The sequence below is a fragment of the Nycticebus coucang genome, chromosome 15 (assembly GCF_027406575.1).
Source record: "Nycticebus coucang isolate mNycCou1 chromosome 15, mNycCou1.pri, whole genome shotgun sequence".
Classification (NCBI taxonomy): domain Eukaryota; kingdom Metazoa; phylum Chordata; class Mammalia; order Primates; family Lorisidae; genus Nycticebus; species Nycticebus coucang.
Window position 1 is genome coordinate 77,554,724 of NC_069794.1, and position 288,358 is coordinate 77,843,081.

At 41.1% G+C, this 288,358-nt stretch overlaps 6 protein-coding genes, 2 non-coding genes and 2 pseudogenes across 12 annotated transcripts; 7 read left to right on the forward strand and 3 right to left on the reverse strand.

Moving 5' to 3' along the window:
• Positions 1–41,073: 41,073 nt before the first annotated feature.
• LOC128566497 (HIG1 domain family member 1A, mitochondrial-like) lies at positions 41,074–43,616 on the reverse strand (annotated as a pseudogene).
• Positions 43,617–46,371: 2,755 nt separating this feature from the next.
• On the forward strand, positions 46,372–47,239 carry LOC128566606 (PRELI domain containing protein 3A-like). The gene has a single exon (XM_053563506.1). The coding sequence runs from the start codon at positions 46,372–46,374 to the stop codon at positions 46,885–46,887; it is 516 nt and encodes a 171-aa protein (XP_053419481.1). The 3' UTR covers positions 46,888–47,239.
• Positions 47,240–53,171: 5,932 nt separating this feature from the next.
• On the forward strand, positions 53,172–53,399 carry LOC128566607 (cytochrome c oxidase subunit 6C-like). Its single transcript, XM_053563508.1, has one exon. It carries the CDS (start codon positions 53,172–53,174, stop codon positions 53,397–53,399), a length of 228 nt encoding a protein of 75 aa, XP_053419483.1.
• Positions 53,400–69,007: 15,608 nt separating this feature from the next.
• On the reverse strand, positions 69,008–182,753 carry USP12 (ubiquitin specific peptidase 12). 2 transcript variants are annotated; one of them, XM_053563504.1, is made up of 9 exons: positions 182,407–182,753; positions 131,445–131,525; positions 125,357–125,570; positions 114,934–115,163; positions 89,419–89,495; positions 89,240–89,323; positions 78,254–78,451; positions 73,731–73,809; positions 69,008–72,211 (listed from the first exon to the last, which is right to left on the reverse strand). In XM_053563504.1, exons 1-9 carry the CDS (start codon positions 182,452–182,454, stop codon positions 72,110–72,112), a joined length of 1,113 nt encoding a protein of 370 aa, XP_053419479.1. In that variant the 5' UTR covers positions 182,455–182,753; the 3' UTR covers positions 69,008–72,109. The 2 variants fall into 2 exon arrangements, with proteins under 2 accessions (XP_053419479.1, XP_053419480.1); XM_053563505.1 differs by lacking the exons at positions 131,445–131,525; positions 182,407–182,753 and adding an exon at positions 121,476–121,558 and having other exon boundaries at positions 125,357–125,436.
• On the reverse strand, positions 124,742–125,345 carry LOC128566608 (putative uncharacterized protein C5orf58; annotated as a pseudogene).
• LOC128566603 (alcohol dehydrogenase class-3) lies at positions 146,133–147,566 on the forward strand. Its single transcript, XM_053563503.1, has one exon. The coding sequence runs from the start codon at positions 146,165–146,167 to the stop codon at positions 147,287–147,289; it is 1,125 nt and encodes a 374-aa protein (XP_053419478.1). The 5' UTR covers positions 146,133–146,164; the 3' UTR covers positions 147,290–147,566.
• A 60,696-nt stretch (positions 182,754–243,449) lies between the features above and the next one.
• RPL21 (ribosomal protein L21) lies at positions 243,450–248,122 on the forward strand. Of its 4 annotated transcripts, none has more exons than XM_053563991.1 (6): positions 243,450–243,597; positions 245,913–245,991; positions 246,532–246,593; positions 246,854–246,966; positions 247,430–247,580; positions 247,759–248,122. In XM_053563991.1, exons 2-6 carry the CDS (start codon positions 245,925–245,927, stop codon positions 247,846–247,848), a joined length of 483 nt encoding a protein of 160 aa, XP_053419966.1. In that variant the 5' UTR covers positions 243,450–243,597; positions 245,913–245,924; the 3' UTR covers positions 247,849–248,122. The 4 variants fall into 4 exon arrangements, with proteins under 4 accessions (XP_053419966.1, XP_053419964.1, XP_053419963.1 ...); XM_053563989.1 differs by lacking the exon at positions 243,450–243,597 and adding an exon at positions 243,613–244,047; XM_053563988.1 differs by lacking the exon at positions 243,450–243,597 and adding an exon at positions 243,613–244,029.
• On the forward strand, positions 246,685–246,754 carry LOC128567097 (small nucleolar RNA SNORD102). The gene has a single exon (XR_008374763.1). It is a non-coding gene; the product is annotated as a small nucleolar RNA SNORD102 (small nucleolar RNA).
• LOC128567114 (small nucleolar RNA SNORA27) lies at positions 247,011–247,136 on the forward strand. Its single transcript, XR_008374777.1, has one exon. It is a non-coding gene; the product is annotated as a small nucleolar RNA SNORA27 (small nucleolar RNA).
• Positions 248,123–270,599: 22,477 nt separating the features above from the next.
• On the forward strand, positions 270,600–273,657 carry RASL11A (RAS like family 11 member A). Its single transcript, XM_053563474.1, has 4 exons — positions 270,600–270,863; positions 271,795–271,851; positions 271,957–272,036; positions 272,938–273,657. Exons 1-4 carry the CDS (start codon positions 270,740–270,742, stop codon positions 273,403–273,405), a joined length of 729 nt encoding a protein of 242 aa, XP_053419449.1. The 5' UTR covers positions 270,600–270,739; the 3' UTR covers positions 273,406–273,657.
• Positions 273,658–288,358: the final 14,701 nt, after the last annotated feature.

A 288,358-nucleotide genomic window follows, 5' to 3' on the forward strand; every position in this document is an offset into this window, starting at 1 on the left:
TAGCTTCTATCCTTTCTTGGTGAGAAATCAGAAAGGGAGCAGTTGGTGAACTGGGAAGAGGTAACCCATTAGGCCATGACAAAGGACAGATGAGAACTCAGGTGGCTCAAATCCTGGGTCCTGGACCAGGCCAGCCACCTGCCACGTGGTCAGCGCTGCCTCTCTGGTCAGCTGCATGCAGCAGGCCATGTCACTAGCTGTTCCCGTTGTCTGGGAAGCCACATGCCAAGCAAACCACATGGCAGAGTCCTTTCCAGGAGGGAGTCCATACAGGCTACCTCTGGTCAACACACAATTTATGAGGATAATCGTTTTCTCTAAGGCTCCCTCCCTATCCAGTTGACAATTTAAATTGTGTTCGAGGAAAACAAGTTGAATGTTCTAAATCCCAAAGATAGTCATAAAATTGAGCAAGATAAAAGTCTGGAGAAAAAGTGGTTTACTCTGATGTGTTTTTCACCTCACAAACTGCTAAATAAACAGAACACACATAGCCCCAGAAGTGTTTTATTGTACCTCCTGTGTGTATTTCCTGAAGATGTTTCTCTGCATATCTCAGCCTCCATAATTTAGCTAGAGCCGCAGGGGTAGGAAGCAGCTTGGCCATCTGTCCCCACATCAACCTGAGAATAGCGTTGCTGTGTTACTGTGCTTCTGGGAGCCATAACCTTTTGGGGACACAAGAGGGCACATCACACAGCTCTTGTCCCTGGATAGCAGAATGCTGTTTGGCCTTGTTCCAGCAAATTAGAGTATATCATTTCTATTTCATATCAGTTGGTTCTCACCAAACATATTTCAATCAGTCTTCCAACATAACGATGAAAACGTCATGCTAGTCTGTTTGTTCCCCGGCCACTTTTTAAGGAGTTAAATGATTCTAATAAAATCTGGAGCCCCAATAGGCAATGTTAGCCATACCTTGGACTCAAGGTTAACTTCTTCTGACATCTTGAATAAAATGGAGGAATCTAAAAATGTCCAACAACCCAGGCCTTCTATGAGGCTTGAAAGACTGCTGTGGAATCTCATTTTCAAGGAGGTCCCCAAAGCCCCAGAAATGCCATCAGGAAATGGTCTAGTGCTGGTGGCATAGAGGATGTGTGAGCAGGTTTATCTGTCCCTTTTCAACACATGCTTAGCCAGATTAGGTGTCTGTAACTGGGGCTTGGTATTTGGTGGGTTTTCAGATGAGAAAAGGATGGTGATTATCTGCAGAGTTCTAATCGGTCCTGCTAATGGCATCAAAAACTAAAGTTTCCAAAGTTCTAATCAGTCCTGCTAATGGCATCAAAAACTAAAGTTTCCAAAGATCTTGTCAGTAGCCTGCATTCAAAGTCTTCCCTTCTGTGGTCACCCCATATTACAGTCAACCTAAGGAAGACCGAAGTTCAACAACATACATACTACCAGGTGTTAAAGTTACAGAAGTTGACTATTCTAAAAGGGGGTATGTCTATAGGCCGAGAGGGATTCTTTAGAATTCCTCACCTTCATTCTGTATACAACTGGGGATGTGCAGCATTTCTGTACAAAATGTCCTTTCAGTAGAAGTCAATGGTTCCCAAACTTACACATATCCAAGAATTATAACTGCAAAACTGTTTACCCAGAACCATTTGACGGTGCTTTACAGGGGATTTAAAGGAATTTATTTGGATGTGATTTTTGCTTTCAGACTGATGCCAGCCTGATCAGCGTGTCCACACACACAGACTGATGCCAGCCTGATCAGCGTGTCCACACACACACACTGATGTCAGCCTGATCAGCGTGTCCACACACACGGACTGATGTCAGCCTGATCAGCGTGTCCACACACACGGACTGATGTCAGCCTGATCAGCGTGTCCACACACACGGACTGATGTCAGCCTGATCAGCGTGTCCACACACACACACTGATGTCAGCCTGATCAGCGTGTCCACACACACGGACTGATGTCAGCCTGATCAGCGTGTCCACACACACGGACTGATGTCAGCCTGATCAGCGTGTCCACACACACGGACTGATGTCAGCCTGATCAGCGTGTCCTCACACACGGACTGATGTCAGCCTGATCAGCGTTTCCACACACACGGACTGATGTCAGCCTGATCAGCGTGTCCTCACACACACACTGATGTCAGCCTGATCAGCGTGTCCTCACACACAGACTGATGTCAGCCTGATCAGCGTGTCCACACACACACACTGATGTCAGCCTGATAAGCGTGTCCTCACACACAGACTGATGTCAGCCTGATCAGCGTGTCCTCACACACAGACTGATGTCAGCCTGATCAGCGTGTCTCCCACAGCTGGGAAACTGATGTGTCTGTGTGGGCCTCCTTGCTCTTTTCTCCCAGGACACATGCCCCCCCAAAACTGGACGGGCCATCTTTGTTCTCTGCCACTTCTGAAATACAAAGAAGAAAAAAGCAAAAAAGGAAATCAGCATGTCAGTTGATTTCTCATGCCTCTACATTTAGGGTTTTTTTTTTTTTTTCCTTTCTGTACCTTGCATAACTGTATCCACATCAAAAAATAATATATCATTCTATAATTTAAAAAAGAAAAAAATCCACAGCATGTGCAGTATGTCCCAGGCGCCACTCAGTCTGAAACCACCAGAGTTTATCTCTGACCACCCACTGGCAGTTTGAAACATTACAGCTCGCTGATAACCAGAAATGAGTAAGCACTACGGCCGTTCAGGATGTCAGGCCCAGGTACCAATAAAAAGCTCATAACTCCTGTGCCTGCAGAGTTAGTTATGTGGCCAGCATGCTGGTGAGGGGACGTTTACACCACCTGTCTGCAGGTTACAAATGACAATTTAATCAGCGTCCTCCTTACCTAACTTGGCCTGTCTGCCTCAGGGCCAATGGAGATGATTCCACAGCCGCTGCAAGGCCTCTGGTTCTAGAAAGCAGACTGGGCCAACCAAACATTCCCAGAACCGATTTCCTCAAAACTGAGAGAGAGGGAACTCACTCCACATAAGTCAGAGGCTAAGTTGCTGGTGCCTGGGGAGAATCTCAGGTTCTGACTGGCACTTTGGTAAAGAAGGTCATAGCTATTCCTGGAAGCAAGGGCCCTCCAGAGAGAATCTGCCATCAAGGCAGAGAACAACAGAAACAGAGGGCAGCCACATGCAGGCTGATGTTAAGGTTGTTGCCATTTTAAAAAATGGTGACTGTGGGCAGTGCCTGTAGCTCAGTGGGTAGGGTGCCAGCCACATAAACCCAGGCTGAAGGGTTCAAACCCAGGCCAGGCCAGCTAAACAACAATGACGACTGCAACAACAACAAAAATAACTGGGCAGGTGCCTGTAGTCCCAGCTACTTGGGAGGCTGAGGCAAGAGAATCACTTAAGCCCAAGAATTTGAGGTTGCTGTGAGCTGTGACGCCACAGCACTCTACCAAGGGCAACATAATGAAACTTTGTCTCAAAATAAAAAACAATGGCGACTGTGGGATAAAATGTATTTAATTTGAAAAATAGAGTACTAGAATGAGATATCTTGATAACTCCCTGCTCCTCCTCTGCTCCCACTCCCCCAAACCCAAGCCCCAGCCCTATGTACAGGGGCCCACCCAACTGGCCTTCCCAAGAGTGTAAACTGACCCTGCTGGTCACTGTGTCCCACACTCACAGCAGATGGTCAGTCAGTGATGTTTGGGGTAAGAATGATGACTGTTGGTTTGGGTGTTTTTCTTTTTAGAATTTTTGGTATTACTTACAGAGAGTAAAGTACATAAATCTTAAGAAAACTCTAATATCAAACCACATCTGTGTAACCAGAAACCAGATAATGATCTTGCTACCTCCAGCATATGGGCCGGCACCCTACTCCTTTGAGCCACAGGCACTGCCTCCAGAAGCCAGACAAGAATACAGGAATATCCAGTCCTCTAGGGCCCTCACACCTCCATGGGCCCTGTCCCCGTGTCCAGTCAACCCACCTCACCATCCGCCCAGAAGACAGAGCCCATTCTGACTTCCAGCACTGTGGATTTGTGTTGTCTGATTTTTAACTCCACACAAATGAAATAACACACCAGGTACTCTCATATGTCTGGCTTTTCCCTCGCCTCCTTCTGTGATGTTCCTTCATATCTGTTGGTGTGGCTGAGACTTACTCTTTTCATAGATGACTGATTTTTTTGTTTTTTTTTTGAGACAGAGTCTCACTCTATTGCCCAGGCTAGAATGCTGTGGCATCAGCCTAGCTCACAACAACCTCAGATTCCTGGGTTTAAGCAATCCTCCTACCTTGGCCTCCCAACTAGCTGGGACTATAGGTGCCAGCCACAACACCCAGCTAATTTTTTTTATTTTTAGTAAAGACAGGGTCTTGCTCTTGCTCAGGCTGGTCTCGAACTCTTGAACTCAAGCAATCCACCTGCCTCGGTCTCCCAGAGTGCTAGGATTACAGACACAAGCCACTGTGCCCGGCCAATGACTGATTTTTTTATAGATGCAGTTGGTCCTTGTTTGGCTTTGACTCTTCTTGTCAGTCCTTCTTCTTCCCTATTCAGATCCATGTGTGAATTTTCCCTCACTGATTTGGTGATTTAGTTGCTAAAGAGAAAATAAATGAACCCACCCTCCCTTCACCCACTGCACACTGATGGGCACCTTCCACCATCCCCAAAGGCTTTGGTGAAGACCCTTGTTAAAGGAAGCCTCGCTCACCACTATAGGAATGTGAGACACCGTAGTAGTTCCTGGAACCCTTTTGGAAATGCCTTCTCTGAAAGAGCTCTATCGTTAAAGAGAAGTCGAGCTGGCTGTGGGATCTGAAGGATACATTGCATTCAGGTCTCAGATTGTTGTAAGGCTTTCTCCCTTCCTTTGTAGGTCTACTGATGACTGGGTTCTTCTGCTCCAGCCCTGAATATTCACCCCCTGATCTGCCCTAGGGTTGGGGAGCATCAGAGAGAAGTGTTGTAGTTGGATGTTACCTATAAAACCAGTTCAAAAGGTAATAATGTGAAGAAAGAAAGATAGGAGGGAGCGAGGAGGAAAAGTGCAAAGATGTTTCACAGGCTGCAAAGAAAGGATCGTGACAAGTAAGAAGAAAAGATAAAGAGAGTCTTCCTAGTCTTCAGTATCTAGGGAAGGTGATGACCAGACATGAGAGTGGCATGGTACGGAAGAAACACAATTTTGTACATTAAAAACAATCAAGGGCACTGAGTTGCAAATTAGGATACCACCAGGCAACAAACATGTATCTGCCAGTGTGGCCAGCAGATGTCAGCCTAGGACAATCTATTGTCTGTGCGGCACCGCCCTCCCCTCCCCCTCTTAAACAGCTGATAATAGCGTCTCTGAACCAAAATTCAGAAAGAAACATGGGACACAGGCAAATAAGGCAAATCTCTATTGTTACCCCCAACAATATAGTGAGCAAAACCTCATCCTGTAGGAATTATAGCTCCTTTCCCCACCTTTTTATCTTTTATTTTTTTCTTAAGAGACAATAATTTCTCTGTTGCCCAGGCTGGAGTGCAGCAATGAACTGGATGCTTCGTGAAGGGAAGGAGGATCCTATGAAATAAGTAACCCACCTGGGAAACAGAGAGCCTGCATGGAGGAGCCTCCAATGCCAGTGACCCCGGCACCTGCAGGAGAGTGCAGGGTCCCGCCTCCCTGAGCAGGACTGCTGGCATCCTTTGTCCTCCAGGGCTCAGGACCCCAGTCATCCCCACACACTCTTTTACCAACATCCCCACCTCTCTGGCCTGCTGTCCCCCCACTCTCCCCCGAACTTAGTCCAGATGCTTCCTCTGCCCCCTCCACAGCCTACCGTGCCCTGCTGGGAAGTCACAGACTGCAGGTTGTCCCAAGAATTCGAGGCCTTGCACCTTCCCTTGGCTCAGCCCTGCCTTGTAGGCCTGAGAACTCCATAGAACTCTCACCCACCCTCTCTAATGGCTGTTCCAAATCTTGCCCAAAATAGTTTGGATTTCAGGCTATCTCACCTCACTCTTGCCTCTGGCCCTGGACAACCTCTCCTGCCCCAGAAGCTCCCTGCCCCTCCTCCCTCTTCATTCTTGGTATGGGGCACCCTCCACCCATAGGGACACTTAAGTCACTCCTATCTTAACCAGGAGCTGCCTGACTCCTCCTCCCTTCCAGCTATCACTTCACCCCTGTGTCCTTAGCCAAACCCCCTGCAGGTCCACAGCCACCTCCATCCACCCCCTCCCATGCTCACCAGCCCCCTTGGCAGGACCCCTGTCCCCATATCCCCCTAGGGCCACACAAGTTGTGACTTCCTGTAGCACCAGGCAGGTTCCCCGTCCCTGGCTGCCTAACATCCCTGTGTGTTTGGCAGTGTTGACACACATCTCCTTCTTGAAAGGCTTCCTGCTCCAGGTCCCTGCCACCCCACACGCTTCTGGTTTCCTCCATCCCAGTCATCTCTCTACAGTCTCTCTTCCCACTCTTCAAAAATTGGCATTTCTCATTATTTTGTCCTAGGCCAGTGATTCTCAGCAAGGGACAATTTTCCCCCCCTGGAGGCCTCTAGCAATATCTGGAGAAATTATGGTTGTCACCACTGGGGGGTGCTCCTGGTGTCTAGTGGGCAGGGAGTGGGCGGATGCTGGTGGGCATCATGATGTGCACAGACGGCCCCATGGCAGAGCGTGATCCAGCCCAAGATGCCAAGAGAGCTGATGTCCAGACACCCTGTGCCAGGCCCTCCCTTCCTCTCTTCTCTGTCAACACTCTCCATGGCCAGTGCCTTTCTGCCTGTCTCTTTGGGGATCACATTTGTGAAAATGGCTCCAATTCACACCTCCCTGAGGCTGCAGCCTGGGTGCCTCTAGAACAGCTCCACATGGCACTCATTCTGTCCAAAGCCACATCACTCCTTCCATTGACAACACCCACTCCCATCTAAGTGTCTTTCTATCCCACATCTTGGAGAATCACACACATCCATTCAAAGTCTTGGCTCTCCCTTGACGGCTCTTTCTTCCTTCTTTTGTAGGTCTACTGATGACTGGGTTCATCTGCGCCAGCCCTGAATATTCACCCCCTGTCTGCCCACTGCCTTCCATCCCCATGCAGCGTGCTGGTCCGGGCTGCTGTACCTCTCACCTTTACCCCTCTAGCAGCTTTCTAATAGGTTTACCCCGACACACTTCCCCTCTGCAACCCACAGCCCATCCTGAGGCCAAAGCATCCATTCTGAGATGCCCATTTGATCTCAACCTTCCCTATGCAGAGCTCTCCAATGGTGCACCACTGCCCCTCAGGATTCAAGTCCAAATCCCTTAACTTTTTTTTTTTTTTTTTGCAGTTTTTGGCTTGGGCCGGGTTTGAACCCGCCACCTCCGGTGGGGTTGGCACCCTACTCCTTTGAGCCACAGGCACTGCCCTAAATCCCTGAACTTTTTTTCTTTGCTTTTCATAATCTAGCCCATGCTTGTCTCTCCAGGAAGAGAATCTCTCACCATTTTCTCCCTCTCCCCACCCTCCATACCACCCTCTGCCCCAACCTGGTGAAGTTCAGCCACATGGGAGCTGTCTTGGTCCTCAAGTGAGACAGAGCCATGTTGTCCCCGACAGCCAGGCATCTGCACATGACCCTGCTTGACCTACAACACCTTCCTCCCTGCTGCTCATTCCTAGCCCCTTGTTGGGTGTGACCGTAGACAGCTCTGCCTTGCCAGCCCCTCCTGCGGGTCCTGAGTTCTCCTCTGCTCAGTGCCTGCTCTTACACAGACTCCTGTGCTTCCCGGCATAGCGTCCAGCCCACGGAGATGCCCATAGACTTGTCTTTCCTCAGTATTGATGCCCTTTCTGACGGCAGGAGCTGCCCCTGCCTGCTCCACAGTGACATCCACAGGACTGGGCACAGAGCCTGACACATTGGTGCCCATAAATATCTGTTAAATGAGTGAAAAAATAAACACCTTCTTAAAAAACCACCCAAAGGTAGATCACTTTACACTATAACAAGAATTGTGGCTCAGTGGGTACGGCGCCAGCCCCATATACCAGGAGTGGCAGGTTCAAACCCCGCCCCAGCCAAACTGCAACAAAAAAATAGCCGGCCGTTGTGGCGGGCGCCTGTAGTCCCAGCTACTCAGGAGGCTGAGGCAAGAGAATCACCTAAACCCAGGAGTTGGAGGTTGCTGTGAGCTGGGTGACTCCAGGCACTCTACCGAGGGCGATAGAGTGAAACTCTGTCTCTACAAAAAAAAAAGAAGAAGAAGAATTACAATTCAAAAACACTGAAATCTCTGTTTAAGCAACAAACTTGTGAGGTTTCTCTGCTAAGACTGCCTAATACCCACACTCAATTCAAACTAAGGAATTTCTGATTCTTAAAATTAAAGGGACTTCTCCTGAGCAGTGAGGAGCAGGCAATCAACAGCTGACTTCACCTCCCAACTATTTCAGATGTTTACCCCAAGCACTAAGCCTGTGTGTGTGAACCCTCAGTGGCAGGGTCAAGGATGAGTGAATGAGGTAGGCATGTAGCCTACCTCACAGAACTGGGCTGTTAAATTAAACGGTCACCGCTTTTGTTGTTTATGTTTGTGTGGACACATCTAAATACAGAGCCTTGGCGCTGCTTTCTCTCTGCAATATTATAATCATTCAACAGTATCTTTAAGTACTCGTGTTTTAAGAACAGCCTAAGATGGCTCAGCATGGCAAATGGAATACGGGTGGCAATCCGCACCTGCCCAGGAGAGGATGAGCCACTGCGGGTGGGGGGGACGCTAGCTCACCCACTGAGGCAGGAGAGACAGCAAGGGGTGAGGCTCAGCCACCCTGCTTCACCTCAGCATGGAGATTTCCTTTTTTTTTTGGCCGGGGCTGGGTTTGAACCCACCACCTCTGGCATATGGTGCTGGCGCCCTACTCCTTTGAGCCACAGGCGCCTCCCAACACGGAGATTTCTATCTTCTGACCTTCTTTCAGGTCAGTGCCCAAGTAAAAAGGCAGGCAAAGGTACTAACTTTGCTCTGCTCCAGCCAACCTTAACAAACTCTTTGAAAGCAATAACCAGCCAGAAAAGCTTTCTGTCTCTACCTAGACACCTGGCTGGCTGTCCTTTAAAGAAAAAAAAATAGGGCCAGGAGTGGTGGCTCAGGATAATAATCCTAGCACTCTGGGAGGCTGAGGCAGGTGGTGCTTGAGCTCAGGAGTTCCAGACCAGCCTGAGCAAAAGCAAGACCCCGTCTCTAAAAATAGCCGGCCACTGTGGCAGGTGCCTGTAGTGCCAGCTGCTTGGAAGGCTGAGGCAAGAAGATTACTTGAGCCCAAGAGTTTGAGGTTGCTGTGAGCTATGACTTCACAGCACTCTACCCAGGGCCACAAAGTGAAACTCTGTCTCAAAAAAATTATAATTAAAAAGAAATAAGCAAGGCAAGCTTCCTTTCACGGAGCACATGTGTCCACCTTCACACAGATGTCCCTGGTGTGGAACAGCCCCTCTGGGGTGAGAGCTACCCAACTCAGCCATCAGGAGGAGCCTCCTCAGCCACAAGGCCCACTGGTGGGTGATTCTCAACATGCAAGGAGTGGTTGAGGGTGCAAACAACTCCAATCAAGACTTCTCTGTTCAAAGTAGCAGCTGCATGGTTGGGCAAGCACCTTGAGGAAGTGGCTGGTCCCTCAGCAGGGATATTCTTTCCTGAGCTCACAGGGCCTCTGCCAGCCAGCTGTGCCTAAGCAGATGAGGGTGTGTGATTAGGCAGGGAGGGGAATATGGAGGGGAGAGACCAAACTCCACCCAGGGCTTTCCAGCCAAAATTGCTTTAGGCTAATGGTTTTCAAAATGAAATATTGATTGGTAATACCACTTCTCTCAAAAATCTATGTCACCAAGATCTGTGCCAGTACTTGTGATGGTAATACACTAGAATGGGAGCCTGCTCTATGGGGCTGAAGGGGCAGGGCTGATTGTGAATATTCTGAGCATGCCAGGGCTGGAAGCCTCTATCCAAGAAGCTCACTCAGTGAGTGTCCCCTGGGTGGCCCCTGTGCTCCTGAGCTCCCTGGCTAACACTCTTCCTGCGGGCCTGTCTAGCTGCCAGCCTCAGGTCCCTGCATCGTCCCATTCTCTTTCTTCCACTTAGACCAGTGGCAATACTTGTCCACTTGACCACACACAACTCGTTCCTTCACCTACCTGGGACAACACCTCGGGAGACAGCACGGTGGAGCAGAGTGGTTTTTATGCCAAACAGACCTGAGGTCAATCCTGATGCCATCATTTGATAGCTTGGGACATACCATTGAACGTCTCTGAGCCTCTGCTTCATCAACTTTAAAATGGGTAGAACCACTTCAGTCATAGACTCTCGGTTGAAATTAACAGAACCCATTTGAACTGGCTTTGGCTTAAGCCAAGAAAGAGAGGTAATTTATTGAGGAGTTTCTGTGGTACGTCTTGGAATCTGAGGAAGGCTCAGTAGCCTACAACACTACCTCAGGAGGATGAGGGAGGCTAGGGACAGGGCAAACAGCAAGTATATCACGTGGCCAGGCACACAGTAAGTGGTCCTTAAAGATTAGCTGCTATTACTTATAAATTGCTTGCATCTGGTCTACCTCAGTGTGCCATCTGCACAACAAAAAAGAGGTTTTGCATATTGATAGAGGCCAGGTGTGTGGCTCTCATCGGTAAACCCAGCACTCTGGGAGGCCGAGAAAGGTGGATCACCTGAGCTCAGGAATTCAGACCAGCCTGAGCAAAGTGAGACCCCATCTCTACTAAAAATAGAAAAATCATCCAGGCTTTGTGGCTGGCACCTGTAAGCCCAGCTACTGGGGAGGCTGACAAAGGAGAATCACTTGATCCCAAGAGTTTGAAGTTGCCATTAGCTAGGCTGACACTGTGGCATGCTAGCCTAGGCAACAGAGTAAGACTTGATCTCAAAGTCTTAAAAAAAAATATATATATATATACACATATATATATAGAGAGAGATTTATACATAATAAAAATATATTTTTAATAATTTAGTATATAAATATACATATATATTACATTATATATAAAGAGAAAGAGAGAATTTCATCACATTTGTGAACTTTGCATCTGCCCTCTTAGCATCCTTAGTATTCCTTCTTAGTCAGTGGAATTTTCCAGGCATTCTGAGGGATTTATTCTATCTCATTTGTTTAAGTTGTCCAACCAGAGCCTCTGACTTCCTCCAGCAGCAGAGGAGGCCCTGAGGCTGGGCTGCAGACAGGAGCCTGGGGTCAGGAGCATCCCCTCCCCCACCACCATTGCCTTTCCCCTCCCCCACCACTCTCACCTCACCATTGTGCTTCCCCTCCCCCACCATGACCATGAAGCCCATGATGTGACGTGAGCATGGAGATAATGACAAGCCCATGTCATTATCACATTTGTCAGCACATTTGTCTGTCACATTTGTCAGCCCTGTGGCTTCCTGTCTGAGGCTCCCCCAGGCTCTCCCTTTGCACAGAATTGCCTGCAGCTGTGGGTGCTTGTTTTCTAGGGACCTCCCTAGAAACAATAACTCCCCATTCCCTCTTCCCTCCAGCCCCTAGCAACCACCAATCTGCTTTCTGCCTCTATGAATTTGATTATGTTAAGTGCCTCATATAACCATACATTTGTCATTTTGTAACTGGCTGATTTCACTTAGCATAATGTCCTGAATGTTCATCTATGTTGTAACCTGAGTCAGGATTTCCTTCCTTTTCAAAGCTGAATAATATTCTGTGTGTGTGTATACCACATTTTGCTTTTCCACTCATCTGTTCATGAACACTTGAATTGCTTCCCCTTTAATTGTTTCTAGGATATACCCAAAGGGGGATTGCTGAATAATATGGTAATTGTATGTTTAATTTTTTGAGAAACCATGACACTGTTTTCTATAGCAGCTGTATCATTTTATAATCCCACCAAGAGTTCTGATTTCTCCACATCTTTGCTAACATTTGCTATTTTCTGTCGTTGTTGTTGTTGTTGTTTTTGTTTTGATAGTAGCCATCCCAATGGTTGTGCGGTTTTGATCTCATTGAAGTTTTGCATTTTCCTAATGATTAGTGATGTTGATTATCTTTTCATGTGCTTGTTGACCAAGTGTACAGCTTCTTTGGAGAAATGTTTATTCAAGTCCCTTGCCCTTATTTGAACTAGGTCTTTGGTTTTGTTGCTGTGGTTTTGCTGAGTTTTAGAAGTTCTCTATATATTCTGGATATTAATCCCTTATCAGGTATAAAATTTGCAAATGTCTCCTCCCATTCTGTCAGTTGTCTTTTTACACTCCTGGTAGCATCTTTTGATGCACAGATGTTCTTAATTTTCATAAAGTCCAATTTTTTTTTCTTTTGTTGCCTGTGCCTTCTGTGTCATATTTGGGAAATAATTGCCAAATCCAATAGTGTGAAGTTTTTACCCTGTGTTTTCTTCTAAGAGTTTTATAGTATTAGGTCACATTTAAGTCTTCAATTCATTTTGAGTTAATTTTTGCTTATGGTGTACGATAAAGGTCGAATTTCGTTCTTTTGCATGTTGATATGCAGTTACCCCAGCACCATTGAAAAACCCCTTTTAATGGTCTTGGTACTCTTGTTTAATGTTTTGGCCATATATGCCAAATAGCCACGTGTGGTTTACCTCTGGACTCTCCATTGTATTCTACTGGTCCACATGTCCATCTTTATGCCAATACTACACTGTTTTGATTACTATAGTTTTGTAGTCAGTTTTGAAATCCAGAGGTGTGACTCCTCCAACTTTGTTGTTTTTAGATTTTCTTGGCTATATACTTAGTTAAGCCTAAAAAGTTTTACCCCATGCAAAATGAGGATGATACTCAACTGCTCCATTGGATCATCTGCGCGCGCGCGCACGCGCGCGCGTGTGTGTGTGTGTGTGCATGTGCGTGTGTGTGTGTGCATTAGATGAAGTAACATGTATACAGCACTCAGCACTTTGCTGGAATAAGGTATAATTAAAATATTTAAAACTGCCATTAATGTAAAATGATATAAATATCCTTTAATGAATTATTGCCTCTTCCAAATTAGCAACTGTGACATCTCTTTCATGACATGCATGTCATCAGGAAGACTCATGTAGTAGTTAGCTGTCCCCCAGTATTCACTGATCCTGCCTCAGAACAAACAACTCTAGAGGGGGGTAGTCGCACCAGTGTTCAAACCACAGTTCTGCCATATGATAACTGTGCCCTAGGGTGAGACACTCTTATATTTGAAATGGACATAATAATACTCTTCTCAGAGTATTTCCCACCCACCCAGAGTATTTCCCTCCCACCCTTCTTTGAGGGTGGGAATATGTAGAGATAAAACTATTTAAATGTATACAGAAAGCCCTAGCTCTACGCATTGCACATAGGAAACACAAAATGAATACTTCCTTCTCACCCATTTCTCCTTGTTGCCTTTCATTTCTGCTTTAGACAGCTCATTTCATGGCTTCTCTGCTTCTCCCATAAAAACAGTACATGCCATGGCCTCTGACACAGAGAATGCACTATCTTTTTTAAGAAACTAGAAAAATCTTCCAAAAACAGGGGCAAAACAATGCCACATCTCACCCTGGAGGAAGCGCTGAGTCGGTAAGGGCTTGAAGGGTTGGCCACCTCACCCAGTGGTCACCACCCTGGGGCTCAGCCAGGCATTTGCAGACCTGGTGCTCGGCAGGCAGGCACGGATTCAGCCCTGGGATTCACTTATGGACTTCTTCATTTATGAATTCATCAGGAAGTAGTTACAGAGGGTCTGCCACTCAGTTTTATGGCAGACCAGAACTCCCAGTCATGTGGGAAGACAGATAAGTACAAAAATACAATACGGATGAAGGCAGTGAAGATGAAACCGGGTCTACTACCAGCCCTGATCTGCTTCTGTTTCCTGGGTGTCTTTCAGAAATAACATTAGAAACAAACAAAAGTTTCCGAGTGAAACAGGTCCCAATGATAGAGCAGCCCACCAGTTTGCCGGGAACACTCCTACTGTGCGGAGGACCCCAGCTTGATCGCAGATTGTTCAGGAAAGGCCTGAGCATTTATTTTCTCCCCATGGGAAGGGGCATAAGGCTAACTGCAGAGTGACCCCAAGAGTGAGGCCAATGGTTGCTTCCTCTCTGCTGTCCAGAACTTTCACAGGAAGAGTAACATCCGAAAGCACCAGTGATAGTTCAAGATCGAAGCTTCAAGTTCAAGGTTCTTCACATTTCCTCTTCACTTGCTCAAAGTCTTCTTCTCTGTGAAATAATGTGTGATCTCTGTTCCTGGAAGCAAATCTCCTGATTCTAACATAAAAGGACGTGTTTTATGCCTTGCTCAGTTTCCAAGGTGACGTCAATAAACACAGCTGATACATGCACCATGGACGGGAATAATGCTCCCCTGAGCCCCTTCTAATTACTGCCTGTTAAATTTTGTACCCTGCCTCCAAAGGATGTGAACTGAGTTGCCCTGTTAAATTAATGAAAAAGTTATCCTAAGTATAACATAATTAATAATTTATCTTCTATAGCATTCTATAAAATGGGACACTGAAACCATTTTTTTTAAATTAACTTCAAAATTTCAAAAATAACTTCAAATTTCCTTGCCACAGGTATTTATTTTCCTGCTGCTGCTGCCCTTGCTCACCTTCAGTGTGGTTAGGATTCATTATTTCCCAGGGCTGTGACATTAGGTCCCTCCAGAACAAGCTGTTACCCGGAGAGGAGGCTAAGAAACAGAAGGAGTACGGAAGAGAACATTTAGAAAAAAATAGTCTTGAAACATCAATTAAAACCCAGGCTTTGTGTTATTTCAAATTTGAGGTGGGCGGTGGGGAAGACATTTACAAACTTACAGTAATCTCTACTTTTTCATCAAATAACTCAAAATATAATCCCGATATTTCAGATATATTGATATATCAAAATTCTCAAAGATGTGATTTTTTTTTACTCACCAAACAGAAAAAAATGTTTATAAATTACTCAGAAATTTTGAGGACACATGAAGACTATAGGTTTGAACAAAATGTAGAAACCCAAATTTGCTGTATTGCCAGGAAAGCTCGTTCTCTCTCTCACACACACACACACACACACAAACAGCCTACCATCTCCACTACCCCTTAAAAGATATTTAATCTGTATTCTTAGCCACACTCCACAGTTTCATATACTTGGTCACAGCTCTGAATGATGGTGAAATAACTCCACTAACCTTTGAAAGCTTTAGAGAATTCTGCAAAAGTGATGGGATTTTAACTGGCTCTGTTCTGTTGCTATTTGTGTGGCAGCTTCCACACAAAGAGGATGATGATACATATGGTTCATTCAGCCACACCAGCACTTGTGGTTGGTGAATTTAGTCTCCAGGGCAAAGAAAAGCCATATAGCAACAACAAGGGTATGACCCAAGTGGGGGTCTAGACCCAGCTCACTCTGCCCCCAGGAAGACGGCCAGGCCCCGTCCTGTGTCTCAAACCTTAAGCAGCTGATTCTGAGTCCCTGCTGGGGTAAAAAGAATGGGGGAGGCGCGTAGGGACTGCAGGCAAGGCATTCTTAGAGTGAAAAAGTAATGTGAACCTGTCACATAACACAGCTTCATTTCTGCCCAATACTCCCATGTGTGAATGTATATGTATCTGTATGTTGAGAGTAAATTCTAGGGGAATATTACCCAACTATATTTGATGGTTATTTCTTTAAGGCACAATTTTTGGATACTTTAAGTTTTTGTTTTACTTTGATATTTAATGTTTTGATAATGAGCATGTAGTAGTTTTGAAATCAGAAAAAAGGTTTTTTTTTTAATTTTAAAGAACAAATATGCAAAATAAGTTCAAGCACTTCATTTTTACATATGATCAGACATGGTTTTATTAACAGCAGAGTTGATAAAAACAAGGTTATCTTAGCCCAAAGAAATAACAAATGAGGACTATGTATGTCCTCACATTCCCTTTTTTTTTTTTTTTTTTTTGAGACAGAGTCCCACTCTGTCACCCTGGGTAGAGTGCCATGCATTATCAAAGCTCACTGAAACCTCAACCCCCTGGCTCAAGCTACCCTCTTGCCTCAGCCTCCTGAGTAGTTGGGACTACAGGCGCCCACCACAATAACTGGCTAATTTTTCTTTTTTTAGTAGAGACAGAATCTTACTCTTGCTCAAGCTGGTCTCAAACTTCTGAACTCAAGGGACCCTCTTGCCTCAGCCTCCCAGAGTGCTAGGATTACAGGTGTGAGCCACTGTGCCCAACCCACATTCTCATCTTTAATTACAAAAAAGAATATAGGATAGGTTATAGGATCCTGATTTTTAAAGGTGCTAGTTCTTCAGTTTGACATGAATTTGAAGGTCCTGAGCTAATGAGGCAGAAGAGTTAAATAAATTCAATGTGGAAAATTCCAAACTTGGTCCTAGTTTATATCAGGATTTTTAGTTTTTGTGAGCTGAATGCTACACTCATCTCATTTTTCTGCTCTTTTTCCAGACAAAATATCAACAGGTATATTCTACCATGTCATTTAATGCCAAATCATAAACATTTCCCCACATTTAAAATTTTTTCTCAGAAGCAGATTTAACACCTCCATAGAAAAAACTGTGTCTTAGTTGATTTGGCCACTCGCCTATCATTGGCCCTTTAGGTCTTTCATTAGCTGTTATAAATAATCATTATTTATTCTTCAACCCATTCTTCCACAAATTCAATGGATACTTTTTTCTTTTTTTTTTTTTTTAGATTAATGGTATTTTACTAGAGAATATGAATAACCAATAAATTTGATCGATATATCTTTGGAAAGATAAGGAAATGAAATTATAAAATAGTAACAATCACTGGTGACCTTTCCTTCACATTTAAAATTTTCTTTTTAATTTCAAATTAATATGAAGGTACAAGTTTTTAAGTTACATTGTTTTCACTTCCAAGGTAAAGTTCAAGTGGTACCAGAGCCCTCCGCGTGCTGAACACTCTCACATTGTACACGTTACCGCGTGCTGAACACTCTCACATTGTACACGTTACCGCGTGCTGAACACTCTCACATTGTACACGTTAGCTGAGATCCCGCCAATCGGGATCTCCCTCCTTCTTTCTCTTCTCCCCTCCCACATGCGAGACTATATTCGTGTTTTATCGTTCATGTGGGCATGTAATTGTTTATGTATTGTTTTCATATTAGTATTGAGTACATTGGATTTTTTTTTTTCCATTCTTGAGATACTTCACAAGAAGAATGTGTTTCAACTCCATGCAGGTAAACATAAAAGATGTAAAGTCTCCCTCTTTTCTTATGGCTGAATAGTACTGCATGGTCTACATATGTCACTATTTGTTCATACATTTATGGGTTGATGGGCATTTGGGTTGCTTCCATGACTTGGCAATTGTGAACTGAGCTGCAATAAACATCAACGAATACTTTTAAAGCACTTGCCCTTCCCCAGGCAGGAGCTAAGCTATGAGCAATCAATCAACAAAGGAGGCACAGACTTCCCAATGGCGCTCATGGTCTCATTGGCAGAGACAAACGTCAAGCAACTAATGCCTGTACCATCACACACCGAACTGATTGCTTTGATAAGAAAGTGGAGTTTGATGAAAGGTCATACAATAGGAACCCAACTGTTATGGGTTGAATTGTGTCCCCCTGCAAAATTTGTACGCTAAAGTCTTAACCCCCAGTACTTCAAGGTAGAATTAGATTTTGTAAATAGGGTCATTGTAGATAGGATTAGTCAAGATGAGGTCATCAGGTGGGCCCTAATCCAAAATGTTTGGTGCCCTTATAAGAAAAGGGGACACAAAGATGCAGGGACCAGGAGACCACCATGTGGACAGGAAAATGGCCATGTCCAACCCAAAGAAAGAGATCTGGAGCAGACCCCTCCCTGAAAGCCCTCAGAAGGAACCAACCCTGCTAACCCCTTCATCTTTGACCTCTAGCCCCCAGATGGTGAGACAATAAATTGCTGTTGTTTGTGTCACCCAGGCTCTACCTGGTTTCAGCACTAGAGAGAGGCTTTTGGGGAAGTGACATTATTAGACTATAACCTGGATGATGGGGGGAGTCACCAGGAGAAGAGGAAAGGAGAGTGATGTGTAGAAAAAGACAAGGGGGATAAGTTATCCAGGCATGTTTAGGATGTGGGGTTTTAATATGGTCAGTGAGCTAGGAAGTGACATGATCGGGGTGGCCTTTTGCACTTAGAGCCCAACCAAAGATACTTTTTAAAGCAGAGCAGCATGTAACACAAGAAATTACCTGTATAAATTGTTGGACAGGCCAGAGAAGTAGGCCAAGGTCTGGGCCTGAAAAGAGGATTCCCAGAACACTCCCACTTGCCAGGGGAGCCATTACCTCTATTTCAGTCAGGAATCTGAGGAAGGAGGAAGACGGACCTCTCTGCTGGCCTCTGAGCACACCACAGAGGCAGCCATTCAGTGCTTGCAGGCTGCGCTACACCTGCTAAACACACTCATGCTGGACCACACTTGCTGGACCACACCTGCTACACCCATACCTGCTAGACCACACCTGCTGAATCCATACCTGCTAGAGCCATACCTGCTGGAGGACATCTGCTAAAGCCACACCTGCTAGACTCATGTCTGCTGGAACACACCTGCTAGACTCACACCTACTAGACCCACACCTCCTAAGACCATACCTGCTGGACCCACACTTGCTGAACCACACCTGCTAGACCCACACCTGCTAAAGCCATACCTGCTGGACCCACACCTGCTAGACCCACACCTGCTAGAGCCACATCTGCTGGACCCATACCTGTTAGAGCCACACTTGCTGAACCACACCTGCTAAAGCCACATCTGATGGACTCACACCTGCTGGCCCCACACCTGCTAGACCCACACCTGCTAGAGCCACATCTGCTAGAGCCATATCTGCTGGACCCATACCTGTTAGAGCCACACCTGCTAGACCCACAGCTATTAGACCCACACCAGCTAGAGCCACGTTTACTGGGCCCACACTTGCTAGACCCACATCTACTGGACCCACATCTGCTGGGCCCACACCTGTTAAACCCACACCCGCCAACACATACACTTGCTGGCTTTACACCTGCTGAAAGCACACCTGCCAGAGCCACACCCAGTAAAGCTACTCCTGCCTGACCCATATACCTGGTAGACCCCGCATCTGCATACCACCACTTTCCCTGCCTCACTCTGCGCTAACTCACATTGTCTGCAGTTTAAGCAGAGCCCAAGTTGGAATCTGAGTTGCATGGATGCTGGGAAATATGGTCCTCATCTTTCCAGCCTTTCTGCAAGACAGAAAGTTTCCCTGGGAGGAAGCTGGATCAGATGCAGAGTACACCAAGTACTGCGTGCTCTTCAAAGGATCACTTTGGTTGTTATATGGAAAGTGGACCAGGGGAGGCAGAGGTGGAGAAGGAGCCAGGAGAAGCCAGCTAGCTGTATAGTCCAGATGAGAGATGGTAGTGGGCAAAGCCAAAGGGCAGAAGGCTGGTGGAGGCAAGAGACTGAGGTACACATTTTAAAAATAAAACCACCCCAAGTCCTTGCTCTGATCTGCGTGGCCAGAGGAGCCCCAGCTCCTGCCTTCTCTCTGTCCTTCTCTCAGTCTTCCCCTGAACTGTCTGCTCCAGCCACTGTTACTTGACAGTAACTACTCTCCAGGGTCTCAAATGACCCGAACCCATCAGAGGTAGGAGATCCATCCTCAGTTCTCGAGACCCTACTCAGGGGAGAAAGGATTACCAAGAATGGTTGTTTCCTGCCAAGAAGGACCAGAGCTTAGCAGACAATGGCACGCTCTGCCCCAAGCTCTAATGCTAGACCCTTTTTCGTGCCTTCTAGGCACACTCCTTGGGAATCTGCCCTCACCAAATGGTTTTGGCCTCTACAGCTATGGCGTGAATCTGTGATGCAGTGTTTATTCTGCCTCAGAGCAGGGAACGTCCCTCACAAACATCTGGGCACCTCCACAGCCTGGCAGCCCCTTAGGCATGAGGATCACACTCTCTTCTACAGGATCTCTCGCTCACTTGTCACGAAGCATTTCTACTGCAGCAACTTTTGCTACTGCAATAAAATCTCATCGCCACTGCCCCCAACACGCACACACACACACACACACATGCACACCGGCGTGCACTTTTTGGATAATCTTTCAGTCTATTGCAGAGCTGCCCTCAAGCTGTCAGGACCTAGAGGTGGGCTCTCAGGGCTCCTACCACACTGATCCTCCACCTGCAGCCCTTTCAGAACTGGCCCAGAGCACAGCAGCCTTCAGTGTCGCTACTGCCACCTGACGTTTTTGTCTGCCTTTTTGTCCCGTTCAGACTTTGAATGTCTGTGATTCCAGATGCCTGCCCAATCCATCCCAGATATCTAATCAAAACTCACTTTGAACTCCTCTTTCCAGATGGTCCACCTCTAGTCCTGAGCTTTCCCCGGGGCTTTAACATGGGCAGTGATGGTTTTACAAGGGACACAAACAAAGAGCATCTTCATGTTCCCTGCGTAGAAGCCTTTCCTTATAAAACGTGCTGGTTCTTTAGTGCATGTCGGTTTGCAGTTAAGTCTTTCATTCAACTTTGGTATTTACTGATAATCATTTACAAAAGGTAAATGAGTATAACACTGTTACTTAAAAGGGCAAGCCTCAGATATAACTCCCACTCCTAGCCTAATCCTATCCTGAGCCCTGAACCGCAAACCCCAACAGTCTAATGACTCATCCCCCTCCAGCTGACGCTCTGAGGTGGTGGACTGGGAAGGTAGGTCACTCCTCTGTGAGTGGCCACCTCCACCAGCACATTTACCTCCCAAAGCTGGCTTCTTGCCTTTCACTCCACCTCCTCATTAGACCCGTTGCCAAACTTTGCGGTCTCAATGCCCTCAGATCCACCCCCTTCACTCCACTCCCACAGACACTGGCTCAGTTTGGTCCCCTCTTGTCGCACTGGGATCACTACAGGAGGCCTGTGTCTCTCTCTCATCTATCTGTTCTCCTGGCTGTGGTGAGGACTGTGCTGTAACACAGACCCACTTCCCAGCCTTGCACCTCCAGGATACAGCTGCCCTCTCCGTGTGCCCTGCCTGCCTCTGCCCGCCCCCCGGACTCCACAGACAGCTCCCACGATGTGCATGACTTGCTCCAGTTGGTTACACCAGCTACCCCATCTATGTGTGTTGGGAAATATAGGTCTTATACCATTCAGGGACCGCGAGGCTGACAGGTGAGGAGATGACTCCTATTGAGGCGATAGCTGTGACTCTCAGATCCCGGGAGGGGCAGGGTGGGGGACGGGCAGCCCAGGAAGGGGCTGTTACAGCGGTTTCTAAGGGGAGTGAACAGGCTCAGGATTGGCTAGTTTGAATGAATGCAGTGAGCTAGGTCCCTAGTTGCTCGTCCCTGACTCTGGGGAGATGGGGCAGGGGAAGAGGCAACTATTCCCAGCTCCAGCATGCTCCTGGCCACATGATTTTGAGTCAGCTAACCCTGGCAGTGGCAGTCCCTCTACAGTTGGCAAAACCCCAGATGTCAAAGCATCTAATACAGAGACTAGAAAACATAGCTCACACAGCCAGGGGCACATCCTTCATCCCTGGTGTGAGGGGCCGGTGGCACAGCATGGCACGTGGTAGCCAGTAACCCTCTCTGAGCCTCGTTTCCCCATCTACAGAGCAGATCATGGACAAGATGTGGGGGATGTGCCCAGCACAGTGCTTGGCACATACTTAGCATGGAGTGAAAGTGCCCTCCCTCCCCCCGGGTCTTTCAGGAAACATTCAGCGCTCCTTCATGGGACACCTATCTGCCTTTGGGCTGAGTCCTTTGCTTCCATCAGGCCTGTGCTTGCCCCTCTTGTAGCACTGACCACATCTGACTTGATGTGTCTGTCTGCCCATCTCTCTCTTGAGAGCAGGAGCAGGTCCTCCAGACCTTAGTCCTGAGGGCCCACTGCAGGCCCTGGTGAAAACGGTTTGCTCAGCAGACATTTGCAAGGTAAATGGTAAATGAACAGGTCAAGGCTTTGTGATCTCCACTGCCTCCAAGGAAATGTCCCATGTGGACCCCATTAGAGACAGACCTCTTGCTGCCACATCCAGAGTCTTCTTTCCTTTCCTTTGTGTGAAGTCAGACCAGCCATTAGCACATCTGCACCTCTGGCTGGGCACCAGCTGGAGTGGCACTCCCAGCTAGCACGTGTGACTGGAGTGGCGCTCTCAGCTAGCAGCAGTGAGTATTAGGTAGGGGTGGGGTCCTGCTAATGAGGGAAGCAGCTAGGCACACTGGCAAGTGAGGGACACTCTCTCCTCACCTCTGCCTTCCCAGCCCAGTTCCGTGAGGGGGCCTGGACAGCTGACCCACACATCTATTCCAACACTGCTGACCCCAGTGACAGCCCATGCTGATCCCAGACTAAAGCTGGCCCTGTTTCATTGAAAATCTCAGCGTAGAAATGGACGGTGCAGCATCTACTAAGGGAGGCATCTACTAAGAAGCATCTGTAATAGGTTCTTAATAAGAAGATGCTCTGGTGGTGTTAACAGTCAAAGTCTAGTCAAGTGCTTCATGGCCCAGTCCTCAGTGAGGGCTGTTGCCACCCACCCCTTCTAGAAGGACACTGACACTTGAGCTGTCTGGGTGGGTTTGCAGATGGGCTGCAGCTTGGGGAGAGGATTGGGGAAGGGCTTGTATTTGTGGGGTCTTCTCTATGCCATACATCTCGTCATCAGCTGTTGGGGGCTGACATTTGTTCCTGGGAAAGAGACAGAGGAGAAGGGAGGAAAGGAGGGAGGGCACCCTGCAGCTGGTTGGGAAATGTGTGCTCTCTGGGGGGCGAGGAGGCGGGATGGGAGGGATGACAGCTGCACAGCCAGCAGGCATCCTAATCCCCTGATCCCACACCTGGCTTCCTGCCACCTCAGCGCCTCAGATGTTTTGAGCCCTATGATGGAAGCCACAGCAGCAAGGAGCAGGGCAGCAAAGTGATATTCATGCCATCTTCCAAAAACATTCGTTCAGCCGTTAGCACGTGCCAGACAGTGGATAGGCATGCAGGATACAAAGAGTAAAAATAAATTTTCCTTAGGCACTTGGGTTCTAGCTAAAGAGTCAACTAAATAATGAGGCAAATAAAATGCGACACACTGCACCTGATTCTGTCTGGAGGGAGTCAGGAGGGCTTCCCGGCGGAGGTGGTGCCTTAGCTGAGTCTTGAAGGAGAAACATGTCAGCCACATGAAAAAGTGGGAGCAGAGAATGGACCAGAGGGGTATTGTGTGGCTAAGAAATTACACAAGCCAAATATTCACAAACCTTAGTCTAAGGATCCTAATGAAGTCACATCAAGTACATTAGGATGTTCTCTGATGCCAAGACAGAACACCCAACTACAAGTCCTCAGGACAGTACTAACTTTAGTGTGCACATCAATCACCCATCTATCTTGTTAAAATGAAGACTCTGAGTGGGAATACAAGGATGGGACCTGAGATTTGGTATAAGCTAATTCAGAACCTACTTGATGACATAATTGGTCGATATAAGTGAAAATATAATTGATTGGGTCACACTTGGAGCTCGAAAGATTAACTGTGGAGGAGAAGTCTCCGCTCACACAGCAGGGTGCCCAGAGTAAGCGCTCTGCGGGAGACCCTACAGCTGAGCAGGGTCACCGAGGGCTCAGGCTCTCTCATCTTTCTATTCTGCCATCCTCATCTTATGTTCTTGCCATCAACACACAGATGCTATCTCTCTAGACAGCCCATCCTCCCACAACACAATCAAAGGACGCTTCTCTTCACAGGCTCTTTTTCTTCATCAGGAAGCAAAGTCTTTCTCAGAAGTGCTCTGTATTAGCCAGGGTTCTCCAGAGAAACAGAACTAATACATATAAAGAGATTTATTATAAGCAATTGGCTCATATGATTAGGGAGGCTGACAAGTCCCAAGATCTGTAGGGTGAGCTGGCAAGTTGCAGACCAGCAGGCTTGAGACCCAGGAAGAGCTAGTGTCTCAGTTCAAAAGCCATTAGGCAGGAGGAATCCTCTCCTCCTCTGGGGAGGGTTTTATTCAGGCCCCCAACTGATTGCACGAGGCCTCTCACATTAGGGAAGATGATCTGCTTTACTCAGTCTACTGATTTAAATGTTAATCTCTTCTAAAAATACCCTCGCAGAAACACCCAGAATAATACTTGACCAAATACCTGGGCACCCTTTGGCCCAGACAAGTTGACATATAAAATTTACCATCACACCTGCCATGGTCATTGGCCAGACTGAGTCATATGCCTGCTCCCAAGCCAATTGCTGATCAGGAAAAGTGGGGTTGGACTCCTCAAAGGGTCCTGACCAATCCCCTGGAGTTGGACCTAACTTCTGTGTGCATACTGCCACCAGCATCAGGTTAAATACAACAGGCTTCTTCAGCAAAGAAGACTTGGAGTGGCTATTAGGTGGGCAGCCAACAGTGCCACAGACTTAAAACCCAAACAACTATGGTTCTTAGCTCCCACCTCTACCATGAGCCCACTTCTTCATCCTCATTTATTTCTGGCAGTCGCAAAGTCGTGTCTTTTGTTTCATTATATGCAGTGCAGTGTGCCACCCCCCTCTATGGCTCCCAATTCTGCTGTACAGCTTCCTCTGCTCAAGCTGCAGACCTCTGTTGATGGACCTTAGATGCCATGGTGGACCCTGAGAAGTGAGAATGAGAACAGCCCCCATGTCACCTTTGCTTGGCTGGGAAGTGCCAGGCTTAGGGATTTGTCCTATGGGTTAGCATTCAGGGTCTTTTTCTCTTCTGGGCAAACACATCAGCCTGAGGGCTGGGTTGCAGCAGGCTTACCTGGCAGCCTCCAGGCTGCTCCTAAAGACACTACTCCCTCTTGGACTCCGTTCCCCACTCTTCTACAGCACCCTTGGGGAATCTTCTTGAACACCCTGAAGCCCTTCACATGCAGCTCCCATGGTTGCAGTCTCATAACAGAATACTCCTGAATGTGTGCAGAGCCCAATTTTGGATATAATTTGAATGTTTTCTTCAGGGAGCTTCTCAGCCCTCATTTAAATCAATACCCATAAATAGACTCTTGTGGGGGAGGAGGAGAAGAGATGTCATGTACTCTATGGGCCGGACATGCCTCATCTTGGCCGTCTCAAGATAATATGTTCAGTTACATGTGAGTACATAGAATTTTTTTAGTATCAGTAAGGGTAAGGGCTATATTGAGAAATAAAGTTGGAAGGCCAGGCACAGTGGGTCATGCCTGTAATCCTAGCACTCTGGAGGCTGTGGTGGGTGGATTGCCTCGTTGCAGGAAGACTAGGCCCAACAAAGAGAAAGAGCACCCAAACACCACCAGCCGGGAGCTTACGGCATAGAAGAATTCCAATGGCCATGCTCCCTGACTGCTTTGGTCTTTCCCTTTTTATTGACAGTCAAAAAGTTCCACCCCACAGGTACCCTTCTCATTGGCCAGTTTGAATCAAGCAGGAGATGCTATTCCCTCCCCTACAGAACTACAGGATTTCACAGAACTTGGAAATTTCCAAGTTTCAGGAAGTTAAGTTTACAAATTCCCAAGAGCTGAGTCCCCGTGGAGAGGACCCTGCAGGTGTAGCCTTGTGGTCTCCTTGAGAAGACCTAGTCTCCTGGACCTCACCCTTCTCAGGTATCCTTTCTCAGCCTGAGTCCAGAAGTTCAAGAGCAGCCTGAGCAAGACTGATACCCCTGTCTCCAAACAAAAAATCTCTGGGCATTGTGGTGGGTGCCTGTAGTCCCTGCTACTTGGGAGTCTGAGGCAAGAGGATCACTTGAGCCCAAGAGTTTGAGGTTGCTGTGAGCTATGATGCTACTGCACTCTACCCAGGGCAACAAAGTGAGACTCTGACTCAAAACAAGAAATAAAGTTGGAGTGGTTATTGAGCACCGATTATATACAAGGCACTTTGTTGGTCTATGAGACATCCATATTCTCTACCCTATGTGCCGCAGAGTGGCCCTGGATGTGTGCTAAGGCATTTGGAGTTATCCCAAAGGTCACAGGATAACTGTAGGCTTAGTCTGGGGAATGACGGGGTGTGACTTATATTTTGCAACACTCCCTCAAGGAGCCATGTGGAGCATGAAGTAGAGGGAATCAACAGAAGACACACAAAGGAGGAGTCCATGGGATGTCACAATGTCATGAGTGACTGGCTGTGGGAATGGTGAAGGTGAGGAAGGATTCAACAACAACCCTGCAGACAGGAATGGACCGGACTCAGAGAAGTGTCTGCCACGTTTGGTTATGACAGTAATAGCAAAACCGGAAGGAAGGAAATAGCATTATATTGGAACAAAGTTGCTATACTTTACCAGAATTAAGTTGGTGTTAGACTAAAGTAGTCTGTGATAGGTTTAAATATGCATATGAATCCCTAGGGCACTAATAAAGTTCTTCAAAAATAAAATACCCCACCAGCAGGGTAAAAGTGTTCCCTTCTCTCCACATCCATGCCAGCATCTGCAGCTTTGAGATTTTGTGATGTGGGCCATTCTCACTAAGGTTGTTTGATACCTCAGGGTGGTTTTGATTTGCATTTCTCTGATGATTAGGAATGATGAGCATTTTTTCATACAACCTTTTTGGAAGGAAGTATGGAGAATCCTCAAAGAACTCAAACTAGACCTCTCTTTTGATCCTGCAATCTCATTACTGGGCATCTACCCAGAAGACAGAAAATCATTTTATCCTAAGAACATTTGCACTAGACTGTTTATTGCTGCTCAATTTACAATTGCCAAATTGTGGAAACAACCTAAATGGTCACCAATCCAGGAATGGCTTAACAAGCTGCGGTATATATATACCATGGAATATATTCAGCCACAAAAAAAGACGGGGACTTTACATCTTTTGTATTAACTTGGATGGAGTCGAAGCACATTCTTCTTAGAAAAGCATCATAAGAACAGAGAAGCAAGAATTCAATGTGCTCAATTCTGATATGAGAACCATTGATGCTAGTACATGGCAGGGGTTGGGGGAATGGGGAAGTGGAGAGAGCGAAAGAGGGTTGGGCGGGGGTCACAGTGTGTGACACAGCTCTTGGCGACAGGACACAATTATAAAAAGGACTTTACCTAACAAATGCGAGCAGTATAACCTGGTTATTTGTACCCTCCATGAATCCCCCATGACAAGTAAATAAATAGATAAATAAAATACCAATAGGAATTAAAATAATACATTAAAAAGCACTTAATATATACTTTTATAAAAGAAATACAAAGAAGGTACAAGAAAATGACAAACCAGTATGCAACATTTTAAACAAAATATTAGCAAATAGTTTCTAACAATATATCAAATGGAGAAAACATCATGGCCTAATGAGATTTATCCTGGGAATGTAAAGTTAGTTTAACGTGAGGAACAATCAGAGCAATTCACACAATCAGTAGAAAAAGGACAAAAATTACATGATCATCTCAATAGATATAATTTTTTTTTTACAAAATTCAACATCAATTTCCCACAAAACTTCAGCAAACTAAAAATAGAAGAGAACTTCCTAAACCTGATAAGTGGCATTTATCAAAAACTCTAAGCTAATTTGAGTTTGAAAGGGTGAATTATTTTTTCCCTAAAGCAGGAACAAAGGTGTCCCCTCTTACCACTTCCATTCAACACTGAGCTGAAGGTTCCAGTCACAGCAATAGGCAGGAGAACAGATGTAAGGCACAGTGATTGCATAGGAAGAAATAACACTTTGATGTTTACAGACAACATTCTCCTGTGTGTAGAAAATCCTAAGAAACCTGTTTTTTAAAAAACTATTAGAAATAATAAATAAGTTTATCAGGGCAGCAGTTATAAGACCAACGTACAAAAATTGATATTTCTATATTTTAGCAGTGAACAATCTGAAAATGAAATTAAGAAACAATCCATTTACAATAAATAAAAATATAAAATAGGGATAAGTCTGAAAAAAGATGTGTTTTGGAGAAACAACCCCAGGTTTTATGGATCAGGAGTTAATCAGAGCTCAGATGAATCCTCCGCTTAGGTCTCAGAGGCTGCAACAGAGGTGTCAGTGGGAGCTGAAGTCTCTGATCTGGTGCGTGGTGACCTCTCACAACCTCACTCGGCTTCAGTTCCTTGCAGCTGTAGAACACATAGGTGTGTTCGTTGTCTTCTTCGGGGCCACTTTCCAGAACTTCCCTAATTAAGTCAGGTCCACTTAAGATAATACCTGTTTTTATTAACTGAAAATTGGCTTATTAGTAAGCTAATTATAAGAGTAAAACCTCACTATAGTCACAAGTCCTTCCTGTGCAAAACTAACCTATAGCAGAAGAAAGCAGATCAGTTAAATGGGGAGGGGCGAGAAAGAGAGGGAGGGAAGAACCAAAAAAGGGCACAACAAAATTTGAGGGACGATAAATAAGTACACATCCATCACATTGATTGTGGTGATGATTTCACAGCTGTCTACATAGGTCCAAATGTATCAAATTGGGCACATTAAAAACCTGCAGCTTATTGTATATCAACTATGCCTCAATAAAACTATTTAAGATTTCAGGTTAAACATGTTTGGCAAGAATACTTCAGAGGTGAAGCATTGCCTCACATCAGCAGGTGCACAGTATCAGCTTGTCCCTGCTTTAGTGATGCTACATTTTGATAACTTGGTAAAGTGGTGACTGCCAGGTCTTTCCATTATAAAAATACATTCTTTTTTTTACAATAAATGAGTAATTTACAGGGTGATACATTGGCATAACAGAAATATCCTCTTCTTTTCACCAAATGGCTCATAGTGGGGGTCAGCAAAATATTTTTGTAAAGTTCCAAATACTAAGTTAGGCTTTGTGGGCCATCACTGTCTCCAGCAGAATCACTCAAAGCTGCCATTGTAGCACAAAGGCAGTCACAGACAATAGGTTACTGAATGATGATGGCTGTCTTCCAATAAAACCTTATTTATGACACTGAAATCTGAATTTCATAGAAATATCATACCATGAAATGTTGTGTTCCTTTTGATTTTTTGAACTATTTAAAAACATAAAAAACATCTTTAGCCCATGGGATTTACAAAACCACATAGTGGGTTAGATTTGGCTAGTGGGCTGTAGCCTGGTTTATAGAATCCATTTGATACTTGCCTGAATTAATTTTTTTTTTTTTTTTGAGACAGAGTCTTACTCTGTCACCCTGGCTAGAGTGCTGTGGTGTCATAGCTCACAGCAACTGCAAACTCTTGGACTCAAGTGATCCTCTCACCTCAGCCTTCTGAGTAGCTGGAACCACAGCTGCCTGCCACAACACTCAGCTAATTGTTCTATTTTTTGTAGAGACAGGAGTCTCACTCTTGCTCAGGCTGGTCTCGAATTCCTGAGCTCAAGCAATTCACCTGCCTTGGCCTTCCAGAGTGCTAGGGTTACAGACATGGGCCACACACCTGGCCTGAATTAATTATTTTATTGAGGCTTGCAAAATGGTAATTTTCTAATTCTATCATTCCTTCCACCTATATTAGCTGATATTCTTCAGTAAAGAACTGCTTCTCATCAATTAAGACAAAACTGCACTTTCTCTTTAAAAGACAGGGTAAATGGGCGGCACCTGTGGCTCAGTGAGCAGGGTGCCGGCCCCATATACCGAGGGTGGCGGTTTCAAACCCAGCCCCGGCCAAACTGCAACCAAAAAATAGCCGGGCGTTGTGGTGGGCGCCTGTAGTCCCAGCTACTCGGGAGGCTGAGGCAGGAGAATCACCTAAGCCCAGAAGTTGGAGGTTGCTGTGAGCTGTGTGACGCCACGGCACTCTACCGAGGGCAATAAAGTGAAACTCTTGTCTCTACAAAAAAAAAAAAAAAAAAAGACAGGGTAAATGCTTAATTCTTTTTCTTTAATGACAAATTTTCAGAGAGCGAGATTAGCATAATACTCATTTCTCATGATGGTAAATAATCCCCCCCCAGTAAAACTATGGACCCACAGAACTTTATCTAATTTTTAATTATTTACTTTTTTTTTTTTTACTTAATTGTAATCAGTCAGTCATTTTTTTAAATGTTCAAATTATCCCAAATATGGCCAGTAGGAGACCCTTCACGTTGGTGCTATGTCTTTTTGATACAGTCCATTGATCTTTGACAGCTTCCTTCTTTGGGGCATATAAGTTCTGACAATTAAGTACAGGAACTCATTCTAGAAAAAAGTGCTACATACCTCACTGCTGAATATGACTACAGTGACCTTCGAATTACACCCCTTGGGAATGTGTACTGATGCCAGTGCCTAGTCTACCCTTCACAGCAATTTTGAAACTCTTTTTTCTGGAATGGCCATCAGAGGTATTGTCATATTACATAACAGCTGAACATCCTGAATGTCATCAAAAGTATTCCTTTCAATATCCTTATCTTCTGGTAAAGAAAAAAGTCATTGGCAGCCAGATCAAGTGAGTAGGGAGGGTGTTCCAACACACCCTCATAGACTAAAACTCCCTCATAGATAGTGCTGTGTTAGCTGGTGCATTGTCATGATGCAAGAGACACACCTTTCTCATGCCAAGATTTTCAGTTAAGTTTTCCTAGCTGTTTCTTTATTGATGTTTACTTGGTCTTCTATGCTTCTCATGAGCAGCCAACAATTTTGATGCAAATTTTGATGAATTTTTGCAATGTTTGCATTAGTTCTACTCATTACTGTTTGCCCTGAACTCTCTTGATCAGTGATACTTTCTCATCCCCCAGAAAAACGTTTAAACTATTTGTACACTGCCATTTCTTAATGACATTAACCCCAAAACTTGGACTAACACATCCCTGATTTCACTTACACTCTTGCAAAGTTTAACAAGAAATTTAATGTTTGTCTGTTGCTCTAATTCAAGCTCCAACATTCGCTCAATGACACACAAAAACACACAACAATAATAATGAATGTCACTCAGCAAGACACCCCCACACATTGACATAAGCACAGCTGTGAAACTGATACACCAAGGTTATGAATCCTTGCCAAGCTGTTTGTACGGTGCTGCCAATGTAAGTGCAACAGAAGCAAGTTCACAAACTTAATTGTCAGACCTCATATGATGCACCAGACTCTGTTTGTACTTTGTCCAGATCTGGAACCAGTCCAATAGGCCTAGTTCCTTATGCTGACCACCTCTGTATGTTTACCAGCTTGTTATAGTCCCCTGGGTGGTCAACTTACAGAAGTTCTACTGCACTGTATTGTATTCTGGAAATTTGTAAAGAGTAGATTTTAGGTACACTTACTACCAATTAAAAAAGAAAGAAAGAAAGAAAAAGGAAAAGAAATTATGTGGTGGATATGTTAATTTGCTTGATTATAGCAATTACTTCATTATGTGTATGTATTAAAACATCACGTTGTATAGCTTAAATTTATAGAATAAAAAGACAAATGGCAAAAAGGTAAATAAGTTCAACCCTCCTCAAAATCTTGGAACTACCTCAAAATCCCCTATCCCCACCCCTTCCTGAGTGACTTCATGAGTCACTGAGGGCCATGTGGCAAGATTACTAAACTTGTCATGTGGCTGGCAAATCATTTCCAAATACAAATGTGATGTATATGTTTCCCAAAATTACCCCGCACCACAAAATCACTCAGCAAATAGCCCAGGACTTCTGGCAGTAAACAGGATTGGGGAAAACCTCTCAACATGGTAAGCAACATATTAATAATAAAGATAGGACCCTAATAAAACCAGCATAGCACATTTTTACACATTACAGAATTAAGAAATAAAAAAAGTCTACAATGAATATGGCACTTTACAGTGAAAAAGACTGAGGTTCGCTTGCAAAGGTGGGCTGGAGAGGGTGGCCTCTCCCGTGTTGTTATGAACAGTGGGAGAGCAGCATCTGAAATTGCACAGAAAGTCATAACAGCCCTGCGGATGGATAGGAGTGGTGGTTGTTGGTTTGCGTTGGCACCAAACATCAAAGGTAGGCAATCTGTTATACCTTTCATTCCTAGGGTGTGTTTTTCTGACTTTGAGACGTAGGTCCTTTGATGCATGTGTTTACAAAAATGTTGAAAATCTGATCCAAAATACAGACTTCTTCAATGAACTTCTGTTGGAAATTCATTTGCAGCTTTCTCGTCTACCCCAAAGGCTCTGGAATTTTTAGAAATGCTCGAAACCACTAACCCGTCATTCCTGGTGCTGAGAGGAGTCAGTTCTGCAGGGTCTGGCAACTTCCATTCAAGGGCTTCACGTGGAGATGATGCTTTCCTTGTGGCACACACTCTTCAGTATTTTGAACCAGGAGATTATTCATGTGTGAGATGTTGAATAAGTGGGGTTTTGATGTACAAAAATGCTATTGTGTATAAAAGTATAGCAGTATATACCCAGCTGATCAAAAATCATTTTACAACAAAGACATTTGCGCCAGAATGTTTATTGCAGCCCAATTCATAATAGCCAAGACATGGAAACAGCCCAAGTGCCCATCGACCCATGAATGGATTAACAAATTGTGGTGTATGGAATACTATGCAGCCATAAAAAGGATGGAGACTTCACATCTTTTATGTTTACCTGGGTGGAGCTGGAACATATTCTTCTTAGTAAACTATCTCAAGAATGGAAAAAAAAGTATGCAATATACTCAATAGTTATGAAATCAATATATAACCATTTACATACTCATATGAATGGCAAAACATAACTATAGTTCAGAAAGTAGAAAGGAAGAGGAGAGAGAGAGGAGGGGAGGGGGAATATGGGAGGAGGGAGGACATTCGGGGGGACCTCACCTAATGGGCATGATGCAATGGTACATTTCAAAACTATTAAAAAATGAGTATAATTGTGATGGATGTGTTACTTAGTTCGATGTAAGCATTTCACATTGTATATCGAAGCAGTAAATGCATAAATGCACCAATGTACAAAGTTATGATTTAATAAAAAAATAATTTAAAAAAGTATAGCAAAACACAACTTTCCCAGATAAATGCGGTGCACTGAGGTAAATGGTAGATGTTTGACCAGTGTGTTTTGTATATTCCTACTCAGCTCAGCTCAGAAGCAAATGCAAAATTTATGTTATGTTCACGTTGTTCCCTCATACATCGATCAATTTAAAACAAATTCACATTTTAAAAAAAGTATTGCAGCAGAACTGGCCATAAGCAAAACCTGCTGTTTTCTCAGAGAAGTCCTCTCAACTGAATGTTCATTTTATGTGCAATGTATTATGTATTTATCTTGGTACACTTTATTTCATAAACATTTATAACATTTCCGAATAGGTTTTATCAATTAGAAAAAAACACACATTGAAAAACTTCAGAACTGGCTCGGCACCTGTGGCTCAAGCAGCTAAGGCGCCAGCCACCTGCACCTGAGCTGGCGGGTTCACATCCAGCCCGGGCCCGCCAAACAACAATGATGGCTGCAACCAAAAAATGGCCGGGTGTTGTGGTGGGTGCCTGTAGTCACAGCTACTTGGGAGGTGGAGACAGGAGACTCACTTGAGCCCAGGAGTTGGAGGTTGCTGTGAGCTGTGATGCCATGCCACTCTATCCAGGGCAACAGCTTGAGGCTCTGTCTCAAAAAAAAAACAAAAACTTCAAAACTAGAAAAGAAATAGCACGATGAGGACAAGGTGCTGCATTTTTCCTGGTAGATGGTAAATGTTTGAGGTGTGTGCATGTGTGCACATCTTAACATATCTGAGCCTAATAGCAGGGGGTTTATAAGACCTTGAAAAATGTTCCTTAATGTTAATAAAACACATAAAAATATTAAAGACTGCATTAGTGGTGTCTGGATTACATTCTTTTATATAAGGTTAAGAATTCTTCTGAAACCATATTCAAGTTCAGCCCTAAAGTTACCATCTCAATGATGCTAAGGAGTCTAGACAAAATTGCGGTGGCCCCAGATAAAAGCCATCCACCCTGGACAGAATACAGCATTTGGGAAATGCGGGCTGGTTTGTGCAGAGACTGAGAGCTCTTGCTGGAGGGAGGCCAGCTGTGCCCAGATGTGGGCTTCTTTCTAGCTCCAAGCATAGCACCTGCTGCCGTCAGAGTGCACCGCGCCAGGGCTTGGCTGCAGATCTCATCTTCCATGACGAGCTTCCCCTGCTGACTCACTTTCCATAACCAGCCTCTCTTGTAAGGAAGCTGCTACTGAGTGGTCATTCAAATCAGGCCAGCTCTACACTCTGGTCATTTGAGGGTGGAGAAAATAGTCAGTGTGGATGAATCCCATAATAGTCATGGAGGCACGGAAGGTGACAGAGAGAGGGACAGTGCAAGAGGGAGAAAGAGTAGCACTGACTGATGTAGGGAGAGGCCCAGAGAGGAGGGCAGACTTCCCTGAGTGTCCACCGCCTGCCAGGCACATGCCGAGTGCCGGCAGGCCACTGCTGAGCTGGCTGGACCCCTCCTCGCAGGGCCATGCACTCTGGCCTGGCAGGGTGGGAAACAGGTGAGGGGACAGGAAGATGAAGGAAGGATTCCCGAATGGCAGGCAAAGTCGGCTGAGCCAACAATGTGTGTAAGAGGCCCCTTCCCACCTGGGGCCTCTCAAAGAGGATGTGAGGAGGTAGACCCGGAGGGAGGGTCTTTCTTCACCTGCTTTGCCATCCTTCCTCTCAATCCCCAAACCTCACAGATCTGCCCACTTCAGGCAGTCCTTGGAACCATTTCAGGAGTCACACAAGACCCCATCTCTATCCAAAATAGAAAAATTAGCGGCGTGTTGTGGTGGGCACCTATAGTCCCAGCTACTTGGGAGGTTGAGGCAGGAGATCACTTGAGCCCAGTATTTTGAGGCTGCTGTGAGCAAGGCTGAGGCCATGGCACTCTACCCAGGGACGACAGAGTAAGATTCTGTCTCAAAACAAATTTCTAAGGTGTGAGGGGTTGGTTATGGCGATTAGCTGTGAAGGTCGAGTCTGTCCCCACCAGGCTGCCTCATCCACTAGGCCTAGGTGAGGGGCTTGGCCTGTCACCTAACCTCTCTAAAACCTGCTTCAAACTTGCTTCATCACAACAATACCTACATCCAGTTATTGAAAAGAAGCAATGAGATAAAAAGCTCTTTTCCCGGTGCCTGCTTCAAAGTGAACATCCAGGCAATGGCAGCTCCCAGGTGCTATTATTGCCATCATTATGGCTGTGACATCCACTGCAGGGTAGGGTCCGGGAACATACAGCATTTACCGGGAGACTGAGGCCCCCACCGCTCAGAGCAGCAGTTGGCAAACTACCCAGGCAACCCCGCCTGCAGCTTGTCTGTAAATGATGTTTTCCAGAACACAGCCTGGCCCATGGATGTACTGTCTGTGGCTGCTTTGACACCAAACAGCAGTTGAAGTGGTTGTGACAGAGACCATGGAGTCCACAAAACCCAACATACTCGCCACCTGGCCCACTACTGACAACATATGCAGATAGAGTGGGCTGAGCAGGGTTCGCCTGAGATAGCAGGGGGACCAGGGAGGGGAGCACTCGGGGACCCTTCCAGGGACGGAGGACCGTTTCCTCCTTCCGGAACAACCCCTCGCCCACTGGACCTTCGCTTCTCTGTGGCTCTTTTGGCTTCATGCGATGCAGCAGGGCCCTCCTCTCTAACACTCCTTAAGATCCTCTTTCTTGCTGAAGTTTTCCAAGCACCCCTCGAATCACACCCCCTTCCATCTGTCTCACTCCCCAAATTCTCTAGGTATAACTGTCACTCACAGGCACTCATAAACCTGACTGCACAGAACAAAACCTTACCCGGTGAACAGCCATGACACAGCGCGCACACCTGAAGGGTGAGAGAGGAGCGAGGACACGAGGCAATCCGCCAGACAGCGAAACGAGGAGGCTGCTGCTTACTGAGTGCGGCTGTCTCGCTGTGTTTTGTCGAGCATGGAACTCAGGAAGCATAGCAGCAGTGCGGGGGAAAGGTGGAGAGGAAAAAAGAGAGCAATAATCCGACTGTGTCAGAGACGGGTGGCTGGCAGAGGCGGCCAGAGTGATCAGAGGGGGCGGAAAGCAGAGTCGGACAGTGCCCCGAGGGGCTGGCGTGGGGAGAAACTGGGCCGAGGGACAGTGATGACGTACCAGAAAGGAAGGAGGGTAGCCGGGCGCTCAGCACAGGGCAAGCAGCTACCAGAGGCCCGGAGGGACTTGCGGACGAAAGTGACAGCATAAGGGAAGGCTGCTATTTATGCTGTCGGGAATAAGTCAAGGAAGTCTGAAATTGATTTTTAGAAAGGCATTAATAAAAAATGTTGAACATCATTTAAAGTGAAGCCAGAACATGCATTTCCTCTCTTGAGAATGATCTTTTCCTTTCCTAAGTCTGCCTGATGTTGCTGGGCTTAAGACTCCTCTGGAAACTTCTCTGACCCTCCTTCCCAGAGGAGTCTGACTCCACCCACCACACTTCCCAGGACAATTTACTTTGGGGTTTTTCTCCTTAGACAGGTGGGCGAGCCTGTGTGAGCTGCTCCTGCTGAGAGGAAGCTGAGGCCCAGAGGGTCTTCACAACACACCCCAGAGCATCCAGCCAGTAGCAAAAGGAGTCTGGATTCAGACCCAGATCTGTCATGACCCCAGAACTTGAATTCATTCTTTTCCTTTGTGCTGCTACCAAAATAAGTTTAAAGAAAATTCTTAGTAAATTCTCACGAAGAAATAAATGTAGGGAAAGGTAGGTGGGTAGATGAAGCATGTATCTTTGAAAAGTCGTTCTTGGCTCATTATCTGGAGGCTGTGTGGTCTCTTGGAAGCCACCCCAGCCATTCCATCTCCCACCAATAATCTAACTAAACTGGTGAATATGGTCTCTGAGCCTCTATTCCCTCATCTGCAATAAGACCAATAACATCTGCCTTGCAGATCAGGAATGAAAGTCAGGTGCCATAGTTTAATTTCAAAAGAAATCCAAGGCCAATTATTGTACTGAATCCTTTCATGACCTCTGAGTCAGTCAGTCATTTCTTTTTAAGTATCTATTAGGTTTATGGCATTAGGGACACACGAACACAGTTTCTGCCCTCAAGGAACTGACATTTTGATGGGAGAGACAGGCAAGCTCCCAGGCGATTGTCACGCTGCTGGGACACACCAACAGAAGTAAGGTACAATGAGTCCTTAAATTTCAGATCTATAGAAACTGAAGTGCTCCTTTTTGCCAAACTCAGTTCTCTGCTTTGCACTCAGCAGGTACTGCTGAGCACCCACCCAGTACTGACATCTGACTCCTGCCACCTCATGGGCCAGGGGTCTTGGGGCATTCAGACACCTAGGAGCTATGAGAGAAGACCCCCGGCCCGCTCTACACACAGCAGCCTCAGCCATGAGTCATGAGCCCCTGAGCAGGACAGGGCTGGCTACACACACAGCAGCAGAGCTTGGACAGGACCCTTCTGCCGGCTAGAGAGGCCCAGCTGGGAGCGGCCCCCCAGGGCATAGCGCAGAGCACACCTGCTACCCCAGCCCGGTCCACACTCTCATCTCCCCACTCTTGGTGTCCTTCTGACCTGAGTTCTCTTGCCCTCAGTTCTCAGCAGCACTTGTCAGGAGGGGAGTTCCCGTGTTGGAATGTCTACAGACGTGTGTACATTTCAAAGACATTTATCGGCAGAGGCCTGCCTCTGTACTCTGCCCAAGTTCAGGAAGTCAGCAGTAGCAACCACACAAATGTTGCTTTCAAAGCTATTCCTGGTGGTTATAATGATAGTGATAGTGACAGCTGCCTTGTTTTGAGTCTTCTCTGTTAGGGTCAGAGATAAGGGTTTCTTGGATAAGCATTTTATACTTATCGCAACCCTATGAGCCAAGTTTTCTATTGTCCTAAAGGCTTTCCAATCCTAAACAAACATGGGCTTGGAAAGAGTCATCAAACCACTCGCTTCAAGACACACAGTGACTAGGTGGTGGGGGGTAGGGTTGTGATTCCATAACCAGTGGGTTTAACCCCACTTTCTATGTCAATGCCAGACCCAATTCTGTATGAGCTAAGTGGTCCCAACGATGCATCTGCTGTTTGCTGCTCCCTCTGCCTGGAATGCTCTCCCTCTGATATCTGCGTGGCTCCCTCTGGTGCCCTACATGAAACCGCACCTCTTCCTCCGTCTTCCCTCATCCCTTTGATCATACCTGACATCATATCATGTACCTATTATTTGTTTATTGTCAGTCTCCCTATGAGACCATAAAGTCCTAAATGGATATATTGCATGCTAATGTGAATTATGTGAAGTTGAAAAGCCACATAAAATGTGAATAAAGCCTCACTTGGTTTGCAAAATTTGAAGTGGGTCAAATGTTTCCAAATTACGAGAAATCATCAAGAATCACACCATTTCAAATCTGGTGGGACAGGGTGATTATAAGTTCTACTTATGCTGTTATCCAGGGTGGCCTCATTCTACCTGAAAACCCTGGGTTCAGGACACCCTGAGCTAGGCTGTTGTTAAACTTCAGAAACCCTTGAATGATTCAGAGGACTAGTATGCTATTATTTTATTATTCACTCACATTGTAATTTAGAGTATTTTTTGGTGCCTATAAAAATGTCACCCAGTGCTCACTGTGTGCTAGAGGTACATAGTATAAACTTCACCTGGGAATCATTAACTTTGGAGCAAAAATTAGATGTGACCAAGAAGAACACCCTGAGACCGTTCCCTGTTAATTTGGGGGAAAAGGCTCCATAAAAATTAGAGCCATAGCCAAGAAATATAAAGCAACATATGTACTTAATAATGGTTAAAGACTTAGATGCTTTAAGAAGTCATTGCCTTGCTACTTTGTATTTCTTTCTGGCGGGAAATCGGTCTTGAACTGTGAGACTCAAACACCACTTCTAGAATGTGATCACCACGTCCTACAGGTTTTGAAGTTGGCCCTTGTTTGCAGCTCCCAGAAATTCCTGAAGCCTCACTCCTCCCTGGCAGGTTTGCTGCAGGAGAGGTGACCCAGCATGTGAAGTCCTGAGTGTGGTTCTCTGGCCTGTCAGCCCCCAGTGGACAGTTCCCCAGACACCCACAGCCAGCCCTTTTGTTTCTTCTCACCTTGAATGCAGGGGTTTCCGTCAGCTACCCAGACTGAGCTTATACAAGGAAACATCTAGCCTATGCAACAAAACCACAGATCACCCTGAATTGATGATAGGCCATTTCGTCCTCCTTTATTCCTAAACTGCTTGTCATTGGCCTGTGCTAACTTTGAGTCACCTCTTTCAAACACAGAACAAAATGCCAGGCAATATGGAACTGAACCTGAGATAAATGCCAACAACTCTGTTAATGCAGTCACAGGAGGCCACGGAGGCCAGCACCCATTCTCCCTCCTCGCATGAGTCCTGCCGTGGTCCTGGCAGATTTCCTCCTCCACTTGGGTGGTACACTCAGCAGGCAGGCGTCAGGGCTCCTCAGCCCTCTCCTCACAGCCACAGACACCTAGAAACAGACCCAGGCCACTGCTCTTCCTCCTAAGCTCTGGTAATTCAGAGATTTTAAACTCTTATCATTCCAGCAATAGCCACAATCCTTGCTCCTTGACAACACAAAGACAGCCAGTCCCTTAATCAGTCCAGGCTCCTCCCGGTATTGCTTCCTTTCCCTACAGTCTAAACCCTTGCTGAGCTGTCATTCAAACCGCGCTCATCCTGGGACTCTCCATCCCTCCGTGTTCTCTTTGCAAACCCATCCTGCTTGCACTCTGACTCGACATAGTCAACTCTCTGCCTTATGTTCTCTATCACACACATGCACGCACGCACACTCACACACACACACACACCCCTAGGTTTCTTTCTTTTTTTTTTTGACATGTTCACTTACCTTAATAATAATACACATACCATGTTATCACCATGGAATGTAAGTTTAGATAAGACGAGAGAATTTCACAAGGGTAATAAAGCATTCTGTAGTATATCAGGGTTTGTGTATAATGTCCAGCCAAACCAGCTTGCTCATGAATCACTAATCACCCCCATTATGGGCAATCTGTTTAGTTTAATATTTCTAATTCTTACAGAGAAAATAAATACACACACTTTAAAAAATTCTTCATTTACCTTTACATTACTGCATAAAATACATAATCTCTAGGTTACATTTAAAAATTATAACAGCAGCAAAAATATAATTTTGCAATTACAAAAGAGCTAAACTAGAATCCATAATTAAGTTATTTTCGTGTTTATAATTGGGATTCTGAAATAAATACTACCACTATGCAGCTCTGTTGTAGGCTTTCTAGGTTTGGTTTAAACGCATACACTTTCAGTTGTGAGAGGCTTTGCAAATCATATTCCATGCACTATTTTTTGAGACAGAGTCTTACTTTGTTGCCCTAGGTACCGTGCCATGTCATCACAGCTCATAGCAACCCCAAACTCTTGGGCTCAAAGCGATTCTCTCGCCTCAGCCTCCTCGGAGGTGGGGCTATAGGCGCCCACCACAACATCTGGCTTTTTTTTTTTTTTAAGAGACGGGGCCTCGATCTTATTTGGGCTGGCCTCGAACTCCTGAGCTTAGACAATCCATCCACCTTGGCCTCCCACAATGCTAGGATTACAGCGGTGAACCACTGTGCTCAGCCTATTCCATGCACTTTTAAAAAAGAGTTCTATAAAGAGGCAATCAGTCCCCAAAACTGAAGTACTCAAGGAGTTCACAAGGCAGGCAGAAAAATGTTAAATTAACAGGGGTAAACAGGACCCTCCACATTTTGCAATAAACTGTGAGTACTTCCATGTTGGTGGGCTGTCTTTTTTAGAACTAATTTCATTTAATGGTTTAAGATGGTGGACATTGTAACATCATCAGGTGCATTTAGATGACAAGTTTCTTTTTGTGTTAACTTGATTCCCCCTGCCCCCATGACCTAATTAGTGAACTAGTCACTAGCAATTTGGTCACTAGCCAAATCAAGCACACAATATGCAGGAAGCCAATATGCAAAATGTCGTATTATTGTCTGAATCCATTCAAATAACTGATTTTTGACACAGATAAGTAACATCAATAACTAAAGCAAACTCCTCCAAGCAGACCAAGACAGCAGCTCTTCTTCTAAGGTTTAGGTTTTGCTCAAAGTTCCCAAAATAGTCCGTACCAATACCAAGAGTCATTGCTCCCACAACAAAGCCTTGGGCTGCCACACGCATGTGGATCAGATAAAGGGATTGGTATTTCCCCTGCTCTTCAATTTGTATAATATATATGCAACAATTGCTGCAAAACCATCCATTCCAATGGGGACAAATGGTGCCTCTTTGCTTTTCAGATAAGTTTGGATCCTTGATCTTCATCTTATGAAAAAAGAGAAACATCAGTGTCGATTGATATAATGATTGAAGAATCTTCAAAGAGTGAGAGAACTCTAGTTTTCTTAAACTACAAGGGAAGCTTCTTGCTAGCTTGGGTTTGCTGCCACCAACAATCTATGGCCTCCCTCCCTCAACCCCGCACTGCCCGCAGCTCTTACCACTTGTCTCTGGTCACCTCTCTCAGAAGTTAACTCACAGGCTCTCCCATCTTTTCAGGAGCCCTTTCCATCAATGCCCCCGGCCTTCCCACTCCACACCACAACTCCCTTTTTGCACTTGTTTGACCCCCCAGCTAGCCTGGCCTCTTCCTTCTCCTATAGCACTCAGCCCCACAAGTCTCCTGTGCTGAGGAGCTCATCCCCTACCCTCACTTTTCAAGTGTAGGAGACTGAACAGCCCCCAGGGATATCAAGTCCCGACCATTGCTGGAAACTGAAAATGTTAAAAGAAAAGCCCTTTGTAAGTGTTATTACAGATCTTAAGATGAGGGCATTATCTGGGTTATGTGGGTAGAGCCCAAATGTCATGACAAGGGCCCTTATAAAAGGGCAGAGGAGAAGGCCATGTGACCACAGAAGAGATGGGAGCAATGTGGCCACAGCCCAGGAACACCTGGAGTCACGAAACAGTGAAAGAGGCAGGGCTGGACACACCTCTAGAGCCCTCAGAGGGAGCGTAGCCCCACCAACACCTTGACTTTAGACTTCTGACCTCCAGAGATGTGAGAGAATACATTTTGGTTATTTTACTATGGTAGCCACAGGAAACTCCTATGGCAACTTCATTTCGTCAGCCAGCCCTCTCCTCTACTCTCAGTCTCTCCCGTGACATTTTTTTCCCTGCCACCTTTTAAACGTGGCCAAATTTCCTACTGTTAACAACAAACAACAAAAGCAGTAACAGTTTTTAATAGACAGCTGCCACCATGCCAAAACTGGCAGAAGTGTTGTCCATCCTCACTGCCTACACACTTCACCTGCCACTCACTCTGAGTCCCCTGCAGCCAGTGCTCCACTCACTGCACTGTCCTCATCTGGGTACCAGAGACAGTGGAAGCCAAGGGACACTTTCCATCTTTATTGTACTGTCTGTCTTAGCAATCAAAGACCAAAGTTTTAACCAACTCTGGTCCAACAGCCTGGGAACGCCCAAGGACAAGAACAGTTTCTCATTCACTTTTGCATTCCTAGGGCTTTTCCTAGTGCTGGGCACATGGTACTCTTCAAATGTTCCATGTCCCCAGGGTTGTGATCCAGCAGTGGTAAATGCAGAGATGAAATATGGTGTTGTCTGAGCACAGTCTGCTCAGGGAACCAGAGCACAGAGGGCTCACAACCCAGATGGGCAGGAGGGTGGGCAGGGGAGCTTCCCTCACTGGGGGGACAGTGCCACAAGAGACCTGGCAGTGGGAGAGAGTGTGTGGTATTGGAGAAGGCCAAGGAGGTGGCTACAGGGAACAGTCAAGAGCTGGGAGGTGGCTGGGGGGAATAATGGGAGCTGAGGAAGGAGGGAGACTCTGTCCATCCTGCACTTACAGTATTGCAGTTGGCGCTCAGCTCCAGAAAGCAAAGACAAATGACATGCAGACTCTGCCAACCAGCCACGCACAGTCCAGGCCGTGACGCTGGTGCACAGACAGGAAACGGGAGAGGGGTCAAAGGCACCTAAAGTACAAGGGCATTTGATAGGTATTCCAGAACTTTAAAGAAGATAGCCTTCTAGGCAAACAACAGTCTTTTCTTGATAGTTTCTCTGAGCACAACAGAATTAAGAAGACAAAAGGAGTCATGGAAAAGAGGTCTGATTGAGATGAAGCTATCACCTGCCTTGGGGGTCAGAAAAACACCAAGGTTTAACTCTCTAGCTAGGGGGCTCTGGCAGGATTCTTTAGGCTCAGCTTTCCTTAGCCATCAAAAGGACCTGCTTTCTTAGGAGTAAAGGGCCTGACGCCAGAAAGACACAAGTTGAGGAGAGCTGTTACAAGGGTCTCACAGATCCTCAGGTTCTGCTTCTGCCTAGACCAAGAAGGGTGATGAATACTCCAAGAACTCATTGACTTCAGACTTAAAAGTAACTGATTTTAACATCGCCTTGGAGTTGCCTCCAACAAAGATGTGCTGAACATGCAAACCACATAGATAAGAAGTCCCGGAAGAGAGTGGAGGTTTGAACTGTGGGCATTTTCACTTCTTATCCCTAGAGCTTCTCTCAAAATTGAAGAATTTCAGCCTTATATAGTCTCCGGGAGTTATGTCACTTTGGTTAGTACCCGTATTTACCAGCCATTTTTGATATGAAAATTTAGCTGTGGGCAGTGTCTTGCACTTAATGATGCTTAGTAAATATTTGGGCGGAAGGCATGTATTCTCCACACATTGTACTTTGGAAACAGATGACTGCTGGGGCTGGTGCTCTCACATTTCTTCAAAAGCAGGAGCTGCTGCTGCCCAATCCAGGGTTATGCCAGGGTGTGACCATTCCCAGAGCAAAGACTGCCACCTCCTCTAGGTCCCTTCTCACCCCACCTTGTGTCCCAGGAGAAGCATATACTCTATGGAGGAAAAACAAGTTCTACATCCTTGGGAAAACCACACAAGGAATGAGATAAAATGTCGTACTTAATTGGCCTATGAACTCTCACAACCTGTTTTTCTACTCTTTTCTGTTTTATAAGCATCTGTCAAAATTGTGTCCTGCTGTGATCACCAGCAGCTCTCAGGCCTGGACATGCCTTCCAACATTTGCACTGTCCTGTTTGTAAAGCCTCCTCCCCCACCACCCCACTTCTCTCTGTTCACTCAAAAAGCTAATACAGCCTAAGGGCGTTTAGGTACTTTATTTTACAAATTCAAGACAGGGAAAAAGGCCTAGTGCTGTTAACTTGCCAAATAATTTCTAAGTATAGAAAAGAGGCATGCAGGCATATTCTCTTCTCCAATACCTCCAACCTTCAAATACCATTCAGCGATAGGAAAGGGAAGGATGAAGAGAGAGAAATAATAAGACAGTGAATGCAATGAAAGGGAATTTAGGTCCTAGGGTGGAAATGTGGTTTTGAAGTCATGTCTGCAGGCTAAAGAGGAAAATCTCTGTTACTCTTTTTTACCCCAAAGATAATTTACTGAACATACAGGAATTGGGACCAAAGCCCAGAAAACCTTAATGAACTGGGGGTGGGGGGTGGGGTGTTAGATGCCATATTAGGCTTAAGATATGTGATGATTAAAAGCAGCCAATAACGGCAAGACTATAGTGGCTGATTCCATACCATTACCTAAAGGAGAGCAATGATTCAAATGACTTTGGATTTCCCATAAAAAGCTATAGGAGCAAAATGGGATGGGTATGTCTTCAAAGTGCTGAAAGAAAAGGAACTGTCAACCTAGAATTCTATATTCAGTAAGAAGGTAAGATAAAGATGCTCTCAGGTAAAGAAAAAGAGAATTCATTGCCAGAAGACATGTTTTGGAATAATTACTAATAGGAGTTGATCAGAAAAAAAGAGAAATAATATCAGAAGGAAATTAAAAACCTCAGGAATAAAGAAAACAATAAAAATGGTAAATAGCTGGGTAAATACATGTATAATAGACTATTCTTTTCCTACTGAGTTATTTAAACCATGTTTGACAGTTGAAAGCTACAATTATTGTTGCAGGAAGATGAGGCCCAATGGAGAGAAAGAGCACCCAAACACCATGTTCATAAGAGGAAGGGCTTTAGTCATGGGCCGGGAGCTTACGGCACAGAAGAATTCCAAATGGCCACGCTCCCCAACTGGCTTGGTCTTTCCCTTTTGATCTACAGACAAAAAGTTCCAACCCATAGGCACCTTTTTTATTGGCCAATTTGAATTAAGCAGGAGATGCTATTCCAGCCCCCACAGAACTACAGGATTTCACAGAAGTGTAAATTTCCAAGTTCCAGGAAGTTCAGTATATAAATTCCCAAGAGCTGAGTCACCATGGAGAGGACCCTGCAGGTGTATCCTTGTGGTCTCCTTGAGAAGACCTATTCTCCTAGACTCTTCTTGGGTATCCTCTCTCATTATAACATTGTCTGATGAGTTTTTTAATGTATATACATATAATACTTAAGATATAAAACAAGCATAATAAGAGAAGTGGGGTAGGTAAAGATATCAAAATGGTGGTAAGATTTTTACATTCCAATTAAGCTGTAAAATACTGACTGATGTTAAGTAGATGGTGAAAAGTTAGATATTTACACTGTAATCCCTAGAGCAATAGGTAAAAAATATACAAAGAACTATGCCAAAATAATAAATAAATAAAGTCACTAAAAAAAGGAAATAAGCTAAAATGAGGAAGAAAAGGAGAAAAAGAAGAAAGAAAAACAGAAAAAAGAATCAAAGAACAAATAATAAAATGATAGGCCTAAATGCAAGAATATTACCAATTAGATTAAATACAGATGGTCTAAACACACCAAGTAAAGACATAGCAGGGCGGCGCCTGTGACTCAAAGGAGTAGGACACCGGCCCCATATTCCGGAGGTGGCGGGTTCAAGCCCAGCCCCGGCCAAAAACTGCAAAAATAAATAAATAAATAAAATAAAAATAAAATAAAAAAACCATTAAAAACAAAAAGACATAGCAGAATAAATTTTCAAAATTTGGACCCAACTATATGTTATCCTTAAAAATAGAATGATATAAGTAAAAATAAAAAGATAAAAACTGAAATACCAAATCAAAGAAAGCTAAGCATGTATATTAAAATCAGACAAAGTAGACTTCAGAGCAAAGAAAATTATCAGAGGTAAAAATAATTACATAATGATAAAAAGGTCAACTAATCAAGAAGACATAATGATCTTAAATGTGTCTACATTTAACAACGAAGCTTCATAATACAATAAACTGGTGAAATTAAATGGAAAAATAAACAAATCCACAAATATAGAGTGTTTAATACACCTTGATTAATAAACAGAACTAGTGGAAATTCAGCAATGATATACCTGACCAATACCGCCAACTATGTCCAGTTGACATTTATACAAGAGTACACAAAGCAGATGAGGATCTGGAGCTCCGAGCACGTGTTCGGCCACCCGTGGGACACGGTGGCGCAGGCGGCCACACGGAAGTACCCGAACCTGATGAACCCGAGCATGGTGGGCGTGGACGTGCTGGACCGCCGCGTGGACAGCCGCGGGCGGCTGCACAGCCTGCACCTGCTCAGCACCGAGTGGGGGCTGCCCGGCCTGGTGGGAGTGATTTTGGGGACCAGTAAGACTTTAACGTACATCCAAGAACATTCTGTGGACCCAGCAGAAAAGAAAATGGAACTCTGTTCCACCAATATCACGCTCACAAATTTGGTGTCGGTTAATGAGAGGCTGGTGTATACACCTCATCCGGGGAACCCAGAACTGACGGTGCTCACCCAGGAAGCCATCATCACCGTGAAGGGCATCAGCCTCGGCAACTGCTTGGAAAGTCTGACGGGCAACACAACCTCGTCCAATGCGAAGAAGGGATGGGCTGCCATCGAGTGGATAATCGAGAATTCTGAAAGTGCTGTCAGCTAAGGAGGCCGCACCAGCACCTCTGATAAGCAGCAGTACCTGTGGCCTTCATTATCCTGATAACTCACCAAAAAAAAAAAAAGGAAGAAAGAAGAGAAAAGAAAAAGGAGAAACAGAGAAAGAAAAAGAAAAGGAACCAGAAGGTTTAAAGAAAAAGAGAGAAAACCAAGTCTGGTTGTGGTTGGCTGGCCCAGTCTGGGAGAGGTGGAATCTGCTGGAACCAGCCATGATGTGATCAGAGCCTCCCCATGGTGACCTCCCAGGACACAGTGGCCAGGGCGCAGCTGGAAGCTCTAGTGTGTCCCAGAGCCAGACAGTGGAAGGAGCTGGGCCGGCAAGGGAAGGGCCAGGCAGGAAAGCCGGCTGGAAAGCCAGCTCAAAGCCAGCGCCTGGGACATCCTTGCCCCTGTCCAGCCCCTCCGGCTATTTCTGGGTGGATTTTTCCTGTGCACTCACCTGGCCCCCCTTGGCAGGGGCTCTGGCTCTTTTTTTTTTTTTTTTTTTTTTGCCAGTTCTCGGGTTTGCTAAGTTCCGTCTTTCTTTTCAGATGAGCCCCCAGCACCTCCCTCCGCTCAGCCCCTCGCTCAGCAGGTGTGTCTGCCTTGCCACCCCTTAGCAGCCTGCCCTCTCTCTGCCCCTAGGGGCCTCTGTGTCCTCATGTGTTATTCACACTTATCTGCAACCTTGGGGACCGGGGGTTGGGGGTTGGGGGGCGCTTTGCCGGCTGGGCTCACTGTGCAGGGCCTCCAAATATCTTTTCTTGAGAGCAGGTCAGCTTCTCCTGACAAGACTCCTCAGTGTTTTGGGGGAGGGACGGGGACCTGGGGGTCTAAGTGCCCTTTCTATAGGCTGTGAAGCAGCCCCCTCCAGCCTGCCTTGCCTTGCCCTGCCCCAGGGACCCCCACCCCCACCCCCGGTGTCATGCGCAGTCCCTGCTGTCCAGCCCTGTGTGGTTGCTGATGCCTCGGCGTTTCTGGTTTGTGTTCCTGTTTTCTCTTTTTGATTTTGTGGGCATTTCAGGATAAGGGCAAAAGGTCTTTTGTCCACCATCTGTAAATCAAAGTTGTTTAAAACAACATTAATTTTTTGGCTCCGCGCTCGTAGCTCGGTGAGTAGGGCACCAGCTACATACACCAAGGCGGGTGGGTCAAGCCTGGCCCGGGTCTGGCTAAACAACAATGACAACTGCAACCAAAGTCCCAGCCACTTGGGAGGCTGAGGCAAGATAATCACTTAAGCCCAAGAGTTTGAAGTTGCTGTGAGCTGTGACGTCACAGCACTCTACTGAGGGTGACAGAGTGAGACTCTGTCTCAAAACAACAACAACAAAAACATTATTTTGTTTTAAATATAAAGGCAGCCGATGTTTATGGTTAAAGGAACAGGAGTCTGCTGAGGGTAAAGGCCTCCCCTCCCTCTGCCGGCCCCCTTTTTTACAAAGCCTTTCAGAACTTCTCTTTGTATCTGAAAGTATGTGTCTGGTGTTTTCTTTTCTTTTACTGAACACAGAGAGGATCTGTTTTGTGTCTTTTTTTTTACTTTTAAGCAGAAAAGTCCCTCTTGAGGATTATCCGTTTGGCACCTAATTCTTGATTTTGGAAGGCAGTGAGGGCTCCTGCTGCTGACCCTGGACGTGCTCACTGCTGCCCCTGTGGGGCGATGGTCCGGGTGGGACCCCATGGGTGAGCCTCTCAGGCATGCATCTCCCTGTCCGCCGCCTGCAGCATGTTCTCTAGCAGCAGCTCCCTGACGTGGGAGGTGCTGGTCTGACACCCAGGCAGCCTCCTGTGACCCTCTGCAGTGGCTATGTTAAAATGTGTTTTTGGAAGACATCTATCTACATTTGTTAGGGCAAGGACAGTTGTTGGTGTCAGTGACCAGCCACTTCACTGGTGAGCAGTCGGTGTTTTATTCTTTTTCCTTTCCATTACAAATAAATTAAAAAAAATTTTTTTCTTGAGGTAGTCAATAAACTAAGGAAGCAGTAGTAATTATTTTCAGCATTTGTTTAGTGTAAAGTTGTTTGGCTTTGTAACTTCTGGTTTGGTTGCAAATTGATTCAGTATTCATACAGCTCTTTCTATTGCTAATTCACAAAAGGAGATGTTGTATGATAAAGTGTCATGGAAGCAGTTTAACGTTGATTTCTAATTTGAGAAAAGTCTACCGTTCAACTTTAACAACAGAGAATTGTTTCATCATCTTTGAACACTACTGTCACGTCCATGTTCGGGGCATCCCTGCACTTGGAAGAGAAATCTGCCAGGGCAGTCTCCTGTCCTGGGAGGCGCGGGGGCAGAGGTTCTAGGACTGAAGGCCACGTCAGGATGAGAAGGGCCTGCTTTCTGCAGTCACTCCCTTCTCTTTACATCCTAGCAGGAAATATGAATACACTGTGGGAGCAAAGAAATGCTAGGGCACTGCCTGCTGCCCCTTGGGACGGGGGCCCTGTCCCTACAGTGGGATCTGCAGATATGCTACAAGCAACTGGTGTTGCGAGACAGCAGGTACAAGGGCTGTGACCTGTGTGTTCGTCTTTCCAGTGCTGTTGATGTTTGTTGACGTCAACACAAACATGTGGAGACTAAATGTTGCTATTTGAGATAAACAGGTTGTGGTGTGGTTTCCTTTCTGGAGAGGATGTGCGCTCAGATCATGAGACCTAAGATAAAACAAAGTATTTTTAATATAGTCAACTCATCTGAAGTTTTCTTTTTGAGAGGTAGACTTAAGTTCATTTGTTATTCTTTCTTAAAAGATGACGTCTTGCTCTGTTGCCAGCGATCAGTAAAACTCAGTTCGCCTTTGCCTTGAGTTTCAAATAAATGCAACCCATTTTTCACTTAAAAAAAAAAAAGAAGAGTACATAAAGCAACAGCAAATTTTACATACTTTTTAAATGTATATAAAATATTCACCAAGATAGATTACATCTCAGGTCATGAAACAAAACTAAAACAATTAAAATCCTACATACTATGGATTATAATGGAATTAAATTATAAATAAATAACAGAAGAATAGGATAGGCTTGGTGCTCATAGCTCAGTGAGTAGGGCACCAGCTACATACACCAAAGCTGGTAGGTTCAAGCTAGGCCCAGGCCTGCTAAACAATGACAACCGCAACCAAAAAAAAAAAAAACTAGGATAATGTCAAACACATGGAAATTAAGTAACACATTTCTAAATAATGGGTCAAAAATGAGTCTCAAGAAACATTAGAAAATATTTTGAATTGAACAAACATGAAAATACAGCATATCAAAACTTGTGAGATGCAGCTAAACCAGTTCTAAGAGGAAAATTTATAGCATTAAAATGCTTATATTGGGAAAGAAGAAAATTCTCAACTAAATAATCTAAGCTTAACCCTTGAGAAACTAAAGGCTAGGTGCAGCGGCTCATTTCTATAATCCCAGCACTTTGGTAGGCTAAAGTAGGAGCATTGCTTGAGGCTAAGAGTTTGAGATCAGCTTGGGAAGCCTAGTAAGATCCATTTCTACAAAGAAAATATTACAAAAATTTAGCTGGGCATAGGTGGGCACACCTTTGTAAAAAGTCAACCGATCATTTTGTGTGGGTCTATTTCTGAATTCTCTACTCTGTTCCATTGATTTGTGTCTATCACTTCACCAATACCAGCTTGTTGTATTTACTGCAGCTTTACAGTAAGCCTTTAAATTAGGCAGTGTGATTCCTCAAATTTCATTCTTTTGTTTCAAACTTGTTTTAGCTATTTTAGTTTCTTTGCCTTTTCATATAAGTTTTAAAATCAGCTTGTCTATATATAAAAAAAATCCTACTGGAATATATACTGGAATTGTATAAAATCTATAAATCAGTGTTGGAAGAATAGACAACTCTACTACATTCTGTCTTGGAATTTATAAGCTTGTCATGCCTTTTATATCTTTAGGTCTTCTTTGATTTCTTTCATTTGTATTATATAGTTTTCAGTATACAAGTCCTACACATGTTTTGTTAGATTTATCCTAAATTATGGATGACAGATAAAGTATAGCTTGTCTAATTACATTTGAATTTTATATAAATAAGAGAGAAATGTTAGTACATAAATTAATAAAGAAACAATTACGATGAGATAGGGAGGGACTGAGCTAGAAGATGGAAAAGAAGCTACTTTAAGCAGCTTGTTCAGGTAAGGTTGCTCTCAGAAAGTAGCAGGAAACTCACATCCTATAGTTGTGATGGTGAAGTCCTGACCCTATGGCTTGAAGCCTGAGGATTATCTTTGGAAAGCTGAGAGATGTAGGATCAGTTGGCCAAAAGGAGAAACAAGTGCAAAAAAAAAAAAGGCATAAATAAAAGAAATGCCAATTCATGCAACTGCAATCAGTCTAGCATGGGGGACTGGCCCCAGCACAGGCCCTATTCCTATGGAGTATATTAGGTAAGAAAACTTGAATACTTGCCTTTCTGGACAGGAAAAAAGATTCCATTTTAGCAGTGAAATGTGATGTGGAGACAAAAATAGATGAAAGATTTTATACCCTGAGACATTACTATATTTCTCGATAGCTTCCAGGGGTCTTATGGTTGAGTCTCTGAGGTTTTCTAAGTATAATATCATATCATTGGTAAAGAGTGGAAGTTTGACCTCCTCTGTCCTATTTGGATATGCTTGATATCCTTGTCTTGACTGACTGCATTGACTAGGACTTCCACCACTGTGATGAATAGCAGTAGTGATAATGGACAGCCTTGTCTGATTCCAGTTCTAAGTGGAAATGCTTTCAATTTTACTCCATTCAGTATGATATTGGCTGTGGGTTTGTTGTAGAGGGCTTCTATCAGTTTAAGAAATATCCCATCATTGCTTATTTTCTTAAGTGTTCTTATCAGAAAAGGATGCTGAATTTTGTCGAATGCTTTTTCTATATCTATTGAGAGGGTAATACGGTCTTTGTATTTGCTTCTATTTATGTGCTGAATCATATTTATAGAAACTTCTTCCAAGAAGACAGATGAATGGCCAACAAATACATGAAAAAAATGCTCATCATTCCTAGTCATCAGAGAAACGCAAATCAAAACCACCCTGAGATGTCACCTACCCCCAGTGGGAACAGCCCACATCACAAAGTCCCAAGGCTGCAGATGCTGGTGTGGATGTGGAGCTAAAAGTAAACCTTCCATTTGATTCCATAATCCCATTGCTAGGGGACACACACACAAACACACACCATGGAATACTATTCAGTCATAACAAAGTTGGAGACTTTACATCTTTTGTATTTGCCTGAACCATCTCCTTAGTCAAGTATCTCAAGAATGGAAAAGCAAGCACCCTATCTACTCAACACTAATTTGAAACCAGCAGGTGAACAACTAGAGGCCCACAGTAGAGAAAAATACAATTAAATTCAAGTGAGGGTGGGGGAAGAGAGGAGGGGACTCAATGAGCTCCCATCTAATGGCTACAATGTAGGAGTATATGGTTCACCTTCTGGTGAAGGACTCAACTACAATGATGCTACCTAACAAATGCAAAGAATGTAACCCAATCATATGCACCCTTATTTTAATCTGAAAAAAAAAAAAGAATTATATAACAGAAAAAAGCCACTTCCCCCCCCAAAAAAAGTATGAAAGATTTTTTAAAAACTATAACCATAGCAATGAAGGTAAAAAAAAAAAAAAGCCTTAGCCTTAGGGTGAGCGGGAGTGTGAGGTGCCCTTGGCACATCCCTGCTGTGATAGCCAGCTAGAGGATGTGGGCAAGATTCACCTGCTGCATTGGACTGGGAGTGGGAGGTGGGGGGGAGGGGAATCCGTAGCCTGAACAGCAGTCCTGCCCATTGCTAAAGGGAGGAGCACATGAGCAGTGGATGAGAATCACTCCTGGTTCTACACAGTGTGCTTGGTTCTTTGTGTATCCACATTTGTAGTTAGTCTGTTCATATTTTATGAGCACTTGTAATGGGTTAGGTAGATGAATAAGACACAATCTGTGCCTTCAAGGAACTTATTAGGCTTATGACAATGTGACACAATTCTCTTACTACAGACATGATGTTCTGGGAGCAAGGAGGAGTGAAGACCACCAGGGACACAGCCCTTTGCGGTGGTCCTTTACTCAGGGTTATCCAGAGAGAGAACCAGTAGGATATATATACATATATACACATACACACATACACATATACATATTTATTTGTTTCATATATAAGGAGATTCATTACAAGGAATTGCCAGCTGGTCCTGTGTCCCTCAGCCGGGAAGGACGCGTTGAGGTTGGCATACCCATCAAGGACAGTGACTACCATGGCTTCCAGAGCTTTGGCCAAACCTCAGATGCATGGCCTCTTGGCCAGGCGCCTGTGGATTCATATTGTTGGAGCATTTGTTGTATCCCTGGGGGTTGCAGCTTTCTATAAGTATGCTGTGGCTGAACCAAGAAAGAAGACATATGCAGATTTCTACAGAAATTATGATTCTATGAAGGATTTTGAGGAGATGAGGAAGGCTGGTGTCTTTCAGAGCATAAAGTGATTTTGGAATATAAAGAATTTCTTTGGGCTGATTTACGTAGACGTTTGTCACTGACCCGTGTTCCTGAGCTATGAATATGAGTGATAAACTATTAATAAATAAAAAAAATAAAAAAAAAAAAAAGGAATTGCCTCGTGTGATTGTGAAGACTGTGAAGTCCCAAGGTCTATCATCAGTCTGTAAGGAAAACCGACACAGACAGAAGACTCCGGGCACCAGTTGATAGAGGAAGCGGCAAGTTTATTCCAGCCGGGAGACTCTGTGGACTAGTGTCCCAAAAACCAAGCCCACCGACTTAATCTCTTGCCTCTCTTTTATACATTTTTTAGGGGTAGGGTGCACGTGAGAGTCATAAAGGATGTGAGGGACGTGACAAACATGAAGGTCTTGGGACTCAAGGGAAGGTCAGATTGGCCCACGCCCTTGACACCGGGCTACCTGTCTTCAGAGGCGAGGGAAGGTTAAGGAAGTTACAAGGTTACTGTCTAGGCCAGAGCATACCAAGGGAAGAATATACAGATAACAGAGACATCTGCTACAGTAGAGGTGGGAGCGTTACAGACTGTTTGGCTAATGCCTGTACAGAGTGGCCAGGACAGATCTTTAGCTCCGCTTTTACTCTCTTGCCTCAAGTCAACTGGAGACCCAGGGAACTCCACAGTATAGTTCCACCCTGAGTCCAAAGGCCAGAGAAGCAGGAGAGCTGATGGTGTAAGTTCTAGTCAAGCCTGAGTCTGAAGGCAGAAGATGACTGATGTCCCAGTGCAAAGTCAGGCAGGGAGAGCAAACTCCCCTGTGGTCTGCCTTTGTGCCCTACTCAGGCCGTCCAGGGACTGGATGAGGGAGGGCCATCTGCTTTACTCGGTGCACCGCATCAGACGCTAATCGTCCCAAAACACCCTCACAGACTCATCCAGACTAGCTGGGCACTCTGCCAGTGGACAGAAAGAGGAGCAAAGCCATCAAGAAGGAGCAATTAGAGGAAGAGAAAGAAAATCAAGAGAAGGGGCCCGAGGGAAACCAGAGATAGGACATTCCGACCTGGAAGGAGTGGCCAAGGGTGCTGGAATCTGCTGAGAAGACAGCATGATGAGGACAGAGGTGGGTGCCCCCTTTGGTTATGAGACCATCAATGAGCTTGCAGGACTGATGGGGCAGAATGCAGATGGCCCCAGGCCATGAGTTGGGCGCAGAGAGCTCAGGCAAATTCTTGCTAGAAGTTTAGCGGTGGTGGTGGGGTTGAGATAAAGAGAAAGAGGAGGTAAGTGGACTCAAGAAGAAGGATTTTGTCTGTATTTTTATTTTATTTTATTTTTTTTCCCCATGGGGGAGATGTGAGTGCACCAAGTTCTGATGGGGCAGCCCCACTAGAGAAAGATGAAGGGTCCCTCAAGATGGCCTAGCCTGGGGCAGGTGAAGTTTTGTTCCTACTGAAAAAGGGGAAAGGATGGGGAGCAACTTGGCAAAGTTGTGGGGCTTGGGGGTGGCAGCCCACAGACATTTCTATCTGAGCAACTCTCATTGTCTCTGTTTCCTGCAGAATCCATGGAGATCTCCTCAGCTAGTGTCATGGTCCAGTGTTAGGCAAGTGACTTTAGCCTCTTTATGCCTGTTTCCCTGTCTGAAATATGGGGATAAAGACACCGGTCTCAGAGGGTTGATTGTGAGGATGAGTTGAAATCCTGCTTTTGAGAATGCACAGTTTGCTACTGTGTCTTGTGATGATTATGGTTAGTGCTGTACCCTTCCTTTTAGTCTTTCTGGCTTTTTTCCTTTCATTTTTGGGAACATACTGCAGAGCTTCCCCTGTTGCCATTGCATCAGCCTGGCAGATCCTCCAGTGACCAGTTTTCTCTGCACTCCAAGGAGAATGCTGGATTTCACCACTTGAGAAGATGGGACACTCTGCTGAGTGGCTGACCACATGCGGTGGCTCCACCAGTGGGTCGGGTGGGCAGCCAGGTCCTCCATGTGACCCACCTGCGCATACACAGTGGTGGTGCCAGCCTGCAATTCAATCCAAATCCAGCTTCCTTCCTCTCCTCTGTGGTCTAAGCACCTGCGGCTCAGTTGCAGGGCTCTGGGTCCTACCTGCCCCCTTCCCGATGCTCCTCCACAGGTCCACAAACTTTCTAGAATGTGTCCCTCCCCATGCCAAGCCCAGGCCGGGATGCTCGGCACGAAAGCCCAGTCAACCAATCCCTCTGCTGTCACGAATGCCTTCCCCTTTTCAAAGATCCTCCTCTACAGAGACTGCCAATAACCTCCCTGTGGCATGGAAACAGGAAACGGCATACTTAGAAACTGAATGCCTGAGCTTGGAACATCCCCCAAATTACGTTTCAGCAAAAACATTTGCAAAGCCCAAACACACTCTTGACCTTGGAAGAAAATGTCAGTGTGGGGAACAGGCCTGTGTTCTGACCCCACCAAACTGCAAGAACGGCCTCCCTCCTGCCCTCCTGTCTGCAGAGGGTCCCCAAGAGTCCAGCCTGGCTACCGTTTCTCCGGGGGGACACTGCATGCCTCTTCTCTTTTTCCTCCCGTGACCCAGAAGTCAAAGGAGCTTTACAAAGTTGTCTCAAGCCAGCATGTAGGGATGTTCTCCTGCAGAATGCTCTTGAGGGAATGGAAAGAGAGGGCAGGCTTGTCTTGGAAAGATTCCTATTGGTCAGCAGGACTTCTGGGTTATGTTCCCAGAACAGGGGGAATTTTTTGGTTGCAATGTGTTTAGGAATATCTCCATTCCAGAAAGGGTGACCATACATCCCAGTTCGCCCAAGGCAGTCGTGGTTCACGGCAGGTACTCCAGTAGACATATAGCACCACTTTGACACTCAAAAGGGCCCTACTTTGGCAGCAGAGTTATAATGTCCTAGTTATTCCCACAGTTACATGGTGGCTGCTAAACCTCCAGCCTTCTAGAGGCCCCCTGGCCATTGGCAGTTGGTTTAACCTTAAATTGACTGCAGTTGGGAAGACTGATTAACATTGTGTTAGGCTGGGGGTAAAGAATCAGAGACATGTGGCAGCAGGCTTCTCATTATGCGTTCCCCTTAAACTGGGGTCCCCAGGTGGCTTCAGGACAGCATTTCCCTGTCACTAGCCTTCTTGATTCTCAGAAGAAGAGAGTTATCCTGTAGCAAGAAATGTCCAGAGGTTTTCAATTTGTAAAGAGAAAAGTTTGAGGAAATGAGGAGCCCTACGTCCTACCCTGTCCTGCTACCTGGCCAAGGCTTTCCTGGCCACTGCAAGACACCAGAGACCATCTTTGACCTTTCAAGGACAGATTTTATCTAGTACCTATGAACAGTAACTAGGAAATGCAAGATGGCCCAATGCCTGTGCATAACAGTGCTCAATAAATATTTATTGACTGGTTAACATGTATGTTAATAAAAGAATGATAAAATTAACAAATATCTGGCCCTCTCTCCTAAGCTGGATGTTCTAACACCCTCATCTGGCACCTGAGAGCATTCTCCCTACCCTGTCCCACCCAGATTTTGAGGAAAATCAACATGAAAGGCATAAGTGCAGGGGAGGAAGGCACTGGCCACCAACTCCTCTGGATGGTGAGTGAGCACGTGGTGGGGTTATGGGTGCACACAGTGGGTCTGTCGCTGAGTTCCTGAAATCCAGCAGGTATGAGTGGCTGTCCTCAAGGTTCTGCTTCACTTCCCTGCCTCATTCCCCAAGAGGGAGAGAACTGAGGATATTCTCAGCTTCCCCAAGCCCAGAGGATGAAAGATGCCATCCCAAAAAGAAGAGGGAGGGGCTGGGACTCTTACTGGGGAGCAGCCTTGCTCCCCTCTCTCCTGCTTTCCATGGCTCACTCTAACGAGCTTCACTCTCTCCGTCTCTTTTCCCCAAAATCCTGGAGGCAACAAGTTTAGAAAGACAACACAGGCTTAAAGGCAAAATGCATTAGCAGAGATAATTAGGGTCACTGCATAATGATAACATGTGGACAGCTTCCCACTTGGGGCTGTTGCTTGGCGTTGTTGGCTTTGTGCACTGACTGCTCTTAGGGACATTTTTGACTGTAAGTCAAAATTATTTCTTGAATACGATCAATTCACCAAAAAGATATAGCAATTTTATTCATCTAATAGTGTAGCTTCAAAATATATAAAGCAAAAAAAAAATAACTAAAATGATAAATATATACATCCATGAGTGCAGTAGGAAATTTTGATACTGATTTCTCAACAATTAACATACAAGGGGCAGCACCTGTGGCTCAGTGAACAGGGCACCAGCCCCGTATACCGAGGGTGGCGGATTCGAACCTGTCCTCAGCCAAACTGCAACAAAAAATTAGCTGGGCATTATGGCAGGCACCTGCAGTCCCAGCTAGTTGGGAGGCTGAGGCAAGAGAATCGCCTAAGCCCAGGAGCTAGAGGTTGCTGTGAGCTGTGACGCTACCAAATAATAATATAATAATAATAATTAACAAAGAAAAAATTAGCAAGGATAGAAGAGATTTAGACAACTCAACTCATCTTTTTGGAAAACAGTCTGGCATTATCTTTAACATTATAGATATGAAAACTCAGAACTTCCGACTCTAGGCAGAGACAGTAGAGAAACAAGAAAAAAAAAATAAAACAATTAACAAAAAGTTAGCAAGGATAAAAGAGATTTGGACAACTCAACTCATCTTTTTAGAAAACAGTCTGGCATTATCTTTAACATTATAGATATGAAAACTCAGAACTTCCAACTCAGGGCACAGACAGCAGAGAAACTTGAGCATGAGTACACGGTAACTCACACTCAAAAATATTCATCACAGCATAGTTCAATGCCAACAACCTGTACAACATCCAACTTCCCATGTACAGTGAAACTTGAATAAGCAATGGTAGCATATTCATACAAGAATCCTATATTGAGGCAAAAATATCAGCGAACTCAAGTCACACATAATGCTGTGGATGAATCTCAAAAAGCACTGCTGAGGGAAAGAAGATAAAAGAATATATTCAGTATGGCTCCGTTCCTATCAAGTTAAAATGAGCAAAGCTAAAGTACATTGTTTAAGTATATATACCTAAGTGATCATACTACAAAGGAAGGAAAAGAGATGGTTGTTCCAAAGTCAGGGGGACAGTTACTCTGGGCATAGGGAGAGTTTGGCCAGGGAGACACACCTAGGGGCTTCCAGGGCACCAGTTCTAGTCTGGATCTTGACCTAAGCAGTGTTATCCAGGTGTTCACTTTATAATTATTCATCAAACTGTACCTACACTTCAATGCAAGTTTATGTGTAGTAGTTGTACTATCAATAAAAACAATGTTTTTTAAAAATGTGAGAAAGAGGCCCAGGCATGGTGGCTCACACCTATAATCCTAGCACTCTGGGAGGCCAAGGCAGGTGGATTGCTTGAGCTCAGGAGTTCAAGACCAGCCTGAGCAAGATCGAGAACCTGTCTCTACTAAAAATAGAAAAGCTAGCTGGTCATGGTGGCACAGGCCTGTAGTCCCAGCTACTTGGGAGGCTAAGACAGAGGATTGCTCCAGCCCAGGAGTTTGAGGTTGCTAATGAGCTATGGTGCCCACCACTCTACCCAGAGTGACCGAGTGAGACTGTCTCAAAAAAATAAAAAATGTGAGAAACCAGAGGCAGTGAGTTTGAACATCACCTGGGCCTGATTAACACCACCACCACCACCACCACCAAAATGTGAGAAATGTTGGAGCCCAGTGCCCCTAGATGGGACTGCCCTTCCCGAGACGTTCTGCTTCATCTTTTCCTCCACCTGCCGAGGGGAGCTTCAGTCTATCCCTACATAGGAGTCTCCCCCACCCCAGGTGACCTGGAGTGGCAGATGGCCCAACCCACTGTGTCTCAGGTTCCCAGCTCTCCCCAGCAGGCAGGCCCTTCCCAGATAGGTCCTGCCTCCCATATAAAGACAGACGTGTGGGCTTGGAGGACTGGCCAAAGAGGCTGTTTGACCCCTGGATCCTCTGTGAAGAGACTCACTCCACCTGGTTTGCATGAGCTGGTAGGGCTTTATTGGACCTTATTGGTATAAAAAAGCATATTTGCCTTGACCTCCCTGTCTTGAGGAGGTAAAGGGGAGGAAGGGCTATATTGGGGCAGAATTTAGAGACTCGGTCTCTTCAACCTTTTCAGCACTATCTATTCCCAAAGCCCAGTATCAAAGGGTGGAGGCAACACGCTGTCCACACAACCACTGCCCCTGCTCTGAGTCATTCTGCTGATCCAGCATGGCGTTCACTCAATGAGAGAGTATGCCGTCCTGCCCAGCACCAATACGTGGACCGTTTGACAGCTTTGTTTTCCATTATAAATTAACAAGATGAAAATCACTTCCAGCACATGTCAGTGTCTCAGAAAACAATTACCTTGAGGGCTGTCACAAGAAGGTTTCTGGATTAATAAGTCTGAAGGGCATGTTACTTCCCCTGCAAGCAGGGTTAACACCTCTTTGAGACTCCACGCAGCTTCCTAGGAGATTCTAATGAACAGTGGAATTTGAGAACCACTGGGTTAGCGTATCTCTTTCTAACATGCAAACAGAGCCTTCAGATTTGGGGGCCAATCTGAACAGTCTTCTGTAGTGTACGAAGAACTTGTAATATTATTAGTTACCACACACTTGGGGGCCTAATATGTGCTCAGTATTGTTATGTACATCCACATGACCTGAAAACCTAAAAACAACCCTATGAGGTTGCCACTGTTATCCTCATTTTTCTTAATGTTTTATTTTATATATTTTTTAGTAAGAAAACAGACTCAGAGACATTAAGTAACTTAAACAAAATTATTTGCTGGTTAAATACAGAAGCCTGTATCTAAATCCAGTATCTAATTCCAAAAGTCCAAGCTTTTTCCATGATGCCACATTATCTCTTAGCCTTTCATGACTATAGGATCTGTGATTCAAGTACTGGGATTAGTAACACATTTTCCTAAGATTTCATTCCTAAGAAATCTGGTGGAATCAGTCAATTCTCCAGAGCCCATGGATGCCAGCATTATCTGCTTCATCCAAGAGGTCCATTCATTTATTATTGTAATCTCATTTTATAGAACAGCAAACTAGAGGATAATTTTGAGTTAAATTGAATTTGTATTTTAATCAAGGGGCCAGTATTATTGATTATGTAATAGTCCATTCTGCATCCTTAAGGAAATGATAACTTTCCCACTCTGCCGCTGATTTTGGAGCCATTGCAGTGTCTGAATCCAACAAGACCCACCTGTAGTAATAGTGGAATTAGATGCGTAAAACATCAAATTGGAGAAAGTCTCCTAACAGCAGAAACAAGTTCAGAGGCATGTAGAGCCCATGTCATCACCCTAAAAGGGCTTGTAGAGAGAAGCCCACACCCCAAGGATGAGTGTGGGCTTCTCACCCCACTTCTCACACCCACACCCCCTTCTCTCACCCCAAGGCTGAGTCATCTGAGGAATGGCCAAGAGCTCCTGACTCCACAGTGACTGCTGGAGACCAAAGACGCTGGCTGAGTTATCCAAACACCCTGAAACCCCGATAAAGTCCCACATTGCTTATAAAGTTAATATCCTATTATAAACAGAAGAATCAGCCCTCAGCAGTCAATGTCAATAATGAACAGTGTTGGGGGATGATGTCGGTCCATACTGTAAGTGCAGTATGAGTCCTCATAAAAACACAGATGGGCATTGACTCAGCTTCACAAGTTTGTGAAGATTTCTCCATTTTGGTGCTCTTGGGGTGCTCCCAGCCTAGACCCAGAAATACCAAATTCCATAGAAACTAATAAACACAATATTTAGCACTGAGCCTCAAGCTTCATAAGAAAGTATATAAATATTTGTTGAGTAAATGAGGGAGATGAGGGAAGAGGGTGGTATTAGCCCCAGCATTTTAGTCGCCACTTTTTATACATTTATTGCATTCATCTTACACTATGTATAAATCTCACAATTCCCAAATGAGGAAACTAAGCTCCTGAGCACCCACAGCTGGTGACAGGGCCAGTTTTCACGTCAGTTCTTTCTAATCTGAAGCTTCATACATTCTCATTGTACTATTAAGAGGATCTCTCGTCTGTGCAGGATGGTGGGTTCCAACCTTTGCTCAACTCTTCTAAGGTATTGATTTGGCCCCTCTGAGTTAATTCAACACATTCGATAAATATTTGTTCCGTCTGCAGAGCACTGTGTTATGTGCTTCCAGAGCTACAACCCAGCGGTGGCCCCCACCCCCATGAAGGTTGAGCCAGGCCATCATCCAGGTGAGGAACCAGGAAGGGCTTAGTGACACGCTGGCATATCAGAGAGGTTTGCAGGATGCATGGAACATTCATAAATGGAAATGAGGTTGGGGAAATGGCCAGCTCTAGGCCCAGCAAGCAGAAAAGCTTAGGTGTCTGCTATACAGACTCTGCACTCCAATCCTGGGTTCTCGCGAGTCCGAGTCCCGAGTGCACCACTTGCATGCCTGCAAGAGAAAGCCATCCAGTGGTGCTCTGGAGAGATGAGTTCATGTTCAGTGCCAAACATGACTCCTGGCAGCTAGAAAGTACTCCGTAAATACTATTATTTTTACTTTTGGGGTCCATTGAGCAGTCCAATTCAACAGGAAGATAGGATATGGGTAGAAGTAACTTCCTGTCCCTAGCAATTGGCACATCTTTTGGTACGTGTTAGATACTCATTATAACCCAGTCTCTTAACCTCTCTGATCCTCTCCAGGAAACAGATCATAACCCCTACTTCAAAGGTTGAAGAGAAGATTAAATGAGATGATGCATGTGAAAGCATGTGGCCCAATGCTAGCCAGCATGTGTTGAGCACTCAGGAAATGCTATGGGCATCTGACTTCCTCCCTGGTTAATCCAAGCCTACCTTTCAAAGCAATATGATTAGCATTCCCCAAACTGGAATCTAAAAAGCATGCATGTTCCACAGAATGCTAATAGTCCTAAGGAAAAAAAAAAAATCAATGTCTCTATTTACTCCCTTCTGAAATGTAACACGACAGTCACACAAGAAAACACGAAGCACTCCAACATAGTTGTCATTATTTTTAGTAAGATGCAGTTAGGCCATGGAGGACCACAGTGATTAAAACAGTATGGTCTGAAGAACAGGGTTAGACAGATCAATAAAACTGAAGAGAGAGCTCTGTAGTGACAAGTGACACCAAAAGGTGAGAGATAACTACTTTCAAACCACACTCTTTCTTGCCTCTCTGAAGCACCCCTAACTTGTGGCCCCACATTCAGGAGTTCATGGTGGGCTGCCACCAGGCAAAGGTGCCCTTTTGGGAGTTCTATCTAAAAGGTTAAAGGTGTGTGCGATGCCATGTGCAGGGTCACACGCCCTCTCCCTGCTTCTACTTTCTGTGCCCATAGCAGCACTACTCCAGACTCATCCACAGAATAAAGACCTGTGACTATGAACTTCCTTACACACCTAAGCCTGCTCCCAACACCTGTGGTGGCATTACCAGGGCCTAGAACCTCTTCCCTTTCTTTCCTCTGGGCCACCCACCCCAGCCCTGAATTTTCTTATGTGGGGCATGACCAAAAAGCTTTTACTAAATAAATATCCCCGTATTTCCTCTAGATGACAAGTTTCCTCTACCAGATCAAGAAGATAAGAAATGTGATACTGATTATGGCCAATTATTTTCCAAAGATGGTCCTCACAGCCCTTCCACTACGTGATGAGATATAGGTCCACTCCCCCTGAGTTAGAGCAGATTTTTGTGGCTACCTTGACTGACTGCTACCACAGACGTGATACTATGACTTCGGAGGGGCCATCATAACACTGCCCTGGGCTTCCATCTTTTCTCTTGGGATTCTTCCTCTAGGACCCCAGCTGTCATTTGGTGAGGAAGCTCAAGTCAGCCCACATGGAGACTACGTGGGGAGGTCTGTGAGGCCACAGTGGAGCTGTTCTAGCCAACAGCCCAGCTGACAGCCCACATCAACCTCCTGATGACCTGGATGCCAGGTGCCAGGCTCTCCCAGCTTTCCATTCTTCTTACTGGGGCTCCCTATTTGGGGGAGCAGAGACAAGCATTTCTGCTGTGTCCTCACCTAGAACATTTAGGTGCAGAATAAAATGGTTATCATAGAACATCAAATTTTAGCGAGGCAGCAATATTCTATGGAATACTAATTAAGTTCATAATCATTAAGTCCTAATTTCAAGATTGGGTCTAGATGTCCTATGAAACACAGTACTTAGAGTCTGAAACATTTAGAACCAAGCCCACTATAGAAAACATCCCGTGTATGTTAAAGTACGTGTTATGTGTCCTGTATGAATACTAATAATGTGGGATGTTAATGTATTTATTTAACACATTTCCTTGGGCAAGCTGCCACTGTGTCACCGTGGGGAATGGACTTGTGCAGGCAGAAAGGCTTGTGAGAAGACCCAGGGGACAGCAGCTTCACCAGGGCAACGGACTGAAGAAATCAGAAGCAGACAGGTCCAGGAGGCCTTGACAGGACTTGGACATCTGAATGTAGGTGCAGGTGGTGTCAAGCAGGCCAGGGACATTGTAGGGAAGTCAATCACTCAAGGCAGGGGGGCATGCAAGGTGAGTGTGGGGTGTCTCTAAATCTAGGGTAAAGCTGTCCAGGAGGCACACAGACAGGGCCTGAAGCCGGGGACCTAGGTAGAGATAAAGGCTGGGTGAGCACTGTCATCAGATGGCAAATGAAGCCAGGGGAACCGGTAAGGGCACAACTTAGGCCAGAATGTACCATTCAGTATAGGCATCCCCTTGCTTAGCTATACCAACCCCTGAACTGAATTGCACATTATGTAATTGCAGTAACTCACCGAGAAGCAGCTCACTTTATCTCACTGAGACCAAATGGCCAGAACAGAACCCTGAACACCACCAACATGCGAGGGAAGAGCAGAGTCCCTCTGGAGCACGCCCTCCTGCTTCTGCCTCAGGGTTTTGTGCCCCACCCCACTTCCCAAAGCCTGGTGCAGGCTCTAGTCCCTTCTCAGTGGCCTCGGTCTTCTAGTTTGGCTCTTATCACCATTCTGCCTTCTATGCTGCTGCTAGGATGATCTTCCTCAAAAGTCATTCTGAGAAATCATTTTAAATGCTTCAAAAGTTTACTTTTAGGAAAATCCAAACTCCTTGGCTCAGCGGTTCTCAACCTATGTGTCGCAACCCCCTTTTAACAATGAAAATACATCCTGCATAGCAGATACTTCTATTATGATTCATATCAGTAGCAAAATTACAGTTATGAAGTAGCAACAAAAATAATTTTATGGTTGGGGGTCACCACAACATGAGGAACTGTATTAAAGGGTCGCAGCCTTAGGAAGGTTCAGAACCACTGCCTTAGCTGCATAAACAAGGCCCTTTGGAATGTGAATCCTACTTTCCCTGCCTCAAATGGACTAGTGTACTGTGACCACACTTCCCAGACACATGGTGCCTCTGGTCCCACTGTGCCTCCTCCCATACAGATTTCTTTAAATCTAGAAAACCATTGTCTCTACTGGCTCCTTGATCTAAATCACCCTCAATTCTACTTTAAAGCTCAGCTTAAGTGTTACTTCCTCTCAAGACCTTCTCTGCCCAGCAATGTGACTTAGGCACCCTTTCTGTGTTCCACATCACCTTGTTTATGTTCACATTATGGCTCTCAATTCTCTGTGTCACTGGCAGTGAACTACGGATGTGCCTGTTTCCCTCACCGAACTGCACAAAATCTCATTCAACTTGGTGCTCTGGGTAACTGGAGTAGGGACTCAATAAATGTGCTGAATACATATGTGATTGCTAACGTTTATGGACTGCTTTCGCCCTAATCCTTGTAACAGCGTGAGACACCTCCAAGCTGATCCCTACTTTACAGATGAGGACACTGAAGCACAGGTGACACCTGGGTGGGGCTGGGTGTGATGGTGTTCTGCCTCAAGAGCCTGAGCTCTCAACCACAATAGGATTCCTCTAATAACTCCTTTCTCCAAACCCAAAGAACATTTTATATATATTTTGTTTTTATAAAAAAAAAAAAAAAACCTTTCTAATCCTTGCAAACAAGTGACATGATATTCTTTGCGTGATGCACATTCAATAACTAGTTGAGAAATTACAGTTGGGTTTTAGCCCATGTTTCTAGACAAGACTATTTGAGAATTGTTGTCATAAACTGTGTAAGGTATATATTACATGTGCCCCAGTTAAGTTTCACAACATTCTTACAAGATGGTATTACTTGTGCCATTTTATTATAGAGGAAAGCGTGCTTGTTCAAGATCTTAAGGCTGTGAAGTTCTGGCTTACTGCCTAGCTCAACATACAATGGAGGCAGCCATACATTTTAAGGTCAACAAGTGATCACCAGCCCAGATCAAGACTGGTGCCAGCACAGATGCCAAGATATCTGTGTCACAGAAACTTGACACACTGCTGTAAATAACTCTGAGAATGGAACTCCCTTAGAGAGGCTGGTAGCCAATTTAATACCAATGAACCATCATGTACTGGATGGGACTGGAAGGCTGCACTGGAGCCACGTTCCCTCCTAGTAGCCCAAAACACTTGCGGCAGCATCCAGGTTCTGGGCCAGTTCCATTTGATACTAGGCAGAACTTTACCTAGTGTTAATTTACTTCACAAAACTTCTCTCCAAACGTGCAATCTGCCGTTTTTCTTGTCCTAAAGCCTCTCAAATTTATCATCTTTTCATAGGTGAAAGGAAGTATTTTCTTATGCCAAAGCAAATGAAATAGATGCAGTTAGTTTCTAGCAGAAACTTCCCAAAGCCACTCAACTCTCAAACATGAGGCTCTCAATTTGGTTTTGTCAATCCACCTTCAATTATTAAGTCCTTTAAAATCACTAGACCCCAAAATACTTAGTCTATGAGTATACCAAAAACAAAGTCTAATTAAGAACCATTAACAGCCATTTTAACTCTACCTAATCTCAGGTTCTAGTAACAAAGTCTTGCACTGTGGTCTGTGGGACAGAGGATGTCCCAGGCCCATGAATTCTAATTAATCACATCCCATCATCACGGCTGATGTCCCAAAACTGCTAGGCAAGGTCAGTTTATCAAAAACAAAAGCTTGTAAACTGTGGTACATCCACACTCATGGCCTAACCCCCGAACGTGGTCTTCTTAAGTTCTCAGCAAAAGCCACCTACCTTGGCTGTGTGAGCTGGAGAAGCCTAGAATCCTCTGCCAGGCCTCTTCGTCCTCATCCCCCCTCACCATGCTAGACAGCCCATTGCCAAGGCTGGTCCCCCTCCTGCCCCTGCTCCATACCACAGCCCAAAAGTACCTTATAGAGGTTGTAATCTTCCCATCCCTGCACACTTTGGCACAGATCATAAACCTTATTTCATGCAGTAACTTGACAATCAGTAAGGTAAATTAATCTAGTTTAACAGGAAGTAAAATATAGGAAATATGTAATGTGTACAAATCCAGACAATGCCCTTACTTTGTGTTCACAATAGGAAAATTTTGGTAGAAATTTTTAAAATATACTTGTTCAACAAATTTAATCAAAGTGCAATAACTGATGATTTAGGAAATGATAAATATGTGTAATACTGGGAAAACAGGCATTGGATTTAGCAATTGTTAGCAAAAGCACAAACAACAAAAAAATTAAACCAGACTGCATTAGAATCAAAAACGTTTGTGTACTAAGAGATACTATCGGTCAGAGTGAAAAGACAACCTGCAGAATGAGAGCAGTATGTCCGAGTCATTGACATAAGAGACTGATATCCAGAATTTATAAAGAACTTCTACAGCTCAACAACAACAACAACAAATCCAAACAATTACAACTTGGACTAAGAACTTGAACAGCAATTTCTTTGAAGATATACAATGGCCAATAAGCACATGAAAAGATGCTTAACCACCAGTCATTAGGGAAATGAAATCAAATCAAAATGAGATACCAGTTCACATCTATGAGGATGGTTACTCTAAAAAATTGAAAACAAGCATTGGCAAGAATGCAGAGAAACTGGAACACTAGTGCATTGCTGATTAGAATGCAAAATGATGGAAAACCATATGGCTGGTTCTCAAAATGTGCCACATAGAATTCCATATTATCCAGCAACTCCCAGGTCAGTACTCAGAAGACCTGATCAGATACTTCACACCAACGTTCATAGTGGTATCAGTTACAAGTGCCAAAACGTGGAAATATCCCAAATGTTCATTAATGAGTGAATGGCTGAACAAAATGTGGTTATCTACAAAAATATTATTCAGAATAAACAGAAATTCAGGCACATGCTACAACATGGATGAATCTTGAAAATTAATAAACCAGACATAAAAGGGAAAATATTACATAATTCCCACCTATATGAGGCAGTTAGAGCCGTCAAGTTCATAGAGATAAAAACATTGTGAATGTACTCACTGTCACTTAACTGGACACTTAAAATGGCTAAAGTGGTAATTTTTAAAGTTATTTTACAATTAAAAAAAAAAAAAAAAAAAAAAACCTTTCTGATAAGGAAAGCTATGTTAAGAACTTAGGCACCAAAGCTGTATCTATTTAAAATCTGGACTTGGTACTAGAAAGCTGAGCAGCTCTGAGAAAATTACTTAACCTCTAAAGAACCTTACATTCTTCTTTTATAAAATGAGACTATCATGACCTCATAGATGTTAAGACTAATATTAAAAGAAGCAAAATGCCAAGTACAGGGCCCATCACATAGCAGGCTAACACTGAAAAATGATGGGTTATTTCTGCAGCTCTGGAGACAAAACAGAAAGGTAATAGGTAATAACAGAAAGCATGGATGAAGAGAGCAGAGAAAGCTTTAAAATGTTAATATGCAGCACCAGATGACAAGGGAACTTCAAAAAAAGGGGGAGGGAGGAGTCTTGGCTCTTCAATGGTTCATGAAAAATTCTTAGATATAAAGAATTTCATTTACTAAAAGCTCAATATGAAGTGCATGATAGAAATGCTTAGAACAGAGACTGTAATCTTAGCTCCCATTGACAGGTTTGTTTACCTGTCTGTATGTTTATCCTAAGAACACTCTTTCAGGGAATGAATAAACAAGAGTGCTTCTAGAATAGGGCTCCCAAGGAGAAAGGATTCAAAAGCAATAAAATATAAAGATCAGTCTCAGAACAGAAGTCGCACTGGGAGAATGATGGATGGACTAAAAATAATGGCAACATAAATAATTCAAATTACTCAACAATGGAAGAGGCTTCAAGTACTCAAGTGCAGGTTGGCTAACCACTTGTGAAACCGAGTTGATAGGAGCGATTACTACTCTGGAAGGAAAAGGAACAGTAGGAATAGTGACCTTTAAGGTATTTGTCTTCTAAGATTCTACAATTCTAAATCTAAAAATTTCAACTTTGAATTTTTCAAAAGACATGATACCATATCAAGATAAATGCAAAGCTCTGAGCTAAATAAATGCAGGCACATGCAAAACGCTCTCCTACATCCACGCAAGGCTGTTGTAGGGAAAATATCTTTGGATGACAAAAATAATAACTTGAGCTTTAAAAGTATTAACACAATTTCCAAAGTGCCTACTTCTAATGTGCAAATATGAAAAGAAACACACTTAAAAACCCACAAGCACAAATAAACCAACTTTAATAGATATTATTTTGTATTTATATAGCGCCTTCTTCAAGAACCTTAAATGCTTTACAGACATTATCTCTAATTAATCCCCACAACAACCCTGTGAGGTAGGTATTACTCCCATTTTACAAGACAGGGAGACTGAAGCACAGAGAGGTTAAGTGACTTGCCCAAGGTCACACAGTTAAAATTCACTGAAGAGCCAGGACCTGAGCGCTTTAGCCTCCCAGCTCTCAAATACCTCATGAGAGAATCTTTAATAAAAAGTATCTTTAAAGAAAGTATCAAGAGTAGTATGTTATGAAGATGAGGTCTTTCTACAGCCATCAAGGAAAGAAATAACCCCACACTGACGGGTGGAGGCCATAAGACCCATATAGAATACATTTCCTTCTTTCCCTTTTCCCAAAGCCTCCTGGTTCCTGTCTTAAATAATCTTCTAAAGGTAAAGTTTCCAAGACAGAAGCCATGTGACTTAGAAGCGGGACTTAATTTAGAATATTTACTTTTAGTTACGATAATTTATAGAAATTTTTACTCCAATATACAAAATATGGGACAGTTATCCCAACAAGCATATACATAGTTACATAGCAATCAGCCACCATTTACAACTTCCACCTGCCCTCTTTTTAATCACAGTCAACCAGCACTCAACCTCATAATGCTTTCTTTATGGATAACTTTTCTTACTTACTATACCTGTATTTTTTTCCCCAGCCCTGATCCTGTATGTTTTAAAAGTATATTGAGTTTCTGATAAGCTTCAAAACATTTTACTTAGATCCAGCTGCACTAACAGTAAAAAGTAAATTTAAAACCATCACCCCCAATCCCTCCCTGACAAATCATACTATGAAACTCGGTGTCGATGTGAACAAAGTGTGCACCTACCATGGAACTCAATATAAATGCTAAAATTTGTTTTAATGTGAAACTTAACTTGGCTTTTACTGCATGGTTTTTTAAATGCAAAAATATAAAAAACACAACATAGTATTTCAATGCTGTACCTTTGTGCAAATGACTTCATCTATCTTTCTTAAACATGCTGTGTGATCTAGTTGATGTTAAAACTGACTCAGCTTCACTTTACTTTTTCTCTGTACTGAAAGCTGAAAAAAATACAGCTCTAAATTCCAAGATAATTTGGTTTAAGCCTTCAAAATAAAAAAGTGTCCATCCACTTCTGCTCTGACTTTGCCCACATTCTTCCTTTGGGATTCTCTGTACAGTGTTGGCAGATCAGGCAGGCTATGTATAATTTGTAGAAAACAACTCCAGCCAGGATAAGGCTTCGGAAACTGAATCTGAAAAAGCAATTTGTCAAAATAATTTTGATATTTAGTACGAAGACTAAATATCATAGTTTTCTCCAGCACATCTGTTTAAGCAGCCGAATTAGCCAAATGACTCTGTTAAAATCTGTTTATGAAATGAATAGGTGAAGTCATTTCCTGAGCTAAAAGATACAGATAAAATTGTTAATAATAGCAGCAGACAAAAAAACATTCTTTTTTTGTTTGTTTTCTATAGTCAACAGTTTTAGCAAAATAACACAATATTTTTAAAAATTACTGCCTAAAAAAGAGCTTGATAGAGAACATCAAAGGCCTGATTACTATTATTTTGAATATAATTTCAATTATCTTCTGCGAGTTACATTCGGTCACTGTCAGACAACTTATTGGTACATGGAAAAATGTCAATTGCAGTGGTTTACACACATTTTACATTACATATATTACTTCTTAAGACCCCCCAAAGAATGAAGTCTTAAACACAAATTTTAATTTCTAAACACTCTTCCAGTAAGATTTGTAAAGGTAGAGGGAAAAGACGTCTTTTTTGTATTACTGGTTTACACCATTAAAATTTAATCTTCAAAGGGGTGTTTAGCTTGCTATCAAGGTTGCTAGGATTATAATGAACATATTATTTCTTTTCAGGGTAAAAAAATGACATTTGAAAATAACATAACTGCTATGACATGTATTTTCCAAGTACGGCCTCAGCTTAAAAATTTGAATACTTAAAAGTTCTAAAGATTGGTATATCACCACTGCACCAGAATTTCTTTATTATTCCAACTACTACAGGGAATTTTTGATAGTTTTTTTATTTTACTGAAATTAAAGCTGAATACAATAACTAACTTATAAACTATAGTAAAAGGACAAGTATTTAGCCAGAGATAACAGTTCCTCCTGAAAAAGAATATTCACCTCCACTCATTGCATTTTTTTTCAAGGTATCTTACTGATTTTAGATAGAATTTAAAATTCACCTTAAAGATAGAAACAAACAAAAGGACTAATCAAACTGACAAAAACTAATAAAAATATGCTCCAATTTACTGACAGAATCATGGGCACTTCATACAATACTTAGACTCTACCAGTTTTAAGTAAAATAAATAAGGAAAAAGTTATAATTACAAAGCCAGTCTTTCCCCTTGGGGAAACAAAAAGCCACTTTTGACCAATTGTTCCCGACATATACATATACTGTATATTATTATAAGCTTCTTCAGAGAAGCAAAACATATTTGTCTTCCTGACACTGGATTATCTAGCATCTGTTAGTTTTTTACATCAGGAAGGCAACTGCAAGTGTTGGGCCCAAAAGTATTTCTGGTTTACTCTTGAAAAGACCACTCAATATGCTTTTCTACGTACTGAACACAAATTTATGCAGTTTGTTCAACATCGTCTCCTTAAATGATCAATACAAGCTAGCACAGATTCCGATTCCTTCTACTGCACCCCCAAGGAATTCAAATCATTATTGGTGCATTTAAAAAAGAGAAAATGCATGTCAGTAATTGGAAGGCTGTTTCATAAGAGGAGCTGGTATCTCTGATTTCACTTCCTTGTATGGAACTGCACAGACAGCATGATACCTGAGGAATAAATCAACTATCATGATCAGAAGGGCTGGTCAATCCATCGTCTTTGCTTTATCATGTGCAAAGTGTGCTACTGCCCCCTGAGCTTCTTGCATTTCTCTTTTCTTGCAAAAACAGTGCTTGATCCTTTCCAAAATAACCAGAGAAGAAATGAGGCAGAAATTATTTCTTCACCATGATTCCCCCTCAATCCCGAGACTGATAGAAAAGGATGTAACCAGACTCAGAGTTCTTTGAGATATCTGATGTCAACCCGTAGAATTCTTCAATAGCTTGTGCATCTATTTTCTGTGGGGCAAAAATGTCAACATTAGTACATAAATGACCTCTGCACAACCAGAATGGATTAAACCAAAACAACTGACAATGCTGAGCACTGGTGAGAATGTGGGGCAAATGGAACTCTCATGAATAGCTGGTGGGAATGTAAAATGATACAGACACTTTGGAAATATTTAGTGGTAAATAGAGCTGAACATAAAATTACACTTTGATCCAGCAATTCTACTTTTATGTATAGGCTGAACTATATAAAACCACTAATTGACAGGCATTTTGTACCTGAAAAATGCAATATCCAAAGGTTTTACTTGATGTACACCAAAGAAAAGTGAGAATACATACGTGTCCAGCAAAAGAAATACAGGATAATTTCGGCATTTTTTTTTTTTTTTTTTGTAGAGACAGAGTCTCACTGTACCGCCCTCGGGTAGAGTGCCGTGGCGTCACACGGCTCACAGCAACCTCTAACTCTTGGGCTTACGCGATTCTCTTGCCTCAGCCTCCCGAGCAGCTGGGACTACAGGCGCCCGCCACAATGCCCGGCTATTTTTCTGTTGCAGTTTGGCCGGGGCTGGGTTTGAACCCGCCACCCTCGGCATATGGGGCCGGCGCCTTACTCACTGAGCCACAGGCACCGCCCTAATTTCGGCATTTTTTTAAACAATAGTCAATAATTGACAAAAACTCAAATCCTTAACTTGGTATATTCCTATAACAGAAAACTGCAAAACAATAAAAAAGAACTACTCCTCTTCCTCCTCCAGGTAATGAGAATGAATCTCATTAATATACTAGTGAGTGGAAGAAGCCAAAAACAAAAGAAATTATACAGTATGAGTCCATTTAACATTCAAGCATAGGCAAAATTAATCATAACAATAAGAGTCCAAATGCGGATGGAGGGTAGAGGTGAGAAGAGCTGTGGGTATCAGAAGAGGGATCAGGGCAGCCCTGGGGTGGTGGAAATGCATTACATGTGGATCTGGCGGTACTTACAAGGGTGTGTGCATGCACAGGGGTGGGGAGATGTATACTCGTTTAAAACTTAAAGCTGTTTAAGACTTTTACTTTACTATATGTATGTTATATAGCTGATAATTATTTTTCTAAATAATAAGCCCTGTTGAAAGTTTTCCTTTGCTGTGTTCTAGATGTGTAAAAGTTAGTTGGCCATACAGGTACAGGTGCTGGACTTGGATGTTCATAAGAAGTATAAATTAGGCTACTATCTGGTTTTTGTTTTTTTTGTAGAGACAGACTGCCCTCGGTAGAGTGCCGTGGCGTCACACGGCTCACAGCAACCTCTAACTCTTAGGCTTACGCGATTCTCTTGCCTCAGCCTCCTGAGCAGCTGGGACTACAGGCACCCGCCACAACGCCCGGCTATAGGCTACTATCTGTTAAAGACCCAGACTTTTGTTTAATATTCATCACCAGACATATAAGAGCGATAAACCATGAGAAAAAAATGAAGAACAACAAACATTCACAATTTCAAAGAAAAATAAATTAAGGAATTACTTACTTCTACAATGTCGTCATCAAACAACAACCAAAAATCATGACTCTTAACTATTGCAATATAATGGCCTCGGTTGGGACCACTAAAATGAACAAACAAAAAAGTTAATTTTATACAATGTGTTTTAATATTAGTCCTTCATGTCCTAAATTTCATGTTTTATAGAGTCAAGAAACTGAAACAGATAAAAATACCCCTTGCTAATTCTTTCCACACAAAAGATAAAGGTACACTAATTTGAACAGGCATTCAATTTTAAAGTCAAATAATTTGTACTCTAACTTGAGATATAACCAGTATTCTATTTATATAAAGCTATGCTACTGAAACTTTTTATTATTTTTGTAATAATTTTCAAACTTGTTTCTACAAAAGAAACATCTATTTTCTAGCATTTGGGGTGGAGACGAGTTAAACTACAAAATTATGCATACAGAATGATTTATTTTGGGTGTACAGGGTCTTGCTCTGGCAGCCAGGCTAGAGTGCCATGGTGTCATAATAGCTCACAGCAACCACCAATTCCTAAGCAGGCCTAGAGCAATGGCCTGCCTCTACCACCTGAGTAGCTGGGACTACAGGTGAACACCATCACACCCTGCCAACTTTCCTATTTTTTTGTAGAGACAGGGTCTCGCTTTTGCTCAGGCTGATCTCAAACTCCTGGCCTCAAGCAATCCTCCTGCCTCAGCCTCCCAAAGTGCTAGGATTACAGGTATGGACCACCCCACGCGGCCCCACACAAATTATTCCTAAGTCTCCTTCCCTTGACAATAGTTTTTTTCCTTGAAGAAAGAGCCAACATCATGCTTGAAATATTCAAAGATACCAAATCCATGCTTCTGAAATCAATCCTGAACTTCATAACCATCTTTAAATGTAAATGACCTTTGCCCAACTGTAAGTTACTGTTAGTGCTACCTTCAAGTACCTCATTCTTAACACCATTTGACTATTATCATGATTGCCTCTGCATCTCATTTTAAGCAAATATGGAAAACAAAAATCTAGATATGCATAAAGATAAAGGTACCATTCTTTTTTTTTTTTTTTTGGAGACAGAGTCTCACTATGTTGCCCACAGTAGAGTGCTATGATGTCACAGCTCACAGCAACCTCAAACTCTTAGGCTCAAGCGGTTCTCCTGCCTCAGCCTCCCAAGTAGCTGGGACTATAGATGCCTGCCACAATGCCTAGCTATTTTTTGGTTGCAACTGTCATTGTTGTTTAGTAGACCTGGGCCAGGCTTGAACCCACCAGGTTCGGTGTATGTGGCCGGCACCCTATGCACTGAGCTATGGGCGCCGAGCCAAGGCAGCATTCTTTTAAAAGAAATTCTTTGCCTTGGCTCGGCGCCTGTGGCTCAAGCGGCTAAGGCACCAGCCACATACACCTGAGCTAGTGGGTTCAAATCCAGCCTGGGCCCGCCAAACAACGTCAGCTACAACCAAAAAATAGCTGGGCATTGTGGCAGGTGCCTGTAGTCCCAGCTACTTGGAAGGCAGAGGCAGGAGAATCATTTGAGCCCAGGAGTTGGAGGTTGCTGTGAGCTATGATGCCATAGCACTCTACCCAGGGCGACAGATTGAGGCTCTGTCTCAAAAAAAAAAAAAAAAAAAAGAAATTCTTTGTCTTATAAAAGGACATGGGAAAGAGTTTAAACTCTCAGAGTTATCTCAGCCAAACTATAACTATAAATGATACAGAATCTGAAATTTTTTTCAACACAAATTATTCTTTATGATGAACTTTTTTTTTTTTGCAGATTTTGGCTGGGGTCAGGTTTGAACCCACCATCTCTGGTATATGGGGCCAGTGCCCTACTCCTTTGAGCCACAGGCGCACCTATGGTGAACTATTTTAAAAGTAGCAACCAAGGGTTAGAATAAGCTACTTTCTACCCAGTAGGCTGGATCAAAGGCTATGAGAAACATGAGACAGGGTAGAACGTAGCTTATATCCTTTCTTACTACAAAGGATGACATTTAAAACTTTTTTTTTTTTTTGAGACAGAGTCTGGCAACCTCAAACTCCTGGGTTCAAGAGATCTTCCTGATTAGCCCCCCGAGTAGCTAGGACTACAGGTGTTACCACAATGCCTGGCTAGTTTTTCTATTTTTGATAGAGAAGGGGTCTTACTCTTGCTCAGACTGGTCTTGAACTCCTGAGCTCAAGTGATCCTCCTGCCTTGGCCTCCCAAAGTGCTAGGATTATAGGCATGAGCCATTGCTTTGTCCTCAAAGCTTTTTTTAAATAAAATAATTGAATGCTTTATAAATAAAGTCTATTTTCTACATATCTTTAGGATTCGTCTAAAGGGTGTTATGTTTTATGGAAAGAGGTTAGGAAATAAGAAAAATGTTTTAAGAGGTGAAATAAAAATCACAAAAAGGTTGGAAGGAAATAGATGGGCTGAAGACTGGAAAAAAACAGCTTTTTCCTTTAGTTCAGAGCTAATTTGAAGAATAGTAGACAAAAGTTAATTTCATAAACTAATGATATGAAAGATGAAAGGCCAGGGCTAATAAGCACACACCCAAGGGAGCTGGTCATTAGGGATTTGCATTCTGAACATCAAACACTTGGTTGAGTGTACACGGATGCCTAATGTGAGCAAAATATTAGGCTGGTTGCGGTGGAAATCAGAAAGACACTTAACAACTTCTTGCCCTGAAGACATTTCAATACAGTAGGTAACTACTCCAAAAGCACGATACAAGGTGGTAAATCAGGACTAGCAAGGTGCGTCTAGATTTATGTGAATACAGAGGAAAAGCACTGCGTGGAGACTGCGGATGGACAAAAGAGCATCGGGAAGACTTCCAGACAGAAGGGGACAGGAAGGCATGAGACAGTGAGTGCCACAGTAAGAGGAGTAGAAACTGGGGTGGGGGTAGTATCCCAAAGAACTCTTGTGATGAACTCAATCGAGAACAAATTCCCACTGAAAGCCAAAGTTGTAAGGAAAAGTCAATAAGCATCTGTATGTGACTGTCTGCAGCAATTCAGACAGATGGGACCCAGACAGCTGGCAAGAGAACTGAGAACATGCTTTAAATAACCACGGTCTTTAAGTTGGGAGAAGAAAGCGAATCCAAGGAAAGGGTTAAAAAGGTCAAGGGTAGGGGTAAGGTTAATTTAAAAAGAGACAGGGGCGGGAGGGGCCCTGATTCTGATCTGAGTCAGAAATCTCAGAGATCTTTGAGTAGAATTTCACAAGATCTAGCATAATTTTAGTAATATAAGACTGTCACTAAATCCAAAAAGTTAAAGAATAGTATAATTGAGGTGTTAGAAGGTAATGCTATTATTATATTTTTGTTATTAAACAGTAGCAGTAGCTAAATGATTTATAGTTCCCTTTGAATACTAATAATGTATGTAATGAGGTAGTTAATATTATTCACATTTTCTAGAAAAGAAAACAAGCTTTTTCAGGAAGCCATGTACTAAGTTCTACTGCCCACTAATGGCAGAAATGTTTCTGAGACCCAGGTTTCTCTAACTCTTAAAACATGTGGTCTAAATCACCACATCAAGGTTTGTTAAGTGACTTGATATTGTTTTACTCCTTTCAGATGTCATCATCTTTCCTTTAGAAGTGCAGTGCTCCAAAAGTAGAAAAGAAAGATTCCTGGTCAGGATAAAAGATGAGGGGTGCAGGCTGGTCCAGGCAGTGGAGCTGGAGGATAATACAGAGAGTTGACTCCCTCCCAGTTGCCCCTGCATATTCTGAGCAGAGCTGGGAGGAGAGCTGAAAATAAGAAAGGGGGACTTTTTAAATTGGATATAACATGCTGTCAGTACAAGTTGCCCAAAACCAAGGAAAAAGGGATGAGTACCTTATTTTAAAACCATTAAGGGAAATTCTAGGCAGTCAATGAAGACTGAGTGTCTGTTCCAAATATTAAATTTTGATTACAACTTTCCTTTAGTTTGAGAATTTTTTGTCAATAAGTTAAGTCATACATACAGAGAAGACATGTATGCCATGAAAGAAAACAGGAAGAGAAGGAGATGGTACAATGATTTGGCTAATTAATTAGGAAATGATAAATACACATACTAGTAAAACCAGAAAATTGATCTTTGAAGAGTTCCAAAGCCATTTTAAAAACATTTCACAACCATTAATATAATGAACATATCCAATTATACTAAGAAATTATTTATTTTGCAAAATCTATTTAGGCAGCATTTTAACCAACAATCTTGCTACCCTGAAACACATACATAAGAAAAGAAAAACTAATAGACTTAAAAGTTTTAAGGATATCAGATACAGTACTCTTAGAGTTAATATTTAAGTGATAAAAATAAAAATCTTGACAAAAACATAATATTTTAATATGTAAAATTTTCAAGAAAAAATTATATAAATGATATAAAACCTATACCTTAAAAATCAATTTTGAAATAAACTTGAGGATAAAAAATTTCTAAAAGGTCTACATTCGAATCACTCAGTAACATTCTGAAAGTACACAAACCTAGAAATTTTACTATGTCCCTAGCCTTGCAATTACCTTCCACAATGAACCACAACAGCAACAAGGTCGTACATTCTGTCTGGATTGGTTGCGTCGCCTGAAGTGTTAAATAGACGAAGTTCTAAAGGAAAAACTACCCGGTAAGAAAGTTTTGTATATCGATGAAGCTGATCCATATATTTAAATCTCTTCAGGTGTAGAGCTAGAATCATGGGCAGCTTTTTAACTTTCATCCTATCAGAAAAATAAAGATGAAAACAAAATTTCACAAAAGGTATCTTCCACGTTCTTGAATTATTAAATGTTATGATATCCAATTAACAGTTAACGGTCAGCTTTAATAGCACTGACCAGTTATTTTTGTATTGGCAAATTTCCATTATGAACATCTTCCCACCCACCATGTCCACACCACATAACTTCATGCAGCATTCAGTATGGCTCTGAAATGTTAAGTACCAGAATCGATCCTTGGTTAAGAAATTACGATAAGGCTAAATGCATTTGATGCCCAACAGTGGTGGAGGAGAAATAGGTTTCTTAAAGTTGCCTATTCCTTTGGACTTGAGTGAAGACTGAAAGCTATTTGTTCTATCAATTTATATAATGCAAGAACAGACTGATAATAGGAGACCAATATGAGAAAAGCACTAAACACCATTCAACTAAGGGTGTTTGCCAGCCATAAAGAACTCTATATTAATAATATATCCTGGGAAAGGAATAAAATAACCTAGAAACTCAGGAGTTAAGTTCTTAGTTTTGAAATACAGTTATGCCCTTAAATACTATTTCTGCCTGAGCTTGCCTTTGTACTCCTACTCATATTCTTCATGTGTTATCTGATCAAACATTTTATCATCTGTTATACAATTTTTTTCTCTTTTTCTCCATTTGGACTTACTCCCACCCTTTGTTTTATTTTTACAAGCATATTTTTGCCACAATGTCCATTCTCTTTCCTCTTGTTAATCTTGACTGATTGCCACCTAGTACACTGATACTTGTTTTATACTAAGAAAATTCTTCTTTTACTTCTACACTCCATTGGAGATTTTCCAAGGCTACTTTATTGTTTTATAAGGATTTTGTTTTCCATGGATTTAATAAAAGACCTGATGCTTAATAGTTGAATTATTGTATGTATAATTTTATACCTTGCCCTTTTCACTTATAAGTGGTTTCTCATGCCAGTTAGAAGCTTTCATCAGCATCATTTTAAGTTGTATTGTACTTTGTTATGCTTGCCTTATGTTATGTTTATTATTTCAACATTTCCTGTTGTTGAATAGTTAAGATTTTTCAAACTATAGAAATGATCCTGAAAGACTAGTCCATGTAAAATAACTCATCAGTAGATTTTTCTCATAAGTGATGTATTTGAGATGAAATATTTAATTTATATTTCTAGCAAAAGGTTTACCGAAACAAAGAATTTCCATCACTAAATCTAGGTCGGATCCTCCAGGATGGACTGTGGTCACGACAGTGTGATACTGATTCACCTGGGCACTGCAAGGTATTCTTCAACACCTAATAAGGACAAAAGTGGTCCCAGAAGCAGGCTCAGATACATAAGGAAAGTAAAGGGAATTAAGAAAGCGAGAGAGTGAGAGAGGAGAGAAAGAGATAAGAAGGATGCGAAAGCAAGGAGCTCAACTTCCAGTCCACTGTCACTAATCACTGGATCCCACAGACAAAGCAGTGACAGAAATAGAGGCATACCTTAGAGATAACTGCAGGGCTGGTTCCAGACCATAGCAAATAAAATGAAAATCACAATAAAGGAAATATTGCAGCAATAAAGCCAGGCACACAAATGTTTTGGTTCCCCAGTGCATATTAAAGTTATGTTTACACTGTACCATAGGCTATTGTGTAATGGAACTATGTCTAAAAAATATGTATATGCCTTAATTTAAAAATACTTTATGGCTAAAAAATTCTTATAATCATCTAAACCTTCAGTGAGTCATAATCTTTTAGCTGGTGGAAGGTCTTGCCTCAATGCTAATGGCTGCTGACAGATCAGGGTGGTGGTTGCTGAAGGTTGGAGTAGCTGCGGCAATTTCTTAAAAGAGACGACAGTGAAGCTTGCCACATCCACCGGCTCTTCCTTTCATCAAAGATTTCTCTGTAGCACACAATGCTGTTTGATGGCACTTTACCCACAGAAGATCTTTTAAAACTGGAGGTAACAGTCTCGAATCCTATCTGTTGCTTAGTACAGCCACCTTCCTCAATGATTTTAGTTAGAACTTCTGGATAACTTGCTGCAGCTTCTCCATCAGCACGTGCTGCTTCTCCGTGGACTTGTATGTTACGGAGGCAGCTTCTTTAAGCCTTGCGAACCTGCCTCTACTAGCTTTGAACTTCTGCAGTTTTCTCATCTCCCTCCATCTTCACAGAACTGAAGTGGGTTGGGGCCTCACTCTGGATTAGGCTTTGGCTTAAGGAAATGCTACGGCTGGTTTGACCTACCATCCACACACTAATATTTTCTCCCTTTTGGCAATAGGGCTATTTCACTTTCTTATCATTTGTGTATTCACTGGAGTTGCATTTTTAGTTTATTTCAAGAACTTTTCCTGGGCGGCGCCTGTGGCTCAGTCGGTAAGGCGCCGGCCCCATATACCGAGGGTGGCGGGTTCAAACCCGGCCCCGGCCAAACTGCAACCAAAAAGAAAAATAAATAGCCGGGCGTTGTGGCGGGTGCCTGTAGTCCCAGCTACTCCGGAGGCTGAGGTAGGAGAATCGCCTAAGCCCAGGAGTTGGAGGTTGCTGTGAGCTGTGTGATGCCACGGCACTCTACCGAGGGCCATAGAGTGAGACTCTGTCTCTACAAAAAAAAAAAAAGAAAAGAACTTTTCCTTTGCATTCACAACTTGGCTAACTAGTACAAGAGGCCTAGCTTATGGCCTCTCTTGGCTTTCAACATGCCTCCCTCATTAAGTTAACCACTTGTAGCTTTAAATTTAAAGTGAGAGGTGTGTGATTCTTCTGGTCATTTGAACACTTAGAGGGCTCTGCAGGGTGATTATTTGGCCCAATTTCAATACTGTTGTGTTTAAGGAATAGGAAGGCCTGGGGAGAGGGAGAGGGAGAGGGACACAGACAGAGATGGGAATGGCAGGTTGGTGGAACAGTAGGAACACACAAATTTATCAACTAAATTTGCCACCTTATATGGGTACAGTGTGTGGTACCTCAAAACAATTACAATAGTAACATCAAAAATTACTGGTCACTATAGCACATATAATAATGAGTAAGTCTGAGACATTACAAGAATCACCAAAATGTGACAGAGACATGAAGTAAGCACAGGCTGTTGGGAAACAGCACTGACAGACTTGCTCGACGTAGGACTGCCACAAACCTTCAATTTAAAAAAATGCAACATCTGCGAGCCCCAGTAAAGCGAAGTGAGATAAAACAACGTATGACTGAACCACTCTGCAAAACCTCAGCTCCTCCCTGACACCCAGAGAACAGAAAAATAAGGCCAAAAACAAAGACGTCAACCTTGCCTTGTGACAATTCCCCAGGGCTATCATTCTACTCTTATCCACACACTATTATCCTCTGACACGATAAACATATATAATTGTTACAGTCACATTTCCCAAACTGGCATCTTTTCTGAACCGTGCCTTCTATAGTTCACAGGCATGTGACATAAAAGGTGTCTATGTGCAAACAAATTCTGGAAAAAATCAGATTTTTAAGGAGTTAATTCCTTCCATTCTCAGTCTTCTTAGAGTGTACGATATAAAGCATGAATATCTAAGAGAAAATACTATTCCACAGCAAATTTATTTGCCCATGGAATACTTATTTTATGGCACAATATTAACATTTCCAGAAATCATTCTTTAGTTTCCTGGATTGAATTTTTTATGAAGAAGTTTTTTTTATATTAATGCAAACATGGACATAAAAGTCATAGTCAAACTTCAACTGCATATTTTTACTATGGTTAAAAAATTTTTTATAATAACCATGTAAGTGTACAATATGGTGGTAGTATTAACTATATGAACACTGTTGTACAACAGATCTCTACAATTTTTTCCTCTTCCCAAACTGAAACTCTGTACTCGTTGAACAACTATCCACCTTAACCTAACCCTCCCTTTAGCCCCTGCAACCATCTTTCTACTTTCTGTTCCTAAGTGTGACTATTTTAGATAGAACCTACATACAAGCGGAATCATGCAGTTGTCTTTTCTTGACTAGCTTATTTCACTTCACACAATTTCCTCAAGAGTTCATACATACTGTGCACATGATAGGATTTACTTTTTTAAAGCTGAATAACAGTCCACAGAATGTACATACTACATTTTCTTTATCCATTCATCTATCAACAGACATTTAGGTTGCTTCCACCTTTTGGCTATTGTGAATAACGCTGCAATGAATGTAACTGTACAAATATCTCTTTAAGATCCTGTTTTCAATTCTTTTGGCTACATACCCCAAAGTAAGAATACTGGATCTTATATTAAAAAAAAGAAAAAAACAGAATACTGGATCATATGATAATTCAATTTTAATTTTCTGAGGAACCTTAATGCGTTTTCCACAGCAGCTGCACCATTTTACATTCCTGCCAGTGGTGCACAAGGGTTCAAATTTTTCCATGCCCTTGCCAACACTTGTTATTTTGCTTTTCTGATGGTGGCTGTCCTAACAGATGCAAAATGATACCTCCTATGGTTTTGATTTGCATTTTTCTAATGATTAGTGCTGCTAAGCATTTCTTCATAAGCATATTGGCCATGTGTCTATCTTCTATGGAGAATGTCTATTCAAGTCTTCTGCCTATTTTTAAATTGGATTATCATTTTGTTTTTATTGAGGTGTAACAGTTCTTTATATTTCTGGTTAATAACCCCTTATCAGATAATAGTTTCCCAATATTTTCTGCTGCTCCACAGGTTGCCTTTCACTATTGTTCCTTTTGCTTTGCAGAAGTTATGTCTGATATAGTCCCATCTATTTTTGTTACCTATGGTTTTGTATTTATATCAAAGAAATCACTGCCTAATCCTCTATGTTTTCTTATAAGAGTTTTATAGTTTCAGGTGTTACTTTAGGTCTTCAGTTGTTTTCAGTTAGTTTTTGTAGGTGATGTTAGGTAAGGATCAAACTTCTATTCTTTGCACGTGAATATTCAGTTTGTTGCAGAGATTATACTTTCCCCATTGTGTATCCTTGGCACCACTGAAGACCCACTGACTATACATGCGTGGGTTTACTTCTGGGCTCTATTTTCTTCCTCTGGCCTATACATCTTTAGGCTGGTACTACACTGTTTTAACAACTCTAGCTTTGTAATATATTTTGAAATCAAGAAGTGTGATGCCTCTAGCTTTATTGTTCTCTCTGGAGATTGCCTTGTCCATTTGCAGTCTTTTGTGGTTCCATATGAATTTTATAATTTTTCTTTTATTTCTGCAAAAAATGACATTGAAATTTTGATAGGGATTACATGGAATTTGTAGACTGCTTTAGGAAGTACAGACATTTTAACAACCTTAAAAAGTGTCTTGTAATAAATGAACACAGGATGTCTTTCCATTTACTGGTATCTTCTTTAATTTCTGCCAGCAGTGTTCATTAATTTTCAGTGTATAAGTCTTTCACCTTATTGGTTAAATTTATTTTTAAATATTTTATCATTTTTGATATTATAAACAGGATGTTTTCTTAATTTTCTTTTAGGATGAGTTCACTCTTAGTGTATAGAAATGCAACTGGGTTTCGTATGATTTTATATCCTGCAACTTTGCTGAATGTGTTTATTAGTTCTAACAGTTTTTATGCAGAATCTATAGAGTTTTCTAAATATAAGATGATGCCAGGAGATAATTTTACTTGTTTCTTTTCAATTTGGATAAATGCCTTTTATTCCATTTTCTTGCCTAATTACTCTAAGACTTTCAGTATTATGTTGAATAGAAGTGGCAGGAGTGAGCATCCTTAATTTGTTCCTTGTTTTAGAGGAAAAGCTTTCAGTTTTTCACCATTGAGTATAACATTTGCTGTGAGCTTTTCACAAATTGCCTTTATTACGTTGAGGCAATTTCATTCTCTTCCTATTTTGCTGAGTGTTTCCACCATAAAAGGGTGTTGGATTCTGTCAAATGTTTTTATTTTTATTTTTTGCAGTTTTTGACCAGGGCCGGGTTTGAACCCACCACCTCCAGTATATGGGTCCTGCGCTCTACTCCTTTGAGCCACAGGCACCATCCCTGTCAAATGTTGTTTATTTTTTTCATCCACTGAGACAATCATTTGGGTTTTGTGCTTCATCCAGATTGAAACTTTTTTAAGTCAAGTTGATTTTTTTTTTTTTTTTTTTGAGACAGAGTCTCACTATGTCGAGTGCCATGGCTTCGCAGCTCACAGCAACCTTAATCTCTTGGGCTTAAGTGATTCTCTTGCCTCAGACTCCCAGGTAGCTGGGACTACAGGAGCCCGCCACAACACTCGGGGTTTTCATTGTAGTTGTCATTGTTGTTTGTCAGGCCCAGGCTGGGTTTGAACCCACCAGTTCTGGTGTATGTGACTGGCACCCTAGCAGCTGAGCTACAGGTGTCAAGCCTCAAATTGACATTTGTCTTCTCAGGAAGTAGTATAGTCTATATATTCAATATAAGATTTATTCTGTTATTCTGAGATGAGAAACAAAAGACTTTAAAGCTGGTAGGAACCTTAGAAGTGAACTAATCTAATTGAGAGCCAAAGAGAGTAAACGAGTTACTGTGAGTTACACAGTAAGTTATCAAAAGGGGTGACATTACCTCCTAAGGAGAAATAATTTCTGCATAACTGTGTTTTCAAGAACTCATGCATAATTTACCCTACAAAATACTCTAAAAGATGTCCAAAAATATGTAGATATGGGGTGTGTGCATATATATACAAAAGTATTCTTCAAAGCACTGTTTACAACAATGAAAGAAAAAAGCTGAATCAGTTCAGAGAAATGGTAGATACTATATATATGGTATGTCCATATATATAGATTACTATGCAGCACACCTCCTAAGAATGATGTAAAAGTATAATTTCCCTGACACAGCTATGATTCATTAAGTGAAAAAATTACAAAACTATATATAAAGTTGGATACCATTTTAGGGATTAAATGTATACATATACACACATTTTAAAAAATCTAAGAGATATATATAAATGTTAGCAATGATGTGATTTTTGATTTATAGTCATCTATATTTTATAATTTCTTTATTAAACATATTTTTTGTGCAATTGTCTAATATGTTAAAGTCTTGTGGATGTCTTCAAAATAAACAAAATGACTTTCAGACAATTCTCAATTTCTCAGGTATGATGCTTATATAACCATCATTCTATGTGAAGGGCAGCTTATGCTCACAGATGGGCCTTATTCCATGTAGTCAGTAAAGCTTGCAAGTTGTGGGGCGGTACCTGTGGCTCAGTGAGTAGGGTGCTGGCCTCATATACCGAAGGTGGTGGGTTCAAACCCAGCCCCAGCCAAACTGCAATAAAAAAATAGCCAGGTGTTGTGGCGGGCACCTGTAGTCCCAGCTACTAGGGAGGCTGAGGCAAGAGAATCACCTAAATCCAAGAGCTGGAGGTTGCTGTGAGCTGTGACACCACAGCACTTTACCAAGGGCGACAAAGTGAGACTCTGTCTCTAAAAAAATAAATAAACAAAATTAAAAAGAAAAAAAAAAAGCTTTCCAGTTGTACTCCTCTTAGCTACATTTGGTCCTTGACTCTATCTTCCTTAATCAAGTTTTAGGCAGCCCCCATGCCTCTGATCAAAGTTATCTAAGTTGCTCCTCATCATCTTCCCTAACAGATGGGAAAAGTTATCTGCTTTGATTACCTGGTCCATTATCAAAATCACATCCCTTTCTAGTACCTATGTCTGTGTCCAAACCAAAAACAAAAATATAATCATTTAAAAATCTAAGCTCTCCCTCGTCCCTAATGAACAATTCAGCTTAACCAATAGAAGTGGGCCCCTGCAGGCAGGGGATGGGGACGGGGACAGGGACAGGGACGGGGAGCTTGAGTAGAATGAAGTGCCTACATGAGACAACATATGTGTGGTGTGCGCACAAGCATTGGATGGGCAGGCAGGGAGCATGACATGGGTTTTCTACAGGTGCACTGACCAAGCAAGTAGATGTGGTAAGGGTAATCAGAGCCAATTTTACTGAGAAATTAATTACAAACATTATGGTAGTGGCTGTAATTGGAGATATCAGTGTGAATTCATGGTTTTCAATATAGATAGATCAACAGGTAGACAGGAAAATAAATACAGATGTAAATGTCTGTTTATATACAGAGGGTGACAAAAAAGGGTATACATATTTTAAGAAAAGATATTTAATTTGTAATATTAAAGTCACATTTGACTTCTGCAATAAGAGGTGCTCAACATTACTTGTATTCATCTTCCATTAATGGAATATACTCAGTATTACAATTTTTTTTTTTTTTTTTTTGTAGAGACAGAGTCTCACTTTATCACCCTTGGTAGAGTGCCGTGGCGTCACACAGCTCACAGCAACCTCCAACTCCTAGGCTTAGGCGATTCTCTTGCCTCAGCCTCCCAAGTAGCTGGGATTACAGGCGCCCGCCACAACGCCCGGCTATTTTTTTGTTGCAGTTTGGCCGGGGCCGGGTTTGAACCCACCACCCTCGGCATGTGGGGCCGGCGCCCTACCCGCTGAGCCACAGGCGCCGCCCCTCAGTATTACAATTTTAACACAGTTTTATTCTTTCTTAAAATCTGCATACATTTTTGCGGTACCACCTGTATATTCATATAACCTCTAGTTCTTCTCATTAAGGGGACTCAGGAATAATAACACCCTAATAGCAATGAGCACTATACAAGGTCCTGCTTTTTAAACATCATTCTCCCCTAGGGGAACCAGGGCTACTTGGAGGAATGGCTGGTTCCAGGGAAGGGAGAAGGAGTGTACAAAATGCATCTGGAACATTTTGTACCAGTGGTAAAGGAGTACTCAACAACGATAAGGCATATCAAAAAACACAGAAGTCAGCCCAAAGCGGCTCCCACTGGCCAAACTGGGAATAATTTGAGCATGAAAATAAATTATAATAGTCTTGCATTTTAACTCACTGAATAAAACTGAAATCCTTGAGTCTACTCTAAGATTTAAAACAATGAATAAATTCAAAAGTTTATTAAGAATGGTATATTTACAATTTCAAAATACCTCCATACAAAATACTTACAAATGACAATGGGAAAAAGTGTAGCTAAAGAGGGAAGACCTCTGGGAAACATCTGGGGAACACTCCATCAAGTGTTCAACAATAACATCACGAGTAATGGGATATCCAGAGAAGTGTTCATATGGCCTCAGACTATTCCTCAGAAAGGCCTGCTTGCAAGGAAGGTCCTAAGTTAGCAACAGGAAACTTGGAGTTAGGAAGTGTTCCCAGTATTCCCTAACTGATAGGGTGTCTCACTGTACCTAAATTATTTCAACAAAACGGATTATGCTGAACACCTGCTTTTCTTCTGAGTCTGGAATTTTTGGTGCATGCTAGACAGAGGGTACCTACATGACCATCCCCCTGTAAAAATCCAGGACACTGAGGCTGTGTTGTGAGCTTCTTGTGTTATCACAATTTGATGCTACAAGATTTAAGTCTTGTATGAGTTCACTGGGATAGTGACTCTTGGAAGCTTGCTTTGCTTTCCCCTTTGCTGTGTTTTGCATCCTTCCCCTATAATAAATCTCAGCTATAAGCACAACTATATGCTAAGAATTGTGACCCGTTTTAGGAAATCATCGACCACGTGGATGGTTTTGGCAATGCTCCAACATACATGAGACAAAGCAAATCACATGCTATATAATAGGATACAATGAGAAAAATGTAGCATCACTTCTGTAAGATCCCTGTCCAAGTATAACCTGAATCTAGACATGAGAAAACATGAAACAAAGCCAACTGAGGGACAGTCTACCAAACAACTAACTTGAGATTTTCAAAATACTTAAGATCATTAAAATCAAGAAAAGAAAAACTATTTCAAATTGAAGAAGACTACAGAAACTGAACACTAAATGCAATGTCTGATTCTGGACTGGATTCTTCTATAAAGGACATTATTGACTCAACTGGTGATATCACAGTAACAGTGGGAGATAACAGTAGGATGTCAATGTTACCTTCCTAATTTGGATGGATATGGGTATACAGGAAAACTTCCCTGATGACAGGAAATACCAAAGTACCAGGGGCCATTGGCATGTTAGTAACTGATTTTCACATGGTTTAAGGCTGAAAAGCATTTGTGCTATTCATGTAACTTTTCTCCACGTTTGAGATTGTTTCAAAATAAAAAGTAATGACAACCATGACGATTCCATTCCTTGATACCAAACCAATCTTATGTAACACACTGAGAGAGTGTACAACACCCTATATAGGAAGAACAGAAATTGGGAGGGGTGAGGGAGGCACTTTCCTCCACATCTCTCTTCACCAAGAAAAGATACATAATCAGGAAAGCTTCAAAGCCCAATATTTTAACTGTAATGGTTAATAATTATTAAAGAATCACTAAACATAGAAAATCACTTGATTTACAAAGCTTTTGTAATAAAAGTATGAAGTAGAGTATCATTTACAGTAATGAGTCTCAAATGATGGTGATAAAATCAAAAATGTTCACTCAATGTAAATTTTTTTTTTTTTTTTTTTTTTTTTGTAGAGACAGAGTCTCACTGTACCGCCCTTGGGTAGAGTGCCGTGGCGTCACATGGCTCACAGCAACCTCCAACTCCTGGGCTTAAGGCGATTCTCTTGCCTCAGCCTCCCAAGTAGCTGGGACTACAGGCACCCGCCACAACGCCCGGCTATTTTTTGGTTGCAGCTTTAATTTTCATAGATGACTTCTCTAAGCCCACCTACAACAGCCACTGCCCCCCCCAAAATCATTTAAAAATTCACAAAGCACTAAATTACCGTTTGTGTGCTTCCTGTTTGCTGCGACACTCTTCACAGTAATATTTGTATTCACTGCATAGAGTTTCTGTGTTGCTAAAACCCCTGTGTAAAGTTCAAAATAAAATTATGTATCCATTCGAAAATATTCTAAACTGAAGATAATTATTAAATTCTAAAATAAATAATTCTACATATACCTTAAACAGTGAGTAATTGATGTGTTTTGTTCCACGTCAACAGAAAGGTCTAAAAAATCTTCATCTTTGCTGCTTATCTGTAAAAATAATTAATTTTCTTTGATTTTTATTCCAAATATTAGTAAACCATGGTTCCCAATTAACAGAATTAAATGCATTCTATTATTAGAAGTAGGTGAACAATTCTTCTCCCTCAAGTTCAAAAGACAACTCAACTTGGATTATCCAAAAGGACACTGAATAACCCCTATCATATGGAGAAGTAAAATAATGAAGTACACATTGGACTGATTTACTAGCAAAGGCTAGTATAATGTGAAATTTCATTACTTTTCAAACTTCTATTATTTTAAAAGATGAAACAAACTATACTATACACATTGACATATACTGATTCTTGAAAAACACAGGCCAAGACTGAGTAAGAATGCTTGACAAAGGACATAATACCTGCATTATTTTACCATTTAAAAAATAATTTAGCCCAAGATGCCAAATTATATAATCTTCATTTATGACATAATTTTATTGCTCACAAAAATCTAGCATAAAGTTATATTTGATTTACAGGTAAGTCATCTTATAAAAAATAAAGTTACTACTTGTTCATTTGAACTGGAATAGGACAGAACTTTAGACATATATTTTCCTAGCTATTTCTGTCGGTAAGTGTCTTCCTGGGCTGTGTGTGCAACATCTGACTCAGTTCTCCAGGCTGTAATCCACACTGACTATACACTCAGTGGAGCAAATGCTTTTTTGTTTCAATATCATATCAATGTCATAAGATCAGTACCACTAAATTGTGACAGATGATGTGGTTATATTTAACATATATTTATGCAAATACAGTAAACCAGGGTACTACATATAACATATTTTATAGATACTCTATGAGAGTTTCAGGGTGATTTTGACTCTTTCATATCAACATTAAGCTAAATCCCTACATAACATGCCATTGTACTATACAATATAATAATATTACTATAAAATAACTAACCCGAGCCTCAAAGAAGTCTAGTGAAAAAGAAGGGGGAAGAAAGACAACTAACTGTGAGAGAAAAAAGTGACCATGAAGTATTTAAGGCAAAATAATTCTCCCACTTTTGTAGGAAAGTGGTTAGGGTGACAAGATGATAGAGGTGAGCTAACACCAGATCAGACAAAGTTTATGTGTAAACTGAAGAGAAGCAAAAATTAATCAGTCTGATATTTCTCAAAATGACGTCTGTATTTCTCAAAATGAAGTTCTTAGACATTGCCTCAGGGATCTTCCTTTCAATTTTCACTTTTATGATAATATAAAAACCGGCAAATAAATATGCTCTGGATCATCTGGGTGTGTTTGAGTTAACTATGTTTGCAATTGGGTTGGTGCCAAGTGGTCACCAAGAAGACAGTATTTCACTTTCAAAGTGGTTGTGAACACATCTGGCTGCTGTTAGACTGATACGTTCTACACGCCCAGTATGAGGAATACCAGGCAAAAACTTAGGCAAGAAGTCCAGGCTGGAGATCTGGACTCGGGACACATCAGTACATGTGAAAATAAGACAAGCTTTTCCCACAACAACACTCTAATGATCACTCACATTTAAAGAATAAATGGAAAAAGAAAACCCAAACAATGAGACTAAAAAGGAACACTCACAGAACAGAGAACACCAGAAGAGGGTGCTGAAGAAACCAGCTGAGACATTACCAAATACAATCATGGTCTCCTCTAGGAAGCCCATCCCTAACCTTCCCGAACCCTTTCCACTCCCACCTGGATTAGGTCTCCCATTCTCTGGCTCACACGGCATTCTGTGCTTATCTATACCATAATACACTGTGATGAAATTGCCCACTACCACAGAGCATCTTCAGATCAGAGACTTACATCTTTCTTATTCATTTTCTACCACCTTCCATTTTCTACTTGGGATAGTCAGTACTTAAATATTTGTGCAATACTGAACAAAGAAGTGTTATATATTCCTCTTGAGGATTTCATCACTCTAGTTTGATGAAGATGTGAAACTATAGTCATTTACTGAATCCACATTATGATGACTTAGAATCTGATGAAATATTCTCAATTTATACTCTTAATTCTTGGGAAACTATCTGCAAAAAATATTGCAGGCAATGGGAGAACCTAGTTAAGAACAGGTAGAAGGATCAGTATCCATCCCTTACAAATTACATTAATACATATTTAAGCACTATGAACAAGGATAATAGGCATCACTTTCTCCTTCAAACATGTTCAATCTCTACTTCAAGACAGCATCAGACAAAAAAAAAATGGTTTTTTTTTCTAGCAGATAAAAGAAAAAATGTTGAATCTCCAATCCCTACTATCCCTATGCTACAAAATAATCTTCAAAGGTTCTAGCAGAGCATCCCAAAAGCCTCCACATAGGGTGTCAAATCTAATACCTTGCCAGCCTCACCAGCTACTGCATTTTTCAACATGCTAAAGAAAATTCAACTATTTTCTATTTCCTTGAAGGTCTAATTCTATATATTCTGACATCTTCAAACTCCTATCGAATTCCATTATAGTCAACATTAAGCAACTACCAAATCCTCTGATTACATCTACTATTCCAACTGAAATACTGCTCTAATAAGCACAATGTGTTTCTTAAAATTTGGAATTTAGGGCTCGGTGCCCATAGCACAGTGGTTACGGCACCAGCCACAGACACCAAGGCTAGCAGGTTCGAAACCAGCTCAGGCCTGCCAAACAACAATGACAACAACAACAACAAAAATAGCTGGGCATTGTGGCAGGCGCCTCTAGTCCCAGCTACTTGGGAGGCTAAGGCAAGAGAATTGCTTAAGCCCAAGAGTTTGAGGTTGCTATGAGCTGTGACACCAAGGCCTTGAACCAAGGCACTCTACTGAGGGTGACATAGTGAGACTCTGTCTCAAAAAACAAAAATTTTGAAATTTAGTTCTGATTAACTTATTTATAAGAAACATCTAAAATATGCCTATTAAGATAATAATTGAAGTTGATTCAATTGAATGAGTATTTAGTCCAATTTCCAACATAAAACATTGTCCAGTTAAGCCATCACTGCAGTTAATTGGTTGGGGCAATGTGAAAGAGCACACACCAAAGCTATCCTTTTTTTTTTTTTTTTTTTTTGTAGAGACAGAGTTTCACTTTATGGGCCTTGGTAGAGTGCCGTGGCCTCACACAGCTCACAGCAACCTCCAGCTCCTGGGCTTAAGCGATTCTCTTGCCTCAGCCTCCCAAGTAGCTGGGACTACAGACACCCACCACAACGCCCGGCTATTTTTTGGTTGCAGTTTGGCCGGGGCCGGGTTTGAACCCGCCACCGTCAGCATATGGGGCCGGCGCCCTACTCACTGAGCCACAGGCGCCGCCCATCCAAAGCTATCCTTAATCTAATCCCCCAAACAACTTCATAATGCTGTTCATATGGTCAAGCTCACATATCTTTCATTTGATTTAAAAGAGGCTCGCCACTAATTTTATTTATTTACTAGCATTGTGCTCTTCACTAATTAAGATTACTCTACTGATAGTGATCTTGCAAATGCCTGGTCAGAGATCTATACATAATCAACAGTTAACAGGTCACTCATCTCTGCGGGTTAAGGCCTTTATTTAAAAATTCTATCTTGTCATTCATGGGTGAACCAAAAAGATTTGCTGAATGAACAAATGAGTATCATTTACATTAGCACCCCCAAAATAAAATACTTAGGTACAAATCTAACAAAGTAGGTTAAAAATCGATGAGGAAATACTACCAAATTCTAATGAAAGAAATCAAAAAGGAAGAGGTAAATAAATGGAGAGTTTGCATACTTGAATAGGAAAACTTGATACTGTTGTGCCCAAGTCGCGGGATCCCCCACATAAATCACCCGGAGACCAAGTCTGATGCAAAAGCAAGAGTTTGATTATTTACAAGCTCGAGCTCGGGTCCCCTGGTCCTGGTGCAGCAGGAGAGCAGAGAAGCCCTGATCTAGAAAAGGAGGGAGGATTTAAGGGTACAGAAAGGAAAAAAAAAAAGGGAGGGGGTGTGAGGTGAGCCACTGAGGCAAGCTGATAGGGGGTTTGGGGGACTGAGCAGTATTTGTCTTTGGCTGTCTGGAGAGTGCTGTTATCGCTCAGAGCAGACATTGTGTAAGAGCGCAGATCATGGGGCAAGGATGGGGGTCGGGGGAGGGAGCAGGTTGCCTAACGCCTTTGGTATGCAGCTACAAAATGAAGGCTGAGGGACAAGATGAAGTTAGTTTTAACAAAATGGAGTTAACAAAGGAAAAAAAATGGAGTTAACTTGGTTCTTACAATACCATCGAGATGTTATTTTTTACATAGATTCAGCAAAATCCTAATCAAAATCCCAGCAACGTATTTTGTATATACAGACAAACTGATGCTAAAGTTCATATGAAAAGGCAAAAGACCCAGAATAACCAATACAATGTTAAAGGAGTAAAACAAAGGAGGACTACCAGACATTAAGACTTATTTTAAAGCTAGTATTCAAGACAGTGTGTTACTGGAAAAAGAAGAGACATCTTGATGAATGGGACAGAACCGAGAGCCCAGAAATACATCCACACAAATGCAGACAACTCATCTTTGACAAAGGAGAAAAGATAATTCAATGAAGAAAGGATAGTCTTTTCAACAAATAGTGCTGAAATGACTGGACAGGACATGTAAAAAATTAATTATGATGCACACCTTATGACACCTTATATAAAAATCAACTCTGAAAGGATGATAGATCTAAAGATAAAATATAAAACTTTTAGAAGATAACATAGAAGGTTCTAAGTGATCTTGAGTTTCTTGATGACATTTTAGCTATAACACCAAAAGATATAATAATCCATGAAAGAAAAGGCTGGACTTCATTAAAATTAAAAAAGCAAAAATAAAATAAAATAAATGAATAAAATTAAAAACTAAAAAATAAGAACATTAAAAACTTTTGCCAAAAACATGGTTAAGAGAATGAGAGGATAAGCCAGGGAAGAAGAGAAAATATGTGCAAAAAACACATATGATAAAGAACTCGTATCCAAAATTATTAAAAAAAAACAAAAAACAACACTTAAAACTCAAACAATAGGGCTAGATATGGTAGCTCACTCACACTTATATTCCTAGGATTTTGGGAAGCCAAGGCAGGAGGATCACTTGAGGTCAATCTAGCCAACATAGCCAGACCCTGTCTCTACAAAAAACTTTACAGATCAGCCACATAGAACCTGTAGTTCCAGCTGCTTAGCAGGCTGAGGATTCCTCATGCCCAGGAATTCAAGCTTACAGTTGGCTAGGATTGGGCTTCTGCACTCCAGCCTGGATGACAGAACTAGACACTTGTCTCCAAAAACAAAAGCAAACATACAAAAACCTCGATAAGAAAACCCAATTAAAAAGCAGACAAAAGAAAAAAAGCAACAATAAGTAAACAGCCTAATTAAATGGGCAAAAGATCTACACACACTCACCAAAGAGATACTGAAGGCAAATAAATACACAAAAAGATGATTAAAATGATAATTCATTAGGGACAGGCAAATGAAAATAAGATACCACTGTACGTATATTAGAATGGCCAACATCAAAACAATGAGAAAACCAAATGCTGGCAAGGATGTAAAGAAACAAGAACCCTCATTCACTGCTGGTAAGAAGGCAAAATAGTACAGTCACTCTGAAGATAGATTGGCAGCTTCTTACAAAAGTAAACATATTCTAGCTATGATTTAATAATAATAATTTTTTAAAAAGTAAACATATTCTTAGCATATGACCCAGCAATCAAGCAATCAGCATGCTCCTTGATACTTAACTTAAAGGAGTTAAAAACTTTGATTCACACAAAAACTCAACAAAGAGCACTTATAGCAGCTTTATTCATAATTGCCAGAGAGTGACTGGATAAGAAAAAATGCAGTATATCCATATGGCGAAATGTTACTCAGCAATTAAAAAAAGTTACCAAACCATTAGAAGACAAATCTTAAATGAATGTTGCCAAGTGAGAGAAGCCAATATGAAAACGCTGCATACTGCATGATTTCAACCATATGACATTCTGGTAAAGGTATAACTATAGAGACAGTAAAATGATCAGTGGTTGTCAAGGTTTAGGGAGAGGGAGGAATGAATAGACAAAGTAAAGAGAATTTTTAGGGCAGGGAAACTATTCTGTATGACACTCTAATGGTAGATACATGTTATTATACTTGCTTTTTGTCAAAACCCACAGAACATACAACACAAATAGTGAATCCTACTGTAAACTATGGATTTTACTTAATAACAATTATCAATATTAGCTAATCTATTGAAACAAATGTAGCACACTAATACAAGATATTAATAATAGGGGGAAATGGGTTGGGGAGGATATCAGAATATTCTGTACTTTCTATTTAAGGCAGTGGTTCTCAAACTTCCTAATGCCACAACCCTTTAATACAGTTTCTCATGTTGTGGTGACCCCCAACCATAAAATTATTCATGAAGTAGCAACGAAAATAATTTTATGGCTGGGGATCACCACAACATGAGGAACTGTATTAAAGGGTCATGACATTAGGAAGATTGAGAACCACTGATTTAAGGGAAAGAAATTGTTTCTTATTAGTCTCTGCTGGTGTAAGTTTGATTTAGTACATTAAGCAGATGTTATTCTTCCAAATATCCATAAAATATTGCTCTTCCCTTTCTTGCTTTGGACCTTCTTTTCCAACAGACACCTTTCTGTGCTATTAAAGACTAGTAGCGCAACCATCATAGTAAAGACAAGATCAAGTAAAAATCATCAGTGGATGCTAAACCTTAAAGGAAATTTTAATGAGGAGCAATATACAGTAGGACCTCTGTAAGGTGACCACCTAAGGGACTGTATGGAACTGGTCAACATATGGAGACAGGCAACATAAGGAACTAGGCCTGCTGTACTGATACATACATGTGCTGCATGTCCGGTCTATGAAAATTAGGTCAACTTAAGGAGGTGGTCAACTATGGTTCTACTGTATCTCTACCTTCCCATGACTGCCTACTAGTTGCAAGGGGATAAAAACCAGTCATCATAAATTAGAGAAACCATGTAATACTTGAGGTGATCGAAAATTCAATGATAGGCAGGTGTCTACGAATGTGATGTACTCAGAAGTATGCTACATTAACTATATTATTCTAGGCAAGAATGCATAAACATCAGATAAACATTAATAAATATGACAATATTCTGGGTTATTTTTAAAGGAGACAGTCTTGAAAAAATGGCATAACAGACAAAAAAAAAAAAAAAGACCATGGAAATGTTTCAGATTAAAAGACTAAAGAGGTGGGAATTCTGAGAAGGTGGCCGACTGGTAACAACCCTCGGCAGAGGCTCCTGACCAGAGGAAGAAAAACTGGACAGAATCGGACTCTACGAAGCCAAAGATAGGGAGGTGAGCCAAGAAAGAAGTTCAGCAAGCTGTAACTACAAGGAAAAGCATTCAAGAAAACAAATTACAGGTACAAAGCCTATCAACTGGAGGACAGGAGACCAATCCCCCAAGCAGAAAGCCTGCCACAAGTTATTTGCAAGCAAGCAGGAAATGAAAGACCTCTCATTTTACCTTGCTGGAGAGAGCCGCCAAACCCCAGGGCTGTTTCTCCAGGGAGGTCCCTCTTAGGAACCTAGACACCACCTCACCAGGCAGAAAACTGAACAAGTCCAAACTTCCAGTCTACCCTCCCCCTCACATGCCGGTCTGAAGTTCTGCCCCCTGCAGGGCACAGAGTGTTTGGTCTTGTCCTAAGAGATCTGGGCATAGTGTGGACCGCCAACCATCAGGAAACAATCTGTGACTAATGGGGAAGAAAGAGGGTGTGGGGAAAAAAGGACACTCAGCGGGAGGAGGAGCAGTCACCTGGTTATGACTATCCCGGCCAGTGGTGGTGTTGACCCATGGTTCAGGCTGTGTCTGGAGGGATAGGGTGCAAACCCCCTGGCTCTGATGGCAGCCACAGCAGGAGAGTGGTTGCCCCGTATGGACTGAGTTCGGCAGACAGGGCTTATCCCTAGACACTGCTGGTCCTGCAAGCAGAGGTGTGCTAGGCATGGACTGAGACCTGTGACCAAGAGCTTGGTCCCCTGATTCCAACAGAACTCTCGAACAGTGGCTTGCTGGGTGTGAACCAAGATCTGAGGGTTAGGGCTTGGTCCCCTGTCTCCAGCAGGGCCGGTGAGCAGAGGCTTACTGGGTGAGGACTGAGACCTGCGGGTGGGGTGCAGTGCCCTGACTCTAACAGAGCCTATGAACAAGGCTTGCCAGGCAGTGGACTGAGACTGACAGGTGGGGGCGTGATCTCCTGACTCCAACTGGTCTGGCAAGCATAGGCTAGCTGGGTGTGGACTGAGACCAGGGGGCAGGGGTGTGGCCCATGGCTCCAACTAGGCCTCAAAGAAGAAGACAACACTGTAGACTGAGTCTGGTGGGCAGGAGTGTGGATCTCTGGCTCCAATTGCGCTGTTGGAGACCTTTGAACCCCTCTCTGTTGAGCAGAGTTTGCACTGCCTGAGACAATTTAATTGGAACCTGTTTCTAGGGCTGTCCACTAAGGGACATTCTGAGGTTGACCTTCAAGTTCTATAGTGGAAAAGAATTGAAGGGTGGGGGCTGGGTGCCACAGCTGTTTGTAGCTCTTCACAGTCAGGATTTAAACCTAATACTATGGCTTCTTAGGATAGGGTGGAGGTTGGCTGATACCAAAACAGAGCTAGCTTGCACTATCTCACCAAGTAGGTCCTCAGAGTCTCCAGCAAAAACTCTGAAAGGGGCCTTTGTAAGGTTGTAGGAGATAAGCCACAATTATAAAGCCTAGTGCTTTGGTAAGGGACTATCTCTACTACCTGGAAACCTCAGTTCAATCTCACAGTACCAGTTCTGCTAACCAAACAGTGGAAAATAAACATGGTGCAGATACAAAAGAACTCTGGCAAAATGAATAACCAGAGTAGATCAACACCCCCACCCAAGAAATGACAAAGGAGATACAACTGAAGATGCCATGCATAGACAAATGGCAGCAATGTCAGAAATCGAATTTAGAATATGGATTGCAAATAAGATAAAAATAATGGAAGAAAAGATAGAAATTTAATTCCAAAGAGTAGTTCTAAAGTCTCAAGAAATTAATGAATTCTGGGCGGCGCCTGTGGCTCAGTGAGCAGGGCGTCGGCCCCATATACCGAGGGTGGCGGGTTCAAACCCAGCCCCGGCCAAACTGCAACAAAAAAAATAGCCGGGCGTTATGGCGGGCGCCTGTAGTCCCAGCTACTCGGGAGGCTGAGGCAGGAGAATCGCCTAAGCCCAGGAGTTGGAGGTTGCTGTGAGCTGTGTGACGCCACGGCACTCTACCGAGGGCAATAAAGTGAAACTCTGTCTCTACAAAAAAAAAAGAAAGAAAGAAAGAAATTAATGAATTCAAAGCTCAAGTCAACAAAGATATGGACATAATGAGAAAAGAGATAGCAGAGCTCAAGGAAACAAAAAGATTAGTTGAGGAGCTCCAAACTACAGTAGAATCCCTCAGTAATAGAGTTGACCAGGCAGAAGAAAGGATCTCTGAAACTGAAGACAAAGCTTTTGAACGTTCCCAAATACTCAAAGAGGCAGACAAATAAATGGAGAGCAAAAAACTGATCATTCCCTGAGAGAGTTGTGGGATCACGTCAAAAGATCAAACATTTGTCTTAAGGAATTCCCGAAGGAGAAGAGAATGGTCCTAAAAATACAGATGCTCTACTCCAAGAGATTTTGGAGACTTTCCCAACCATTGCGAAAGATACAGAACTTCGGATAGCAGATAGTTTCAGAACCCCAGCAAGACTCAATTCAAATAAACCATCTCCTAGACACATTGTGATTAACTTTGCCAAAGTTAAGACAAAAGAGAAAATTCTGAGAGGGGAGACAAGATGGCGGACTGAAGCCAGCTTTCAACAGAGGCTCCCATCCAGAAGGAGAGTTAAGGGACAGGAATTTAATAAGTATCCTGGTGGACTTGAGCTTCACCAAGAGAGAAGGTTGAAGAACGCACATCAACACCGCTGAGGCAAGCTGTGATCACAAGGACGCAAACAAAAGGTACAAAATCCACCACCAAGCAGACGGGAGTCCCCCTCCCCCATGAGACCGGCTCAAGAGCCCCACAATTGAACAAGCAGGCAGAAATTAAAGGCCCTCCCACAACACTCCAGGGAGAGACCTTCTAAAAACTGGACCTACCTCCCCTACTGGGGTGCCGTGGCGTTCTCCTGCCGGGCATAAAACTGAATAAAACTTTAAAAATCCTTTGCCAGCAACCCTGAATCCCCGGCGCTCCCCTCCCGCCCACTGAGGTCTGGAGGCCTGTCCCCCAGGAGTTTGGATCCTTGGGTGATTTCTCAAGGGGAGTGGACAGTCCCCAAGTTGCGACTGGTCAGCATTGACTCTGAGGTGCTCGAGTGAGGAGAGGGCACCGGGCTGAGGGGGAGTCACGCCTAGCAGCACTTCCCTGTGGTGCAGTCAGCAACTCTCCCCGGGCAACATTACGGGGCACAAGACTGAATAAGACTCTAGTTTCCCCGCTGAGAGCTGAGAGCCCCTACTCTCACTCGGGGTCTGAGGGCCTGTCCCACAGGAGTTCGGATCCTTGGGTGATTTCTCGAGGGGAGTGCACAGTGCCTGAGCTGCGTCAGGTCAGCGCTGACTCTGGGACACGTGAGCGAGGAGAGGGCACTCTGCTGAGGGGAAATCAAGCCTTGGCGGCACTTCCCTGCGGTGCAGTGCAGGAGCCCTCCCCGGGCCGTAGTGTTGCGTAAAACTGAATGAAACTCTAGCTTCCCCCCCAACTCCCAATCGGGGACTGGGGGCCCATCCCCCAAGAGTTCTGATTCTTGGGGGATCTCTTGAGGGGTGTGGACCCAGCACAAACTGCGGCCGCTCAGTGCTGACTCTGGGGCGTGGGACAGAGGAGAAAAGGGTCACCTGAGTACCCACACCAGAGCAGCAGTTCCCTGGAGGTAGATCAACAGCCGTTTTTTCTTTAACGGCAGAACGCTCGCTTCTGGATATTCTGAGGCCACACCCCCTGTCTCCCTGGGCAACCAGCGGAGGCCACCGGTGAGCGGGGGATTTCCTGACACGGCTCACAAACCCGGGAAGCTTCCAGGGCGGGGCGACCCAGAGAGGTGTTCGGACGCAAATCTCCAGCAGCAAAGACGTTTGAACTCAAAACAGCCCGACTTCTGTAGGCGATTTCGACAGGAACAGAGAAACAACCCCGCAAAGTTGTCTGTTCTGTTCTGTTCTGTTAGCAGCATCCATCAGGGACGGGGCTAAGCCTGAGTGAACACCTCCTTCCCATCACCTGCATCAAACACTCAAAGATGTCAGGCCCCATCTCCTCCTGCTAGATAGCGGCAGTCTGCGGGGGCCTGGCAGACTACCTTGCGATTCAGGCAGGTGCAAACCCCTGGAGTGTCTGTTCACTGCAGGCAACTGGGTTAGCCATCTGCAGAGATACCAGTGACTGGGTCCGACGGAGGGGCAAAGTGGGGAAGGAGACGTCAACCTTCCTAGACTGCTCTGTTTGCTGGGTGGCTCCTCCTGACTCCATGCTGCACTGGGGTGAGCCGTGTCAGAGGAGTCACCAGGCCCCTGTGATCCAGTTCCCAGAGACCTCTTGAACTCTCCCACCCGAGACAAGTGCTGATTGAGACAGCGGATTTGGACCTTTTGAACTGGGCTAATAGACTGAGGACTTTTCAGGCGGTGCCCTGGGTGTGCGATTGTAGGAAGGTTTGATTCTCCTTTTCCAACTGGGGCCAGAGGTGGGCAGGCGGGGTGACTTAATTGCTGGTTTTTCCACACAGCTGAGACTTCAAGCCAGAGTAGAAGTTGCAATAGGATCGAACAGAAACCAGCTGAAAGCAAGACAGAACCACTTTGCTCCACCACACCAGACAGGGCCTCAGTTTCTCAGGCCACAACACTGTACAGGCCCCCAGGGGAAAAACCAAAGGGAGTAAAATAACCATGGGGCGGAATCAGCGGAAAAACTCTGGTAACATGAATAACCAGAATAGATCAACACCACCAAGAAAAGATACGGCAGATGTGATTGAAGATCCCATTCATAAACAACTGGCTGAGATGTCAGAAATCGAATTCAGAATTTGGATTGCAGACAAGATTAATAAAATGGAATTAGGAATTCGAGGAGAAATTCAAAAATTGTCTCAAGAATTTAACGAATTTAAAGACAAAACCACCAAAGACTTAGACACACTGAAGCAAGAACTTACAGCCCTCAAAGATATGAAAAATACAATAGAATCCCTCAGTAACAGAATGGAGCAAGCAGAAGAAAGGATTTCTGACATTGAAGATAAAGTCTTCGAACGCTCCCAATCTCTCAAAGAGGAAGAGAAATGGAGAGCAAAAACGGAACACTCACTCAGAGAACTCTCAGATAATTTGAAGAAAAGCAACATAAGGATTATAAGAATTTCTGAGAACGATGAAGTCGCCTCCGAGGGCACAGAGGCCCTTCTGCATGAAATTATGAAAGAAAATTTTCCAGACATGCATAGAGAATCTGAAATTCAGATAGCAGACAGCTTCAGAACCCCAGCACGATTCAACCCCAATAAGTCATTCCCCAGACATATCATAATTAGCTTCACTAAAGTTAACATGAAAGAGACGATTCTCAAAGCAGCCCGGCGAAAGAAAACTATAACGTACAAAGGTAAGAATATTAGAATAACTGCAGATCTCTCTGCTGAAACTTTTCAAGCCAGAAGAGGCTGGTCATCAACTTTTAATCTCCTAAAGCAAAAAAACTTTCAACCCAGGATCTTGTATCCAGCTAAACTGAGTTTCATCTATGATGGAGAAATTAAATACTTCAATGACATTCATATGTTGAAAAACTTTGCCATAAGTAAACCAGCTCTTCAGGATGTTCTCAGACCTATCCTCCACAATGACGAACCCAATCCTATACCACAAAAGTAAACTCACTCAGAAACTTCGGATCAAACTCCAACTTCCACACTGGCGAAAGGATTAAAAATGTCCACTGGACCTTTGAAAAACTCAATACCCAAAATTCCACCAGACTTATCAATACTCTCCATCAATGTGAATGGCATAAACTGTCCTCTAAAGAGACATAGGTTAGCTGACTGGATACAAAAATTCAAGCCAGATATTTGTTGCATACAAGAGTCACATCTCAAAAGACAAATACAGACTCAGAGTGAAAGGATGGTCATCCATATTTCAGGTAAATGGCAATCAGAAAAAAGCAGGTGTTGCAGATACAGTAGGCTTTAAACCATCAAAAGTAAGGAAGGACAAGAATGGTCACTTCATATTTGTTAAGGGTAATACTCAATATGATGAGATCTCAATTATTAATATCTATGCACCCAACCAGAATGCACCTCAATTTATAAGAGAAACTCTAACAGACATGAGTAACTTGATTTCCTCCAGCTCCATAATCGTCGGAGATTTCAACACTCCCTTGGCAGTATTGGATCGATCCTCCAGAAAGAAGCTGAGCAAAGAAATCTTAGATTTAAACCTAACCATCCAATATTTAGATTTAGCAGACATCTACAGAACATTTCATCCCAACAAAACTGAATACACATACTTCTCATCAGCCCACGGAACTTACTCCAAAATTGACCACATTTTAGGTCACAAGTCTAACCTCAGTAAATTTAAAGGAATAGAAATTATTCCATGCATCTTCTCGGACCATCATGGAATAAAACTTGAATTGAGTAACAACAGGAATCTGCATACCCATACAAAAACATGGAAGTTAAATAACCTTATGCTGAATGATAGCTGGGTCAGAGATGAGATTAAGAAAGAAATTGCCAATTTTTTGGAACACAACGACAATGAAGACACAAACTATCAGAACCTCTGGGACACCGCAAAGGCAGTTCTAAGAAGGAAATTTATAGCACTGCAAGCCTTCCTCAAGAGAACGGAAAGAGAGGAAGTTAACAACTTAATGGGACATCTCACGCAACTGGAAAAGGAAGAACATTCCAACCCCAAACCCAGTAGAAGAAAAGAAATAACCAAAATTAGAGCAGAATTAAATGAAATTGAAAACAAAAGAATAATACAACAGATCAATAAATCAAAAAGCTGTTTTTTTGAAAAGGTCAATAAAATAGATAAACCTCTGGCCAATCTAATCAGGAAAAAAAGAGTAAAATCTCTAATATCATCAATCAGAAACAACAAAGACCAAATAACCACAGACTCATCAGAAATCCAAAAAATCCTTAATGAATATTACAAGAAACTTTATTCTCAGAAATATGAAAATCTGAAGGAAATACACCGATACTTGGAAGCACGCCATCTTCCAAGACTTAACCAGAAAAGAGAAAATTCTGCAAGCAGCCAGACATAAGAAAAGCATCACCTACAAAGGGAGAAATATCAGAATGACTGCAGATCTCTCAGCCGAAACATTTCAAGCCAGAAGGTGATCATCGATCTTCAATCTCCTAAAACAAAACAACTTCCAGCCCAGGATCCTCTATCCAGCTAAACTGAGTTTCATTTGTGATGGAGATATCAAATACTTTAATGAAAGTAGACATGTTGAAGAAATTTGCTATAACTAAACCAGTTCCCCAGGATATTCTCAGACCCACCCTTCACAACAACCAGCTCAATGCTCCCCCTCCAAAGTAAACTCACCCAGAAATTTTTGAACAAAATCCGACTCCCACAGTGTTGAAAGGACTAAAAATGTCCCTGGACATCCGAAAATCATGACACCCAAAACACAAAAAGGCTTATCAATTCTTTCAATTAATGTGAATGGTTTAAATTGTCCTCTAAAGAGGCACAGGCTGGCTGGATACATAAACTCAGACAGGATATCTGCTGTATACAAGATTGTCACCATATGTTAAAGGATAAAAATAGACTCAGGGGAAGGGATAGACTGGTATAATACACGCAAATGGAAACCAGAAAAATGCAGGGGTTGCAATTTTAGTAGCAGATACAAATGCTTTAAACCAACAACGATAAAGAAGGTTACTACAAATTCGTCAAGGGAAACACCCAACATGAAGAGATTTCGATAATTAACATTTACGCACCCTATGAGAATGCTCCTCAATTCATAAAACAGATGGCTAAAGGATATGAAGAACTTGATATCTTCCTGCACTATAATAGTTGGAGATTTTAACACCCCTTTGACAGTTTTGGACAGATTATCCAAGTAGAAACTAAACAAATAAATATTAGACTTAAACGTGACCCTAGAACAAATGGGCTTTACAGACCTATACAGAACATTTCACCCTAATAGAACTGAATATACATTCTTCTCATCAGCCCATAAGTCATCCTCCAAAACAGATCATACCCTAGGACACGAGTCTAACCTCAGCAAATTTAAAAGTGTAGAAATTATTCCTTGTATCTTCTTGGATCACCATGGAATAAAAGTTAAACTCAACAGCAATGGAAATCTTCACAATCAAAGTCATGGATGCTAAATAATCTTAAGCTGAATGATAGCTGGGTCAAAGAAAAGATTAAGAAGGAAATCACGAAATTTTTGAAACAAAATGATAACGAAGACACAAATTATCAAAAGCTGTGGAATACTGCAAAGGCAGTCCTAAGAGCGAAATTAATAGCATTGGAAACCTTCATCAAGAAAACAGAAAGAGAGGAAGCCAACAACTTAATGGATCATCTCAAGGAACTGGGAAAGGAAGAACATTCCAATCCCAAAGCCAGCAGAAGAAAAGAAATAACAAAACTAGGGCAGAATTAAATGAAATTGAAAACAAAAGAATCATTGAGAAGATCAACGAACAAAAAGTTGGGCTTTTGAAAAGATTAACATAATTGATAAATCTTTGGCCAACCTAACCAGAAACAGAAAGTAAAATCTCTAATATCGTCTATCAGAAACAAGAAAGGAGAAATAACAACAGACACATCAGAAATGCAAAAAAATCCTCAATGATTACTACAAAAATCTCTATTCCCAGAAACAGGAAAATCTGAAGGAAATGGACCAGTACCAGGAAGAATACCACCTTCATAAACTCAACCAGAAAGAATTAGAAATCTTAAATAGACCTATATCAACCACTGAAATAGCATCAACAATATGCAATCTCCCTAAAAAGAAAACTCCAGGATGATATGGCTTCACATCGAATTCTATCAAAACTTACAAGAGGAACTAGTACCTATTATACAATGTTTTCCAAAGCATAGAAAAAGAAGGAATGCTTTCCAACACACTGTATGAAGCAAATATTACCCTAATACCCAAACCAGGAAAGGATCCAACAAAGAAATAAAATTATAGATCAGTATGATTAATGAATATGGATACAAAATATTCAATAAGATCTTAGCAAACAGAAACTAGGTTTTGGCACACAGGAGACTCGGGCTGTTACCCTGGGTAGAGTGCCGTCGTGTCACAGTTCATAGCAACCTCAAACTCCTGGGCTTGGCTCCGCCTGGACCTCCACAAGAGCTATGCCGTGACCCCCGACCTGCAACCCTCACCCACCAGGCCTCCACATGCCCTAACCAGGAACTGCGGGAGCCGCGCAAACCTGCAACCTCTGTCCTGTGTCCTCCAGGCCTCCACACTGGCCCGTTCATCTGGCCAGGGATACTGATAGCTGCGTGTCCGGTGGAGCTCTCGCTGCCTCTGCACAGAGCCCTTCCCCTAGCCAGAGACTGCTAGAGCCTTGGGGTCTCTGTGCCAAACTCGCCAGGCATCAGGAACTCCCAGAACCATGCACACCACCTCCCGCCCTGTTGCTGGATCCAGGTGTGTCACACACTGGAGCTGCTTCCACAACCAGAACTCCCTAGCTGGGACAGCCCCAGAGGAACTACACAGGGTCACTCCCTACAAAGATCCAGCAACAATAGAGTGATCCCACTAGGGTCTAATCTTGGAGTGAAACTCCCCAACTCTGAGAACGGCCAGAGGCAACGGTGAAAAACAATCATGAGGCGGAATCAACAGAAAACCTCTGGCAATATGAACAATCAGACTAGATCAACTCCCCCAAGGATCAATGGGGCAGACACAGAACAAGATCCCACACACAAACAAATAGCTGAGATGTCAGAAATAGAATTCAGAATCTGGACACCAAATAACATCGAATTAGAACTCCAAGCAGTACACCAAAAGATATCTCTAGAACTCAACAAATTCAAAGACCAAATGACCAAACATTTTGACACATTGAGAAAAGAAGTTGCAACCCTCAAAGATCTGAAAAAAACAGTAGAATCCCTCAGTAACAGAATGGAGCAAACAGAAAAAAAGGATTTCTGACATTGAAGACAAAGCTTTCAAATGCTCCCAAACTCTCAAACAGGAAGAGAAATGGAGGGCAAAAGCAGATCACTCTCTCAGAGACCTCTGGGATAATACGAAGAAAACCAATATTCGTCTTATAGGGATCCCCGAAAGCGATGAAGTGGCTTCACAAGGCACAGAGTCTCTTCTCCATGAGATTATGAAGGAGAACTTTCCAGACATGCCAAGAGATTCTGAAATTCAGATAGCTGACAGTTTCACAACTCCAGCACGACTCAACCCAAATAAGACATCCCCCAGACACATCATAATCAATTTCACTAAAGTTAATATGAAGGAGAAAATTCTGAAAGCTGCCAGACAAAAGAAAACCATTACCTACAAGGGGAAGAATATTAGAATATAACTGCAGATCTCTCTGCTGAAACCTTTCAAGCTAGAAGAGGATGGTCATCGACTTTTAATCTCCTAAAACAAAATAACTTTCAACCCAGGATTCTATACCCAACTAAACTGAGTTTCATTTATTACGGAGAAATTAAATACTCCAATGACGTTCACATGTTGAAGAAATTTGCCATAACTGAACCACCTCTCCAGGATATTCTCAGACCTATTCTCCATAAAGAGCAGCATAATCTTCCACCACAAAAGTAAACCTACCCAGAAAATTTTGATCAAATTCCAACTTCCACAGTCGCAAAAGCATTAAAAATGTCCACCAGACTCTCGAAAGGCTTATCAATATTCTCAATTAATGTGAATAGTTTAAACTGTCCTCTAAAGAGGCACAGGTTGGCTGACTGGATACAAAACCTCAAGGCAGATATCTGCTGCATACAAGAATCGCACCTTACATTAAAAGACAATTATATACTCAAGGTGAAGGGATGGTCATCTATATGACAGGCAAATGGAGAGCAGAAAAAAGCAGGCACTGCAATCCTGTTCGCAGACGCAATAGGCTTCAAACCAACCAAAATAATTAAGGATAAGGATGGACACTTCATATTTGTTGAAGGTAATAATATGACGAGATCTCAATTATTAATATTTATGCACCCAACCACAACACACCTCAATTTATAAGAGAAACTCTAACAGACATGAGAAACTCGATTTCCTCCACTTCCATAGTAGTTGGAGATTTTAACACCCCTTTGGCAGTCTGGATAGATCCTCCAAAAGGAAGCTAAGCAAAGAAATTTTAGATTTAAACTTAACCATTCAACATCTGGACGTAACAGACATCTACAGAGCATTTCATCCGAACAAAACTGAATACACATTCTTCTCCTCAGCCCACGGAACATAATCCAAAATTGACCACATCCTAGCCACAAATCTAACCTCAGCAAATTTTAAAAAATTGAAATTATTCCTTGCATCTTTTCAGACCATCATGGAATAAAAGTTGAACTCAATAACAACAGAAACCTGCATACCCATACAAAAACATGGAAGTTAAACAACCTTATGCTGAAGGATAGATGGGTTATAGAGGAGATTAAGAAGGAAATCACCACATTTTTGGAACAAAACAACAATCAGGACACGAATTACCAGAACCTCTGGGATACTGCAAAAGCAGTCCTAAGCGGGAAATTTATAGCACTGCAAGCCTTCCTCAAGAAAACAGAAAGAGAGGAAGTTAATAACTTAATAATGGGACATCTCAAGCAACTGGAGAAGGAGGAACACTCCAACCCCAAAACCAGCAGAAGAAAAGAAATAACCAAAATCAGACCAGAACTAAATGAAATTGAAAACAAAATAACTATACAACAGATTAATAAATCCAAAAGTTGGTTTTTTGAAAAGATCAATAAAATAGATAAACCTTTGGCCAACCTAACCAGGTAAAAAAAGAGTAAAATCTCTAATTTCATCAATCGGAAACGGTAACAATGAAATAACAACAGACCCATTAGAAATTCAAAAAATCCTTAATGAATACTACAAGAAACTCTACTCTCAGAAATATGAAAATCTGAAAGAAATCGAAGAGTACCTGGAAGTATGCCTCCTACCAAGACTTAGCCAGAAGGAAGTGGAAATGTTGAACAGACCTATATCAAGCTCTGAAATAGCATCAAGTATACAAAATCTCCCTAAAAAGAAAAGCCCAGGACCAGATGCCTTTACGTCAGAATTCTACCAAACCTTTAAAGAAGAACTAGTACCTATACTACTAAACCTCTTCCAAAATATAGAAAAAGAAGAAATATTACCCAACACATTCTAAGAAGCAAACATGACCTTGATCCCCAAACCAGGGAAAGACCCAACAAGAAAAGAAAATTATAGACCAATATCACTAATGAATATTGATGCTAAAATAGTCAATAAGATCCTAACAAACAGAATCCAACAACACATCAAAAAATTATACACCATGACCAAGTGGGATTTATCCCAGGCTCTCAAGGCTGTTTCAATATACGTAAAATCTATAAATGTAATTCAGCACATAAACAAACTAAAAAATAAGGACCATATGACTCTTTCCATTGATGCAGAAAAAGCTTTTGATAATATCCAGCATCCCTTCATGATCAGAACACTTAAGAAAATTGGAATAGAAGGGACATTTCTTAAACTAATAGAGGCCATCTACAGCAAACCCACAGCCAATATCGTATTGAATGGAGTTAAATTGAAATCATTTCCACTTCGATCAGGAACCAGGCAAGATTGCCCATTGTCTCCACTGCTCTTTAACACTGTAATGGAAGTTTTAGCCATTGCAATTAGGGAAGAAAAGGCAATCAAGGGTATCCACATAGGGTCAGAAGAGATCAAACTTTCACTCTTCATAGATGATATGATCGTATATCTGGAAAGCACTAGGGATTCTAATACAAAACTTTTAGAAGTGATCAAGGAATACAGCAATGTCTCAGGCTACAAAATCAACACCCATAAATCTGTAGCCTTTATATATACTAACAATAACCAAGCTGAAAAGACAGTCAAGGACTCTATTCTTTTCACAGTAGTGCCAAAGAAGATGAAATATTTGGGAGTATACCTAACAAAGGATGTGAAAGATCTCTACAAAGAGAACTATGAAACTTTAAGAAAAGAAATAACTGAAGATGTTAACAGATGGAAAAACATACCATGCTCATGGCTGGGAAGAATCAACATGGTTAAAATGTCCATACTACCCAAAGCAATATATAATTTTAATGCAATTCCTATTAAAGCTCCATTGTCATATTTTAAAAATCTTGAAAAAATAATACTTCGTTTTATATGGAATCAGCAAAAAACCTCGAATAGCCAAAACATTACTCAGCAATAAAAACAGAGCAGGAGCAATCATGCTACCAGACCTGAGACTGTACTATAAATTGATAGTGATCAAAACAGCATGGTACTGGCACAAAAACAGAGAAGTAGATGTCTGGAACAGAATAGAGAACCAAGAGATGGATCCAGCTACTTACCATTATTTGATCTTTGACAAGCCAATTAAAAATATTCAGTGGGGAGAAGATTCCCTATTTAACAAATGGTGCTGGCTGGCAACCTGTAGAAGATTGAAAGTGGACCCACACCTTTCACCATTAACTAAGATAGACTCTCGTTGGATAAAAGATTTAAACTTATGACATGAACCTATAAAAATACTTGAAGAAAGTGCAGGGAAAACTCTTGAAGGAATCAGCCTGGGTGAATATTTTATGAGGAGGACTCCCCAGGCAATTGAAGCAATATCAAAAATACACTACTGGGACCTGATTAAACTAAAAAGCTTCTGCACACCCAAGAACATAGTAAGTAAAGCAAGCAGACAGCCCTCAGAATGGGAGAAAATATTTACAGGTTATACCTCTGATAAAGGTCTAATAACCCGAATCCACAGAGAACTCAAACATTATTAGCAAGAAAAGAACACATGACCCCATCTCAGGGTTGGCAAGGGACTTAAGAGAAACTTCTCCAAAAAGACAGATGCACAATCTACAAACACATGAAAAAAATCTCATCATCCTTAATCATCAGAGAAATGCAAATCAAAACTACTTTGAGATATCATCTAACCCCAATAAGAGTAGCCCACATAACAAAATCCCAAAACCAGAGATGTTGGCGTGGATGTGGAGAAAAGGGCATACTTCTACACTGCTGATGGGAATGCCCACTAATACGTCCCTTCTGGAAGGATGTTTGGAGAATACTTAGAGACCTAAAAATAGACCTGCCATTCGATCCTATAATTCCTTTACTAGGTTTATACCCAGAAGACCAAAAGTCACAATATAACAAAGACATCTGTACCAGAATGTTTATTGCAGCCCTATTCATAATTGCTAAGTCATGGAAGAAGCCCAAGTGCCCATCGACCCACGAATGGACTAGCAAATTGTGGTACATGTATACTATGGAATATTATGCAGCCTTAAAGAAAGATGGAGACTTTACCTCTTTCATGTTTACTTGGATGTACCTGAAACTTATTCTTCTTAGCAAAGTATCTCAGGAATGGAAGAAAACGTATCTAATGTACTCAGCTCTACTATGAAGCTAAATTATAGCTTTCACATGAAGGCTATAACCCAACTATAGCCCAAGACTATGAGGAAAGGGCCAAGGAAGGAGAAGGGAGGGGGGAGGTTAAGGTGGAGGGAGGGTAATTGGTGGGGCCACACCTATGGTGCATCTTAGAATGGGTACAGGTGAAACCTACTAAATGCAGAATACAAATGTCTACATACAATAACTAAGAAAATGCCATGAAGGCTACGTTGAACAGTTTGATGAGAATATTTCAGATTGTATATGAAACCAGCACATTGTACTCCTTGATTGCACTAATGTATACAGCTATGATTTAACAATAAAAATTAAAAAATAATAAAAAAAAAGATCTTAGCAAACAAAATTCAACAATATATCAAAAAATTATACACCATGATCAAGTTGGCTTTATTCCAGGGTTACAGGGTTGGTTCGACATATGCAAATCTATAAATATAGTACATCACATCAATAAAATAAAAAACAAAGACCATATGATGCTTTCAATTGGCACACAAAAAGCCTTTGATAATATCCAGCATCCTTTCATGATTAGAACACTTAAGAAAACAGGCATAGAAGGGACATTTCTTAAACTGATAGAAGTCATCTACAGCAAATCCACAGCCAGTATCATATTGAGTGGTGTAAAATTGAAAACATTTCCACTAAGATCAGGAATGAGGCAAGGATTGCCACTGTCTCCACTGCTATTCGACATAGTAATGGAAGTCTTAGCCATCGCAATCAGGCAAGAGAAGATGATCAAGGGTATCCAAATAGTGTTAGAGAAGATCAAACGCTCACTCTTCACTGATGATATGATCCTATACCTGGAAAGTCCCAAGGACTCAACTTCAAAACTCTTAGAAGTGATGAAGGAACACAGCAGCGTCTCAGGATACAAAATCAATACTTACAAGTTAGTAGCTTTTATATATGCCAGCAATAGTCAAGCTGAAAAACAATCAAGGACTCTATTCCTTTTACAATAGCGCCAAAGATGATGAAATACTTGGGAATTTACCTAACAAAGGTCATGAAAGATCTCTATAAAGAGAACTATGAAAATCTGAGAAAAGAAATAGCTGAAGATGTTAACAAATGGAAAACATACCATACTTGTGGCTGGGAAGAATCAACATTGTCAAAATGTCCATACTACCCAAAGCAATCTACAGATTTAATGCAATCCCTATTAAAGTACCATTGTCATACATTAAAGAACTTGAAAAAAAAATAGTACTTCTTTTTATATGGAATCAGAAAAAACCTTGAATAGCAAATACATTACTCAGAAATAAGAACAAATCGGGAGGTATCACATTACCAGACTTTAGGCTATGCTATAAATCTATAGTGATCAAAATAGTGTGGTACTAGAACAAAAACAGAGCAGTATATATGGAACAGAATACAGAACCAAGAGATGAACCCAGCTACTTATCATCATTTGATCTTTGACAAGCCTATCAAAAATATTCAGTGGGGGAAAGACTCCCTATTTAACAAGTGGTGCTGGGTGAACTGGCTGGTGACCTGTAAAAGACTGAAACTGGACGCCCACCTTTTACCATTAACAAAAATTGACTCTCACTGGATATAAGATTTAAACTTAAGACATGAAACTATAAAAATACTAGTAGAGAGTGTGGGAAAAACACTTGAAGAAATTGGCCTGAGAGAATACTTTAGGAGGAGGACTCCCTCCCAACCCCGCCGGACAATTGAAGCAATACCAAAAATATATTACTGGGATCTGATCAAACTAAAATGCTTTTGCACAGCCAAGAGCACAGTAAGTAAAGCAAACAGACAACCTTCAGAATGGGAGAAGATTTTTGTAGGTTATGCTTCCAACAAAAGCCTGATAACCAGAATCTACAGAGAACTCAAACTAATCAATAAGAAAAGAACAAATAACCCCATTTCTATGTGGGCAAGAAACTTGAACAAAAACGTCTCTGATGAAGAAAGGCGCATGAACTACAACACATGAAAAAGTGCTCATCATCCTTAATCATCGGAGAAATGCAAATCAAAACCACTTTGACATATCATCTAACTCCAATAAGATTAGCCCACATCACAAAATCCCAAAACTACAGATGTCGGTGTGGATGCGGAGAGAAGGGAACACTTCTACCCTGCTGGTGGGAAAGCAAGCTAATACGACCTTTTTGGAAAGAAGTTTGGAGAACACTCAAGGAACTAAAAGTAGACCTACTGTTTGATCCTGTAATTCCTCTACTAGGTATATACACAGATGATCAAAAATCATTTTATAACAAAGTCATCTGCACCAGAATGTTTACTGCAGCCCAATTCATAATAGCCAAGACATTGAAGAAGCCCAAGTGCCCATTGACCAATGGATGGATTAATAAATTGTGGTATATGTACACCATGGAATACTCTGCAGCCATAAAAAAGGATGGAGACTTCAAATCTTTTATGTTTACCTGGATGGAGCTGGAACATATTCTTCTTAGTGAAGTATCTCAAAAATGGAAAAGAAAAGTATCCAATGCTACTATGAAATCAATACATAATCACCTACACACTCATATGAATGGCAAAACATAACTATAGTCCAGAAAGTAGAAGGGAAGAGGAGAGAGAGGGGAAAGGAGGGGGGATATGGGAGAAGGAAGGGATTTGGGGGGACCTCACCTCATGTGATGCAATGGTACATTTCAAAACTATTAAGAAATGAGTATAATTGTGATGGATGTGTTACTTAGTTCAATATAAGCATTTCACATTGTATATCATAGCAGTACCCTGAACCCCATAAATGCATCAATGTACGAAGTTATGATTTAATAACAAATAATTTAAAAAATAAAAATAAGTTAGTTGGAAAATAAAAACATAAATAAATAAATAAATAAAAGACTAAAGAAAGATAAACAAATGTAATGTACAACTAAGTGCAATATCTAATCCTAAACTAGATTCTGTACTGACCTGGAGGGAGAGGGCAGAAAATACTAAAAATAATATTATTGGTTCAACTGACTGAATTGGATAATGGACACTTGATTAAAGAAGGGTCTGATCTTTCAGTTCACATGTGAGAAATCAGACAAGGTAAGAACATAACAGGAATGCTGAGTTATCCAATCTTAGTCACAACGATTTCTAAGCTTCATCATTACTAAGTGTCTAGCAATAGGTGTTTCCTCCTCCTTGAGTATACAAATCATGTTTTAGTTTTTATTCCAACAACAGACACTAAACATAATTGTAGAAAAAGGAAAAACAAAGAAATATACCTTCCCGACCTGTAAATTTCCTATAAACTTAACTAGGACATAATTCCTGTAAAGGTCTGTGGCCTCCAAAATTGAAACAGTCAAACAGTTCAAACTCCAGTTCTACCACCTCAAGTACCACTGTCAATAAGTAGCATAACATCAAAGTACAGATAAATTCCTTTCAACTGAAAAATTTATCTTTAACTTTTACAGAGTAAGAATTACAACTTTCCAGTTCACCTCCCATCTTCTCATCCTCAAAGAACAACTTTTAACATAAAGAATTAGATTTTTCTATATAAAATTTTATGATATACTTACAGTTTCACAAGTAAGACATCTGGTTTCATTAGTTAATGTTCCCTGAAAAATCTCATGAACCCACGTTGGGTCTGGTGTGCTGTTGTTATTTTCACTATCAATATTGCCATTAGGTAAGCGACCATTTTGTTTTTCTTGCTTTCTCTCTTCTTGTAAAATATCAGCAATTGTATTTAGTAGGTAATTTAAGAATTCATGAGCATCTTGTTGCATGTAGTTGTCAAAAAGTTCTAAAAACAAAAACATAACATTAGAGAATTATTATAGAATTAATAACTTCATAAAAACAAATTTTAAAAAGAATAGTGTTCTATCAAAACTAAAACTATAAATTCTTAGCATTATTGGCGAGGTATAAGAAATAGACAATATTCACATCTAAAAATTTTATCTGAATTTGGGGAAAATAAAAGTTATGATGAATAAAAATCTTTAAAAAAAAACAAAACTAAGTGATCTATGAGAAAAGGGCAAAACCTACCTATCCTCACACCTTCACATATTAGATACTGGGAAGGTAAGAAGCAGTAACACTTTCTATTAACTCATCTAATTTATTATTCCACAAATACTACAACATGGCAAGCTTTAAAGCAGAAGCTATGCACAACCACTTGCCAATGCCAAGCCAACTGCTTAAGAATCCCAAAGTTTATTAAAAATAAATTACTAGGCCATACATCTTAGAGATTCTGACTTAAGTTAAGCCCTGGAACCTGGGGCTTTTCAAAACTTATCTAGGTGACTCTGATGTGTAATCAGATTTAGGAATAATGTTATCAATAATGAGCTATATAATCCAGGTATCTCTAAAGTCCCCTCCAAGGTGAGATTTTGTAATTGCACAAACTGCTCCTTATACTTATACAAATGAGTTACTATAATGAAAATACTGGCAGTGCAGGTATTAAGCACTTTGTCCTGTGCTTGGCATTGCCCATCTCTACCACAGGGCAGTAAGGACTTCAGAAGCAGCATCTGATTTGATCCTCTTAACAATTGCATGATAACTGTTTTAACTTTATTTTTAAATGAGAAAATAGGATCAGAGAGGGTCACACTGCCAGGAAAGGGCAGAGTCAGGATTCAAACCAGGCAGCCAGACTCCCCAGGCTACATACAAAGTAACGCCCAGTGCGAGCCTACACCCAAGAACACACAGGAGTTAATCAACAAAATGCACTGAGAATTACCTATTTAGGATATTATACTTTTAGGTCTTCAATACAAATTTAATACATTTGAGAAAGATTTTACATTTTAAAAACAAATGCATACAAATTAGAGGAAAATTTAGGGAAAGTCTTTCTAAGACAAATGGAATTAAAAATCACATTTTAGAAGAGATATAGGGATGACTACATAAAATTTCTATGTATTAGAAATCTTTTCAAAAGTTAAAAAACAGCAAAACCTAAAAATGTACATTCTCAACATACAAAGACCTCATACAAAAGAAAATGAAAATGGGCAAAGGATTTACAATTATCAATTTATAGGAAAAAAAATTCAAAAGGCTAAGAAACACAAAAAAAATGTTCAACCCTATGGTAATAAAAAAAAAAAAGTCTTGATTGTCCAGTATATAAAATGGGATGTAGCTCAGAAGGTAGGGCACCAGTCACATACACTGAGGCTGGCTGGTTCAAACCCGGCCTGGGCAGCTAAAACAACAATGAAAACTGTAACAAAAGAATAGCCCTTGCATTGTGGCAGGCGCCTATAATCCCAGCTATTTGGGAGGCTGAGGCAAGAGCATTGCTTGAGGCTAAGAGTTTGAGGTTGCTGTGAGCTATGACACCACAGCACTCTACCCAGGGCAACAGCTGGAGACTCTGTCTCAAAAATAATAATAATAATAATAAAATGAGAACAAGTGAAGATATTTATTGTGGAGTTATATTCAAATAAATACATTAGAACGTCTGTAAGTTGACGACCTAAGGGACTGTACCGAACTGGTCGACATATGGAGATGGTTAACAGAAAGAACTAGGCCTTATAACATGTGGTGCATGTCCAGTCTGTGAAAATTAGGTCATCTTAAGGAGGTAATCAATGCAGGGAGGTGGCTAACTATGGAGGTTCTACTGTAATGATTTTAATCTTGGTGTCAAAAGGACCCTTTAAAGTCTCAATTTAAGATGCAGCTGCTAGGATGAGACTGAGTTGGATTATGGTTCTACCTCTAACAGTATGTGTGTCATAGGCCAATTTACCTAACCTCCCTGCCGTACAGTTCATCCAAAAAACAGAGATAATAATAATACCTGTACTTACAAGGTTGCTATAAAATTAAAACTACTTCGAACACAACAATGGATTTTATTGGTTTTGTATTCTGTTCTATAGAAATAACAACAATAATAATTACAGCAATATTATTATAGATTGAATATCACCTTTATCCAAAACGCCTGAGACCAGAAGTGTTTTGGATTGTGGACTGTTTCACATTTTAGAATAGCTGTATAAACACAGTAAGGTGTCTTGAGGATGGGACCCAAATCTAAATATGAAATCGACTTATTTCATATACACCGTATACATACCCTAAAGGCAGTTTTTATACAATATTTTAAATAATTTTTTGCAGGAAATAAAGCTTGTGTACATTGTACCACTGGAAACCAAAGGTATCACATCTCAGCCATCCATGTGGCATTGCAGTACTCAAAAAGTTTCAGATTCCTAATTTTCAGATTAGGGATTCTCAACCTGTCTTCTTGTTGCTACTGAACAGAACACAAAACTCATTCAAGAATGAGTGCATAAAAAGAACTGTTACATGGCAAAGTCAACAAAAGTGAAGACAACTGACAAATAGGAGAACGTATTTGCATCTTAATGCCCAGAATATTCAAAAAACTCCTTTATAAAACAAGAAAGGAAAAATCAACTCAAAAAAATGGCAAAGAGAAATAACAGGCAATTCACAATGGAAATACAAATGCTCAAGAATACATGACAAGTGGTTGAGGAATAAAAATTAAAATAATGACAAAAATTCGTTTTGGCCCATCACTTTGGCAAAATAGAAAATGACTTAGTGTCAAGAGTTGGCTTGAGTATGGAAAACTGGGCATTCTCAACCACTGCTGTGGAGGATAGAAACTGACATGGCAAGTTGTAACGCACACTTTACACTTTACTGTAACCCAGTTCTACTAGGTATCAGTACCAGGTACATTATCAGCACATGTACTGAAACAAGCATAAATGTGGCTGCTTATTTAGAATAGCAACGTCTGAAAATATCCTAAACGTTTATCAGCAGAATGGTTTATTTTAATTATTGTATGATTATGGAGCACCAAGTAAAAGTTAAAATGGAAGTTATTCCATATGAACATACATGGTAAAACCTCCAAGATACTAAGTGAAACAAGGATGCTGAATATATATGGTGGATCCCACTTACGAAAAACAAACCAATACCAGAAGAACCACAAATGTGATTATAGCTTTCTATTTGGACGTATCTATTTAAGTGCATAGAAAAGGGTTTGAAAAACCAAGTAATTTTTAAGGAAGATGAAAGAGCTAGGGAAGGGGCAAAGTATCCATAGAAACCGTACCTTTTAATAGCTAAAACTTTACTGTGAGATTGTATTATTTGTGTATTTAAAAATAACAGAGCTTTCCATACAAAAAGCCCACTTCCTACTCTCCATCACTGCCTGTAGCACATCCTTCATATCTACTTTCTTCCTACGCTAATTTTTTTTTTTTTTTTTTTTCCAGAAAAGAGTCTCACTCTGTCCTCAGGCTACAGTGCCAGGGCATCAGCCTTCCTCACAGCAACCTCCAACTTCTGAGCTCAAGCAATTCTCTTGCCTCAGCCTCCAGAGAAGCTGGGACTACAGGCAGCACCATGATATCCAGCTAATTTTTCTACTTTTAGTAGAGATGGGGTCTCACTGTTGCTCAGGCTGGTCTCGAACTCCTGAGCTCAAGCAATCCTCTCACCTCAGCCTCTCAAAAGTGCTAGGATTACTGGCATGAGCCACCACACCCAACCAGCCCTTTTAATTTTTAAAAACAATTTCCTGCATGTCTCTAGGCTGTTCCATTTCTATTACGATTACCCCAGTACTCATTGGCTACCTTCACTTAGCCCACTAACAGTCTCCTTTCCTTCAGTTTCATACTGTAGACACACAAGTTTTTTGTTTATTTGTTAGTTTTGCAAGAGTCTCACTCTGTCGCCTAGGCTAGAGTTCTGTGGCGTCAGTCTAGCTCACAGCAAACTCAAATTCCTGGGTTGAAGTGATCCTCCTGCCTTAGCCTCTGGAGTAGCTGGGACTATAAGCACTGGCCGCAACGCCCAGCTAATTCCTCTGTTCTTAGTAGATACAGGGTCTCACTCTTGCTCAGGCTGATCCTGAACACCTGACCTCAAGTGATCCTCCCACCTCAGCCTAAAAGAGAGATAGGATGACAGGCATGAGCCACCGCACCTCGCTGCAAACACACAAGTTTGATTCAGACACTGAATCTTTCAACTAAGAATTTTACCTCACATCTCTTGAGTTACATTTAAAATTCACTTTAAATCTTTCATATTCATTATTTAGTTGTTTTCACAAACCCAAATTCACCGCACAAATTTGAATCTCAAATTAAATACAGTCATATTAAGAATGTGGAGCTGAGCACAGTAGCCTGCACCTGAAGGCTGAGGAGAGAAGATCACTTGAGCCCAGAATGGGCAATACAGTGAGACTCCCCAGTCTCAAAAAAAAAAGAAAGGCAACTGGAGCCATATTTCATTCTTTGGCTACAAGTTCAGGCTGAGGGATTCCATTAACCTTTAACAATCTCCCTGTGTTATGTTTAAAAACAATGAAAACCATGAGTTGTAAAAGTTACTGTATTTCTATTACATGAGTTGTAAAAGTTGCTGTATTGCTACAGTATGTTAAGTGGACTTAACATCTAATTAACTTTAATGGTATTTTGTGTGGGATTTTGCCCACAAGGGACAGTAGATCTAAAGTACTGTAACACCATTCCCTATTCCCTGCTCATAGCAGAAATCTCTGCAGCTTCTCCCAACACGATCAGACAGCCTGCTGCTCTCAAACCCTCTCCTCCAAGGCCAAGCCAAGTCAGGTTTAGAACCTCAGATCGTCTTGCCACTGGAAAGGTCTAGAGACCAAAGCTGAGCTATCCAATGTCAATTTAACTTTGCCTCTCAATCCAACAATCCTCCATCTCTGAAAATAAGAAATATTTCACCCCTCAATGGCTATCCTCCATTACTCTCATTTGACTGTTGTGTCGTACTGTCCTCCTTGTCCTTGGGATTCTCTTCACTTTCTTCTGCTCATTCTAGGAACCACATTCTGTTTTAAACAAATTTCCCATCTCCTCAATCTTTGGCATTTTCTAGCTCCTTGCTGCCACATCTACTAACTAAACTATTACACTTTCACTTATATATCAAAACTTGCCCTCCATCAAAAAACTGCACAAAATCAAGCCATACCATGACCCCTGAACCTCTTCTGAGACCATCTGCCAACCTCCCACACCCACTGATGGCCTAGTTCATGGCTTCTTTCTCCACCTGCCTCTTACACTAACCTCCACATTTCAGTGTAGTGTCTAGCAGCTTCCTTAAGTGCACTTGAATGTTTTCAGCATCAAGAACATTCATCTCTCACTCACTCACCTATGCCTAGTCACAACCACCCACCTCAATATGATCCAACAAAGACAAGGACTGGAAGATAATTATGCTACAGTTGGTTGGGGATGGGGGACTAAGAAAAGTAAAAGCAAATTGGGAAAGCCATGGAGGAATCCTAAAAGAAAAATAATGGGGAAAGACTAATCAAATAACCTTATAAGTACCACTTATAAGAAGGCTTATAAGAAGGAGATGATTAATTCACTACAGTGGATAACTACATGCTGGCTCAATGCCACAATCTAAAGTAGTCTAATTTTTCCGTTAAAAAATTTATTTTAGCATGTATACATGTTTTTCAAAATAGTGACTTTATTTTAGCAAAACTGTGCAAATGTTTTTCTTTTTAAAAATTTACAACATCCTTTTTTTTTTTGGATGCTGTTTTAATACAAAACGATAACTTCGTATTCACAAAAATACCTCAACTTACTTGAATGTTCTGGAAATGAGATGCAAAGTGAACCAAAAAATACTCTTTAAACTTTTGTTGAGATATTTCTGAAATAATTTATATACATACACATATATATTTTATATTTATATATATATAAACACACATGCAATATTCTGAATATGCCAGAATCTTGCAGTGCCAGAAAGCAGTCATGACAGTTTTTAAAACATCAATCAGGACTGCATAATATAAAAAAAAAAAAATCACTAAAATAACCTCAGAACAATCTCTGTGAATCATAGTAGATTTAATTCTTAAAACCCAGGTTTATGGTTTACTTTCTTCATTGCTAAGTAGCATAGTAGAAAGGTAAACTTCAAACTTGCTTTGGTAAATTTGGTAAACCATTCATTCATTCACTCATTCAACAAATATTTAGTAAGCACCTACTATGTGCCAGGAACTGGATTATGTGCTGGGAATACAATGGTGATCAAAAACAAATGGTTTCCCTCCATCATGGAAATGACAGTCTAGTGGGGGAGAGACAGACAATTTCATTATTAAATAAATGTATGATTATAAATTATTATAGTCCTTGATATAGCTGCAGTACTAATGAAAAAAAAAGAAAAACCAAATCACCACTTAAAAATAGGTTATATTCTCTTCATAACTCAAAAACTGCTACAACTTTCATTACAGTTTTTATGATGTCTTGGAGAAAAAGAAGCATTTGAAATAAATATAAGAAGTTATTCAAATCTATGTAATAGGTTTTACTTTTGAACTAACATTTCCTCACTTGAGGAAGACCAAGACATATATATATACACACATACACATCTGTATCTCTCTATAGCACCTGAGCTATTGCTATTTCCATGCAGGTTCCTTTCGAACAAGGACCCTTTTTATCTCATTCCCTGCTATGTCCCTAGCACTTATAACAGTACCTGCCACACATTAGATATGCTTCTCATTTTTTGAATGAATGAATGGAAAGGACAAACAGGGGTAAAAACAGCTAAGATGACTCATATAAGGGCAGAAACAGCTAAGATGATTAATATATTAAATCCCCCATGAGAAACATAGATTTGTCCACAAACAGCAATTTACTAAGATTCTGTAAGCGGGAGCACATACCTACTACAGATACCAACTGATGGGCCCCTCAAGCCCACCTTAAATGATCCCAAACAGTCCACTTGAGAGTCAGCTCTAGCTAACACAATTAGATCACCAACCAGTGTTTTATTTCTTCCAAAATGATAGCATCAAGCCTATACATAATGAGTACTGTAAAGAAATTACTTCATTTCTTAACCAAGGTACTGCAATAGCCTCCAGGCTGGTCTCTTGCCTCTACTCTCATGCTGCCAGCACCTACCCATTCCCACCCAGTAGCCAGAGAGATCCTCTCGTAATGCAAACCAGAGAATACCGTCTGCCTCCATGCCTTCCAAATAAAACCCACGTTCTAGGACCTTGCCTTTTTCTCTACTTTTACTGCACTACACTAGTTTTCTTGCCATCCTTCAAATGCCTTATTTCTTACTTCTAATTTCTGATCTAACATCACCTTACGAAACACCTTCTCCAACCACTGACATCTAAACTAGCAACTCCCTCATTCTCTGCCTTTCCCTGCCTTCTTTCTCTTCATGGCAGTGACATACTATTTTACACAACTATTGATGATCTGTCTTTCTCACTAAACTGTCAGATCTCTGAAGGCTTATTTCTGTATCTCCTGTGCCTTGCACACAGCAGGAAATACATGTATCATAGTAAGTCAATTCAGATATTCAGCTAGCATCCATCCCACCATCTGAGATAACACAAGTTAGTGTGGTTGCACTGTACGTGGAAGCACTGTACAACAGTCCTCTTATGCTATGATTTGGTAATATGATTTAAACAAAAACTCATGAATGAATAGAAATCAAAATCAGTTCTTAACAAGGAATATCAAAAACATTAGTAACATAAAGCAACGCTGTTTAAAACAGTATGAAGCATCTATCCTATTCAGAATAAGACATGAAGTTTCTAATACAGTGTGTAAAGAAACTGATTTAGTACGAACTGCCCAACAGTGACAGTTAGTAGCAATACTAATATGCTACTAAGATTTAAAACAACATTTAAGAAGGACAGATATACGGATGATATATTAATATATTAAATCCCTTCTGAAATGTATATTCTTTTCTCCATTATCAGGGAAAAATTCAAAAGCCAAAAATATATTTCAAAACATATTTACAAATGCCAGCAACATCAAATAATAAAAATACTTTTCTGTTTAAAAAAATGCTTTTCTATTCAATATTATTTCTGAAGTTTAGGAAAATGAAACAAAACTTATGAAAAGATGGACTTTAGAATAAATATACTGAAATCACTTTCCTTCAATTAAGTATTTAAGAAGTCTACTGTGTTATCAATATGCTGGGTCTAAATTAAAACTTCAGAAAATATTTAACTACAAAAAATTATTGAACGCTGTAAAAATATCCCAGACTTAACAAGCAAACACATGAAGCCACAGGTGCATAACCACGCTGAACTCACAGAGCACAAGAACTGGAGCCCTGCTCAGCGTGACAGGCAGCCGCACACCTGCAGAAGGCATGCACTAGATTCATAGGCCGAGAAAAGCGTACTGTTAAATGAGGAGAATAACATGTGCTCTGCGTGTGCTGCACACTTCTGACTTTGAACATTTCTAACACTAACACAGTCACTGGGAAAGCATGACATGTTCAAACACCACGCATGCCAGTTTTCCAGTAAGACAAACCTGTTAAGTTTCACACTGATACAGACAAGTAAGAGTGGGAAGACTTGAATGTTCAATCCACATTGTAATAAGTTATATTTGGTTTTCTAAAAAATAGAAGATATTAAACAGATCTGTAATCTCAGAAATAAACACATTCCGTTTTCATTAGGAAAATAAAAAAAAGATACATTTTTGTGGGTAATCAACTATTCCACATGCATATAAGAGGAAAATGAACTAATCTTTAATCCGTGTAGCTGACTCAAGACAAATAGCCTATAGCTGTGCCCTGCTATTTCAGGGTCTTCTGATGTTTCAGGGCAATAGACAAGATCCAGGCCTGTCCCAATCAACATGATAATGAAAAGTGTCACTGATTCATGGGCAGGATTACACATTTGTGTACATGTACTTAATAACAACCTTAAAGACTTCTCACATCACATTTGTGGGCATCTCTCTATTGAATAAGTAACAAATAAAACAAAAATGCTATTCAATTTTATTTCTACAATGACCGAAATGCCTACATCAAACAAAACCCAGAATCCCACATGTTTAATTTTCATTTGAATTTTGAGGCAGTATACCACATTAGACAGAACCATGGGCTTAGGGATCGGGAGAAGTGAGTCTGTATACCATGTTCTGCCATAATTCTGTGTGACCTTAGACAAATTAACTTCTCTGAGCCTCAGTTATCTGTGTAAACTGAGGTGGTAAAATCTAACTTAATAGCTTGTTGTGAAAATTAAATGAAAAATAGTTCAAAAGAGAAAACAGAGGTAGGGTTTACTCAGGAGCTATTTTTAAAGGGAGTGGGGGATTAGTGGTTTATCTATCCTAAACCAGAAGGACTAAGTTCTTATGCTGGCTCTTTCTTTTTCTGGGGGTGTGACTCCTCCTGACAAGTTTTCAGCTTCTGGTTTTTTCATGGCTAAAAGGCAGGACATAACCTGCTCTCTAGCTAAAGATACTGCAAGGATCAAGTGAGTTAAGACCCATGAAATCATTATAAAAAACAACAAATGCATGATCATGTGAAAAGCCAAGCAAGCAAAAAAAGAAATTGTGAGCTTCCCTCTTCTGGAACATACAATTTTATCTCTGTATAACACACTTTAAGCATTAATCATATGAGATTAAGTACCTCCATGAAGACATCCTTCAGTTATCTTTTTTTTTAATTATATTAAACACATTAGTAAATTCAATTCTCCCATATATTTGTTAATACAACAATACAAACAAATTCACAACAAACAAAAAAGAAATCAGATAAAAAAACTGTTAGAAGCAAGGGATACATCTGAGATTTTAGACTCTTCCTTAGAGGGGCCTGTTTCCTTCTGTTTCTGTTAAGTCCTCTGTCTTTGGAGGATGACTGAACAGTAGAGTAAGATCACAAAGAAGTAACTGGGCGTGCTTATTTGGTTCTTCAAGTATCTTTTTGTTTTTTCCAACACCTAACATGTTATCAGGCTTAAAGATGACGCTCAACAAATGCTTATGTAATCAATACGCTGGAAAGCAGAATTACCATTTTCTTTCCGTAACCTTGTTATGAACTTCTTAGGAGGTATTACTCCAACCTTTTTCTTCTGAGTGGCTATGCTATGGAAGAGATCTGCTAAGCATGTAAGAAGGTTCTCCTTCTTCCTAGGTTGACTCTTGTAGGCTAGAACTTTTTCCCGAAATGGACGACAAAAATAAAGTGCTTGAAGAACTGAATTGCAGTAGCAGGTATTCCCAAACTACAAGAGAAAAAAAAAGTTGTTAAATTTAGGGCAATATATTTCCTATTTTCTTTCTTTCTTTTTTTCTTTTAGAGACAGAGTCTCACCTTATTGCCCTCGGTAGTGTGCCATGGCATCATAGCTCACAACAACCTCCAACTCCTGGGCTTAGGCGATTCTCTTGCCTCAGCCTCCCAAGTAGTTGGGACTACAGGCGCCCACCACACACCCAGCTATTTTTCTGTTGCAATTTGGCCGGGGCTGGGTTTGAACCTGCCACCCTTGGTATAAGGGGCCAGTGCCCTACCCACTGAGGCACAGGCGCCACCCCAGGGCAATATATTTTCAAGAGAAAGAATTTACCATTATAGAGTTTACTGAAGAGACAACATCCATTCCCATTGTTATTATAACACTAACTGCATTTTATATACTTTTTTTATAGAATGCAACTTTCAAAAATTCTTTAAAAACCACAAAAGTGAGGTTTTCTATCAAGTTCTTATGTACGTCAATCAAAAAACAAAATTAAAAAACAAGATGCCCTAAAATGTTAGATTAAAAAGTCATTGTCTGACAGTCTAACAATCACTGAAATGCTGGAAAGCCAGGTCACATTATTCATGATATACTATAAAGACGGGGCCCTTCAGAGTCAAAGTCAAATCCTAATCTAGGGATCTCTCTTCCTGGCCATGTGATTGGAAGTATGTTACTACATCTTACTAAACTTCAATATCTTCCTCTCTAATAGAATAATCCTACCTTACAGAGTAAATAACACATAGTTTAATAATTACTGCCTATTTCTTCTCTTCCCATTAATAAACACTGGCTTTAAAAGCTGGCTAATGAAATATACACAAGTCAATCACTTTCTGGGAACACTAAAAAGTGGTTTAAAAAAAAGGAATGAGGACAATTCTCATTTTACTACTGTGGGGTGAGATAACATATGTACGGTATTAGTTAAAAGGGTGAGGTATGCCTGTAGACCATTTGCTTATATTTTTTTTAAAAAAGAAAAAGAATAACTTCAAAGCTAATACAGCTTTTATAAAAGAAGATTAGAAGAGTGAAGAAAAGGATAAAAGTGAGATTCCTATGAATGTACAATTACAAAAGTTTACTTTATAGTCCTATTTTAAAAAATAAAATAAAATAGAAAAGCAAAGAAGAAAATTCCTAAAACTGAAAACAAATAGAAATAAATGAAACCTAAATATATTTCGCGTTGGTGTCAGAACCACAATGAAAAAAGAATCAATTCCAGTGATTTTTAAAACACAGAATTCTTACTATATACATGCCTATTGAGATAATAATATACAGGCATATTGAGTCTAAGCATAAGAGAAAACAATCTATTTTATTGCTATTTTGAAATGGCAGGGTATCCCAAAAGTCAACATGCATAGTAAAAATGGGAAATTATAGCAAATGTACTTTTATTTACAGAATACTCATTACGAAATTTTATGAAGAGGCAGCCAACACAGGACTATTTTGTAAATAAAGGTACATTTAGCTACCATTTCCCATCTTCTCTACAAGTGCCGATTTTGGGGATGCGCTGTACTGTAAATCTAAGATAAAGCAAGCAAAGAATTACGTTTATACCCTTCCAACCAAAATTGTTTAAATTTCTTTCTTCTTTCTTCTGAGATGAACCAAAATTTTTAATGTAAAGGAGAAAAAAAGGTAAGTAATAAAAATAAGAAAAGTAAAAATTGTAAGTATCAATGTAAGCTCATGCTTTTTCATAACTCATAAAGTGTATGTGTAGGTGTGCATGGAAGTATGTTTGCTGTGTCCACCAGTATGTGCGTTTATCCAAATTCTGTACTCTAAAAAGGTGTGGCAGCAGTAAGCTTTCCCCGTACCCAGACTGCAGTCTCTAAATGCCTTTTTTCCACAACTCTGGAGATATGGCCACCTTATATAAAGTCTGGGATAAGAAATGTACAATATACAAGATTAGCCTGGGATATCTTTGTGTAGATACAGTGTCAATTTTCATACAAAAGAATTATGGTAGTGTATTAAAATATATTAACTATACAAAAATCTATGAATTAAATATGGCATTTTTTAAAAAAGAAACCCTTGCTAGACTCCACTGGTGGTTACAAATTAACATATAAAAGAAAAATATCAAGTACCATATTTTTCTTACAAGTACATTTCAAGGGCACTAAACAGTTGATAAAGAAAGTTCTTGTTTATAGAATAATTCCAGTGAAAAAAATCAAAAGAAATGGCTATAGACTCGGCACCTATAGCTCAAGCGACTACGGCGCCAGCCACATACACCGGAGTTGTTGGGTTCGAATCCAGCCTGGGCCTGCCAAACAATAATGACAATGACAACGACAACCAAAAACTAGCCGGGCATTGTGGTGGGTGCCTGCAATGCCAGCTACTTGGAAGGCTGAGGCAAAAGAATCGTTCAAGCCCAAGAGTTTGAGTTTGCTGTGAGCTTTGACGCCACAGCACTCTACCCAGGGCAACAGCTTGAGGCTCTGTCTCAAAAAAAAAAAAAAGAAAAGAAAAGAAAGAAAGAAAAGAAATGGTTGTAAATAATGGATTAAGCAATAATTATCAATGGATGCTAAAAGCATTAGGAACTTTAAAACAGAGGGATTATACCTAAACCCCCAATGCATTTCAGCATTGCTGAAAGCAAACAACTGAATATTTCCTATCTGGTGATATACTTCACCTCCTTCCTATGAAGTCTTCTTTCCTTAAGAAAACAAAACCACTGAACTTTACTCCAGTCTCTAAACTTAACTACTAATCTACAAGATATTCAGGCAATGGAAGAACAAGTTAAACAATACCATAAAGAAGAAATAGGCCACATTTGGAATGTGGATTAGTTTCTAGGACAAATGACCTGCTTTCTCCATAAATCAATGATTTGAAAAAGAAAATGGCTTGGGAAGCACTTGTGAGACACAACAAGCAAACTGCAAATGGAACCATGAAGCTTACCGGGATCTTAATTTGAACAAACCAACTCTAAAAAGTCACCTCCGAAACAAGTTTGAACAAGGATGATATGAAATTATTGATTTTGTTAGGTGTGACAATAATAAGGTCATATTTTTTAAAATATCCCTGTCAGTTTGAGATGCACAATTAAACATTTATGGCTGAATGACATGACGACTACTACAATTTCCTTTTCCAGAAAATAATTAAGTGGAAGAGAATGTAAATATTGGTAACTATTTAAGCTAGGCAAGTTAATTGAGGATTCATTTTACTTATCTTAGTCTAGCTTCTAAAGGTGAGGAGCAGGTGTTTAGTCTCTGAGGTAAACTGTATCTGCATGTTTCAAAATTATAGCAAATATAGGATCTAATCAGTATAAATTCGTAGGGAAGACAGAGACAAGGCACAGACAATAATTCCGGGGGTGGGGGGCTTCAAAGATCTGCTACAATCTTGTTTCTTTTTTCCACAGATTAAACAAATAAGACCTCTCTGCCCCACTGAGATTTTGTTAGAAGAAGGGTGGGGAGGCTGGGGTGGGAGACTGGGCAGGGAGGATCACTTGAGCCCAGGAGTTCAAGGTTATATACAGTGTGCTATAATCAAGCCACTGCATACTAGGCTAGGTAACAGAGCAAGAGCCTATCTTTAAAAAAAAAAAAAAAAGAAGGAAGAGAGGGAGGGAAACTAAATGAAACTAGAAACTAAAGGGAGTCTATTTGCAAGACTAATGGAAGTCAAACACACATTTCTGTCCAACACAACTTGCTCATCTTGACTATAAAGTAACAGGTGACATTATAATCAATTCTTTGAGGTCTGCTGTTAGTCCTCTTTCACTTACTTTCATCAATCCCCCTAAAGTAAAATTAAAAGTTGTGAAACTACAACTCCAGAATAAGCTAACTATCAGTTTGGCACCTCAGTGGCTGGGGCCCTGGCCACATGCACTGGGGTTGGTGGGTTCGAACCTGGCCCAGGCCTGCTAAAACAAAAAATAGCTGAGTGTTCCCTTGATTGCACTAATGTACACAGCTATGATTTAACAATAAAAAAAAAAATGGGCACTTGTAGTGCCAGCTACTCGGGAGGCTGAGGCAAAAGAATCACTTGAGCCCAAGAGCTTGAGGTTGCTGTGAGCTATGACACCATGATTCTCTATCGAGGGTGACATAGTGACTCTATCTCAAAAAAAAAAAAAAAAGCTAACTATCTTATTAATAATTTTCCAAGTTTTCTTTCAATTCCTTGCTTTTTATATTAACTGTTATACTAGTTCCTAAAACCTAAAACTCATCTTTCAAGTGTACAGCTCTCATGATAAAGGTTATCTAGTGTGACTTCCTATATACACTTGTTTCTGAATGGTTTCTTAAAGAAAATCAAACAAACAAAAAAAAAGACCACTATAGGGTTGAAACCTACCCTGTATTGACCTCATCTGATTCTGCAGATCAAAGTTCTCACCAGGTTTAAAATTAGAGGAAACAAGTTTTACAAGTTGCCACCTTCTCAAGGTCTGATCATTCAACTTTTCAATTAGGAAACACAATGACACATTCCTGTTTTTAAGCTGCTTTCTCTAATACCTTTTTCTCCAAGCCTTAAAAAATCCATCACAAGTATGTTTTATATCCCACCAACAAGATCATTTTGAACTCACACATATTTATAAACTATATATATGCTGCTGTATTACATAGGAAATAGTATTATATATTATAGTATATTATTACATAGTATATAATTAAGAAAATGTACATTGTAAATTTTTTTAATACAACTAACACTAGTCTTTACTGTGTGGCAGTGATACGTAACAAAAGAACAATGTAACAACAGTAGACAGTATTATGGAGCTTTATAACTCATTTCATATCATTTTTATATTTTATATTATTCTTATAGTATCTGCAAAAAAACAGATACAAAACAAAGAAACTGAAATATTTATATGAGAGAAGGTTAAAGGTAAACAGCCTTCTATATATAAAATATACTATTGTTCTGAAGAAAATGGGCTCTTTTGAGACACTATCAATGGGAACAACTGCACTGTAATTCGAGACTCGTTACCTCTGGAATCTGAACCTAATAAGGGTGACAGTGACAGGGAAATAGTAACAAGATTGGAGAAACTGATTTTGCGATCCCCAGAATTTAAATGAGGTTTTTAAAAAATGCTACGACTTTTTAGATATTAGAAAGAGAAGTCAGACTTCTTGTTAAACAAGGGCTACTAAATATCTTAATCTTTAACTATACTGCTTGTGAAACCCCAATAAATGATGGTAAAGGAACACATTAGGTAAAAACTCCAAAGGCCAAAGAGTATGATAAAGTATACACCAGCAATGTCAGCAAACTTCACCTATGAATCAGAATAGTTAACACTCAGTTAAAACTTTTAAAGTTTTTCCAGATTTAAAAATGTATAATTACTAGATCTACCTCCACAAGGCCTGGTATTTAGTTCTTCCTATATTTTCGACTTTTGTATCTATAATACAAGTACAATGCCAGAAGTAAATTGACAAATACTGCATAGACACATTGGGGGCATTTACATAGCTACATTCATCCCTGTAGATTTCTCAAAGAATCAAGAAATCATCACCTGGGCTAGGCTATATCAGAAATTTTGGCTATGAGAAATTTTCGACACATAATGGGAAAAATCTGGCTGGCAAATCTGAAAAGGTTCTATTTCTAAGACTTAAGACTTCAAACAACTATCTCTCTTCCATTTTAAAATTCCCAATCAAGCCCCTTGGCTTTTAATTCTATGGACACAAATGAACATATTTCTTTAATAAATTATGAAATGCATTCATCATTTCTCAAACTGCTTCCAAACATCCTTCTGAAAGTTAAGCATCCAAAGATACTCACATTGACTAATCCAAAATAGTGCTCATTGACTGGAAACTGTTCTGGACCAATCTCTTTCTCTAATGCCGAAGCATTGGCGCCCTATAAAATGAAAAACAAAAATCTTAGTATTTATAATACAGTCAAGCAACACATAACGATGTTTGCTTAACAATGGACCTCATAAACAATGGTGGTCCCGTAATAAACAGTTAATATGTTGTACAACTCTTACCCCACAAAAACAGGCGAAAACGTACTATCATTCAAAATACAACTTCAAACATTTAAATTATCTAGAGTAATAAAATACCAGCACATACACCTTAGAAAGCATTTCTAGCCCTTGAGATGACCTAAGAAAAGGGTAACATGTAAACATCCTCTCTCTGGTGTTAGAGTAATCACACGACTCATCCTGCATGCCCAACCTGGACCCACACAGACCATGTATTTTCATGCATTCTTATAATAGAAAGCCCTTCCCCAAACACCTTCTCCTCACAGTAGTTCCAACTATGGATCAAAAATTAATTGGCCCCTCTGTGCCTCAGTTTCCTAACTACAAAAGGAAAATATCACACAAACATAAACACAATTAAATGGACTCTAAAATGCAATTTCAAAGGGAAATAAAATCAATTCTGATGACATGATAACTCTGGATGTTTAGCTTAAAAATTTCTTAGAAGTCTGGAAGAGCTGCGCCAGGACCCGCGATGGGCACCCGCCTGGAACTCGGGAAGAGCTGTGCCGGGACTGCAATAGGCGCCCGCCTTGACCACAAGAAGAGGTACCCCGCGACCCACAATCGGCACCTGCCCGGACCTCCGGAAGAGCTACGCCCTGACCAGGAACTGCAGGAGCTGCGCAACCCAGCATCCTCCTTCCTGTACCCTCCCTGCCTCCACACCGGCCCACTCCTCTTGCCAGGGACTCTGATAATCGCATGCCCTCTGGAGCCCTCCCTACTACTCCGTGGAGCACTTCTCCCGGCCAGAGACTGCTGGAGCCTAGGGCCCTCTGTGCCAAAGTCACTGGGTGCCAGGGACTCCCAGAACCGTGTGCACCAACCCTGCCCTATTGCTGGATTCAGAGGTGTCACACTCCAGAGCTGCTCCCACAAACAGAACTCCCTGGCTGAGGCAGCCCTAGAAAAGCTACACAGGGTCAATCCCTTCAAAGATCCAGCCACAATAGAGGGATCCCCCTGGGGTCTAATCTCGGGGGGGACACCACCCCAACTATGAGGAGGAGACAGAGGCAAGGGTGAAAAACAACCATGAGAGGAAATCAAAGGAAATACTCTGGCAATATGAATAATGAGACTAGATCAACTCCTCCAAGGAACAATGGGACAGACACAGCACAAGATCCCATGCACAAACAAATAGCTGAGATGTCAGAAATCGAATTCAGAATTTAGATAGCAAATAAGATGGAATTACAATTCCAAGCAGTAACCCAAAAGATATCTCAAGAATTCAATGAATTCAAAGACCAAATGACCAAAGATTTTGACACATTGAGACAAAAAGTTGCAGCACTCAAAGATCTGAGAAACACAGTAGACTCCCTCAGTAACAGAATGGAGCAAGCAGAACAAAGGATTTCTGACATCAAAGACAAAGCTTTCGAATGCTCCCAAACTCTAAAAGAGGAAGAGAAATGAAGGGCAAAAACACAGCACTCTCTCAGAGAGCTGTAAGATAATTTGAAGAAAACCAATATTTGTCTTATATGGATCCCCGAGAGCGACGAAGTGGCTTCACAAGGCACAGAGTCTCTTCTTCATGAGATTATGAAAGAGAACTTTCCAGACATGCCAAGAGATTCTGAAATTCAGATAGCAGACAGTTTCAGAACTGTAGCACAACTCAACCCAAATATGACATCCCCCAGATACATCATAATCAACTTTATTAAAGTTAATATGAAGGAGAAAATTCTGAAAGCAGCAATACGAAAGAAAACCGACAAGGGGAAGCATATTGGAATAACTGCATATCTCTCTGCTGAAACCTTTCAAGCTATGAGAAGATGGTCATCAACTTTTAATCTCCTAAAACAAAATGACTTTCAACCCAGGATCCTGTACCCAGCTAAACTGAGTTTCATTTATGATGGAGAAATTAAATACTTTAATGAAATTCACATGTTGAAGAAATTTGCCACGACTAAACCAGCTCTCCAGGATATTATCAGACCTATCCTCCACAAAGACCAGCATAATTCTCAACCACAAAAGTAAACCCACCCAGAAAATTTTGACCAAATTCCAACTGCCACAGTCGAAAAAGAATTAAAAATGTCCACTGGACTCTCGAAAGGCTTATCAATATTCTCAATTAATGTGAATGGTTTAAATTGTCCTCTAAAGAGGCACAGGTTGGCTGACTAGAGACAAAAACTCAAGCCAGATATCTGCTATGTACAAGAATCTCATCTTACATTAAAAGACAAATAATCACTCAAGGTTAAGGGATGGCCCTCCTATACTCCAGGCAAATGGAAAGCAGAAAAAGCAGGCATAGCAATCTTAGTCGCAAATGCAATAGGCTTTAAACCAACCAAAATAAGGAAGAATAAGGATGGACACTTCACATTTGTTAAAGGCAATACTCAATATGATGAGATCTCAATTATTAATATTTATGCACCCAACCAGAGTGGACCTCAATTTATAAGAGAAACTCTAACAGACATAAGAAACTCAATTTCCTCCACTTCCATAGTAGTTGGAGATTTTAACACCCCTTTAGCAGTGCTGGATAGATCCTCCAAAAAGAACCGAAACAAAGAAATCTTAGACTTAAACTTAACCATTCAACATCTGGACTTAACAGATATCTACAGAACATTTCATCCCAACAAAACTAAATACACATTCTTCTCATCAGCCCACAGAACATAATCCAAAATTGACCACGTCCTAGGTCACAAACCTAACCTCAACAAATTTAAAAAAATAGAAATTATTCCTTGCATCTTCTCAGAACATCATGGAATAAAAGTTGAACTCAATAACAACAGGAATCTGCATACCCATACAAAAACATGGAAGCTAAATAACCTTATGCTGACGGATAGATGGGTTATAGACGAGATTAAGAAGCAAATCACCAAATTTTTATAACAAAACAACAATCAAGACACAAAATATCACAATCTCTGGGATGCTACAAAGGTAGTCCTAAAAGGGAAATTAACAGCACTGCAAGCCTCCCTCAAGAAAACAGAAAGAGAGTAAGTTATTAACTTAATGGCACATTTCAAGCAATTAGAGAAGGAAGAACATTCCAACCCCAAACTGAGCAGAAGAAAAGAAATAAACAAAATCAGAGCAGAATTAAATGAAATTGAAAACAAAAGAATTATACAACAGAAAAATAAATCCAAAAGTAGGTTTTATGAAAAGGTCAATAAAATAGATAAACTTTTGGCCAACCTAACCAGGAAAAAAAAAGAGTAAAATCTCTAATTTCATCAATCAGAAATAGTAAAGATGAAATAACAACAGACCCCTGAGAAATTCAAAAAGTCCTTAATGAATATTACAAGAAACTTTACACTCAGAAATATGAAAATCTGAAAGAAATCGACCAATGCCTGGAAGTACGCCACCTACCAAGACTTAGCCAGAACGAACTGGAAATGTTCAACAGGACCATATCAAGTTTTGAAATAGCATCAACTATACAAAATCTCCCTAAAAAGAAAAGCCCAGGAACAGATGGCTTTACGTCAGAATTCTACCAAACCTTTAAAGAAGAACTAGTACCTATATTCCTAAACCTCTTCCAAAATATAGAAAAACAAGGACTACTACCCAACACATTCTACGAACCAAAACTCACCTTGATCCCTAAACAAGGGAAAGACTCGACAAGAAAACTATAGACCAATATCACTAATGAATATTGATGCATAAATAGACAATAACATCCTAACAAACAGAATCCGACAACACATCAAAAAAAGTATACACCATGACCAAGTAGGATATATCACAGGGTCTCAAGGCTGGTTCAATGTACATAAATCTATAAATGTAATTCAGCACATAAACAAACTAAAAAATAAAGACCGTATGATTCTCTCAATTGATGCAGAAAAAGCTTTTGATAACATCCAGCATCCCTTCATGATCAGAGAACACTTACAAAAATTGGTATAGAAGGGACATTTCTTAAACTAATAGAGGCCATCTACAGCAAACCCACAGCCAATATCGTATTGAATGGAGTTAAATTGAAATCATTTCCACTCAGATCAGGAACCAGGCAAGGTTGCCCATTGTCTCCATTGCTCTTTAAAATTGTAATGGACGATTTAGCCATGACAATTAGGAAAGAAAAGGCGATCAAGGCTATCCACATAGGGTCAGAGAGATACAACTTTCACTCTTCAAAGGTGACATGATCGTATATCTGGAAAAAACTAGGGATTCTACTACAAAACTTTTAGAAGTGATCAAGGAATACAGCAATGTCTCAGGCTACAAAATCAACACATATAAATCTGTAGCCTTTATATACACCAACAATAGCCAAGCCAAGAAAACAGTCAAGGACTCTATTCCTTTCACAGTAGTGCCAAAGTAGATGAAATATTTGGGAGTTTATCTACCAAAGCATGTGAAAGATCTCTATAAAGAGAACAATGAAACTTTAAGAAAAAAAATAGCTGAAGATGTTAACAAATGGAAAAACATACTATGCTCATGGCTGGAAGAATCAACATCGTTAAAATGTCTATACTACCAAAGACAATATATAATTTTAATGCAATTCCCATCAAAGCTCCAATGTCATATTTTAAAGATCTTGAAAAAATACTTCGTTTTATAAGGAACCAGAAAAAACCTCGACTAGCAAAAACATTACTCAGAAATAAAAACAAAGCAGGAGGAATCACGTTACCAGACCTCAGACTATACTATAAATCAATAGTAATCAAAACAGCATGGTACTGGCACAAAAACAGAGAAGTAGATGTCTGGAACAGAATAAAGAACCAAGAGATGAACCCAGCTACTTACCATTATTTGATCTTTGACAAGCCAATTAAAAACATTCAGTGGGGAAAAGATTCCCTATTTAACAAATGGTGCTGGGTGAACTGGCTGGCAACCTATAGAAGACTGCTACTGGACCCACACCTTTCATTATTAACTAAGACAGACTCTCACTGGATTAAAGATTTAAACTTAAAACATGAAACTATAAAAATACTAGAAGAGAGTGCAGGGAAACACCTTGAAGAAATCGGTCTGGGCAAGTATTTTATGAAAAGCCCCCCCCCGCCCCCCGGCAATTGAAGCAACTTCAAAAGTACACTACTGGGACCTGATCAAACTAAAAACCTTCCGCACAGCCAAGAATACAGTAAGTAAAGCAAGTAAACAGCCCTCAGAATGGGAGAAGATATTTGAAGGTTATGTCTCCGACACAGGTTTAATAACCAGAATCCACAGGGAACTCAAACATACAAGCAAGAAAAGAACAAGTGATCCCATCTTAGGCTAGTCAAGGGACTTGAAGAAAAACTTATCTGAAGACGACAGGTGCACGGCCTACAGACATATGAAAAACTGCTCATCATCTTTAATCAGCAGAGAAATGCAAATCAAAACTACTTTGAGATATCATCTAACTCCAGTAAGATTAGCCCATATCACAAAAGTCCAATACCAGAGATGTTGGCGTAGATGTGGAGAAAAGGGAACACTTCTACACTGCTGGTGGGAATGCAAATTAATACATTCCTTTTGGAAAGATGTTTGGAGAACACTTAGAAATATAAAAATAGATCTGCCGGGCAGCGCCTGTGGCTCAGTCGGTAAGGCGCCGGCCCCATACAACCGAGGGTGGCGGGTTCAAACCCGGCCCCGGCCGAACTGCAACCAAAAAATAGCCGGGCGTTGTGGCGGGCGCCTGTAGTCCCAGCTACTCGGGAGGCTGAGGCAAGAGAATCGCTTAAGCCCAGGAGTTGGAGGTTGCTGTGAGCCATGTGAGGCCACGGCACTCTACCGAGGGCCATAAAGTGAGACTCTGTCTCTACCAAAAAAAAAAAAAAAAAATAGATCTGCCATTCAATCCTATAATTCCTCTACTAGGTATATACCAAGACCAAAAATCACATTATAACAAAGATATTTGTACCAGAATGTTTATTGCAGCCCAATTCATAATTGCTAAGTCATGGAAAAAGCACAAGTGCCCATTGATCCATGAATGGATTAATATATTGTAGTATATGTACACCATGGAATGTTATGCAGCCTTAAGGAAAGATGGACACTTTACCAGTTTCATGTTTACATGGATGGAGCTGGAACATATTCTACTTAGCAAAGTATCTCAAGAATGGAAGAAAAAGTATCCAATGTACTGAGCCCTACTATGAAACAAATTTATGGCTTTCACATGAAAGCTATAACCCAGTTATAACCTAAGAATAGGGGGAAGGAGGAAAGGGAGGAGAGAGAGGGTGGAGGATGTGCGGAGGGAGGGTGATTGATGGGATTACACCTGTGGTGCACCTTACAAGGGTATATGTGAAACTTAGTAAATGTTGAATATAAATGTCTTAACACAATAACTAAGAAAATGCCAGGAAGGCTATGTTAACCAGTGTGATGAAAATGTGTCAAACGGTCTATAAAACGAGTGTATGGTGCCCCATGATCGCATTAATGTACACAGCTATGATTGAATAATAAATAAATAAACAAAACAAATAGCATGGTACTGGCACAAAAACAGAGAAGCAGATTATCTGGAACAGAACAGACACCTAAGAGATGAACCAACCACTTACCATTATTTGATCTTTGGGAAGCCAATTAAAAACATTCAGTGGGGAAAAGATTCTCTATTTAACAAATGGTGCTGGGTGAACTGGGTGGCAATCTGTAAAAGACTGAAACTGGACCAACACCTTTCACCATTAACTAAGATAGACTCTCACTAGATAAAAGATTTAAACTTAAGACATAAAACTATAAAAATACTTGAAGAAAGTGTAGGGAAAACTCTTGAATGAATCAGCCTGGGTGAATATTTTATGAGGAGGACTCCCCAGGCAATTGAAACCGTATCAAAAATACACTACTGGGACCTGATTAAACTAAAAAGCTTTTGCACACCCAAGAACATAGTAAGTAAAGCTAGCAGACAGCCTTCAGAATGGGAGAAAATGTTTGCAGGTTATACCTCCGATAAAGGTTTAATAACCAGAAACCACAGAGAACTCAAACGTATAAGCAAGAAAAGAACAAGTGATCCCTACTCAGGGTGGGCAAAGGACTTGAAGAGAAACTTCTCTAAAGAAGACATACGCACAATCTACAAACACATGAAAAAAAGCTCATCCTTAATCATCACAGAAATGGAAATCAAAACTACTTTGAGATATCACCTAACCCCAGAAAGAGTAGGGTTAGGTTATGTCATCCACATAACATAATCCCAAAACCAGAGATATTGGCATGGATGTGGACAAAAGGGCACATTTCTACACTGCTGCTGGGAATGCACACTAATACATTCCTTCTGGAAGGATGTTTGGAGAATACTTACAGACCTAAAAATAGACCTGCCATTCGATCCTAGAATTCCTTTACTAGGCATATACCCAGAAACCAAAAATCACAGTATAACAAAGACATCTATACCAGAATGTTTATTGCAGCCCACTTCATAATTGCTAAGTCATGGAAGAAGCCCAAGTGCCCATCGACCCACAAATGGACTAGCAAATTGTGGTACATGTATACCATGGAATATTATGTAGCCTTAAAGAAAGATAGAGACTTTCCCTCTTTCATGTTTACATGGATGGACCTGGAACATATTCTTCTTAGCAAAGTATCTCAAGAATGGAAGAAAAAGTATCCAACGCACTTAGCCCTACTATGAAGCTAATTTATAGCTTTCATATGAAGGCTTTAACCCAACTATAGCACGAGAAGATGGGGAAGGAGCTAAGGCAGGGGAAGGGAGTGGGGAGGTTAGGGTGGACAGAGGGTAATGGGTGGGGAGACACCTACGGTGCATCTTAGAATGTGTACAGGCGAAACCTACTAAATTCAGAATACAAATGTCCACATACATTAACTAAGAAAATGCCATGAAGGCTACATTGAACAGTTTGATGAGAATATTTCAGATTGTACATGAAACCAGCACGTTGTACCCCTTGATTGTACAAATGTACACAGCTATGATTTAAAAATAAAAAAAAAAAATTTTTCTTGGGCGGCACCTGTGGCTCAAGGAGTAGGGCGCCGGTCCCAAATGCCGGAGGTGGCAGGTTCAAACCCAGCCCCGGCCAAAAACCACAAAAAAAAAATTTTTCTTAAAAAACAAACTACCAGGTAAATATAACAAACAGGATATCACTTACAAGAAATACCCAACTGTTACTTTACACTTTATAGTGTTAGTGTAAATTAACAGAGTTTTGACTTTTTAAGGAAGACAGTGATTCCTGGCACGTAAGCAGGTGTCCCAAACCAGGGAAAGATCCAACAAGAAAAGAAAATTATAGACCAATATCACTAATGAATATTGATGCTAAAATACTCAGTAAGATCCTAACAAACAGAATGCAACAACACATCAAAAAAAGTATATACACCATGACCAAGTGGGATTTATCCCAGGTCGCAAGGCTGGTTCAATGTACATAAATCTATAAATGTAATTCAGCACATAAACAAACTAAAAAATAAAGACCATATGATTCACTCAATTGATGCAGAAAAAGCTTTTGATAATATCCAGCATCCCTTCATGATCAGAACACTTAAGAAAATTGGTATAGAAGGGACATTTCTTAAACTAATATAGGTCATCTACAGCAAACCCACAGCCAATATCGTACTGAATGGAGTTAAATTGAAATCATTTCCACTTAGATCAGGACCCAGGCAAGGTTGCCCATTGTCTCCATTGCTCTTTAACATTGTAATGGATGTTTTAGCCATTGCAATTAGGGAATAAAAGGCAATCAAGGGTATCTACATAGAGTCAGAAGAGATCAAACTTTAACTCTTCACAGATGATATGATCGTATATCTGGAAAACACTAGGGATTCTACTACAAAACTTTTAGAAGTGATCAAGGAATACAGCAATGTCTCAGGCTACAAAATCAACACACATAAGTCTGTAGCCTTTATATATACGAACAATAACCAAGCTGAAAAAACAGTCAAGGACTCTATTCCTTTCACAGTAGTGCCAAAGAAGATGAAATATTTGGGAGTTTATCTAGCAAAGGACGTGAAAGATCTCTACAAAGAGAACTATGAAACTCTAAGAAAAGAAACAGCTGAAGATGTTAACAAATGGAAAAACATACCATGCTCATGGCTGGGAAGAATCAACATTGTTAAAATGTCTATACTACCCAAAGCAATATATAATTTTAATGCAATTCCTATCAAAGCTCCATTGTCATATTTTAAAGATCTTGAAAAAATAATACTTCGTTTTATATGGAATCAGAAATAACCTCGAATAGCCAGAACATTAATCAGCAATAAAAACAAAGCAGGAGGAATCATGCTACCAGACCTGAGACTGTACTATAAATCGATAGTGATCAAAACAGCATGGTACTGGCACAAAAACAGAGAAGTAGATGTCTGGAACAGAATAGAGAACCAAGAGATGAACCCAACTACTTACCGTTATTTGATCTTTGACAAGCCAATTAAAAACATTCAGTGGGGAAAAGATTCCCTATTTAACAAATGGTGCTTGGTGAACTGGCTGGCAACCTGTAGAAGATTGAAACTGGACCCACACCTTTCACCATTAACTAAGATAGACTCTCACTGGATAAAAGATTTAAACTTAAGACATAAAACTATAAAAATACTTGAAGAAAGTTCAGGGAAAACTCTTGAAGGAATCAGCCTGGGTGAATATTTTATGAGGAGGACTCCCCAGGCAATTGAAGCAGTATCAAAAATACACTACTGGGACCTGATCAAACTAAAAAGCTTCTGCACAGCCAAGAACATAGTAAGTAAAGCAAGCAGACATCCCTCAGAATGGGAGAAAATATTTGCAGGTTATACCTCTGATAAAGGTCTAATAACCAGAATCCACAGAGAACTCAACCATATTAGCAAGAAAAGAACACGTGACCCCATCTGCACAGCCATGAACACAGTAAGTGAAGCAAGCAAATAGCCCTCAGAATGGGAGAAGATATTTGAAGGTTATGTCTCCGACAAAGGTTTAATAACCAGAATCCACGGAGAACTCAAACATACAAGCAAGAAAGAACAAGTGATTCCATCGCAGGCTGGCAAGGGACTTGAAGAGAAACTTCTCTGAAGGAGAGAGGTGCACGGCCTACAGACATATGAAAAAATGCTCAGCATCCTTAATCATCAGAGAAATGCAAATCAAAACTACTTTGAGATATCATCTAACTCCAGTAAGATTAGCCCATATCACAAAATCCCAAGACCAGAGATGTTGGTGTGGATGTGGAGAAAAGGGAACACTTCTACACTGCTGGTAGGAATGCAAATTAACACATCCCTTTTAGAAAGATATTTGGAGAACACTTAGAGATCTAAAAATAGATCTGCCATTCAATCCTATAATTCCTCTACTAGGTATATACCCAGAAGACCAAAAATCACATTATAACAAAGATATTTGTACCAGAATGTTTATTGCAGCCCAATTCATAATTGCTAAATCATGGAAAAAGCACAAGTGCCCATCGATCCACGAATGGATTAGTATATTGTGGTATATGTACACCATGGAACATTATGCAGCCTTAAAGAAAGACTTTACCAGTTTCATGTTTACATGGATGGAGCTGGAACATATTCTTCTTAGTAATGTATCTCAAGAATGGAAGAAAAAGTATCCAATGTACTCAGCCCTACTATGGCTTTTATATGAAAGCTGTAACCCAGTTATAAGCTAAGAATATGGGGAAGGGGGAGAGGGAGGGAAGGGGAGGGAGGGTGAAAGGTGGGATTACACCCACGGTGCGTCTTACAAAGATACACGTGAAACTTAGTAAATATAGAATATAAATGTCTTAATACAATAATTAAGAAAATGCCAGGAAGGCTATGTTAACCAGTGTGATGAAAATATGTCAAATGGTCTATAAAACCAGTGTGTGTTGCCCCAGGATTGCATTAATGTACACAGCTATGATTTAATAAAATAAATAAATAAATAAATAAAAAGATAGCAAAACCATACTCATTAAGATATTAATGCTTAATACATAAAACAAATGCTTAATATGTGCCAAGAAATGACAATGGCTTGATTCTAAGAAAAATGAAACTCTAAGCAGATTTTTAAAAATCAAATAAATTTCTAAATATAAAAGTTACATTGTAACAGTTCAAGTAAAAACTCAATGATGAGCTTAAGAATTAAGGTTAATATTGGGTAGTATTTTAGATCAGTTTCCCTGTCAATATAATGCTACTAATTAAAACTAACGTTCCATTAAAAATGAGAAATTTTTAATGAAAAGTTTTACTTTTATGTAGACGATTTCATGGGAGAATGGATCCACTATGGAACTGCTTAGAGAGACTATGCTACTTAAAGGAGCGCAGAAGTAGCAAAGCTGCAGGCTGGGGCCATGACTCAATACAAAATGGTTCTCCCTGAACCTTGCTTTCTTCCTGTGTAAAACCTCTATGTCAGTGGTTCTCAACCTTCCTAATGCCGCAATGTATTTTCATTGTTAAAAAGGGGTCAACCCACAGGTTGAGAACCGCTGCTCTATGTCTATAGTACCTTCCATCCCTACATTTCTGACAACATGTGCATATCAGCTCTTCTAATCTCATTAAAACATTAAAATAAAATGTTGTTGGGTAGTCTATTAAACGTCAAACAAAGAAGTAAATGTGAGCAGTAAAAAAATGTATCCAAAGTATAAAAGATGATGTGAGAAATAACTTAATTTCTTATTTCTTAATAAGAAAAAGGTGAAGAGTCAAAGAGAAGGCTTAACCCTCATACCTGTTCTAGAAAATACTGTGTGCCCTGAAACTGCAACAAAGGCAATGAAAATGTTTATGACAAAACAAATCATATCCATACCATGAGTTCTGAGTAATCGCAAAATAGCATCAAAGCAGCAGGCTTCAGAAAAAATTCAGTAAGTATCTGCATATCTACTTTCTCCCCAGCTCAGGGCCAGTAGCTATAGAAGATGATCACCATGTCTGTTTAGTGAACCACAACTACCATTTTCTTTTCCAGTAAAACAAAATAGATCAGCGTATACATTTCTCTATTAGGAGTAAACATGGCTTAAGAAACTTTTGTCTCAATATGTAAGTATGTATATATTGAGTCTCATGCTATTTCTCACTATAGGTTGAAATAAAAAAAAGTTTTGATATATTATACAAGTGTAAGACAAAAATTTCAAAATCATAACACAACTGGAAAGTACATAGTGAATAAAAATTAGCTTTTCATGATTGCATGTAGGTAGAAAATCATTAAAAAATAAATTTAAAACAGCCTGAGCAAGAACGAGACACCATCTCTACCAAAAATAAAGAAACTAGCCAGGCATCATGATGGGCATCTGTAGTGGGAGGCTGAGGCAAGAGGACCACTTGAGCCTAGGAGTCTGAGGTGGCTACGAGCTATGATGACATCAAAGCACTCTACCCAGGGTGACAGTGAGACTCTTGTCTCAACAATAAAGAAATAAATAAAATTTAAAGATCTAGCATTAAGAGAAAAAGTATCAAAACTATATCACAACACAGTATGTACTATATCATGTCAGAAGAGGAGTAACATAATGTGCTGGAGAATTGGGGAAAAGCTTCACAAACAGATGGGCCTAAACAAGCCAGGCCTTGACTTTTTCTTCAGGAGTGTTTTCATGATAGTTTTTCATGTTGGTAAAATGAAAACCCTGAGCTTCAAAGAGCAGGCACTTAAACATTCCAGTTGCAAGCTGGGCAGGAGACCGACTTCTAATATGAACTACCTAACAAAAGAATCGTCTGCAATAAAACATTCTGCCACAGTTTTCCTCTCATCAGCATGATGAGAGAGACCACATTTATGGAATTACAGCCTCTACTGCAAATCCAAAATGCTAAAATACTGAAACAGTTAGCAGCAATGCAGAATCACAAAGTTTAAATATAGGATGAGTATTTCACCCCTTGGGCTCCAAATTACTAATCTGGCAAACAAAGCAAACAGGATTCTCATTACGGCTTGTTTCTATGAAAACGTACAGAAAATGTTTCGAACAATCACTGCCTGACACAGGAGGCACAAACACTTCCTTTTCCCCTTCTTCCTCCAGCCTGGTTGCAAAGCCTTCTACTACCCTCCCCCTTCTTCAGATGAACCTCTCAAAAACTTGAAAATCCAATGCAATTTCAGTGACTGCGAAAGTAAGTGGGAAGGTCCATGTTGACCTGCAATCATCCTAATAATCTTGGTCTAGGCCTTATCCAGTGGTCTCCTCTGGTTTTAACTACTGCCTCAAAGTTAAAATGTACTCCATAAAAAGTACAAAGGACTCTCCAATAGGTCCAAACCTAAAACAGGCATTGCATCATTGCAGCTTATCAGAAATCAACACAAAGCAAAGCTACCTTTGGTTAAGATATAACATGGTACCAATGACATATAGGGAAGTACAGTTACTTATCTAATGGAGAAGTCAAAACATCTTGTTCTGAAATAAATGAAATATTATATAATCAATAATCAACCTCTAATGTCACATTATGGAAGGGCCTGTGCCTCTATTATTCCTCTGAATACTAAGTGGCAAGAAGAAAGGAAAGCCATATATTATAATAAATCTGTTTCTCAGGGGTGTGTGTGCATGTGTCTGTATGCACATCTTGCCTCCTGCCTGCCCTCCATGTGACCCCAGCAAAGCTTCAACAAAATAGGGAAGACTAATTCATCCCAGAAAATTTGTTTTTCATTTATTTATTTATTTATTTATTTGTGTGTGTGTGTGTGTGTTTTGGCCGGGGCTGGGTTTGAACCTGCCACCTCCAGCATATGGGGCACCCTACTCCTTTGAGCCACAGGCGCCACCCCATTTATTTATTTATTTATTTATTTATTTTTGGTAGAGACAGAGTCTCACTGTACTGCCCTCAGGTAGAGTGCCCTGGCCTCACACAGCTCACAGCAACCTCTAACTCTTGGGCTTCCGCGATTCTCCTGCCTCAGCCTCCCAAGCAGCTGGGACTACAGGTGCCTGCCACAACGCCCGGCTATTTTTTTGTTGCAGTTTGGCCGGGGCTGGGTTTGAACCCGCCACCCTCAGGATATGGGGCCGGCGCCCTACTCACTGAGCCACAGGCGCTGCCCCACCCCATTTATTTTTTATTTGTATAAATTCATGGGGTACACATGCAGTTTTGCTACACTGATATATGACACTGTGGTAAAATGAAGGCTTTCAGGGCATCCATCACTGCAGCAATGCACTCTGCACCCACCAAGCACCTCTCACCCAGAAGAAATGAAGGTAGCTTACTTTCTCTTTCAACTGGCACCACAGGAGCATGTATGTAACATATTAAACATGTAAATTTTTCACCTGATCAATTCAGAAAGAATGTAATTCTATGACTAATGACTGGCCAAATAACTGCAAATTTAAATTTACTCAGAAGATTCGATTATGTAGCCCAGGTGTCCGGCTCGTACAGACCTGAACCCAAGGACATGGCTCACCAGGTTATAAAGTGCAAGGCTGCAGTTGCCTGGGAGGCTGGGAAGCCTCTCTCCATAGAGGAGATAGAGGTGGCACCCCCAAAGGCTCATGAAGTTCGAATTAAGATCATTGCCACTGCAGTTTGTCACACTGATGCCTATACACTGAGTGGAGCTGATCCTGAGGGATGTTTCCCAGTGATTTTGGGACATGAAGGTGCTGGAATCGTAGAAAGTGTTGGCGAAGGAGTTACTAAGCTGAAGGCAGGTGATACAGTCATCCCACTTTATGTCCCACAGTGTGGAGAGTGCAAATTTTGTCTAAATCCTAAAACAAATCTTTGCCAGAAGATAAGAGTCACTCAAGGGAAAGGATTAATGCCAGATGGTACTAGCAGATTTACTTGCAAAGGAAAGACACTTTTACATTACATGGGAACCAGCACATTTTCTGAATACACAGTTGTGGCTGATATCTCTGTTGCTAAAATAGATTCTTTAGCACCTTTGGATAAAGTCTGCCTTCTGGGTTGTGGCATTTCAACTGGTTATGGCGCTGCTGTGAACACTGCTAAGGTGGAGCCTGGCTCTACTTGTGCTGTCTTTGGCCTGGGAGGAGTTGGATTGGCAGTGATCATGGGCTGTAAAGTAGCTGGTGCATCTCGGATCATTGGCGTGGACATCAATAAAAATAAATTTGCAAGGGCCAAAGAGTTTGGAGCCTCTGAATGTGTTAACCCCCAGGATTTCAGTAAACCCATCCAGGAGGTGCTTGTTGAGATGACTGATGGAGGAGTGGACTATTCCTTTGAGTGTATTGGTAACGTGAAGGTCATGAGAGCAGCACTTGAGGCCTGCCACAAAGGCTGGGGTGTCAGTGTGGTGGTTGGAGTAGCTGGTTCAGGTGAAGAGATATCCACCCGTCCATTCCAGCTGGTTACAGGTCGTACATGGAAAGGCACTGCCTTTGGAGGATGGAAGAGTGTAGAAAGTGTTCCAAAGTTGGTGTCTGAATACATGTCCAAAAAGATAAAAGTTGATGAATTTGTGACTCACAATCTGTCTTTTGACAAAATTAACAAAGCCTTTGAACTGATGCATTCAGGGGAAAGCATTCGAACTGTTGTAAAGGTTTAAATTTACAAAAGAAAAATGTGTCCATCCTGTCGTGGGGTCTCAAGGGAAGCAGCCTGATGGGAAGAAGCTCTTCCAAGTTCACAGCCTCTTAGACCTTCAGTAACTACTGTAGACAATAATGTTATATGTGTAATTCGTAAATCTCTGTAATCAAGGACAAGACTAATTCAGTCATGAATCTATTTTCTGTACTCTCCTTCACATAAATAATTGCTCTCTCATTAAAGAATATTTTAACATAATAAAAGTTCTACAATTCTGAAAAAAAAAAAAAAAAAGATTCGATTATGTAATCCTTTTCATCTAACTATACGTGTATATATACTTATATGTACACACACAACCATGTCATGTTAAGAAACAGAAGCTAAGAAAAAAGTTACATATCTGAATCATTATAATTCACTGATAAAATGACCAAACCAAACACAATAGTCAGATAATATTAACCTCTAAAATTCAAATAGCCAATAGAAACTCCATGTTCCTATCAGACATGTTAGGTACAATCTTCTAATTACTTGATTCAGTATCTCCAATGAAAAGCTTTCATCAGAAAAATTCATGGTTAAATGTGTTACTTAGAGAGAATAAAAGAAGATTTAGATTCACCTTGAACTTTGTAACTCAGTCAAAGAATGGAAATGTAAGAACACTGGTTGGGCTCCCCCCACCCCCCCCAAAAAACAGTGCTTTTGATCTATAAATGTCCACAGTGGGAAAATGAGCTACTCAAAGAAATCTCATTATTTCTCTGTCTGAAAGTAACAGTAGTGACACCAGACTTACCAAGAATTATTCTGCCAACCCTTCGAATTTAGTTTAACAATAACATCAAAAAGAAAATTCTCAAAGATGACTAAGCTTAGCATAATGACATACTTAACAATGAGTGTGCATGATGAAACTTTACAAACCCAACTCTTCCATCAATACAAAAATTTTTCATAAAATACTCTCATAGATAGCTAAACATTTAAAATATAATTATATCTGAACTCAAAAAAAAATTTTAAAGGAGGTAACCTTTGTTTTCTATAGCATCTCTACAATGCCTTCCACGCAAGATTCCACCTGCTTTGATGAACAAATTGCAAGAAATGTTTCATCATTTTAAGTTCTTTCTAGCATATTCTGAACAGTTTCTATACCTATTGCATAAAATAATGTTTTAACTCTACAAAAAACAAATATCCCTGGATTGCTACTCTACTTTTTGTAAAGGTGAAATCCAGGGATCAACTCTACAAAAAACAAGGATCCCTGGATCCCTGTATTGCTACTGCTGTACCCTTCAGACACCTGACTTGGGTAACTGATTTGTGTGTGCTCACTCGGAAAATCTATGTACATTTCCAAACGCAGGAACATGTCTATTTTTCCCCAACTCCTATGTTTTATTGCAATGAAGTATTTAAAAAATATCTCACACTACTGAGAAGATCACTATATCAACACAAAGTATATTATGTTGAAGTGAAGCCCAAACTAACAATGTAAATTTTTGATTGACTTAGGTTACAGTAACAGAGTTCATACTTCAAATTCCAGAGGCTAACTCCAGGTCCCTCTAATAAAAAGTAAAATTACAAAATTTAAATACTGAAAAAAAAAAAAAATTTAAATACTGTTTTATTTTTTTTTTTTAAGTTCATGTTTTTTTTTTGTTTGTTTGTTTTTTTATATATTTTTTTGTAGAGACAGAGTTTCACTTTATGGCCCTCGGTAGAGTGCTGTGGCGTCACACAGCTCACAGCAACCTCCAACTCCTGGGCTTAGGCGATTCTCCTGCCTCAGCCTCCCGAGTAGCTGGGACTACAGGCGCCCGCCACAACGCCCGGCTATTTTTTTGTTGCAGTTTGGCCGGGGCCGGGTTTGACCCCGTCACCCTTGGTATATGGGGCCGGCGCCCTGCTCACTGAGCAACAGGCGCCGCCCTTAAATACTGTTTTAAACTTAAATACCAAACCTCAGAATATTTCATGAGCTTCAAGTTAAAAAATATATATATAGCGGGCGGCACCTGTAGCTCAAAGGAGTAGGGCCCCATATGACGGAGGTGGCGGATTCAAACCCAGCACCGGCCAAAAACTGAAAAAAACACACACACAGTGTAAAGAACTGTCTCTTTAGAGTCCTTAATTTTTACCACAAAACAGTTAACTTGTAACTCTGTCGTTCTCTTTCCCATTGAGACACCCTTGGATTTTACATTCCAGAATAATACAGAAAGAACAAAGAATCATCACTTAAATTCGCTTTTCTAGATCTCAATTCCCTTGACCTATAAAAAAGTTATCTCTTACCACTTCTCTAATTATAAAACTTTGAAAAAACAGAAACTAGCATTTAAGTCCTGTAGAAATAAAGACCATTCTTAGCAAGCATCCCAGAATACCACAGTGTTACTCTAAAGCAGTGGTTCTCAACCTTCCTAATGCCACGACTCTTTAATAGAGTTCCTGTGGGTCACAACCCCCAGGTTGAGAACGGCTGCTCTAAAGGTATCCGTATGTATCCTCTAAAGGTATCCACAGCCGGGCACTGTGGCTCATGCCCCAAACTCCAGAACTTTGGGAGGGAAAGGTGAGAGGACTGCTTGAGGCCAGGAATTTAAGACCAGCCTGGACAAGATTGCAAGACCCCCTCTATACATCAAATTAAAAAAAAATTAACCAGGTGTGCTAGCATGCACCTATAGGCCCAGCTACTTGGGAGGCAGAGGCAGGAGGAGCTTGAACTCCCGCCTCCCAGGCTATAGTGAGCTATCATCACTCCCGCACGGGTGACAGAAAGAGACCCTGCTTAAAAAAAATAATAACAGTTAACAATAAAGAAAGGTATGCATTGTTTTTGTAAAGAATGCTAGGGAAATCCCACAAAGGACTTAGTAACTTTAGTGTAGTTTCAGTCTCCTCAAAAAAAAAAAAAAAAAAGAGCACTAATGTTTTGCAAATGGTGGGGAAATAGAACGGAACTGCCCATAGTTGGCACCACGTGTAGTCACATCCAAAACGTACCCTTGAACTGACATCACAGAAAACGGCGAGGGGGAGGCTCCAGGACACAGTCCCTCCACCCAAAAAAAAAAAAAAAAAAAAAAAAACTATTGAGCTGAAAAATCCATCAGAATCAGCTATTCTGAACTCTGGTACCTAATGAGACATTAAACATCCAGGGGAGTGGCTGACGAAGGGAGAGGTAAGAGCAGCATACAAAGCAGCTAGCAGCCCCCAGCAAAGGCGGGTGTCAGGACTGCCTCCTAGGGCAGCTGCCTGCTGCCAGGGCAGGGTGAGCCGGGCACTACCCTCCAAAATTTGGGATTCCACATTTTTAGTGGTTTGGCTGTAGCCTGGTAGAACAGCACAGATGCTCACCTTTGTTTCCATCCCCTTGAGCTACAGCAGTAACTTCCCTTTGGGGGGTGTGTGTGTGTGTGTGTGTGTACACACACTTTGATCCAAACATTTAAGTAAATCTCTGTCAGGTCACAAGCTGACCAGACGTAATGAAACAGAAACTTCAGTGACCTCACACAACAAGGAATACAGACTTCACAAAATCAGTTGCTATATAAATAAATGACTGCAGCTCTCTAGAGCAATCACTCGAGGGGGAGAATCTGATTTCCAGAGTTACCACATAATATTCAAACTGTCTAGTTCTAAGGAAAAAAAATCACAAAACATACCAAGAAAAAGGAAATATGCATTTGCAGAGAAAAAGAATTTGACAGAAACTGTCCTTGAGCAATCCCAGATGTTAAAACTACTAAAGTATAAAATCAACTGTCTTTAATATGCTCAAAGAACCAAAGAAAATCATGAACAGTAACTACAGGAAACCTGGAGGAAGTACAGGAAATCTGAAGGACATAGAGAGGCAACAGCTTAGTTTTGAAGCAGGAGGAAGAAGAGTTATTACTGAATGGCTACAGAATTTTTGTTTAGGGTAATAAAAATGTTTTGGAAATGGGAGGCGCCTGTGGCTCAGTGAGTAGGGCGCCAGCCCCATATGCCAAGGGTGGCGGGTTCAAACCCAGCCCCGGCCAAACTGCAACAAAAAAATAGCCGGGCGTTGTGGCGGGCGCCTGTAGTCCCAGCTGCTCGGGAGGCTGAGGCAAGAGAATCGCGTAAGCCCAAGAGTTAGAGGTTGCTGTGAGCCGTGTGACGCCATGGCACTCTACCCGAGGGCGGTACAGTGAGACTCTGTCTCTACAAAAAAAAAAATGTTTTGGAAATATTGTAGATGGTTGCACAATATGGGGAATGTAATTAATGCCACTAAATTGTACGCTCAATGTGGGTTAAATGGCAAATTTTATGGGATATATGATTTATCACAATTTTTTAAAATCCACAATCAGTCCAAATATGCTTACTTCACCAGTAATGCTGTGTTTCTGGAGAGTGAGTCACTTGTTCAAATTCAAAAATTCCTGGATGGGAACCCTATCTGCAGGGTTCAAATAAGGTCAGCTGTTGCTACAGCACCACAAGTCCAAAAAGATACGTTAATTCTTGAAAGCAACAACATTTACATTCCACTGCTTTGCTTGGACAGTTCAAAACAAGGGTATCAGAAAAATTCTGGAAGGCATCTGTGTCTCAGAGAAATGTAGAGTTCATCAGGAGAAGGAATGAGCATTGCCTAGTTGCAGAAACAAGAGGCTGAATGATACCCAATGTTTATATGTGGCATTTTCAAACTGCAGTAAAATTCATTTTTTTAATAGATACAGATTTATATATTTTAAACAGTTTGAATAAAAATTTCAGAATGTACAATGCAATCAACGTCACAACCTGAGTTAGGGTTGCATCATAACCCAAGAAAGGTTAAGAACTGGTAAAAGAGACTCTTCAGCTATTGCAGGGCAACAGAAGGCTGTGCACAACTCAGTGAGTCTGTGTCCAAACTCTGGCCCCACTTCTCAAGCCATGTGACTTTGGGTGACTCATTTCATTAGTCTTAGTTTCCTCACCATATAAAACAGAAAGATACATACTCTGCCTACCTCAGAGAGTTGTCACGGAAATCAAATAGTGAATGTGGAAGTTCTCTAAAATTTAAAGCACTATGTAAAGATATTACTGGAAACATTAGTCATATAAATTTTACTAAACTGGGCAACACAATGGAAAATCGCAGTCAAGAGTACCTTGTTTTAAAAGCTACTAGGTAGACTGAAGAAAAAGATACTGATCTTTAACCTATGTTAAAGTTTGAAGTTAGCATCCTACAGACCGTTGTTTGGTGCTAAAATAAGCACCAAACCCCTTTTGTATAAAGCTTCATTTTATAAACATTATAAGCTCATGATCTAAAAATAATTCAAGATTGACTCCTTTATACGAGGTTATAAAAAATGTTAAGTATTAAAATACTCTCACCCTTAAAGTTCATCTCTCTCGTGACAACCTCAATTAACAGTTGTAGTCTTTAGGGTGATCACTGTCATAACTTTAAATAACTCATTACATGCCTTAGTCAACAGCTCTTAATTTGATGCTTTGCAATAGGAGAAACTGGCACACACACACTACCCTCCCATTCTCTTTCCCCAGGCCACCTTCTAATTGGGAGGTGGGAGGGGCATCACTGGATATAGTAGTATTTTAGGGCTTCTGCTGGTGCTATACTCAAATCTTTAGCTGGATTTACAAATTTCATAAGCACTTAGGAAATCCCTGCTATGAAACAAACAGACACGAGCACATCATCTTTCTCCTTCTATACCTCTTGTTTCCTCCATCTCCCAATTACTTCCTTATATACTCAGGGATGACACTGACATTTGCTTCTATAATTACAATGACATCTTCCACACTTTATCCTTGATTTATTCAAAAGGCAATAAACTAAAAAGGGAAACTACTTGAAGGATAGCTAATCCTTGCTAAGGAAGTTGATTAATAACTTCAGATTTAAGAAGATTTTGGTTACACATGTTAAAATTTGTATAAGCAACGGGAAAAAAATAAAATAATATTCCAACAAAAAGCAGTAGAGAAAGCCGCCCCCCCCCCAAAAAAAAAGAACAGAACTACAGCCCTTACTCATTAAACTACTATCACCCAAAGGAGAATCTTCCATGTTTCAAGCTCTTGGTTTTCCTCAAGTGTCTGGAAATTCTTGGTCAGCAATTCAGATTTGGGAATGAAAGAAGGAATAATTCATACGGGTTTCCTCTGCATTTGTATAGGTCTATATGCCACGGGGTAAGTGAGGTGGGTAACCAGCAAGCCCTCCTGTAGGGTGTGTACAAAGAGCAGGTGGGCAGGTTAAAAAGGAGAGCACAGTGTTCTGCGGTTAGGAATGCCCCCATCCCCTATGTCTGCTATTAAAAAACCAAAGTACCATATGCCCTTGTCTGCTCTCTCCACTTTCATGCCCTCCTCAAATAAAAAAAGGTCACCTGTTTTCAGCAAAGACCATGTCTCTGGCTTTATCTTAAAGATAAAAGCCCAGCATACCAGCTACTTTAAACAAGAGAGAAGGCTCTACTGAAGCAACTACTCTAAATGAACTTCTTTAATTAATTACCATGGTGATGGCATCACAGCCATGCTCCAGTATAAACTACTGATTCTATGTTTGAACTTCCTTAACTAGGGCTCTCTTGAGAAGACTGGGGTCAGCTGTTAAACTCTTTAATCTCTTTCCTACAGTAATGTTTTCTACTCACTGCTGTCTCTCCAACCCTGTCTATTACTTTGCAAGCCTCTAGGAATCCTCAAAAGTATCTGATCCACTGATAGCACCACTTATACTCTATTACAGTTTAATAAGCTTAACAAACACCACACTCATATGACACAACTTTCAGTTGTTTTCACAGAAATGAGACTGCCTCAAGACCCTTACAATGTATTTACTGTAAAGTAGGGGCTTATATTTTAGCAAGTATAATATTACTTAAAGTAGTCCACTTTTCCCAGAATATAAATATTACAAAAATCATATAAATATTATAAATAATGTAAATATTATAAAAATCATATAAAAAACCTTGCTACTAATCATCTACAATAATGGAAGGAATATCTGCTGCTGAATCAGTCTCATCGGAAACTCTCAGCTCATACCAAAAATAGTTTCATTCAGACCACTGTTCTAAGCAATAATCACCAACGATGTTTGCCTAAATAGAAGCAGAAATGTAAAAAAAAAAAAAAAATTACAGACCAATTATCTATTTCAGAAAAATTTTCAAATTTTTATTCTAATTTATAAAAGGAAATTTTATTAGTCACAGATTATGGCTGAAATGTGTCACTGCCCTATAAATGAAGAAGCTCTCTTTATAGGGTTACTAACAAACAACCCATGGGGTAGACAGAACCTGCAGAGAGGCAACAGATAGGAGAGTTAGCAAAAGCAGTTTGAATTCTAAAATTTCGCTACCACATTTGGCTTGCCACATAAACTCATTCTACTGTATGCTATATTCTTAAAAGAAAAAAAGAAAGGTCAGCTATTAGAGAAGGAGAAAAAAAGAAGAGTTCATTGAGTTTCAAGGTAAGAATACATATTCAATAAGTCCACATATAAGGTAAACTTTCTTCCAGGTCTCTCAGTTGCTTTCTTCTATTCAGGTCTCCTAAAGTGTTTCATATTACAAAACTTGTTTGCTAAATAATTTCACTGTCAACAAAGGGTTGTCTGTGAGCCTAAAACAATCTAAAATGAATGACAGTTTTAGCTTCCTCTTAAAAGTACAGAACTTGAACTTTATTAATTATGCCTAGAGATATGACCTCATTACTGTATATGACAGATGTTAAAATAAACAAGCCTTCTTAAATTCCTTTTACAAAAAAACTAGGTCAATGATATTTAAAGTGGAGATACTAGCAAACAAAAAAAATTATCAATATTATTTAAATTGAAATGTTATCCCAAGCTTCAATACCCACTGATACCACTAAAAATTAATTCTAAAGTATTTACATAGGTATACCCATAACTGAAAGTAAACATGATATGTGTGAGCCAGGCTCAGTAGCACACACATTTGGTCCCAGCTACTCAGGAGGCTAAGACAGGAGGATCACTTGAGCCCAGGAGTTCAAGGCTAACCTAGGTGACACAAAAAGACCCACTCACTAAAAAAAGAAAGAGGGAAGAAAAGGATATGTTCTAACGAACTATCAAATCATGCTAGATTTTACAAAATATAACCAGAGATGTTTCTCAATGATGGTGAAGATTCCTATGAAGAATTTGGATAAGATTATATCGTAAAATAAATGAAAACATTCAGAATCTGACTTCAAATCTCTGTAACATATAAATTAAATATAAATAACCCCCTAATTATATCATCTAAACCTCTAAACATCTATATACTCAAACATTTAAAAAGCGAAGGTCTATGGAATGTACAAATCATTCAACCACACGTAAACACAGCCAGAAGCAAGCTGGGAATGTGAGAAGGAAAGCATGTTTTCTTTACTGCCCAAGCTTAATTAAAAAAAGAAAAAAAAAAAATCCCATCCCGTAACATATGCACTTTGTTTTAATGGGGCTTCTCTGTCCAGAATTCAGACACCATCACCAGCACGCACTCCTCCCACTGGAAGCCTGAGTTCTGCTGCAGCATTCTGGAATGATTCCTGCCCTGAGATCAAACAGATGTTTTAAGCAGACCCTAATCTGCTGTCACTATGGAAAGTGGGAGAGTTAGGATGCCTATAATAAACTGGTTATCCATGCTCTGTTTCATCTTCTGCCTCCATTTTAAAAAACCATGGCTGCTAGAGAAGTACCCAAAATGTCCAGGTTTCTAAGTTCCAGTCTTATGAATAACCAAAATAAAACAGAAAGGAAAAGGAAACAAACCTTTTTTGTACAAAGTGAGTGCACATTCAGAGTTTTGATCAAATTAACATTAGAATTTTTCTTATTCAAAACTTTTTTTTTCAACTGAAATAGCTACAACAAGCTTTAGAGAAATTCTTGTGTGTTGTTTCTGAAGTTCTGTCTAGGTAGAGTGCTTTGGCTAGATAGTCACTGCCAGCCAACCTGGAAATAACTGTGAACTCTGATCTCGTTAGAGCAAATGAATATTTTACAGTTTGAAAAATCTGAATTTCAAATTAAAATTTTTGACTTTATTATATCTGAAAATTGTTTTACTTACATATTGAAAACAAATAGCATTAATAAAGTCTCTAGTCTTGTTTAGGATTCAAAGTGCTGACTGAGAGATGACTTCAGTTTTGGTATCTAGTATATTAGGATAACATCCAAAAAGGTTTATTTTGAGGATAAAATGAGAATATGCAAAATTCCCAGTGTAGTCCTTACCTGTCGTATGCACTTAATGAAGTGTAGCTTGACTACTATACTATTATTACTGTGCCCAATGGTGCCTATAGGCATAATAAGCATAAAAAGTATTTGTTTGATATTCCTTATTGATGTAGGTTTAAGATTTCATATTCTAAAACTTTTGGCTTTTTAAGTGTTTTCATAATTATACTGATTTGAAACTGTAGATTTCATGTAAGTATAAACCTGTGAATTTTCAGACTACACACCCCTGCGAGGCCCAGCTCCACTGCTGAGGAACAGAACACTGCCAGCACTCCCGCAGCCCTGTCCTGCTCTCTGTCCCTGCCACTGCACACCATCTTTGTTCTTGAGGGATAGTACATGAATTTTCCTACTTTTGGTCTATTGTGCCCTACCCAAAAGGTAAAATACACTAGGTAAAAAAAAGTGTTTTTGAGATTAGAATAGCATTAGCTGATAAACTTGAAATGCGCTTCATAAATAGCTTTTTACATTGCATAGTGGGGTTTTTCATGTAAGTATGCTAATAATGTGTTTTGCAGGTAGGGCGTATACTTTAAATTTGTTATTCTTTACTCTGTTATAGAGGAATCAATAGAACCTTGAGAGACATATTTGTTGGAACATCTTTTTCACTATCACTCATTTTATTAATCTGTGAACAGCAAAGGAAGAGCATCAGTTTCCTTTTCTGCATGGATTAAGTCATAACTTTGTATCACCTATCCATACCATGGTACCTAGCTAAACACACGTATAAGCCGTACAAGAAATAAAATACATGTCAATTAGTCTAGGCAAGTTAACACTTGTATACATCAATGACTTTTATCTGCATTTATTTATATCCCACTTACACGAAAAAATTTAGGGTGGGACTTGCATGTATGAAATTGCTATAGAGCAGCTCTGTTTTTCTGAAGAAATTTCAAGTAATATCAATTTATACAGGAGCGACTGTTTTACAAACAATACATCATATTAGCAATATAGAAACTAATCACTCCTTTCAGATACAAGGTATGAATTTATATATAGAAAACTATTATGTGTGTTTGCATCTAAATTATTGTATCTTGATCTGTATATGTTGAATCTCTTTCCCAAATAAAAATCCATGCTCTATAAACAACTACACAAATAAATAAATGGAAGGGAAACCTCTTTCCTGAAGGTTTCACACACACACAAAGTGGTTCAGATAAAATTGTGTATGTTGTCATTTGCCAAGCAAATTTAGCAAAAAGAAATCAGTAAATCTGGGTAAAGGACATTTGGGAATTTCTTGTACTGGAACTTTTTTACAGATTCAAAATTTATCCAGAAAGTGTGATAGCCATTAAATGATGCCATTAAAGCTTGGAGGGACTTCCACTCCTTAAATTTGGAATAATCCAGACATTGTAAAGAATAATTATAACTGACAATAAAGTCAATTGTAACACAGAATAAATAAAAATCAGTCATGACACAAAAAACAAAAGGGGAGGGAACTCATTCACACCATTAGTGGAAAGTATCACACCAAATCCTTATTCTAAAAACTGACACCTCAAGACTAAGTATCTACTCAGCTTTTTTTTTTTTTTTTGGGGGGGGGGAGACAGTCTCTCTAGCTGTCACCCTGGTTAGAGTACCGTGGTGTTACAGCTCACAGCAATCTCAAAATCTTGGGCTTAAGCAATTCTCTTGACTCAGCCTCCCAAGGAGCTGGGACTACAGGCATCTACCACAACACCCGGCTATTTTTTTTGATGCAGTTGTCGTCGTTGTTTTAGCAGGCCTGGGCCAGGCTCGAACCCGCCAAGCCTTGGTGTATGTAGCTGGCGCCCTACTCACTGAGCTATGGGCGCCACCTACTCTGCCTCTTTTGAAGGAACTATAGTTCAACACCAGTTAACAAGAAAGTTCTTTTCAGAGGAATGCCTCCTAACAAACATAGAAGAAATAGCAGAATTAGAAAAACACCAGTTTGGGCGGCACCTGTGGCTTAAAAGAGTAGGGGGCCGGCCCCATATGCCAGAGGTGGCAGGTTCAAGCCCAGCCCCAGCCAAAAACTGCAACAAAAAAAAAAAAAGAAAGAAAGAAAGAAAAAAGGAAAAGAAAGAAAAAAGAAAAATGCCATTTTGCAAGATCTACTGAAATAACTCAAATTGCCTTATACACTGGGGAACAAGATATTCACAAGTAATCTGAGCCAAACCCCTTAGATTACTTGGTAATTGCAAAGTGAAAAAGTGTCCTAATAATAAAAATTCCTGATGTTCTCCACTTTAATCAAGTTATCAAATTCAGTGTCACATAGTGATACTGCTGCCATCATGTTCCACATGATAATCTACAATATGAAGTACACAAAATCACTTAAGGACCATTCTTCCCCCCCCCGCCCAAAAAAACCCTCAGTTTAATCAAGCCTTTAGACCTAATTACTACTTTATACAAAATTCAAAGGATAGAGAAGCAAATTAAGGAACCATTCAGACAAATTCAGATAGGGTCAATCCCTGAGACAACCAGTCTTGTCTGTTCAAAAAATTAAGGGTCACAGAACAAGAAAAATACTTAACAGATCGCTTTAGATTAAAAGAGACTAAAGAGACACACCTAGCTACCAAATGAAAAGTATGAACCTTGACTGAACGACTACATTCTTTAAACAACTGAGGCGAATGTACCATAGTATCAATATTAGACATTACCTTACTTATCCTGGGTAAGAAAATGGAGTTGTTATGTAGAAGTATACCTTTATTTTTAGATGATGCTTCTAGGGATTGCTTATTCATTCTTTAGTCTTCAATTCCCTCATCAAATGTATCTTTTAATCTAAAGGTTAAAATGTTTCATCAGAACCTAAATAAAGGAAGAGATGAGGTAAGCATAAATCAAGAATAAAAAAAGGCCCTCAAATGCCAGATGGGAAAGGTCTCTGACATCAACAGATACTGCCACTTTGCTGCGCAGAGCTCTCCCCACATCTCTCCCTCCCCCTTTTCGTTCACCCCAAAACTGCCCTAAACTGTAACTAGGGATTTGAACCTTCAGTAAGAAGGCAATTGCGTAGAAAAGAGGTAAGATATCATTAAAGCTTACTTTGCTGATATAGGGAATTCATAATCTGTGGTTCTGAGTACGTGGTCAGCCAGGAAAATACAGGGTTCCTAGCCTAAAGAGCTGGAAAAGGGAACTAACATGTACTGAACTGGGCATTGAACGTATTTTATTTATTCCTTCCAATAACCCTTAAAGCAGTATTTCTGAGCAAGCTGTTGGTTGAGTACAATAGTTATAAATAAATAAAGACTGGATTCCTAGGAATTCATTTGACCTGAGAAAGCTATCTGTCAAAAAAAGAAAAAAAAATTTAAAAAACACAACAGACCTTAAGGATTGAAATCCTAGCTTTATCAGTTTAATTACTGCATGACCTTGGGAAAACTCCCAGTATTATTTTTATCCATAAAAGATAATAACTGTTCCAATTTTTATAGGAATAAAATGAGTTAATATGTGTAAAGGGCTTCAGGCAATGTCAAGCACACAGTAAGTACTGCTCCATGGTTGACAGGTATTAATTTCAGCCCATTTTATAGATGAACTCAAAGAGATGAAGTTATTTCCCTGTAGCCATAACAAACAACAGAGAGGATTTGAACACAAGCCTTGTTTGTGCTCTTTGTCAAATGGAGCCCTCCCACTCTTCACCTCCTTCTTTCTTCCCAAATGGCAAGGTCTCAAAATAACTATAAAAGTATAAGGCATTTTCCAGTGAGTTTTCTTTCTCGAGAACAGATAGCAAAAGACAGTGAAATTCTGAGCCACATTTTTCTCAATATGGCAATAGTAGCCCCTAAGAATCAACTTTTCTCCACAATGTTAAACTATAATAACAAAAATGCTAAAACACACCTTGCTCATTTGGCTAACAAAATGAATTTAAAACATTATTTCTATGAAAAATCACTAAGAGCCAAACAACTGACTTAAAAAAAAGAATCTTGGCCAGCACCATGTTTGCTGAGAAATTTGAGACCAGCTTGAACAAGAACAGCAAGACTCCACTTCTCTATAAAAACAGAAAAATGAGCATGCAGTTGTGGCAGGAGCCTGTAGTCCCAGCTCCTGGGGAGGGTAGGCTCACTTGAGCCCAGGAGTTTGAGGTTGCAGTGAGCTAGTCTGACACCATGGCAATCTACCCTGGACAACAGAGTGATACTGTCTCAAAAAAAAAAACAAACAAAAAAACACACATTTCGCTAAGTGAAAGCAGCCAATACATAAAGACATGAAGTAGAGGTACAGTCTGTTTGAAGTCTTCTCTCTAAAGTTTCAAAATTACCTTTTAATGAAACCCAACCATCATATAAATTATTATACCATAAATATAAAAGGTTTTGACCTGATCTTAAAATCCTAAAATATGTAATACACACATTCTCTGGTGAACAAGCCCATGTAGGATAGGTTTTACCCATCTTATCATATTCATGCTACAAAGCCTATATTTACTTATCAAAAGTTATAAAAGTATTGATAGCTAATTTTCCTAAATGTTTCATAGCATCTTTATGTTTCCCCTCCTCAGACTGGTGATCCACTAACAGTACTGAAGGAAAAATTCCCATTTTGCTACACCTATACCTAGAACAGAAATAATCACCTCTTAACATTCACTTAGTACAAAAGGTATAAGTTTACGAATCCACTCAACTTCCTCTAAAATGTCACCACAGTCCAAAATTCATTACAGGCATATCAGAATCAATTCTCCAAATCTAATATAATTCTGGTTTATTTATTTTTTTTTTATTTTTTATTTTTTTTGTAGAGACAGGGTCTCACTTTTATGGCCCTCGGTAGAGTGCCGTGGCCTCACACAGCTCACAGCAACCTCCAACTCCTGGGCTTAAGCGATTCTCTTGCCTCAGCCTCCCGAGTAGCTGGGACTACAGGCGCCCGCCACAACGTCTGGCTATTTTTTGGTTGCAGTTTGGCCGGGGCCGGGTTTGAACCCGTCACCCTCGGTATATGGGGCTGGCGCCTTACCGACTGAGCCACAGGCGCCGCCCATAATTCTGGTTTATTTTTTAAAGTTAAAAAAATGTATATTGTGGTAAAAAATAGTAGCTCGGTTGTGTTTAAGTAATGCTGCTCAGAGAAGTGCTGTGTTGCTCTGAAAGGCTGAAGTAGAGATTAGACGTGCCTTCCAGTGATTTTCAAATCCAAGGAGATTGAAAAAGAATCTCTAACAGTTTTTAAAATCTCATCCATCAGAGCTCTTGAGGCTGGAGGTTGTGGGGTCTGCAGATTAGAAGTTTGAGTCTGGAGCTCCAGCCTGGATGATTGAGGTTGTTTGCAACAACCCTCTGGGGAAGAAGTTTTTGGCAAGGGCCGGGTTTGAACCCGCAACTTCCAGTCTATGGGGCCAACTTCCAGTCTATGGGGCCAGCTCCCTACTTCTTTGAGCCACAGGTGCCGCCCATGGCTGATTTCTTTTAATATTCTTTTCTTCCCATACTAAGAATGATTTTATTTTCTTGAAGAAACAAAGTTTCATGTGAATCTTCCACGTTGGAAAGCTTTTTTGATTTAAACTTTTTGGGGATTATAATATACTATTTGTTAAGTTTTGGGAGAAGCTTCTAAAAAAAATGTTTTCAGTAGCAAGAATGGCATTGCCTAAAAATTGGATGGCAAGATAAGCATTTAAGGTAATATTTTATTTCCATATTTGTACGTACTAATTCATTGTGGAAACATACTTGATGAAAACTCTGTATGTCTGTGGAAGCTGCTTTTTGTTTTTTAATTTTCTTATACAATGTTTATTTTAACCTTGTTATATTTTTATGTTGCATTCAGCGTAAATCAAAATGAAATAAAGATCTGTTTAATGGCTCAAAGAAGTAGGGTGCCGGCCCCATATGCCAGAGGTGGCAGGTTCAAACCCAGCCCTGGCCAAAAACTGCAAAAAAAAAAAAAAAAATCTGTTTAATTGGCTCAGAAAAGAGCCATGTGAAAAGAGAAAATGTTGGGTAAAATTTTACCAATAGAGAATTAGGATTTAAAGGGATGGATTTGAGTTAAAGTCCTATGGAAACTCTTTGGTGATTCAGGACATACGGTTTTGTATGTATGTATTTTATCAAATTATTATTGCATTTAAGTTGAAATAAGGATTAAAATTGCATTAAAATCAAAAAACATAGTAGCTCCCCATTTTGGTTCCAATCCCAAAACCTGTGGATATGTTACATTACATGGCAAGGCAGCATTCAGGTTGCAGAAAGAATTAAGTTTGCTAAAATCAAACGACCTTGATTTGGAAATAATCACAAGGGCAGGCGACATGGAATACCTCTAGAACAGTGGTTCTCAACCTTCCTAATGCCACGACCCTTTAATACAGTTCCTCATAAAATTATTTTCCTTGCTATGCAGCACATTAAAGGGTCACAGCTTTAGGAAAGTTAAGAATCACTGCTCTAGAAGGTAGTAGCGAAGGCAAAGAAATAGTGTCTCCCTTACAGCCACCAGACAATAAAGAACACAGGCTTGCCAGCACCTTGGTCTTAGCCCATTTCAAACTCCTGACTTCCAAGATGATAGAATAATAAATCTGTGGTAGTTTGTTACAGCTGCTTTTAGAAACTAATACAGACAAAATTTGGGGGAACATTTTAAACATTACAAACATAACTCAATGCACTCTTGTATCTCTGAAATCTGAAAATTAAAATAACTAATCTGGTTAGTTCATCTTATTTTCTCAATCACATGCTTAATTTAAAGTAGCTTTTTGTAAAGCACAGGAGCAATAAATATGTGACCTCACAATGGAACATACCAAAAAATGGAAAAGTTACTCTGTCAAATACTAGTATCAGTGTAAAAATCAGTCAATTCTTATTAGAGGCCCATGTTCTCATTCACTTATAGTATCATGAAATTATGACGAGATATGGGAAAAGGTTCAAGTTTATTTTTAAGCTTCACCCTCTCTAAATTTATTATTTCAACATATAACTATAAAAATATTCTACAAATACAAGAAAGTTTATCTCTATATAGCTCCTATGTACTATAAAACATCTACATTATCTTTGTTTTTTATAATATTGTTTTTAAAAATAACTTATAAAAGCAATTAAAACTCTATCCTGGGCTCAGAGCCAGCAGCACAGTGGTTATGGCGCTGGCCACATGCACCCAGGGTGGCGGGTTCGAACTCAACCCAGGCCAGCTAAACAACAGTGACAACTGCCAACAAAAAAATAGTCAGGCATTGTGGTGGGCACCTGTAGTCCCAAATACTTGGGAGGCTGAGGCAAGAGAATCGCTTAAGCCCAAGAGTTTGAGGTTGCTGTGAGCTGTGACACCAAGATACTCTACTGGGGACGACATAAAAAAACTCTATTCTGAATCCCTTATGAAATACTGGATCTAGCAAGGGTTGTCAACAATTGCTAAAAACCATTAGATGAAATGCTGCCAGGGAGCTGCAATGGGAGGACCTCGTGGTCAGCCTTCCCGTTACAAAAAAGGGAATGAGCCATTCCATGCCCAGAATGTGAGGTAACAGTAAGTACACATCATCAATGTTTTTTCACCACCACCTGTCTCAACCCTATCCCCACCTCCAAAAAAAAAATATCAAGGAATCTGGGTCAAGCCTCTAGAAGTTTATAAAAAATATACAGGATAGAAGAGTGTGTTACACATCACAAAGGGGATCTAATCAGCAACATGCAGAAAACAGGGAAAGCTATGAGACAATTTGATTTCTTCAAGAGAAAAACTGTAATAAAAAAATGAGGAGGAAATCTATATTTAAGAGCTATAACAACCAAATGCAATGAATGTATGATCCCAACTATATCAAACTATTTGAGACAACCAGGTAATTTCAACCATGATTGGATATTTGAGTATTCAGTCGGTAAGGCGCCGGCCCCATATACCGAGGGTGGCGGGTTCAAACCCGGCCCCGGCCAAACTGCAACCAAAAAATAGCCGGGCGTTGTGGCGGGCGCCTGTAGTCCCAGCTACTCGGGAGGCTGAGGCAAGAGAATCACTTAAGCCCAGGAGTTGGAGGTTGCTGTGAGCTGTGTGAGGCCACAGCACTCTACAGAGGGCCATAAAGTGAGACTCTTTCTCTACAAAAAAAAAAAAAAAAGAAATTATGAATGAAAGTGGGGCAAGGAGTAAATGGTATTCTAGGTATACACAGTAATCAGGTGTCTACACTTACATGATCAGCAGTATGACCCATTAGCAAAAGTTCAGGCTGAATATAAGCAAGATCTCAAGCAGAATTCAAGACACTGTAATCTGAAATAGTCTGTGTCCATCTGTCCATTTCCTCATCGTAAAACTCACAATACTCCCTATGAACCCATTTCATAGATTTAACAATTGTAGTTTAGAAAAAATGAACTAATAACATGATCTGAAATGTAAATACTGAAGTCAGTGAGGTTTCTTCACAATAGGTATACTTCAAAAATACATTCCATATAGCAATTATTTTCATTAATGACTGACCTGCGGTAACCATGTTTCTTTTTTTTTTTTTTTTCAAAAAAAGTTCTAGTAACCCACTTCCTCTGATCCTTTTCACTTGACAGGTTTTATATATATTAAGCTAAAAAAACGAAAAGTGCCATGGTTGAAATGGACCTAAGATTATATAATTCCCCCCTCCCACCCACTCCCATCATTACTTTGGGAGAAAAACAAGTGAGTGCTCTATGCATGTTATGATCTCTCCTACTCTCCCTTTATCTACTGTATCAAAAGTATTTTTCATTAACTCATTTTAGCAAAAATGAGTTCTACAGCCACAAATGTGATTTTAACAACATACACATGACTTTAACTACCAAATCCTTATAAACTCCTGCCTAAACCAGTACAAACCCAATCAATTTAACAAATTTGAATTACTAAAGTAATTGTAATTACTGAACTCTTATTTCTTGTTAGCTGTTTTAATTCTTACCTCCTCTCCAACCCCTCTTTCCCTTCTCCATGTTCCTTCAAATTACTTTTTAAATCCCATCAAGTTTTCCTCCCCTCACTCTTAAAAGCCTTCTCTGGTTGATCCAGGCTTCACTCCAAATGCCAGCCTATCTTCCTCCAAATCTCAGAACCCTCAGGATAGCCAGTCTGTATCCCTGCTACTTGACTGTGGATGAGGCTGATCTCCCCAACTAGTCTGCAAGCCCTCTGAGAACAAAGAATGAAACCTGAACAGCTCTGCATCCTTAACTTCCTGGAAAACCTGCAGCTTTCTGATTTCAACATCATTCTTGTTTAAAGCACCAAAGGAGGTAAGAAAAGCTTTATCTTTCTCTGTGGCACCCCTTTTAATAAAAGGATTTGTTACGTGAAATTTGGATTCAGTCAAAAGGCCATGTTTGAGGACCGGAAAGGCCACAAGTTTCCTTAAGGCCCCAGGTTTCCCATCCCTGTCTGACTGTGTGCCACTGGCATTATGAGATGAAAGGCGTCCCCCTAATGAAAAGATGTTGAAGCCCCAAACCCAGTACCTCAGAATTTGACTTTATATGGAAACAGGATATTTACAGAGGTGATTTAAAGAGTCACAATGAGGTCATTAGGATGAGCCCCAATCCCACTGGTGTCCTTGTAAAAAGGGGAAATGTGAGCAGAGATAGGCAAAGAGGAAGGATGAGGTAGAGACAGAGGGAGAGCCCCAGGAAATGAGGCAGACTGACCACCAGCAGACCACCAGCAGCTAAGAGAACGCATCTTGCAGAAGCAATCTACCCTACTGACAACTTGATTTTGGACTTCTAGCCTCCAGAACTATGAGATGATAAATTTCTGTCAGAGGCATGCATCACTTAACGAGTGGAGTATGTTCCCAGAAATATGACATCAGGCAATTTTTTTTTTTTGAGACAGAGTCTCACTATGCTGCCCTGGGTAGAGTGCTGTGCTGTCACAGCTCACAGCAACCCCAAACTCTTGGGCTTTAAGTGATTCTCTTGCCTCAGCCTCCCAAGTAGCTGGGACTACAGGCGCCCACCACAACACCCAGCTATTTTTTGTTGCAGTTGTCATTGTTGCTTAGCTGGCCTGGACCGGGACTGAACCCACCACCCTCAGTATATGTGGCTGGCACCGTAACCACTGTGCTACGGGCGCCAAGCCCAGGCAATTTTCTTGTTGCAGGAACATAAGTGCGTACTTACACAAACCTAAATGGGACAGCCTACTACTAACCCAGACACAGGGTATAGCCTCCTGCTCCTAGATTACAGACCTGTAGAGCATATTACTGTACTGAGTACTGTAGGCAACTGAAACATAATGATGCATCTAAACACAGAAAAGATAAAGTAAAAATACAGACACTCCACAGTTATGGGACAACTGTGGTCCACTATAGACCAAAGCATCATTATGTAACACATGACTACACTTTAAACCACAGTTTTTGGTACTTTGTTAGGGTAGCCCTAGGAAACTAATACAAGCAGTGTTCAGTAAAATGAAACTTACAAATAGTATTTTATAAACAAACTTTTCTAATATGATAGACATTGAAGATAATGAAGAAATAAAATGCACACATTAGTTTTCACCTAGAATGAAACAAAATGACAACAAAAAATGTCCATTATAAGGGCAGTGAGGTACAAGCTGCAAATAAACCTGCACAGCTGATTTTACATGGGAGGAAATGACCCAAATACACACAATACCATATGATTGTAATAAGCACAGGTAATGTACAGCAACTACCCCCCCCACACACACACAATTCTTACTAGCAATTACCTCTTAAGAAAGAGGCTGCCCTTCGTCCTCCTTGTAGTAGGATTTTTTTTTTTTGAGACAGAGTCTCAACTTTGATGCCCTCAGTAGAGTGTCATGGCACCATAGCTCACAGGAACCTCAAACTCCTGGGCTCAAAAGATCCTCTTGCCTCAGTCCCCCAAGTGGCTGGGACTATAGGAGCCTGCCACAATGTCTGGCTAGTTTTAGAGATGGGGTCTTGCTCCTGCTCAGGCTGGTCTCCAACTCGTGAACTCCAGCAATCCACCTGCCTTGGCCTCCCAGAGTGCTAAGATCACAGGTGTGACCATGTCTCACCATGTTGCCCTTGGTAGAGTGCCATGGTGTCACAGCTCACAGTAACCTCAAAACATGGGCTTAAGCGATTCTCTTGCCTTAGCCTCCCAAGTAGCTGGGACTACAGGCACCCACCACAATGCCCAGCTACTTTTTGGGTGCAGTATTCATTGCTGTTTAGCAGGCTCAGCCTGGGCTCAAACCTCCAGCTTCAGTGTATGTGGCTGGCGCCCTACTCACTGAGCTACGGGTGCCAAGCCAGATTTTTTTAATACCAAATGATCTTGTACTTTTTTTAAAAAGTAGTTTATTTTTTAAAAGCTTTTATAAGTACAAAATTAAAAGAAACTATCATTTCCAAGGTAATCAGATGTTATATTATTCTTTAACAATACATGGGGTTAAGCCAAAGTAATTTAATTCACTTTTAAATTCCTCATCTTGGTACTTTAAAAACAACTTGTAATTGCAAAATGACAAGGGCATATCTACCACTTCATTTCTAAAAGTGACTATATGTCATTACATTTCAGAGTCAACATAGATTGTTGACTAAACATAGATTGTTCCCCAAAATGGCAGTTAGAAAACAGGGTAACATTTACCAAGCACCATTCCATGTATACTGGGCCGGTTTACAAGTGTTTTATCATTAAATGTCATTTCTCAACTAGGCCACAGCTATGCAGTCCAGCTTTCTCTATCAATTGTCCAATAACATTTGTAGAGAGCCTTGTTAACTCTGATGTCAACCAAGAATGAACCCAAATTCACTAACTCTGTAGAATAATTCATTCTGGACTTACATATACATTTACCTAAATCCAAACCCTTCCACACCTGTATTTTTTGATCATCATGCAATTTCAATCGTGAAGTACCTAGCAACAGCACCCCCAAGCAGTCACTCAAGAAATGACCTCTAGACCCCTAGATAAGTAAACTTGGAAAAACTAAACATTACAGAAGTCAGGACCAATTTTCTAAAATCTGCTAAGATAACCTAAGTCATCATTAACATAAAATGGCAGAAAAATCAAAATAGAGCCAGCCAGCGGTTATCTTTGAAATGTTATGATAATTACAACCCAGTTCCAGAAGTGAAAAGGAAAGACAGTCAGCTACTAAAGCAACTAACATCTGGGGTGAAAACAGAAAAAAGGCTTTAAGGACACAAGGAGAAACAGCAGACCACAGAATGGTTGGAAGGAGCAATAACCCAAGCAAAGGCAACTATAAATAATTAAAGAACAAAAAAAATCTTAAATATATATAATTGTATCTGTCAATTATACCTCAATAAAGCTGGGGGGGAGCTCAATAAAAAATAATAAACTAAATAGAGAACCAAAAAGAGGTGCCAGATTTTATTTCTATCTTTTTAGTTAAAAGGGACAATCTAAAACATCTTTAACTAAGACAATGATGCCAATATCCAAATATGGCTAGGACTTCATTTTTCTTTTTTTTTTATTGTTTAGGACTCATCGAGGGTACAAAGAACTAGGTTACACTGATTGCATTTGTTACATAAAGTCCCTCTTGTAATTGTGTCCTGCCCCCAAGAGGACTAGGACCCCCCAATCCTCCTCCATTCTCCCCTGTCCCCACTTGCTCATTCCCCTACCCCCCTCCCCATATTAGATCATCTACTGCCTTCATATTACAATTGAGTACACTGGATTCTTGCTTCTCCATTCTTGTGATGCTTTACTAAGAAGACCGTGTTCCACCTCCAGCCATGTCCACCCAAAAGATTTAAAGTCTCCATCTTTTTGAATGGCTGAGTAGTATTCCATGGTATATATACACCACAGTTTGTTAATCCATTTCTGGGTTGGTAAACATTTAGCATTTCCACACTTTGGTGATTGTAAATTGAGCTGCGATCAACAGTAGGACTTGATTTTTAACAGTGAAAAAACAACCAGAAGCTAAACTTGTTTCCTGTCAGCTTTCCATCTGCAAAGCTGAGTAAGTCAAGGTGTCCACTTTCATCAGTCAGGTGAACACTGCTGGTCCTTGTCCAACTGGGCGTCCTGCTGGAGACCTGCAAGCCTCCTCAAATTTTAAAAATGCAATAAAAGCAAAGAAAACTAACCAGTAAATCAATAAGAAAAAAGAAGAGAACTGTCTTTTTAAAGAAATAGATAAAATTTAAGGATAACAAAAATAACCAAGTTAAGTTTGCCTAACAAGATCAAAGCACAGTATTTTCAGTTTTGTTTTTGGTTTGAGATTCTGACGTTTCACAGTTGTTCCAAATTTTGTTCACCTTTACATAAATAGCCCTGATTACATCGGTCTGAAGTAATTATCAGTGTTATACCCTCACATCCATCAAGCAATGAATGGTGAAACCACTGGATTCCTATTCTTCACCTGCTCTTAGAAGAACCAAAGCTTCGTTATTCAAGGCTATTAAGTCTGACACCTTTTAAACATTACATCCTGATTCATAGAAAAAAGAATGCCCTTCCTCTCCTATTTCAAGACACCCACCTGATGCAAAGTTGCTACCCCAAGGAAGCACCTTTATCACCTGGCATATGAGCACCTTCATACCGCAAATTAAACAACCAGGGAGTCCTTGCAAACGTCAGCAAAGAAAAACTGTAAAACAATATTCTAGAAAAAAAGTGTAGATATAAATTCATACAAGTTACACTGGCAAGATTTTTATGCTAAGATAATGACACAAAGCAGAATAAATGTTCGTCTACATAATCTCAAAATATAAGCATATTTTCCATTTCAAAGAACAAAAAGGCTTTTATTTTATTCTCCCCTTGCCCTATGATTTACATATTTTACTGCTTATTTTACAAACTGTGCCCAAATGGGCTCTAATTTGAAAGAATTACCAAAAGTTCTCTTTTCAGGGATCCCTGAAAAACCAGGCAGACCAATACTATAGACATCAAGACAACTTCCTCACTTTAATTTTAGAGCTTTTTAAAAAATGTTACTAGAAAGGTGAGAGTCAGCTGACATTAGAAGTTTACTCCCTCACAGCACAAATAATCTGGCAAAGAACTGTAAGTCAACAAAAAAACTAAGCCCATAGATACCTTACTTCCCGCCCCTCCTTTTTTAAAATTTAATAGACTTAGCACACGTTGAATTGTTCCATGTACAGTATATTATAGAGTGGCAAAATCTTTTGGTGTACTCACCACCCAAATAGTGTACAATGCACCCCACAGGTAATTTTCATCCCTCACTCCCTCCCCGCTTGTGAGTCTCCAGTGCCCATTATACCATTCTCACTAGCCATAGTGTATTTCCCACTTATCAGTGAGAACATGTGGCATTTTTTCTGTTCTAAGTTACTTCACTTAGGATAAGGACCTCCAGTTCCACCCAACTTGCTGCAAAAGACATTACTTCATTCTTTATTATCATATCTTTATTATCTTTATCATTCTTTATTATCTCTGAGTAATACTCCATGGTACATGCCAGTGTTTTTCAATCCCTTTTTAATCACATGGCCCATTTAAATTGTTTATGAAAAAAGAAAAAGAGTAAGAAAAAGAACATACTTACTGCACTTTAAAATTCTTTTGAAAATAATTTAATTAATGATCTTTAAAATTTTCACGGCACACTGATTGAAAGTCATTAGTATGTACACTCATTTCAGTACAAAGAAAATATATTTTCTTTTTTTACCCACTTACCAGTTGATGGGCCCTTAGGTAGATTCCATTATCTTTGTGAATGTAAACTGTGTTCCACATTTTTGTGATTGCAAACTGTGCTACAATAAACATACAAAGTACAAGTATCTTTTTGACACAATGATTTCTTTTCCTTTGGGTAGATACCCCGTAGTAATACCTTACTTAAAAAAAAAAAGCAGACACTCTATGAACCATAAATTTTAACAGTAAAAAGATTTTTTTTAAAGTAATCTGAAACTCTACTTCATTGATTACTGGAACATCTGAAGACCAGGATCAATACTCATTTTCAAACTCTGAAATGACTGACTATACTTTGTCAAAGGTAACTTGTGAGTGTGAGCACTGTCATAACTCCTACAGTCCAAGGTATCTTAAAATACCTTCTATCTTTTTCTTAAGAGGGCAAAGGATCCTACCAACGATTACATAAGAGTTTTAATATATACTTCTATTTTTAGTAGTTTTAATATATACTATTATTTTAGTAGTTTTAATATATACTTATAGTACAAAGAATTTTCAGATGTGTCCTCTTATCTAATAGGAGTATCATTACTCAATATCATAGTTTAAACCACTCACGTTGCCTACCAAAGTACAAATAATTAGTTAGAGACGTGGGACTCAAAGCCACACATGCACAGACACACATTGCTAATAAGTTAGGAATAAAAATTCCCAAAGTTTTGTTTTAAAAAGAAAAAAGCTACAACATATTGGCCTACAGATATCATAATGGATTTAGGAATCAAGAAATCTGGACCTTGTCCCTAATCATCATGGAAACAACTTTAAACTTATTTTTCCATTTTGTGAAAATAGGGATAATAAGCGTACTGCCTAACTTTTCCTAAATCTGAATGGATCTTCAAGATGACAGCCACTAATACAGGTTGTATTAACCTGGATGGAGTCGAAACACATTCTTCCTAAAGCATCCCAAGAATGAAGAAGCAAGAATACAATGTATTCAATTCTGATATGAGGACAATTGATGACCTGGTACATGGTTGGGGGTGGAGAGTAGGGGAGGTGGGAAGCAGAGAGAAGGAAGGAGGGAGGCGGTGGGGGTCACTGTGTATGGTGGCACACCTCTTGGGAGCAGGACACAATTATAAGATGGACTTTAACAAATGCCATCAGTGTAACCTAATTCTCTATACCCTCAATGAATCCTCAACAATAAAAAATAAATAAATAAATGAAAGGAATATCCCTTTTTTAAAAAAATGACAGCAGATAGGATCAAGAATATGTGACTAACAACAACATCAACAAAAAGTAGTAACTAAAAGATTCTGAAATGATTTTGAAATATCTCAAGAAAATCTACATATTTTTAGTTTTCTTTCTTTCTTTTTTTTTTTTTTTTTGCAGTTTTTGGCTGGGGCTGGGTTTGAACCCGCCACCTCCGGCATATGGGGCCAGCGCCCTACTCCTTTGAGCCACAGGAGTCGCCCTATTGTTAGTTTTCTTAGGTGTGGTAACAGTATCGTCTGTTTGTCATATACATAGACTGTCCTTTTGATTTAGTCGTGTTTCTTGTTAAGCAATATTTTGTCTTTTATCCATCTGATAGTTCCTTTAATATAATGCAGGTAAATTTAATCCATTTCGATTTATTCTGATTAAAAAACAAGCTTATTTCTTCCACCTATGTTTTCCATTTCCTATCCTCAGAGTTTGAATCCCCAAGGTTTAAAACTTCTGCCGTTTGGAAGAACATTAACTTCTCATGTGGGTATATTTTCATTCTTAATTTTTTAACATTCACCTACAATTTTAAATTTTCTAATAGTGACCATTTTGTTATCTCCTAAATAAGAACAAGACCCTTAAAAGTTTTAAGGGCCCATTGAATAGTCCTTCTCCCCCATCCATCTTTGTTACTGTCATTTTATCTTTAAAAAAAAGAAAATTGATTTTTATCAATGTAATTAAATTTACCGGCACATTTTTATCCATTTCACCGTTTCTTACACCCCCACAATTTTCCTCGGGTTTACATTTCCTCAGGCTAAATACACACTTCAGTGATTTTTTTTTTCACGCAGTAGGTATGAATTTATTGTTTCAGTGATTATTTTAATGAGAATCAATTGTTGGTACCTCTGAATGTGCCTCCTTCCTACTCTCCAGCTTATCTCCTAAGAGCCTTTTCATGCCAAACTACCTACAGAACGTAAAAGTAACCTATTAACCCATGACCCTATACCTTTGTTCACATGTGGTTTCCCGCCCTCCATGCCCACACAATAAATGACCGTATATATTTTGTAAAGTCTAAATCTCTCCTATGAAGCATTTTCCTGAAGCCTTCTTCTCTCTCCCAGAAGAGAAATTATCATCTTCTCTTTCACATCCATTTACCATTACTTATACTAATAAGAAGTTGCACATTGCTCGAATCTGAGTTAATGCTTATCCTCTACTACACCAAAAACAAAACTGATTTCCCATTTTTTTCTCACTGGGGCACACACAGGAAACACTATCTGCATAGCCTACAAGAATAAAAAGTCTGTTCTCACCTGGATTGGAACTGGTTGAGTGTCCCTGATCCACCCAGATATCCCTCCTGGCTGCCCCTAGGACCAAGGAGATTACTTTCTCACTTTCTCAGCACAACTGTAACCCATTCAGGACACACCAAAAGGAAAGCTCTATTAAGACCAAAGCTTATCACAGTCACCTTTGTATTCTCAGAAACCACATATACCCTGATATAATGTAGGTCTCCATGAATACTTCCCGAAAGTACTTACTGAAGAAAAACCACTCATTATCAAACAGGAAAAAAAGAAAAAAGAAAAAATAATAAAGCACCACTATTAGCTTAAAATAAAAAGCACTACAATAAAATCAAAGGCAATAACACTCTAACACCACTGAAAAATACTATGATTAAACCACTACCTAAGTAGAGAATGCATGGATGGTTTCTGCACCTACAAAGCATTTCAGTAGGAACATGTCAGATATTACTGAAATACACATCCACCTCTCATTTTAAGATGGAAATAAATTCTTTTGATAGGCAGCTTCAGACATGTGGATGATTACAGGTGAAGAACTGAAGCAAGCTCATACATCTCTTCTTTAGACACAACACACTTTTTAGTGGAAGTTAATGGTCTTTTCTTACAGAGACACAAAAGAAAAGCATAAGGCAGTAAACAGGGCTACAGTACTTCACAACCATGTTCTGCACTACAGATTTTACACTTCACACTATCACTAAGTCTTGATTATTTTTGTGAAAGCAAAGACTTAACCATTTTTCTTCCAAAACAATTTATGTAAACTGTCACTCTCACCTCCTTCCAAAACAAATTCTGTGCATAAAATAGTAAATGGTCAAATGGCATATACAGGTTATTTTTAACAATACTGAGTCTCTGAGAGTTTTCAATTCAGTAATCTATAATCCATCATAATATCTAGCCCTTAGAATTTTCTCCCAACACCTTAAAGTACTGTAGAGATATTTAAATAACCTTCTTCTAGTCCATAACAGAAAGCAAGCAGGTTTTAGACAAGATACGTTGGAGCAGGGTAAGTAGGTGCAATGTAAGACAAGAGATGTTGTCCCACTAAAACGGTCACTCTCAACCTTCCTAATGGCGCAGCCCTTTAATACAGTTCCTGTGGGTTGGGACCCTCAGGTTGAGAACCGCTGCACTGAAGGATAAGGCCCTAAGGGCATTAGGTATGATCAGGTAGTGTCAGTAAACAACAGAGAAATCTGAAAGGGAGTGTGGCCTGAAACTGAGTTTAATACACACAGCTTGTTTTAATAATGACAAAAATGTAGTGTGCTTTTTTTCAGTATAGGATTTTTCTTCTAAAAGTAGTATTCCCAACTTACCTGAACTTCTAAAACTTGTTTGAGAATGTTCCGAATTACAACATTTAATGTTGTTCCCAGACAAAAAAGAACAAACTATTTTCCTAAAAGCTCTTCTAAACAAAGAAAATCCAGGGGGTATAGCCCAGGAATAGAGCATTTGACTGCAGAAAATCTAGAATCATAGCTTTAATATTATAATTTAATGCACTTAATTTCCAAATAAATTAGTGCACATTCAGAGGCATATATTACTGATAAACTAATGTTTCTTACAATGAAAATGAACTGACTTAATTGCATTTCAAAAAAAAAAATTTCTATAGTATTTGTTAAGCTAACAGTAGTGCCAATGAGTACCTCGTACCACGCAGAAAGGAGATCACTTTCAAAAGGTAGTAACAGTAACAGCCAACATGATACAGGGATTACCATGGCCTACTAGTCTGCTAGCTGTTATCCTACCTCCAGTTTACAGGTAAGGGAACCATGGCAAAGAGAAGTAACATCCAAAGTCATTCTCACAGCTAGGGAAATAAATGTGGAATCTCAAAATAGCAGTGGTTCATGCCTGTAACCCTGGCACTATGGGAGGCTGAGGCGGGTGGACTGCTAGAGCTCAGAAGTTCAAGACCAGCCAGAGCCTGAGCCAGAGCCAGAGCCAGACCCCATCTCTTAAAAAAAAAAAAAGCTGGGTATTGTGGCAGGCACCTACAGTCCTAGATACTTGGGAGGCTGAGGCAAGAGAATCACTTGAGCACAAAAGTTTGAGGTTGCTATGAGCCATGATAATACCACACTCTATAGAGAGTGACAAAGTAAGACTCTGTCTCCAAAAAATAAACATAAAAACAAATAAAAATAATAAAAAAACTAGCCAGGCATTGTGGCTGATACCTATAGTCACAGCAACTCAGGAGGCTGAGCTTGAGTTTGAGGTTGCTGTGAGCTGTGATAACGTCACGACACTCTACCAGGGCAATGGAGTGAGACTCTGTCTCAAAAAAAAAAAAAAAAGTGAAAAAGAAAAAATTACTTCAAATCTTTTAAAAAGTGTTAAAAATGAGTAAACAGCTTTGTGGATTATCTTGCCAATAATTAAAATGGTGCTATCACTGATTTCCAGTAAACGGTTGTGAAGGAAGAAAAACACACTTACTTCAGGCTGTAATTTTCCATAAATTGTACAACATTAAAAAAACTTGGAAACTAGACAAAATTCATATTTAACTATTCCATACTCTTTATATTATCTAAAACATTATTTGTGCTCCAAAAATGCTGACAGTGGTATCAATAATCATTTATAAACTCTCAAAGGATCATAATTTTAGATTTAAAGGAGATAAATAAGGAATATTTATTAAAGATTGTCTAGTCCAATCCCTTTATTTCACAGATGAGAAAAATCAACTCAGAAAGTTTTAAAAGACTTTCCCTTACATACACATCTAAATGTCAAAATCTGGACTAGAGTTTACCTTCTGGTCCAACTGCTCTTTGTATTATACCACACTGTCAAATACATAATAAAATGCTGTATTAAGTATCTGGAATAGGGCTACTAAATGAGAAACCAAAACAAAATCAAGATTATCTGCATTTAAAAAACTGTGTCTGGAAAACAATTATACAAAATACACAAACACTCAATCTTTCCTGAGACAGTAAAAGTTTCAGAAGAGCTAGAATAAAGCCACATAAAATACCATAATATTCATATTTCACATTGAAGTGAATATAGATTTGAAACTATAATTTGTAAGCATTTAAAAAATGTCAGACTCCAATAGTCTTACTTTTGTGATAACTAAGAGCCTAACATTAGAATAAACCCATCATTTCTTATAAAATCCCATTTCTACTAACCAGAAAACTTACCCTCTAATAACCATTAAACACATAACCTGTCAATGATTTAGTACCCCATCACTGATCCTGAGTTAATCTTACCATCTCATCACTTGATTACCCTAAAATTGAGGAAATTTTAAAACTAAAATGATGGTCATTTATGGGAAAACAATGTAAAATTGTCCTAAAGAATACAACTCAAATTTTATAAAGACAAAGTATGCTCTGGAAGGTAAAATAAGTGATATTCTTCTTGTCTTCTTTATTTTCCAGATTTTCTATAGTGAGAATGTATCATTTTCAATATCCAGAATATATTTTAGTTAAATTCAAAAGATCAGCAGGCTTTAAATAAAACCTACAATACTTCTTCTAAATGGTCTCTACTAACCTCAAATGTTCCTTTGACCAATCATTTATATAATGGAAGATTCCGTATTTTTCAGGCTTTCTTTCTTCCCTAAAGCAACACTTACAGGATATGCACCAAAAATTAGGTAAGTAAAACAATAGCAACTCAGTTGAATGTTGCTATTATAGAAGCACTATTTTACTAATAAAATACTAACAAAAATAATGAAACATTTTATTTTTATTTTTTTTTTTTTTTTGTAGAGACAGAGTCTCACTTTATGGCCCTCAGTAGAGTGCCATGGCCTCACACAGCTCACAGCAACCTCCAACTCCTGGGCTTAAGCGATTCTCTTGCCTCAGCCTCCCGAGTAGCTGGGACTACAGGCGCCCGCCACAACGCCCGGCTATTTTTTGGTTGCAGTTTGGCCGGGGCCGGGTTTGAACCCGCCACCCTCGGTATATGGGGCCGGCGCCTTACCGACTGAGCCACAGGCGCCGCCCATGAAACATTTTATTAATAAAAGATTACATCTATCCTGTTTCTTGAGAAGGAACAAGGAATTTTAATATTTAATATAATATTCTGGGTATATAAAGAAACTATCACATACTCACCCACAACAAAATGTGGGCTGTGAGGCCTTCCACCACTTTCCTTTCTTTCTGGAGTGATGAAAAATTGCACTGACCACACATACTCTCACTTGCACCCCAATGAGTCTCAAGCAATAAGAAAAAGGCAAATAGCCAACTTTACCTATATGCCTTTTCTTCAGTGAGTAGCTTTCTTTTTTTGAGTCTCACTTTGTTGCCCTTGGTAGAGTACCGTCGCGTCATAGCTCACAGCAATCTCAAACTCTTGGGCTCAAGGGATCCTCTTGCCTCAGTTTTTCATTTTTAGTAGAGACAGCATCTCACTCTTGCTCAGGCTGGTCTCAAACTCCTAAGCTCAAGCAATCCACCCGCCTTGGCCTCCCAGAGTACTAGGATTACAGCCATGAGCCATGGCGCCCAGGCCAGTCTGTAGTTTAAAGATTACCATGTTCACAGTGCTATGTTAGGCAATGGCTTTCTCAGAAGTAAAGCCTGTCAGACTTACTTAGCATCCAACTTGTGGCCTTAGCCTCATTAACATCATGTTCAAATGGATCTATCTCACCCCACTGTGACCAGAGGTGGGCAAGCAGCCAGGCCAGTGCCACCCCAGAATCTAACGTCACCCACCTCTGCAGCAACTTCTCCTTTGTCCAATACCCTTCTGGGACAATCCCTTCCCAAACCCTTCAGAAACAATAATGGTAACAGTCAGAGCTAACACGTATGGAACTAGCAATAAGCAGTACCTGCCTGCCTCCTTGCAACCCCATGCCGGACCACCCAGATTAGCCACCAAATACAACCTCTACACATATTATGCTGATTTTCCCACTTTTCACACGTATTATAATTACTGAATATTAAGCAGCTACTCTGTACCAGGCCTTTAAATCTGAAACTACTTCAAAGGCAAAACAAATACCAAGTGAAAATGTATTATTTTGTGGACAAACAAAAAGAAGCATTTCTAGAGGTACCTTCGAAAATGTATTCACTGCAATCTAAACATAATCATTCATGTGGGTCAGGCTATAATTCTAACTTTGGAAAAATAATTTTACTAATTTGTGCATGTAAGCAGAACAACAGTGATCTAAAATAAGACATAGCTGAAGAGAATTGTTTTTAACAGTACTTAGCTCAATTAAGGTATTATAGTTTTGCCCAGGTACTTTATTTTGATAAATGAAAAAGTTACATACACTTCAGTATTTACAGAATAAAATTTCAACTCATCCTAAATGTTTTCACAGCTGCTGATTCTCTGAGAAGTTTTGGTTCACCAAACTCACTGCAGGATACAGGCAGGAGGAATTAAGGATTTGGGGAAGGAAACTTGTTTATCGTAATGCAGAAGTTAGTGCTCCAAACTAAACTGCAGAAATAAATGATAGTCCCCTTAAGGCCCTCACAATCTAATGAGAGATAACGGGGAATTTTACAACATAATAAATACTGAGATTACAAAAATGAAAATTATATGAGGATGGAGGGCGGGGTTGGATGGGGTAGACTTTTTCAAGTAAGGCTACCTGCTTAAGACACAGGTACAAAGCCACCAGATAAGGACAGGGAAAGTTTTCCCAGCCTAGCAAAATAGCAACAACAAAGACACAAAGTATATATCTTGGCTTTTCTTCATTTTCAATTTTGTAATTCTCTGGCAATTTTCTTTAATTCTTTCACTTTAAAGAGTAAGAATTAAACCAAGCATAGTGGCTCACACCTGTAATCCCAGCACTTCGGGAGGCAAAATAGGAGGATCACTTGAGGCCAGGAGTTTAAGACCAGCCTGGGCAACACAGCAAGACCTCTGTCTCTACAGAAAAAAATGTTTAAAAGATTGCTTATTAAAACTTTGAGATATTGGGCGGCGCCTGTGGCTCAGTGAGTGGGGCGCCGGCCCCATATGCCGAGGGTGGCGGGTTCGAACCCAGCCCTGGCCAAACTGCAACAAAAAAATAGCCGGGCGTTGTGGCGGGCGCCTGTGGTCCCAGCTGCTCGGGAGGCTGAGGCAAGAGAATTGCGTAAGCCCAGGAGTTGGAGGTTGCTGTGAGCCGTGTGGTGCCACAGCACTCTACCCGAGGGTGATACAGTGAGATTCTGTCTCTACAAAAAAATAGTTAACCACAAAAAAAAAAAAGAACTTTGAGATATTTAAGATTATTTTGAGAGTAGATTAGAATGCATTCAAATATGACTACGGACACACCCAATTTTAATGGTACCTTTGAAACAATCTCATTTGGCCAGGTACTTTCCATATTTGCTAACAATATACACACATATAATTAATGTGCCTGAGTGGATGCCCTAGAAAGTTTCAGCATTTGACATCTTTGAGATCAGAATCCCACTTACTCAATGTGTGACCTTGCCAAATCTGTGTCTCATTGTCCTAATCTGATTTTAGCATATATTTATTAGTGTTTATTGAATACTGTTTGTTTCCATCAACAGTGTAAACACCATGAAAGCAGAGACTGTCTTGATCACTACTGTATCCCCAAGTCTCACCACAAGTCTCTAAGATTTAGTAGGTGCCAAATGTATACTTGAACTACAATACTTGAATGAACAGTAAAGAACATCACTCCACTCCTGAAACCTTCCAGGGGTCCTCAAACTGTGGCCTACAGGCCACATGAGGCGGTGTGATTGTATTTGTTCCCGTTTTGTGCATAGGAATTTGTTCATAGTTTTTGTTTTTTTTTTTTTTAAACTATAGTCCAGCCCTCCAGCGGTCTGAAGGACACTGAACTGGCCCCGTTTAAAAAGTTTGAGGACCCCTGTTAGACTTTCATAGTGAACTGCGACCCCATGATGTGTGTGTAACTTAGCAATACGGCAATCACAGCAAAAGCCCTAATTATCACATTTTGTGAGATTTAATTGGCATATCTAAAAATAATCAGCTCAAAGAATTATTGGAAATCGTTTTAATGTAGTCACTTTAATACCAGTGCTTTCCTAAAATGTAAATTGTGAGAAATAGCAATCATCCATTGGGGGATTTAGCTTCAATGATTCATTCTTCAGGATTTCTTTAAGACAGTAGATTTTAAGTCCACCTGATTTCAGCCATGTTTTACACTATTCCTCAGTGTGCAGTAAATATGCTTTTATAGCATCTTTCACCACTCGTTAAAGAAAAACATGTAAAATGTACCACCCTTAGATGGAAGATTGCTTGGGGATCTCCTACATGAAATCGGTTGCACTTTTTTTGAAAGGAGCATTGAGACAAGAAACCTAAGATTTCCTAAGTCTATAAAACATAACCACTGGGCCCACATTGCAAAGAATAACTTTTCGATGATGACTCATAAATTAGGATCCCTACTACCTGTAGCTCATAAGGAGCTAATGAAATTGTCTCATCATATGGAAAACTGTGGTCCTTCTGGCCAAGCACAAAACACTAAGTTTTAAACACGCCCACGTTTTGCTTAATTCGGGACTTTCAACGAGCATTAGCACTTTTCCTTTATGGCCTATTAAAAAGCCCTAATAAAACAAATACAATCTCTCTTGCAGTCATTCTCTGTACAGACATACGTACAAGCCGCATACAGATGTGTCTGGTGTACTGAAGTAAACAAATGACAGGAAAGCTAATGCTGCTTTTCAAGATTAACGCGGATTCCCAGTGACAAGACTGCCACCTGAACACATGGCTGAAAACGAGAGAGCTCGTGCCTCTCCGAGAGTAGCAAATGGAGAAAATTTCAACAGCACTTAAAGTTTCCACCTTCACACACACCCCTTTCCCCCAGCCCCGGGTCGGGAAGTCAGTCTCGCCAGCGGCGCTAGAAGGAAATCTGCACTTGACTTCCGTCCCCTCCAGGACAGGAATGAGAGCCAGCCCTCCCCGTCCGAGACCCTTCCTTCCTACCTGCAGACCCCCACCCCCGCCGGGGACACCTCCCCGCTCACGCACCACTCGACGGAAACGGAGCCGGCGCTGCTCCGCGTCCCTCCTCAGCGACCCCAGCCCAGGGCCGCGCTGGGCAGGCGCCCACTCCCCGCTCTCCCACAGGCAGGGTGCGCCCGGCCCTCCGCCCTGCGCCGCGGGTTAAGCCAAGGCCTCCCGAAGGCCGGCGCCCACCGCCGGCCACGTCCAGTGCGGTCGCCCCCTCACCGCCACCCTCGTGCCGCCCCGGCCCGCCAGCGGCTCCCCCTTCCCCGCCGCCGGGGGCTGCTAATCCCCCGCGCTCCCCGCCCGCGCGCGGTCCAGCGCCCCCGCCCGGGCCGACGGACCCCAGAGCTAGGCCCCGCGGGCGGCCACAGGGAGGGGCGGGAACCAGTGCCGCGTCGCCCGCCGGAGCAGTCCCGGGTCGCCCCCATCGCGCGGCCGCAGCACCTACCATGGTACAGATGGAGGCGAATTTGGAGACTGTCATTAGGATTTCCATCCGCCCAGCGCCATCTTCCACCCAATCACAGCGGCCGCGGCGGACGGGGGGGGAGAGGAGCCGGGCCGCCCGCTCGCACCACAGGCAGCGGGCGGACCCCGAGCCGCCGCGGACCCACGCACCGGGCCTACTGGGCTACCGCTGCCGTCGTCGCCGCCGGCGCTCAAGCACTCCCGGCCTCAGGCCGCAGCCCCCGCCTGCCGCCCGCCCCCGGCTCCGCCCCGGCGCAGGGCGCAGCCGCTGCCTCCGGGCCCGCGCCTGGCCTCGAAGCCTCCCGCCGCACACTCCGCCCAGCAAGCCGGGGGGCGGGCTCCGCTAAGGCCCTAATGCCCGGTCTGCCCGCAGCTGCACGGCCCAGCGGCGCGGCCCCGCCCGTGCCCGAACCGCCCCGCGCGCCGCCCCGCCCACCCTCAGCACCCGCCTCCGCGGCCCTACGGCGGGTGCCAGGGAACTCGCCCGCCCCACCCCGCGCGCGGCCGGGAACGCGGCCGAGGGCGGGCACCGCATCCTGTTCGCTTCCCTCGCGGTCCTAGAGCCCGCGCGCTTTTAGAGGCCGGCGGAGAGGAGGCATCGAGCGCTGCCGGGGTGGGGGCGGCTTGGGAATTCTTGGAGGGGACTGACTCGCAGCTCCCTGCCATGGGCGAAGGGGCGGCTGGTGTCCGCCGCCAAAACAGAAAATGGACGATAACCCTGGGTGGGGTGGGAGGAAACTTCCTTCAGTAAGATTAAGATATTCTGGGCTTACGTCCCAAGCACTTGGTTTGTTTCTTTTTATATACCTAGTGTATTGGGTTAATCACCTAGGTCAAACACCAGAACTTAGAAAAAGACAGTAATTAAATTAAAATGAAGAGAGGCGGCGCCTGTGGCTCAGTGAGTAGGGCGCCGGCCCCATATGCCGAGGGTGGCGGGTTCGGACCCAGCCCCGGCCGAACTGCAACAGAAAAATAGCCGGGTGTTGTGGCGGGCGCCTGTAGTCCCAGCTGCTCGGGAGGCTGAGGCAAGAGAATCGCCTAAGCCCAGGAGTTAGAGGTTGCTGTGAGCCGTGTGACGCCATGGCACTCTACCGAGGGCGGTACAGTGAGACTCTGTCTCTACAAAAAAATTAAAATGAGGCAAAGAACATACATATGTTTGACTCTTTGAATTAAGAAGAAAGGCAGGTAATGGAAGGGAGCAAATCCTGCCTTCCTGCCTGCCTCTTGACCATAAATTTGGAATGTATTTATAAATACCTGCACAATAGCTGCAAAATAGGGACGATCTCAACCCAGCAGTGGTAAGATTACTCCAGACAAGAAGCCCCACCAGTGAGAAATACTTATGCAGTGTTAGCTAGTTTGATGGATAGTTTCTCTTTTCTACTTTAATAAAATTCATTATTACACGTGTTCTTCATGTCTAGCAGCTCAGCTTTATTTTTTGCTATCTGAGAAAGTAGTTCAAGTGAGTAGAATAACTTCATGGTGAACTAGTGATGGGGTACTTTTCTGGGCTGAGGGTCTAAATTCAAACGAAGCTCTAAAATCAGGGATGCTTCACCTCAGACTGAAAGCATTCAAAAAACAAAGCAAAGCATTCAAACAAAACTGAAGTGAAAAATAGATTTCTGGTACATGGATTCTGTTTCCATAGTGACTCCATTACAAGCTTGCTTGGGGAGGAATGCAGAATGCATATAGCCAAGTCCCATGGTGGCAGGCCTGGTTCTCCAGCTGCTTGCCTCCATGGAGGCTGAGAGCCCTTCCTCTTTGCCCTGATACCCAAGCCAGGGGCTTCCTTCCGTGGACTTGCAGGTGTCACCAACCTGAATTCTTTCTTGCTGTTCAGATGTATGCTTCTACGTTTTAGACCTGTAGGCCCTTCCTGGGCCTCATCCCAGTGTAAGCATGACCCTGGACCCTGCATCTCTTGCCTGTTTTGGTCAATGTGTGTGGTCATCCTGTCCTCCCCACTTGCTATTCTGCTCCTGCAAACAGTTTTGATGTGCCAGAATTGGAACCTTGCCTCCATCTATACTGCCACCAATATGTCTCCTTGTTCATAAATCCTAACATATCATAGGAACAAAATCCACAGCTTTACACATATGTTGATATAAGACCAAGGCTTTTAAAAATGTATTTCTGATAGAATTAACTGGAGTTAATTGGGTGTCTAGTTGATACTAGAGCCATCTAAATTCACAGGTAATGTCGTAGAACCTAACTACAGAGCCTCACAATGCCTTGTCTCCCCGCCTATGGTTGATTGGAGAGGCACAAACGAAAAGATTCTCCGATATGCTAGGTGTTCTACTGAGGTGGTCTTTACTATACTATACTATACTTGCAGATGAAGATTAAATTTAGCTAAAACTCCACACTTTTGCACCCAGAGCTTGGAAAGGGTAATTTGATTTTAGAGCACAGTTTTTAGCTGCAGCTGTATCTGCTTTACAAAGAGCTTCATTGTGCCTAGCAAAAGATGTTTGTGTACAACTGACTCCTTTCTGGCCTTTCTGAATGTGTAAGCTGCAAAATATACCCAGATATCTCCAGGGACCAAGCAAGCAAATGAACGAGGGCCAACCTTAATTGGTTTGACTAGCACAGCATTTTAAAATGTTTTCCTTTGAATATCTTCACACAATCCTGCACTTTCCCATTCCTTATAGGCCACCTCATATTTGCTATTATTCATCCTGTCTCCAGTTTACCATAAGTCACTTCATATATTTCTACTACTTTCCTTCTTCCTTAAGGCATGTGAGTTTGCAGGAGCTCACTCACATTGAGCAAAGCTCTACTTGTAGGGGGGTGGGGAGAAAGTGGTGTGGAGGGGACAAAGAAGGGTCATAAGACATTCATCATGACAGGGATTGAATATTTCTTTGTGCACTATGAGGATTTATCCAATCCTTATAACAACCCAGTGAAGCAGGTGTTATGATTATCCTCACTTTCTAGATGAAGAAACCAGGCACAGAGATAACTTTCCCAAGGTTGCACAATTAGTAAGCAATGGAACCAGGGCTTGAACTTGGCTCTAGAGGCCAAAATTGTATCCTGTCTGCTTTCCTGGCTTTTTGTTTGTTTGTTTGTTTGTTTGCTTTTGTTTTTGAGACGGGTCTTGCCCTATTATCCAGCCTGCAGTGAAGGCCTGGTGGTACTATAACCTCGGACTCCTGGGCTCAAGGATCCTCCCACCTTGGCCTCCTAAAGTGCTGCTATTACAGGTGTGAGCCACCTCACCTGGCTTTTATAAAAGTACTTCATTTCAATTCTGGTAGGATACATACAAGTTTTAGCTACAAAATATATTCCAAGAGTTATTTTTTGTATTCTTTTCCTCACCTGTAAAATAAGGGTAATAATTATGTCACAAGGATAAAAGATAGGGAATAAAACATGGAGAATTGTTTAGAATCATGCCTGCCACTCAACTCAAAGTGGAGAGTTTTAAATGAACATTCAAAGTCAACATTTTAAAAGTCAGAGTGTGTGCAAACACAGCCCTCAGGTCACTGGTTTACTCCCTGCCAGTCACCTAATTTGTACTTTAGATACATTTTCCAATGTAACCCTTACAAGGACCTTGCAAATACTTCATTCCATGCTTATTTTACACATGAAGGAGTACAACATTCATCATTGCACTCCTCAGGAAGTGCAGGGCCAAGACCCACACTCAGAGTCTCTCCCCTTCTCTACTCTACCTCTTGACAGTTGAATGAATCAGCTTTCTTGGTGGCATTAATTAATATCACCCAGCCTTTGAGCAGTAAATGTCAATCCAAACAGCAGTGTTCTTTTTTGTTATTTGTTTTTTGGTTATTTAAGACAGAGTCTTTCTCTGTTGTCCAGGTCAGGATGTCATGGTCTTAGCCTAGCTCACTGCAACCTCAAACTGCTAGGGTCAAGCAATCCTCCTGCCTCAGCCTCCCAAGTAGCTGGGACTATAGGCACCTGCCACAATGCCTGGCTAGTTTTTCTATTTTCAGCAGAGATGGGGTCTTGCTCTTGCTCAGGCTGGTCTCAAACTCTTGAGCTCAAGTGATCCTCCCACCTCAGTCACCTGGCCAAAACAGTGCTGTTCTTTTGTTGGTTTGAATCAACAAATCAATGACATACTTTTCAAGACTGACTTCTCCATTCAGACAAGTAAAGCCAAGTTATCTACACAATGTACATATGCCTGACAGATGCTGAGCAGGATAACATATATCCAATATATCTAAAATTTAATCATTATTTAAATATAACTTTAAAAGAAGAAGGCTAAAGGCACATCCTGTTATACTCTTTTTAAAACTGAAATGTAGGCTCGGCACCTATAGCTCAGTGGCTAGGGCACCAGCCATATACACTGGAGCTGGCCGGTTCAAACCCAGCCCAGGCCTGCCAAACAACAATGACAACTACAACCAAAAAATAGGCAGGCATTGTGGCAGGCACCTATAGTCCCAGCTACTTGGAAGGCTGAGGCAAGAGAATCGCTTAAGCCCAAGAGTTTTAGGTTACTATGAGCTGTGACACCATGGCACTCTACCAAGGGTGACATAAGTGAGACTTTGTCTCAAAAAAATAAAAAACAGAAAACTGAAATGTAGACACACCCAAGGGGAGAATATTATGGGAAGATACTGGAAGATGTTCATCTACAAGCCAAGGAAAAGAGATCTCAGAAGAAGCCAACCCCCCTGACACCTTGACCTCCAAAACTGCGTGAAATTAAATTTTCTTGGGTAAACTAAAAAAAAAAAAAAAGCAATACACATAACTGAAATGTGGCTTTGTTCATTAAAACAAGTAGCTACGGATCATCTACTGATGAATACGAGAAATCTGTGCCCTCAGGAATGCCACAGACCACTGGGGTAGTCAAATGATTTTTATGGAAAATCAGCTGAGAGAATGAAGAACCAAGTCCTGTTAGCTCTGAGGAGAGTAGAACAAGCTCTGCCTGCAAGAGGGAAAAGCTTGAGGACAGCTTCATATCTGGACTAGTATGATGAAGGGTGGAGGTGAGGGACAACGTTGTCTCCCAGGAGAGCAAAAGCTGCCTGCAAAAGTGCCTACTGGGAGGAGCATGGATGTGTCCATGGCTGGAGCATGCAGTGTGGCAGGGAGTTTGTGGAGATGAGTGTGGAATATCAGGAAGACAATATGACCTACAGTGACACCAACAAATGTTTTGGTCTCTGGGAACTCCACTGTCCTATTCACCAATAATAAGTGGTGGAATCTGCCTGCCTTAAAAACTTTCCAGGCCAGGTGCCATGGCTCAAGCCTATAAGCTTATCACTTTGGGAGGCAGATGTGTGACAATCACTGGAGGCCAGGAGTTCAAGACCAACCTGGGCAACACAGCAAGACTTCCATCTCTACAAAGCAAAAATTCATTTATTTACTTATTTATTTATAGACAGAATCTCATTTTGTTTGCCCTCTATAGAATACTATGGCATCATACATAGCTCACAGCAACCTCAAACTCTTGGGCTCAAGTGATTTTCTTGCCTCAGTCTCCCAAGTAGCTGGGACTACAAGAGCCCACCACAACACCCAGCTATTTTTAGAGATGGTATCTCACTCTTGCTCAGGCTGTTCTTGAACTAGTGAGCTCAAGCAACCCAGAGTGCTAGGGCATAAGCCACTGCACCCAGCCCTCAAAATTTTTTAAATTAGCCAAACATGATGGCCTACACCTGTAGTCCAAACTACTCCAGAGACTGAGAGAATCACTTGATTGACTGTACTCTAGCCCAGGCAACAGAGGCTTTATCTCTAAAAAAAAAAAAAAAAAAAAAAACTACTGGGTTCTTTTTCTTCTTAATATTAATTTGGAATTAATTTGAGACTCAGCATGGCAGAGAATTTCAAGAAGACATCAAACTAATAGATCTATCACTAAGGAGAAAACTTTGAATCTGGTGGACACAGATGTATACCAGAATATTTTCTTTGTGTACTTAGCTTCCCATTAAGCAGTGTCTGACTGAGTAGAGGAGATGAACAAGACTCAGGTGATGATAATACACTCATTTCAGCTGTTTAGCACAAATTCAAAACCTGCTGAGCTTAACTTAAAGAAGGGATGCCTTTATGAATGCTTTCATTAGCCACCCTTTTCTTCTGTGGAAACAGGGAGGCAGAGGGTGAGAGCACCATAAAGTTTAGAACCCATTGACAACCTTGGACACAAACATTATGCCCTCTGGCCACTCAATTATTCAGCAATATACAGTAAACCCAAATTCCATTTACTTAGTTAATAAATATCTGCTGAGTGCCTCTGACTTGTGAAAGCTTTCTGGTAGACAGTTAAAGAACAAGAGTCTTGCCTTCAAAAAGTTAGCCATCTAATTGAAGAAAGGAGATGTATATACAGACAACTTTAAATTAGACAAGCACAGAGGGTATGACTCATAGTATTACAAGGGTTTTAGAGAAGACAGCGATTGTTTCTTCTTTAGGTCAGCAAAATGCTAGCACAGGCTAGAGCCTTCCCTCCTCCTCTTCTCCTGTCTTTCTTCTCTTCTTCTCCTCTTTCTCTGTCTTTCCAGCTTTATCTCATACCCCTGTCCCCTCATCTACTATGTTTCTCCATTTTTCCCTCTTTACATTGGCCTTTCCTTCTCCCTGGAACCCTGTGCTTTTTTCTTCACCACAATAGCCTTTTTGCACTGGACCTCAGCTCACGTGTCGTCTTCTGAAGGAGGCCTGTCCTAATGCCTGATCCCCTCTTCTCAGTGCGAACGTAGGAGAACTGGGAGTGTGTCTATTGGTGTAGTTCTGTTCCCAGCGCCTGGGAAAGAACAGTTTGTACTCAATAAATAATTTGTTACGAGTGAAGTGAATCTAATAAATACCTACACTTTATGTCTAACTCCAAAGCAAATAAAATAATTCTGATACAAAGAGATATTTTATCTTCTCTAACCAACACGATAAATTAAAAGGCTCCTCCAGCACAAGATATTCTGCCTGCTTTTCTGACTCTCTTCTTCGGGTTGGGGTTTGCCATTTCCCCTTAGCATTTGCTCAACTCCAAGATAAAGTTCATCAGAACAAAAAAAAGCACAAGGAAACACAACATCCTCTCGACTCCAAAAAGCCCCCAGAGCCTATGCCCAACTTCCTCAATCCTAACTCTGAGTTTCTTGTGCCTTACAGTTTTTTCTTGGATATAGTGTCTACCCTCTCTCTGCTTTCTTTTTCTCAAATTTCTCAGAGTTTTTCTGCATGCTCTTATGAGGTTTTGTTTAGAGTTTATATTGTCAAAGTTTGGCTCTAACTTATTATGTTATTGTCACTTTCACATTCAATTTTGCATTTTAGCCCCCATGGTGCCTGTCTGACTTTTGGCCTTCATCAGCATATATAAAACACCTAGTGAGGGGTACTATGCCACCTGGAGGGGGGGTTGCTTCCTGAAATGTGCCAGCTGTGTCCTCAGTTGAGAGAAATAGACATGGCTTCCACTTCTTTTTTAAATGATAATCTGTTGAAATAGCTAAGCATTGAAATGTGAAGCAAAAGCAAAAATTCCCAAATCCTATCAAGTTATGCATGGTGGCTCACACCTGTAATCCTAGCACTCTGGGAGGCCAAGCAGGTGGATTACTATCTCAGATACACAAGAAACTTACTGGTGATTTCCTGGAATTGAGGAAATAAGAATGGATGAACCAGGGACAAGATGCAGGAGGGAAGTTCTACCGTGTACTTTTTTGAGTTGAAAATCAGATAAACTATTTCAAACATTAAGTAAATTTGACTGCTTTTAAAACCTAAAAGACAAAAGTATGTAACATTATTTTTAAATTACTAGGGCATAATTTACAATTTTTTCTTTTCCTTTTTATTTTTTTTTTATTTTGAGACAGAATCTTATCCTGCTGCCCAGGCTACAGTGCTGTGGTAGCTGTGGTATCAGCCTAGCTCATGACAACCTCAAGTTCCTGGTTCCAAGCAATCCTCTTGCCCGAGCCTCCTGAGTAGCTGGGACTATCGGTACTGCCATAACACCTGGTTAATTTATTCTATTTTTAGTAAAGAGGGGGTCTCACATTTGCTCAGGCTGTTCTCGAACTCCTGAGCTCAAGCAATCCACCCACCCAGGCCTCCCAAAATGTTAGGATTACAGGTATTAACCACAGTGCCTGGCCAACTTTTTCTTTTTAAAATTAACTCGTCATGAGCCTAGTTTAAATAGGATTCCTGTCTACCAAATAGAATCTACACTTGAACCTCAACACTGCTTCCCTATGACTCTCTTAGGCTCTTATCTTCTGCCTTCATTGGCTCTGACTCTTCTAGTAAAGAAAGTCAACAGTCTCTTTACCCATGAATTAGAGGAGAAGCATTTATGTGCCTGCTTTAAGAGGGATAGCCTTGGGTTGCCTTTCCAATCCCACCATCAAGAGGAAGAAGATATGTGGAAAGTGAGAGGTGGGAGAAGGGAAGTGAACTCAGAAATTTCTCTATATTCTCATGTTTCTGGAGCTCCATCCTTAAGACGCCAACAGAAAAGAGATGCAATAATCACCAGCCCATCATGTGATCACATGTCATCATGTGCCCACAGAGCTGAGGAAAAACACCTGCCCTTCTAAGCTCCTCTCCATCTTAACCTTCTCTGGTTTGTTTGGTTAGTTTTTTTGTTTTGTTTTGTTTTGATTCTTTTTGCAGTTTTGGCCAGGGCCAGGCTTGAACCCGCCACCCCCGCTATATGGGGCCAGTACCCTACTCCTTGAGCCACAGGTGCCACCCTGTTCATTTTTAGTGGAATTTGTTTTAGCCTTTCCCAGTTCCATCTTATCAACTCTGCTAGGTATGTTATGCGCTGAAATTTACTTTTAAAAAAATTGCGCACAAAAGTAGATATATCTGCTGTTTGGCACAAACTTTGAGTTTACACAAATGACAGATTTACTAGATTTGTTTTTAAATAGGTCTTTCAGGTAACAGGGCACACCTAGCTCTCATAGCTCAAGCCAGGGCTGCTTCTCCGGTCAACCTGTGGCAGACTGGTGCTCATGTCCTCAGAGCCATCTCTTCCTCTCTTCAGCTACCTGTAAACAGTGAGGAGTTTTCCATTTTATGGATTCTGTTGTTAATCATTCCTAGGGAAATGGAAATAGACAACAAAATAATAAATATGGAAGGTCAAAGTTTATAAAGTTCTATAGTAAGCCGGATGCTGTGGTTCATGCCTGTAATCCCAGCATTGGGAGGCCGAGTTGGGCGGATTGCCTCAGCTCACAAGTTTGAGATCAGCCTGAGCTAGAGCGAGACCCCACCTCTATAAAAATAGCCAGGCCTTGTGGCAGGCTCCTGTAATCCCAGCTGCTTGGGAGGCTGAGGCAAGAAAATCGCTTGAGCCCAAAAGTTAGAGGTTGCTTTGAGCTATGTCGGCACAGCACTCTACCAGGGGCAACAAAGTGAGACTCTGTCTCAAAAAATAAAAATAATAATAAAGCTCTATAGCAGTAGTGGTTGACCCTGAATTACTAGAGGGCTTCATGTAGAGGACGCCAAGAGCCAGACTGCCTCTGAGCAAGATGATTTGCAGCTGGGGGACAGACCCTCGGGTGATTCGTCCGCAGGTGCTCCTTGCACCTGTCTTGTACTGTCTCAATAAAGGGCTACTGCGGAGGTTGCTCTGGGCTATCCTGCAAGCAAGGTTAGACCGCCTCGTACAAGCTTGTACTTCTAATCCGCGTCATGCCTGGTTCCTTTCTGCAGCGATCGAGTCCAGGGCCATAGGGGCCACTAGGGGCTGCGACGGCTTCAGGTTAAGACTTAGGGTGTCAGAAGGCTTCACTGAATCCCCAGAGCTCTAAACCACACTTCCACTCAAGATATTCAATTTGTGATTGTTTTTTTTTTTTTGAGACAGAGTCTCACTTGGTCACCCTTGGTAGAGTGCCATGGCATCTTAGCTCACAGCAACCTCCAACTCTTGGGCTCAAGCGATTCTCTTGCCTCAGCCTCCTGAGTAGCTGAGACTACCTCTCCTATTCTCAGCAAGACAATTCAGTCCAAATACTTTGTGAGTTTGATGTGGTAGCCGCCAGGGTGCAGGGCTATTTTTTAGAGCCTGGGTCTCACTCTTGCTCAGGTTGGTCTCAAACTCATGAGCTCGGGCTATCCACTCACCTCGGCCTCCTGGGATTACAGGCGTGAGCCACCATGCCCTGCCCAACAACCAGTTTGTGATTCTGAACAAGCTCTTAACCCTGTCAGCTCCAGTTTCCTCATTGTATAAGGGTGAAAACCCTTACTTCACCAGGTCATTAGAAGGATTAGATATTACATGTAAGTTCTAAACACTAGACCAGGCCAACAGGACAAAGGAAACAAAAGGAATACATGGTGGTTTGCCTGTAATCTTTTTTCCTCTCCTCTACTCAGCAAGACAATTCAGCCAAAATACCTTGTGGGTTTGATGTGGTAGCTCATGCTTATAATCCTGACACTTTGGGAGGCCAAGACAGGAAGATTGAGGCTGGCCTGGTTAACAGGGAAATCTCATCTCCCCATAAAATTTTTTAAAAAGTCCAGGTATGGTGGTATATTCCTATAGTCCCAGCTACTCAGGAGGCTGAGCCAGGAGGACCACTTGACCCAGGTGTTGGAGGTTGCAGTGAGATATGATCATGCCACCTACACTCTAGTCTGGCCAACAGATCAATAACCAAAAGATGGAAACAACCATATGTCTGTAGACAGATGAATGGATAAACAAAATGCAGTATAAACATACAATGGAACTTTATTCGGTTTTTAAAAGAAACAAAATTGTGACCTAACCTACACATAAATGAACCTCAAGGACATTATGACAAATACTATATGATTTCACTTAAATGAGGTACCAAGAATAGTCCAATTCATAGAGATAGAAATTAGAATGGTGGTTGGCAGGGCTACAGGAGAGGAGAATGAGGAATTATTGTTTAATGAGCACAGAACTTCAGTTTTGCAAGATCAAAAGTGTTCTGAAAATGAATGGTGATAATAGTTGCATGACAATGTGAAATATAATCAATGTCACTTAAAATGGTTAAATAATAATACCTATGATATGAATCATCAGAAGAAGGTGAGAGGCAGTTTGGTACAGGGGTTAGGGAACTAGGTGTGGGAAAGACACTTTCCTTTTCAGTATGGCAGTTACTTCTTAAACGGGAGGTCAGTGTCTCATCACAGTCTCACATGAATGCTAAAAGGAAGAAGAAGTGATAGGAATCTTTAATGGATTTTTCACAGATCATTTCCTAAATCGACCTGCTAAGTCTTGTTATTCCTTTAAAATTTAAGTTTATCATGTAAGAACATGAGATAATGTGTTTAAGGAAGTTCCCTGGAAGCACTGATCGTCATAGCAAATGGTTAAATAATTGTTGATGCATCCACGCAATTGACTATCAGTGCAAGCCCTCAAAAGTTTAAGATGTACGTGTGTGTGTGTCCTGACCCAGAAAGGTGTTCACAATCTATTGTTAAGTTAAAAATGAAAACAGCAAGTTTCAAGACATAAATTAAAGTCTTAATGTTGATTATCTCTGGAGAATAGAATTACAGAGGCTGTCCTTTTCTTCTTCTTCTTTTTTTTTTTTTGTAGAAACAGAGTCTTACTGTACCGCCCTCGGGTAGAGTGCCATGACGTCACACAGCTCACAACAACCTCTAACTCTTGGGCTTCCACGATTCTCTTGCCTCAGCCTCCCGAGCAGCTGGGACTTAAGGAGCCCGCCACAATACCCAGCTATTTTTTTGTTGCAGTTTGGCCAGGGCTGGGTTTGAGCCCACCACCCTCAGCATATGGGGCTGGCGCCCTACTCACTGAGCCACAGGCGCCACCCTGTCCTTTTCTTCTTTATATTTCATGTTTAACATTTCTTACTGAAAATATATTACTTGTATAATAAAAATAAAATTAAAATAGTGTTCAAGGGTCATAAACCTAGTAGCTTCTTGTCCTGTTTTCACGTTAGGACTGGATGACATGAAAGTATCATGAAGCTCTGCTTTTGCTCCTTAAGCTATATATTGTGTTACAGGCATGCTCAGCCCTTTGGAAATGATGCTGGCACCTCTCTTAGGTCCATTCATAACACTGCTATGAGCCACCTTGCAAAATGACAAATATGGTCTAAATGAAGATTCTCTTTGGGGGTCCTTTCCATCTGTGCTGTCTCTTTGGATTTGAAACTTGGGTTTTGGATTGGTTACTTGGCTTAGCACATGACCCCTGAAAGATTCAGCTTCCTGTATCTGCTCTTAGTCAACTCTCAGAGTTAGTTAAGCAGATGAGGTCATTCTCACTGTCACCATGGTCATCCAGGCTGGAAACATAAAGCTTTATCTATTTCTTCTTTTCCCTCCTACCTTTCCCTTCCCACAGTGCCCCACAGGTCAGTCAGCTCCTTCTCACGGGTATCTGGTGTATGTTCTTTCTGCTGATGGGGGCCCTTATCCTCCCAATAGCCCTCTCCCTGATAGTCTGTGCCCCTCCACTTCTTTCTCTACATGCCTGCCAGAGCTATTGCCAGTCTGGCCGTGGTGTGCCCTGGTTACCAAGCTGAAGCTTTTAGCCAGGACTGCGTCCTCACTCTCTGCCCCACACAGCTCCAGCCTCTGCCACTCCTCCCACCTGCCTCACCCCTAGCTCCTTGCTCCAACACACTGGAGCTCTGCCTTTCCTCCGTCCTCTGCCCTTGCCCTCATTGCTCCTGCTGCCAAGAATGATCGTATGGCCTGGTTTACACCTGTTGCCTGATATAATTATTAATACGTCCCCTTTCACTCCCCAAAGCATCCTGGTTTGGGTGGTAAGTTACCTGGTCAGACCACGTTTGTCCTAATTCTTCACCTGGCAAATCTATTCATCTTGCAAGATCTGCCCCAAAGTCTGACACTCTGGGAAGCCTTGCCCAAGTCCTGCAGGACAAATGGATAGCTCCTTCTGTGCCCTCGCAGCCAACACTTCATAGGACAGTGTTTATGAGGGTGTATTGTTTAGGTACTTGTTTACATGTCTTCCCGACCAGACTTCTTGAGCCTTACGTATCTTTGTATCCTCGGCACTCAGAAGAGTCCATGACCATGACAGTCATTATGTGCTCAATCAATGTTTGCTGAAGAGAAGAAGAGGGACTTTACCTAACAAATGCAATCAGTGTAACCTGAAAAAAAAAAATAATGAATCCACTAAACAGTTATTAATTAAGAACTATGTGAAAGGCACTCTTCTAGGTTTTTGACAAAGCAAATAAACATCCACATTCTCATGGAGTTTAGAGGAAACAGAAGTTAATTTCTGAAGAAATAACTGATAAGGGTGCAGGTAAGGGACTTCCTCTGACTTAGCAGGCTTTCTCCGAGAGCTGGGGCAAAGGGTCACCTTGCCTTTAGGCCTGAGGCTGATTTGGGGATGAGGGCCAGACTGGCCAAAAACAAGCGTTCCCTGTGCAGTGAAGAAGGAAGGAAGGAACAGATCTTGGTGCCCACAAATAAACCATTCCATTACAGTCAATGGACTTTTGGCAAAGATGCTTCTCAATGGCAGAAAGTCTTTTCTTCTTTTTTTTTTTTTTTTTTAATTTGGCCGGGGCTGGGTTTGAACCCGCCACCTCCGGCATATGGGACCGGCGCCCTACCCGCTGAGCCACAGGAGCCACCCGGCAGAAAGTCTTTTCAAAAATAGTGCTGTGACAGTTGGACATTCACATGCAAAAAAAAAAAAAAGAATTTGGACCATGGTGTCCATTTGAGGTAGACTAGGGCAATGATTCTCTTCCAGGTCATGGGCTTTTTCTCCCCCAGCATCCCAGAGTGTTATGATTATAGGTGTTAGCCACGGCACAGGCTCAGTAATGTGCTCTTTGATCCTTGTCACACCTCTGTGATGGCATGCTTAACCTCATATGAATATAACTGGGCAGGTTGGTGTAAAGCCTGGGACGAATGGCTCCCCTTGTTCACACTGCCCTTGGAGCCTATGGTTTACATTAGTACATGGTCAAGACCAGTCATCCTGGTCATAAAAACTTTCCTTTACCATTGCTGCTACTTAACTTTTGCATCAAGCAACGATAATTTTTTGCCATCACAGTATCAAATTTGTAGGAAAAAATACACCCAGAGATATTGCTACCATTTAAATACTAAAATAAAACAGAAAACTACAGACAGGGTAATGGCAATATGGTCTATTCTGTGGACAAAGTTCTGAGAGAAGCAGGGCACCCAGGAACAGTAATCTTCTTGCTAGATCCTTTGGGACTAAGCTCTGCCCTGGAAACCCCTAAACATCTTTCCTCCTGGGTGTATTATTAAGTAGTCTGAGAAAGTCTCAATCCCATAATCAAAGCACATCAAAGAATATTTCCTCTCCATTTTTTCCTTAAGAGATGATACAGTAGCAAGTTTATGGATGAGAATATCAAGTGGGCATTTGGATGATGCTGACAGTGAAGTTGGTTGGAGAAAATGGAAAGTGGAACAGAAAAAAAATGGAATGAATTTTTTCATTCCATTTTTTCATTCCATTCATTCCAAAAAAAATGGAATGGAATTTTTGCTTTTTTTTTTTAGTGCCTGGGTCAAAGCAACCTATCCCATATCTTGTGATAACGTGATTCTGTCTCAGTGCTCCAGTGAGGCAGAACCCACTCAATGCAAATGATTCATTACCTGTTTTAAACTGAAAGGTGTCACTCTTTATCTGTCTCCTTTTATTCCATGCCACCACTGTAATTTAAATAATTTTCCTCCTTCCAATACTATAGCAGATTTCTTCCTTCTTCTCCTTTTTTTAACTTTTCTTTCTTTCTTTTCTTTTCTTTTTTTTTACTTTAGATTATGGAAATTTTCAAACATATAAAAAAAATTGAAGAGAATAGTAAAATGAACCAAATCTATCCATCATCCACTTTTTCTACACAAAATTTATATATAGTAAAATGCACGAAGTTTTTGATAAATGTATATATTTTTTTCTTTAACTGCCACTTCAATTGACATGTAGAACATTTCCATCAAAATTGGCTTCTTCATTCTTCATCAATCTTGTTGATTTTGAAAAACATCCCATATCAATATTTCTAATTCACCATCATGATGGTGCACATCACTGAGTGCTCTTCGCCCTTGAATCAACATAGCTATCTAGGTTTTTTTTTTTTTTCCTTGAGACAGAGTCTCACTATGTCGCCCTCAGCAGAATGTTGTAGTGTCACAGCTCACAGCAACCACCAATTCTTGGGCCTAAGCAATTCTCTTGCCTCAGCCTCCCAAGCAGCTGGGACTACAGACGCCCGCCACAATGCCTGGCCATTTTTTGTTGCAGTTGTCATTGTTGTTTGGCTGGCCAGGGCTGGGTTAGAAACTGCCAGCCTCAATGAATGTGGCTGATGCTGTAACCACTGTGCAACAGGCGCCAAGCCTACCGCTCTCCAGTTTAAATGTCCAGTTTTTTTTTTAGAGACAGAGTCTCACTTTATCACCCTTGGTAGAGTGCTGTGGCATCACAGCTCACAGCAACCTCCAACTCCTGGGCTTAGGGGATTCTCTTGCCTCAGCCTCCCAAGTAGCTGGGACTACAGACGCCCGCCACAACGCCTGGCTATTTTTTTGTTGCAGTTTGGACGGGGCCGGGTTTGAAACCACCACCCTCGGTATATGGGGCCAGCGCCCTACTCACTGAGCCACAGGCACCACCTCCAATATTCTTCTTCATAGAACTTACCCTTTCTCAAGAGTCAACTTCTTTGGGTGGCACCTGTGGCTCAGTGAGTAGGGTGCCAGCCCCATATACCTAGGGTGGGGGGTTCAAACCCGGCCCCAGCCAAACTGCAACAAAAAAATAGCCAGGCATATGGCAGGCGCCTGTAGTCCCAGCTACTCGGGAGGCTGAGTCAAGAGAATCTCCTAAGCCCAGGAGTTGGAGGTTGCTGTGAGCTGTGATGCCGCAGCACTCCACCAAGGGCGACGGAATAAGACTCTGTCTCCAAAAAAAAAAGAGTCAACTTCTTCTGGGTGAATCAACCTTGTATCCGCTCCGAGAATTTGATTATGCTGTCTCTAATTTTCACTATACCCACAAACATTTATTAAATTAATATTTGTGGGACATCTATTAGATGTCAGGGACAATGCTAATAGCAGGAGGAATCAAGGGAAATGTGGTTCCTGCCTTCAGGGATATTATAAAGTCCTCCCTTCTATACTTGTTGAAACTCCATTTACTTTAAGGGAAAGTTAAATATTGTCTTCTTTGCAAAGTCAGCCCTGATCTCTTCAGGCAATATTCTCTACTCCTGCTTTGCTCTATTTGCACTGCTCCTAGAGTACATGCACCTATGACATAAAGGGTTTGAACATAAGACATGTAGAGATACTTCATCTTCGTAACAGCCTCAGCATCTAATGGGAACAGAGAATGAATGAACGGATCAATGAATGAATATATTAAGAGTAGTTATCAAAGAAAAAAATTATCCATCAAATGTCAAACTGGACCCAAAAGTTTAAGAAAACATGTATTTGAGAGATTCTCAAGACAGTATAGGTAATTGCAATGTCCTGAGGAGACTTGGGGGGAAAGTCCATTTATAAAGCAACTGGGAACTGGCCTATAGATTAAAAGGATTATACCTTGAAGTCTTTTCCTTTTTTATCTTGTCCTATTATGGTATGCTTCTGAACTTGTACAAAGAATTTTTAAAATTGAAAGCATGAAAAGATACAAATAAGAATCACCCATAATCTATCCCTAGACAAAAATCACTGTGAATGTTTGGAGGAGTTTCTTTCTTTTTTCTCTGCATATAGAAAAACAGTCTGCTCTGGGGGGCTGGATTTCACAGTGGCACTGAGCATGGGTGAGTCTAAATAGGAGAAAATTCTGTTTTCCACATTAAGATCTTGTGGTCTGTATCTCCTCTGTTCTCCCCTTTCTCACTTGTGATTCTCTCTCTTTCTTTTTTCCTGTCCTACTGTAGCTCTTACCGCCACTGAACCCAGAGCCTCTGGTCCTGTGACTCTAACTGAGCCTTCTTCACTACAACATCTGGTTCCAGCATCACGTCCCTGGTCTGGATCAAGAGCCCTATCACCCAAAACTCCTTTACTTCACCTCCTTGGTCCTGAAGCCAAGTTCTTAGACTAGACCTGCTGATCTTTGTAGTCCTTTTTAAAAGAAATTTACAAACATTTCCCTTGACATTAAAAACACTTTGTAAATAGAAATTGAACTGTTACATATTATTCTTTTTTATGTTCAACCATAATTATCTTAATCATTTTTCTAATATTGATGTTATGTTAGTTTCAATTTGCCACTATTATGAATAACATTGGGATGAATGTCTTTATAAATAAATCTTTTTTTTTGGCCGGGGCTGGGTTTGAACCCACCACCTCCAGCATATGGGGCCGGAGTCCTACTCCTTTGAGCCATAGGCACTGCCCTATAAATAATTCCTTAGCTATATTTCAGATCACTTTTTAAAAGTCAGATACCTAGAAAAGAAAAGTATTAACTTAAAATAGAAAAAAAAAGTATTTGATACATACGGCTAAATCGAGTTCTAGAGAATATACAAAGATACACTTGCACCAGGGAGTATAGTCTATCTTGTTGCATTGTTGCCAACCTAGTGTACTATTTTAGAAATAAAGAACAAAAAGGAATTTAGGAATAGAAAGGAGCTTTCACAATGATCAAGAGCATCTGTGGCCAAGTGCAATGGCTCATGCTTGTAATCGTAGGACTTTGGCAGGCTGAGGCAGGAAGATTGCTTGAGTCCAAGAGTTTGAGGTTGTGGTGAACTATGATGACACCACTGAACTCTAGCCCAGGTAACAAAGAGAGACAAAACAAAAATGAAAACAAACCAAAAAATCCAAAATAAAACAAAAAGAGTATCTATGAAAAATGTACAACTGGCAATGCACTGAACAGAGACAGCTTTCCTTCTTGATCAAGAAAGAAGGGTATTCACTCACATCATTTGTATTTCTTTGCCTGTTTATAAGAGTAGCTTTTCTTATGTTTATTAACAATTTACCCTTCTCTTTTTGTTAATTATATATCTTTAATCTTTCCTCAGGCTTCTGTTGTTGTCTTAGGGCTTTTAAAAATTATTTTTGTCAGCTCTCCTTATTTTTGTCTTAAATATTTCTGAAACTTTATAGTAGGCTTTTTCTTCATTGTCTGTCACATTTTTTGCCATTTGTTTCTTTTCAAGTTGCTTAAGTGTTTAACTATTTCTTCTAATAGTATTTCATAATACTCTAGAAACAATATTGTTTCTATATTCAAGAACTTCTATATTTAAGAATAGTTAATAGCAGCCAGGCAATGTGGTGGGTGCCTGTATTCCCAGCTCCTCTGCTAAGGCAAGGGGATTGCTTGAGCCCAAGAGTTTGAGGTTATTGTTAGCTATAACATCAGGGCACTCCACCCAAGGGTGACTGAGACTTTGTCCTCTGTCTCAAAAAAACAAACTAACTAACTAAAAAACAAATAGTTAATAGCATATTATTTGGAAAACTAATTTTCCTTTAAAAAGTAACTCTTGGCTCAGTGCCCATAGCTCAGTGGTTAGGGCACCGGTCACATACACCAGGGCTGGTGGTTTCTAACCCAGCCTGGGCCTGGTAAACAACAATAACAACTACAACAACAAGAAAAAAAATAGCCTGTGTTGTTATGGGCACCTGTAGTCCCAGTTACTTGAGTGGCTGAGGCAAAGAGAATCACTTAAGCCCAAGAGTTTGAGGTTGCTGTGAGCTGTGACATTGGCACTCTGCCGAGGGTGACACAGTAAGACTCTGTCTCAAAAAAAAAGTAATTCTTGTATTCTGCAACTGGTGTTATTTATGCTATTATAATGCATCAAAAAGAAAAAAGATGGCTCAGAGAATCTAATTTGCAAAAGTCAAAATATGTAGGATTTATTCTAGAATGGTGAGGTTGATATTCAAGCATCATAAAAGAAGCATAAAAATTTATGATAGAATTTCTCAGGGAAGGGTAGTCTAATTTGTACTGAATGCTCACTATACTTGTTTGAAATGGAAATGGGAAAATATTTTCTCCTGTTCAAGAATAGCTAAAGAGTAAGGAAAATAAATAAGAACAGTTATTCCGATGGCCCATCAATCACCAGTGTTTATTGAGCATATCGAGTACTAAAGTGTTCTAGTCTGAAAAGGGATAATTTCTTAGGTGTTAGTCTATTAGTTTACAAGTGACAGTTAAAAAACTCTGAATTGGGTGGCGCCGACCACATGCACCGAGGATGGCGTGTTTAAACCTGGCCTGGGCCTGCTAAACATCAATGACGACTGCAACAAAAAAATACCCGGGCGTCATGGTGGGCACCTGTAGTCCCAGCTACTTGAGAGGCTGAGGCAAGAGAATCGCTTAAGCCTAAGAGTTTGAGGTTGCTGTGAGCTGTGACACCACAACACTCTACTAAGGGTGACATAGTGAGACTCTGTCTCAAAAAATAAATAAATATAAATAAATAAAACTCTGAATTATTTGACTTTATTTGTAACTTAACTCATGTATAGTTATCAGCAGGAATTAGCCTGGAGCTGATGAATTACTGCATTTTTGTTATGCTTTATCTTTTTTGTCTCACAATAAGTTTGGATGTGAGTCAATAAGACAAGATGTACCTCTCTGTAACTACTTTCCAGAGTTAATATGTGCATGTGATGAATAAAATTTTTATGACACCACAGATTCTCAGCATAAAACAAAGAGAAGGTTCAGATGAGGCCATTTAAGAGAATAATTTAGACAGAAATACAAAGGAGTCCTGGATTACCAAACTTCAAAAAGAACTCATCTATCACTCACAATTTCAAAATACATCAGTGAAAAGAGAAGAAAATTACAGCAACCAGCACTGCTGAAAAGTGCTCGGAATGTGTAAAGGCTGCAGCACAATTCAAGCCTCTCCTCCTTTCACTCACATCACTCTCTCTACTCAGTTCGGAGCAGCCTTTCTAAAATCTGCTTTCAGTTTAGTGCAGTACTTGCAAATAGCAGGGACTTAGTAAAGTTGCTATTATTAACACCTTTTTGGTAGGTCCTTGAGGAATAGAAATAATGTTCAAGAAGAGTTATGCATTTACTCAAGAGGAGGCGTTCTGGGGTCAGACTGCCTGGATGCAAACCTTGGGTCTGCTGTTTACCAACTGTGTGAACTTGAACATGTTACCTCACCTCTGAGTGTTAGTTTACTTTCATTTAAAATGGAAATAAGAGTAATAATCATAGGTTTATGTCAAGATTGAATGAGACAGGTTATAAAAATACCTAATATATAATAAACATTTGGTATACAAGAGCTATTCCATACACAGGAAATAAAAGCATAACCAGATGGGTATTTCCTATCAGCAACATCCTATGTAAGTAAAACAAAACAAAAAATAATTATAAACATGCTTGAAGGGCCATTGAATCAGGATTAGATTTAGCTACATGAAATAATCCAATAAACATGCTAACCTCATACACATATGCACACAAAACCCCCACAAATGTAGAAAAGCAAATTAGGCTGGGTACAATGGTGCATGCTGTAACCCTAGCACTCTGGGATGCCAAGGCGCATCACTTGAACTCAGGAGTTTGAGACCAGCCTGAGCAAAGTAAGAGTCTGTTTCTACCAAAAATGGAAAAATGGCTGGGCACCGTGGTGGGCGCCCATGGTCACAACTACTCAGGAGACTGAGGCAAGAGGATGGCTTGAACCCAAGAGTTTGAGGTTGCTGTTAGCTATGACACCATGACACTCTACCCAGAGCAACAGAGTGAGGAAAAAAATCTGATTCTTTTACACAAAAAATTAGTGAGAAAGTAGGAAGCTTGGGGTTGCTATGATGGATGCATGATCATCTGGATCCAGGCTCCTTTCATTGCTCTGTTCCTTCCTCCTGCTTCAGCTGCCTTGTGGTCCCAGAAGGCTGCTTAACTTCTACCATTTCATCTTCTCTTCCAGGTGGCAAGAAGGAAGAGAAGAATGCACCTTACCATTTAACATTCTTAGCAATTACATTCAACATCTCCATTAACATTCCATTGACCAGAACTGGGTCTCGTAGTCTTATTTAGCTATGGGAAATCTGGGACATAGTCTTTATTCTGCATGGTCATGTGCCCAGCTGGTAAGTGAGTTTTCATACGAAGGAGAGAATAGAAAGGAAATAACATTCTTTTCCACAGCCTCTCTCAGCAAGAAACAAATTAATCATATTCAAATACATGAGGGTAGCTCCAAGATTTATTTATTTTCATATTTATTAGTTAGGGCACAATTGCCAATGGTTTATTTTACTGTGCCCAATCACAGACAGGATTATGTCCTCAGCCCTCCTGGAAGTGTCTGGCAGAGTATGCTTCCCATTCTGACCTCCACAACTTAAAGGAAAGGGAAGGCATTGGGGAGGATGTCATAGAAAAGCTAGCAAGATGACTAATCACTCAAAACAATAAAACCAAGGACATACTGTTAAGGGAATGAGTCAGTTAGGGAAAGAGGCTATAGGGTGGCTGGATAATGATCTCCTACTGAACAGAGGACTCTGACATGGAGGAGGAGGGAGGGAAAGGGAGGATCGTCACCCCCACCAGGAACTGAAAAGGAGGAAATGGGAACAGGGGTGACTTAGTGTGACCTACAGGGACAAATATGCTGATTGGTGGCTGTTAAAATGCTGCATGTAGAGATTACATTGGCATTTCCAAACACTGTGGCATTTAAACGTGCTCCTCCCTGAGGGTGAGAGGTTGGAAGGGCAAGGCTCAGATAGAGGGCAGATAGAGGGAGTGTGAGTGACTGCAACTTCTATGGTTGCCTCCATGCCTCGGTTTCTCTCATGCAGTACCTATGTTTTGGAGTTCAGAAAAAGAGATTCTATATTGATGTGAAAATAGTTCTGGTGTTGCATATGTATAGGAAATAATTGAACAATGTGAGTATATTGCAGAAGAGATCCTAGGAGTAGAAAGGAATGTCTTTCCTATATTTTAAGATGTTTTTTAATTTGTAAAAGAAATAGAAAAGCTTTTCAGTCAAGATGGCACAGGAAGATGCATTTCGTCTGACACAAATGTTAAGCAAGGACAAGCCCATGAACAAAGAAAGAGTGAACAAAAAAAGATATAGCATGGCTCAGAAACAAGATAATTACTTAGGAGAACCAGAAACAAAGAGAAACAGAAAGAGCTGAATGAAGCAGAAACTAAGTTGGGTGGCTGTGGGTCCCAAAACAGGCAGTAGTAGCCCAGAGTCGGCCTCTCTAAGGTACTGAGGACAATGTATGCTCTACCTGAGCCTGCAGTTCAAAGCCAGACTGCTGTAGAAGACAGAGAATGGGTTTCTCTCCACCATTCCCTTCTCCAATACCTCTCCCATTTCAGCTCCCCTGAGAGGCACTTTACAAGATAAGGACTTCATGGCCAATACAGAATTTCCCGCCTCTCCTCCCCTTCTCCTATTTCTGTTCAGCTTCACCACTGCTTTTACATCTCCATTCTGTTCTTTAACTATAATTCTTTTGTACTTTGTAGACAGGTTCATTTCAGAAATGAGTAATATGACTGAACCCATAGAAAAAGGAATCTGTGCCATGATTCAATAGAGTATTTTTCTAAATTCTACATGTAGCTCAGAATCATGTCATGTTTTAATTAGCTTCCTATTAGGATCATGACTTTCTTACAAAGCATTTGTTTACCCTCTAATTTCTTTTTGTGCATGTGTATTTGTATATAGTTACCTTAACAGTAAGGTTAAGTTTCTGCCTTACTATTAAGTACTTCCAGGTCCTTAAATATTCAGTGTATGTAATTAAATTAAATTTCTTCTTAAAAGATACTCTTCTTGGAGGCCCTTTGCTTCCTGTTTCAATGTGAACTGACAACTTTCAAAGCCTGTTTCACAAATGGCATGTGTGATTTCTTTTCAATGATTTCATAGGTTAATTTCCTTCTTTCTTGGATTCCATGTCTTCCTCCTTTTTGGATTCCTTTTCATTTGGAAAGAATATACCTCCTCAATCAATTTTTTCAGAAAGAGAATATGTAGAGATAAACTTTGAGAGTGCTTGAGATTTTAATATTATTCTCATATTTGCTCGTTTGAGTATAGATTTCTCAGTTGAAATTATTTTTTCCTTATAAATTTGGAGTCATCATTCTGCAGCCTTTTAGGAACCAATGTTGCTTTAGATATAGCTGATGCAAACTTGTCCTTAATTTCCACATGAGAAACTTTTCTCTCCTCTCTGCAAAACTTTAGCGTTTTTCTTTTTAAACTTGATGTTCTGAAATTTCACCAGAATATGTCTATGTGATTCTTCTTCTCCTCTTCCTCCTCCTCCTTCATAGACAGAGTCTCACTCTGTCACCCTGGGTAGAGTGCTGTGGCATCATAGCTCACAGTAACCTCAAACTCCTGGGCTCAGGCGATTCTTTTGCCTCCGCCTCCCAAGTGGCTGAGACTGCAGGTGCTGCCACAATGCTGGGCTAATTTTTCTATTTTCTAGTAGAGACAGGGTCTTGCTCTTGCTCAGGCTGGTCTCAAACTCCTGAGCTCAAGCAATCCACCTGCCTTGGGTCTATCAGGGGGCTAGGTTTATAGGGGTGAGCCGCCGAGCCAGACTGTGTGATTTTTTTTCCCCATTCACTATCTTTGATATTAGTTATCTTGTTTAATATGAACACTTGAGTTTTTCTTTAGTTCGGGAAAATTATCTTTTATTTGTTTCAGTTTTTTTTTTCTTTGTTCACCATTCTCTCCTGAAACTCCTGTTAGATTGATGTTGAATCTTCTATTTTTTTATCTTTCCCTCACCATAGCTCCGTATTTTGCTTTGTCCACATCTGTTAGATCACTAGATGATCATCTACTTCTTTCCACCCTTCTAGTTTGAGTTTTCGTTTGATGATCATGTTTTTAATTTTTGAGAATTTTTTATTTTTTCGAGTGTGTTTTTTTTTTCATGGCCATCTGTTTCTGTTCTTTTTTCAATAGATAAATGACATGTCTTCTTGGGGCTTAGATTAGAAAATTTTTTTTAACGTTCTCATTTTTGTATTATCTGTTTCCCATGCTCTGAAATGATGCATTCTATTTGTTCGAATTGGTCTTTCACAATAGTAGGTTTGTATTTTTAACGTCTTAAGACCTTTGATTGATATGGCTTGTGAATGATTAAAATATATTGATCTTCACAGGCAACTTGCACAAGTTTCCTTAGCAAATGGGTAGGCCTGCTTAGCCAAAAGCTTTCTCCTTCACCCCTTCCCATCTGCCCCACTAGAAGAAGTATCTCTCCAAATGGTTGTGTCCTCCACACAGGCAGGCTTCCCTTCAGAGTACTGACCTGGGAGAGGTTTACAGGTAGAATTGTCAGGATAAATACAAATCTCCTCCGTGGTCTATAATTACTTATTACAAAGAAATTATTTAAAAAAAAAAAAAAAGGCTGAATTTCTTCTTGTGGGAGTCCCAAGTCCCTCAGTGCCTGTTCTGCCTCACTCCTCTGCCCCTACACCCTTACCAGGAGATAGTCCCAGGCGAATTTGGAGGTGGGGCTCACAGGACTGCAGCTGCTCCAAATATTTAATGAAGGGGGGGACTAACTGGCGGAGCCATTTCTTTTGCTAGGCCTTCACTTCATGCCCTTCTCTCCAAACTTGCTGACAAGAAGTCTTGTCATTTCTCCAGAGCTCTGCCAGAAAAAATAGCTACTACTTCCAGGGTGCTGGAGCTACAGTGCTATTATGATCCCATCTGCTTTCTATGTTCTAGAAATTGTTCAAAAACGCCTTGTGCATGGATGATGGCCTTTCTTGTTTTCAAGGCCCTCAAATCTTTGGACTGCTTTTCTACGTCCCTTACTATGTCATTGGGATGTGTGCTTAGCTCTGGGGTTACAAAAGGAAGGGAACAAGACGGACACAGTTCCTTGCCTCGTGGAGTCTATATACATGAGCAGTAAATAAGCAATGACAGTTGAACAGACACACACTCATGGTATTAGCACAATAAGCCCTAACCATATTTAGTGAGAAAGAAAAGACCTGCGTAGGTTTAGAAAACACACTCCTTTCTCCTACTATACTCTCTGAACACTGCTGACATCAGATACGGTGGTCTGGTTGGATCCTAGATCCTGCTGTGTGATGTCTCCACTCCTCTGCCCAAGGACTTAGGTTGCACACATGGTTGCATGCATGGTCTATCTGGGCATGCTCATAGTACATGACCTTCAACCTGGGGGTCTATGGCAACTGAAAAACAGCTCACAACTTTGTTACATATAAGTGGAGACTGATTGGCCTGGTGTGGTTATGCCCCGACTCAGGCACCGATCCCTGTAGTAGTAGGTTGTCATCTGCACCTCTGATTAATGCTATAGGTTGGGGTTCCCGCCTCATCCTTGGGTTTGATGGATTTGCTAGGGCAGCTCACCCAACTCAGGGAAATATGTGTACCATGTTTAAATTAAGGCTATCACAAAGGCTACAGATAAACAACCAGATGAAGAGATGTCTGGGGTGAAAGACCTGGGACAGGGCTTACTACGTGCTCAATGACCTAGAAGTAATCTTCTCACCCAAGAGTCTTTACAGTACTTGATCTCCAGCTTCTCACCCAAGAGTCTTTACAGTACTTGATCTCCAGCCACATTTCCTTTCCTTGACATTGGTGGGTGCCAACCTTCTAATCCTCCATTCTCTTGGTCTTTCTGGTGACTAGCCCCATCCTGATGCTACCTGGAGACCTCTCCCTAAATCACTGCATTTTCATACTCTCAGGTATTATGAAAGGGACTCAGGGCGAGCAACAAACATTTCCGTCACTCAGGAAACTCCAAGGTTTCAAGGACAAATGTATTTCTTATCATACCAGTAAAGGAAAGAATGTCTCAACTGAGATCTGAAGAATAAACAGGAATTCTATTACGGCAAAAGGAGGTGTGCTGCGAGGATAGGAAGAGGGAGGAAAAACCTTCCAGCTGGAAGGAACTCCGTGAGAAATTTGTTGTCTCTGCAGGTGAGAGTGGTCAGACACATACAAAGATCTGTAAATGTCCTTTTGACTCATGGAATGGAATGGACAAACGGAAAAGAGGCCAGAATGACCTGCCCCTGACACCTACCCATCCTGTTCACTAAAGATCCTGTTCCAGCTATTTTTGTTTCCAGGGATGAGGGAATTGGCATCTACAAGAGGCTTCTGCTTTAGATGCTTATGTGTATCATCTCCCAAATTCTCTCAGTGATCCAGTGAGATGGGCATTACCAATATCAGATTAGAAGTGAGGAAACTGAGGCTCAGAGAGGTAAGTAACTTTCTCAATGCCAAGCTATAGAAAGCAGTAATCCTGTTATTTCAATTTGGGGTGTCTCCAAAGCCTACATACAGTAGGTGCAGTAGGCGGCCATATATATTTTTCCATTTTTAAAATTGTAGTAAAGTACACATAAAATTTACTGTTTTAATAATTTTTTTTGAGATAGAGTCGTATTATGTCACCCTCGGTAGAGTGCTGTGGCATCACAGCTCACAGCAACCTCAAACTCTTGGTCTTAAGCGATTCTTTTGCCTCAGCCTCCTGAGTAGCTGAGTAAGTAGGAAGCCGGCCACATACACCAAAGTTGGCGGGCCTGGGCCTGCTAAACAACAATGACAACTGCAAACAAAAAATAGCCAGGTATGGTGATGGGACACCTGTAGTCCCAGCTATTTGGGAGGCTGAGGCAAGAGAATCACTTAAGCCCAAGAGTTTAAGGTTGTTGTGAGCTATGACACCACAGCACTCTACCAAGGGCGACATGAGACTCTATCTCAAAAAAAAAAAAAAAAAAAAAAAAAAAAGCTTTATATAGCCTTCTCTCTGGATATTGGTAACCATTCTCTTCGGATTTTGGTAACCATTCTCTCCCTTTGCACCCCCACCAAGTCCTGCTGTTATTAACTCTGGTACCATTGTTGTTGCTTTCACTACACCATGCCTACACCTTTGTATTAATAATAGTCCCTTTGTTAAACTGTTCTCGGTTACCCAGTGTGAGGGTGCCCTCTGTTTCCTTCCAGGAACTTGACTGGTACCACCAAGTCCTGTGCATGACCCTGGGATTACAGAAGTGAAGAAGACCTGGTTCTCAACCTCAAGTAATTATATATCCTAGGAAACAATATTTATGGCTTAGCACCAGTAGCTCAGTGGTTAGGGTTCCAGCTAAAACAAAAAAAATAGCTGGGCTTTATGGCGGGCACCTGTAGACCCAGCTACTTGGGAGCCTGAGGCAAGAGAATCTCTTAAGTCCAAGAGTTTGAGGCTGCTGTGAGCTGTAACACCATGGCACTCTACCGAGGGCAGCAAAGAGAGAGTCTGTCTCAAAAAAAAAAAAAAAATTATAAGACAGCAAGAGGGACTTTGCCTAACAAATGCAATCAGTGTAACCTGGTTTATTGTGCTCTCAATGAATCCCCAACAATAAAAGAAAAAAAATTATAGGACAGTCAGCCAAGGTGGTTCACACTGTGATCCTAGCACTCTTGGGAGGCTGAGGCAAATGGATTACTTGAGCTCAGGAGTTCAAGACCAGCCTGAGCAGGAGTGATACCCTGTCTCTACTAAAAAAAAATTGAAAAATTAGCCAGGCACTATGGCAGGAGTATGTAGTCCCAGTTACTTGGGAGGCTGAGACAAGAGGTTTGTTTGAGCCCAGGGGTTTGAGGTTGCTGTGAGCTATGACACCACAGCACTCTAGCTTGGGCAATAGAGTGAGACTGTGTCTAAAATAATAATAATAATAACAAAATAAAAAATATTGTGAGACGATTAAAATGTGACCGCTAACTGGATATTTGATGATATTAAGGGATTGTTAACTTTTTAATTAACTTTTTAAGTGTCATGACTGTATTTTCGTTGTTTTAGAGATACAAAAATATGTATAGAGGAAATGAGCTGATGACTGTGTCTTACTTCAGACTAATTCAGGAAAAGTGGGTTCTGGCCTTGATAAAACAACATTAGCAATGAGCTAGTAATTATTGATGCAGGGTCATTAGTGCATGGTGCATTATACTAGTCTACATGTATTTAAAGTTTTCTATAATAGAAAAACTTTTTTTAATCATTAGCAAGTCATGTGAGAGTATGAAGATTAGGGCTTGAAGCAGGTTCAGAGGAGAGGCTATGATGAGGGTGAGGATGGCAGAGCAGAGAGACAGGATGGCTACTGCTTCACACTTCAGCACAGGGTTAGATTGGATGCATTGATTCTTCTCAGAGGTGGGTAGACTGTCAATTATTTCTTTATAATTGGATCTGCCAAAATGGAGCTACTCTAAAGGTTGAAGTGAGAGCAAGAATCTTAAAAGACCTGTCCCCAGTCTCCTGATCCAAATGGAGTGAAACACCATACAAGATGAAAACCAATTCTGACTACCTAGTGCTTCTCAAACTTTAATCATTTTGTATACACATTACCTGGGGACTTTACTAAAATATAGACACTGAGTCTGTAGGTCTGGGTCAGGGTTGAGATTCTGAATTCTAACAGCCTCCCAGGTGATGCTGTCTGTGGGCCCCACTTTTCAGTACAAGGCCATGGCATATTGGCTTATGAACTTGTTATAGTTTAGAATCACCGGGGGTCAGGGGGAGCTTTAAAAATTTATTAATGGCTAAGCCCTTCTCCTGGATATTCTGATTTAATTTAACTAGAGCTTGGCATCATTTTTTAAAAGCTTCCAGATAATGCTAATGATTCCTTAGAGGAATATTTTTAGGACCAACTGACATAGTTGATTATTTCCAATTCATTAATAATACATTTGTATTGACCATTCCTTCAATTGTCCATTCATTTATTCAATTTTCAACTCTAATGATTGAATGTTTTAGTTTTGAGAAATTATGTCCATTAATTTTTCATTTTTTGATTAGTTTTTACTATCTTCTAGAAATATCTACTGTCTACTGGATTATCATTGGGTTGCTACATAATGAAATTAAACTCAGAATAGCATCCTTCCCACAAATTTCACACTAAGTTGCTTCTTTTGGAGCTAGACAATAACAAGAAGAATAAAATTAAATAGACAAGAAATAAAATCTATTTTCAGTTTATATTTTATTAAAGGTGGCTTGCCAGTCAGATGATATGTTAAAATTATCCAGAATATAAAAAGAATTGATGGCTCGGCGCCTGTAGCTCAAGCAGGTAAGGCGCCAGCCACATATACCAGAGCCGGCAGGTTTGAATCCAGCCTGGGCCTGCCACACAACAATGAAAACTAGACTCAAAAAATAGCCAGGCGTTGTGGCAGGCGCCTGTAGTCCCAGCTACTTGGGAGGCTGAGGCAAGAGAATCACTCATGCCCAGGAGTTGGAGGTTGCTGTGAGCTGTGATGCCATAGCACTCTACCCAAAGTGACAGCTTGAGGCTCTGTCTCAAAAAAAAAAAAGAGAGAGAGAGAGAGAGAATTGAGTAGTTACTTATTTATTTTTTTTGTCCTTAAGTTCTTTTACCAAGGAATTACACATATAATTAAAATTCTAGGTGGAGACTTCAGTAATGGGGCAGAGATGTAGGGTAGAAAAGAAGGTAAAAATACAAGTCTTGTTATGAATGTTCTTATAGATGTCTTTTATCCATTTGTGCCAAGGTTATTACAACCTGGATACTAGTGGAACTGTGGGGTTATAGGATATTTGAATGTTCAACTATACAAGACTCCCAGCCAAATCTAATGGGATCTGGATTCGATCCTGCCTTTTTATTGGGTGATACCACATCCATCTGTCCCACTCTCCTTTGGACAGATGTCAATGAAAATAGCAGAGAACTTCAAAATATTGTATATCCACAAAAGCAATAAATAAGCTTGCAAAAATTGTCACAATGAACTTTTCCAGAACTCTAGAATCTAATAAACAACCAGGGGAAAGCTTAATGAAGAAAACAGATGAATTTCAGTAAGAGAACTCTATAGCATTTCAATACCTAGATACTCACCCCCACTCCCCTACGCAGCTATGGCCTTGAAGACAGAAGGCCACTTCTCTGGTGTGAGCTACTGATACCAGGAGGGCTAATACAGATGTTACTCTCAAAGAATTGTGGTTCTGTGTTTTGACCCACATGGTAGCTTCCTGAAGGATTTGCTCAAGGGCTTGCTTTTGTTTCACTTTCCTTGGAGCGTCCCCAAAGTTGAAGCCATTTCCAGGGTGGTGTTTGCCAAAAATATTTAAAGGCAAATGTAGGCTCAGCACCTGTAGCTCAGCGGCTAAGACGCCAGCCACATACACCAGAGCTGGTGGGTTCCAACCCAGCCCAAACAACAATGTTTTGTTTGGGCCTGCCAAACAACAATGACAACTACAACAAAAAAATAGCCAGGCATGTGGCGGGCGCCTGTAGTCCCAGATACTCAGGAGGCTAAGGCAAAAGAATCGCTTGAGCCCAAGAGTTCGAGGTTGCTGTGAGCTATGACACCACGGTACTCTACCTAGGGCGACATAGTGAGACTCTGTCTCAAATAAATAAATAAATAAATAAATAAAGTAAAGGCAAATGTATTAGCTAATTGCAGCCTGTGGCAAAGGATAACATTTGGACAGGCAACAGAAAGACCAAAAAGCCTGGGAAGAAAGAGATGGATACACCTCAGGGAAGAAGGGCTTCAGAAAGTTCCATGTTAACTATGATTTAAAAAATTTGTTCCCTCTAAAACTCACGTTGAAACTTAATCCCCATTGTGGCAGTACTGGGAGATGTAGCCATTTAAAAAAAATCCCTAGACTAACTCAATCCCCATTGTGGCAGTATTGAGAGATGTAGTAAAAAAAAAAAAACAAAAAAACCCAGACTCGTCCTTCCAGCATATTAGAATTATAGGCCTAAACCACCGTGCCCGGTCATTTGATTCCTTTTTATAATTTGTATCTCTTTATTCATATTTTGAATTTGGTGGGACATTGTTCTCCTAGTTTCCTTTAGTTCTTTTTCAATGATTTTCTTTAGTTATTTGAGCATGTTTAAGGTGGTTGATTTAAAATCCTGGTCCAATAAACCTAATGTCTGAGCTTTCTCAGAGAAAGTTTCTATTAATTTCTTCTTTCTTGTAAATAAGCTACACTTTCTTTATTCTTTGCAAGCTTCATAGTTTTTTGTTGAAAATCAGATATTTTGAATATTATAATGTGGCAGCTCTGGAAATCACTTTTCCCCCTCGCCCCAAAGTTTGTTGTTGCTGCTTGTTGTGTTGTTTTATTTTTTTAAGTGACTTTTTAAGTAATTTTTTTTTTTTTTTGGAGACAGAGTCTTTTTTTGTCACCCTTGGTAGAATGCTGTGGCATCATAGCTCATAGCAACCTCCAACTCTCGGGCTAAGCAATTCTCTTGCCTCAGCCTCCCGAGTAGCTAAAACTACAGGCACCCACCACAACACCTGGCTATTTTTTAGAGACATGGTCTCACTCCTGATCAGGCTAGTCTCGAACCTGTGAGCTCAGGCAATCCACTGGTCTCGGCCTCCCAGAGTGTTAGGATTACAGGCGTGAGCCACCGTGCCTGGCTTTAAGTAATTTTTAAAAAATATATTCTCTGTCATTCATGGCCACTGAATTTCCTATTCATTAGCTATTAGTTAGCAGGTGGTTTGACAGAGATTTCTTTAAATCCTGGAACCAAAACAAAACAAAACAAAAAAAAAATGAATTCTCCCAGTCTTTTCAGATTGGCCCTATGTTGAGTGCTTAGTTAGGCTATACACTTCCTGCTTACGTGGAGCCCCGAAGTTCAGCCAGTGTGGGAGCTTAGGTTCCCATTCCTCAGATAACCTTTTAATCCATTAACCTATTAATCTATTCGTCCATTTATAGATTAATCCATAAGAGATCTACCCTTTAAAGGCCCCACCTTGCTGGGCTTGGTGTATCACACCTATAATCCCAGCAATTTGAGAAGTGAAGTGGGAGGATTTCTTGAGGCAAGCAAGGCATTTGAGACCAGCTTGAGCAAGAGAGAAACCTCCTCACTACAAAAAATGGAAGAAATAATATGCTATGGTGGCATGCACCTATAGACCCAGCAAGTCAGGAGGCTGAAGCAGGAGCACAGAGGCTAAGGTTGTAGTGAGTTATGATGACACTCCTGCACTCTAATCTGGGCAACAGAATGAGACTCTGTGTCAAAAAAGAAAGAAATAAAGAAAGAATCAAAAAGGGAGGGTTATGATGGCTCAAGCCTATACTGCCAGCATTTGGGGAAGCAAAGGCAGGAGGATTGTCTAGGGCCAAGAATTCAAGATGAGCCTGGGCAACACAGCAAGATCCCACCCCTACAAAACAAAAGTAATAAATTTTTTTTCTAGTTTTTAAATAAATCAAGTAGAAATTGCAGAATTGAAAACTATAATAACAAGGATGAAAAACTGGCTAAAGGGTTTCAGATGAAGATTTTAGCACAAAGAATCAATAAACTTGAGATTATTAGTCTGAGGAGCAGAAGAAAAAGAATGAAAAAAGAAAGTACAGAGCTAATAGGCTGTGGGACACCATCAAGTGTATCAACATACGTAAGAGTACTAAAAGGGGAGAGGAATACAAAAATATTTGAAGAAATAATGGCCAAACTCCCCAAATGTGATGCAAGACTTGACTCTTCACACTCAGCAAGCTCAACAAAGATCTACACTGAGACACATTATAACCAAGCCATCCAAAGCCAAAAGAAAAAAAAAAGAGAGAGAGAGAGAATCTGGTAAAGCAGCAAGAGAGAGGTGACTCACTACTCAAATGCCTTGCCTCAAGAAATCCTCCCACTTCACTTCCCAAAATGCTGGGATTATAGGTATGACATACTAAGCCCAGCAAAGTGGGGCCTTTAAAGGGTAGACCAAGACCCATCTCTACTAAAAAGAGAAAAATGAACCAAGTCATTGTGGTGGACACCTGTAGTCCCAACTACTCGGGAGGCTGAGGCAAGAAGATCACTTGAGCCCAAGAATTTGAGGTTGCTGTGAGCTATGATGTCATAGCACTCTACACAAGGCAACAGAGTGAGACTGTCTCAAACAAAACAAAAACAAAAAAAGCACATAAATGAATTAATAAACTGGTATATATAGACCATGGAATACTATAATGATATAAAGATGGAGATTTTGTATGTTTTATAACAACCTATGTAGATTTGGAGACTCTCCTAAGTATCACAGGAATGCAAAAACAAGCATCACGTGCACTCAAAACTAAGTTGAAACTAGTAGATTAACAACTAAGTGTTCACTTTGGAGAAAACAAATTCCAGGAGGAGGAGAGTGGATTCACCAAGTTCCCACCAAAGGATATAATACATGGGTGTAAGCCATACTTCCTGGGGGAAGGAAACAACTCCAACTTGGACTTAACCTTACAAATGCAAACAGTGTAACCTAATCGTGTTTACCCTCACATTATTTTGAAAATTTTTAAAAAGAAAATAAAAATTTTCTAAAAAGGAAAAAATTAAAGAAAACTACATAGGTAAATATACAAATCAGTATTATCATATTTTTCAAAACTCTTCCTATTTTTCCTGAATCTTTTAAAAGACATATGTATGAATGATAATTATAAATCTGTGTTAATCAGCATACATGTATAAAGATATAATTTGCAAGGCCTGGCACTGAGGCTTAGGCCTGTAATTCCAGCACTCTGGGAGGCTAAGGTAGGTGCATCATCTAACCAGGGGTCCTCAAACTGTGGCCCACGGGCCACATGAGGCGGTGTGATTATATTTGTTCCCGTTTTGTTTTTTTACTTCAAAATAAGATATGTGCAGTGTGCATAGGAATTTGTGCATAGTTTTTTTTTTTTAAAAACTATAGTCCGGGGCGGCGCCTGTGGCTCAAGGAGTAGGGTGCCGGTTCCATATGCCAGAGGTGGCGGATTCAAACCCAGCCCTGGCCAAAATCCAAAAAAAAAAAAAAAACTATAGTCCGGCCCTCCAACAGTCTGTGGGACAGTGAATTGGCCCCCTGTTTAAAAAGTTTGAGGACACCTGGCAGGATTTCAAGAACAGCCTGAGCAAAAACAAGACCGTCTCTACTAGGTCTTAGAAAAATAGAAAAACTAGCCCAGGCATCATAGTGGGCTCCTGTAGTCCCAGATACTTGGGAGGGTGAGGCAAGGGAGCTGCTGATCCCTAGAGTTTGAGGTTGTTATGAACTATATGACACCACGGCACAGCACTCAGGGCAACGAAGTGAGACTCTGTCTCAAACAAAACAAAAACAAACAAAAACAAAAACCCACTAATCCAATCAATGTGTCTGGAAATAAGGTAAATTTTAAAAGGTAAATTAGTTGGGTGTGGTGACACGCACCTGTTCAATAGTCCCTTCTGCTTGGGAGGCTGAGTCAGGAAGCTAGGTTGAGCCCAGGAGTTTAAGGCTGCAGTGAACTATGACTGTGCCACTGTACTTCAGCCTGGGTGACCGTAACAGGCTCTGTCTCAAAAATTAATTAATTAAAAGAAATAAAATTTTTAGAAAATAAATATCTTCCTTACCTAAAAATAACAACAAACAACAAAAGTTGAAGTATTCATATATACTATGACATGGATAAACTTTAAAAATTTTATGCTATGTGAAAGACACAAAATGGTGTGTGATTCCATTTATATGAAATATCTAGAATAGGCAAATCTGTAGTCAGAAAGCACATTAGTGACTTTCAAGGTCTGGGGGAATGGGGACAATGGAGAATGACTATAATGGGTACCTGTTGGGGTCCCACCCCGGGGTCAGGGTCCAATAAGACCTATGGAACTGGCATGACTAACTGAAGAAATACAAAGTTAGAAACAACAATAAAGAAAGAGACACGAGATACAGAATAGATCGTTTTGTTTTGGTAATGACTTTGTCATCCTCCATAGAGTGTGAATTTTTTTTTTTTTTTGAGACAGAGTTTATGTTATCCTCAGTAGAGTGTCGTGGTGTCACAGCTCACAGCAACCTCAAACTCTTGGGCTTAAGTAATTCTCTTGCCTCAGCCTCCCAAGTAGCTGGGACTACAGGCGCCTGCCACAACACCTGGCTATTTTCTTGTTACAGTTGTCATTGTCGTTTAGCAGGCAAGGCTGGGTTCGAACCTGCCACCCTTGGTGTATGTGGCTGGTGCTATAACCACCGTGCTACAGGTGCCCAGCCACACAGAATAGAATTTTCAAAGGTGGGAGCTCAGGGGACCATCACCTGTTTGCGGCCTCCAGCAAGTGGCCCCGAGTCTTTGTTCCACTCAGTTTTTATTGAAATCTATCTGCCCAAGTGGTAAGCTGAGGGAGGGAATAAAGACACCAGAAGTTTCTCTGAGTGAGCATATCAGCTCCTATTGTTAGCACTATCTTTAAGGATTTGAATAGTTTTGAGGAATCTGAAACTTGAGCCTTGTGTGGGGGAAGCCTCCTGTCTGGAGTCACACACACAGATTCCTAGGGAGGTGTTAAGCTCTGCTAGTTCACTGTGGAGTAAAATGCCACTGGCATCTATCTCCTCTGAGGAATCGGTGGGAGGGAGGATTTTCCTCTGCAATAAGGGATGTTAAGGCCTCCTGCCCATATCTCAGGGCTGGAGCTGTTCACCCTTGGTTTCTGCCAATAGCCAAATGCAAATCTTTACAATCGGTTATCTGCTTTGTCTGTTTAATGGGGAGGAAACGACCTAGAAGATATATCTATTCTAGGTCTTGTCATAATCTCTTCTATGACCATTACCTTCCTCAGAGTGTTCGGTAGGGTATTTGTGTAAGCTGTATCTTCAATAGGCCAAAGTTTCAGGAAAGGCCGGAAACTTGTTCAGATAAGAAATTTAGCAATAGCTGGCTTAAAGGTAAATTAGCTGACTTTTCTTTGTTCTTACTTTTAAATTTTCCTTTTTCTGGGGGTGGCCTCCCTTGCCAAGAATAGAGTCTTAAGTCCCCATTCTGCCTACAGGTACAGGGTTTCCTGTAGGGATGATGCAGATGTTCTGGGCCTCGATAGTGCTAATGGCTGCACAACACTATAAACATATTAAAAGCCACTGAATTATACACTTAAAATGGTTTCTATAGGAAATTTTACATTATGAGAATTTCACCGCAATTATCAAGAAAAAACAAGGCAGGGAACTCATCAATTTATATTGGACTTTAAGATTGGCACTATTATAGGATACACATTTTTCTCCAACCACACAAAATTCTAATTGATATCTACTTTGTATAGAAAGTGCCTAAGGAACACCACAGCACTCTACCAAGGGCGACAAAGTAAGACATTGTCTCTAAAAAGGAAAAAAGAAAGTGCCTAAGGAAGCATAGTGTGTTTGATATTGAATAGGAAAGCACATTCCATTCAATTTGTGATTCTGTATTTCATTGTAAAGCTAATCAAACACACACACACACAAACACACAATATGTACAAATTTAAAAATGTGTTAAACATACCAAAAAACAAGGATTAAAAGATGAGCAACACACTAGGAAATATTTTATTACTAAAACTAAAATAGTCAACTTTTATCATTTATGTAGAAAATTCTTTTTAAAAATCTACCTGTGTTTTATAGAAATGTATACCTTTTTCCTTGACCAGATATCATTAGTCAATAAAAAGAACTTGTTCACAATTTTTTATCCTCTGATAAAATGAATACTTATCAAGGGTGTGAATACAATCGCATAAATCCGGAGATGATTTAGAATGCACCCTGTGTGGCTCTCTCATTTGCTCCATTAGTGTGATGTCTCTTGCTCTGGGTGTCTTTCCTCATCTCTTCGATTAAAGATCAAGCAGTTGATGTTCTCACAGCCTCAGCTGGTCCTTCCTGGCACACACGAAAACTGTTGTTAAATCATCTAATTAAGGTGCGATGTCTGTCTCCGTGGAGATTATGTAATTGCCCTAAAGGCATGAACTTGGTTTCCATCTCAAGAAAGGGTCCCAGTATTAGGGAGGCACATAATGAATTACTTAATAAAAGGTAAATGAGTATGTCACATGCAGAAGAGTTTTTTATGAAAAATGGATCTTATAATTTTTAAAAAAAATTATCTTAATTCTGGCTTGGCACCCATAGCTCAGTGGTTAGAGCGTCAACCACATGCACTGGGGATGGTGGGTTCAAACTTGGCCAAGGCTTGCTAAACAACAATGAACAAATAACAAAAAAAATAGCCGAGCATAGTGGTGGGCGCCTGTAGTCCCAGCTACTTGGAAGGTTGAGGCAAGAGAATCGCTCACAAGCTATGACACCCCAGCACTCTACCAAGGGCGACATAGTGACACTCTGTCTCAAAAAAAAAAAAAAAATCTTATTTCTGATTTGCATGGAGAAAGATGACAGAGAAGGGGAAAGAATTATTACTATTGGGGAAGACATGAGGGAACCTATGGTTCTTGAATGTGAGGGCTTAATTTTCTCCCAGCTTATGAACTGAATAAACTTTCTTACTCGAACAAGTTTACCTTTCCTTTGCTATAAACATAGCAGTTTCTCATTTTTGTGTCCTGGGTTGGTGATGGATAATTCTATATAATGAGTGCAAAGGTGTGTCACACCACATGTGGTAAAAGGAGATAAAAGTATCCAGATATGTTGTACCAAAGTCAATTTTCTGGTTTTGACATTGTGCTATAGCTCAATAAAATGTCACCATAGGGGACCATAGGGAAATTGAAGGACACACAGGACTTCTTTGTTTTATTTTTGCAGCTTCCTAGCAATCTATAATTATTGCAAAATTTAATTATTTTTTTTTGCAGTTTTTGGCCGGGGCTGGGTTTGAACCTGCTACCTCCAATATATGGGGCTGGCCCCCTACTCCTTTGAGCCACAGGTGCTGCCCAAAATTTAAAAAATTTTTAAAGTGCAGCTGCTAAGTTTCACAGAGGAAAGCCCCAAACCTTGAATGATTGGAGCATTTTTTTCCCAACACACCATAGCAGGGCAGGTGCACTCATGAAAGAAGAGCATCTGGAGGAAGAGCACATGTCAGACTCAGCCACAAGAAACTTGCACTGGCTCTGACTTCCTTCTAAAATTAATGGCTACTTCAGCAATCAAGCCCAGAGACAAAGCCACTTATTGCCTATAATTGTGGAAGCCAAAGGAACCATTGGGAGCCAAAGTCCTAAATTTCCCCCTAAAAAGACTGGAACATCTTGAAAGAAAGCACATTTGCCTGTGACCATCCTCCTGGCCAATGACAGTCTCCAGACACCTAACCCAAAGTCCTTTCCATCACACCTGGCAACTCTTGGTGGCAAACTCCTAAAATTCTTCAGAGCCTAAAAACACAATTCATTAATCACAAATGCCACCTACTCAAAATTCTATAATAGAGATAATTTTTTCTTATGAAATGTGGATAAAAGAAGCACTGCTAAAGAAATCCATAATACCTCTTCTTCTATGCTTTTCATAAAAATTAATTAAAATATTTGATCCCAAAAGCAATCACAGCAACAACAAAAATAAATGGGACCTGATCAAATTAAAAAGCTTCTGCACCGTCCAGGACACTATAAAAAAAAAAATGCCTGTGGCTCAGTGAGTAGGGCGCCGGCCCCATATGCCGAGGGTGGCGGGTTCAAACCCAGCCCCGGCCAAACTGCAACAAAAAATAGCCGGGCGTTGTGGCGGGCGCCTGTAGTCCCAGCTGCTTGGGAGGCTGAGGCAAGAGAATCACGTAAGCCCAAGAGTTAGAGGTTGCTGTGAGCCGTGTGATGTCATGGCACTCTACCCGAGGGCGGTACAGTGAGACTCTTGTCTCTACAAAAAAAAAAAAAAATGACTAGACAACCCAAAGAATGGGAGGAAATATTTGTATGGTATACATCTGATAAAGACTGATAATCAGAATCTACAAATAACTCATAGAAATCAACAGGAAACAACCAAACAACTCCATTAAGGTGTGGGCAAAAGACGTGAACAGAAGCTTTACAAACAAAGATATACTGATGGCCGAGGTGATCAAGGAATACAGCGGCATCTCAGGATACAAAATCAATACTTACAAGTCAGTAGCTTTTACATATGCCAACAATAGTCAAGCTGAAAAAACAATCAAGGACTCTATCCCTTTTACAATAGTGCCAAAGAAGATGAAATATCTCGGAATTTACCTAACTAAGGATGTGAAAGATCTCTATAAAGAGAACTATGAAACTCTGAGAAAAGAAATAGCTGAAGATGTTAACAAATAGAAAAACATACCATGCTCACAGCTGGGAAGAATCAACATTTTTAAAATGTCCATACTACCCAAAGCCATCTACAGATTTAATGCAATCCCTATTGAACCCCATAAATGCATCAATGCACAATGTTATGATTCAATAAAAAATAATAAAGAAAAGTAAACAAATAAAAAAAAAAAAGATATACTGATGGCCAAGAAACTCATGAAAAAATGATGAATGTCCCTAATCATTAGGGAAATGCAAATCCATCCATCTACAATGAGATATCACCTAACTCCAGTGAGAAATGGCTCGTATTAAAGATTTTGGAAACAACAGATGCTGGCATGAATGCAGAGGGAATGAAACTCTGATTACACTGTTGGTGGGACTCCAAACTGTTACAACTTCTATGGAAAGTTGTATGGAGATAATTTAAAGAACTTAAAGTAGACTTACCATTTGATCTAGCAGTCCTACTGCCGGGCATATACTCAAAGGAAAAAAAGGTCATTTTATAAAAAGGACTCTTGCACTTGAATGTTTATAGCAGCATAATTCACAATTGCAAAGATGGAGAAACCACCCAACTGTCAACTAATACATGAATGGATTAATAAAATGTGGTATATGCATGCCATGGCAGATGTAAAAAAAAAAAAAAATGGCAATCTAGTATCCTTTGTGACAATCTGGATGGAACTGGAAACCATTCTTCTAAGAGAAACATCACAAGAATGGAGAAACAAACATGGGACCAGATTGGAACTGATCAATCAACACTTAAGTGCATATATGGAAGTAAATCTCAATGAAAATCAAGCTGGGGGAGGAGGAAGAAGGGGATGGGTAAATTCACATCTATTAGGTACAACCCACTATCTGAGTGAAGGGCACATTTATAACTTTGACTCAATCTGTACAAAAACAAAGTACGTAAACAAAACATGTGTACCCCTAATATTCTGCAATTTCAAAAAATGAGAAAAATAAAATCATACAAAAAAGGAAAAAATTAAAACATCTGGGGACAGGGAAACAATGCTAAAATCCACTATCCTGCTACCATAACACTGCCTCTAATGTACCAGTGGGCATACTGTCACCTTACTATTATGTCCCACAGTCACAAAGAGCAGAGGCCTCCCAGGACAAGAGCCAGTGTTTATTTATTTAAAACAATTTTATTGAGATATAATTTACAGACCATAAAATTAACCCATTTTGATTATTTTTTTTACTATAGTCACAGAGTTGTGCAGCCCTCACAATCTAATTTTAGAACATTTCCATCATCTCCAAAATAAACCTTGTGCCCAATAGCTATCAATCTTTACTTCCCCCTCCTCTCTGCTTTAGGCAACCACTAATATACTTTCTGTCTCTATAGGTTTATCTATTTCAGATATTTCATATAAATAGAATCACACAGTCTCTGTTCTTTTATATCTAGCTTCTTTCACTGGGCATAATGTTTCTGAGGTTCATTCACAGTAGATTTCAGCATTTCATTCCTTTCTACTGTCAAATGTTAATAGTATTTTATTATATGAATATACTGCATTTTGTTTATCCACTCACCAATTGAGAAGATACTTGCTTCTTTTTAGCTATGGTAAATATTGCTGCTTTGAACATTCACATAAGATAACTTTGTGTGGGCTCAGTGCCCATAGCACAGTGGTTATGGCACCAGCCACATACACCAAGGCTGGCGGGTTCAAACCCAGACCAGGCAGCTAAACAACAATGACAACTGCAACAAAAAGTAGCCAGGCGTTGTGGCGAGTGCCTGTAGTCCCAGCTACTTGGGAGGTTGAGGCAAGAGAATCGCTTAAGCCCAAGAGTATGAGGTTGCTGTGAGCTGTTACGGCGGCACTCTATCCAGGGCGACATATTGAGACTCTGTCTCAAAAAAAAAAAGTCTTTGTGTGAACATATGCTTTCGTTTATCCTTGATACCTAGGAGTAGAATTTCCTGATCACATGGTAACTCTACGTACAATATTTTGAGGAAATGCCAAAAGTTTTATTTTGATTAAGTCTATTATTTTTTCTTCTACCACTGAACTTTTGATATTATTATTTTTGAGACAGTCTCACTTTGTCACCTCCGGTACAGTGCCCTGGCATCATAGCTCACAGCAACCTCAAACTCTTGGGTTCAAGTGATTCCCTTGCCTCAGTTTCCCAAGTACCTGGGACTATAGGTGCCCACCACAACCCCAGCTATTTTTAGAGACAAGGTCTTACTCTGGCTCAGGCTGGTCTCAAACCTGTGAGCTCAGGCAATTCACCCGTCTTGGCCTATCAGAGTGCTGGGATTATAGGTGTGAGCTCGCGCCCAGCCTTTTTGGCATTTTTTTTTTTGTATTATTTCTAAGAATTATTGTCTATCTTAAGATCTCAGATTACATACTATGTTTTATTCTAAAGTTTACCATTTTAGCTCTTACATTTAGTTCTGTGATCCATTTTTTGATTTTTTTTTGGATACAGAGTCTCATTCAGTCGCCCTGGGGTTGAGTGGTGTCATAGCTCACAGCAACCTCAGACTCCTGGGCTCAAGCAATCCTCTTGTCTCAGCCTCCCTAGTAACTGGGACTACAGGCACCTGCTACCATGCCCAGCTAGTTTTTCTATTTTTAGTAGAGATAGGTATCACTTTTGCTCAGGCTGGTCTGAAACTCCTGAGCTCAGGTGATGCACTTGCCTCAGACTCTCAGAGTGCTAGAATTACAAATGTGAGTCACAGCACCTGTCCTTGAGTTTGCATATGGTGTGAAGTTGAGGTCTATTAGGTAGTTACTTAGAAATCCAGCTGTTCTGGGAGGGAGGACAAAGGCGGGGCCATCAGGCCCCCATCTCAGCACTGACCACCTTAATTCTGTCCCAAGTAATTGCTCACATCTGAGGAGAAGTGAACACCCTATCAATCTACCAGTGAGAAGTTAGCATGCCAACTGCAAAAGAATAGGGTAGGGAAGACTCTCTAGCTTAGCAACAGGTACAACAGAGCCTAAGGTGACCCTGACTGGCCTGAAGACTGATTATCATGTCATTAGCTTAAACCTACACCATGGTGCACAGCCCACACTGGGCTCTCCGAGAGGCTCATGGGAGATCCAGATGTGCAGTAAGACTCTGGTTCCAAAGTGACCTCTGAACCAAGAGGTAGACTCAATCCAGGCAGTATAAAATAGAAGTGCAGGCCATGAACAAATTTCTATGGCAATGGGGTCCATTCACTGTCTATGGAAAAACATATCTTCCTTTGTTAGCACATGTTTCTCTTCATCAATAAACTTCGTTTAACATTTGCCTTATTTTGGGGTGTATGGTCATTTGTTGACCAAGAGCACTCCAAGAACCAAGAAGGCAGGTAGCTTCCTGAAACCTTGACATTTCAGGATGCAAGCAGTCTGTTGAAATCCAAATGGTCCAAATTCACTCTTTTTGCAAATGAATGTCCAACTGTTACAGCACCATTTTTGAAAAGACTTTTCTGCCATTGAGAAGCATCTTTGTCAAAAATTGATTGATTATAATGTAAGGGCTCTCAATTTTATTTCATTGATACGTAGTTTATCCTTATGCCAATATAACATCGTCTTGATTACAATAGCTTTGTGTCAAGTTTTGAAATGGGGATGTGTAAGTACTAAAGCTTTATTCTTTTTCAAAATTATTTTGACTATTCTGGTTCCTTCGCATTTTAGCCAGTAGAGATTTTCATAGGATTTGCATTAAACTTGCAAACCAGTTTGAGGTTTTTTTGCCATCTTTAACAATATTGTCATTCAATCTATGAACATAGGATGTTCTGTAATTTATTTTAGGTCTTCTTTATTTCAGCAATGTTTTGTAATTTTAAATGTAGAAGCCTCGCACTTTTGCTAAATTAGTTCCTAAGTATTTTAAACTTTTTGATGCCAATGTGAATGAAATGGGTTTCTTAATGTTCTTTTTGAAGTGTTAATTCCGAGTGTACAGGAATACATTTGATTTTTATACATTGATTTTGTGTATTGCAACTTGGCTGAACTTATTAGTTCTAATAGTTTTATAGTGAATTATTCATGATTTTTTATACAAAAGATCATGTCATCTAAAAGTAGAGTTTTACTTTCTTACTTTTTGAGCTAGATGTCTTTGTTTTTCTTGCCTTAACACCCTGGATAGAACTCCAGGACAGTGTTGAGCAGGAGAGTGACAATCTTGTCTTATTTCTGATTTTAAGGGAAAATTATATGCCCCTTCACCACTAAGCATGATGTTAGTCAAAGGATTTTCAGAAATTTTCTTTATTATGTTGAAGAAGTTCTTTTTTATTCCTAGTTGAGGTTTTTTTGATTTTTTTAAAATCATGAATAGGTATTGGATTTTTTGAAATACTTTTCTAATGATCATGTGGTCTTTGTCTTTTTAAAAATAATATATTATAGTAATTGATTTTCAGCTGCTAAACCAGCCTTGTATCCTTGGGATAAATTTCATTAAGTCAAGATATGTAATTCTTTTTATACATTGCTGGATTTGGTTTTCTAGTATTTTGTTAAGGGTGTTTTACGTCTAAATATGTGGGAAATGTTGGTCTGTAGTTTTCTTTTCTTATAATGTCTTTGTCCAGTTTTCCCATCAGGTAATACTGAAAAAATCATTTGGGAAGCTTTCCTTCCTCCCTTATATTCTGAAAAAAATAGCAATAGATTTGTAAGGAGTTTTTGTAAAATGTTGGTTAGAATTCTCCACTGATATATCTTGGCTCAGACTTTTCTTTTGGGAAAGATTTTATTTTTTTTTGTAGAGACAGAGTCTCACTTTATGGCCCTCGGTAGAGTGCCATGGCCTCACACAGCTCACAGCAACCTCCAACTCCTGGGCTTAAGTGATTCTCTTGCCTCAGCCTCCCGAGTAGCTGGGACTACAGGCACCCGCCACAACGCCCAGCTATTTTTTCGTTGCAGTTCAGCTGGTGCAGGGTTTGAACCCACCACCCTCGGTATATGGGGCCAGCGCCTTACCGACTGAGCCACAGGCACTGCCAGATTTTAAATTATTAATATTTTTACTTGTTATAGATCTATTCATATTTCTATTTCTTCTTCAGTTTCAGTATGTGTCTTTTGAGTAATTCATTTCATGCAAGTTGACGAATGTGTTGACATGCAGTTATTCATAGTATTCCTTTATATAATCTTTGTTATTTCTGTAAATTTGGTAGTGAAATCCACTCCTTCATCCTGACTTCAGTAATGTGTTCACTTTTTTTTCTTCAACGTGGTTAAAGTTTGTCAATTTTGTTGATTCTTTCAAAGAATGAAATTTTCATTTTGATAAATTTATTGTTTTTCTATTTTCAATTTTATTTATTTCCCTTCTGTTATTTACTTCTAATTGTTTTGAGTTTTATTTGCTCTTTTTTCTACTTTATAAAGGTATAAAGTCAAGTTACTAATCTGAGATCTTTTCTAACATAGCTCTGCTTTGATTGCATGCCATAAATTTTTGTATGTTTCATTATCATTCATCTCAAAGAATTTTCTATGAGTTCTTTTTAGCACATCGGTGATATAGTGTGTCATTTAATTTTCACATATTTGTGATTTCCAGAATATTTATGTTTTTGCTCTGGTCTGAGAACATACTTTGTATGCTTCCAATTCTTATATATATATATATACATGCATATGTATATTCATGTGTGTATATGTGTATATTTTGAGACAGTCTCACTTTGTCACCCTTTAGTGCCATGGTGTCATACTTCACAGCAACCTCAAACTCTTGGGCTCAAGTCACTCTCTTGCCTCAGCCTCCAGAGTAGCTGGGATTTTAGGCACCCGCTACGCCTGGCTAGTTTTAGAAACGGTGTCTCACTCTGGCTCAGGCTGGGTATATATTTTTTTAAACAAGGTCTCACTCTGACTTCCAGGCTAGACTATAGTGGCATCACCATAGCACACTGCCACCTCAAACTGCTGGACTCAAGCATGTCCTCCTGTCTCAGCCTTCTGAATAGCTGGGACTACTGCCACTTGCCACCACACCTGAATATGTTTTGTGTTTTGTATGGAGATGGGGTCTTGCTGTTTCTCAGGCTGGTCTGGAACTCCTGGCCTCAAGTAATTCTCTTGGCTGGGACTCCTAAAGTTTTAGGATTACAGGTGTGAACCATCCTGCCTAGCTTTCTTTTAAACCTTTTGAGACTTATTTTATGATCTTCTATAAGGTCTATCCTGGGGAATGTTCCATGTGCACTTGAGAAGATATTGATTCTGCTATTGTCACCAGACTGTTCCACAGATGTTAGTTGGTCTAATTAGTTGGCAGTATTGTTCAATTGTTCTGCATTCTTGCTACTTTTCTGAGTTTTATCCACTTTTGAGAGTAGGGTATTGAAGTCTATAACTATTGTTGTTAAATTTTCTATTTCTCCTTTTAATCACCTTCTGTTTAAACTATAACCCCTAAGTGATCTTTACGAATATAAGCAGGTTTATGTCACTCCTCTTCAAAACCCTTCATCACCTTCTCAGCTCACTCAGAGTCAAACCCAAAGTACCCAGAGTGTGCCCCATCACCTCATACTACACTCCAAGTGCTCCTCCTGCTTCTGTGGCCCAGCCATTGGCTGCCCCCAAGTTATCAGACACCTTGCCCGCAGGATCTTTGCATGCATTCTCTTTGTTTGAAATGCTCTTCCCTCGGATGCTTGCATGGCTCCTTTCCTCACTTTCTTCACATCTTTGCTCAAATGCCCATCTCAGTGAGGTCTTCTCTGACCAGTCTATTTTAAATTGTAATGTCTCTTCATTTCTCCTTTCTTTTTTTCTCCATAGCATTTGTCTCCATCTGCCATAATGTAATATTTTGAATGTAATCATGTAAATGTTGTATTATTTATTACCCATCTTTTCTCACTAGAATGTAAACTTCAAGAGCATAGGGGTTTCCTGGATGGAGCTGAAATACATTCATCTTGGTAAAGTATCTCAAGAATGGAAAAATAAATATCCAATGTACTCCATACTAATATGAAATCAATGTACAAACAAGTACATGCTCATAAGAACAATAAAACACTAATATAGTCCAGTTCAGGAGTAGAGGGAAGCAGGAGGGAGGGAATGAGGAGGGATCTCACCTAATGTGCATATGGAGGGGTGTATAACACTCCCCCTGGGAGAGGGGCTCTTCTTCAAATGGAACTTTACCCTGGAAGTGAGAACACTATAATCTAAAAATTGTACCCTCATATTAATTTGAAAAAATAAAAAAAACTTAAAAGAAAAAAAAAAGAGCATAAGGATTCCTGTTTTATTCCCATGTATCTCCAGCACAGTGCCTGTCATGTAGTAGGTAACCAAGAAATGTCACCTTCATGAATAAACAAATGCCCTGAGCCCTGATTGAGGAAACCAGTAGGTTGGGCAGCAGACCAAGTCAGATTGAATGGGTAACCTCAAGTGGACCCTAAACACTAATTCCTCCCGTCACTATATGACTCTGTCACTGGGAATAATCATTTTATTTTCTTTCTTTCTTCTAGAGACAGTCTCACTTTGTCATCCTCAGTAGAGTGCTGTGGCATCACAGCTTACAGCAACCTCCAGCTCTTGGGCTTAGGTGATTCTCTTGCCTCAGCCTCCCGAGTAGCTGGGACTACAGGCGCCCGCCACAATGCCCGGCTATTTTTTGGTTGCAGTTTGGCCGGGGCCGGGTTTGAACCTGCCACCCTCGGTATATGGGGCTGGCGCCTTACCGTCTGAGCCATAGGCGCCGCCCCCCGGTTTTTTTTGTTGTAGTTTGGCCAGGGCAGGTTCGAAAGCACCACCCTCGGTATATGGGGCCAGCACCCTACCCAGGCGCCGCTGGAATAATCATTTTCTTAAATTTCTGTTATTGCTATTAAAATTACCTGTGCTAACACTGATCCACTTGGGCCAGTTTGTTTTTTCTTTTCATTTCCATCCTTTTTCACTCTTTTCAGCTATTTTTTATCATAAGCACTGGATATAAATGTGGTAAGCCTATAATAACAGTCCTTACCCTTATGAAATTTAGATTACAATTTTCTAAAATTCACTGTGCCAATGTTATCAGGCCACTACCCCTAGAGTTCCCTACCCAATTTTCTTCCCAGTTTCAAGAATCTTCTCCTAGATCAACTAAAATTAAATAGCAAACAACTTAAATTAGACCTTGCCAATCTTATGTACATAAATCAGATTCCAAGTATAACCAGCTCCACATATCTCCAGGTTCCGTATCTGTGGATTTAATCAAAGTTGGATGGAAAATATCTGGGAAAAAAATTATAAAAAAGAGCAAGGCAATGATAAAAAATAATTTGTGGATCACTATGAAAGTTTTGAGACAGACTGTGTTACGGTCCATTATTTTACTTCTAAGAAACACAGTCGACAGCATCCTCTCTGATTCACTAGTGCAAGTTTCAACTTCCTCAGCTTATCATTGTTGCTGGGAGGACTTCATTTGTTTCTGTCTGGATGGATTTTACATTTCTTGATTTTTTTGTGTATTTCAAAATTTTCATAATGACCCATACAAATAAAAGACAGCATAGCAACTATTTACATGGTATTTACATTGCATTAGGTATTACATGTAATGTAGAGATGACTTAAAGTACATGAAGAATGAACGTGTTTAGGTTACATGTGAGATTTTATATAAAGGGCTTGAGCAACGACAGATTTTGGTATCTGCAGTGGCCCTGGATCCCCCACTCATAGACCTGGGGAGAAGTATACTGCAGAAATCAAATGTTAAGCATCACAAGTATTTGAAAACAAGTTTGAAAAAAAAAATAGTTGGCAGTTGAGCTGCATCTATAGAACTTGAAAGCTCAGTGCAAATCAGCAGCATTAAACTAATGTCTGACAAATGTTCCTCACATTGCATTTTATGATTCAGCTATAAATCCCAGTGCTAAAGCTTTTAAAAGCATTTTACATCAACTATTTGGCAGTTATGTTTTTATGGCATTGTGGTTCATTATAGCAGTTAAAAAAGTATTGTCAGTTTTTGAAAAAAAATTCTATTTCAAAAATTCCTGGCATACATGAAACTTCAGCCAGAGTAATTTTTCTAATAGCTAAAAAGGTTCTTCAATCATTTGTCAGCAAGTACTGTAGTGAAAATATTTCAACCACAGATTCTTCTTATTCCATCAGAGAACAGCCATGTACCTGAATAATAGCTGAGAAACAGAGAAAGGACACTAGACTACTCAGCAGAATTTTTTAAATCTACTCATTGGACAAAAAGCCTAATTGTTCACCTATTTCTTTGACAACCAGAAAGAGTGTTTTGAGAAAATTTCTGTGGGTTTCTTAAAGTAACCCTGAGATAAATGTCAACAAGCATAACCAAGTGCTAGTTCCTTATCTGATTTTCCCACAAAATTTGACCTGGCTAATTTATAATCCTTTTCACCAGAAATCTAAGGACATGACAGAACATCAGTGAAGCAAAATCAGCATAATTATGGGACAAATTAAATAATCCAAGACCCTCAGTTTAAAACAATTCAGCACAATTGTAATATGACTCACCCAGAATTCACAGAGTAAAATAGAAATAATCCAACATGGCAGAAGCAAGATCACTATGGGACCGTGCATATTTAGGTCTGAGACTCACCCAGATAGAATAACAGGCAAAGTTTGCTAAAAAAGAAGATTACTTCAGGGACTTCCAGCAACATCCTTGGTTTTCCTTTGTGACAGTTAAAGCATAACCAGCAGCAGCAGAAATGGTGGACTGGGCCCTTGTTCTGAAGCTGTTTTGGTCTTGGGATTCCTTTACCTCTTAAAAATTATTAAGCATCAATAAAACTTTGTGTGGGTGTTAGCTATCAATATTTACCAGATTTAAAGTTAACATGAAGAATTTTTAGAAATATTCACTAATTGGCTCGGCACCACCCTAGCTCAGTGGTTAGGTCGCTGGCTACATACACAAAGGCTGGCTGGGCATTGTGGCAAGTGCCTGTAGTCCCAGCTTTTCGGGAGGCTGAGGTAACAGAATCGCTTGAACCCAAGAGTTGGAGGTTGCTGTAAGCTATAACACCACTGGCACTCTACCAAGGATGATGAAGTAAGACTGTCTCAAAAAAAAAAAAAAATCTATTGGTCTATTTTATACCTCAAATTGATGTTTTCCCATTTATTATTTTGTAGCATTTATGTATTGGTCATTTGGAAAATATGGTGCAATCAACTATGCAAATCATCCAAACATCGACATTTCATTATCCAAAATGAAACAAAACACATTTGTTACTATCACCATTGACCTCATTAAAAGTATCTAAGTTTTGGGAAGCTGTCAAGCTCAAAGTGGTGGATATAAGCCCTCCAAAGTTTTAATTTTCACTTAAAAGCTTAAATTTTTTTCTGGGAGGCCAAGGCAGGAGGATCCCTTGAGTTCAGACGTTCCAGACCAGGCTGAGCAAGAGCAAGACTGCATTTCTACTGAAAACAGAAAAATTAGTCCAGTGTTGTGTTAGGCACCTATAATCCTAGCTATCTGGGAGGCTCAGGCAAGAGGAGCACCTGAACCCAGGAGTTCGAGAATGCTGTAAGTTAGGCTGAGGTAATGGCACTCTAGCCTAGGCAACAGAGTGAGACTGTCTCAAAAAAAAGGTACATTTTCATTGGCAACAAACTTTTATAGGTTGTTTTATTGAAGTGGCAGTCCAGTTTAGTTCATTTTTACCTAAGTCTGAATAACCATTGTTTGTTGATCTTTCAAGTAAAAAGTGTTTAATGGAATAAAATGAGGGTTAGCTCAGCTATCAGCTCAAACAATAGCAAAGTGCTTTTCCTCCAGGCAACCATCAAACTGATTGGGAAGTGAAAGTGTTGTATGCACACTTCCCACTTTGCCGCACATTAAACATTAAAAAGGTATGTACTCAAGAGTGGAGATTAAAGGTGTATAATGTCTTAGAATGATTATGAAAACTGTTTCAATCTCCCATATCCCTACCAAGAGTCTCAGAGACACCCAGGGCTCCACTAATCACTTAAGAACACCTGGCCCAGCAGAAGAGATGTTGTAGAGAACAAGGGAGATGATACTCTTTGGAACTACCAGGTGCCAGGTACTGGGCAAAATGGAAAAGATGTCCTACATTCATTAACTTACATGGTATTATAAATCCAAGCCCCTCTTGGATTTTTGCCTCCATTTTAAAGGCCAAGAAACAGAGGCTTAGGCTGCGTGCAGTGGCTCATGCCTATAAGCCTTGCGCTCTGGGAGGCCAAAGCCAAAGCGGGTGGATGGCTTGAGCTTGGGAGTTCGGACTGAGTAAGAGCAAGACCTCTGTCTCTTTAAAAAACAAAACAAGGGCAGTGCCTGTGGCTCAAGGAGTTGGGTGCAGGTCCCGTTTGCCGGAGGTGGCAGGTTCAAACCAAGCCCTGGCCAAAAAAAAAAAAAAAAACACTAAAAGAGTTAAAAAATCAAAGTGATAAAAAACAAAACAAAACAAACAAAAAATCCTGGCTCTGTGCCCATAGCTCAGTGGTTAGGGCACCAGCCACATTCACCAAGGCTGGCTGGTGGGGCCTGCCAAACAACGATGACAACTACAACAACAACAAAAATAGCCAGGCGTTGTGGTGGGCACCTGTAGTCTCAGCTACTTGGGAGGCTGAGGCAAGAGGTTTGCCTAAGCCAGGGAGTTTGAGGTTTCTGTGAGCTGAGACACCATGGCATTCTGCCCAGGGTGACAGAGTGAGACTCTGTCTCAAACAGAAAAAAAAAAAAAAAGAAACAGAAGCAAAGAGGAAGTAACATAATGGAGAGTCAGAAGCTAGGCTGTCTGGCTCCAAAACCCTTGCTGTCTCCCCAGGGTGGAGAAAGATATCTTCCTTCTTACTAGCTTTGATAAAAAGACTCCTTTCTCCCAGAATACCCTCATCTAAGCCACACTATCTCCTAGCCATTTCAATTCTGAACAGGCCCTTGCCTCTTTGAGAAAAAGTACTTCTCCTGCCAGATTTCTAAATTAGAGGTGATAAAAATACAGCTTGTAGAAGTGCTTTGCTTTCTACGGAGCAAATCGAGTATTAATAAATCTTTAATTTTCAGTGACCCTGAAATTAGAACTTTTTCAGCTCAGGGGTGGGTAGCCATAATCAATGACCAATCAAGGCCAATAACAGAAGTTTGATGCATTTGTCAGCCTTTATCTCAACCATTATGAAGCAAGTAAGTAGGGTTAGAGGTTGAACCTCTTCATTTCTTCTTTACAAATACAGTCCAAGTGATGATGTGGCCTGGAAAAATTAAAGTAATTATTAAACGCAAACATTGTTGACCTCTTTGCCTACTTGCCTTGGCAATGGAGGCCTGATCACTATCTATGGCAAAGGTATCTTGCTTTGTAAACTTTCCTACTTTGTAATCCTATCCTTCTCTTCCTAATGTCTGGCTGTTTTTTTTTGTTGTTGTTGTTGTTGCAAGTTGTCATTGCTGTTTAGCTGGCCTGGGCTGTGTTCCAACCGGCCAGTCTCAGTGCATGTGGGGTACATGTGGCCTGCACTGTAACCACTGTGCTACCGGTGCAGAGCCATCCTCAATAAACTTTGTTTCATGCTTGGCCTTAAAAAATAAAAATAAACATGAACATTCTTAGCCAGGCCTGGTGGCTCACGCCTATAATCCCAGTACTCTGGAAGGCCCAGGCAGGTAGATTGCTTGAGCTCAGGAGTTGGAAACCAACCTGAGCAAGAGTGAGACCCACTGTCCACAAACAGCCGGGCATTGTGGTCGGCACCTGTAGTCCCAGCTACGTGGAAGGATGAGGCAAGAGAATCGCCTGAGCCCAAGAGTTTGAGGTTGCTGTGAGCTGTGACTCCATGGCACTCTACCCAGGTCAACAAATGGAGACTCTGTCTCCAAAAAATAAAAAGATAAAAAATATGAACATTATTGCTCCAACTGATGAACTGTTCTTGAATTTATCACACATCCTAAGATTCTCCTAGGTGTTTCCCACCTATTTCAAAGGCCTACATCGTATCTGGGCCCATACTTCCAAATTGTGCTTTACTCCCTAAACATAACTGGGCTTCCCTAAAGCACTGTAATGACGTCTCCAACTGCCCTTATCACTTCAACACATTTTTCATCTGAATATTTCTGGTATTTGATTAGGTTCTGCCTCAGGTAGCACTGGCCTTACATTCTAAGTTGCAGACATTTTCAAAGCCAAAACAAAAAAGCAGGATTTGGGAACAGAAAAATATGGATGTAGACAATGAGGATTGTCTACAGAGCTGGACTAAGATTCGATTTGAATGTCAGAGCACATGGTTACAAACCTATTTATGCCTCATTGTTTCAGGTAGAGAATCAGATTTTGGAAGAGAACAATCTTTGCCTTCCTCAATTAAAAAATATATGTTGTCTTATTCTGCTGCTTCTTAGAATCTCAGATGAAAGTTTGATGGAAAAAAAGATTAATTATTTTATATAATTATTCTTCATGAAACATTTTTCAATTATTCATGGCATTTCTACCCCTCATTACTTTAGCTGTCATTATAGTAACATTTTTCCAGAGACAAGAATTCTCATTATTAACTAGAAACTCCTATTAGATCTTATTTGAAATTGTTCTCCTGACAATCTACCAGGACAAAGGCACATCATAAATGAGAAGTGAGATGCTCAAATGGGGTACCCAACTAGACCCTAACACCTAAAAGACACAACCATGTTTCTTCCTAGCTTGGAAAAAATTGTCATCCTGAACTTAAAACTGCCAATGTCCTCTGAACGTCAAAATAAAACAATCTCTTCATAAGAGAAAACACAAAATACAAATACAGAAGGACTGAGCATGGTGGCTCATGCCTATAACCCTAGCACTCTGGTAGGCCCAAGCAAGAGGATCTCTTCAGGTCAGTTCAAGACCAGCCTGAGCAAGAGTGAGACCCCATCTCTACAAAAAAATAGAAAAATTGGCCAGGTGTGTGGTGATGCATGTCTGTAGTCCCAGCTATTCAGAGGCTGAAGCAGAAGGATTGTTTGAGCCCAGAAGTGGGTGGTTGCAGTGAGCTATGGTGATGTCACCAGACTCCATTAGACTAGGTGAAAGAGCAAGACTCTGTCTCACAAAAAAAAAAGCGGCTTGGCGCTTGTAGCTTAGCAGCTAGGGTACCAGCAACATACAATGGAGCTGGTGGTTTCAAATCCAGCCCACACCTGCCAAACAACAATGACAACCACAACCAAAAAATGGCCAGGAGTTGTGGCGGGCGCCTGTAGTCACAGCAACTCAGGAGGCAAAGGCAAGAGAATTGCTTAAGCCCAAGAGTTTGAGGTTGCTGTGAGCTGTCGTCTCAAAAAGACATACAGGGATGTAAATTTAGGTTAATAATCCAAAGTTGTGTCTTATTTATAGTATTTTACTCAAGGCTAGCACAGAATTATAAATGTCCTTTATGTTAATGAGCTGCATTATTTGTTAACCTTTTTTTTTTTTTTTGAGACAGAGTCTCATTTTGTAACCCTTGATAGAGTGTTTTATCAGAGCTCATAGCAACCACAAAACTCTTGGGTTCAAAAGATCCTCTTGCTACTCCTCCTGAGTAGCTGGGACTACAGGTCCCTGCCACAACGCCCTGCAATTTTTTTAGAGATGGGGTCTCGCTCTTGCTCAGGCCACTCTCAAACTCCTGAGCTCAGGCCTTGTCCTCCCAGATTGCTAGGATTACAGGCACCACACCCTGCCTATTAACCTTATTTTCTAAAACTACTGGACAACTTTCATGTCTACAAGTTTTTGGAGTTGTTATCCATCTCTATGCTTTTGCCTAAGCTATTCTGTCTGCCTAAAATGCCCTTATTATTTGTGTTCTGGTCAAAATGCTACTTTTCCAAGTAGTTAAATCTCCTCTGTGACACTTCCTTTTTCCTTCAGAGGTTTTTCTCTCTTTCTACCGCCTTCCTCCAATCTAAGTGCAGTGATTTCCTCCACAGAGTTCCTTACCATGCAGACTCAGTGCTACTACACCACTTGGAATATGATAATGGGCTCACCTTTCTCTGCCACCAGACTCTATGGATTCCTTGAGGGCAAGGATAATGTTTTATTCATCAATATAGTCTCATCACTTAATATAGTGCCTGATTTAATCCAAATACTCATAAATATTGAACTTTGAATTTTCCTATTTTCTCTATTTTATTTCCTTCATACTTCTTTCAAAGTTTCAACCCCTTTTTAATTCTCTTTACATTAATGATCTCAAACTAGAGACAAATTGACCATTAGAGATTCAGGAAACCACTTTGGTTTTCAGATCTGTACACCACAATAAGAACCTTCACCATCTACCTTTCCAGCTTTCTTTGTTCTTGTCTTGCACCAGCAACACCATGCTGCTTGAGCTTACCTGCACATACCACATTGTTTCTACTTGGAATGCTCTTCCAATCACCGTCATCTAACTCCTACTCATGTTTTTTTTTTTTCTGAGACAAAGTCTCACTATGTTGCCCTCGGTAGAGTGCCGTTGCATCACAGCTCACAGAACCTCCAACTCTCGGGCTTAAGTAATTCTCTTGACTCCTCCCAAGTAGCTGGGACTACAGGTGCCCGCCACGCCTGGCTATTTTTTGTTGTTGCAGTTGTCATTGTTTAGCTGGCCTAGGACGGGCTCAGTGGCCGGCGCCCTACCCACTGAGCTACAGGCGCTGCCCTCTACTCATGTTTTAATCTCTTAGTCTTCACTTCTTCTAGGAAGCCTCTTTCAGGAAGCAAGGAAATGAGAAAAAGATGGAGCTATTCAAGAAAGGGAATAGCATGCATCAAGATTCTGCGGGTGGAAAGAGCTCAAAGTGTTTATGGAACCGAAGGTGGCAATGGAAGACACATGGATGTGAGGAAGGGGGAGGCACCTGGTGAACCTTAAAGAGATAAGCAAGAAGTAGTTTATGTAGGACTTTATAAGTCAAGTTAAGGAGTTTAGATTTTAAGAGCCACAGAAAGCCTGTGGAGGGCTTTAAGCAAGGATGTGCTATAATCAGGTTTACATTTTTTTTGAGACAGAATCTTACTCTGTGAGCCTGCACAGGGTGCCATGGTTTCACAGCTCAAACTCTTGGGCTCAAGTGATCCTCTTACCTCAACCTCCCAAACAGCTGGAACTATAGGCACCCACGATAAGGCCCGGCTAGTTATTTCTATTTTTAGTAGAGACTGGGTCTCGCTCTTCCTCACACTGGTCTTGAACTTCTCAGCCCAGTCAATCCACCCACCTCTCCCAAAGTGGTAGGATTACAGGTGTGAGCCACTATGCCCAGCTCAGATTTACATTTTTATTTTTATTTATTTATTTTTTCTTTTTTGAGACAGAGTCTCACTATGTCACCCTTGGTAGAGTGCTGTCGCATGATAGCTCACAGCAACTTCAAATCCTTGGGCATAAGTGATTCTCGTCTCTGCCTCCCAAGTAGCTGGGACTACAGGCGTCCACCACAACGCCTGGCTATTGTTTTTATTGCAGTTGTCATTGTTGTTTAGCTAGCCAAAGCTGGGTTGGAACCCATCAGCCTCGGTGTATGTGGCCAGCGCCATAACCACTATGCTATAGACACCAAGCCCAGGTTTACACTTCTAAATGATCACTCTAGCAACCTGAGGAAGAGCAAGACCCCACCTTTACAAAAACCAGAAAAAATTAGCTGGGCATGGTAGTGTATGCCTGTAGTCCCAGCTACTTGAGAGGCTGCAGCAGGAGGATCACTTGAGCCTAGGAGTATGAGGTTGCTGTGATCATGCCGCTGTACCCTATCCTAGGTAATACAGCAAGACCATGTCTCATTAAAAAAAAAAAAAAATCACTCTGGATACTATGTAGAAAGTGGAGAGTAGGGACAGGAGAGAATAAAAGTGAACATATAGGTGCCATTGTTGTAGTTCAGAATGAGATGTTAGTGTGGTGGTCACAGAGGTGGAAAGAGGTAGGCCACCTGGAGATGTTTTACCGGTAAAACTAGTAAAACAAAACTTGCTGATAAATTCAATACAAAGGGGACAATGGAAAACGTAAAGATGAATTCGAGGTTTCTTTCTTATGCAGTTTATTGACATGGGAAATACTGGAGCAGAAACATACATCAAGGTGGAAATCAAAGGTTTTATTCTAAACATGTTAACTTTGAGATGGTAAAGGGTATCCAAGAATAGAAATCATGTTAAGTAAATAGAAGTTTTGAAGAAAGTTTGGAATTAAAGAAATAAATCTCCTATTAAGCAGTATAGAGAAGAAATTTTAAATTACGGGAGTAAATGAAGTTACCTATATAGTGTAGAAAGAGAAGAGCAGGGAACCTAGTTCAAAGACTCGAAGAAACTTACTCTTTATGGGATAAAGAGAGAAGGGAAAAATCCATAAAACAGACTGTGGAGTGGTCAAGGGTAGTGTTTCAAAGAGAAGGGAGTGGCCAACAGAGCCCCGTGCTTCTAAGAGATCAAGAAAGAATTTTTTTTTTTTGAGACAGAGTCTCACTATGTCACCCTGAGTAGAGTATCGTGGCATCACAGCTCACAGAAACCTCAAACTTTTGGGCTCAAGCGATCCTCTTGCCTCAGCCTCCCAAGTAGCTGGGACTACAGGTACTCGCCACAATGCCCGGCTATTTTTTTGTTGCAGTTGTCGTTGTGTAGCTGGCCCAGGTAGTTTCAAACTCACCAGCCTTGGTGTAGGTGGCTGGCAGTAACCACTGTATCATGGGTGCCAAGCCAAAGACAAGAATATTTGTTATATGAATACAAAAAAGCAAGAAAGGGAAGGAGGGAAGGAAGGGAGATACAAGAATAGAGAAAGTCTTTTAGTTTTGGCAACATGGAAGCAATTGACACCTTGGTAAGAGCAGTTTTAGTGGTGTGACTGGAAGTCAGATTATACTGAAAACAGAAGGGGAGATGAGCAGGAAGGTGTTAATCTTGTATGTGCATATTTGGTTAAATCATATGGCACTGCTCAAATGTGACAGTTTCTGATGTACAAAACCAGTAATTTCATGACTTTTTGGTAAGACACAAAAACGAGGGCGGCGCCTGTGGCTCAGCGGGTAGGGCGCCGGTCCCACATGCCAGAGGTGGCGGGTTCAAACCCAGCCCTGGCCGAAAAAAAAAAAAAAGACACAAAAACGATGAAAATATGGGGCAGTAGTTGGAAGAGAGTACGAGGTCAAGCACAGCCAGAGGGAAGGACTGTGGGTTTTCAGTGGAAACGCCAGAGCATGTTTGTACTGAAAAAAAGTGAAGCAGTCATTAGCTAAGAGAAATGTGGGGAGAAGAGATGGAAGATCTGATAATCAAAGGAGTCACATAAAATAATCTTTAAAAAGAGTAGGTTAAGGTGCTGGCCACATGCACTGGTGCTGGCCGGTTTAAACCTGGCCTGGGCCTGCTAAACAATGAACAATAGCCGGGTGTTGTGCTAGGCACCTGTAGATCCAGCTACTTGGGAGGCTGAGGTAAAAGAATCACTTAAGCCCAAGAGTTTGAGGTTGCTGTGAGCTGTGAAGCTATGGCACTCTACCCAGGGCCACATAGTGAGATTCTGTCTCAAAAAAGAGCGAGCAGGTTAGCATACTAACTCTGGAACCACAGTGAGTTATCCCTTAATACATGTAGGGGATTGAAGCTCGCTGCTCCCTCATATACCAGAATCTTTGCACATTTGAGGCCTGCAGTGGGCTCTGTGGAACCTCACATATGAAGAGCAGGCTGTTCTCCACAGCATAGTTTCACATCCCCAAATACTATTTTCCATCTGTATGTAAGTGGACCCACACAGTTCAAACCTGTTATTCAAGAGTCTAACTGTACTGAGTACCTATTTGAGAATGACTGATCATGAATTCATGAGGATTAGAAACTCGAATGCCTACAGGAGCCACATAGGTAAATGACAGGTAGCAAGCTGAGTGGCCAGGAATTCAAGAATACACACCCCATCGAAAAGGGTAGCCCTGGATTATCATGACTGTCAGGCATAAGGGCTCACACCTGTATTCCCAGCACTTTGGGAGGCCCAGGCAGGAGTTCCATACCAGCCTGGGTAACACAGCAAGACCACATCTTTAAAAAAATTACTCCTGGCTTGGTGCCTGTGGCTCAAGCGGCTAAGGCACCAGCCATATACACCTGAACTGGCGGGTTCAAATACAGCCCGGGCCCACCAAACAACGACGGCTGCCACACACACACACAAAAAAAATAGCTGGGCGCTGTGGTGGGCGCATGTAGTCCCAGCTACTTGAGATGCAGAGGCAAGAGAATCGTTTGAGCCCAAGAGTTAAGGTTGCTGTGAGCTGTGATGCCCCAGCACTCTACCCAGGGCAAGAGCTTGAGGCTCTGTCTCAAAAAAAAAAAAAAAAAATTACTCCTAACTACTTGGGAGGGTGAGGGGGGAGAACTAATTGAGTCCAGGAGTTTGAGATTACACTGAACTATGATCAGGCCACTGCACTCCAGTCCGGGTGACAAAGCAAGATCCTGGCTCTTAAATATAAATTAATAAATAAGACCAACGGTCCTATATTGCCAAATCTCCTGATTTTTCAAGAGAAGCCAGAAATTTTGATTTAAAAAAAATGTAGTATGTATTCATATGCCTTCTTCTACAAAACACTCTATAGACTGAAGAAAACATGTCTGAGTACAAAAAATATAGCCCAAGGATGAACAGTTTGTGATTTGTAGTCATAGTCTGTTCACAAGATTTTCTTCATCAGTGCTCCGCTGTAGAGGTATTGTCATGGGAACAATAAATGGTTGCATTTATCCAAAGTTGTGTATGTCCTAAGGGAGAGATAGGAAAGAAAAAGTGACTTGAGGTAGTAGAAAGGGAGGAGTGACTGTATTGCTGAAGTACAGAAAATTAAATTGAATAAAAACGAATATAGACATTAAACGGAGCTAACAGTGAAGGTGGAGGAGTTAGTGTATTGAAGGAATCATAAAGACTGAATCCTACTTCTTTTCGAGTTACTAAAGGGCTAAAGACTGGGGTCACAAAATGTACAAATTCAAAACTTTGGAGCTGATGTAATTCTTCGAAATTGCAAGTTTCAGATGAATCAAGAGAGAAAAAAATGAAAATTTCAAGCAGTGCCTATGGCTCAAAGGGGTAGGGTACCGGCCCCATATGCTGGAGGTGACGGGTTCAAACCCAGCCCTGGGCAAAAACTGCAAAAAAAAAAAAGAAATTAAAATTTCAAGAACAACTGGGTAACATTTACATTCAGAAAAGAGTTTTATGTTACAGCTGATTTTAAAAAAATTATCCTAGAAATAATACATGTAGTCATGAAAAAAACATCAAATTCCATTCTTAGGGCATTCTACAAAATGTGTGACCAGTACACCTTCAAATTGTTAAAATCATCTAAAATAAGGAATTTCTGAGAAACTTTTACAGCCAAAAGGCAGATATGGAGCCATGATAACTAAGTGTAACATTATATCCTGAATGGAATCCTGCAACAGAAAAAGGATATTAGGTAAAAGCTAAGAAAATCTAAATAAAATATGGCCTTTATTTGATAATGTCAGACAACTTTGGTTCACCAATTTCAACAAATTTACCATACTGGTGTTAAGATGTTAATGACAGAGGAAACCAGATGCTGGGTACACGGGAATTTTCTGAAACACCTTCTGAACTTCAAAAATAAATCCTAACCACCTTAAAAGATAAACTTTATCAAGAGAGCACCTATTTTAAAAGGTGTAATGAATAAAACAATGGTCACCTATATACTCAACACCCAGCTTAATAATGGTCAACCCAGCCAAAGCCTCCCTTTATCGGCCCCTCATCAGACGTGACTTTTCTAAATTTGATTTCCACTCCCTTGTATTTCTTGAGTACTTTAAGTACATATAAATACATGCCTGAGAAACACACAGTATTGTTTTACATGCTTTGTTTATATATGAATTTTCATACTACATCGACACCTTCCCCATTTTTGTTCCTATTTCTTGTTTTCCTGGCATATAACATTCCATCTCACTAACATTCCGTAACACATTTATTCCCTTATTGGTGGACATTTCTAGTTTTTTACTTCTACCACAGTGCTACTTTGTACATCCTTCTTTTTTTTTTTTTCTTTGCAGTTTTTGGACGGGGCTGGGTTTGAACCCACTACCTCTGGCATGTGGGGCCGGCGCGCTGCTCCTTTGAGCCACAGGCGCCGCCCTATTTTGTACATCCTTGCCCACATATCTAAGTTTCTACAGGAGATATACTTAAGAGCAGAATGTCCGGGTTTAGTATTTGGAAAACCTTCAGTTTTACTAGAGTTTGCGATACTGCTTTTCAACGCGGTTTTAACATTTGGGTTAGACGCGTAAAGAAACAAAAATTTTAAAGACACACAAACTAGATAATATGCTCACTCCATTATAGCTAGATGTCAGCCGCCAGAACTTTAAAAGAACCTGACGCCGGAGGATCAGCCTGTCTCCGTCGTGAGACGCTGGCCCAGGCCCGTTTCCGGTGCAAGCGGTGACGCAAGGAAGGACGTAGTACGCTCCGTACGTGGGTGTCCTGTTTGACACCCTGAAGACCCCTTTCCAGGCTGTCTGACACCATACAAATGTCAGTTTGTGTTGGTTAATTGCCTCTGTTTCTCAAGAAAGAAAAATATCTTCTCAGGCTCTCCTTGTTATCCTGGATAATCTTCTTTCCTAGAGTCTCTTTCAGCTGGCGTTTCCTTCAGGCAGAGCCGTGGGCAGCCTGCAGGCCCTTGTAAGGCGCGCGCCGGAGCCCCGCCTCCTTCCTTTCGGCCGGAGACGCCATCTTCCAGGTAGGCAGTAAGCGTGGCTCCCCGCTCCCTGGGTTCGGCAGATTTGAACTGTGGCTGCTGAGCTTGTGCATTGAGGCCGTAGAAGGACTGTTCAGCCTGTCTGCGGCCCACTAGAGTGGGCAGGTGGAGCTATGTTCTGCCAGAGAGCGAACAGCGTGCGCTGGGTCGGGTCTGGGCCGGGGCCTGAGGATCAGACTGATGTTGCGGCTCTGGAGGGAACAGAAGGAGAAGGCCGAGTCCCTGGGGGTGAAGCGATTAAGATTTATTTGGAAAAGATTTCGTCCTCGTCTTCCGTCCTCATCTTCTGTCCTCATAGCTTCAGCCCCGGTATCGTGGACGGCCCACTCGGTTAGGCTGCGTGGAGCCGCGTGGTCTGATGCTTTAGGAACTCCCTTCACTGTGGCTTTTACTCCTAATCTGGTGATGTTGGCGGTAAGGACTTGGTGCGAGGTAGGAATAGGTTTTAATTATGACCTCCGATGGCGCTTGAGCGAAGGGAAAGTAAACTTTAAGGTAAACAACGTCAGTATTTTACAATAGGAGATAATTTTGCAAACCGAAGGGCAACGTGGCTTAAGTGAAAGGACTCTGGAACAGCTGCGTGTCTGTCTCAAGGGATAAGTAATTTAATAAACGCTTGGTCGTAGTTCCTCATCTTTTTGTCTATTCGGCTGTTCCCACCTACCAAAGTCGAGCAGACTTCAGGTTGCACCCCATGGTGGATCCTAGTTGGCGTTGATTTCTGGTACTGATGTAGACTAAGGTATTGCTGTCCATGTTAGGAACTGTTTTGAAAGCGTATGCAGTTTTATGTGTATGGAGTCTAGACGGAAGGTGGATTGTTTTTACTCAGATAAACGAGTCTAGTGGAGGAGCATGGGCATTATCTACCAGTTTGTGACCCCACAACATGACAAGAATCTGCAAAACATCACTCTGTTTACAAACTCCGCACAAGTATATGAGTTTAATACACATGCAGAAACTGACAATTCGAATGGGGTACTTAATAGTTGCTTTGTTGTCTGGTTTTGTTTTTTATTATACAGAGTCTAACTATGTTGCCCTTGGTAGAGTGCCGTGGCGTCACAGCAACCTCAAACTCTTGGGCTTAAGCGATTCCCTTGCCTCAGCCTCCCAAGTAACAGACTGCAGGCGCCCTCCACAACACCAGGCTGTTTTTGTGTTGTAGTTGTCAATTGTTATTTGGCAGGCTTGGGCCGGGTTCAAACCCTATGGCTCCAGTGTATATGGCTGGCTCCCTAGCCACTGAGCTACAGGTGCTGAGCCAGTTTTGTCTGTTTTTAATAGTAAAATGTGCATCCATTGTAACAATTGTTTGGCTTTGGTGGGTAACGTAAAATATTGTGTGCCACACAATTTTTATGAATGAGGTACTTTGGTAATCATTTTTTAAAGAGTATCAATAAATTAAGAGAGCGATTTATGCCAGTAAACTGTCAATGAGTTAGGCCTGACTGGTATACATGTATTTTGCCTTAATGGTAGGCGTGAAGGCCAGGAATGGCACTTCTGCCCTTGGGAACCAGAGAGCTATCAGAATATTTAGATTATTTGGGAAACACAGGAAAGGTAGTATTCTGAATGCCTATAGGAGAACTTTAGGATGATAATTAGCTACTAGTTAACTATTGAGCACTGTTACCATGTGCCAAGAATTGCTGACTTCTTTGTAGACGTACCTCAGTTACAAAAGTGTTGACCCCATTTTACAGATGAAAATGGGAGGTTAAACAAGGGTCTCCCAGCAAGTGGCAAAGCCTGTGTCAAATTCACAAGGCTAATTACAGAGCCTGGTTTCCCTCCTGTCCTATATACGTTTCCTAGTAAATAGGTGGGAAATGAGTGAGATTTTTGACCATTAAATAAATGATAAACTGTCACAGAAAATTTGATTGACAAAAGGATTTAATATGCCACATAAAAATGGAAGACTGAGTTTTACTCTGTTTGCTAATAAATTATCTAGTTAGTAATCCCAATACCATTAGCATTCTAGACTGAGGTTTACAGATGCAGTGTAGTAGTTTTGTTGTGTTTTAACATTCTTATAGGGAAAGTGTACTGGTGTGTATTCTCATCCATCTCTACGACTTAGAAGTTTTGACAATGACCTTATTTGTTGAAACAATGAGTTTTTTTACCTTTTGAAAGAAATAATTGGTGATCTAGCCTTTGAAATTGTTCCCTAATTCTCACATTGCTACTGAAATGCAAACATTTTAAAATTGCTGGCTTTCTGTTTAAATGGCAATTTTTAGTTGTATTTGACTGTTAACATTTTCTGGTTTCAGTAATTCACCAAAATGACAAACACAAAGGGAAAGAGGAGAGGCACCCGATACATGTTCTCTAGGCCTTTTAGAAAACATGGTAAGTAGATTTACCCTCCTTGGGAGGCACACATTTGTGTCTTACTAATAAATTGGTGATGTGGTTCATAAATGGCATTAAGTAACCACCACTTTGCTAACTTGGGGTATCTAACATGCAGGCCACATGCTGATTTTGTCAGGACTTATTTTTTGCTTATCTGTGGTGTCAGATACCATGAGAAGTATACATGAACTCCCCCCCCCCCTTTTTTTTTTTTGGCTAATCCGCTTTCATTAGCATTTTAGTGTGTGGCCCAAGACAACTCTAATTCTAACACTGCTGGGGGAGAAAGGTTGGACACCCTGCAAAAGCATACAAATTTATTAACGTTTCGTAACTATCAGTGTAGGATTAAACATTTGATAGATATTGTGAGTTAGCAGAGTGATTTTTTGCTTTTAGGAGAAATTGTCCATTAATAAGATTTTAAAATTTGTGTAATTATCAGTGGTGATGCATGTGTTGAAAGCTAGTAAAAGGGCATTTCTTCTGCTTTACACTTTTTGATACTGACTAAAAGCAAATATTATTTTGCAGGAGTTGTTCCTTTGGCCACATATATGCGAATCTACAAGAAAGGTGATATTGTAGACATCAAGGTAAATTATAACATTGGGAAAATAAAACTACAGAAGTTATATAAGTTGGATTTAATCCAGTATAGAAGTTTAGTTTATCTTGGCACTCTGGAGCTTAAACGATGATTGTCTTTTTGATGGCTAAAAGCAATGTGAAAAACATTTTGTCAGTTCTGAAAGTTCTTGAGTTGCCATTTAAAAGAAATCTTAGAATAGCTTCATTACTTTAATAAAAAAGCTTAAGAGGAAAAAAATGCTGATATAATATGTCTCCTTAACAGGGAATGGGTACTGTTCAAAAAGGCATGCCACACAAATGTTACCATGGCAAAACTGGAAGAGTTTACAATGTTACCCAGCATGCTGTTGGCATTGTTGTAAACAAACAAGTTAAGTAAGTAATGTTGTAGTTCTTTGTGGCTAATTAGTATTCACTTGTGCCCCCTTTTCACTTTGCCAGTTGGACTCATGTCTTTATTGGTCATTCAAGTGGGGCAAAGGAAATATCCTTTTAAAACTCAGGCAAACTGGTGTTTGTCTTGTATCCTGTCAAAGGAAACAAATGGAAATAGACTTAATGCAAAGTCTTTGCAATATGGTATTAGGTAGTATAAAAAGAAGTTTAGTAAGCTTTTGGTTTTATTAATCTGATTTTGATTAAATTACTCTTGTTTCAAAGGATGTCACCTCATCCCAACAGGGATATTCTGAAAGCCTCATCCAATAAGAGTAATGATTGATTGTGAATTAAGTAATAAAGCCACCACCTTGTTGATTTACCCTATCTGGGTAAAAACAGGTTTGCATTTCTGTTAAATTTTTGGTGAGACACTTATAAGAATTTCCACTCTCTTCAGGGGCAAGATCCTCGCGAAGAGGATTAATGTTCGTATTGAGCATATTAAGCACTCTAAGAGCCGAGATAGCTTCCTGAAACGGGTGAAGGAAAATGATCAGAAAAAGAAGGAAGCCAAAGAGAAAGGTACCTGGGTTCAACTGAAGCGCCAGGTAAGAGCTTGACAGGTTCTTGATACTGATCTTGGGCAACTTTAAAAATTTTTGGTCTCTGATAATTTCCCTTGTGAAGTTTAAAAATTGAATATAATTTCATTGGTCTGAGAGCACTTTAAAGTTGGATTTTAATACTCTACATAATTAATTTATTCTCTTTTTTTTTCTTTAATAGCCTGCGCCACCCAGAGAAGCCCACTTTGTGAGAACTAACGGAAAGGAGCCTGAGCTCCTGGAACCCATTCCCTATGAATTCATGGCATAATAAGCATATAACATGGCACAAAGGAGTACTAGTGGACCCATGTTTTTAGGAGCAAGAACCTATTTATTCCCCATTAGCTCATGGCATAATATGTGTACAGCATAGCACACAGGATAACCAATAGACCCCATGTAACAGTGATACAAGGTGCTGGGACCTATTTCCCACGAATTCAAAAGTCAATTAACACTTTGTCACATTAAATGGCAAGGTGCCTCCCTGAGCTGCTGGAACCTCTTCCCCTATGAATTCATGGCATGGTAGATACAAATAATAGCATAAAAATGTTTCTTGTTCATTCACTACAAGTGTGTTTTTTTTTCCCCCCCAAAGAAGTATTAAAGCAAATTTTAATGTGTCCTAATTCATTGTGTAATGTCTTTATTCAGATTTAATCTGTATGCTGCCCTAATGTATAAGGCAGCTTATTGTATAGTGGATATACACAATTGGCTAGGAAGTGGCCAGGAATTATGAAATACTTAAACTGGTTTGAATATGGTCTCTAAATCATGGGACAGAATTTATAAAAATAAGTGGAAAGTCTCACATTTACAGTTAAGCTCAAGGAAAATTGATTGTCATAATTGTATCATAATTTCAATAGCTAGATTTCAAGGGCCAAGAGTTTGCTTTTGAAGCCTGCTCTTAATGGATTGTTTTTAGAACACCCTATTCTCTGAGTTACATACTAGTTTAGAATTGCTTTGGCCATTCGTGAAATGGCTGAGAGAACAATACTGTGATGGCATTTGTTCTGCTATAACAAATTGCCACAGGCCTAGGAAAACAATGGAAATTTGTTTTTTGTGGTTCTGCAGGCTGGGATGTCTGAGGATCAAGGCACTGGCAGGTTTGGCATCTGAGGGTCTTTTTGTGGGGAGGGTCTGTCCTCATCCAATGCTGAGTTAACTGCTTTCATCCCTTTTCCCTCAGGTGGAAGGTGTCTGTCTTCCCTCTAGCTGTTTCATAAGGCACTAATCCATTCAAAGAGGTTTGTCCCTCACTTCCCCAAAAGTATTGCTGCTTAATACCACTACAATGGGGATTAAGTTTTGGCGTGAACTTGAGGGAGGGAGCATATTGAAACCCTAGCATTAGGTTTATTTGAAATAGAAGCCTTGACTTGCCCTTATCCCTATCCCAAGTTGTGTGCTTTTTTTTTTTTTTTTTTGCAGTTTTTGGCTGGGGCTGGGTTTGAACCCGCCACCTCCAGTATATGGGGCCTTACTCCTTTGAGCCACATGCGCCACCCCACTTTTTTTCTTTTTGAAAACTTAACCGTAACCCTAATCTTGGTCTTTGATGCAGTATTCTCACTGACAATCATCTTTTTTTTTTTTTTTCCTCATCTCACTATATTGCCCTAGGTAGAGTGCAGTAATGTCACAGCTCACAGCAGCCTCAAACTCTTGGGCTTAAGTGATTCTTTTGCTTCAGCCTCCCAAGTAGCTGGGACTACAGGTTCCTGCCACAACACCTGGCTATTTTTCTGTTGGAGTTGTCATTGCTTAGCTGGCCCAGGCTGGGTTTGAACCCACCAGCCTTGGTGTATGTGGCCATAACCACTGTGCTACAGGCTGAGCCTCACTGGCAGTCTTTTAAGGGCACATGTAGCCCTGTTGACCCCAAAGAGCAGCCACTGAAAATCCAAGCTTACAGAACAAATCCCATAATTAGAAGGATTTGCTCTGTAAAATTTGGATTCTGCCGAAAGGCTTCACTCCAGAATCCAAAAGGCCACATGGGGTCCTGAGGCTGCAGGTTTCCCATGCCTGAATGAGGAAAAGAGCCTCATTGGTATCCTTGAGCTTTCTCTAATGAAGTAAGATGGGTAACAGTATTGCTTTGAATCCCCGCAAAGCTGAGTTTGGATGTCATTGAACACCAAACATAATAAATGGTAGTTTAGTTTTTTTTGTTTTTTTTTTTTGTAGAGACAGAGTCTCCTGTACCGCCCTCGGGTAGAGTGCCGTGGCGTCACACGGCTCACAGCAACCTCTAACTCTTGGGCTTACGCAATTCTCTTGCCTCAGCCTCCCGAGTAGCTGGGACTACAGACGCCCGCCACAACGCCGGGCTATTTTTTTGTTGCAGTTTGGCCAGGGCTGGGTTTGAACCCGCCACCCTCGGCATATGGGGCTGGCGCCCTACTCACTGAGCCACAGGCGCCTCCCGGTAGTTTAGTTTTTAATGGCCCCTGAGGGTTCACATTCTAGTAGAGGGTTGCATTTAAACACATGATCATACTGGATAATGGGAAATTTATTCTCCACTTCTCAATACAACCACCAAAAGCAAATAGCAAATAATGCTGTCAGCTGCCATTCCTGATCTTTCCTTTTTTTTTTTGTTTGTGGCACAAACAAAAATGTGCCTAGTTGAAATAACTTTTTTTTGAGGCAGTTTCATTTTGTCACCCTCGGTAGAGTGCTGTTTTGTCACAGCTCACAGCAACCTCAAACTCCTGGTCTGAAGTGATTCTCTTGCCTCAGCTTCCCAAGTAGCTGGGACTACAGGCACCTGCCACAACACCCAGCTATTTTTAGAGACAGGTCTTTCTCTGGCTCAGTCTGGTCTCAAACTCTTGAGCTTAGGCAATCCACCTGCCTCGGCCTCCCAGAGTGCTGGGATTACAGGTGTGAACCACTGCACCCAGCCTACTCGTACGTTCTTTTAATTGTCTTTTTTCTCTGAATATCCTTCATATCCATCCTTTCTCCCTCTCTGTGGCTTTAGTTACACTTTTCTCCCTTGATAATAGCTTACAAGCTCCACATTTACTTATTCTGTTTGCAACTGTATTGTAATATGCTTAACTTGACTCACTTTTCTTGCTTGGAAAGGGGGTAATAAAAGTGCCCCCTTTAAGGGAGATTATGAGGATTATGTGGGAATATTTGTGAAATGGTTAACATATTGTCATATGGTGAGTATTCAGTAACTGCTGTCTTTTGTTTCATAATCTCTGGAGAATGTCATAGGTTTTCTCCACATCTGCTCGTCAGTATTTTGGAAGTCCGAAATTGGAAATAATTGCTCTCCAGCTATATATGACCCTCTTATTTGGGGGCCAAAGGGTGGTACATTTTTTCCCTAACTACTATTTATAGTATTAAGAGGCCATACTCATAAAAAGTTGAGATCTGGCTGGGCGAGGTGGCTTATGCCTGTAATCCTAGTACTTGGGAGGCTGAGGTGGGTGGCTTGTCTGAACTCACAGGTTTGTGACCAGCCTGAGCAAGTGAGTCTCTAAAAATAGCTGGGCATTGTGGATGCGCCTGTAGTCCCAGCTACTTGGGAGGCTGAGACAAGAGAATTGCTTGAGCTTAGGAGTCTGAGGTTGCTGTGAGCCATGGACTCTACTGGGGGTGACAAAGTGAGACTCTGTCTCAAAAAAAAAAAAAAAAAGTTGAGATCTGTTACTGGATTGATAATCATACTCTTAATAACATTTGTTGGCCACTTGGTTTATTTTATCCTCATGACAGCTTTGAGATGTGGAGACTACTACTATTATCTACCATGGGATAAAAGAGTAGGAAAATAACTAGTTAGTGTTCACACTGCTAGAAAATGGCAGAGCTGGGCGGTGCCTGTGGCTCAGTGAGTAGGGTGCTGGCCCCATATGCCGAGGGTGGCGGATTCAAACCCAGCTCCGACCAAACTGCAACAAAAAAATAGCCGGGCGTTGTGGCGGATACCTGTGGTCCCAGCTGCTTGGGAGGCTGAGGCAGGAGAATCGTGTAAGCCCAAGAGTTGGAGGTTGCTGTGAGCCATGTGACGCCACGGCACTCTACCCGAGGGCGGTACAGTGAGACTCTGTCTCTACAAAAAAAAAGAAAATGGCAGAGCTGGGACTTCAAACATTCCTTTGTTCCTTTTCCAACAAGTAGTTACCCTCACCTTTTGTAAAATCATCTACATGAATGAAGGACATTGGAACACATAATGTGTAGAGGTCCTTCATGTACTTTTTAGGTCTGTGATTCCATGTTTTACCATGATTAGGTGAATTAAAATATAATTGTGACTTGTCAAAAAGAAAATGGGGGTGTATCAGGATGGCTTGTGAAGCTGGACATTGAGAAAAGGAAGGGTGACAAATAGAACTGGTTTGGGGGAACTATAATCCTTAAGGCAGATACTCAGAAAATGAAAACTTTTATAGCAATTAAAAACTTATCAATGGGAATACTGTGTGCATACAATTTTTTTATATTTTAGATTAATTTTTTTCAATGTAACACTTTGTATGCATGCCTTTTGCAGGGAGCATGTTAACCTTCTCTTGTCATTCCAATTTTAATATATGTGCTGTTGAATCAACCACAGGGTAATCTTTATTATTATTTTTTATTTTTCATTTTTTGTAGAGACAGAGTCTCACTTTATCGCCCTCAGTAGAGGGCCATGGCATCACAGCTCACAGCAACCTCCAACTCCTGGGCTTAGGCGATTCTCTTGCCTCAGCCTCCCGAGTAGCTGGGACTACAGGCGCCCACCACAACGCCCAGCTCTTTTTTTATTGCAGTTTGGCAGGGGCCTGGTTTGAATCCACCACCACCACCAACCCACCACCAGCCCACCCTGGGGCCAGCGCCCTTACCCACTGAGCCACAGGTGCCACCAGGGTAATCTTTAAAGATAGGTTTTCTCACAAGCACAATATAGAGTTAAAAAATAATGTGTTTTCCAAATTCTGGATTCATTTTGATTAATTGATCTCCTAAAGGGTTGTACCAGTTTGCCCTCTAATCTCCAATGAATGAAAATGCTTGTCTCCTGAGAGTCTCATCAGCATTGATTGTTACTATAATTCAGTCTTTGCTAACTTGGTGAGAGAAAATGTTGCACTTCTTTATTTTTGGATTTGGAACACTTTCTGGTTTCCTTTAGCTCCTCTGAAGTCTTTGCTGTATCTCACTGTCTTTCTGACCTCTAAATATTTGAAATGCTTTTATATGCCAGGTGATATAGCCTCACAGCTTTGAATACCATTTATATCCTGACAATTACCCTGGCTACAAAGCCCTACATTATTTGTCCTGTGGCTACCTTTGTGACCTAATCTTGGACCACTTCCAGTCCTAAAGTCAGGTTCAATTATACTAGCCTCCTTGCTGTGCCTTTAATATGCCAAGTACATCCTTGCCTCAGAGCTTTTGTGCTTGATGTTTCCTCTGGCTGGAATTCTTTTCCTTCATAGAACCCCAGCGTGGTTTTTCCTCAGCTCTTTTTTCAGCTTCTGTTTGAATTTTATTAGAACTTACCTTGGGGGAAAGACTCCCTATTCAATAAATGGTGTTGGGAGAATTGGATGTCTGCGTGTAAAAGACTGAAACTGGACCCACACCTTTCCCCACTCACAAAAATTGATTCAAGATGGATAAAGGACTTAAATTTAAGGCACGAAACAATAAAAATCCTCAAAGAAAGCATAGGAAAAACACTGGAAGATATTGGCCTGGGGGAAGACTTCATGAAGAAGACTGCCATGGCAATTGCAACAACAACAAAAATAAACAAATGGGACTTCATTAAACTGAAAAGCTTCTGTACAGCTAAGGTGACGATAACCAAAGCAAAGAGACAACCCACACAATGGGAAAGGATATTTGCATATTTTCAATCAGACAAAAGCTTGATAACCAGGATCTATAGAGAACTCAAATTAATCCACATGAAAAAAGCCAACAATCCCTTATATCAATGGGCAAGAGACATGAATAGAACTTTCTCTAAAGACGACAGACGAATGGCTAACAAACACATGAAAAAATGTTCATCATCTCTATATATTAGAGAAATGCAAATCAAAACATCCCTGAGATATCATCTAACCCCAGAGAGAATGGCCCACATCACAAAATCTCAAAACTGCAGATGCTGGCGTGGATGTGGAGAGAAGGGAACACTTTTACACTGCTGGTGGGACTGCAAACTAGTACAACCTTTCTGGAAGGAAGTATGGAGAAACCTCAAAGCACTCAACCTAGACCTCCCATTCGATCCTGCAATCCCATTACTGGGCATCTACCCAGAAGGAAAAAAATCCTTTTATCATAAGGACACTTGTACTAGACTGTTTATTGCAGCTCAGTTTACCATTGCCAAAATGTGGAAACAGCCTAAATGCCCACCAACCCAGGAATGGATTAACAAGCTGTGGTATATGTATACCATGGAATACTATTCAGCCATTAAAAAAAATGGAGACTTTACATCCTTCGTATTAACCTGGATGGAAGTGGAAGACATTATTCTTAGTAAAGCATCACAAGAATGGAGAAGCATGAATCCTATGTACTCAATCTTGATATGAGGACAATTAATGACAATTAAGGTTATGGGGGGGGGAAGCAGAAAGAGAGAGGGAGGGAGTGGGGTGGGGCCTTAGTGTGTGTCACACTTTATGGGGGCAGGACATGATTGCAAGAGGGACTTTACCTAGCAATTGCAATCAGTGTAACTGGCTTATTGTACCCTCAATGAATCCCCAACAATAAAAAAAAAAAAGACTGTCCCTTAATATCCCATAAAAAAATAGCAAACTTTCTTCATTTTCTATCTATTACAGTACTTAATCACTATGCAATGTGTGTTTTATTTTGTTGGGTGGTTTGAGTTTTTATCAACTTGTATCTATAGACCTCCCCTCCCTTACATAAGGGAGGTCTATAGATACAAGGTGCCTACTCCTCTGGGGAAGGACAGGAAAGGAGACCAAACACCATAAAGCCCTATTCCTCAAGGAGGTGACAATGTGGGAGGTGCAGTAAGGCCCCAACATCTGAATAAAGCAAAGCAAAATGAGGTATGGAGAAATAAAAGAAGAGGGGAGAGAGCTTGTTAATGGGGCTCTTGTTTCACTGATCATGCCTCGTCTCTTGTATTCTTGACCCTTTCCGCTTGCTGCTGCTTGGTTTCTGGCCTGCTTGGTTTCACAGATTTGTGAAAACTAGCAAAGTAACCAAGCCAGCCTTTCTTGTGCTTTCCTCTTCCCTTTCATAGCAAAATTTCCTGGTCGCCCACTGCAAATCTGGCTTCCGCCTCCACTACTCTGATGAGGCTGTATTCTTAAAGGTTACCCAAAACTTGCTAATTAACAAATGTAGAGACCTTTTCGCAATTTAATTTTATCTTTATAATATTTGACAGAGCCAACAGTTTTCCTCTTCCAGAGGCTTTTGCAATCATACTTCACTCAGGTAGTTCTCTGTATCTGACTCCCCATCTGCCCATTCTAGCTCCCACTGATGCTCCACATTTGTCAATCCCTTCCTTCTCCAGAAATTATTCCTGGGTTAGCTAAGCCAGGGGTTCTCAAAGTATGGTCTCCCAGTGGGCAGCACCAGCATCATGGGGGCGTGGAGTGGAGGTGGATCTTGTTAAAAATGCAGACCTGCCCTAGGCCTGAAGTTCTGGGGGTGGGCCCCAGCACCCTGTATTTAACTAGCCTTCTAGGTGATTAAGATGCATGCTCACAGGCGGTGCCTGTGCCTCAAAGGAGTAGGGTGCCAGCCCTATGTGTCAGAGGTGGAGGGTTCAAACCCAACCCCCACCAAAAACTGCAAAAAAAAAAAAAAAAAGCATGCTCACGTGTGAAAAGGACTGATTTACATTTTTAGTCTTCTCTGATATTCTTCAGACTTGAATTGTAGAGCTCACATTCTCTGAAACTCCAGATGTGTATTCCCCTCTCCCTCTTGTGCAGCTCTATCTGGACACCCTACAGATTTTAAGTGGGGAAATAAATTAAATTGAAGCTTCTGAGCTTTGGGAAATATGTTCATGTATTGATAAAATTATGTGTCTACCTTGAAATACAGGTTCGTTTTATTTATTTTTTTTGAGACATAGTCTTACTTTGTCATCCTGGGGTTGAGTGCCTGGGCATCATACCTCACAGCAACCTCAAACTCTTGGGCTCAACAGATCCTCTTGCCTCTGCCTCCTGAGTAGCTGGGACTGTAGGCTCCCACCACAATGCCCAGCTATTTTTAAAGACAGGGTCTCAAGCGTGCTCTGGCTGGCCTTGAACTTCTGAGTTCAAGTGACCAACAGGCCTTAGCCTCCCAGAGTGCTAGGATTACAGAGGTGAGCACAGGGCCTGTCCTGAAATACAGGTCCTTTTAAATAATGAGCAACCACAACAGAATTTATAAATGAACCCCTTACTATCCAATTCCCTTTTCTTGCACTTGTCAGTAAAAATGAAGAAAATTATTCTAACTATAAAAGTCTTCATTCTATTTTTAAGTTATTAAGAACTGATTGTAAACAAGGCTATTTGGCTTCTTGAACTTTGAACTCTTTTTTTTTTTGAACTTTGAACTCTTACCTCTTTTGATCTAGCCAGGTATCCTCTAGACCTTCTGTTATTGCTCAGTTGAAATCGAATCTCAAGGGTTGGATAAAATATATCCCACTCCTCTGAACATAGTTGCAAAAATATACAAGCAAACAAGTTTATAGGTTTTTGTCTGTTCCATTTTCCCACTAGTGTAGTAGTAGTATTTTTAGTATTTTCTCTGCACTGGGATGGAAACAATGCCAAAATATAATATAAACAACTGCAAAAATTTAGCAACAAAAATTGCCAAGATATGAACAAGATAGGTTTATCATATTTTTTTTTGAGACAGAGACTCACTATGTCGCCCTTGGTAGAGTGCTGTGGCATCACAGCTCACAGCAACCTCCAACTCTTGGGCTTAAGCAATTCTCTTGCCTCAGCTTCCCATGTAGCTGGGACTATAGGCACCTGCCACAACACCCATCTGTTTTATTGTTGTTGTCGTTGTTTAGCAGGCCCAGGTCAGGTGCATGTGACTGGTGCCCTAACCACTGAGATATGGGCACCAAGCCAGGTTTATCTTATTTTTTAAGCAAAAGAGAAATAATTTGAAACTGGGTTTGAATTACTTGGAATGTGAGTGTTTAAAGCTAATATCTTTGTCCCCAGCCTCACTTAAAGGGGAAAAAATTTGGTATTGTTCATGCAAACCTTCTCCACAGAATCTGTTAGACAAGCTGCTAGGTTATAAATAATAACAGCGAGGCAGCATCTGCAGCTGTTACTACTGAGGTGGAAAGTATGCCCAGAGCCGTGAATGAGCAGCTGTGGTTCTGTACTGTGATTCTTTTCAAACAGCAAAGTGGTGAGGAGCCATCTTACAAAGCCACTAATGTAAGAGGCACAGAGAACATGCGCTCATACATCTCCAACAAAACTGGAATTTATGGAAATGATTTAGAGAGGAAAAGAAATGAAATAGGGTACTCTTTACTGTCTCTCTAAAATGAGATAATGGCTTAGCTCAAGTGAAAATGCAATTCGATTTTTTTTTTTTTTGTTCCACCTGAGAAGGAAGAGAGGTTTCAATAAATTAATTGCTCATGGGAGATGAGTTTGTAAACCATTGTAAGATTCTTAAGAGCAAAAACCATTTCCTATTCATTGTAAGTCCCTAGCACTGATGCTGTTGCAAGTACAGTCAGCTCTCGGTATCTGCGGGTTCTGCCTGCATGGATTCAACCAATAGCAGATCAAAAATATTCCCAGACAAAAAATCACATCTGTAATAAAAGTCTATGTATAGACTTTTTTTCTTGGCATTATTCCCTAAACAATACCAATTAATAACTATTCACATTTCATTTACATTATATTAGGTGTCAGAGATGATTTAAATGTTGGAGGGTGTAGTGCAGAGGCTCAGGCCTGCAATCCCAGCACTTTGGGAGGCCAAGACAGGAGCATTTCTTTTTTTTTTTTTATTTAGTTTATTTTTTTTGTTGGGGATTCATTGAGGGCACAATATGCCAGGTTACACTGATTGCATTTGTTAGGTAAAGTCCCTCTTGCAATCATGTCTTGCCCCCAGAAGGTGTGGCGCACACCAAGGCCCCATCCCTCTCCCTCCTTCCCTCTCTCTACTTTTCCTCCCCCCACATGACCTTAATTATCATTAATTGTCCTCATATCAAAATTGAGTACATAGGATTCATGCTTCTCCATTCTTGTGATGCTTTACTAAGAATAATGTCTTCCACTTCCATCCAGGTTCATACGAAGGATGTAAAGTCTCCATTTTTTTTAATAGCTGAATAGTATTCCATGGTATACATATACCACAGCTTGTTAATCCATTCCTGGGTTGGTGGGCATTTAGGCTGTTTCCACATTTTGGCAATTGTAAATTGAGCCGCAATAAACAGTCTAGTGCAAGTGTCCTTAAGATAAAAGGATTTTTTCCCTTCTGGGTAGATGCCCAGTAATGGGATTGCAGGATCAAATGAGAGGTCTAGCTTGAGTGCTTTGAGGTTTCTCCATACTTCCTTCCAGAAAGGTTGTACTAGTTTGCAGTCCCACCAGCAGTGTAAAAGTGTTCTCTTCTCTCCACATCCACACCAGCATCTGCAGTTTTGAGATTTTGTGATGTGGGCCATTCTCACTGGGGTTAGATGGTATCTCAGGGTGGTTTTGATTTGCATTTCTCTAATAGATAGGGATGATGAACATTTTTTCATATGTTTGTTAGCCATTCGTCTGTCTTCTTTAGAGAAGGTTCTATTCATGTCTCTTGCCCATTGATATATGGGATTGTTGGCTTTTTTCATGTGGATTAATTTGAGTTCTCTATAGATCCTAGTTATCAAGCTTTTGTCTGATCCAAAATATGCAAATATCCTTTCCCATTGTGTAGGTTGTCTCTTTCCTTTGGTTGTTGTCTCCTTAGCTGTACAGAAGCTTTTCAGTTTAATGAAGTCCCATTTCTTTATTTTTGTTGTTTTTGCAATTGCCATGGCAGTCTTCTTCATGAAGTCTTTCCCCAGGCCAATATCTTCCAGTGTTTTTCCTATGCTTTCTTTGAGGATTTTTATTGTTTCATGCCTTAAATTTAAGTCCTTTATCCATCTTGAATCAATTTTTGTGAGTGGGGAAAGGTGTGGGTCCAGTTTCAGTCTTTCACATGTGGACATCCAGTTCTCCCAACACCATTTATTGAATAGGGAGTCTTTACCCCAAGGTATGTTCTTGTTTGGTTTATCGAAGATTAGGTGGTTGTAAGATGTTAGTTTCATTTCTTAGTTTTCTATTCGATTCCAAGTGTCTATGTCTCTATTTTTGTGCCACTACCATGCTGTCTTGACCACTATGGCTTTGTAGTACAGACTAAAATCTGATATGCTGATGCCCCCAGCTTTATTTTTATTACTAAGAACTGCCTTAGCTATACGAGTCTTTTTCTGGTTCCATACAAAACGCAGAATCATTTTTTCCAAATCTTGAAAGTACGATGTTGGTATTTTGATAGGAATGGCATTGAATAGGTAGATTGCTTTGGGAAGTATAGACATTTTAACCATGTTGATTCTGCCCATCCATGAGCATGGTGTGTTCTTCCATTTGTTAAAATCCTCTGCTATTTACTTTCTGAGGATTTCATAATATTCTTTATAGAGGTCCTTCACCTCGTTCATTAGGTATATTCCTAGGTATTTCATTTTCTTTGAAACTATGGTGAAGGGAGTTGTGTCCTTAATTAGCTTCTCATCTTCACTGTTATTGAAGTATACAAAGACTACTGACTTCTGGACATTGATTTTATATCCTGAAACATTACTGTATTTTTTGATGAGTTCTAGGAATCTTGTGGTTGAGTCTTTGGGATTCTCCAAGTATAAGATCATGTCATCAGCAAAGAGGGAGAGTTTGACCTCTTCTGCTCCCATTTGGATTCCCTTTATTTCCTTGTCTTGCCTATTGTATTGGCTAGAACTTCCAGCACTATGTTCAATAGTAAAGGTGACAGAGGACAACCTTGTCTGGTTCCAGTTCTAAGAGGAAAAGCTTTCAGTTTTACTCCATTCAGTAAAATATTAGCTGTGGATTTGTCATAGATAGCTTCAATCAGTTTTAGAAATGTGCCACCTATGCCTATACTCTTCAGTGTTCTAATTAGAAAAGGATGCTGGATTTTATCGAATGCTTTTTCTGCATCTATTGAGAGGATCATATGATCTTTATTTTTGCCTCTGTTAATATGGTGGATAATGTTTATGGACTTGCGTATATTAAACCAGCCTTGCATCCCTGGGATGAAGCCTACTTGATCATGATGAATGACTTTTTTGATGATAAGCTGTAATCTATTGGCTAGGATTTTGTTGAGAATTTTTGCGTCTATATTCATGAGTGAGATTGGTCTGAAATTCTCCTTTTTGATTGGGTCTTTTCCTGGTTTTGGTATCAGGGTGATATTTGCTTCATAGAACGTGCTGGGGTAGATTCTTTCTTCCTCAATTTTTTGGAATAATTTCTGCAGTACAGGAATAAGCTCTTCCTTGAAGGTTTGATAGAATTCTGGTGTGAAGCCATCTGGACCAGGGCATTTTTTGGTTGGAAGATTTTTTATTGTTTCTTTAATCTCAGTGCTTGAAATTGGTCTGTTCAGGAGCTCTGTTTCTTCCGGCTAAGTCTAGGGAGAGGGTGTGATTCCAAATATTGATCCATTTCCTTCACATTGTCAAATTTCTGAGCATAGAGATTCTGGTAGAATTCAGAGATGATCTCTTGTATCTCTGTGGGATCAGTGAGGTTACTAGAGATTTTACTTTTCTATTTCTAGTTAGTCTGGCCAATGGTTTATCTATTTTATTTATTTTTTCAAAAAACCAACTCCTTGTTTCATTAATTTTCTGAATGATTCTTTTGTTTTCAATTTCATTGATCTCTGATTTGATTTTGGAGATTTCTTTTCTTCTACTGACATTAGGCTTAGATTGTTCTTCTTTTTCCAACTCCATAAGATGGCTTGTGAGTTTGTTGATGCACTCTCTTTCTGTTTTTCAAATGTAGGCATCTAAAGCAATAAATTTTCCTCTCAAAACTACTTTTGCAGTATTCCACAGGTTTTGGTAGCTTGTGTCTTCATTGTTGTTATGCACAAGGAAGTTAATGATTTCCTGTTTTATTTCTTCCTGCACCCATCTGTTATTCAACAGAAGATTCTTTAACTTCCATGTCTTTGTGTGGGGTCGAACGTTTTGTTAGCGTTGAGTTCCACCCTTAGTGCCTTATGGTCTGAGAAGATACAAGGTAAAATTTCAATTCTTTTGATTCTGTTGATATTTGTTTTGTGTCCTAAGATATGATCAATTTTGGAGAATGTTCCATGGGGTGATGAGAAGAATGTGTATTCTTTATCTTTGGGATGGAGTGTTCTATATGCATCTATCAAGCACAGTTGTTCTAGGGTCTCATTTAAATCTCTTATATCTTTTTTTTTTTTTTGTAGAGACAGAGTCTCACTTTATGGCCCTCCGTAGAGTGCCGTGGCCTCACCCAGCTCACAGCAACCTCCAACTCCTGGGCCCAAGCGATTCTCTTGCCTCAGCCTCCTGAGTAGCTGGGACTACAGGCGCCCACCACAACGCCCGGCTATTTTTTTTTGGTTGCAGTTTGGCCGGGGCTGGGTTTGAACCCGCCACCTTCGGTATATGGGGCTGGCGCCCTTCCGACTGAGCTACAGGTGCCGCCCTAAATCTCTTATATCTTTGTTTAATTTCTGTTTAGAGGATCTGTCCAGCTCTGTAAGAGGAGTGTTAAAGTCCCCTGTTATTATGGTATTATCGGATATCATATTGCTCAGACGGAGTAAGGTCTGTTTCAAGAATCTGGGAGCATTTAAATTGGGTGCATAAATATTTAGAATTGAAACGTCTTCTTGTTGTATTTTTCCCTTGACCAATATAAAGTGACCATCTTTGTCTTTTTTGACTTTAGTTGCTTTGAATCGACATGTATCTGAAAATAAAATCGCAACTCCTCTTTTCTTCTGAATTCCATTTGCCTGAAAAATTGTCTTCCAATTCTTGACTTGGAGCTTTAATTTGTCTTTTGAAGCCAGGTGTGTTTCTTGCAGACAGCAAATGGATGGCTTGTGTTTTTTAATCCAGTCAGCCAATTTATGTCTCTTCAGTGGGGAATTCAAGCCATTAACATTTATTGAGGTAATTGATAAGTGTGGTAGTGTTCTATTCATCTTATTTTGTGAGAATCCATTGCTTAGTTTTTTTTTTTTAAACCTCTGCAATTATTAGTTTATTAGTATAATCCAGGACTCAGATGTTCAGTATTCCTTCTGAAATTACATGAACAAATGCAAATGGAAAGAATCCAAGTCAAAATTATATAACAAAACAGCACTCCATCACAAAAGCGTGTAAAATTACAAGAACGCTATTTTAAAATACTGGCACTTTAAGAGAATGATAATCTCAAAAACCACAAAATTGCCAAATTGTTCCCTAAACTGCTAAGCAGATAAACATGACTCTAATGAATGAGTGTGGGTTTTGTCAGGAAAAATCAAATTCAAATAAATTGAGTAACTTGTATTAAGATGCAAAGTGTCTTTTTTCCTATCAATTTGATTTAAAAAGGGGCAAACCACAATACATGAAAATATAACCGATTTTAAATGTGGCATTATTTTAAAGGGTGGCCCAATTAATTAAAGATACTCTAAATGGAGAATCTGAAGTTTCCTGAGCAGTTCATATTTAGGTAAATGGGAAAAAGACATTTACAGCCAGCACTTTAAGTCTTTGCCGGGACTAACATCAACAAAAAATGCAATATGGCAGTCTTGTATTTTAAGCTCACGCTTTTGGGGCTACATTCTCAGGTCTTCTTTAATGTGGGAACTGCAAAATATAACTGCCATTACATGGGAATGGGAGTTAAAGAATAGAGTCCTCATGTAAAGATTAGAACATACTTTTCTATTAGTCCTTCAAGGACAGACTTTCAAAACGTTTGATTCTAATAATCCCATGCTGTGAATAGATTGCTTACTCTTCACTTTTTAAAATATAAATGGGCTATGTGAAATTTGTCATCAACTTTGGAGTTTCAGTTATAGATGAAAACTATCTCAATTTAACTTTTATTACCCCCATCATGATATGCAGGGTGCGTAGACAAAAAGCTTTTTATCAGCTAATTACATGAAAAGATAAACAATGTAATAATTCATGTGATCCATAATGGGCAAAAAGCAAAAGACTAGCTTCCCCTCAAGAAGAAAAATTTCAGACCTATGAAAAGGACAACAGAACTAATAAAAAAATTGTATTTACTTAGAAGCATTCAGAATGTCAACAAAACAGCTGCAACTTTTTTTTTTGCAATTACAGAGTGGTATTCAGTTAACAGAACAACAATTATTTCGTATAAGCTGCATCAGAGACAACTGAAGATGAAAAAACTACCATCCCCATATATAACTAATTTGTGCTGTGCACCAACAAGAACCTGCTTTAAATTTCCATGCCAATTTACAACCCCCATACTGTACCAGGCAAGGTTAGTGGCTATTGAAAATACCACCAGGACAGGCCTATCTAAAGACACATTCAGTAGTGTGTTAACTATACAAAAAAAGACACTGTACAGTTTAAAAACAAATCTTACACAGCCTTACATTTCAATTTTTTTCTTTAAAAGGAGTGAGTTGTGTACAGGGGGTTTAAATGCTTTATAGACAAGGAAAAAAAACTGCGCTAGAACCAACTTATTCATCATCATCATCTTCTTCATCATCTTCATCTTCTTCATCTTCCTCCTCCTCTTCATCCTCTTCGTCCTCCTCATCTTCCTCCTCTTCCTTCTTTTTCTTGCTTTTTTCAGCCTTGACGACTCCCTTTTTTGCTGCATCAGGCTTTCCTTTAGCTCGGTCTGCAGCAATATCCTTTTCGTATTTTTCCTTCAGCTTTGCAGCCTTCTTTTCATCAGGCTGCTTGTCCTCCGCAGCAGTGTTACTCCACATCTCCCCCAGCTTCTTTGCAACATCACCAATGGATAGGCCAGGATGTTCTCCTTTGATTTGGGGCGATACTCAGAACAGAACAAGAGAAAGGCCGAAGGGGGCCTCTTGGGTGCATTGGGATCCTTGAACTTTTTTGTTTCCCCTTTAGGAGGGATGTAGGTTTTCATTTCTCTTTCATAACGGGCCTTGTCCACCTCTGCCATATCTTCAGATTTTCCTTTCTCTTTAGCAGACCTGGTCTTCCACCTCTCTGAGCACTTCTTAGAAAACTCTGAGAAGTTGACTGAAGCATCTGGGTGCTGCTTCTTGTGCTCCGCCCAACAAGTTTGCACAAAGAATGCATATGATGACATTTTGCCTCTCGGCTTCTTAGGATCTCCTTTGCCCATGTTTAGTTATTTTTCCTCAGCGAGGCACAGAGTCACCCAGTGCCCGTCCGGCTCTCACTTGCCCCGGCGCTGTCTCTATGGAGCTCAATGTACTGCAATGGCTGTGAGAGCGGGAGCCAGATGCAGCCTCCTCACTCTCTCCGCTCTGTAACATTACTCTCTCCATTGCTTTGTTTTATCTTTTGCGTCAGTGTGGAGGTTAGGTTCTGTCCTTTAATTTCTGAGTTCTTACTTTGCTGCTGATCCATTGTGGTGGTCAGTGTGCAGAACAGGTTGAAGTATTTCCTGTAGAGCTGGTCTTGTTGTGGAGAATTTCCTCAATGTTTGTATATCCGTAAATGATTTGATTTCTCCATCAATTTTAAAGCTTAGCTTAGCAGGGTACAGAATTCTGGGCTGGAAATTGTTCTGTGTAAGTAGATCAAAGGTAGATGACCATTGTCTTCTTGCTTGGAAAGTTTCATTAGAGAGGTCTGCGGTCACTGTGATGGATTTGCCCCTGTAGGTCAACTGGCGCTTACTCCTGGCAGCTTGCAGAATCTTTTCTTTTGTCTTGACTTTGGACAGGTTCATCACAATGTGTCTTGGAGAAGCTCGGTTAGAGTTGAGGCGACCTGGGGTCCGATATCCCTCTGAAAGCAGTGTGTCAGAATCTTTGGTGATATTTGGGAAATTTTTTTTTATAATATTCTCTAGTATGGCTTCCATTCCTGTGGGGCATTCTTCTTCCCCTTCTGGAATTCCTATAACTCGTATGTTGGAACGCTTCATAAAGTCTCATAATTCTGACAGTGAATGTTCTGCTTTCTCTCTCTTCTTTTCTGCCTCTTTTACTATCTGAGTTATCTCAAGAACTTTGTCTTCTACCTCTGAAATTCTTTCTTCTGCATGGTCTAACCTGTTGCTGATACTTTCCATTGCATCTTTAAGTTCCCTAATTGACTGCTTCAGTTCCTTCAGCTCTGCTATATCCTTTCTGTATTCTTCATATCATTCATCTCTGATTTGATTCTGTTTTTGGATTTCCTTTTGGTTATTTTCCACTTTATTAGCAGTTTCCTTCATTGTTTCCATCATTTCCTTCATGGTTTTCATCATGTGTATTCTAAATTCCCTTTCTGTCATTCCTAACATTTCTTTATTGGTGGAATCCTCTGCAGTAGCTACCTCATGGTCCCTTGGAGGGGTTGTTCTGGACTGGTTCTTCATGTTGCCTGGAGTTTTCTGCTGATTCTGGCAGGAGCATTTCTTGAGGCCAGGAGTTTTGAGACCAGCTTGGAAAAGAGAGTGAGACTCCCTATCTCTACAAAAACTTTAAAAAAAGGAAAAAATTAGCCAGGCATGGTGACACAAGTTTGTAGTCTCAGCTACTCAGGAGACAGAAGCAGAAGGATCACTTGAGCCCAAGAGTTCAAGGCTGTAGTGAGCTATGATCATGAGACTGTACTCCAGCCTGGATGACAGCAAGGCCCTTTTTCTCTAAAAAAGAAGAAGAAGAAGGAGGAGGAGGGGGAGGGGGAGAAGGAGGAGGAGGAGGAAGCATTTGGAAAGATGTACATAGGTTATATGCAACTACTAACACCCCTTATATTATAAAGACTTGAGCATCCTCTCATTTTGGTATTCTGAGTGTGTCCTGGAACCAGTGCCTCTCTGATACAGGAAAGGACTGGAGGCTGGGTGAGGTGGTTCATGCCTGTAATCATAGCACTCTGAGAGGCAGAGGCAGGTGGATCCCTTGAGCTCAGGAGTTCAAAACCAGCCTGAGCAAGAGTGAGACCCCATCTCTAAAAATAGGGTATTGTGGTGGGCACCTGTTGTCCCAGCTACTAGGAAGGCTGAGGCAAGAGAATCACCTGAGCCCCAGAGTTGGAGGTTTCTGTGAGCAATGACACCACAGCACTCTACCGAGGGTGACAAAGTGAGACTCTGTCTCAAAAAACAAAAAGAAAGACTGGAAAGAAGACTGGAAAAGGAACTATCCTCTACAAGAACAGATTATTAATAGCTTTCCACAGCCTTCCAATAAATTTTTTAGCATGGCATTCATTGCCATCTACGGTCTGATCCCTAATCTTTTGGGATACCCACCACATCCTTCTCACTTTTAAGATTACTCATAGTTCTCCAAACTTGCCACATACCTTCATGAATTTGCACATGCTGTTCCCTTACCTTGACATGTCTTCACCCTCCCCTGGTCTCCACGTATCAGATATCACTCAGGCTCACAGACCAACTCATTCCTTCCTGTAGCCTTCCTTAGTTAAAGCTGACTCTGTCTGGGGCAGCTCTGTGGGAGCTTGCACCCTGCCCTGCCCTGGCCTTCCACCTACTGACCATACTAGTCTTTATCCTGCCCTCCTCACTGTTGAAAAGTGCTAAGATTTGAAATCAGAGGGCTTGGGGACTCCACCATTAAATGGCCTTGGGTAAGTTACTCAACCTGTCTGAACGTCAATTTATTAATGGAATATTTTCTTTACCTATTTTGCAGGATTAATTGTGAATTAAGATTAAATCAGAATTGAGATACCATTTGAGAGTTCAATAGTAAATTAGTTAATCTCTTCTCTGCAGGGATGCCTGTGGAGGCAGGGGGAAGTGTCTTACACCTTGTTGTCCCTCAATTAGTGTTTGCTGTTCTTTGTGTTCTACACCAGCACTATCACAGAGGCTTGCAGAGAGTAGATGATCCATAATTTTGACTGTTTAATTGAAATGAAGCGGGGAACTGTTAGACGCAGGGGCATGACTCCTGTTCCTTGGAGAGCACCTAAAAGGCTGTGGCCCCAGAAAATTTAGTGACCAAGGACCTCAGATTCAAAGGAAAGGTAACTGACACTGTGTTAATGGGTGGGGGAAGAAATGTTCATGAACAAGAGTAGGGCCCTTAGCAATGTTTAATCTTGTTTTTTGCAGACGAAATGAATGATTTATTAAGGGATGGCTGGTGCTCGCTCAGGAACAGCAGCATATGGCCCTGTGGCTCAGTGAGTAGGGCGCCGGCCCTATATACCGAGTGGTGGCGGGTTCAAACCCAGCCCCAGCTGAACTGCAACCAAAAAATAGCCGGGCATTGTGGCGGGTGCCTGTAGTCCCAGCTGCTCGGGAGGCTGAGGCAGGAGAATCGCGAAAGCCCAAGAGATGGAGGTTGCTGTGAGTCCTGTGACATCATGGCATTCTACCGAGGGTGGTAAAGTGAGCCTCTATCTCTACAAAAAAAGAAAATTAAAAAAAAAAAAGCAAAGTTTAATCTTTTATTTGGCTGTCAAAGAGTTAATAACTTCCCAAGTCTGATATTATTTGCATATTACCAAATTCTGCCCTTCACACTCATTCTAAACACCCACGGATTTGTATATCTGTATCTATGCCTACGCATTTCTATTATTTTTTTAAAAACCACTTCAGCATGCCTGTGTTATGTTGGTTGCACCACAATTTCGCATAACTCTGGATACAAAGAAATCTAAAATGAGATAGCAGAACACAAGTAGAAAATATGTAAGCAAGGCTATTTATAATTCTACAATTCAGTAGCTTATTGTCTTCACTAGAAGGTCACAGATTATCTTGTGTATTTATACATGCAAAGAGCCTTTCAGAGGAGAAGAGAATAACATTTTGAGTTCTTTTGCTTGAAGGTGTAATGTAAATTCAAAATGGAACATAATTATTACCAGCAGAGAACAGTCTTCTAAATCTTCTTTATTAGGTGACCTTCAACTAAACTGATCTTATAAAAAACAGGGAACGAGGGAAAAGAGACAGAAACACTCAAGATTCAACCAAGAAAGGGTTCTCCTTTCCCTTGAAAGTGCTTCATTGTAACGCCAGTAGGGTGAAGGGGGGTTTCTGGCAGATCTCATTGGCTTTTGCCCAATAGTCATTCTCTCTTTTAGCTCTTGATTTTGAATAGTGATGTATTCAGCTCCAGGGAAGGACCGTGATTGTCAGCTAGCTGTGGCAATCCTTGTCTTCTTTGCTAGATTTTTGGACATAATCTCTTCACCAGCTTCTGTGCTCTGGCCAGTGTGATGAAAGGGAAAGTCCACTGAGTTCTTATAGGAATTGTTTTATTTCATACTAAAAGAGACAAAGCAAAAGAGTCCTTCCCTCCCTTCCTGTTTGGGTGAGAACTGGATGCTTCAGGAGCTATCTTGAATTCAAGAAGAAGTCAAAAGACAACAGCCCAGACCCCACCACAGAGCTGCACCCTGAGCTCTGGAACCTACCAGTTTCACAGCTGTTCCCTACATAGTCATTGTCTTAATGGTGCTTTTTCCTCCGTCAGGGAGGAGGGTACCTTACTTCACATCTTTCTAGTTAAACTGAGTTTCACATAAGAAGGTTGCCTTGCAAACAGTCAAAAGTCAGTGTAATTTATCTCAGGATGTTTCCTGGGACACATCTTCCAGAGAGCAGGTTGCTCTCAAAACCAAAGTATTGGGCCTGTCGGGTCTGTAATGCCAGTAGACATTATCACTTCCAGAGGACAGTCTTCTAAATCTTCCCTATTAGGTGACCTTTAACTAAACTGATCTTATAAAAAACAGAGAATGAGGGAAAAGAGACAGAGACACTTAAAATTCAACACAGCAGACATCTGGGAAGCTGAGGTAGGAGGATGGCTTGAGTGCAGAGCTTGAGGTTGCTGTGAGCTATGATACCATGACACTCTATCCAGGGTGCAGAGTGAGACTCTGTCTCAAACAAAAAGTCAGCCAGTGAGCAAACTTTTATTAAAAACCTTGCCAGTTACCAGGCACCACCGAGGCACAAACTAGAGTGCCTGCCCTTCTAGAGAGAGACATGAAACAAATATTCCACCGGAAAGTAATGACAGTGGAGATGAGTGCTGTCAAGGGTTCCCTGAGAGTGAGTAACTGTAAGAGAGTGGTGAGGATGATGGCAGTGATTTGAGACATGTAAGGAAGAGACATGTAAACTGAGAACGTTCATTCTAGTCTACTTCAAGATAATTGAAGGTTCTTTTGAGAAATGAAGAGAGTAACAGGCATAGAGAGGAGGAGACGCCAAGAAATGCAGGCCGGGGGAGTCATAGGGTGTGGTAATTAAGCAATGTGGAAGAGAGGGTGTGCTGCGGTCAAGGGTGGCCCCCAGCATGGGCTACTGGGTCGATTGCAACCCTGGACCCCATCCTCTATCACTCCCTGCAGCCTAGCCCTATTTCCATAAAGGCATAGAGTATATTTCCCTCCCTTTGAATTTGGGCTGGCCTCCTGACTTGCTTTGGCTGACAGAATGCAGCAAGAGTGCTGAGTTCTGCCTTGGAGCCCGGGCCTCCAGAGGCCTTGTGGACTTCCACTCCTCTTGGGCCTCTGCTCAGCCACCGTAAGGTTGAGCCCTGGCCAACCTGCTGGATGATAAGACATGTAACTCAGTCACTGCCCTCTCGGATCACAGCAACCAGCCAGCTGCAAGACACAAGTGAGACCATCCTGAAGCAGCTGACCTCCTCCCACCCAGAATTTGGAAGCTCTCTGCAGGTGCACCAGAAAGCTCAGCCACTGACCTGCAGACCTGTGAGCAAGTGAAAGTGATTGTTGTTTTATGCCGTTAAGTTTTGTTCAGTTTGTCATGCAGCAAAAACTAACTGTCACAACCAGAACAGAGAAAGGAGAGAATAAAGGTAGGGCTGTTTAACAGGCAATTGGACAGATGAAGCTGGAACACAGGAGGAAAGATGTGTTGTGTTCAAGTCCCCAGGTTTCTGCCTTGCCGTGGTGCTCCTGAAAGCCAAGAACCAGGCTACAGCTCTTGTGTCCTCTTCCTCCCACTTCCCACTCCTACCCTAAACTCCACCATGCACCTAGAAGTAAGTCATCAAATGCATGACTCAGGCACACAGGACAGTATTAATGATGGGGAATTAGTCCCGAGTCAGAGCTCCCAGCCAGTGGAATGTTCACTGAGGAATGAGTCAATTCAGTTCAACCGGTGCCAGGAAGGGGCTGGCTTTGGTGCTCAACTGTAAACAATTACTGCCCCCAAGAAGACCTCACATAAGCCTAGCAGTTACCTTACTGATACCAAGGGCTCACCTCCCTCCTTCCCTTTTTCCATGTTATTATCACCTCACCAGTATCTGTTGAAAATTATGAAAAGGGCAACTTTTTGCAGGAATCTGTTCCTCTCATTGTTGCAAAAACATCCAACTGATGACGCTTTCTCCTGTTTCTTTCCCCCTCCAATTCGTAGCTCTGATCTTGAGTTCAACCACCAGGCTAGTGACTCAAGGGGCCGCTGCGGGGTGGAGGCGGCCCGCGGGGCTAGGTCTGCTCCCTGGGCGGCTGGGCGCTGTCCAGGAGGTGGCGCTTTCCAGGGCCTAGGGCCCGGCCGCCGCAGGATCCCAGCAAAGCGCGTCGAGTAGCGAGGTGGCGCGCGCCTGCGGTGACAGGCCCTCCGCTGCCCCAGCTCGCGCCGGCCTCCTCCCCGCAACTCCGGGAAGAGGCGGAGAAGAGGAGGAGCTGGAGGTGGCCGCCCCGCTCCCCGCTCCCAGAGTCCTTTAAAAGCCACTGGCCTTGACAGCCCCGCCACAACTGCCACCGTCCTGGTTCCCTGGTGCCTGCTCCCAGTGCTCAAGAGCCAACTCCGGGTGCGGGCGAGGCCCCTACGGCGTGGCCCGCGAGTTCCATGTGGCTGCCCAGCATGTCTGGGCACTTTCTGCTCGCGCCCATCCCGGAGTCCTCCTCAGACTGCCTCCTGCCGAAGGACATCAAACTGGCTGTGCTGGGCGCCAGCCGCGTGGGCAAGAGCGGTGAGTGCGGCGGGAGCGCGAGGGCGCTGTCCACCTCGGTTGGGCCGCGACACCGGGGGTGGTGGTGAGGGGGGCTGCTAAGGGGACAGGAGCGCGGGGACAGGTGGCACCTCGCAGTTCTCCGGCTCGGAGGGGCCCAGGTCAGTCCTGGCTGGCTTCCCTGGCTGCTTTCCCCCGCCATTTATTGCCGGACTGTGGCCAGGGCTGGCGCGCTGGGTTGAGAGAGAGAGTGTCCCTCCAGCCGGACCTTCGCGGAATCCGCGGGATGCCACCGCGCGGCACCTCGGCTTTGCAAAGCCTTGGGAGGTGGGCAGAGCCCGCGGTCCTGCGCCCATCACTCCACCAGTTCCCCGGGATGGGGGATCCAGTATTACTCCAGTTCCCCATGGAGGGGGGGGGTCCAATATCACTCCAGTTCCCTGGGTGGGGGTGTCCAGTATCACTCCAGTTCTCCGGGTGGGGGTGTCCAGTATCACTCCAGTTCTCCGGGTGGGGGTGTCCAGTATCACTCCAGTTCTCCGGGTGGGGGTGTCCAGTATCACTCCAGTTCCCCAGGTGGGGGGGGTCAGTATCACTCCAGTTCCCGAGGGTGGGGGGCTCCAGTATCACTCCAGTTCCTCAGGTGGGGAGGGTCCAGTATCACTCCAGTTCCCGGGGTGGGGGTGGGGTGTCCAGTAACACTCCAGTTCCCTGGGTGGGGATGTCCAGTATCACTCCCAGTTCCCGGGGGTGGGGGGCTCTAGTATCACTCCAGTTCCCCAGGTGGGGAGGGTCCAGTATCACTCCAGTTCCCGAGGGTGGGGGGCTCCAGTGTCACTCCAGTTCCTCAGGTGGGGAGGGTCCAGTATCACTCCAGTTCGAGGGGTGGGGGTGGTCCAGGTTCCACCGTTTTGTCCTACTTCTCCGGTTGATTTTCCTATTTCCTTTTCAGCAATGATAGTGCGCTTCTTGACCAAGAGATTCATTGGTGACTATGAGCCGAACACAGGTGAGAATCATGTCATGCTCCGCGCTTTCGTGCCTGCATGCTTATTTTTTCTATCCCTGATTGGAATGTGAGAATTTAAAAAGTAAACTCTCCTTCATTTTCCAGGCAAACTGTATTCACGGCTCGTCTATGTAGAGGGAGACCAGCTGTCGGTGCAGATCCAGGACACTCCCGGGGGCATCCAGGTACCTACCGCTCAGGGGGAAGTGCTCACCCCTTTCAGACCACCCAGGGGACCCAGCATGTGGATCCCCCACAGTGGGCACCAGGGCAAACAAGTCTGAAGGCAGTGTTGTGTATTTCGTGTAGAACTGGGTTGTCCACAGGTGTGGCCAGCGGTTGGGGTGTTAGCCCTCTAGGGGTAGGGGTGGTTGGTTACATGTAGAAGTCACTTTCTCTTCTCAGTCTGAATTCTTCTTTGTCACCCAGACACTGCTTAGGCCTGCAGTCCATGGAACCATTAAAAAAACAAAAATTAAAAAACAAACTAGGTAGGATTTTGGTGGAAAAGAGTGTTTTCTGGCAATGACTGCTGAAATGCTTCTGTTCCTGGCTATTCCCTCTAGTTAGTAATTGCAATCAAGAATGTAACTTCATTAACAAGTTACTAATTCCTCCCTTCTAGGAAGGAAAGGTCTTGTGGAAGAACCCAGAGAAAGGAATTTGTTTCTGTGACATTCTCAAGAAGTGCATGTTAAAAATATTTTTATGGTTTTGAGAACAGATATTTATCTTGGCTTACTCTCAAAGGTTTGTTTATTATAAGTTAGTTTCCTAAAAACCGAGCCATTCCGGTTTGAGATCTTTCTTCAGTCAGCCACAGTTCACCAGAGACTGCCTGTCAAGTAAGGGGTTTAAAAATAATGCATTGATAACAGCTAATAAAATACTCCAGGCAGGGTGTTTGCCTGAGAATTTGCCCTTTTGGTATCAAAAGCCGCTTTCTGGAGAAGCTAGGTAGAATCTGAAAAGTATGGTTAGTGATTTCTTTTTCAAGTCTTTCTTCATGGGTTACTTAGATGTCATTTTGGGCTCATTTCCCATGGAGGGCTTCCTTGACTGGATCTCATTTTGTTCTTTTCTCAGATCCAAGACAGCCTCCCCAAGGTCATCGATTCCCTGTCCAAATGCATGCAGTGGGCTGAAGGCTTTCTGCTGGTCTATTCCATCACAGACTATGACAGCTACCAGTCCATCCGGCCCCTTTACCAGCATATCCGGAAGGTCCACCCTGACCCGAAAGCTCCTGTCATCATCGTGGGCAACAAGGGGGACCTTCTGCATGCCCGGCAGGTGCAGGCACATGATGGCATTCAGCTAGCCAATGAGCTGGGCAGCCTGTTCCTTGAAATTTCCACTAGTGAAAACTATGAAGATGTCTGTGATGTGTTTCAGCATCTCTGCAAAGAAGTGAGCAAGCTGCACAGCCTCGGTGGGGAAAGGAGGAGAGCCTCCATCATCCCTCGGCCGCGTTCTCCCAACATGCAGGACCTGAAGAGGCGCTTCAAGCAGGCTCTGTCTTCCAAGGTCAAAGCCCCCTCAGCCCTGGGGTGAACCATCTCACACAGACTCAGCTCCTTTTTATTGTGTATTTGTGCAGCTAAACAGACCGGGCTTCTCCCTTTTTAATCACACATTCAGAGTTTATTTTTATAAAGACTATTGATTTTCAAGTGTATGTGTATTTCTGAAAATTCAAACAGTGATTGAAGCTGTATAGATTTTTTTTTAATAAAAAAGACTTTTTTTTTTTTTTTTTACTGTAACTCCTAGCCACTTTTCCATTAAAGGCAAAATGGCACCATTGCTCCTTGTTTTCTAAATGTCTTTTTATAGAAATCATACTTGCACCAGAGCCCAGAACTGCTCAATGCTTGCCCTCCATCTGAACTCTGATTGGTGTCTTGTGATAGGGAGGGGTTTATGTAGAGGGAATCAGCTGTGGGAGAAAGGAAAGTATGTGGAGGGGGAAAGAGGGTTGAATACTGCAGGATATCTTTAATTAGGACACTTTGCCACAGCCATGAAAGTCACACTGTGATTTTCAAGGGAAGCAGTATAACCTGCGCGCCTGAGCTCCCATGCTAAAAGGTTACAAATCATGACTAATGTCATTATTTATTGGTGGAAATGTAAGTTTTTCCTCTTTGCTCACATTTAAAAAAAAAATCCTTTTCCAGTATTCTTTATGCCAGTAAGTGGGCTCTACCATCCAAGAATTGCCTCAAAATTCTCCTTTCCTTCTAATTGGGCACCAGATCTGTCAGCCGTCTCTATTGGGTTTTGTTTGTTTTTTGAGACAGGATCTAGCCTGTCACTCAGACTAGAGTTCAGTGGCATCATTATAGCTCACTACGATCTCAAACTCCTGGACTCAAGATCCTCTTGCCTTAGCCTCCTGAGTAGCTGGGACCACAGGCCAGCCACTACACACCCCTAATATTTCACAGAGGTGGGGTCTCACTTTCACTCAGGCTCACTTTATTGATCTCTAAAGCCTCACTGTCCCTTCATCTGGGCTTTTTTTTTTTTTTGCAGTTTTTTGACTGGGGCTGGGTTTGAACCTGCCACCTCCGGCATATGGGGCTGGCGCCCTACTCCGTTGAGCCACAGGCGCCACCCTCTGGGCTTTTCTTTATAGCTTTCACCAAGGCTGAGAGACAAGAGTCTAGACAAGACTCAGGTTTCTTGGCCTCTGGAACGACACCCTCTAATTCTTTCTTCACATCAGAACAAACTTAGTAAAATCAACCTGAAATATGCTATTCGCATGACCGAAAAAACTCAGCTTGTTTCCTTTTGTCTACTGGATAAAACGGAAATGAGATATGGCAACGAGACTATTTACCACTTCTCCAGCCTCAACTTCCCCTCCTTCCTAAGTATATGTGTGCGCACAGCCCTATCTCCCCCCACCCCCACCCGCCAACAGTCTGTTCCAAAGACCATTTGTCTTTATCAGAGCACTCCGGGGTCTTTCACATCTCCCTGTTTTGGCATGAACTATACCCATTGCTTCAAATATTTGTTCTTTTCCTACACCCAAAGGCTCGCTAGCCAATCTTTCCAGACTCAGGCTGTATGCTACATTCGACTCTGGGATGCCTTCTCTGAATCTTCCTCTATTCTTTGAGCATTTGTGTTAGAACCCAAGTATAGCTACTTGTCACTCCCATAGGTTTACTTTTGAGGGCAATAAATGCATTTTCTGACTTTGAGCTTCTAGTTCAATTTTTGCCAGTAGAATGGTAGATTTTCAGTAAATATGTGATGAATAAATGAATGAATGTACTATTTTGGGGGTGGGGGGTGCCAAAGGACAATAATGGGAGATTACAATGAAACAAATTGCCATTTCTGCACAATGAGGACTGGCATTTAGAGAAGTCGAATGTCATTTATTAGCAGTGATAGAGCAAAGTTGGTGCCTGCAGCTTCTGCTGTTGAGGTCCTCAGCTGTCCCCTCAGAGATACCTCTGTCCGGGCCTGAGATGTTGGCACCACTTTTCCCTATGGTTGAGGAAAGTACAACTTGTACAAAATGGCTCGAAGGATTAAGAAAATTAGAGAACACATTTCTAAAGGAGTGTTCAAATAATTAAAGAAAAACATTATTTTGGATTCTGCCATCTTTTAAATAGTGCTTAATTCTCCTTGCTAGTTTGCATACTCTCAAAAGTTCTTTCTATCATGTTTCCTATGACACAACTTAACATTGCAGTAGACACAAGAACAACTGACTCTCCTAGCTTTTCCTGTGCCCAGCTATCAGCCAGATTGCCACCCAGTATCAGGGCCTCCTCCACCCTCAAGGAGCTGACTGAGATTAAACATCCCCTGGGGGAAAAGTTAAATCATAAGACCAGGCATGGCGGCTCACACCTGTAATTTTAGCACTCTGGGAGGCTGAGGCAGGTGGATTGCTTGAGCTCAGCCTGAGCAAGAGCAAGACCCTGACTGTAAAAACTAGCTGGGCACTGTGGCGGGTGCCTGTAGTCTCAGCCAGTTGGGAGGCTGAGGCAAGAGGATCATGTGAGCCTAAGAGGTGGAGGTTGCTGTGAGCTATGACACCATGGCCCTCTACCCAGGGTAACAAAGTGAGACTCTGTCTAAAAGAAAGAAAGAAAGAAAGAAGGAAGGAAGGAAGGAAGGAAGGAAGGAAGGAAGGAAGGAAGGAAGGAAGGAAGGAAGGAAGGAAGGAAGAAAGAAAGAAAGAAAGAAAGAAAGAAAGAAAGAAAGAAAGAAAGAAAGAAAGAAAGAAAGAAAGAAAGAAAGAAAGAAAGAAAGACAATTTAAAACAGAAAACTTAAATCATAATCTGAAAGCAAGAAAAGAGATGTCCCCAAGGAGCCTGTGATCAAGTTTCAAGTGAATGGCAAGAACAGAAAGGACCCTTGAGCTCTCCAGGGAATCGCAGGTTGTGGACCAAAAGGGTCAAAAGATGAGTCCCCAAGGGCAGTTTCAAAGGGACTGACAGCCTGTGTGGACTCAGGCAGGCTAATGGGCCAGGCAGAAAGCACTTCACCCCACATTTTTCCTCTTCTTAGCATCACAAATAGCTGACCTCCAGGGCTTCACAGCTTCCTTTATTCTCTGGTCCCCTGAACTGGCCCAGCACTAAATTGGATCATTGGTCTTGCAGGGACCTTATGGTCTGTGGTCTGCCTTTCCCAGGCCTCCTGCCGATTGGCAGTGGAGTATCCTGAGGATCCTGGTACTTAGGGAACATCTGGAAGCCTCCTGGGATAGTAGTCCTGGAGATGAAAGAGCCGTGGAGTTATGAGGAGGTGGTTGGAGCTGGAAGTTGGTTTTGTGCTTAGGCAAGAGATGAGGGGATGAGGGCTCAGCTGGGTGCTGAGGAAGCACTTCCAGAGCAGGCTGAGCTCTAAGCTTCAAAAATAAGGAAGGCGTGGGCGGCACCTGTGGCTCAAGGAGTAGGGTGCCGGTCCCATATGCCGGAGGTGGTGGGTTCAAACCCAGCCCCGGCCAAAAAAAAAAAAAAAAAAAAATAAGGAAGGCGTAATTGAGGAAGCCTTGGTGCTATTATTTTGCTGGCAGGGATAAGAACCCTTAAAACACTGGACAAAACATTGAGCAGAATATTGAAAACTTCGGTGGGTATGGAGAGGACAATGTCTATACATTTATCCAATGGTTTTGCCTTGTCTATGAGATGTCTTGACTGGGGAGAAATTATCTCCATCCTCATGAGGGAGGTGGTCTCTCTCCACTTCCCCACCGTGGTGAGAGGTATCTCTGAAAGCCCTGTGCCTCCACTGCCGAACTTATTCTCTCCTTCTGGTCAAGGTTCAGTCGCAGGTTCTGGATGTAAAACTCTACAGAATGATTTATTTAATGCTGCAATCGGATGTGTAGTTCTGGAGAAATGGTTGCAATCCAAATGGCTGACTGTATGTTCTCCAGACATTCTGTACTTCACATGCAACTCACGGAAGCACTCAAATAATAGAAAAATAAGTCAATTATAATAGAAGAAAATTAATTTGTTTTGCTTGTGTTGAGGTGAAGGGCACCACGGAAGTTCTAATGTTTATTAATATCTGTTTAGAGAAATGATTAAAATAAATAGCCATGCAAGGCGGCAAGGAGCAACAGAGCAAAGAGGAAAGATAGGATGGCTGTGGAATCAAAAATTTTGGGCTCAAGCGCTTTTTCTGCTCCTCATACATGTTCTGATTTCAATTTCTCATTATGCAAAGTTACCAATTTAAATCTACCATGCACAGATACTTTGTGTGATTAATAAGCTATTTAATACTTCTCCAACAGGTGGCATATTTTGAAAGACTTTGTTAAAATTAAGCTCAAGCTACCATGACATTCGATAAGAAAAATGTGACATTAAGAAAAAAGATTATTTTCCAAACACCATTAACTTAGCTAAGGATCTAGGGAAAAATTGATCTATGTAACTGATGATTCAGTTGCAATCAAGTAACAGTTTTCAGCATAAAAGAATAGAAATGTGGCTGTCCCACATTTCTTTATTGCTTCTGCCCCATACAAAATCCTCTCCACTAGAGTTGGGATGGGTTCTTATTCATCTTCAGCTCCATAGCACCTGTTGGAGTATCTAGTACATAGCAGGGCCCTCAAAAATATGGGTAAGGTGGCTCGGCGCCCATAGTTCAGTGGTTAGGGCACCAGCCACATGCACTGGCGCTGGTAGGTTCGAACTGCCCAACAACAACAACAACAAAATGCTGGGCTTTGTGGCAGGCGCCTGTAGTCCCAGCTACTTGGGAGGCAGAGGCAAGAGATTGTTTAAGCCCAAGAATTTGAGGTTGCTGTGAGCTGTGATGCCATAGCACTCTACTGAGGGTGACATAGTGAGACTCTGTCTCAAACAAAACAAAACAAAACAAAACAAAAAAATATATGTAAGGATAAACTATTAGAAAAGTTAAGGAGTCCCCTAAAGTTATTGTTGTATTAACTCCTGAGTACCAGTAGGTATATCTCTATTCTCTGAAAGAGAATTCAGATTGTCAGAGACAATCTTTCCCCTTCCTTAACTGGAAACTGAAAAGTGAATGTTCTCCAGAGAAGGGCTACTTGAACAAAACTTTCCTCAGATCTTTAGAAAAACCACAAGAGTGTTTTGCATGATTTTAAATTAAATCACATTTCTGAAGAACTCCCTTCCTGCAAAGCCCTGTGCTAAATATGGCTGTGATCAAGACAACCTTTCTTCCCCAGAAACTCAGTCCAGTGGGATTTCTAAGGACCAGCCCTGAGGGTGCGACTCTGACCCATTGTGAGGGTACTCATGTGATCAGTGGAGGGTGCATATCACAAAGCAGAGTGGGGAATAAAGGCAAATGCCTCCCAGAATGAGAAAATATCCTTGTGAGAAAAGGCTTCTTACTTTACAAATTGTAAAGCTTTATTTCTCCTGGAGGCATATGCTCAGTTGAAGATTTATGAGTTAAAATTGTAAAATATGTACTGTCATTTAAGCATTCTCTGCTTAAATTAGAAAAATATTGTTAATTGCATGGCTGACTTTTATAACCAGATTTTGCCTAGACACACTAGCATTGATTTATAACTGAGAAAACAAAGGCATTTCAGGAGCTCCTGTGAATAAACAGACAGTTATTAACCGGCTCATGGAGTCTGGTTTTGGGGTAAGGTCTGGCTTCAAATCCCAACTTTGCGTCGATGGACCTGTGACCTTGGACCTATATATTTCCTTAACTTAAAATGGAAATGATACCGCCCATCAAGGGGTTACAATTGTTTGTGGAACCTGTTACATATAAGGTGTTCAATAAGTTGCTGTTGTCTTTTTTTTCTTTTTTTTTTTAAGTATATTGGGTGTCCCAGCTACTCAGGAGGCTGAGGCAGGAAGATTGCTTGAGCCTATGAATTCAAGGCCACTCTGGGCAGTACATCCAGACCTCATTTTTTTTTTTTTTTTTTTTTTTTGAGACAGAATCTCACTCAGTAGAGTGCTGTAGCGTCACAGCTCATAGCAACCTCAAATTCTTGGGCTTAAGGGATTCTCTTGCCTCAGCCTCCCAAGTAGCTGGGACTACAGGTGCCCTACCACAACGCTGGGCTATTTTTCTGTTGTAGGTGTCATTGTTGCTTAGCTGACCTGGGCTGGGTCCGAACCTGCCAGCCTCAGTGGGTGTGGCTGGCGCCGTAACCACTATGCTATGGGCACCAAGCCCAAGACCTCGTTTCTAAAAAAATAAAAATAAAGAACATTGATACATTATCAGGTAGTTTTTGTTTTTGTAAAATTAACTCTTCTTGGGCTTACTTTTATACTATAAAAGATACAGTAATTGGCTGGGTGTGGTGGCTCATTCCTGTAATACTAGCACTTTGGAAGACTCAGTGGCTGAATTGCTTGAACTTACAAGTTTGAGACCAGCCTGAGCAAGAGCGAGACCCCGTTTCTGAAAAAACTAGCCAGGCATTGTGGTGGGTGCCTGTAGTCCCAGCTACTTGAGAGGCTGAGGCGAAAGGATCGCTGGAACCCAAGAGTTTGAGGTTGCTGTGAGCTATGATGCCATGGCCCTCTATACAGGGTCGCAGAGAGAGACTCTGTCTCAAAAAAAAAAAAAAAAAAGACTAAGTAGTTGATTTGGAAGATGTGATTTTGTGTTTTTTCCCATTTTCCATTTGGTAAAAAGGTTCGCAGGGGAGCAGTTATTTTTTTCAATGATAATACTTAACAATTATTGATTCTTTATCAATAAAAAATAAAGTGCCCAACATTACAGTATGCTGAGCACTTCAATTTTCTCAATAATCCATTGGGATACAACTATTATCACTCCTATATTTTAGATGAGGAAACAGCTCAGAGAGGTCAAGCAAGGGCCTAAAGTCACATGAGCCAGGAAAGCTGGAGGTCTGGCTCCAGGAAGGGAAAAGAATCTCCTTCAGCTCAGAGCTGTCTCTTCTGGCCAGGCCTTTGTGCCTGCCAACATCTTTGGGAAACTTACTGAAAGCGCAGATTCTTGGGACCAATCCCAGGGATTCTGTTGCTAGGTTTTTGAGCTGTGGGGGAGGCACCTGCCTTTTAACAAGCTTCCTAATGTCTCAGGTTTGGAGCTTGTGAGCAAGATCATAGTCTGGACACACCCAGGGGCAGTGAGACTTGAAGGGACAGCAAGAACTTTGACAGAAAGGAGGTGGAGAGCTGCCTGGTGTGCAGCTGGGAGGCCAGTGCTGGTGGGCTGGCCTAGCCACACTGCATCCAGGCCTCCCTGGTACCACCTGGGATCGCTGCAATCTTCTCTACAACCAGACCAGGTGACCTTGAGTCACTGACTTAAGAGTAGTCATGGGGCAGGAACAGTGGACAGGAGATGGGGGTGGCAGGCATTATCTAAGTCAGGGACACCCTCCCACTGGTCACTTTCTCTCCTCAGACTCTTCTCTATCTGTGCCCTGAGAAGCAGTCTCCCATGTGGCCCTTGGTGATTCATGGCTCTCTCTCTCTCTGGGAGGCAGCAGTTAACACCCCATGGAGAGGAGGAGGGTGACAGAATGTCATCCCAGCATCGCAAGGGCTATAGGAGTGAATGGTTTACTACAGAGAAGGAAGACGCCAGGAGCAGAAATTCACAACACACATTCGATAGCTAAAAGCATTATTAACCCATTCCATCCCCAATCAAGTCTAGCACTATCCCCATGAATTACATGTCTGTGCATGTGTGTGTATGTGTGTGCGCACACGCATGTGCTGAGAGAGGTAAGAGAGAGGTAACAGGTCCAAGGTTTAAAAAGAAAGGCCAGTGAATTTCCCCTGACTTGGGGAAAATATGAGCCTCACAGCATTTGAGGGGCTGAGGCTGGGGCCCTAATGTTGGTCATCATTTGCAGCATAACAATAAAACTAACAACCATTAGCTACCATGGTTACTGTGTATGCATTGCTGTTCTGCGTATTACAGGGTATCAGTCAGGGTTTTCCATTTAAACCTCCCAACAATTCTATTAAGTAACTTATTATTAACATTACCATTTGACAGAAGAGGAAAATGAAGCTCAGAGAAGTTAATGAACTTTCTCTGGAGGCAGGAAAGAGGCCTGGATCATTTGCTTCCCTAGTGCTTTCAGAGGGAGGCCTGTCTACACCTTGAACTCAGACTTCCAGCCTCTGGACCAGGAGACAACACCTGTCTGTTCCTTAAGCCCTCCAGTCTGGTGCTGTGTTACTGCAGCCCCAGCAGACAGGTGGGTAATGTCAGAGCCCACATTCATGCTTGCATCTGTCTCTACCATGCACACCTTTTTCCAGGCCCACGCAGCCCAGAGCAGAAGGAAACATGATTCTGTATGGTTTTCTTCTTCTGGATAAGGACGTGGGTCTTGTTGATATGAAATCCTAATTGCTGCCATAAGAGATAAATGTGTTTCTCCCACACATGAGGTCAAGCTGGGCACTGCGGCTCTGCTCTGAGGATTTTTGGGAGACCCAGGCACCCCTTCTCTGCTTTAGGATTTTTGGGAGACCCAGGCACCCCTTCTCTGCTTTTCCTAGGTGCCCTCATTCCCACGGTCTAAGATGGCTCTCAGCCATGTCCACATCCCAGATAGCAGGAAGCGGGCCGGGAGGGTGTCAGGAGGGCCACGGGAGGGCGGGCTCCTTTCCTTTAGTGCATGGTCCCTAAAATTAACCACATCCCTTCTGTGTGACTGAGAAATGCACACTCTAGCCACATGGTTTGTGTCCAACTGAAAATTCTACAATGATTTATTTATGTAAGGAGGGGAGAATATTCCAAGACAGAGTTGCTTGGGTTTATATAGATTGGTAGAGGAAAAGGAAAAAAGGAAGATTTTCCTTCAAGTCTGCCTGACGAAGGAAGTAGACATTTGCTCCCAAATGGCTCTGCTGTGTGTCCTCTTGGCAGCTTCTCTGTTTCTAGTCCGGAGAAGTCTGGAGACTCCTGGCACCTGTCTCAGCTTCTCCTGAGTCACTCATGCAAATCACAGCATGGCCCCTGCCTCAGCTGGGAGTGGTCTGGCTGAAAAATCAATCTGATAGTCCAAGTCTTCTTTATTTATGAACAGAGGAAGCTTGGATGGAGGCAATGAGAGGTAATTTAAGGACGGTGGTCCTTTCTCTGTTATATATAAAAGGAGTTGAGTCGAGTGCCCTAAGTTGGGCTTCTTTTCTGTGGCAGTTCCAGGGTCTCTGGTCCCCTCTGGGCTGTCCATCAGATCAAAGCACCCCTGGGTAAGGAAGGTATCTGAGAATCCAAACTTGATTGTCACTGCTTGGGCTTGTTCAAGCCCGTGAATGATTAAAGGTAGACTAGCTAGTGGGTTATGTGAGTCCTTTTTAAATTTATTTTTTATTTTTAAATTTTTTTCTGTGTCACAAGTCATCGAGTAAGTTTTTTGTGAGCTTCAGGGAGTTATTTTTATCTCTGTAGCCCTTAAGTTCCTCATTTATGAAATGAAAGGTTTGGATGACATTAGTGGTCCACTGAATCCAGTATGTGGTAGAATTATCTAGGATTATTATCGTCATCACCATGTTACTAATATGCAAATTGAGGCACACAGAAGCTGGGAGACTTTTCCCAGGTCGTGTGGTTAGGGAGCAGCAGAGCTGAGACCCAAGTCAGGAGAGGCTGTCATAAACTAGCAGCCATCCTTCATCCTGGACACAGACACGGGTGCCCTAAAGAAGTTTGCACTTCAGTGAAGAAGCGAAGGTGAAATCCAAACCACAACATTCAAGGCAAACGCACACAGAACCCGTGAGAAAGGAATGAGCAGTGTATACAGGGAGCAGAGGAGGAGCTAGGGAGCAGATTCCAATCTTTCTGACAGGAGAGGTTCAAGTGAACATCAGAGCGGAGAGGCACTTCTTTTTTTCTTTTGAGACATAGTCTTGCTCTATTGCCCAGACTAAAGTACAATAGAATCTCACCATAGCCTCAAACTCGTGGGCTCAAGGGATCTTCCTGCCTCAGCCTCCTGAGTAGCCGGAACTACATGTACACACCACAACACCTGGCTAATAATTTTTCTTTTTCTTTTTTTTTTTTTTTTGTAGAGATGGGGGTCTTGCTCTTGCTCAGGCTGGCCTTAAATGCCTAAGCTCAAGGGATCCTCCTGCCTTGGCCTCCCAAAGTGCTAATATTACAGTTATGAGCCACTGTGCCCAGCCTAGGAGGCACTTAATGTCGCCCCCAAAGTGAGGAGTTTGTCAAATGTCCAGGAGGTGGGAGCTGTCAGCCTGCGGTGGGTGGAGTGGCCCGGGTACAGAGTCCTGGGTGCAAAGGGCAAGCCCCTTGGTTTGGCTGGTGTGTGGGGGCAGGTAGAAGGGATGGATCAGTGGGAGGGGAGGTGGCAACCCCTGGGGCAGCCAGTGGAGGCATAGGCGGTGTCTGCGGGATGCCTTGGAGAGACAAGGAGGCTGCGGGCATCTCAACAGCCCCCTGGCCCAAGACAGTGGCAAAGAATGAACAGGATGTGGCAGATCCAGAAGGGATGGCTGAAAAGCAGAATTCACAGAAAAACTTATCTAAAACCTGAAAGTTTAGAGAGCAGAAAGGGGTTTCGAAGATAACCCAAAAAATTTCTTAGTGAAGACTGTTCTAGGAAAACCCAGAACATTCTGTTCCAATGGAAGGAAATCTAGCAGCAGACTGGGTGGAGGAAGAAGTTGAATTGAGTAGACATGAAGACGTTCTCAACTCAGAAGATAAGTCAGGTGAGAGGAGTAGATCTGGGGGGTGTGGAGTGATGCACAGTGAGACCTTTGGAAGGCCCTGGCTGGAGGCAATTACCCATGAGAATGTGATGGTTCTCGCACTGAAGCAGCAGGCAGGTGGTACAAATAGCTTAGAATTTAATGTTAATTATTTTCCCCTGTGAAGTTGCTTAATTTCATAATAATTAAAGTTTCAATGTAACTCTTAAGAAAGGAGAATCTAGGTTAAGACTCTATTTTTCTCAACTGAAGGAATAGGTACACAATACAAATACTAGTATTGTTTTATTTTTAAAATCTATGATCGGTGGCACCCGTGGCTCAATGGGTAGGGCGCTGGCCACATGCACCAAGGCTGGTGGGTTCGAATCCAGCCCCGGCCAGCTAAAACAACAAAGATAACTCAACAACAACAAAAAAAAGAAAAATGGCCGGGTGTTTGTGAGTTTGAGGTTGCTGTGAGCTGTGATGCCATGGCAGGCGCCTGTGGTCCCGGCTGCTTGGGAGGCTGAGGCAAGAGAATTGCGTGGGACCAGGAGTTTGAGGTTGCTGTGAGCTGTGACACCATAGCACTCTACCCAGCTTGAGACTCTGTCTCAAAAAAAAAAAAAAACAACAAAAATACAAAAGAAACAAACAAAAGTCTATAATCAATTCCTTTTAAATCTTTAATCAATTTACTGAGTGCCCCTATGTATGGCTGGGAGAGCATCGTTGTCATCCATAACCAGGATTTATTAAGCACATACCAGATGTTTATTACTGCTCAACCTTTAAATCTTTGACTAATGACCGTTTTTTGTCTTGCAAGGGGCTTACAGGTCACTGCTACAAAGGAATGGCCTCTGCTTTAAAACTGGCAGCACCTTCAGAATGTCGTTGGTTTTCTTTCTCTCGAGTTTCTGTGTCTCAGCTCCTTGTAGGGATGGAGAAGAGAGAGTCTCCAGGGCCTGCCATTTGGGACCCAGGGTTTAAATGGCCATACTTATTTAAGTTTGGCAAATCTTAGCCTACTTATTTATTTATTTATTTTTGAGACAGAGTCTCACTGTATCGCCCTTGGTGGCGTCACAGCTCACAGCAACCTCGGGCTTAAGCGATTCTCTTACCTCAGCCTCCTGAATAGCTGGGACTACAGGCACCTGCTACAACACCCAGCTATTTTTTGGTTGTAGTTGTTTGGCAGACGGGCTGGCTTCAAACCTGCCAGCTCCTGTGTATGTGGCTGGCACCCTAGCTGCTGAGCTACAAGCACTGAGCCCTTAGTCTCTTTAAAAAACACACACTTTCACTTTAAAATAATTTTAGATTTGGAAAAGCATTACAAGTTAGCACAGAGGCTTTCTGTATCCTTTTCACTCAGCTTCTGCTGTTACCACCTACATAGACTAACTACATGGTAGTTAGTTGTGTTAGTTTTCTACAGCTGCTGTAACAAATTACCACCGACTTGGTAGTCACAAACAACATGAGTGTATTGTCTCATAGTTTAGAAGTCAGGGGTCCAAAATGGGTCTCACTGGGCTCAAATCAAGATGTGCACAGGGCTGTGTTCCTCTAGAAGCCCCCAGGGAGAAGCCATTTCTTTGTCTCTCCCAGCTTCTAGAGCCTGGTTTGTCTTGGGGCCTCCTTCTGCTGGAAAAAAAACAAACAAAACAAAACCTTATTTGTTTATTGATTGGTTGATTGATTAATAAGGGACAGGGTCTCACTATGTTGCTCCGGCTGGAGTACAGTGGCCATCATAGCCACGATCACAACTTGGTGAAGTCTTTTAAACTTCTAGGATCAAGCAATTCTTTTGCCTCAGCCTCTCAAGTGGCTGGGACTAAAGGAGCACACCACTGTACCTGGCTTAATAAACTTTGTTTTTAGAGATGTTTTAGGTTCAGAGTAAAACTAAGTGGCAAGTATGTACAGAGTTCCCATATACCCTCTGCCCACGCACATGCGTAGACTCTTCTGCTAGGAACATCAGAAAAGATCTTCCACACAGGTAATCCTAGTACTCTGGGAAGCCAAGGCAGGTGGGTTGCTTGAGCTCAGGAGTTCAAGACCAAGAATGAGACCCTGTCTCTACTAAAAATGGAAAAAATAGCTAAGCATTATGGCAAGGGCCTGTAGTCTCCGTTCCTCAGAAGGCTGAGGCAAGAGGATTGTTCAGACCTAAGAGCTTGAGGTTGCTGTGATAGAGTGAGACTCCATCTTGGGTGGGAAAAAAGAAAAAAGGAAAAGAAAAGAAGAGAGGAGAGGAGAGGAAAGATCTGTGCAGGGTGGCACATTTGTTACAACCAAAAAATTCACACATCATTATCAACCAAAGCCCATGGTTAACTTTAAGGTTCAGCCGTTGGATTCTGACAAATGCATAAAACATGTATTCACCACTACAGTATCAGAGATAGCAGTTTCACTGCCCTGAAAATCCCCTCTGCTTTACTTAGTCATCCCCACCTCTTACCCCTGACAACCACTAATCATTTTATTCTCTTCACAGTTTTGCCTTTTCCAGAATGCTACAGAGTTGGAATCATACGGTATTTCGCCTTTTTAGATTGGCTTCTTTCGGCGGGTACTATGCATTTAAGATTCCTCTGTGTCTTTTTGTAGCTTGATAGCTCATTTCCTTTTATTGCTGAAAAATGCATTCCATTGTCCGGATGTAACACAGTTTATTTATCCATTTGTCGATTGGATGGACGTCGAGTTGTTTCCACTTTTTAGCTATTACGAATAATGTTGTTGCAAACATACATGTACAAGTTTTTCTCTGGACATGTGTTTTCATACCTAGAAGTAAAATTTCTGGGTCATAGGTTAACTCTATTTTGACTCTTGGAGAAACTTCTGGATTGTTTTCCAAAGCAGCAGCACTGTTTCATACTCTGACCAGCAACATATGAGGGCTCCGATTTCTCTGCATCCTTGTGAACACTTGTTATTGTCTGTCTTTGATTATAGCCATCTTCATGGTTGTGAAGTGGTATCTCATTGTGGTTTTGATAAGGGTCTATCTAGTAGGCTACAATGCTCTGAGAACATTTTTTTTTCTCTGCAGTCAAAGATCCAGTCCCATGTTATAGTTAATTATTCTGTCTTATTTTAGTCTCTTTTAACCTAGCTCTAATATTTTTAGATTCCTTTCCTCCAAAGTTCAACAATTATTGGCAAAAGGACTTTTTAGAAAATAACATACTTCAAGTAACATTTTGAATTCTCAGTAGGAATGACTCAAGCCCCAGAACTTTGTAAGGAGGGAGTGCCTCACTAATTTCCTTAGCACTAATTTCCAAAGCCCAGCATACCTACATGGGGCAACTGGGCAGCTACGGACCCCTCTCCATCCTCTCTCACCCAGCCTACTTTAGGAAGCCCACGTTATTTGCTTGTGACTCAGTTTTATGGGTCTTGCAATAGGCACTAACTTTGACTAGTGTCAGAGGCCACCACAGGTACAGTATAAGCTTCCCTGGGCTCCTACCCACTAATCAAAACAGCGTGGTACTGGCACAAAAGTAGAGATGTATATCTATGGAGTACAATAGAGAATATAGAGATGAACCCAGCCATATATCATCATTTGATCTTTGACAAACCTAACAAAAATATGCACTGGGGAAAATAATCCCTATTTAACAAATGGTAAGGAGAAAAAAATTGTTAACCACATGTAGAAGACTGAAACTGGATCCACACCTCTCACCACTAACAAAAATTGATTCTCATTGGATAAAATATTTAAATTTGAGGCATGAAACTATGAAAAGACAAGAACAGAATGTGGGGAAAATACTTGAAAATATTGGCATGGGAAAATGAGGAAGACACCCCCACCCCAGGTAATCACAGCAACATCAAAAATAAATAACTGGAATTTGATCAAGCTGAACAGCTTCTGCACAGCTAAGGGCACTACAACCAAAGCAAACAGACAGCCTTGAGAATGGGAGAAGATTGTTGCATGTTATGAATCCAACAAAGGTCTGATGATGAGAATCTACAGAGAACTCAAATTAATCAATAAGAAAAGAGCAAACAACCCCCTATATAAGTGGGCAACAGACTTGAACAGAAAATTCTCAGAAGATATTAGACAAATGGCCAACAAACACACAAAAATAAAATAATAATAATGCTCATTTGCATGAGGGATAATACTCATGCCATCAATGGTATGCAAACAAAATCATTTAACTGGTGAACAGATTTAGATGCTCAAAAATAGGCCGTCATGTCACTTTCCCCACACAAATCCAAATGCCCACAAGAACGGCCAGAACAAGAGCTATA

What these genes read in the sequence shown, in the direction of transcription:
- LOC128566606 (XM_053563506.1), top strand. Translation starts at nt 46,372, where the DNA reads ATGAGGATCTGGAGCTCCGAGCACGTGTTCGGCCACCCGTGGGACACG.
- LOC128566607 (XM_053563508.1), top strand. Translation starts at nt 53,172, where the DNA reads ATGGCTTCCAGAGCTTTGGCCAAACCTCAGATGCATGGCCTCTTGGCC.
- LOC128566603 (XM_053563503.1), top strand. Translation starts at nt 146,165, where the DNA reads ATGGCTCACCAGGTTATAAAGTGCAAGGCTGCAGTTGCCTGGGAGGCT.
- USP12 (XM_053563504.1), bottom strand. Translation starts at nt 182,454, where the DNA reads ATGGAAATCCTAATGACAGTCTCCAAATTCGCCTCCATCTGTACCATG. An exon ending in ACTATTTTGGATTAGTCAAT is followed by an intron (nt 125,571 to 131,444) that starts GTGAGTATCTTT and finishes TTTCTCTTGTAG; the next exon opens with TTTGGGAATACCTGCTACTG. An exon ending in GATGTCTTACTTGTGAAACT is followed by an intron (nt 89,496 to 114,933) that starts GTAAGTATATCA and finishes TTATTTTTACAG; the next exon opens with ATAAGCAGCAAAGATGAAGA.
- RPL21 (XM_053563991.1), top strand. Translation starts at nt 245,925, where the DNA reads ATGACAAACACAAAGGGAAAGAGGAGAGGCACCCGATACATGTTCTCT. An exon ending in TAGGCCTTTTAGAAAACATG is followed by an intron (nt 245,992 to 246,531) that starts GTAAGTAGATTT and finishes ATTATTTTGCAG; the next exon opens with GAGTTGTTCCTTTGGCCACA. An exon ending in GTTGTAAACAAACAAGTTAA is followed by an intron (nt 246,967 to 247,429) that starts GTAAGTAATGTT and finishes CACTCTCTTCAG; the next exon opens with GGGCAAGATCCTCGCGAAGA.
- RASL11A (XM_053563474.1), top strand. Translation starts at nt 270,740, where the DNA reads ATGTGGCTGCCCAGCATGTCTGGGCACTTTCTGCTCGCGCCCATCCCG. An exon ending in CAGCCGCGTGGGCAAGAGCG is followed by an intron (nt 270,864 to 271,794) that starts GTGAGTGCGGCG and finishes TTTCCTTTTCAG; the next exon opens with CAATGATAGTGCGCTTCTTG. An exon ending in TGACTATGAGCCGAACACAG is followed by an intron (nt 271,852 to 271,956) that starts GTGAGAATCATG and finishes TTCATTTTCCAG; the next exon opens with GCAAACTGTATTCACGGCTC.